Source organism: Ixodes scapularis, unplaced genomic scaffold (genome assembly GCF_016920785.2).
Source record: "Ixodes scapularis isolate PalLabHiFi unplaced genomic scaffold, ASM1692078v2 PGA_scaffold3__209_contigs__length_174095766, whole genome shotgun sequence".
Classification (NCBI taxonomy): domain Eukaryota; kingdom Metazoa; phylum Arthropoda; class Arachnida; order Ixodida; family Ixodidae; genus Ixodes; species Ixodes scapularis.
The window spans coordinates 84033185-84299794 of record NW_024609868.1 but is presented as its reverse complement, the minus strand read 5'-3'; the positions used below and the strand labels follow the sequence as shown (position 1 = coordinate 84299794).

At 45.1% G+C, this 266610-nt stretch overlaps 5 protein-coding genes and 1 long non-coding RNA gene across 10 annotated transcripts; 4 read left to right on the top strand and 2 right to left on the bottom strand.

The window, feature by feature from the left end:
- Window positions 1-32822: 32822 nt before the first annotated feature.
- LOC8033835 (WD repeat-containing protein 6) lies at window positions 32823-144295 on the bottom strand. Of its 2 annotated transcripts, XM_029977787.3 has the most exons (24): window positions 144038-144295; window positions 143769-143867; window positions 139904-139997; window positions 128242-128445; window positions 126296-126440; window positions 122769-123011; window positions 108753-108815; window positions 102309-102356; window positions 96021-96113; window positions 90563-90642; window positions 86439-86599; window positions 81752-81870; window positions 75701-75886; window positions 70524-70685; window positions 56970-57044; window positions 55396-55584; window positions 53144-53219; window positions 52979-53041; window positions 50499-50672; window positions 49988-50168; window positions 45898-46163; window positions 42218-42352; window positions 39056-39206; window positions 32823-33073 (listed from the first exon to the last, which is right to left on the bottom strand). In XM_029977787.3, exons 1-24 carry the CDS (start codon window positions 144102-144104, stop codon window positions 32959-32961), a joined length of 3189 nt encoding a protein of 1062 aa, XP_029833647.2. In that variant the 5' UTR covers window positions 144105-144295; the 3' UTR covers window positions 32823-32958. The 2 variants fall into 2 exon arrangements, with proteins under 2 accessions (XP_029833647.2, XP_042148447.1); XM_042292513.1 differs by lacking the exons at window positions 32823-33073; window positions 39056-39206; window positions 42218-42352 and having other exon boundaries at window positions 49988-50164; window positions 144038-144282.
- Window positions 144296-144487: 192 nt separating this feature from the next.
- Window positions 144488-156688, top strand: LOC8033829 (serine protease HTRA2, mitochondrial). The gene is made up of 6 exons (XM_029977790.3): window positions 144488-145118; window positions 145636-145837; window positions 149442-149666; window positions 150785-150893; window positions 155510-155675; window positions 156422-156688. The coding sequence occupies exons 1-6, from the start codon at window positions 144685-144687 to the stop codon at window positions 156573-156575; spliced, it is 1290 nt and encodes a 429-aa protein (XP_029833650.2). The 5' UTR covers window positions 144488-144684; the 3' UTR covers window positions 156576-156688.
- A 1191-nt stretch (window positions 156689-157879) lies between these two features.
- LOC8033831 (bis(5'-adenosyl)-triphosphatase ENPP4) lies at window positions 157880-169457 on the bottom strand. The gene is made up of 6 exons (XM_029977791.3): window positions 168775-169457; window positions 167939-168264; window positions 167218-167357; window positions 166543-166743; window positions 163715-163957; window positions 157880-161317 (listed from the first exon to the last, which is right to left on the bottom strand). Exons 1-6 carry the CDS (start codon window positions 169135-169137, stop codon window positions 161160-161162), a joined length of 1431 nt encoding a protein of 476 aa, XP_029833651.2. The 5' UTR covers window positions 169138-169457; the 3' UTR covers window positions 157880-161159.
- Window positions 169458-195489: 26032 nt separating this feature from the next.
- Window positions 195490-198181, top strand: LOC120837649. Its single transcript, XR_005714947.3, has 3 exons — window positions 195490-195695; window positions 197539-197621; window positions 198092-198181. It is a non-coding gene; the product is annotated as an uncharacterized LOC120837649 (long non-coding RNA).
- Window positions 198182-201185: 3004 nt separating this feature from the next.
- On the top strand, window positions 201186-234554 carry LOC115314722. Of its 4 annotated transcripts, none has more exons than XM_040207016.3 (6): window positions 201186-201217; window positions 205186-205293; window positions 206275-206424; window positions 215762-215880; window positions 233772-233800; window positions 233899-234554. In XM_040207016.3, exons 1-6 carry the CDS (start codon window positions 201201-201203, stop codon window positions 234019-234021), a joined length of 546 nt encoding a protein of 181 aa, XP_040062950.1. In that variant the 5' UTR covers window positions 201186-201200; the 3' UTR covers window positions 234022-234554. The 4 variants fall into 4 exon arrangements, 3 of the variants coding, with proteins under 3 accessions (XP_040062950.1, XP_040062945.1, XP_040062956.1); XM_040207011.3 differs by having other exon boundaries at window positions 233896-234554; XM_040207022.3 differs by lacking the exon at window positions 215762-215880 and having other exon boundaries at window positions 233896-234554.
- A 9300-nt stretch (window positions 234555-243854) lies between these two features.
- LOC8028234 lies at window positions 243855-262387 on the top strand (the record flags this gene model as incomplete). Its single annotated transcript, XM_029977792.2, has 9 exons — window positions 243855-243905; window positions 247147-247185; window positions 251296-251331; window positions 255022-255115; window positions 256010-256143; window positions 256521-256568; window positions 256665-256700; window positions 260913-261066; window positions 261927-262387. Coding segments are annotated over 9 exons (597 nt in total), but the record flags the coding sequence as incomplete, so codon positions are not given.
- Between the last annotated feature and the right edge of the window lie 4223 nt (window positions 262388-266610).

Here is a 266610-nt window from a genome sequence, read left to right as displayed (position 1 = left end):
ACCGCAATGTTTATCGCTGGACACGTCAGTCGAACAGTTCGACTGGCGTGTTCAGCGATATACGTTGCTGTACTGTCATGCTGTTTAGTTGTTTTTCGGGTTGCCCTCCTACCGTTTTCGCAATAGGCGTATACTCAGGTTAGAATAAAGACAAGGCCGTTTAAACGGTGTTGTACACATTATTCCTCAAAAGTAACGAGATACCGTTACTCGTTACTTAGCTTTAAAAGTAACTAAGTACGCTACTCTTTCCTTTTTCTAAAACAGTAACTAAATACTTTACCCGTTCCCGAGCATAGTAACTAGGTAGAAGTAACTCGTTACTTGTAACGCGTTACGTACATGTCTGCGATCGAGTGCCTCCCACAAGTAGGCAGTTCGCCCCTGGACATTCTTCTCCCGGCTGCGAAAGCGGACGGACGCAGAATCATGTGCTCTGCTGGAGCGGATATAACGGCCCCCGTCGGCCGCGGTGAATCGATTATCTCCGGAGACGAAGATTACAGAATGATTTTGCCCGCACTGCCATCAGGGGAATCGATGAAGAACGCTGTCGTGCTGCACGGCGACAACGCTTGTCGCCCGTATCGCATAGAGGACTTCAGGCTACCACTGGGCGAAGCAGGTGTCCTCGGGGAGGTGGCCAAGATAGGGTCATTTCAGATGTCCCACGTCTGGCTGCTAGAACTGAAGACCTACGCGGCCAAGCAGAAACTTCTGGCGGGGCGGCTTGCAGTAAAGGGTCGGAAATGTGTCGTGGTCGACCCGTACAGACAGGAGATTCGTATTAAGCTGCACTGGGTGTCGTTCGGCGTCACGAACGACGCCATCCAGCGGGCTTTCTACGACTATGGGGGGGTGAAGGAAGTGGCGTACGAGAAGTGGAAAGTGTCAGGATTCGACGGCGTCGAGTCAACAACCCGCACCATGCGTCTCGTTTTGCGGGAGGGCGTCAGCCTTGAGCGTCTGCCGTACCATCTTCGGCTGGGCGGCGGCATGGTGCTCGTGGTTGTGCCTGAACGGGCCCCTGTGTGCCTCAGGTGCCGTAGGACAGGCCACATCCGACGCGAATGCCGGGCCCCTTGGTGCAGCGAGTGCCGTGCCATCGGCCACAAGCGGGCCGACTGCGTCCGCACATACGCTCGAGCTGCAGGACGAGGTGCAGGTGACGACAACACGGACCATCTCATGGATGAAGAGGAGGCAGAGAAAGTGGCAGCACCCAAGGAACCGACGACCGAGCGGGCGAAGGATGGCGAGCCTGGCACCGTCCCTGAGGTGGTGAGCGCATCGCCTCCTGCGGGGCCGTCGACCGAGGCCCCCCCCTTCGCCACTGGCGGACGAGGTCCAGTCGGCGACGTCTTCCGGAAACGACGAGGCAGGCAAGGCTCCGGCTCCTGGCGCAGACCCCACTGGGCCAGAGATGGACGTTGTGGAAGGCTCTGCAAAGCGCCCGTTTGTCGACGACACGGAGTCTTCTCGGGACCAACGGCTGCGCCAGCTGGAGCACAAGTGGAGGTTCCCTTACAAAAATATGTATGGACACTTCTAGGACGTTCTATAGACCAGCGTCCATAGGCAGAACAAAAGGCATCTATAGGCAGACCACGACCTCTGTTGCCTCCGTGAAGTCGTCCTATGGCTGCCCTATAGAATATAGGCCAACGGACGTTCTATGGACGTCCTATTCTATGGATGATGTGTGCTCATCCTATACCCTCTCTATGGCAAGGCGCCATATAGAGTTCATAGGGACTCTATAGGGTTTCTGCACAGGGTCTTTACGGTGTCTATAGGGTGCCTGCAGAAAACCCATACGAAGCCTACAAGGAGTCCCTAGGGAGTCCACAGGGAAGTCATACAAGGTCTACACAGGGCCCTCATGGGGTCTGCAGAAAAGCCATACAAGGTCTACAGGGAGTCCCTACAGGGTCTGCAGAGAAGCCACTCAGTCTGCAGGGTGTCTGCTACGGGGTCCGCACCGACCAACGTTTCTAGAACAAGTCGGTTGGGAAACTGCTAAAGAGCTTGCTCTGAAAAAGCGGCACCGATCTGTACTCGAAAACCAAACTAATTGCGATCGCAACGCCACCATTCCACCCGCAGCGGCCACTTGGAGAACTGCACGACTGCGTGTGTTGGTTTGGGACTATCGATATTCGACAGCATGTGACTGTTCTGCTTTGGCTTTAATCGGCCACTTTGGCGCCGAAACATATACGGTAGAAGAGGGGTTGTAGGGATGCCAACCCCCGTCTCCCAGGCAGACACGCCGCGAATTGCCACCGAAGTTAGGACGCACCCAAGTCGGGACGCGCTACCTGAAGTCGCCGGTGAGGCATGGCTGTAAAAAAAAAATATTAATTGTGCCGCAAAACCCTGTAAGCTAAAAGTGTATGCAAACATCAGGCTCTTGTCATTTTGTACTGATCTCCAATAAAGGATTCTACAAAAAGAGCTTTTCCCCATTTGTCTTCACGCAAAAACGTGCTCTGTAAAAGTCATTTTAAAGAGTGTAGGGTCCTTAGGGGTCTGCAAAGAAGCCATACAAGGTCTATAGGGAGTACGTAAGGGGTTCACAGGGAAGCCATACAGTGTCCACAGGGAAGCCATACCGGGTCTACACGGGCTCCTTATGGAGTCTGCAGAGAAGCCATACGGGGTCTGCACGGAGTCCCTACGGGGTCCATATGTTGTTGTTGTTGAAAACTTTATTGAACCAAACAATAGACCGAAGTCTAGTTTACGGGTTCGAAGGGTTGGGGGTATGGGACTGTCTCATGCATAGGCGTTTCTTCCACTTGTCTTCGATCTTCTGCGCCCTGGAGATGACTTCCAGTTGCGTGCCGATGTCTTCGGCAACCAGTAAGGTTTCCCATACCGGTAGGCCATCTTCTACCCGGAGGGTGGCAGGTAGCGGGTTTGCAGGGCATTCCAAGTACACGTGCCGCCAGGTTCCTTCTTCCGGGTTGCCGCAGTCTTCACACTTGCCACTAAAGAGGTCTGGCCAGAACCTCTTTAGTATGTGGGGAGTGGTGTTGTTTCGAAGTTGGAGTCTTCTCCAGGCATTTTCTTGGAGTCGGCTGAGCTTCTTGTGTGGAGCTGCCAACGTCTGTCTTCGTAGCCGGAGTCTCTCGAGGATTTCACCATAACCTGCAGGCCCCATTGTGTTTGTCGAGGCGCTGTAGTTATGGTCCCCATATGTTGTGAGGAGGCCCATTCTGCCAGTGGTACGGAGATGAAGACCGCGTACCACCAGCATGTGGGCCGCTTCGTTTCCTGTGTGCCCGGAGTGTCCGGGCACCCAGGTTAACGTATGGTTTGCTTCTTTGCTGATCTGGGCTCTGGCGTAGAGCTTGTATGCTGCTAGTCCAACTCTTCCCAAACTTGTACTGGTGATGGCTTTCTTGGAGTCGCTTGTGACGATGGCGTACATTTCTCCTCTTCTTGCGGCTTGTACTCTCGCAAGGGCGATGGCTGCTTCCTCGGCTTCCTCTATCGACTTGGCGCTGATTGTGGCCATTGAATCTCGTCTCGCATTGCGTACTGCTATTACAAATTTTCCTGGCCTGCCTGGATAGGGTCCAGCATCGGCGTGGAAGATGTGCACCTTTCCTTCGTGCAGCTTGTTCAGAGCTTTGGCTCTAGCTAGCCTTCGTCCTGAGTTGTGCGCCGAACTCATATTCTTCGGAAGGGGAATACTTCGTACTGTGTCAGTCCATTCTTGTAGTATAGAGTGTTTCTCCTGCATTTTCTGGTCCATTAGCAAAACACCTATGTCCTGTAGAACCCGCCTTCCAGTTCGGGTTTGTGATAATCGCTGGATTTGCACCTGTCTTTGTGCCTTTCTCATTTCATCGAAAGTGTTGTGTATCCCCATTTGATCGAGGCCGTCGTTGGATGTTTTCTGACTAATCCCCAACGCAGCCTTGAAAGATCTTCTTATAATGACATCTAGGGAGTCTTCCTCTGCCATCTTTAAGTTCATGTAGGGTGCAGCGTACATTATTCTACTTAATGTGAAGGCGTGCACCAGCCTACACGTTCCACTTTCTTTGAGTCCGTAACTTCTTTTGGATGTGCGCCTTATGAGTCGCGCGACATTATCCGCCTGCTTCCTTAATTTAGTGAGCGCTTCTCTGTTTCGATCCTCGATAGGTACTATCATCCCCAAAATCTTTACTTGATCCGCTCGTGGGATGTCCATCCTCTGTACGGGGTCCATAGAAAAGCCACTTTAAGCGATGGTGGTACCGCGGTGTGAGAATCGCACTCCCTAGCTCCTAAATGATTGGCCTCATTATAAAATGGCTTGTCTACACTTTCCTGACGTGAAAAAAAAGCCGTTTACAATTCCCTGTAACGCCGGTTGGAGCGCAGCTCTTGAGGAGGAGGATGGAAGCGTACTGAGGGACAGGTGACTCCTTAAGGTCACGGGACCTCATTAGGGGTCGGGTGACGTCAAGGGGGTCACGTGACCTCGGGGGAGGGGGGTCACGTGACCTCAGGAGAATCACGTGACCTCAGACGGCCACGTGACCCCAGGGGGTTCACGTGACCTCAGGGGGTCACGTGACTCCAGCGGGTCACGTGACTTCAGTGGGGTCACGTGACCTTAGGGGGCCAAGTGACCTCAGGGGTCACGTGACCTTGACGACGACGATTTGATGACGTCATCAGTGACGTCACTGATGACGTCATCAGTGGTGATGACGATGCGGATGCCAATGACGTCATCAGTGATGATGGCGATGACGATGCGGATGCCAATGGCGTCATCAGTGACATCACTGACGATGACGATGCGGATGACGATGACGTCATCAGGCTGCATGCAACCTGGATTGCATGCAACAGGTTGCATACAACTCGTTGTATGAACGTTGCATGCAACCTGTTGCATGCAACTCCCGAAGGAACCCGAGGTCCTCCCTAAGGAACCCGAGATTCTCCAGAGGTCCTACCGAAGAAACCCGAGGTCCTCCCGAAGGGACCCGAGGACCTCGCGAAGGGACCCGAGGTCCTCCCGAAGGGACCCGAGGTCCTCCCGAAGGACCTCGGGTTCCTTCGGGACGACCTCGGGTTCCTTCGGGAGTCCTCGGGTCCCGTCGAAAAAATTTACCCATAATGCGCCGCGCGGTTACGCCGACGGCGACGGCGACGGCGCCGCCGACGGCGACGCCGCTCAAGCCGGAAACGGGCGCCTAAGAGCTGCGCTCTAAAAAACATAAAGTAAGTCTCTGATCCTGCGCTTATATAGCAAAACTACAATTACTTACGCGTCGCGCGCAGACCGAGCCTAGTATACCGCTTTTTAGCGACGATCATCCAGATGACCGCAATTTTGATAGGCACCAGTGCGCCCCCTATGGGTTGTGAAAGTTGCGAATATCTACGGGGGCCGCAGCGACCCACATATACCGTCCTCCCACTGAGAAAGTAAAAACATTATTCCGGCACATACTAAACACTTCCATCTCCACAATGAGTATACCCTGAGGTTGGATATGCCTCCAGACATCAATGTAACATATTGATACCCGGAACTTAATTAACAACTCTTTAACTAGGACACCTCGCTACACCCAAAGAAAACGTCTACCCGGCATCATTTTATTAATGCACCAATATATAGCTCGCACCATAGAGAGGCAATAGGATGACCATAGACTCACCGGGACCATAGAACGGAAATAGGAAGGAATGAAAAACTTTTTCTTTCGCGAAGGTCTCTATAGCGTTTTTGTGTCCATTCTGTGGCAAACCAATGGTACATAGACGGTCTAAGAACTGTCTACAGGAATCCATAGGATGGACAAAGAGGTAATAGAACGGCAAAAGTATGGACATAGGACGTCCATACATATTTTTGTAGGGGTTGGTGGAGGGCCGGAGAGGCAAGGACGGTCGGCTGCGGTCCTTGTCACCAAAGGGCCGGGTGAAACTGACTCAGTGAACTGCTGTGTGAATGCACCACCCTGTAAAACGACGACGAAGGTAAGCCCCGTACGCTCGGTCTGGTCCCGATAGCCCATGGTCTCTATTGAACGGCCTGTATGCCTGGCGACCCTTAACGTGCGGGGGCTCGCGGACCTCCGACGGCAGATACAAGTATACCGCCTCGTCGTTGAACACGACCTCGACGTTGTAGCCTTACAGGAGACCAAGGTCGAGGGGGCGGATCAGACCGAGTGCATGGTGAGGCCTTTCAGGGCACGCTACGACGTGTGTGTTTGCCACGCTGTAGGGACGTCGGCAGGGTGCGTCTTGCTTGTGCGGCGGAGTTTAGGGGCAGTGGTCCAGGCAGCTACGACCTGTGATGCGAGGCGGTTGATTGTCGGCGACCTCTCTTTTTCGTGCCTAGAATGGCGCATAATTTGTGTTTATGCGCATAACAACGCTGAAGAGCGGAAAGTATTTTTCAAGTTTATTCGTTCTTTGACACTGACCGTATGACAATATGCCTTGGTGATTTCAACTCTGTGTGTTCCGCGCGAGATAAATCCAGTGTAACGCCTTTCAGAGACGCGAGTACCAGCATTCTAAATGAAATTGTTAATGAGTATGGGTTGGAGGACGTTGGGGAGGTCTTGGGGGATGCTTTAAACGTTCGCTTTACTCATTTTCAAGGATTTAGTCACGCCCGTTTGGATAGGTTGTATATTTCCTTAGAGCTGATGCCTCTGAGCTCCAGCTACTGTGTAACGCCGGTTTCATTTAGTGATCATTGTCTGGTTTCTGTCATTCTTGGCAAAGCCAAGGGAAAGGGAAAGAAGTTTTCTTGGGAGCTGTGGAAGTTAAGTAATAAACTTTTGGACGATAAAACTTTTGTAAAGGGTGTCAAAGACAGCATCGAAAAGTTAATGAAACAAGATGAAAATATTTATGCTGCAAAATGGGATACTTTCAAACAAGAAGTTAAAATGATAGCCATGGAGCGAGGAAGCGCTATTCAGAATAGTGCAAGAAAACGGGAAGAACTTCTGCGCAGCACACTTAATATTTTGATTGGTGAGGAAAGCCGTACGCCCGGCGTATTCAAAGATGATATCTGCACCGTCAAAACCCAGCTTGAAATCTTGGATAAAGAAGGATATCATGGTGCACTAGTACGGGCGCGAGCAGGGAAAATGTTGCTGGGCGAAGCGCCAACAAAGAGAGCCCTCGGGATGGAAAAGAAATATGCTTCCCGCAATGAGATAGCAGCAATTGAGAGTAGCGGGGTGGTGACGAGTGAACCCGCGGAAATAGAACGCGCCTTTTGTGACTTTTATAAAAGCTTGTTTTCTTATCGTCCTGTAGACTTAGATAACTTCAAAAAAGAATTATTGTGCTTTTTACCGCGTTTGGATGACGATGTAGTGTCAAGGTTAGAAGAATCAATTACTGTGGGTGAGATTGAAAGGACAATAGACGAATTAAATGCGGGGAAATCGCCTGGCCCAGATGGCCTCAGTGCGTCCTTCTACAAGATGTTTAAGCGTGAGATAAGCCCGTTGATAAGTCAGGTATTTAATGAAGCGTACGACCAAAAAATGCTGCCACCCTCGTTTTCTCGCTCTCACACGGTCCTTATCCCGAAAACTGACGATAGAATTAAACTGAGACAAGTATCGGCCTATCGCCCCATTTCTCTAACAAAAGTCGATTACAAACGTTTAATGAAAATCCTGGCCAGGCGATTACAGTCAGTTATCCAGGATGTGGTTGGACCCCACCAGACGTGTGGAATAAAAGGGCGGTCAATTCTGTCAAATATACATGCCGCTAGGCTGTGATTGTATGGCTCGTGTGGTCGCAATACTCCAGATCGACCTGGAAAAAGCTTTTGATCAGGTGTCGCACGAGCTTCTTTTTAATGTCCTGGAACATGTAAATGTAGGTTCTGTCATTCTTGAGGGCGTGCGTATGGCGTATAAAGGGTGCACTACTAATCTTATTGTAAACAAAGCTGTTGGTGAACGTATCCCAGTCCATCGTGCTGTGCGCCAGGGGTGCCCTTTGTCCACCCTTCTTTTCTGCATTTTCATGGAATCTTTTTGTAGGTATATTATTAATAGCCAAAGCATTCATGGGTTTCAACTACTGTCGAGTGAAGTGCGCGTATTGTCATATGCTGACGACATTGCCATTTTTTTGTGTAGATAAAGGCAGCATAAGCGAGTCAGTGAAAGCTATTAAACTTTTCTGCAAATATAGCGGTAGTTCGGTAAACTGGCAGAAATGTCTTGGCCTCTGGCATGGTGAATGGGACTCGGCGCCCAGTGCGTTTGAAAACATGAAGTGGGTAATAACGCCTCCAAAATACCTAGGTGTACCTTTAGAAAATTATCGGGATAGTGAGCTTTACTGGAGAAGTCGGGCTGCAGAGCTGCGCGACAAAGCCGAGAGATGGAAGGGCAGGGACTTGTCAATGTTTGCACGTGCCACGGTGTGCAATTTGTTTTTTGTCGGCAAATTGTGGTATGCACTTCAAGTGTTACACTGCTTGCGAGTCAACGTACAGAAATTCCACAGAGTTTTTGCCGTTTTCATTTGGGGATCGACCTGGGAGCGGACTAGCCGAACGAATCTTTTTCGGCGTGTCCGATCCGGGGGCTTGTCATTAGCGCACTTATTCCTGAGGCAAGTTGTAAACCGATTTATTTTTGTTCGTGATGTGAAGGATGGTTTCCTTCGTACTATGTGTCAGCTGCGCTTAGGCAAAGCTTTGCCACATTTCGTTGTTTCTTCTGCGTGTCCCCCCGCCGGAGGAATCCGTGATTACTGGCGAGAGGTTGCTCAAGCAACACAGTTTTTGAGCACTCGTTTTTCTATGGAGTATTTAAGTGAAGTGTTGCGGAAAAGATTGTATAGGGATCTTGTTGATGTTGCTCTCCCTGTTCCCTTATACCGATCACTGTATAGTGCGGGCCCAGGTCAAAGCGTGCTTCAGCGCGTGAAGAGAATGGCAGTGCCTCCGTGTGTGAAATCTTTTTTTCTTTAAACTGCATACCGGAGTGCTGCCGGTTAAGACAAGGTTGGAGGAGAAGGGTTTGTTTGTTGCATGGGGGGTAAATTGTTTTTTGTGCAAGAAACCGGAGACGCTAGAGCACGTGTTTCTAGATTGCTGGGACGGTGTTTTCTTTTGGGACATTCTCCAACGTACGTTGAAAAGGGATTTACCTTTGGACCCACATGGCATTCGGTACCTAGCCGTTGAAAACGACGATAACGTACCGTTTGATCTCGTTTTTCTTGTGGGGCTTCATAGCATTTGGAAGTCACGCATGGCCGTGCGCCATGCAGAAATCGACGCAAAACAGGTTCACGAGTACTTTTGCGAAATGATGCTGCAAATTGTAGAGGTGTGGAAGTCTCAAAGTTGTGTACCTGACTGGCTACCCGTGCTGGAAAGTGTGACGCATTTGAGTTCATTTTAACCTTGCCATATTGGCCGCTGTAGGGCCAACATAGTTTTTATCATTTTACAGTGCTTTGTTCTGTTTTTGTCAAAAACCGGCAATAAAGAAAAAAAAAAAGTTCGCCCCTGGCCGAACGGTTATCGTGCTTGGCTCCCACGCAAAGAGCCCAGGTTCGATGCCTAGTAGCGGAAGCACCTTTTTGTTATTGCTGTAAATGCCGCGTTCTGGTGAATTCGAGAACTCTGTTACTTGTTCGAGGTTAGAATGTTTTACGAGCCGAATCTCCGTTTCAGCTTAGCTCCGAGTGTGGCCAAAGCTAGGGGTGGCCGGGTCCAATCAAACGCCGGCGAAAGGACGCGACCGTGCCTGCATTTCGTATATCACTCCGCGCGAAATCTGCGCAGTGGAGTCGAAGAGGTACGTTTAGGCTGCTACACTCTAAAAAATGTCTGTGCGTCTACACTCTAAAAAATGTCTGTGCGTCTACTTTCACGCACAACACTCGGAGAGCCAATCACCGCAACTTACGGAGGCAGCTCAGCGAATGACGATGCCGAAACATCTGCTTAAACCGAAAAACGCAGTCTGAGTTCTGACATTAAGCAATGCAAGCGTGACGTTTTGCATTGCTTAATGTCACAACTCAGACTGCGTTTTTTGGTCTTAGCATATGTTTGGGCATCGTCATTGTGCGGGAGTATCAACAGCATCATCGAGCTACACAATTAAAAATGCCATTTCGCGTCCTGGATTGAAACTTCGGTTTGGTGCGGTGGCTGCTGGGCTTCGCGGAGGGTCGTCGTACTGAGGCAGTCCGGCAAAAGAAGGCCGGGGATGGAACACGGAAGTTGGTAACGTTCGGTGCCCAGACGGGTCTTCCTCTTTGCCGTGGTGCCGTACGAAGCCCGGCTGTCCCGGCTATTCGTACCCAAGTGTGGATAGTGGTGATTCTATCCGCATTCCGAGTGCGAATAATTTTAGATTCTAATGCAGCGGGACTTTGACGCGGGAAACTTTGAACACAATGACTTACGATGTTTGTGATATGACGTTGGCATGTTGGCAGCATCGAGTCCATATAAATATTAGTGGTTGTGCGGTGTTTATTTGGGCGGAGACCTGTGTTTCGGAATTCATTTAATACCAAACGAATGTATAATTACCCTTTTTTTCCCCTCAAAATTGGGGGCGCATTTGAACACAGATTGAACAGTACTCGCGCCTCGGGGGCTTGAGAAAAGGCATCAAAGCAGTACGAAGGCAATCACTATTTTTCCTTCCGTATCATTTTTTTTTTTTGTTGTTAAACAAAATAATATTAAAAAAAAAATCTGGTTTAAGATTTTTATGAATAAATTATAATGCGCTTTTGCCACAGTCAGCACATTAACATTGTGTGGTGCCTAGCTGATGGGGACAGTAACCTGGAAACGGGAGTGGCTAGTAAACACGGTAAATTGTCATGGGTGCGTTGGTGTTTCTTGAATAATGGTATGTAAAGCTTCCTGAATCCCGGTAAGTTCAGCAGCAGTAGAAAATGTAGGGTGGCTTAGTCGTGCTTCAAGGGTAAAGTTCATACTTGGTACGTACCCATGCCTATGTTATCTGACGTAGTAGACCCATCGGTATAGATACGTCGGTGGCCAGAATAGCGTTCTTGAATCATGTGAAGGGCCTACTGTTTAAGAGTTGATGATGCAAACTTTTTTCTTCTCGTTTGAGCTGATTTTTGGAATGTTGTGATCAATCTCAAACCCCAAATATAACCATATGGTGGCGTCGAAAACAGTCTGGGCCCGTTTGCTCGAAGCTGGTTAACTAACCGCGATTAACCGGATTTCCCTACGAGGGGGAATTTTGGGTCACGTGACCGGCAGAGTAAGGACGGCGGGGAAACATGGCGGTGCCCCGGTGAGTGAGCGCCGCTCGCTTTGGAACTAATACGTCGTAGTAGCTGCAGTAGCGGGCGCGTTAGTCAGCAATGAATGGTGCAGGAGGTTTTCGCGTTGCCTTACCTCACTTAAAACGCAAAACATGAGCAATGACCTCGCCTCATTTTTTAGATAGACTTTCGACTCTGGCCATTCCTGGGCCTAAATGAACGCGATAGTTGTCGGCATGGCAACGTCTTTGGAAAGCGGATTGCCTTGACTCAATCGGCCGGGTATTGATAGCACACAAAAGCAGAGAGCGTTCCCATAGACCTTTTGCTAAATTTCAAAAGCACCGAGGTGCATGCTACGAGCGTAGTTACACGCGCTGTACCTGCTGGCGTCTGCAGTAATAACTGTTCTGAAGCAAAAAGCCTAAAACAAATTTTGCCGCGCACGCGCGTTCGTCAAAGATTTATGATGATTATTTACTTCAAATCTTTGATAAGTAGAAGACCAGCGCGCGCGGATTGTAGAATTACACTTCCAGCGTTCTTCTCGATGTTCGGGTAATTTACTAATAGGTATATTTTCACTGGAGCCGAGTTACAGGTTTTTCAATTTATGACGGTTTTATATACAGTTCTTACATGTTGGCCAACCATGCTGCCGGTGTACCGCCCGCCTTTCACTGCTCACTTTTTTCTCATAGTTTCTAGGACTCAACTTCGTCGTCCTCTTTCAAACTCGGAAGGAAATTTCAACGAGGCTTTTCTTCACTTCATACAGCCAAATATTTATAAAATTTCCAAACAAGGGTTAATTTAGTTTTACCTTGCCGATTATTTGTACCACGAGCAATAAAAATTGTTTCTTAAGCTCAAATGTATGCCGCGCTGCGTCGCGGAAACCAGGGAGCGCGCATTTTTTGGGTCCCCCCATTTCGGGAAAAAAAATTGGGTTGTGTGTGTGTTTATACAGCCTAGAACTTGGTCTGCCTCACAGGGGCGACGAGTCTCCCAGCTGTAGATGAGAAATTTAGCCAGTGCGGTACAGCCGCTAGCCTGGGGTCTTTAATGTGCATCACGCAGTAGTGATACACGACCGCACGCCGGTACGATGCTCATCCAGATCGAAACGGGCAGGGGTGGGGCTCGAACCCAGGATCCCTGGGTTCTGCAGCGCGAGCTTTCGCTCCACGTGCTCCGAGCTGGTCTGCGCTAGACCACTCGGCCACCGATCCCCCCCCCCCCCCCCCCCCCTTTTCCGTTTCCATTTCGGGAACCTTTCCACGGAAGCCACGTATATTCGCTACAGCCAAGAAGTGACACCAGCTACCACCCCATAATTAAAGGAGCTGTGCAACGATATTCAATTGGAATGTTTTTCTCTCTACACTAGCTTACTGGCACACCTCGGACTCAAGGATACTCACACGCAACACCATTGGCCAAGAAACTCCTTTGTTGTGGTGTAATTTCAAGGACAAAAGCGATCATTTTCATTCAATCTCTCCTTTGCAAAATTTGATGACGTAACTCGGGGATCGCAGTACACCCAAGTGACGATATTTGAATGCGGTTCACAGATTGGACCCGAGCATTGCGTGGGCACTCGACTTGGGCTCGTGACAATTGCTAGCTCGAGAAGCATTCGGGTTGTGACCCGTGTCCAATCGCTGCAACGACGACAACAGCCGAGCCATAACAATGTCTGGAACTCAGCGCGTGTCCTGCGCTTTGCCAACCCCTGCGCGTGGCTATGATCAACACTGGCGGCATATAATCGGCTCCAGATCACGTGGCCGCTTGTTCTGGCTGCGAGTTGAGGGGGTGAACGCCGCTCGTTTTTCTTAAATTTTTTTCTGGGACTTCTATTGCGTGGGGTGAAAAACGAACGCGTGTTTCATAGGTCATTAACGTTAGGGATCCGATTTAAGCGGTATTTGTGCACAGTACAAAAATTGTTGCATCGCTCCTTTAAACACGGAGCTATCGCTCATCCAGCCCTCGTCAACTTGACTAGGTACTTGTAGGTACCTAGTAGGGAAGGACGGTTAACTTTTAACCGCGGTTAATGTTAACCGGCTTCGAGCAAACGGGTACACCACGCCTGCAACCTTACTATTGTATTTCTGAGCAAACGGGCCCTGAAAGATTCGAATGCTGCAGGTAGCTCGCCACTGAGATTGTTCAAAACTTGAGCGAAACTAGAACATTTTCTTGTGCAGTCCATCGTGGCGAGATTATGTGCCCCATGGCGTGTGCGATGTCGCAGATGTGGTGCATATCGTTTCCTGAGTCCCAGTGACAGCGAAGCGGGTGGTTATGGATTCTGCAACGCTTCCGACGTTACATGTACGCGCAGGATCCTGAAGCATGAGCGAATGGCCTGTTGAGATGACTTTAGCTCCCTCAGGTTAGAGCGTGAGATGCCATGTAACACTGGTAAGCGTAGAAGGCCTATGAAACTATTGCTGTAGAATCTTATAAGTGATGGAACAGATGAACCTTATCTGGTGCCACTAATAAATTTAAATATATGCACTATTGTGATGAGTGTGGCTTTGAGGTGTTTGAAATGAGCAGACCAAGTAAAAGATCAGTCGACTACTTTTACTAAGAAGGTGTATTTTGAAACGTAAGGAATTGCGAAATCATCGACATATAATTGGTATTTGTTAGTGCTGCGTCTCGTGAAGGCCGTCGCTGCTGACTTTTCGGGTGATACTAAAGGACCCCGTTCGACATTGTAAGAATATATTATATCAGTTGCCTTCTGGAGACGCAAACGGTTAAACCTCTTTGAAATGAAGGATGTCCAAATGCATATGACATCCGGATATAGTGATGTATTTACAGACGGGGATTTTTTTACAAGGTTGACCAGACATATATTAAATAGAACAGGGCTCTAAAAACTACCGTGAGGCACCCCGCAGGCGACAGTGTGCATTTTTGCGTCTCCTACAGTTTACATAAAGATGGAGCGATGATCTAAGTAATTTAAAATCTACGTAAGAAGGCACCCTGATAATACCAATAGAATGCATCGCGTCATGTATTGCCCCGTGAGCAATGTATATTGTCAAATGCATGCGCTCTTGGCATCGAAGAAAACAGTCGTAGCCATTCTTCTATTTGTCTTAGCCTGCCCCACGCATGAGACTAAATCGATTACATTGTCAAGAGACTCTACCACATCGAAACTCAGACATACTTTGTGGGAGACAAGGTGCCACGCTGAACGTGGATGGACGGCCCCGGGAGCGGCGAGGAAGAAGAAAAAGGGACGCTCGTGGTAGGTGCGCGTGGACAGAGTTCGAAGGGCCGTGACAGACGAAAGAGGCGGTGCGGAACGAGCCCAGGCAAGACCCGGACCCCAGGGGTGCTATGTTGCGCTTTTTGGACTCCCAGGAGACTAGGGAGAGGGAAGTGACGTCAACGACACAGCAAACGCAGATTGGGTGTTGATTTCGTTTTCTTCTGTCAACATCCAATCTGCATTTGCTGTGTCGTCGACGTCACTTCCCTCTTCCAAGTCTCCTGGGAGTGCAAAAAGCGCAACATAGCACCCCAGGGCAACCGTGGCCTTCCACAGCATCGACGGCACAATTTGAGTATTTATAAAGTGTTTATATGATAGCGCTCTTTGTGTGACTTCCTCGGAGCGAGTAGAACTAGGCCTGATCGGGAATTGACAGGCGACCCACATAATTGGCGCTTCCAACGTGGGGCCCGATCAGTCTGCCGTTGTTTCTTTTCGCTCCCAGGAAGTCCCACGAATCGCGATTTCTAAATTTAGGTTTGTTTTGTTTCCCCATTTGAATTTTTGTTACTCCGCTGGACATCAGTGTTTAACGTTCTGCCGCCATGTCCAGGTTACGGAATAAGGCCGCCCATCCCGAGGCCTCAACCCAGTCAGTGGCGGATATTGACTCAGACGTGGGAGAAGGCACGAGTGGGGAAGCGAGCGTCGCGGCAGCGCTAGAACCCCCAATTCCGGCGGTGAACACAGGAGACGTCAGCGAACTAATGCACGCCATGACGGCGATGTTCGCGACGTTTTCTAGACAGATGGGTTTGGCCCCAGGGGTGGTGAATCCCGCGCCTACGCCCGTGCCTCGCCCGCGGTTGAGCGTGCCGACGCCGACCTATTCGGGCTACTCCGACGCAGCATCGGTTCACGATTTCTTGCAGGACCTTGACGCGTACATTGCCGCGTTGGGCGCGTCGGATGAAACGGCCCTGATACAGATCGTCCCAATCGCGTTGACGGATGACGCAGCGCGTTGGAGGCGAATGCAGAGGCCGTTCCTTTCGATGGCAGATTTCCAGACACGATTCAGAGAGGAATTTCTGCCTCCCGACTATGAGATGCGGATCAGAGATGAGCTAGCCAGCCGTACTCAGCATCCGGACGAGAGCCTCGTAGAATACGTCCGCGCTCTCCAGGAGCTCTACTCCAGAGCCGACCCTACAGCGTCAGACGCGGAGAAGGTAGCTAGGGCGATCCGCCAGTGTCACCCTAGATTTAAACCCTACTTGCGCGGACGTGATTTCGCTGATCTGGAAGCACTTGCCAGAGAGGCGCGCATCGTTCAGGCGAGCTTGCTCGCCGAGTTGACGTATCGCCCCCCTCCACGCGCAGAGGAATCTCTGGAGCCGGGTTGCGCCTGGACAGGACGAGGCGCGGGAGCTTGCGACGACTCACGTACGCCGTACGTGGCCGTTACAGGACATAGGAGGGGCGCAACTGCTGTGCCCCGCGCCTTAGATCCCTTCGCTTTTGAACAGAGGCGCAGAGCAGCTAACGCGGGCTCTTCCAGGGCGCATCCCCCTAGGGGAGGCGGCGCAGCCGACCACCGCGGAGTCGTGAATCATTACGAGGGTCGCGGGAACTACAATGACCCCCGGCGCGACACTGCTTCGCGTGATGGTAGCGGCGGACGCTCAGCACACAATGGCAGGAGACAGGTCAGGTGCTATAAATGCAATCAGCTTGGGCATATCAAGCGTCAGTGCACATGGACGGCAGCTCCCCCCCATGGGTCTCAGGGAAACGGGAGAGGCCGGCGCCACTAATTGGACTTCCCGACTCGCGGTTGCCGGCCGCTGCCGAGGCCCCTCATCAGTCTGCCAACGGGGCTGGAGTTGCGGTCAGCGACAGGTCGGTGTTTGCCCCGTCGGCATGTCGAACTCAGGGTTTGACATCTGAGAAGGGGCCGTACGTGCGCGTCGAGATCGGTGGTAACATTTACTACGCACTAATTGACACCGGTTCGACTCTTTCCCTAATCGGCGACAGAGTCTACGAAGACTGTCGCCGACGAGCACTTCACGTGCGGGAAGTTTCCACCACGCTGCGTTTAGCAGCAGGATCGGCTAGGGCACAAAGCGCTATACGCCTTCACCTTAGCCTCGACGGCAGTCGAAGGAGGCAGCGTTTTCTCTATCTGCCAGGCATGCAAATCCCTGTGATCTTAGGACAGGACTTCGTCTGCCGGGAGGGGATTATCATAGACTTGAAGAATAACGGGTACCACTATAATCCGTTGACTCCCCTTATCCCCTTTGCCGTCCCACCGAGTTTCGGTCAGGACACAGAAAGCTCACTCGTCGGATCACGAGAGGAGCAAACATTAGCTGCGCGAGTCGTATCGGGAAACGTTGAAGCGATTGTCGCTTCTTACAACGGGCCGGCAGAACAACGGCGTAGGTTAGCAGACGCCTTGCATCGACACGCAGCTATGTTTACCGAGAGGCCAGGACTTACAAACATTTTACAACACAGAATCGACACAGGAGATGCTAGACCATGGGGTTGTAATCCCAGACCGCTGAGTGCGCACAAGCGAGCTCTCCTAGATAAGGCTCTCGATGAGATGATAGACACAGGGGCCGTGAGGCCGTCACAGAGCCCCTGGGCTTTTCCGGTAGTCTTAGCGCCAAAAAAAGACGGTACCGCTCGTCTCTGCGTTGACTACCGCCGACTTAACGAGATGACACGAAGGGATTCATATCCCTTCCCATCTATTGAGTCCATCATGTACTCGTTGGGTAGCGCGAGGGTTTTCACTACCTTGGATTGTAGCAGAGGTTTTTTGCAGATCCAGGTAGCACCCCACGATGTCCAGAAGACGGCGTTCACCTGTCACAGGGGTCTTTTTGAGTTTATCCGCCTTCCGTTCGGATTGTCTAACTCGCCATCGAGTTTCCAACGGCTTATGGACATCGTGCTGGGGGACGCGAAGTTCAACTTTGCCATGGCATACATGGATGATGTCGTCGTATTTTCAAGGTCATTCGAGGAGCACCTAGCACACCTTGAGATTATCTTAAGCAGAATGAGCAAAGCGGGATTAACGATTAATCCAAAGAAGGTCCAGCTCGCAGCCTCAAGGGTCAACCTCTTGGGTTTCGTCGTAGATGACGGTACCTTGAGGCCGAACGAGGATAAGTTGAGGGCCATTCTTGATTACCCACCACCGCGCGACGCGAAGAGCCTTCAAAGGTTCCTTGGAATGGTCGGTTTTTATCGGCAGTTCATTCCAGGGTGCGCTGGACTCACACGGCCACTGAACCTGCTGCTCCACAAAGGTTCAAGATGGGCCTGGGGCGGAGAACAAGAGGTAGCTTTCTCTTCCCTCACGAAGGCGATAGCAGCCACGGCCAGCCTGTGCCTGCCAGACCTTAACCGTCCGTTCGTGGTACAGACCGACGCGAGCGACTACGGGGTCGGTGCGGTGTTATTGCAAGAACATGACGGACAGCTGCGCCCGGTGGCATTCGCCAGCCGAACCCTTACACCGCCAGAACGCAATTACAGCGTGACGGAGAAGGAGGGGCTGGCCGTCATGTTTGCTCTAAAGAAATTCGACCTGTATTTAGACGGGACCACCTTCGTCATTCAGACAGACCACGCCGCTCTCACCTGGATTCAAAGGTTGAAAGAGCCGGCGGGGAGGTTAGCTCGGTGGGCACTCACTTTGCAGCGATACTCCTATACTGTAGAGTACCGAAAGGGCTCCACCAACAAGGTTGCAGACGCACTTTCTCGGGCGCCCCATGATAGTGGTTGGAAGGAGGAGACGCAGCCAGGGGATTGCGAGAGACGAGCTTCCTGCGCGGCCGCTCATAAGCGAGACAGCGGGAAGGGATCGATGCAACAGGAGCTCGTCGCAGTGTTAGGAGGCCGCACGAGGGAACAGAGGATCGTGGCTTGGGGTGAAGTGGTGAGCAAGGAAGAGCTTGTCGAGGCCCAAAAGGCAGATGGTTTTTGTCAGCGGGTGTTGGGGAAAATTGCGGAAATAGCAAGCAACACCGGGAACGCTGGCGGTCAATTTAACGAGCATATTGATTCATACTTGCTGGGTCAAGACGGCTTATTGCTCCGCTACATTCCAACAATCGACGACGAGGAGGGGAACGACTCTCCGTTCAGGGTGGTGATTCCTAGGAGGCTACGGAGGCGGTTTATCGGATACTTCCACGACTCGGCTTTGGCTGGTCATGGCAGCGGCAGCAAGACTTTTCAAAAGTTATGTCGCGTCGCGACCTGGCCGGGGATGAGACAGGACACACTCCGATACGCCCGTAGCTGCCCAGCCTGCCAGAAAGCGAAGCCGCGAGGGGGAAAGCCCCCAGGCCTGATGCAGCCTGTAGTGAGTCACTACCCGTGGGAGATGGTTGCTTGCGACATCATCGGCCCACTTCCAAAAAGTCCCCGTGGGAACCAGTATTTATTGGTAATAACCGATCATTTCTCAAAATGGGTGGAGTTACACCCGCTGAGGAAGCTGGTCTCGGAGCGCATCTGGGAGAAGTTGTTGGAAACTTTCATGCGCTTCGGTACACCCACGTGTCTCATCAGCGATAATGCTAGCTATTTTACCAGCAGAGTGTTCACTGACTCCTGCTTGGCGCTAAACATAAAGCACAAAAGGACGACACCATACCATCCTCAGGCTAATATCACTGAGAGAGTGAACCGAAACTTGAAGAGCATGCTGATCACACTAACGGAGAGACACAGGGACTGGGACGAACACATTGTCGAGATGGGTTTTGCAATCCGGACGACCGTGAACAGATCAACTGGGTTAACGCCTGCGCTTCTAAACTTGGGTAAGGAGCTATCGTCTCCGCTGGAGAACGGGTTACGAAATAACCAAGGTTCGACAGAACGCCCACTCTCTAAATACGCGGCGGAGTTGAAAGTTCGCCTTTCGAATGCGTTGCACGACGCCAGAGAGAACCTCGTTGCAGCAAGGATCGAACAGGCGACCCAGTACGATAAGACTCATCGTCACCTGGAGTACAAGGTGGGTGACTTGGTCCTCAGGAGAACCCATCCTTTGAGCAACGCAGCGAGCGGATTCGCAGCCTCACTTGCTCCGAAGTGGGAAGGGCCCTACGTGGTAAAGGCACGACTGTCACGTCTTACCTACAGGCTCGCTCAGGAAAATGCGAGCGAGGAGTCTGGCCCGGTCCACATCACAGACCTAAAAAAGTACCATCTTCGTGATCGGGATGACGATGAACGAGAACAAAACGAGGAATCCTCCGTTCCGCGTGACTCTCGCGCGCGACCGGCAACGCGGCCTAAGCGCGGTAGCCGAACAATGCGCGAACCCGTCGGTGAGAGATCCGATAGGTGCTCTGCGCGGCGCTATAATCTGCGGCCTAGAACTTGATCTAATCTTTGCAAGATGTTAATAGAGCTTGTTCTGTCCAGAAATGCCCCCCGGAGGAACCAGAATGGGCGGCGCCATCCGGGAAGGCGACCTTCCACTTCCCGGGATACCGGCGGGGCCAGCTGGCCCAACTCCCAGGGTGGTCAACCCTTCCGGCAGAAGACCAGTCAGCCCAACGCACCGGGTGGCCAACCCGTTCGGCAACAGAATGGCCAGACAAGCCGACAGGGTGGTCAACCCGGTTGGAGGGGGGAACGGCCAGACCAACCAACAGGGTGGTCAACCCGGTTAGCAAGGAGCAAGACGGACCAACCGTCAGGGTGGTCAACCTGGTTGGCAGAGACGGGGTGAGCAATCCCGACGTCGACCACGTCAACGAAGGCAGGGCGGCGGAGACGCGGAGGACCGGAGAGTTCCAGGGACACGCTGAAGGACGAGGTGCTGAAGATTATGCCGGTGCAGAAGCAGACGCGTGCCGGCCAGCGCGCCCGCTTCAAGACCTTTGTGGCCATTGGGGACTTCAACGGCCAGTGCTCCAAGAGCTCCAAAGAGGTGCCAGTCCTGCCAAGTGCTCCAAAGAGGTGGCCACGGCCATCCTTCAAGCCATCATTCTGGCCTAGCTGTGCGTCATCCCCGTCCGTAACGGCTATTGGGGAAACAAGAGTGGAAAGCGCCACACCGTACCCTGCAAGGTGCGTGCTGATGCGGCTAATCCGGTGCCCCGCGGCACAAGCATCGTGTCCGCCCCAGTGCCCAAGAAGCTGCTGCACATGGCGGGCATCGAGGTCTGCTACACCTCGGCCCGCGTCTCGACGGCCACGCTGGGCAACTTTGCCGAGACCACCTACCTGGCCATCCAGCAGACGTACAGCTACCTGACCCCGGACCTGTTGCGGGGGCGAGAGCTCATCAAGTTCCCCCACCAGGAGTTCACCAATCACCTGATGCACGTCCACCGCTACCAGCAAGGCGGAGATGGGCGACTCGGAGTCCAGTGACTCGGTCCAGGGACTCCGGATGCTCCGGACCCCCCCGGAGTTCGAGGCTTGAGGGGAGGGGAGTGTGGGAGACAAGGTGCCACGCTGAACGTGGATGGACGGCCCCGGGAGCGGCGAGGAAGAAGAAAAAGGGACGCTCGTGGTAGGTGCGCGTGGACAGAGTTCGAAGGGCCGTGACAGACGAAAGAGGCGGTGCGGAACGAGCCCAGGCAAGACCCGGACCCCAGGGCAACCGTGGCCTTCCACAGCATCGACGGCACAATTTGAGTATTTATAAAGTGTTTATATGATAGCGCTCTTTGTGTGACTTCCTCGGAGCGAGTAGAACTAGGCCTGATCGGGAATTGACAGGCGACCCACAACTTTCAGGACAAGTGTTTCTTTGTTCAAGGAACCACTCTAATGGCCCAGTACCTTTCTTTCCATTATTTTACATAACCCGACGGGGAAACAAAATATCGAGGAGGAATATCGAGGAATATCAAAATGCGGGGCATTTTGAAGATTTGGGAATTTCTTGCGGGACACGGGACACGAGCCGTCAATGCGGAACAGCCCCACGAGTCGCGGGACGGGTGGTCACCCTAATGGAAGCGGCAGAAGTACAGCTGCAACAGAAAAAGAGTAGCACAAGTGACCGACGACCGGGGCGGTAAAATCGCAACACGCAGCGCTATTGTTCCCGAGCGCGCCGATACCGTGAATGAGTGTCACGTTTCGTGCCACAACGGGGGGGGGGGGGGGGGGGGGGGGGTAGGGAGGGGGTGGCAGGTGCAGCAAAAAGCAGCTCATCCTAAAGCCCGCATTTTAACAGCTATCTTACCTCAATACTTTGCCGACTACCCTCGCGTTGAAACACGCAACGTGACTGGCACTTTCGCTATCGCCGCGCTATGGAAAAATAGCGCCGGGTGTCGGCGATTTTGCCATTCCGGTCATGGGTCACTTGTGCTACTCTTTTTCTGTTGCAGCTGTACCAGGCCAAGAATTTAACGACGAAAGTGGAAATACTGAGGGCCTTGAAGGACGGCATCTCTTAGCAACAAGTGATGGAAAGGTACGACGTCAAGAGAAGCACTTTTGCCACGAACAGAACATACGTGAAAATTGAGGCCGATATCCTACCGGCTTTCGAGAACGAGAAGTTCAACGCGAAAAGAAAGCGGCTGTGGAAGGTGGTGCACCTGAAACTAGAAGAGGCCTTGCTGTGGTAAATCGTCAGCGCACAGGATGCGTAGCTCTGACAGTCCGAGTGCGGTGGAGCACCACCGCGCTAAGGAAAGTTGTCGTCTCGGCCCAAATGTCGTTCAGAAAGCAGGCGGCAATAACAGCTTTCTTCTCAAAATAAAGGTATGTCACAGGGAAACCTTTTCGCGCAGTTTTGTTTGTGCTTTCGATATCTCGACTTTCGGATAATTCAAACATTTATGCCGCTCCCATGAAATCCGAATTAACGAGGTTTTACTTATATTATGTTATAGTTATTATACGGGCCGCGGGCTTCTTGGCATTTTACGTTCCTCTTTATGGCTCTGGATATTTTCTTCTTCGTCTACTTGTTTCACACAGTTTCAGACCAAATTCCTCTTTGACCCAATTGAGTTCCCTTTCTTCTGCCTGTTTGGTCGACTTTGCCGCACTTCCCACCGCTTCACCTTCCCCCGTTACCCGACAGCGCATGGGCAGGTGCCTTCGCAGTCGGTTTTGGAGTACTTGTAGGGGACTGTGCGCAGCCAATCATAGCCCCTCTGCCGAGGCCAATAGACCTCTGGGAAGGACTCGCCGTGTTCTGGAGCACGTGCATTAGCGTGAAAGGGACTCTTCTACACACGGACAACACAGCTTTGGCTCTGGCGCTGCACCGCAAACATGAGCGAGCTTTACCTTGGGCTATAGCCAGTGCCGTATATCTTTTTTTTTTTTTTTTTTAATAAAGATATGTCAATAAATTAGGTACCGTCGGTCATGAGCCCCGCCGACTTGCCGTTGAGCGCTTGACACGCGATGGCGAGCCGGTGGGCCATCGAGTCCTCGCGCTCTCGACGCGAGACATCTTTTCCTTCTCGTGCTGAGGGCGGCGGAAGGATGGAGGGAACGTCCAAAGGGTTTCCCGAGGTTTTTCAATAAATATGAATAAATAAATAATTGAAGAAAAATGGCAATGGCGATAGCCGAAGGCAAAACTCGTCCATGGCCGCGGAGCAGCGCGAGAGCCAAAGCTCTGTTCTCCGTGTGTAGAAGAGTGCCTCTCTCGGTAATACATGCGCACCACAACACGGCGAGTTCTTTAGGAGGTATACTAACCTCGGCAGAGGGGCGCGATAATTGCCTGCACACAGTCCCCAACATCTACGCCGTAACAGACTCCGGAGGAATCTGCCAATGAGCTGTTGGGTAGCAGGAGGAAGGGGGAGCGGATGGCAGTGCGGCAAAGTCAGCCAAACACGCAGAAGAAACGGAAGCCAGTTGAGTGAAAGAGGAATTTAGTCTGAAACTTTGTCAAAAAGGGGAAGAAGAAAAAAATCCAGAGCCATAGAGAGAAAAGTAAAATGCAAACTAGTCCGCCGCCGCCTGGAGCGCCTTGAGGGGAAGCGGGCACTCCAGCGAGCGAAGGAACGGCTCGGAGCCGTTCTGGCGTGTGCGAAATGGTGTCATCGGCTGTGTCGAGCCTGAACCCAAGAAAAACCATGCGTCGCGTGGGCTCTGCTCGTGTCGCTTAGGTTTAAGCGAAATCCCGACCGCAGCAAGTCCTCCACGAGGAGGCGCACCGTAGACGTCAACTTGTCTGGGTCGGGATGGGCGCTCAAGAAGTTGTCTATATATATGAGACCAAGCCCAGAGTCCACGCGCGCGCATTTCTCTGGCAATGGCTGTTGCCAAGAGCTGCATGTAAAACGGCGCCGGGCGTAACACGAAGGGCATACGGTAAAAACGGCAGTCACGGCGGCTTACCCTAAATGTGGTCAAGTTACGGGAGGAGGAACGGCAATAGCCCAAACCTTTAAGAGACGTTTCCAAGGGTCAAGGATTCCACAAAATGTTGTCCAACGTATCCAAGAAAGTTTACCAAAGTAACGTTGAATCATCTCTAGAAGCCGTCGTACCTGACGAATACTATCGATACTCTCCGTTTTTCTGGCACATAGTCCTGGTTGGCGACGGAGCGCACACAACCGCTCATGATCACCATCGATTACTATCCTTTCACATAATAATCAATCAATCAATTCATCAATTAATCAATCAGTCTCTATTGTACAGTGTCTAGGAACAACCCTGAGGTCTTGGTGCTGGTACACTGATGAAAAAAAATACATTATACATAAAAATGCAATAAGATAAAGAACGTACTGCACACCATACATGGCTCAGAAATTGAGACATAAATGTGTGTCGTAAGAATAAATAAAAAGATCAGTTTTTAAGCATGGCACTATACTTCGTTTCACCTGAGGTCCGAGCGCAGACGATGTTATGAGCCGAAGGGCCAATCAAACGGTGCAAAAAGCGCAATGTCATGGCGTGCTTTCTGCGTTTGATAGGACTAGCTGGCGGAGGAGCACGCACAGCGAGACGGCGAATACCGTCTGGTCCTATTAACTGCCGAGAGCACGCCATGACGTTGTGCCTCTTTCGCTGTTTGATTGACCCTTCGGCTCATAACATGGACCGCGCTCGGACCTAGGCTGAAACGAAGTACAGGCAGCACAAGTGTAAAAAAGTAGAATAAAAAAAAAAAAAATACGAGGCAGTAACAGCAGACACAGAACACAAGACCGTAGGAAAAACGAATGCACCACCAACATGCACGCCATGTGGATGACGAAATGCAGACATACCAGAGCCATTCATCAATGCTCAACTTGCACGGGCAAGTTTTTAATAGAAAGGACAAACATCTTGTAGCCTGGACGGAAAATATCAAGTTTGTCAAAGTAATGGTTCAAACGCTCATCTAACAATTGGGCTTACCGGACTTAAAGTTCCGGAAACATAACAAGATGACTGAAGCCGAGTAGGCACACGTGGAACAGCACAGTTCAGAGGCTCGGAAAATGGATGAGGCCATGCAGCGTTTTAAACACAAATAGAAAGTCCGTGTTCTCCCAACGCCGGTGCAGGCTAGGCAAACCAGCAAAACAGTCTAATATGTTAAACAGTGAACATCCTCTTTAATGTAGCGATGTTTAAAGATAGAAACAAACTTTTTTCGCACTCGTTCGATTTTCAAGGAGCGAATTTTAGAGATTCCATTGCAAACTGAGGCATATTCTAACTGCGACCTGGATAACGAAGTTAAACGAACACAAGGTGAGAAAAGCAGTTCAAACGCAGAAAAGCTTTTGAACTCCCTGGCTAAGCGAGAGTCAACACCCAACATTAGCAATTTAAATAGCTTACCAACGTGATCAGAGAAACGCAAGCCAGAATGAACAATGACTCTGAGATCTTTCATTGCACTTACTCGACCGTTACAAAAAATATGTATGGACACTTCTAGGACGTTCTATAGACCAGCGTCCATAGGGAGGACAAAAGGCATCTAGGCGGACCACGACCTCTGTTGCCTCCGTGAAGTCGTCCTATGGCTGCCCTATAGAATATTGGCCAACGGACGTTCTATGGACGTCCTATTCTATGGATGATGTGTGGTCATCCTATACCCTCTCTATGACAAGGCGCCATATAGAGTCCATAGAGACTCTATAGGGTGTCTTAGGGCTGGGCAATTGATCGATTAACCTTCCGATTAATCGATTAAGGCTTTAATCGCGATCAATATTTTTAACCGGTTAATCGGTTTTTTAATCGGTAGTCAAAAGAAGTCCGTTCCCAGCCAGGTGCAATGAGCAAGGTTCAATTCTCGCGATCGCGAAGCGCCACGTGTTCGAGGATATACATTACAGTGTGTTGAGGATCTATTACACATCCTGCCCAGGCAAGACAAACAAGCACAAAAACAAGCTGGGAAGCTAACAGCGCCATGGTTACTTGTTCCAGTATTCGGCACGTAAAAATGGACGAGCTCACGAGTATGAAAGGCAATCTCGCTGGAAAGTTTGGTTTTAAAGTAAACTCCAGCGGTGAAGTTTTTAACTCGAAGGAAGTCCACTGCATCATCTGAAAAAAGCCGTTTTCGTACAGTGGAAGCGTAAGTTCGCTTCAGTATCGCCACAGCGAAGCACCCATGTAGCTGCAGCGAGGACCATCCGCCAAAACGCAGACAACAATCAACGCCTTCTCATCGAGGTTCCTTTTTCTGAAAAAAAGAAGAAAGCATCGCCCAAGCTCTGGCTTCTTGTCTTCCTGTCGGAGAATGTGGACGAACGTCTTTGACTTCGGAGCTGGAGCAAACATATTTATCTATATGTATCCTCAATTCTAAATGTCCTTTGCACCGTGTAACAGAGACTAAAACAAGTCTTCAAAGGCAAGAAGAGTTGTTGCATTCTTCTTAATATGTTATTTATAAAAACTAACGCAACCGATTAATCGATTAATTAATCGATTAAAGGGTGGTGATTAATCGGGTTAAAATTTTTAATCGACGCCCAGCCCTAGTGTCTACACAGGGTCTTTACGGTGTCTATAGGGTGCCTGCAGAAAACCCATACGAAGTCTACAAGCAGTCCCTAGGGAGTCCACAGGGAAGCCATACAAGGTCTACACAAGGTCCTCATGGGGTCTGCAGAAAAGCCATACAAGGTCTACAGGGAGTCCCTACAGGGTCCGCAGAAAGCCACTCAGTCTGCAGGGGGTCTGCTATGGGGTCCGCACCGACCAACGTTTCTAGAGCAAGTTAGTTGGGAAACTTTAAAGAGCTTGCTCTGAAAAGCGGCACCGATCTGTACTCGAAAACAAAACTAATTGCGATCGCAACGCCACCATTCCACCCGCAGCGGCCACTCGCGCTGCACGACTGCGTGTGTTGGTTTGGGACTATCGATATTCGACAGCACGTGACTGTTCTGCTTTGGCTTTAATCGGCCACTTTGGCGCCGAAACATATACGGTAGAAGAGGGGTTTCAGGGATGCCAACCCCTGTCTCCCAGGCGGACACGGCGCGAATAGACCGATCTCACACCTAGCTTGAATACGCCACCGCTGCCGACATGAATCGTGGGAGCTGTAGTCTTTCTGCACGCGCGACAACCCTGCTGGAGCTCTGCGCGAGCAGAGCACGAGGCGGCATGAGCTGTCTCGTGAACTGGCGCCTGCCTCCTACAAACTACAGTTATGGCGGCGTCACGCATGCGTGGAACGCTTGGTGAGATCGGTCTATTGCCACCGAAGTTAGGACGCACCCAAGTCGGGACGCGCTACCTGAAGTCGCCGGTGAGGCATGGCTGTAAAAAAAAAAAATTGTGCCGCAAAACCCTGTAAGCCAAAAGTGTATGCAAACATCACGCTCTTGTCATTTTGTACTGATCTCCAATAAAGGGTTCTACAAAAAGAGCTTTTCCCCATTTGTTTTTACGCAAAAACGTGCTCTGTAAAAGTCATTTTAAAGAGTGTAGGGTCCTTAGGGGTCTGCAAAGAAGCCATACAAGGTCTATAGGGAGTACGTAAGGGGTTCACAGGAAAGCCATACAGGGTCCACAGGGAAGCCATACAGGGTCTACACGGGCTCCTTATGGAGTCTGCAGAGAAGCCATACAGGGTCTGCACGGAGTCCCTACGGGGTCCATAGAGAAGCCAATTTAAGCGATGGTGGTACCGCGGTGTGAGAATCGCACTCCCTAGCTCCTGGATGATTGGCATAATAATAAAATGGCTTGCCTACACTTTCCTGACGTGAAAAAAAAATAAAGTAAGTCTCTGATACTGCACGTATATAGCAAAACTACAATTACGCGTCGCGCGCAGACCCAGCCTAGTATACCGCTTTTTAACGACGAGCATCCAGATGACCGCAATTTTGATAGGCGCCAGTGCGCCCCCTATGGGTTGTGAAAGTTGCGAATATCTACGGGGGCCGCAGCGACCCGCATATACCTCCCACTGAGAAAGTAAAAACATTATTCCGGCACATACTAAACACTTCCATCTCCACAATGAGTATACCCTGAGGTTGGATATGCCTCTAGATATCAATGTAACATATTGATACCCGGAACTTAATTAACAACTCTTTAACTCGGACACCTCGCTACACCTAAAGAAAACGTCTACCCGGCATCACTTTGTTAATGCACCAATATATAGCTCACACCATAGAGAGGCAATAGGATGACCATAGACTCACCGGGACCATAGAACGGAAATAGGAAGGAATGAAAAACTTTTTCTTTCGCGAAGATCTCTATAGCGTTTTTGTGTCCATTCTGTGGCAAACCAATGGTACATAGACGGTCTAAAAACTGTCTTCAGGAATCCATAGGATGGAGAAAGAGGTAATAGAACGGCAAAAGTATGGACATAGGACGTCCATACATATTTTTGTAGGGGGAGACAGTCTCACCATGAATGTAAAGGCCCGTTCACACTCTTGCAACCGAGTACAACTGAGAGAGACGAGACCGGTTTTTAAGCCTCTTGCGAACTCTTAGGACCAGCTCCGCTGCTGCGCATCCGGTCCTAAGAAGTCGCAAAAGGCTTAAAAACCGGCCTGCCCTTACTCGGTTGCAAGAGTGTGAACGGCGCTTTAGATGCAAAAGAGATATTATGAGTTTTCCGAAAGACTGTCGTGGCCTTGGTTATGGACGGGTTTAAAAAAAAGGTCGTTGTCGGAGCACCATCGGTAGAAAGAACATCCCTCTTCCTGGAGCTTAGCACAATCATGCGCAGTAATTATTTCTCTATAGATTTTTATATCATCAGCACATTGCAGGAATGAAGAATTTAAAATAGCAAGAGAGACGTCATTTACAAAAATTGTGAACAGATCCTTAAAACATTCATTCATCCATCAGGATGAAAGAACGTGCCCTTACCAACGAAGAGTTCATGTTGTTGGCTCGGACATTCGCCTCTCTCTCTGACAAGTAGCTTTTCAACCAGTCGAGTACTGAGCCATCCGTAGGAATAAAGTTTGGATAAAAGAATTGTGTGATTGACTACGTCAAAGGCCTCGCTTAAGTCAAAGTAGACGTGTATCTGACGATTAAATTGCGATTAAATGCAAAGATGCAAGCGAGCTGGACAAGAACGACGAAAATGATCCCTGGAGAAGGGGAACAAGAGGGACAAAGGACAAACACAAATCTCTAAACACAGCTGGGTGACGGTGCGCGACCGAAATAATCCGCCTGGTCCGGGTATCGAACCCGGGACCTCTATCTGATCTCTGTTACAGATCACACGAGATGCGGAATACAGAAAACTAACAAGACTTGTAGTCGTTGTGCAGTTAAACTGGTTCTAATTACCCCCGTTTTATTCTAGTGGTGAAGACAACTCAAATGGGTGTCCAAATGACAACTCCAGAATATGCTCTAAACATTTCGATCTATCAAGGCTCCCGATAGTCTTAAAAGCGCATAAAGGAACCAGGGACATGGTGCGCACGTGCACACTGCTGAAATCAGAGTCACCGCCGCTCGCCACAGCCCGACGGGCAGACTGGCTGCCCCAGGCAAGCCTCCGCTTATGGCGCTGAGTGCAGCCCCGCAGCACTCTCGTGGCGCCGCCGCGCCGCCTGGCCATTGCCGGCTGGCTATGCCGAGCGAACAGCACCCTATCTATTGCTCGGCTCGGTGGTGCTCTGATTCCGGTGGCAAAAGCTCTGCCAAGTACTTTGGGTTCCCGAGTGACAAAAGGTAAAAACAGGGGCTGCTGATTTCTGTTATACAGTTTCGGATTGTCGAAAACTTGCAGGTGCATGTTTCGTATTGGTTGTAGTGGCACGTGCGTGGAGCAGCTCGCGCTGCAGAAGGAACCTGCGAGACCATGGCTTGCAGGTCTGTGAGTACTTTAACAGTTTCGTGTAGATTTTGTTACTTTGTTGTGCCGTGAGGTGAACGTTCTTTTTTTTTTTTTCTATACAAAGAGCGTGCCCAATAAAAACAGGACTTTCAAAAGAAGTTTGGACTTGTGCTGAGACTGGCAATGTGAAAAGTCTGGGCACACTTTGCATTCATTGATTGACAATGCAATGAGAAGGCTATCACTTTTGTCGAGCGAATCTAAATCGAACGACTCATGTCGTTCCGGAAGCGTCGGACATTCGCAGAAAAAAGGTAAACACACACTTCTTTAATGCGAAAGAATTAACTCTCTCATGGAGCGAGCTGACGTCATCAGTTTGAAGCGCGAAAACGGCAGATAGTTTCTTTTGGTTCCATTGGCTGGCGCGCGTCGACGGGGCTCCCATTGGCCGCCGCGCTCGTCAGTTTCCACGACCGCTCACCCATATGGTGCTGCGTGTCCATCAGCGCGCCGTTGCTCCGCTGGGCACGGAGCGTCCAAGGTCACCGTGCCCACGGGAGACCACGCGCTGACCGGCGACGAAAAGTACACAGCAAGCGAAAAAGGGAACGGATGAGCGGCTTGCATGCTTTCGCATTCACAACTCATAAGACGTGCTTAGGTGTTACTCAATCTTTTTGTTTATTTCTTGTATTTGTAAACCCACCGCCCATTAACCGTCTGAAATTAGAGTCCCAATGGGAGGTATAGGAAGATTCGAGTCCCAATGGGAGGTATAGGAAGATTCGAGTCCCAATGGGAGGTATAGGAAGATTGCAACAGGAACCTAATGGAAATTTTCCACTGGGTGTGCTAATGCAAGACATACCCTTCACTTTGCACCCCTCGGGCTGCCAAGAACAGGACAAATTAGACGTATATGTTCTGGCAATGTAAAGCCGGTTAGCTTCTTTGTGGCGACTTAGTACATGTATCTGATAAATTTATCCAATCCGGTAGGACTGCTAACGAGGTGCCTTTGTAACATGCATCACGCACCGAGAAATCAGATGTACACCATAAGGCATGTCGGACGGGAGATTGTAGAACATGGCGCGAGCTTTCACACAACATGCACCTTGCTACAGTTTTATTATTTATTTTTGTTTTTACTACATTCTTGCCTTTTTTCTTTTTCTGGGGGGGGGGGGGGGGGGGTCACCGTTGTTTCGGACGAACCAACCCCAAAATAAAATTCTGGCTATTACGGTTACACAAAATATTCAAACGGAATATAAAAAAACCTTTTATGCAAAAAGAGTTGCCAAATTATTTACCAACTACTTCATTTGAAACATTTAAAAATATAACAATATGAGAATCTTTAAATGCATTTTACGAATACCCATATTTAGAACATACCCTATGCTCCTTTAATGTAAATTCATTATGAATGCAGAAACAACTAATATCTCAAAATGTGGCAAAATTGCACGCCAGTATTTGAAAAAGCTCCATCTTTTTTAAAACTCGCCTTAACCATTTGCAGCGACATGAACTAACTTGTGATGTCGAAACATTGAGCAACATATGAAGTCCGAAAGAGAAAAGTGGAAACAAACCTACACTCAAAGTGAGCTGCTTTTCTTCGTTATAGGGGGGCGATTTCACTTCAAATCGTGCAGAAAAAGGGGTCATGTCTGAAAAGCTTTAAAAAAAATATATATATATATGCTGGGCAAATTCTTCACTAGAACAAAACTGAAAACCGTTTCATATCCTCTTTTTTGTCTCGAAGGTGGATTTTGGAATTTGGGCGCTTGTCACTGGTTGGATATTTGAGAGCTTTGCCAAGCTGATACCTTCCGCACAACAGAAACTTTTTACATGGCTTTCCAAACTACATCAAAAGTGCCAAATGTTAAAAAAAATGTTTTTATTTTTGTAAAAATACCAGAATCTGGCCCCTTTGGCAAAAATTTGCCTGGTTTGGGTGATAACTTTTATTACATTCAAGTTTATAGCATAAGTTAAATATTGAATGAAAGATTAAACAAAATTCTATTCAACAAGTCAAATATCATTAGAGTCCAATAAAGTTGTCTTAGCGAAAACACCTTTGAATATGATAGGAAACTAAAAATATAAATTTAAACATAAATAGAAAAACATTTTTAAAAATATTTTTTTTGTTCACATATAGCCGATTGTTTCTTTCAAGAGCGTGGGCTTTCCCATATAATTTTTACCGAAATATAAGAAATATGATCCATCGTATGAACCGACGTGGAGAAATATGACATCATCGCATGAACCGAAGTGGAAACACCCTAGATGCAAAAATACAGAAAGTGCAGAAACTGTGCAATACTTCAAATACCTCATTTGTAGATAGGAGATTATGAACTATAGGGCAGATATTTTTAATACATGTTAATGAGAGAAGGTACATTATTCTGGGTCTTTCTTGTGAAACTTTGAATGCTCGAAGATGCCCTGTTTCAACTCAGTTGCACATAATTTGTGCTCACATTTCTAGGTTGCTATAATATTTGGAACTCCTATGCTCTATAGATGGCGGGGCAGTAGTCACAAGATTGCAGATGAGACAACAATAGATTCCCCAGCATTTCCCGTGCGCCTGCTCTCCGACGCTGGTCAGCATGCCAAAATAATTTATCTGGCTACAAATATAAAGCGGTCAGGGCAGGAGCATATCACAGGTGACGGAGATGTTGACGTGGGTTAAGAAAATTAAAATGTTGATCTTTAAAAGTCGTGGAGCTGAACAAAACAATTCCAATTTTAACCCACTCGCTTTTCGTTAAAACTGCATGATGCATGAACACGCCGAGAAGAACCAAGCCGTAATAGCAGCCCCAAGTCCAGCAATCCCTTCCACAGTCTCCGGCGCCGTCCCCGCTCCTCTGGTTCTCCACTCGTTCGCGAGAAGGCAAGCAACCTGCTGGAGTTGCGAAAAGTCTCACTACAAAACAGAGAGTGCACTCAGTGGCAAAAATGTTTTTATTCAACTTCACTATGCTCATGTGCTGACAACATTACAGCCCTTAGCCATCCGTCACTGGTTGGTAAGAAACTTGTGCCCTATGTACAGTTAAAACCCCACCCAGGCGACTGTAGCTCAGGCAATGAATTGACCCGCAGTTGTAGCCAGTTCTGCCGCCAAAATGTTTTCGTGGAGGGTTATCTCCAGGCCTTCACCTGCGATTGCCACAAGAATGTCTCCGTCGGGCTTCCTGCAAGACAAGTTGCAAAGCGGATCAGCATTAGGTAGGTATCTTAAATACCTTTATCTATAGGTTCTTTTCGCCTCATTACGCTACAAGACCTGCTTACCATATAGACACTTCATGAAGTTCAGTGACAACCCTAAATTAAAGGGCATGCAAAGAGCAAGAATAAATATCCGAATAAAAATCCTGGCTACGTGCCTGCGCAACGGCGTAGATGACGACGCAATATAATCTTAGATGACGAAGGCTCCTCGGATGATAGCTTGCAGTAACTGCGGCAATGAGTGTATATCAACATTTGGGCATTGCTTCGCGCAGTAAGTACGAGTAATACGTGAGGCATTTTTTGTTTTTTTCAGAGAAGTTGGGGGAACGGGTTATACGCAGGAACGGGCAATATGTGCGAAAATACGGTATTTGCAAGCCCTTTTGTGCAAGAGTCGTGTTTCAAAATTTACTCAATCTCACAAACAATTCGTGCCTTGGCATTTGAAAACCTACCCATGGTCAGCGTCGCTCTATTGGTAATAGAGTTTTAGGGAACCGTTTTTGCACATCCAATATGGTACGATGGGCCCTCCAGTTCGAACTGCCCATATGCGAGTCCTCTGTGGTCTTACCGTAATGAACCTTTCGAACTGTTAAGGCACGACCAATGGCCGACATAAGAAGTCTCGCTTTGTAACTAGAACAGCTATTTCTCTGTCGGAGGGAGCGTGCCGAGGCTTCATACATGAATAAAGTAACTCATATTAGTGCCTGGCCATAGGTGGCACCCTAGGTGAGAGCAACTGTATGAAGTTTCAGCAAATAAGAAAGCAAGTTCAGAACAAAACGCAATAGAACTTCCTCTTAAAAAATAATTTAATGTTTAGTAAACGGCAGTCACGCCTGCGCAGTAGATTAGTTGGTTTAAAAGCACCAGCTCCGGGCTCGCAGGAGAACGAAGATGGAGAGTCTGAATCCGACTGACCTACAAAATGTTTTTTTTTTACTTATGTTATTACATTTTTAATTTTACAGCAGAGCTGTTAAGGGCTAGTTTCCCCAGGATCGTGTCCGCCAGCAAACAAATGATGAGAACAAACTCTGGACAGCTACCGCCATCTATGAGTGAAACAACAACCAGACAACCGGCTTGCCGGTTGTCTTGTTGCTGCTGTCGCTCATAGATGGCGGCAACCTTTCCAGCCTTTCCACTTTGGATTGCGGACTTGCGGCCAGCCATTACTTAATTCTCACCATAGTACAGCTTCGCTGGTCTTCCTTCTTCACCAGAGTGGAAAGGCTCCAAGTTTTTTAATTATTTTTATACAAACATTGGGATGTGCACTTTGGGAACTTATTACCCATTTTTACAGCTGCTACTTTGGCTATAGGGGTTATCTGTAGTGGCAACAGAAAGAGCAACAGTTTTTTGCATCAAGACTCTCGATACTTACTTTAAAAATATAGCATGAATTAAAAATTTGCGTACTAATGCTAACCACATAGTATACCCCATAAAACGAGCCCTTTGAATATTGGATGATAATTTTAAAAACGTTCAGCCTTTCCACTCTCGTGAAAAAGGAAGACCAGCAGAGCTCCGGCGACCCAGAGTCGGTCGCACACGGCACACGTGACGCCAGACGGGTAATCCATGAACTCGCTTTGGAACATCGCCGTCGCGCCAGGGAACTGTTCAGCCGGCATAGAATGCAGTCGTCGCCGAGCCTCGTGCTTGCGCTTGGCCTTCGTGGCACGATCGTCGGTCGTCCGTGGCGTTGGCCCGCCGGCGCCCTTTACATCGCTGGTTCTGTTCTCAGCGGCGGCTTTCCAGGCAAGCGATGTGCTCTTCTTTGGCGAGGAAATCTGAAGCGCTTGACGCAGTGGAAGTCAAGGCGACGGCGGCTTTGCGGTGATTACGGACCCATTCGCGCTGCTGCGTACGTCGACGCTCCTTCCGCAGCATGTCTTCTTTCCCCAAAAAGGGCGCGTGGCCGACCCATCCTAAGTGCAAACTGAAACTGATAAGAGCGTAGGAAACAGCGCGCAAAACAGACGAGGACGAAGAAACACACGTCACGAGCGCTGCGCTCATTGTGTGTGCTTCTTTGTCGTCATCTATTTTTCTTGCCGTTTCCTACAATGAATTCGCACCAACGCGCCGCCCAACTATCCACTCTTCTATGATAGCTGGAAAGGTTGGCGCCACCTACGAGTGACGGCGGCAACCATACTGGTTGTGTGCTTGCCGCCGTCGCTTATAGGTGGCGGTAGCAGTCCAGAGGCGTTTTTGTCGACAAGTGTTTTGTACACGGACACAATCCCCGGGAACCTAGCCCTTAACAGCTCTGCTGCAAAAATGGATAGCAGTAAAGTGACAACAAGTTTTTCTTTCTGGTTGTACCGTACACGGCTCAACGATCGGTTCGCAGGTGTCAAACCGTGTTCGTCTGCTATCTGTACTGTACGCAATTGCGAGAAAAATATGAGTGCCGATGCAGTTGTGGTAGGTCAGCCTCCTCAGCCCGACTGTGAGGGCCTCGTCCCGACACCCAAACCCAGCCGTTGGATGTCAGCGTCTCCGCGATGCACAGCACCAACCAACCAAAGGTGGCGTTCCAACCAGTGTTCCCAGATTGGGCTATATATAGCCAAATTAGGCAACATGTTTTTCTAGTTCGCATCAAAATTTCGTGGATGGCTACGTGGCTATTTTTGGGCTATTTCTTAGGATGCGGCAAACTTTTGTCGAACCTGAGGTTCGACTAGTTAATTTTCAACCTTCTAACCAGTTTAAGAAAAAAATTGTTTTTCTTTTGGCTAGTCGAGAGGAGAGAAAAGAAGGAGAAAGGCTTCAAACTTCTACAAACTTCAGGGTTTTCACAATGCAAAGACAAGCAATGCTTGCAGAGTTTAAGTAGTCTCCACACAGCACAGTGGAGCAAACCAAACAGACTGCACTACAGTAATATCCCAAGAGATAGTCCACCTAAAAAAAATTAGATGTTTACAACCCCCTGTAATGCCGAATTAGAGCGCAGCTCTTGAGGAGGAGGAGGGGAGGGTACGGAGGGGAAGGTATGCCTCTCCTCCTCTCTCCTCATCTATTCTCCCCTGCTCCTCCCCCTCTTTTCTTCCTTCTCCCTCCTCCTCCTCCCCCTTCCCTCTTAGTGCATTACGGGAAACGTCCGATAATGCAAACGCGCGGCTCACCGCTGTGCATTATGGCACATTTCCCATAATGCACCGCACAATTACGCCAACGGCGACGTGTCACGCTGACATGTTACAGCTACCGTTACGGTTGCTGTTGCAGTCGGCGTAACGCTTTGTGGTGACACGTCGGCATAACGCTTTGTCGTGACGCGTCGGTGTCGCATAACACGGCGTAACGCTTTTTCGTGACACGTCGGCATCGCATAACGCGTCGGCGTCGCGTAACGCTTTTTTGTGACGGTCGCTTAACGCGTCGGCGTAACAGTTTTTTTAGACACCTTGGCGTTGCGTAACACATCGACGTAACGCTTTTTCGTGACACATCATGAAAAAGCATTATGCCGACGGCGAGGCCGCTCAAGCCAGAAACGAGCGACTAAGAGCTGCGCTCTAAAACGAGAGCAAATTGGGTGAAAATGAGGGGTGGTCTAACTCTCGGTGTGGAATCAAAAACATTTGTAAAAATGCTACTTTTATATTTTGTGATCAGCCAAACTGGTTTTCACATTGAGGGGCAATGGAGCATAGAAAAATGTACTTTCCAATTTGCAATGTTCACTTTTCCCCCGCTGTGGTCGAGTAACACCAATTCTGCCGATGTCACCATGGGTCAGAGCTTTGCAATTACTAGAGGAGGGCTATATCTTTTGGTGTTTTTGAGATAATAGCAAATTGTGCCAATAGCAGGGGTGGGTTTTCTTTGGGGAGGGGGGAATCTCTTGGGATACTACGGTATTACCACAGACCTGGTAGCGCGTCTTCTACCTGGATGTAGACTGAACTCTCCAAACGCTGCTTTGGTGCCCATTGTAAGAATCCTTAGGCTCCCAAGTTTGTAAAAATGAGAACTTCGCAGTTTCACCGCTAAACGCCCACCCCAAGAAAGGATACTCATATTCTACAGATGGGGATACTCATATTCTACAGAAAAAAAAAAAAAAGAGATGAGTGTGATATTGGTAAAGACTTTAGATATTGGGGTTCTGGTTTGAAACTCCCAGTGTTCTAATTGTTTTGCTTCAGTAATTTGTTCTTTTACTGTATGATCATATCTTCCGGGCTTCACAATAAAGCTGTCTGTGTGTTTTGTACTTCTGAAAACCTACGAAGAAAGGTCATGTTGCACAGATTTTCATCATTCCGATTTTTTTTTTTTAAATTCACAAGTGACATAATGTACACTCTCCGGCGATATGAAAGACTCACTGGAAGCGCATGGCCGAGGCGGTGGCTGGCGGGGGCGCTGCGAGCGCTCCGGGCTATTCCGTTCTACTTCGAGGGGAGGACGCTCACTCGGGCTCAGATAAAGCGAAACGCGCTTATCAGTTTGTGCCGAGTCCCGAGTGAGCGTCCTCCCCTCGAAGCAGAATGGAACTGCCCGGAGCGCTCGCAGCGCCCCCGCCAGCCACCGCCTTGGCCACGCGCTCCCAGTGGGTCTTTCATATCGCCGGAGACTGTACATAAAATGTGGCGTGCCTGAGAGTGGAAAAAGAGAATGTAACACGTTTTTTAAGTGTGTGAAAAACTGTCAATAAAAGGCTTAAAAATCACTGTTTTTAGTCTTAGCTACTTTGGCTATAGTATCTTTTTTTACGGTTTCGGCTATATTTGGGTTCTACCCCCAGCCGTTTGGCGGAATTTTGGTAGGACCACCTGGCAACACTGATTCCAGCTAAGGCTATGAAACACCTCCTTTGTATTCCTTTCTACAATACTCTCAGTCAGCAGCCCCGATCGGAGATGGGGCAGATCCTCTTTCGTGAACTTGAACTGTCGTAGGACGACGTCGCCCTCGTCTATTGACGCCACGTCGAACGTCCCATGCATAGCCGCCAACAAGCGCTTTCTCTTGGTGTGCAAACAGTCGTACAAAATAATGTTTTCTTAATTGTTTTCGCCAAATAGAGCGAACTTCAAGTTGCCGTCAAAAAGATTAAGCACCAGTGTTGTCGGAAAGCTTGTCTGCTCCTTTAGCAGACAAACATTTTAGAACTTCGCAATGCCAGTGGCAACACGTTGTGGGGTGCCAGGTTTTATATATCGAAAGTGCATTCATTTCAGTAAAAAAAACTAGACGAATTATGAGTAGATATACAAAGTTAGGTTCTCTATATTTACGAAATGCGAATTTTACTTACAACTTCAGTTTCTGCAATTCATAATCCTCCCCATACACAGACACATGCAAATCTGTCTTTTCTCAATGAGGCCGATTCAGGCTTCCGTTGCCAAGGGGCGCGACCTGTACCTATCGTCTGCAAGTAAGATTCCCCCAAAGCCGTTTCAAGGCACGCGATCGGTTCACACGCCCGATCCAAGGTATCGCTCGTTTTTGTCTATCGATCATATTTTGTTCCAGTTCCCTAAAACTCTCTATTATCCCTGTAATCTGCGGAAGTGACTCGCATCTAATTGAGCGAGATTTGGAACACAGAACAGAACCAGCCAACCAGGAGAAATCACCGCGAGCAAATATCTAGGAAACTATTTTTTTTCACCGTAAGTGCTGCCAACACTACAAGCCAACGTGGCCAATTAAGCTGTGCCAAAAGCATGGGGTCGTGGCACTTGTCGTCTTTTATTAGTAGCCCAACCGATCGAACACGGTGAATGCGCTGTGGCATCGCGATTCTTGTTCCGTGCATGCGCATTTATGCGTTTTAAATCCTTCGACTCTGCTCAAACTTGCACCAAAACAAAGTATAAGTGCCACCGTGAGATACGTCCACCACCGAATTCCCCTACAATAAAAGAGTATGGTTCCAAGAGACAAGAGCTCACTTCCAGCAGGTGAGAGCCGCGAGGTCGGGAACGCAGGAGATCCTGCTGCAGTGCTCTTGCACGGAGCTCGAAGATCTGTGCCATGTGCGCAGCCGCTGGTCAATTCCCACTGACATCAGCCATTTCCCTTGAGCATCAAGAAACAAGGCCCCTGCAGCGTCACGAGCAATAAAAGTCACATAAAGGGCCGACGAGTACCTTGTCCTCTTCCACCTCTTCCAAACCATGTTACCCTTAGCCAACACCTATGGTCACGCTAAGAATTCGGAAGAAGCTCCACCTCTGGCATGCGCTCGTCGCCTTCTGCCAAGCTTTGGCTGCTCGTGCAACCAAGTGTTATCGAAGATAAAAAGCTCGCACCAAAGGCGGAGCATCTACTGAACTCTTAATGATGCCGCAGTGTTGGTTTTTCTATGTCAACTACCAAAAATGAGCGCAGGGCACAGGTTGAACACGTGCACTGCTTCGGTGTTTGGCTGGGATTCGTGTTCTTGCAGGTTGAACGAGAGCCCCTAGAAAGCGCCTGCTAACTTCTTAGCAATTTCAACGGAAGGCCAAAAATGGTGACACAAAACTTACAACATTTTTATGACCACTACCAAACATGTATACACGTGCCTTGCAAAACTGTGAGGGCATGTATTTTTAAGACATATGCAAAGGAAAAAAAATATATTTTGAACAGCCTGGATGGCTATAGAATGTCATAAAATTAATTTACTATGAAAAAAAAAATGTTTGGTGCTATATTTACGGCATAAAACGAATTTGTTGTTGGCGCACCTGGGAGCCCGCGGAAAAGTGGCCACTAGCAGTCACGTGACTGGCCACTAGACACATGGTGCTTGCGCTTTTTGGGGAGCTTCCTGTGGGCTCTAAGAGGTACTTATTAATCTTCGTTTTACAGCGGAGCTGTTAAGGGCTAGGTTCCCCAGGATTGTGTCCACTAGCAAACAAATGTCGATAAAAAACTCTTGACAGCTACCGCCATCTATGAGCGACGGCGGCAACCAGACAACCGGCTTGCCGGCCTCGCTCATAGATGGCAGCAACCTTTTCAGCCTTTCCACTCTGGTTTTCATCAAAGTGGAAAGTCTGAATTTTTCTAGGCGTCGTCCTCGAGGTCGTCCTAGAAGTCGTCCTTGAGGTTGATTTAGACGTCGTCCTTCAGGTTGTCCGAAAGGTTGTCCTCGAGGTGGTCCTAGAAGTCATCCTTGTGGTCGTCCTTGAGGTCGTCGTAGACGTCGTCCACTAAGGTCGCCCTCGAGTTTGTCCTAGAACCTGTCCTCGACTTCGCCTTAGAAGTCGTCCTTGCGGTCGTCCTATAGGCGTCGTCCTTGAGGTCGTCTGAGGAGTCGTCCTTGAGGTCGTGCAAGGAGTCGTCCTTGAGATCGTCCAACCATAGTACAGCTTCGCTGGTCTTCCTTCTTCACCAGAGTGGAAAGGCTGAAGGTGTTTTTTTCTGGTGCAATCCTTTTTTTAACAAACTATTGTGATGTTTGAGAAACAACAAATGTAAAAATATCGTCACTTCCGTTTTGACTCATATGATAACAAACAAAAGCTTTGCCATTTTCTATTCCAGTTGTTCTCAACCACTGCTCTTTCACAGACCCCTTGTGGATCGGCGAAGACCACGGAGGACTTTGTTTGTGGTGAGGGGAAGGGTATAGGTTAATTATAATAATGAGTTATTAAATGGATATAACTAAAGGCTAGTGTGAGTAGACTTCTCTCATTGACATACCCATGAGAAAACTCATATGAAAATTGGAACGTTTCTTCTCAATCAGAGAAAAGGACAACTGTTATTTCTGGGCTTGACTCATAAGGCAGGGCTTCGTGGATTCCTAGAATGCTTTTGCGGCCTCCAAAGGGCCGGTCCACGGACCCCGGTTTGAGAACCACTGTTCTATTCTAAGAGGCGCGGTGTTTTAGTTTCTAACACGTCAGTTCCCTCAAAACGACACCACTGCTCAACGATCACAAGGAGTGCAGCCTTTTGTCAAGCAGCGGCGTCGCTTTGGAGTAACCAGCATTTCAGAAACTACGACATGTGACACCGTGCCCCTTCAAACAAAAAAATGACAACGCTTTTGTTTGTAGGAGTCAAAACGGAAGTGACGATTTTATTATGCTTGTTGTTTCTCAAACATTAAAATATTTTGCTAAAAAAAGAGGTGCAACAAAAAAAACGAAGGTTAATAGGTACGTATCTTTATAGAGCCCATAGGAAGCTCCCGAAAGAGTGCAAGCACCACATCACTCGTGGCCAGTAATGTGATTGCTAGTTGCCGCTTTTCTGCGGGCTTTCGCAGGCACCAACTACAAGTTCGTTTTGTGCCATAAATATAGCGCTAAAAACTTGTTTTTTTCATTGTAAATTTATTTTATGACATTCTTTTTTTAGGCTGTTTAAAATTTTTTTTTTCTCGTTTGCATATGTTTTAACAAAAAGCAGCAGTCAATTATCTTTAGTCCAAATTTGTTGCATGTGCCAAAGAGAATGGAAAATGTTAGACTGCTGGTTGTCCACAACAAACGTTTCTATCTTATCCTTATTCGGTAAAGGTAAATGAGAAATGCCCAATGCTTCTGAAAAAACTTTAAAAAAAAAGGTCATCGTATGCTTTCCTGTTTTCACATATAACCTCTAATTTCTAGTGAAGTGCAGATAGTCCATAATCCTTACACAACAAAGAATTCCATTCCTTTGAGTAAAAGCTTGACAAAAAATACCAGAAAGCCTCAACGTCAAGAAATTTGATGGACTCCGTTCAGTGCATACGTAAAAGTTGAAAGGATGCCAAAACCCCCCCCCCCAAATAAGAAACAAAACAAATTGTTGCCTTTGGAACTAATTTAACAAGATGTCGGCTGCTTTGTAGTTTTCAGTGCATCTCTTTGAAAACCAGGAGTCAGATCCCCCTCATGTGCGCATCACAGAAACCATGCGAGCATGTTACACTGCCGCAAGTTTCTCTGTCTGCAATTCGAAAAAATCCCCAACAACCTCCTTAGCCTTTTTTGGCTCAGTAAACCTTTTGCACATGCTTAGGCCTCCCCTGCTTCCAAGGTGCTCTACTGCAATGACTCTATATATATAACTTGAAGCTTGAAGCACATGTCGACGTCCCAATGAAGTAAGAGGCTCGACCTCACCTGTGATTTGGGCATCGTGGGCATTGGCGACCGTCATCCCGTCCAGTTCAGAGACTGCGCCATCCTCCGTGACGACGGAATTGGTGACAATCAGACTGTTGTCGTCGCCCCCGGACACCACCGTGAATATGTTGTCTGAACGACAGAAACATTAAGCTGTCTGTTACTCGTAAACAAGCAGAAAATTTACGCCAAAGCGGAACCAGGCCATTTACTATGTGACCAATATTTTGGCACCATTGATATATGGGTGATTGTTGTTTTTTAGTGTTTACAGATTTGTTTAAAAATGCCTTAAAAGCATGCTAATGCGGTCCTCAATGATTAAAAAGTCACCGTAATCAACAAGTTTTAGTTACTTACAGTATTTTCTTGCGTATACCCCCATCAAAACTTATAAAAAATCAAAGGCAAAGTTGGGGTCCTGGTTATACGCGAATTTCAGCGGACAGTGCGGTTTCACGGAAACGTGCGCAAAGTCGTAGGAATAGATTTCCCAGAGTCCATCTTCTCCGGTCTCCCCTAGGGACATTTTTCTCCCCACCTTCTCCTCCTCTTTGCGGGTAGCCATCTTTACCTTGTGTTTGCGGGCTCCGAGACGTCCATCGCAACTCTGCGCCATCGTCAAATCCGCAGCCGAAGAGATTGAAAACCAAGTGGCAGACCGGAAGGACGATTGCTACATCGGCGTGCGAGAATGGAGGAACAATTACAAGCTGCAAACTGCAAGCCGCGACCGAAGATCGTTCTGCAATTCGAAGACTGGTGCATACCCCAGCTTGAAAAAGCACCCGCTAAGTTCATTGAGAAAAGAAGAGGTCATGGTCACGCGGTATCTACAAAGATCCTGTTTTACCCAACTTTTCTATAGGATATGGTGCAGAACAGTTTCAAAAAGTGCTGCACTGCTGACGACGCTATCTGCAACATTCACGACTCCAGCGACGAGCGTATTCAAAATATTTCTGGCAAGATCCGGACATCCCTTTGAGTGCCTAGTGCAGGTAATATGCGGGTAATACACGCGAAAATACGGTATGTGTTATCACATAATTACCCCCATGTTATGTCCCCCTGGCCGTTTAACTTGCCTGCACAGATCGCATTAGTAAAGCTTTCACGGCTTTTTTTAAACAAATCTAGAAAGCCTTATAGAAAGACCTTCTACGTCACAGAAGGGTAATATGGGAGCGTGCGACACCTAAACGGGGTGCGCCGGTTCAACTGATGTTCCCGCCATATGACTCTGCTAGGAGCCGCACCGCAGCGCCACTGTTTTGTCGCACGCTTCCCATTGTCACCCCGCAGCCAATCAGGTTGCAGCGTAACTCATTATGTACGCCGAAGAACGAATCAGGCAGCGAGAAGCGTAAATTTACATGATATGCCACATCCTGCTGTTTTTACTTTGTCAGTGAAAACAACAGGGCTTTATATGTTTCTCGCTGACTGATTCCTTCTTTGACAGGGAGAATGAAGGTACGAAACAGGCTTCTCCTACCTAAAAGCTGCCCAATGAACGAAGAAATGAATATAACAACATTCACGCACAAAACGTTTTGTACCTAAATGTCGGTAGTTCAGAATAGTATTCAGGTATACTGTTAGAATTTAGGGAGCTGTGGGCTTGACTGAGCATTCTGTGGGCTCAGGCAGAAGGGTCGGAATATTGAGCAGTGGCAAAAAACAAAAATGTTAATTATATTATATTTCAAGATATGCAAGTTTAAGTTAACAAAAGACTGATGCATATAATGCAGCACCCACAAAACAAGATGGCCATGAGAAACTGCAAAAAGAATTACTTTAGCAGAACAGATTGTCTCACTAGTGACTTCATCTCTGAAAAATCTTGATCAAACAAGGTGGCAGAAAGCTGTTAGGGATAACTGCACATATAGTACTATTAATTGATATTTTAAAAACTTAAAGGGAGATGCATAATTTAGAACCAGATTTCACTGCAGGATATCTGCCCAAGATCTAAAAGGCTCGGAAACTTTTCTCCTAAGAAATGGCACCTGTAAACATTGCTTGAAACAGAGCCAACTTGAACGGGCCCTGAAACATCATACCCTAGGAAGGCAGTCTTGGAGCAGCTTTTTGTTAACTGTGTTCAGGAAACCCCTAGGGTCCAGGACAACGTTAATGGTTCGTTCACACTGGAAGCGGATCTGCAACCGCAAAGCGGATCTGCGCGTTCTCAACTGCGAAGCGGCTGGGATCGAGCGGTCGGGGCGCGACAGATTTCTCCCAACTGCTTTTGCGAACCAGCAACCAATCACAATGCGACGCTGACATGACGTCGGTGGCTTTCGAAACAAGATCTGGTGAGGAGTCCAAGGCACTGTAGTCCTAGCGTTGCAGCAAACAAGTCAACGAAGAAATGTAATGTTCACGTCCGTCACTTGAATTTGCTGCGAAAATAATTGACTGGTAATCTTAACGCACTTCGCTTCAGTGGTTTGGTTCGGGTAAGCTAGTTTGTTTATTAATCAAGAAGCCACAGCTCGTCACTGCACCGCCTTGTTAATTTTTGCATTGGAACCCGCCCCTGATTGGCCGAAATCACAGCTTTTGTACCCAGTAAGGCAGTCGCGTGAACTATTGAAAGCTTTCGACACCGTGACATGACAGACAAGAAGGTCAATAACGACAACACACTACCGCAGAGCTGGCAGGCTACCTGTGCTAGCTCGACCGGTAACAATTCTACTACCAAAAGGAATAAAGAGAACCTATTAAAAAAACAAAGTGCATGTACCAGACGATGCATAGGTAATCCAAATGGCGTTTATTTGAGCTTAATGTCAAAGAAACAGCAGACTCCATCAACATGTAAGTGATGAGAGGAGCATTTCACGGAGCAGAGTGCCACTGTATGTCTGAACACGTGATGTTTTTCTCCTGCTGGGAGTTACATGAAGGCACTCAATGAAGAGGTTTGGCTGGCACTGGTGCCCAATCGGTGAGGAGGGAAAGCAGTGCGTCAGTGTTCGGCTGGCAGCTGGCCTGTCGACTTCTGTTACTGGCACCTAACCGGATATGGTTAGGTGCCAGCAATATAACACATTCTCCGTTAAAATACAAACGGTAAGGTTGGACGTCTCTGTAACGAGTATTCTTGCAACGTCTCCTCAGAGATTTTTGTTCGCAAGGGAGTCCCACTATCCTCATCACCCTGGGTAGGTTCTTAGGTGCTAGCTGCTACTTCCAGCAACCTTGCAATAAAACCACATTTTATAATATAGTTTGTACGAGGTGAAAGAAAACAGGGCCAACGTTAAGCCCAATTTACAACCACGGTTGCCCCTTAACATTCTGCAGTCATTTAATCTTTTCCTCATCCGCTGATCCAAATGCAACATTTTAAAAGCTGGTAGTCCAGACTGAGAAAGTCTGGACTACCTTAGATGAGCGCATCGCATAACTTGAGCCAATCTCTAGAGATATTTGCTTGCAGCAGCGGTTCTACCAATACTGCTCGAAAATTTGAAGTGTCAGACATTACTTGATTGACAAATGACTGAGTAGTTAAAACTGAGAAAATAATGTGTGAAAAGTAAAAAGAACTGTGATTAGATTGGTGAATCACTGCAAGACTACCTTCAAAACAAAAGCAAACAAATTCCGCTAAAAAGGCAGTGCCAAGCTTCCAAACCCAACAAGATGGGACCTACCATGGACGAGGATGTCTAGGGCGTTGATACCCGACTGGTGGCGCCGGAAAGAGTCGAGCAACCTGCACTCCGTGCGACCCTCGTCCTTCTCGTCTGCACCTCGAAGCTGCCAGAAGCGCAGCATCCCGTCGTTGCCACCAGTCAGGAGCAGTGAGGATTTGGGTCTGGTCACCAGCTCAGTCCGGAGCACCTTGAACAGGCAGTGCTCCCCCACAGCTATGCTCACCAGCAGGGTGATATCCTCCTTCCACGAGTAGCCGAATACCCTAACCACAAGGGCATGGGTGGTTGTCAATCCCATAGAACCAAACGAGTCGAGGGCAAAGTCGAAAAAGGAAATACTTGGGTTTAATGAAATGAAGCAACTGAGGCCATGGGTAATGCCCCAAAGGCTCCTTGGGGGACGGGCCACCCCGGGGTTCGAATCCTAGACTTTGCGCTCCAAAGGCTAAAATGCACCACTAATCAAGGAGGTGCCAAGGGCAGAGTCAAAAGAAAGCTAGCATACATTTTCTTTCAATTAACAGTTTTCAAAGCGCCAGCTTTACGGGTGACACTTCGCACAAATTTCGGTGTCGGCATTTGTGGTGGAGATGGAAAAACCCTTCTCTCCACTCATGATTCGAGGAGAGAAACGCTGCGAGTTTCAGTTGGCCGCACCACGCAAAGAGGGAAGAGAAGAAAGCCCCGACAACCTGCCATTAACACAGTAACGACAAGAAAGCATCAGCGTCTTCCCCCACCGTCTGCTAACAATAACTTTAAAACAGGTGCTTTCAAACATTACTCACATTATACGGAATCCCACTTTGGCAGTACCCAGTTGCTACGCGTAACGCTGGAGGGCTTTAGAAATCTCCACCGTGTTCGATTTCACCATAACACCTCTACTTCTTGAACCCAACTCTAACTGTAAAAAATGTTCTGCCAAAACTTGACGCCTTCCATTCACCTTCGCCACAGAGCTTTGCCTCGTTTTTCTGCGTGCGTCCCCCTCTCCGTTCTTCACTGAACGTCAACGTTACTCCCTCGCTTCACCGCTCAACAACACTGGGAAGACCTGCGCCTTTTCTCTTCCTAATGGCGCCGCTGGGCCTAGGCCGTACTCCGTCCCAGAGCGAGTGCAAAGGTAACGGCTGACTTCCGCTACACGCGACCGGCGGTGCGCCCACGCTAACCACCAACGAGAGGCTGCCCCGTGCCATGCACACACGGCGACGTGAGGATCCTGAATTGCGTGAACATGCTACACGCTATCACTTTTACTGCTTCGCACATTGTGGGCGAAAAAGGAGACTTTTTTAAAGTTAAATTTCAAGGGTTTGTATAAGCCACTGTAAACGACTTACCGTAAGTGATTTTCCGAGAACCAAAGTTTTGTGAATTCCGCGACTTGAAGAATATTGCGAAAAATTGGTCCAACGAATATATCATCCCAGGGTAACAAATACATGGCATATTGCTCAATATAACAAAACTCTGTAATATTGATCCCACACTTCGAAAGTTTGCAAAACACTGAGCCCGCAATACTAAATCAATAAACATTGTTTTCTGACATGGTGACAGAAGCGGGATCTAACAAGAAGAAAAAAGAAGAACCTCAGCAGAAACAATACAGCCACTGATTCGAGCGACGGAGCAAAGAAGACGCCATTAAAACAAGACAAACAAGCTGACGCACGTGAGCGCCGATTCCGAAACTATGAAAGGTGGTCTAAAGATGCCAAGATCCAGCTATGGCGTAGCATCATCTAATCCGCTCCCCATTTGAATCAATAAACATTGTTTTCTGACAGTTACAATAACATAGAAGTAAATGAAAAATAAACGCATGAAATCCAACTTTGAAGCTCTGAAACTGAAAATAATAGACTCCACTTACTTGGCGCACAAGGTTGGGTCTTCTTACCTCTATAAAACAGCCAACTTCAATCAAAAAAAAAAATGTTGTATTGCTTGGTTTGATTGATGGTCGAAGGCCTCAAGCAGCCTAAGAAGGCCTTCAGAAACCTTAAAGGTTCCACAAACCCCCATTTGAGAACCATTGATCTAGAGCTTCAAAGTTTCTGAGACTTTGAAACTGGCAATTTCAGACTCAAGGATTGTCAAGGCTATAGGAGCTTATGAAAACCCTAGTATGCAGTCCTGAAACAGCTAGGATGCATTCATCCTTCAAAAGGCAGAGGCTTGTCATATTAATGCTTACACTAAATGCAGGAAATGGGTCTGCCTAGAACGTTCTGTGGGAATTTATGTCTTCATTGCAAAGGGGCCATTCGCTCACCTGGAATCTCTAACGTACACCATGCAGTAGTGATTACATGAATGCAAAGTAACACTCCATCTGTTTCTGCACCCCCACAAGCTCCCTCATCGCTTCATTTGTCACAGAGTTCAGAGACAAGGGCCAAAAATTTGCGTTACAACCCAAGTCCAGACAAAAACTTCTCCGTAGACCAGCAGGTGCGCCAAAGAAGCATGGCAAGCTGCCTGTGCTCATACTGTTTGCAATCTGTCGATTTCGAAAGCAGCAGAACTGGCTGTTTAATTCGTGGCAATTGAGTCTGCAATAAAAGGATCTGCTCCAAGTATTTGCTAAACTGTGGTGTATTAAAAAAAAATCTCCTGGCGAGCAGCACTTGCTATTGCAAGGATATGCAATGTGGCACATGCCGACCAGCCCGGACCCTGGGATCCAGCAAGACCTAGTGACAAGGGCCCGGATAGTCAGCCACAGCCAGGATATCCCGGACTAAGGATGCAAGTGCCCTAACATCTGCACCTGATGCTTGCTAAATAAAGATTTATTCATTCATGCAATGGCACAAGCTGAAAAAACTGCAAATGTATGAAGGATTTCTATTACTCGTACAGCCACTTTGCTGGAAGATTAATTAAATGGCATGACACATACCAATGCCTCATGGTAAGTGAAGTAAGTAATTACATCCACACGGTGCACGTGTAGCACACATAAAATGCCATCGTGCACACAGTTTGACCGTACGATGCCTCCGTGTTGACTAGATTACTAATACGCAGTTTCTACCCTATGAGGTGGGGGGGGTGGTAGAGCGGAGAGTGTAAACGCACAAACATCAGCACTCCACTGCCGACACTTTCTCCCATGGCCCTCCGTGGTGCAATCAACACCAATGCGAACAAGCAAGCTCCGTGCAGGGTTCTCATATAAAGGCATCGCTGTAACCCATAAAGACTCCATTTTTTTTTTTTTTTTTTAAACACATATTATGAAAATAATTTGAAATCTGCAATTTACATAAAAATTAAACAAAACATTCATTTGGCCTTGAGGTGTTGCTTGTTGCTCTTGCTTATAGCTCCTGACTATCCGATGCGTTCATTCGGTAGTTGTCCTTTGTGTTGTACTATTGAAATGGTAATGGAAGGCACAAGAGATCGAGGGGTTAAAAAATTACCACATCTCCACGTGATGAATGATGTTGATTGGGGCGAAGCTCAGGTGGTGCTGATGATAGTGATTTTGTTCATAGGTAGTGCTGATGGTGCTGATTTTTTTTTATCCTCTCCAGAGCAGCTTGCTGTCTGCGTAGACGCTGAGCCGCAGCATGCCGAGCATTTCGTTCGTTTTCATCCATGTCAGAAAGAGAATGTGCAGTATGGAACGTGGTTATATACGCATTTGAGCATTTGACCGCAGCACCCTCTCATCTATAAACGTTGAGCCAATGCATGCAAAGTTTAATGCGATTATATACGCATTTGACTGCGGCGCCCTCCTGTATAGACGTTGAGCGGCTACATGCAACGTTTCATCCATGACATCCCCAGCTCTTGAGTTACTACCATGTCTCAGAGCCCCCTACTCGTCCCGCAGTCGTGGCCGAGTGGTTAAGGCGATGGACTAGAAATTCATTGCGGTCTCCCCGCACAGGTTCGAATTCTGTCGACTGCGCAAACATTACTTATTTTTTTAAGAAGACAGGTGGGGTGGCAATCGATGTGAGCATGGACGCCGGAGAAGGCTAGACCCTAAGGAGCTTCGCCACTAAAAAGTTAAGTAGCTGAGGAGTTAAAAAAACGCCAGACCCTCCGTCGTTCTCACCGTAGGTAGGTGTCGGAGGCAACAGTGGCGATGCGGAACTCGAGGGGCTCTTCCTCCCAGATGCAGACGTCCATGTAGCGTGCCAGAGGGTCTTTGGCTGGGAAGGCCTTGAAATGCCGCTGGCAGCCCTTGTCCAGCGACCACAGGCGGTGATTAAGCAGCTCTTCGCTTTCACTGCTGCCTGGGAGTGCCACATGCCATGTCCGTCACTGCACCACATTACCCCTCGTGCCTCCCCCCCATGAATGCCACATTTTTTGTTGTTGTTATTTTCATGTTTTCACATGAGAATAGTAACGGTAATGAGACTTTCATTCGTACCACGAGCACTGTTTTATATAACTTGTAGCATTGTGCATATGTCAAGACCCCTCCCACAGTGGCTTTGGAACAAAGCAGGAGGTTCCTTGTTTCGAAGCCACAGTTATAGATTTTCAAAACCATTTCCAGCACCACTGCCTTCCTCTAGTCAAATTAAGCATTGAGAAAAAACAAAATCAAGTGACCTTACACCGTTTTGAGGCCTGCACCTTCCAGAGGATCATCTGCGCCCGGCCCCCGACGGAAGCTAGTAGCCTTTCGCTCGGTTCAAGGTTGGATGCCTTGCAGACGGCAAGGGCCTTGACGGACGAGATGTGGCCATGCAGTCGACAAACCGCCTTCTGGGTCAGGTTGGACTTCTCCTCTGAGTTCACGAATCTTTGGGTCAAAGAAGGTGCTCTCGAATTAATGTACAAGAAAGGCCACAAGGAAGTAAACTTCATTGTGCAGGTATTAACACAGAAGAAGACTAAGGTATGGGATTTCCAAGAAAAGTGTGATGGACCACTATAAAAGACCATCACAAAATCTGTTACATAGATTTTGGGAGAAACAAAAGAATGCATAATTAATCATTTGGAAGCAATAGCGATAAATTGAGAATAAAATAAAAATCCCCAAATGTCCCCAAAGGAGGATCGATCCCAGGACCCCAAGATTCTGAGCCCAGCCAAAGGCCCGAGCACTGCACCAAAGGAGAGACTTGCGAAGCAACAGTTACAGAAAACGGCTAATTTTCGTGAGGAACTAATATTGCAGAAAATGGGTTGCACGAATATAACAGCTCATTGTAATAAATACAAAGTACATCACTCCAAATCACAAAAATTTTTACCCGTGAAATATATTCACTAAACTTGCACTTTGCGAAATTCACGAAATATTGAGCAAACTAAAAATATTACAGGAGGAGACACTCAAGACTGCTTATGTGCAGGAAGGCGAAAGCATTATAGTCCCGCAGGAGAAATGTTTTCGAGTACATAATGTTTCTACATGTATTATAGTTTAGAACGACGTATAGGGCGACCTCTAGGACGACGCCGAGGACGATTTCTTTAAACGTTTAAAGTACTTTGCTACACCAGGTGGGATAAATGCGGGTAACTGCATGACATGTATTGTATTTACCCGCATAATGAACGCGCTCGCATAATGTATGCACCTGCCGCAACGGGTACCAATACTTGGACTTCTTTTTTCCTCGCGTAATGAATGCACCTCCCATTTTTGGCCCCACGAGTCTCGAATTGTGTCCAGCTTAGCTAGCCACCAAGCCCACCAAGCCAATTTTCTTTTGCCGCCAAGTGGTCAGGCTAAGTCAAGCCAAGCCGCTCTCATAAAGGCTGCAAGTGCATAGTTGCAGACATGATCAACCGTGAAACCGAGAGCGGCGTGCACACTTGACGAAGCTTGGGTCGAGGAATTGCCCAGCCCCAGACATCCTTCGCCTAACGGATGCATTGTTGTCAACAAACACACCGTCGTCTGTAGTTTGCTTTCAGACAGTGAAATCGTAAAAGTTGTTGGGCCTAAGAACGGTAGCGTTGCTCTTCGTGCTGAGTGAGCTTCATCAGGCGCCTTTCCTTCAGCAAAAAAAACGCCGAAAGTGCCTTAAAAAGGTTCGCAATTTATAAAGCATGGTTACTGTGGTGCGGACCCGACCAGCCGTGGGTGCGCCTCCATCAGTGGAGACGTGCAACAATACCTTGCCGTGTCATATTGGCACCTAATATGACATTTGCATGAATTGTGTAAATGCAAAAATTTTACCCACGTAATGAACAGATCTCCCAGATAAGTGTCAATTTTCCGGAAAAAAAAAGCATGTTCATTATGCGAGTAAATATATCATACAATCATGTCACATGATTTGACATCCCGAAAAAATTCAAAACAGCCGCGGGAGAGTGGGGGAGCAAGTGAAACCTATGCATTGTGTGTGTATCAACCATATCCGTAGTATTTAATCAATCATTTTTGATATATTTGTACACTATAAAATTTGTCTGTCTTGCACAAGAGCAATTTGGCAAGTGCAGTACGACATCACACCGGGGGTCTTTAGCCCAAGTCTCATAGCCATTCTGTGAATCAATGCTGTTACAATGCTCTCCTGCACTGAAACTGCTGGAATGAGAACTCGACTTTAATATACCCGGGTCTGCAGCGTGATCGAGCCTTCATACTAAGCCTGCATCGGAATGTGGGGATGTGGACTTGAGGTATATTGTTAGTTAACACATACACCTAGTGTATTAAAAGGATGTTTCACCATACACAGCTTAAATGCCACACTGAGCCAGTGTGTGCAATGCACTGACAGAACTAAAAGTAGATTATAAGTATATTTCAATGACTTTTAGTACATTAGAGTGTAAGCTAAAAGTACACTGTAAATGTATGTCTTTGTTTCATAAAGTACAAAATAATACAACATACTATTAGAAAAAATCTGGCCCAAATATTGTTTCAAAGCAAACAAAGCCCAGATATCACTAGAGACAGGATATATTTGGTTTAGCTGTTTTGTGCTGCCTCTACAGTGTAAAAGCAAACAGTCAGCCTTTTGGGTACTCGGGCTCAAATTTGGGAATAGTCCATTGCAAGACCAGCCAAGATTGCCTCTTTCTGCCATGCACCGACCTCAGTTGGTTTGAGAAAGGATACGGGTCACTTGAGACACAGTGATGATGTTGTCTTCCCCAGCCGTGACAATGTAAGCCTGAGGAACTAGAATGAATAGCACAAACCATGGCAATTTAATTGTTTGTGAGATCATGCTACCAACTATAAAACATTATCTAGAACATCATGAAAAAAACACTTCCATACCGGTGGTACCTCCAGGACTTCCTTCCTCGTTGCCAAGATGACATATGGCAGAAATTTTCTTCTTATGTAGAGGTGCCTGAAAGTATAATTATATGTAAGAAAAACATGATGGATATGTACAAAATATTAAAACAATGATGCCGAAGACACTTAAGACTGCTTACATGTAAGAATGCAAAAGCATTATAAGTCCCATGGAAGAAATGTTTTCGAGTAATGTTTCTACACATATTAAAGTTGTTTCTGCCGGTATTGTATTCGAGGTGTGTGTCTGCGTATTCGTTGGCCACCAGACCGCAAACTTTCAGACCCTCATCGTCGCCTGCCTTTTCGCTCGCATTGCTGCATTGATCCGCTCCCTTGCTTCCTCGACTGTGGCATATTTGCATGGGCGGCCATATTTGCCTACAGAAGCCACCGTACACGTAGACGCTGCTGCCGATGTTAAGGCTGCAGGTGTAGACGCGGTCGCCTCACAGTCCATTGCATGAGGCACACAACGAGCACAGATGAAGTCTGAAGCGCAACTGACGTGCCGGAGGCAGTGCGCTACGTCTTCCTTTTGCACACAGCGCTCCAGCGGTGACATCATGCTCCCCCACTGCACTGGTGCGGCGCCCCCATTGGCTTCACGGTTTCCATGATGAAGCATAAGCATTGCTGTGCCTTTCTTTGCATTTGATTTCTGAGCCGCATCCGTTTTGACCCTGAGCGACACATGCTTGATGACATATTTTTATGGCCATCTTTCGGGCACAACGCCAACGCCGCCTTTTCCCGTAATAAGACACATAAGGCTTTCGCCTTAAAAATCTTTCCTCTTTCCTGCAATGTCCTGACAAAGGCAGTACATGCCGCTTTGTTGCAGTAATGTTGCGCAGATAAACTCAACACACAATCTTTGCCTCGACGGTACAAACGCTGTCCCATGTAGACTCTCGGAAAGAAGGCCCTATCAAAGTTAGCGCTCCCGCGTGCGCAGAACGCAAAGTTTGTGTTTCTTGCGGGTGCGCACCCCAGCTTTGGCCCCGATATCTGGTGTCTCTCCGTTTCCTCCGAAGCAAGCACCCCCTCTTTCCTTTCAAGCCCCGCACACTCTTCTGCCATATGTGCAAGTTTCTCATTTACCAGCTTCTAGATAATAAGACCGTAGTGCTGAATGTTCCATTTCCCCTACCGGAAGCCAGTATGGGGTGCAGGTTGCACGCAAGTGGTGCGACCCACATAAGTTTGGACTCCTGCTCAATCAGTCAAGACACAAGTTTCAGTCAAATGCTGACACAGCACTCGTGTGGCACTTTTCCACTAGAGGTGTGCGTCAAAGGAAACTACAAAGAGTCAGCCACATAACATGTTTGGTGGAACGTTTCCAGTGTTGTCCCAGATGCCGTCTCTCGCCTTCCTCGGTTTGAGATTGTCGCCTCTATAGCTGAGCGGCACAAACTTCTGAACCAGATGACGGTAAGATCTGAAACTTCGGCATTCGGTACCAGCCGCTAGCACCAAATTTCGGCAGATACTTTACCTTTGGTAACGCCGAGCACCCGCCGGTTGCAAGCGGCGAAAATGCACATAAAAACATTTATGAACATGCAAAAATCAACGTAGCACCCTGTACCACAAATACCATAGTATACCGAGAAATAGCCAACCTAAAAATCGAGAGCGAATCGGGTAAAAATAAGAAATGAGCTAACTGCAGGAGTGCAATCAAGAAAAGTTGAAACAAGAACACTATTTTCAAGTAGTAATCTGTCCCTGCCAAACTTACTATCGCGGCGAGGGGCTGTTAAGTGAAGCTAACTGCATTCCCCAGTCAGCAGTGTTCGCTTACATCCAGCCGTAACTAACTAGCCGGCTTTATGCCGAAATCGTCGTCAATCCAAATGCTACGACTACTAGGAGTGGGCTATCTTTCGGTGTCTAAAAGAAATAGCAAATCAAGCCAAAAATGGGGGGCGGTTTACCTTTTGCGATGGGGCATATCTCGGGATATTATGGCACACAAAAAATTTAGTTGAGAGGCCACAGTAATCGCCGACAGGATGAGGACGGCAGGGCTTTCTCTCGAATGCCCGGCCCCAAGCACATACTCGTCGCATTCTGCCGTACACCGGCCACGCGCGCACTCTCGAGAATCACAAGACGCCAAAGCGTGGTCGAAGCCAGAAAGCTCGTTCTGGAGTGGGGCAACTGAACAACCCCCACCCCTGTGGTTCTTCCTGTCGGCGACTGTGGAGGGAGTCACTCACCCTAATGCAAGAATTTCGCAGCGTGTCCTTAAGGCTGCTGCGGTGCAGCATGATTTTGCCCATCTTGAGGCAGACGAAGATGCCCTCCAGAGACGTCGTGATGGCAAAGTCCCACGACCGGTGACCTCCCCCGCAATCGACGGTCAGCACCGCACGCTGTTGCGTCGTGTTCCACACCACGAAGTTGCTCTGGGCAGGGCGACGGGACCACACAAAGATACGCCTCGAATGCCTGTCCTTCAATCTTTAGAAAACCAACGGAACCGAAATCCTAAACCTAAATGTCTCACACCGAAGCGCAGAGTGTCGGATACTACCATACTTTCCAGACTACGGGACTATACGCGTTTCAAAATTGAAATTTTACGTGGTGCAGACTATCTATGGGCGCGGACTATGCGGGAATTTTGTTTTTCTTAGATTATGACAAGACGTGTCAAATTTTGTGAACAAAAAAGTATGTTAATAAGAATTTAGTATGATAAAAGCTTCTTTGCAAGCTAAGAAAGCGGACATTTGTCAAGGTGTGTACAAGAGGATTCTTGTGTTGACTAAGCACCATGCCCGGACTACGCACAGCGTGCAGACAAACGCCCAGTCCGGACTATCTAAGCAAAATCTTTTATTTTTGACCCCAAATTTGCCCTTGCAAACTATACAGCAGGTGCGGACTGTAGTCTGGAACATACAGTACTAGGAATATGGTTGGACATGGCTCTGAAAATAAGATGCAGTGCTGTGTCAACCCTTCACGAATTTTACAGCTTATAAAAAGTGAGCCAGCCTAGGCTTCAATCGTTTATCTTAAAAAATGTGACAGAAAACGGGTTTCCTGATATCTCAGCGTGAAAAACAAAAACAAAACGGAAATAATGTACCTAGGTGCAAAGACCATACAGGCTTGATCATGCTGACAAAAACTAGAGAGCACAGAATGTGTCTTACACAAACCACACTCCATGTGTCGTTTGTGCTCAAGCTTCAATCTATTTATTATAAAATTTTATGCAGTGATTTTTTTTAAATTTTAGTTTCACTATTTTATTTTATTTATATTTTTGTTATTTATTTTAGTTTTATTTTATTAATTTAATTCAAAATCTGCTGCTTTTGCCAGCATGTTTTCATACAAATAAAACCATTGACACTTCCAGAGCAGCTGTGCTACGCAGCTCGGCGGCCATAGTGTCCGACCAGCTAGGTTCAACCTTGCTGGGGCGTCTTATGTTAATTTTGCATGTTCCTTTGTAACTGTTTTATATAACCTAAATGTCACGTAACGCTCGTTCATGACACTCACTCATGACAATTTTATTGAAAGAGACTCATAAAACAGATTCAATGCTAAAAGGATTACTGTTGTGATTACTATAAACAGCACCAAGGATCAGGGTGGTGCATAGAAAGGGACGCGCTAGAGAAAGGCGTCTGAAAAAAACAGTCGCTTGACATAAATGGTATTCTTGGAAGATTTTTCAACGGCTTTGTCACAAGCAAAGCCTCGAAGCAGACAAACTGCACTCAAGCTTTTTTGTTTAGAAAAAATAAGTACCCCTGTCAAAAGATGAACTTACGGTGTGGTACCCACAAAGCAGAAGGTCCTTTCCCTCCACAACCATCTGCCCAATCCATTCCAGTGAGGTCAAGCACTAGCGATGCGAGGGATAAAAAAATACATCCATGCCCTAAAGTCAGTCTGCTGCTGAAATTCATGGATTCATGCACAATGAAAACAGAACATGTGAACTGTTTCTGCCTAAATAAAACCCATTGTAACAAAAAAAGAAAAGCACAATGACATGAGGTGTCCGCAAAAAAACAAAAATCAAATGTTTTTTTTTTTTTTTTTTAGATTAGTTCAAGAGGATACAGCTGGTTTTGTTTTATAGGTAGACAGAAAATGAAAGGCTCCCTTGTCCAACCTTGGAGGGTAAAACAATCCCTAATGAAGACAAAAGCAACATTTGGTGCTGCTCAATCTATGAGACTGAAAACTCAATGAACGCAACAAGATGTCGCTTATTTGCCTTCAGCAAGGAGGCACACATGTCATGACCAAACAGCCGCAAACTGCTAATTTGGAAAGTGCTCTTTGATTGCCCTAATTAAATAAGCATGCTAATTCAGCATGAAGCAGGTGCACTGCACGAAGGCAGGCTTGTTGCAGGACTACACTGTGGAAAGTAACAGAACAGGTGATGTTGATATAGGCAGCACCAACCGTCGGTAGTCCAGTATATCATTTACATTTAGTCATTTTTGTGTCCCAAGTTGAGTGACCTTGCCTTTCGCCAAAGCTTGAATACATTCCCTTTGTAGATACTTTGCAAAAGACTAAAAAAGCAGAAGTGGTCTGGTGCATATTGCCAAGCGCGTCTCCGAGCAAGCGCATTCGTGGCTGAATGATTATCGTGCTTGGCTCCCACGCAAAGGGCTGAGGTTCAATTTCTAAGAGTAGAATTACTACCTTTTTGTTATTGTAGAGATGTGCGAATATCAAAATCTTTCGAAGCAAATGAATAAAATAATAAAGGTTATGAATCAAATCAAATTTTTTCGAATACAAATTGTAGTTCCGAATAAGAATATTTTTTAAATATTTTCTATTTGATGTGAATTAAACAAGAATGCTCAATCAAAACACATCTGGAATTTTTTTTTTTACAAACATTTATGCAAAGGTGACTTTTATTGCAACAAGAAAAATGTCACACATGGGACTGAGAAAAAACATGAAATAAAAGATCAGCCAGTAAAACACCATTCAAGGAGTGACGTTATAGAACATAAATGAAAGTAAAGAAGTGGGGGCGGTCGGCAGGTCACAACGCAGTCGGAGATTGCGTCACGGACGAACATAACCACATGAACATAAACGCAAGTGCACAAGCGGTGGCAGGTCAGCAAGCCACAATACAAAGTCGAAGATCGCATTGTGCAGCTGCACCGACTTTGTGCAATCTTCTTTAGAGCGAAGCTGTTATGTGCTAGGAGCTGAAAAAAAACAATGCGTCCATGGATGTTGAATAAAAAGCTCCTGTTTAAAGGGTGCTCCCTCATTTCGATTGGTCGTAGCAAGTATGGTATAGATAAAAAAGGGGGCGACCCGCGTGAGTCAGCCTTCCTTGGCATTATTAGAAAGTGAGGTCCTGATCCCTTGTTATGATCTACGGTCACCGACTTATCTCAGCTAAGAGTGCGCTGTGAGAAGGATGAGGGCAGAATGCGCTGATCTAACCTTCTTTTCTTTCGCTTTTGCGATGCTGATAAAGAGCCCAAGTGGCTGTAAAACTTCAAATAGTCTATACCAACGACAAGCAACAGAACCTGTATTGACCTCACGTTTAGCAAGAACGAAGTCAAAATACAACCAATGGCGGTTTACCTTAGTGACCAAAAGGCAATGATCAGTTCAGTCACTATGAATTAAATAAAGACAATTAAACAACGAAGTCGTGTATGTGTCTTCATTGCAATCATATGTAAATCGTAGAGATGTCGTATAGCTGTCGTAAAGTTGTCATAAATGTAACAGGTTCACTGGTCCTCCATCTTGACGGGAAGTGGATGGGCCCTACAATTTTTTTTACACGGGTGAACGCAACCACGTGAACGTAAACGGAAGTACACAGGCGGAGGCGGGTCAGCAGGCCACAGCAGACTTGGAGATAACGGGATTGCACCGCGCAGCCGCCGCCCAGACTTTAAGCCATCTTTTTTCACGTGCAATAGTTCTGCCGGTAAAGGATGCCACAAAAAAGCAATAAATTAAGAATATGGGTTTCTTTTTGTGGAAGAGGCAAGTCTAAATTTTACCAGTGAAAACGGGTAGAAATAAATAAGAAAAGGAATAGTGGCAAACTGATGAACCGGAAAATCAAGCGGAAAATAACCTGAACCAGATATCGCCGATAGCCAAGGTCAGCCGCAAATCCATATCTGAATCCATAGCACCTTGGCTACTGTAGTGACTGTAGCAACTGTAGGTAGGACTGTAATGAGTGTGGTCCGTCGCATTTGTGCTCCCGATGTTGCACGTGCCATTGCAAATCGTAGTCCTCATAACATCTATCGCAGCATTTGTGCCACAACCACTTCACCAACTCAGCAATCCAGACATCATGCAAGCAAAGGACAGATCGCACTATTGCGTGCAAATAACTTTCCAGTGCTTCATACAAAAAAAAAGGCACTTAGGTTGGCTTTTTGGGTTTGCCAAACTCGAAGCCATGTGGCACAGTCAAACAAAACTGGGAACTCAACCGCGAGTTCCCAGTTTTGCGCGAGTTCCGCGTTATTCATAGTTTTCGAAGTATTCAAAGAACTCAAATATTTCTAATAGGGAAAGTGCAAAGCCAATTGAATAGAATAGCAAGCATTATTCATGAAGTTTTCAAAGTTTCGAATATTCGCACACCCATAGAACATATATCTGTAAATGTCGCATTCTGCTAAATTCGAAAACCCTGTTGCTTGTTCGAGGTCCGAATGTTCTATGCGTCGGGTCTCTACGCCGATTGTTCCAGAAGTGCATGCGTGTACATAAGGGGCTTTGCGTGGCAAGCTGGAGTCGCTCTTCCAAAAGTGCTCAACTACGCGTTCATGCTGACGCCTGTGACGCTGTCCCGTTACCTTCTGTTATCCTCTTTTGCTTCTGTTTTGCACAAGTTTGCCACATTAAACATTTAGTTTCTTTCATTACTTACCGCCTCATCAATTTTCATTCGCGACTAATATAACAAAAAAGTGATGACACCACCTCTCATGTTAATATAAAAAAAAGCTGCCAACTCACATGTGGTAAAAACACAGTGACACCGAAAATGTGCCAACCTTAGCTGTTCAACCTCAATCAAGTAATAATTAAGGTTATTGGGAAAACAACCCAAGTTAAAACTGTATAAAATAGTGTGATATTTCTAAGAAAATATCATAATTAAGAGACCGAACGCGAAGTGATGTATGGCTGGCTATCAGCCTCGGCTCGGACTGCCCAAGCGCCCTCGTCGTCGTCTTTATTCACACCGTGCTCCGCACCTTGATACATAACACACCTTTACCCCTGGTTCGCTATGGCTCATAGCGCGACACTGGCTTCTTGACTCTCGTGGATCTTCTCACTTTTGAGCTCGCTTCAACGTTAAAACTGGTCGATCCGATAAGGGAAGCTTCCCTTTGGCTAGGGCTGGCCAATGGAGCTCGAAGCTCGGGTGCGGAACGTTGCGGGGATGCTGGCACCGCAGGTACAGGTGGTGGCACCGGAGGTACAGACGACGCTGTTGGATTTCTCGGCGGCGCAGAAGATCCGGGTAATGCAACGTCCACTAAAGGCAATTGTGGCAACTGGTTACCAGATGTCTCTTGTTCCGAAGCGGGACAAACTGTCTGTCGCAGGTGGTCACCGTGGCGCTGCCAACATGTGCCGTCATCTAGAACAACCTGTGATGATGATGCGCTTGCGGGGTGCACTACGGACGCAGAGATCCAGTCAGGCCCAGGTCGGAAGTTCTTTGCCCAAACGCTGTCACCCGGTTGCAGCAGTGGCCGTCGTCTAGCTCCATGATCACAACGTTGCTTCTGTTTCAGTTGTTTTAGTACGACCTTAGAACGAAAATCAGGATGCAGCAAGTCCATTGCAGTTTTAGGTTTCCGTCCCATTAGGACCTCCGCAGGTGTTAGTCCAGTGATCTCGTGAGGTGTTGTGCGATACTGCAGAAGGGCTCGTGAAATCTTTGTCTGAAAATCTCCCGAAGAAGCTTTCTTGAGTTTGTTCTTGATTGTTTGAACTGCTCTCTCCGCAGCCCCATTAGATGCCGGGTGATATGGGGGGATCCTCATACCACGAATTCCGTTCCCCTTCAGGAATTCCTGAAATACAGCACTTGTGAAGGCTGGTCCGTTGTCACTCACGATCAGGTCAGGCAATCCGTGCGTGGCAAATATTGATCAAAGACAATTCACCGTTGCCTCCGCCGAAGGTGAGGGAACGACCATCACCTCGAGCCACTTGGAATAGGCATCTACGAGGATTAAGAAATATCGTCCTTGAAATGGTCCCCCGAAATCTATATGAAGGCGTGACCAAGCTTTTTCGGAAAAGGGCCAAGGTGTCGTTACCACTGGTTGTGGTGCTCGCTGGTGTTCCTGACACACAGAACAGCTGTTGACCTTGACCTTAATGTCTTCGTCAATGCCATACCACCAAACGTGACTTCTTGCCACCGTCTTCATTTTGGTGATTCCTGGGTGTCCCTCATGCAGGAGGTCCAGCACACTTCCTCTTAGGATTTTCGGAACTACTACTCTCGTACCCCATAGCACGCAATTGTCTTGCACGCTGAGCTCCTGCGTTTTTGTAGCGTAGGGTTGCCACTCTGGTGTAGCGGGAAAAGTTGAACCGGCCCATAGCACCTCACGTATTTTCGACAACACCGGATCTCGTCCCATAGCTGTCACAATAGCTTCTGGGGAGAGAATATTGTAGTCACGTCCCAACATGAAAACATCTGCGGGCTTTGGCACTGTGAATTTCTTAGTCACCAGTGGTAGGCGACTCAGCGCATCAGCATGACCAAGAGTTTTTCCAGGACGATAGACCAAGGCGTAGCTCTAGCTAGCTAGTTTCAAGGCCCACCTTTGGATTCTTGGTGAACACTGTGGGGGAATGCCTTTGTCAGCGCCTAATAGTCCCAGCAGGGGCTTGTGGTCAGTGACTGCCTCAAAAGGTCGACCCCGGAGATATTGGTGAAATTTTGTTATTCCAAACATGAGTGCAAGAGCCTCTTTGTCCAGGTGGCTGTAGTTCTGTTCTGCTGCCATGAGACGACGTTATGCGAATGCAATAGGCTTCTCCTCGCCCATGGAACTCCTGTGCGCCAGTACAGCTCCAATTCCATAGGGTGAAGCGTCGCAGCTTAGCACAAGGTGCTTCGTGGGGTCGTAATGTGCAAGGACACCAGCAGAAGTTACCAGCTCTTTGCTTCGCTCGAACGCGCATTCTTGCTCTCCTGACCACTCCCAGCGTGATCCTTTTCCCAGCAGCCGATGTAACGGCTCCAGGACACTTGACAAATTGGGTAGAAATCTTCTGTAAAAATTAAGCAGGCCCAAAAAACTTTGTAGTTGCTTTGTGTCTTTTGGAGTTGGTGCCTTTACAATTGCTTCCACTTTACTTGGCGAAGGGTGAAGACCTGTGTGGTCGATCAGGTGTCCCAAATACTCTACCTTTGATGCAAAAAAACTCGCACTTTTCAAACTTCAGCTTCAATCCTGCATTTGTTAGCCGCTGAAGTACTTTTTCGAGATTTCTCATGTGGTCCGAGTCATCCACTCCAGTTACTAAGATGTCATCAAAGTAGACGACAACGTGCCTGAGGTCACAAAGCAGGTTTTCCATTTCTCGCTGGAAAATCGCCGGCGCTGATGAAACACCAAAAGGTAGCCTTGTGTACTCAAACAATCCTTTGTGGGTATTGATAGTGACGTACTTCCTTGAGGCCGGAGAGAGTACCACCTGCTGGTAAGCATCTTTGAGGTCCAACTTAGAGAACTTGATGCCTCCGGAGAGCTTCGTCCAGAGCTCTTCGACTCTCGGCATCGGGTACGTTTCCACCTGGGCTGCTGCGTTTATGGTGACCTTAAAGTCTCCACAGATTCGCACTCGACCATCTCTTTTTAGTACCGGGACAATCGGGGCTGCCCAGTCAGAAGTCCTGACTTGCTTCAAAATTCCTTCCCGTTCTAGCCAATGAAGCTCTTGAGTGACCAGATCTTGCAATGAAAAGGGGACTGGTTGTGGCTTGAAGAACCGGGGTCTTGATCCATCTGGCACGCAAATCTTGGCTTCCACGTTCTTCAGCAGACCCGGCCCACCAGAAAACACCTCTGGAAATTTGCTGAAAAGACCCTCTGTTGATGTATTATGTAGATTTACGACGTCAGCAAGGGGTAGACCCAGAGCTTGTATCCAGTTTTGTCCCAGCAGAGTTGGGGAAGTTCCGCCAACGACGAACAGAGGAAGAAGAGCTTCTCGATCGTTGTACTTCACCGGGATCTCGGCGCAACCTTGAACCGGTGTCAACTCTCCTGAGTACCCTCTAAGAACGACATTGGAGGGGACAACCTTCACATCCGGCAACAATTCTCGTAAACGTCTTTCTTCCATTACGGAGACGCCTGCCCCAGTGTCGAGTTCCATGTCAACTGGTTTGCCTTGAATAATGACCGTTACAATAATTGGAGGAACCTGAGATGCTTTCAGTTGCCACATGTTGTACGTTGGAGGATCATCGTCACTGTCCTGATCGTTGGGGTCGTCGAGGCTGTGAACTGTAACCGCCGATGGCGCCTTTTCCGACCGTCGTCCTGGCGAGTTCTGATAGTCTCGCGCGGCTTTCCCATCTTTCTTGATGCTGCTTGACTCGTCATAGGATCTTGCTGTGCAGACCGCTGAGAGGTGGCCAACCTTTTTGCAGTTGTGGCATGTCATATTAGCATAACGACATGCTGCTGAGCCGTGTGACTTTCCGCAGTGACGACGCCGAGACTGTCTAGATGAGTGCTCTGATAGGCGATTGGTTTCGACAGCTGAAGTCGTCCCAGCCCGGCACGCGATTGCTTGGGAATCTTTCGTCGCGGCTTCCATGGCTACGACGACCTTGACCGCTTTCTCAAAAGTCAGTTCTGCATCTTCCAAAAGTCGGGTCTGCATGAGGTCGTTATTGATGCCGCAGACTAGCCGATCTCGAAGCATGTCGTTCAGCACCGTCTTGAAGTCGCAGGAGTCCGCCAACTTCCGCAGAGATACAATAAAGTCGCTCACGGCTTCTCCTTGTTGACGAATCCTTGTGTGGAACTTCAGACACTCTACAATTACGGAAGGCTTGGGAGCGTAATGCCCGTTCAGTTTCGTGATAATGTCGTCATAGGCAACATCTCTAGGCCTTTCTGGAGCCAGAAAATTTCTGAGAAGCGAATATGTGCATTTGCCACAGTTTGACAAAAATACTGCGCGCTTCTTTTCCTCTGCTATGTCATTTGCAATAAAATATTGCTCGAGTACTTCCTCATACTCCTCCCATTCATCCTTGCTTTCTCCGAGAAAGGGTTCGAGCTTAGGCATCGTAATCGGAGAAAATCCAGAAAGACTTGCCTTGCCAAGAAATCTGGTGCCTCTCCGTCCTTTTTTGTGTCTTTGCCCGCGTAGTTTGTTACGTTTTGCTCGTCGCCAATGTGATATTTCTAAGAAAATATCATACTTAAGAGACCGAACGCGAAGTGATGTATGGCTGGCTATCAGCCTCGGCTCGGACTGCCCGAGCGCCCTCGTCGTCGTCTTTATTCACACCGTGCTCCGCACCTCGATACATAACAAATAGATTTGTTTCCTTAGATTTGTTGATTTGTGTCTAGCAAATTATTATTTTGAAATACCCTGATTTTTCCAAGTTTTCCTCGAAACTTTCAGGTGAAATTCCCTGACCACAATAGAGGCACTTAATATACAAGATTATTACAACACAAGACATTTTTTTATTTATAGGGCATAATTATAGACAGCACAAATTAGGGTATCTGACTAACATCAGTTGCAACTCAAGAAGGTAGGGTGAGGATAAGACAAGCCGGGGAGGTGGTAGCAGACGGAACGCTAAAGAGAGAAGGAGCTTTCCCCCTCTCTTCTCCAGCATTCCGGCTGCTTCCTCCTCCCCAGCCTGCCTTTCCCTTACCCTACTTTCTTGAGCTGCAACAAACTATAGAGTGTCTAATATTGCCAAAAGTTTAAGCAAACACAATCTACTCTTACTGCTTAAGAATGTCAGCCCCATTGCACAAGCAGCCTTCACTTTTCTTCTAGTTCTTTCACAACAGCGACTACTCTTTTCTTGTTTTTCTGAACATCTGACTCCTCCCAACTTTCTTCCTTCTTTTTTTTTGCAATTTCTCTCGAAAGACGTTGTAGGAATTACTAAATTTAGTGGCTCTAACTGGATATAGCCTAGTGTCATGCCCTCAATCCAATCCAATCCAATGCATGGCTTGGACTCAAGGAGGTTATAAGTACTAGGACGGGGCACGTTGCATTATGTGTGAAGGCTAGTCATAAAATGTTTAAACGATGTTGTGGCCAACGTGACCGTAGATCTCTCTGGCAATTCGTGCGCATGACATGTCACGTGCAAGATGAATGGTTGATTGCAGAAGGATTCGTTGCAGGCTTGCGCACGCTCTGTCCGGTAGGTTATATCAGACTGAAGGCTAGACGTGAAGGAAGCAAGCAAGCAAAAGGTGGAGGCGAATCACGAGCAGACGACACATTGCTGCTGGTACACGGGACGATCAGGGCAATTGCTGCAATCGCAACAGAGAAAACGAAAGCCTGGTGTCGCCGGGATGCTAATTTCCTTCGGCTACAGGATGGGTGCTTGCAGCGTGGTCGGCTGCCGCAATGGACTGGCTTTTCTTCAGCAGGGGTTACCTTTCACCAGTAAGCCCTTGGCGTATAACACACACATAGTCTTACGATAACAGGAATCGATCCAAGAATCCTCTCAGATTTTCGACGGTCGCCGGACTGCGGAAACAATGAATTTCGGCCGTTGGTCGCAGCGGTGGCTGGACCCCATCAAAGTGGAGCGTGGTGTGCTCCGTGCACTTCCCATAGTCAATGAAACATCTCCCAACCTTGAGTCAAGTTGAGCTAGTTCAATTTGTCACAACCACGATAAAACGTCCCAGCGGACGACCTGCATAGTGGCCGCAACGAAAAAAAAAAGCCAAACGTAGTGTAGCGTGATATAACATGAGAGCGATGAGAGCGCAGGTATCAAATTTGCAGGCGGGCGCGAAAATCATCGCTGTAAAAGTGCCTAAGTATTGGTCCAACCTGTCGGGTCGACATAGTTACGCAATCATGCGTGTATAATTTGTTCTTGCTTTGGCTACTGTTGTAGTTAGTGGCCAGGAGATAAAAAAATGCTCTCCGCTGATGCATGCAGATGCAAGGTACATTACCCAAAACACGCCAACAGGCAATCGTTACAGTGCTGACATTCCACGTTGAATACTATCCTTTTCAGGATAGCACCGGTCTGTAGAAAACAGAATGCATTTACTTTATAGTTGAGGGTACATAACAAAGTGCAGCAGGTGTAGAATCGGTAGGCTGGGCGCGGGCCACGGTTTCTAGCTGCGATGACTGATAAATGAAACGTACCAGCACCACGCTCCCGCTACCTGCAACCATCAACCACGCGACGGTCACGTGCTGTGATCACACTGGCCCAATAAGTGAGGAGGGAAAGAAGGAAAAAAAGAAAGAGGCGAGGCGTCAAGGGAGCATGGCTTGTGGAGACTATGCGGCTGATGTCATGCCTCCTCCTACCCTTCTAATCTCCTTGCTTAAACTGGATTTGTCAGCTGTTCCCTTTGCATCAAGTAGCACACTCTACATAGAGTAAGCAGAGCCCGTCCTCCTCTCTAAGCAGAATTTATTGCCTATTTTTCTATGTTTCCAGCTCATTTTTCCTGATTGGGCTCGTTTTTTGACAATATCCGTGATTTTTCCCGGTAATTAAAATTTCCCTGACAATTTCCCGTTTTCCCGATCACTAGACCCACTGTCTAACTATTTATCTCGGAGTGTGAGTGCACAGCAAAGCTTAAGAAAGCAGAGAATAAGGGTTTGAAAGCTGTTCTAACTTCAAAGCACATATGCATAAAAAAAGACAGGGTAAACTCGTTGCATTTTGCTGCACTGACAACAAGAGAGTGAAGCAAAGCAATGTGATAATTTCTAAATGACTGCACATTTTTTAGCATGTTCAACTGGCCTAAGTTAACAAGCTTCCTGAAAATTTTTTTTATTAAACTAGGAGTTCCGAGGACCTTGCAAGAGCCCAAAATATGCACCATTGCCAAATCATTACCTTCTGCCTGATTAATATTTGCAAGCAGGCCAGTCAAATGGTAAGGACAGTAGAAATGACCACACGACCCAGCCACGCTGAGAGGAAAAACTGACCAAATCTTTAATGATATTCAATAATTATATAAAGTTATGAAAACTTCAATAAGTGTTTCTAACTTTTCATACAAAATTTACGGAACTTTTCATAAACAGTTATGAATCTTTCCATACAATGGTTCTGAAAGTTTTTTTTATAAAAAGTTGTAAAATTTCTCATACAAAATTGATCAATTCTCTAGGCACGTGTGAATGGTGGATTTTGAGTTTGAAGTGAATTCGAAGCGAATAATGTTTTTGGCCAAATATTTTCTGACCGAATATTGAACAGTTACTCAGAGCCTTTCACTCCATGTACCATGCTTAAACGAAAATTCAGCTGAGCATGTGAAGGTTGTTCCCAGCCTACCACTTGTCCACTTCTAAGCTCAGTTAATTTTAATATAACTATATTTACGAGCTTCGGCACGTAAACGACAAACTTGTTGCAGCTATCTTAATTGAGGAGATTTATAAATCTGCTGGCTCAATGCAAATTATTCTTTCATTTAATTTCAGATTTGACAACAAAAACAACAAACGCGAATGATGAATGCAGGTTATCAAGAGATCGCTGCCTAATGGCGCGTTTACACTTGAGGATTCCTGGGCGGATCCGCACAGGCAGAAAGTGGATTTTAGAAAGGGGGGCGAAATTGATTCATCGCTGGTGGAAAATTTGGATATGGGTCCCGGACTAATCCAGATTTTCTGCCAGCGACGAGTCAATTTCACCACCTGGCTCCAAAATCCAGTTTCCGCCTGCGCGGATCTGCCTGCGAGTCCGTAAGAGTAAATGCGCCATTACTCTTGCATAATCGCGGCGGGCTAGCCCCGTTGAGTGCGCTTCTCACTGAGCACTTATGCACTGCAGGGAAGCTATACGCCGAGAAAGTGAGGAAGAGGAGAAGACGAGCGCACGGGGACGTCCGAATGCCGTGCTTTGATTTGAACGACTAGCGGGTAGACCTAAAGCTAGCTGCCTTTCTCTCCGCTGCACTCATTGAATGCACTTGAACGCGAGCCAAATGCCAGACGCCTGCGTAATGCGCTCGACGAGTGCAATGGAGACAAAGGCTGCCTTTGTCTCTACTGCAGTCGTTGAACGTGTTTGCACACTTCTGAACATGGGCATGAAGAAAAAAAGAATTGCCTGTGCTTGCTCATCTTCAGAAGTTTGATTTGAAATGCAACTACAGCTGTTAAAACTGCGCTGCATTAAAAATGTTGGTACAATTGATGTGAAACATTGCAGCGGAGCAGGAAACCTGGATTAAATTGTGATGGCTAAACCCCACTGGATCCCCACAGTTGCCAGATGAAAACAAAAACTCCAATTAGTTTGCAGATTTATTCGTTCTGGTGCAGTTTTGTGCAATTTTGCCCCTAGGGTGCAGCAAGGCAATTGGGAATTTATCAAAATAGTGCAAATGATGCAACTGGACCACCCCTGAAAGTATGAACATTGCAATTCATCTCGAAGCGATTATTGAATAGCTCATTATTCTAAACTATTTGAAAATTCAAACATTCAAACAACTCTAGAGTTTTCATTACAGGTTATGAGCCTTTTCTTACAAAAGTAATGAAACTTCATAAGTGTTAATAGTTTCTCATACCAAAGTTATGAAACTTTTCGTATCTTTAAGGGGGAACACTAACCAAAAGAAAAATATTTCCACAAATAAAGTTGATTTTGAAAAATGCCATATTTACATCTGCCAACTTTTAGAGAGAATTCCCAGAGAGTTTCATTTGTTTACACTGTATAGTTGTTGTTTTTTATAAATTATTTTCTGTCCCCCGATACTAAAGAAAAGGTAGAGGTTCGAGCACTTTGAATGTGTTCTTCTCCATTCCTTTTTTTTTTTGCATAAATTTCACTTAATAAATTTATTGTTTCAGTATGAAACTACCAACAGGCTTAATTTTTGTGGCTTACATATCAAAAAGTTATGAAGCTGGTTACTATGAACTTAGATATTGCATTTTCATGTTCCTTTATTATGAAACATTTTAATTTGCTAAACTAAATAAATGCAGAAAGAAATTAGTCATTAATTTTTTAGCTTAAAAATTCATATTTTGTTTAAAAATTGTTTTATAGTAACTGTCAACATGTATTCCAGTATGCATTCCACCAGAAAAATATGTAATTATCAACACCATTTCTCAATGAAAAATCCATTCAGCAGGTTCCATGCCAAACTGTGCTTTACTTCGTTGTAAAAGTGTAGTATCTCATAAAAATGGTTCACAGGGCTGTAACTTTGCACGCCCCTTTTCTATATGCAGTAGGCTAGCGTTAATTAAAACTCGTATGTTTCATACCTTTGACTAATTACAACAAAATTTTTAAAAAAAATTTGGTCGTCCCGCAATGTTTTTAATGTACTTATAAGCCGTTTAATTTGAATGGCGTTTTCGTGTACCGTAATTCATAGTTTTGGTTCTCGCGGCCCCGTTAAGCGCGTTTCTTTCCGAGCACTGGGGCACTGCAGAGAGGCAACACCCGCGGAGCTTGCTTGCTTCTCCGCAGTGTACCAGTGCTCGGTGAGAAGCGCACTCAACAGGATTCAAGCAGGGCATACACGAGCTGTGAGAACGGTCACCACGCGGGAATTTCCACAACACCTTGCATGGACGCTGTGATATGGCGGCATGGCGGAGGTCCACGTCACAGCGTCCACGCAAGTTGCTAGGAAAACTTCCGTATGATGCCCGTTAGACACCTTCTTGACCTGATGAACAAAACAGTCCATGTGAAACAACATTTTTGAGGGATACATCAACTTGAGTCATACATTTCACAAAATGTTTCATGTGTGGCATAGCTGCTAATGATCAGTAGGCCTATGTAGAGGAAATAATTGAACATCTGCTTTCTCTCTGTAGCCATCCATAAGGTAAATCAAAATTTTATCTTGCATCATATTTAGATGAGTTTCTGATAATTCAAACTTTTGAAAAATCAAACAAGGTTTGTGGCTTCCTGGAGCCTGAATTAAGGGGAGTCTACTCTGGCTACAAACACTACCTGCAAATTTCATGCCAATCGAGCGAGCAATTAAAAAGTTGACATTCCCAGGAAGTGTCTTCCCTATGAAAGGTGTTGGCGGCTCACCCAAAAGGTTCGTAGAAAGCGCAGCTCCTGGTTCTTCACGCTGAAGAGCAGGATCCTGCCGTCCCTCCCGGATGTGACCAAGGTGTCCTCGGTGTGCTTCATGTCTGTAACTCCGTTGCAGCCATGGATGGCGTGGAAGGTGCGGAATGGCTCCACCATGTCCTGGGATGCCACGCCCCGGCTATGAACAGGCTCCAGTTTCAAACACCCCAGGCAACTAGGCTGACACCCAAACTCGCCAACCAGAAACAATTTAGGTGGGCACTGCTTCTGCATATCGCAGCTAATAAATAACGAGGGCTTCAAATTTCCAGTTTTGTTGATATAAGTTTGAGGTTATTGAAGTTTAATTCTAACAAAGAATTATGAGCTTTCTGACAGTTAGTTTTATTGCATTAGTGACTTCCTAAGACTATAATTATTGTAATATATCCTATGACAGGGGTCTCAAACATGCGGCGCCGCATGAGGCCTGCGACTCGCTGGGACACAGCTCGCAGGCAACCGGCCTACGAGTTCCGGTTCCCACGTCTCGAGCGCTAGAAATGGCATACGCCATAGTGATCTCATCTCGTCTAATCATTTTTACTCGAAAAGTAGCTCTGCTCTTTTAACGTATTCACATATTTTATACTTATCTGTGTACATTTGCTCTTTGTTTATATTTATTTTTGTGCTTCCCAGCTTTTTTTGTAATGTACAACTGTTCCGCAACTAGGCTGCAAGTGCGAGCTATTCATTTAAGGATGCATCTCGGCTGTGCGAACTCTCAATCAGTCAGAGCAACTGCCAAAAATAAAAATACGAGCTCGGGATTCTCGCTTACAAAAAAATATCCCCATTAAAAGACAAATATTTGCTCAGAGTGTTGTAACAAAAATCGTCAGAAAAGCAAAAACTGCCAAATTAACTAGTGTTTTTTTTTAAAAAACATGCTGAGCTTGTTTAATTCCTGAGTGAATTGAGCAACAAGAACGACGGTGTATTTCTTCTCTTGTTCCATTAAAAATGGCAGCACATTGGCGGGAGGGGTCAGGGCCCGAAGTGGTCATGAAACAAATGAAACCGAAAGACTTCACTGGCAAAACTGTGATTTTACAAAAAGCGTAAAGAGCAAAGTCTCTTCTTTTTAAAATTTTCTTACATCTTACGTTGGCCCGCGACCTTTCCGGTGTGGACTGTGTGGCCCCCACACTCTAATGAGTTTGAAACCACTGTCCTATGAAATAGATACAAACAAGAGCCCATGCAATAGATAGGGCAGGACAGATTAGATTCTATAAATGTAACACTTGAAGAATGGTGATAGTTAGAGTATACCATAAAATACCGCACATCTGCCCATTCCACATTAAGCACCCAATCCCAAATTCACAAGATCGGAGAAAATACACACAGTATATTCATACGTAAAATTGATGACCGGACAAGCGCCCATACCCCATTTTTTCTCGATTATCTCTGAATTTTGAGAGAGCGCTTGCCCGGTATTTTACGGTAAAACGTGTAGAATGGTTCTGAATAGCTTAAAGGGTTGAAATAAAGACTTCTGCACTAACCTACCAGTCTGAGCTTGCATATTTGGATTTAGCTCAAACTAGGGTTTCATAAAGCAATAACTGTAATAGGGTGGTACCTAAAAAAAAATTTTGTATTACGAATTGAAGCAAGGGTACTATCGGTGACGGGATGTTTTGGTGGTGCCCCCTTATGACTCCTACTAGGGGTCTGTGAATATTGAAATTTTTAAATACAAACCGAATATGAGTGTTAAAAAAAGAGATAGCTTTAAATATTGAATGTGTTTAGAATGTGTGTGTACCATTGAGAAATAACAAAAAAAAAATATGCAAACACTTTCTTTATTACCTTCGAAACCAAAAATGATGTTAACAAATTCGAGTAAACAAAACTACCTGACAACAGAGCTATTATACCTTGACTAGTAATCGCCTGTCAACTGCACATGAAAGCAGGCAAAAGGTGCAACTGACAAGTTATACAGATTACAAAATTAAGGGTGTACAAAACTGCACATGTCTAGATAGCATGTAAAAAAGCAACCTGTAATGCTGTCGCACAAACAACTGGTAGTGACCTTCTTTAAGAAAATTGACATTGCCCTTGACTAGATAGCAAGTTAGATACCGTATCAGCTGCTAATGCAATTATTGCAAATCATCATGCAAGAAAATTAATTTTTCCACATGTTCAGAACATAAGCGCTCCCTTTTTCCAGTGACAATTGCTCCTGCAGCAGAAAATACCCTCGCTTCTGCAGCAGAAAAAATAAAGTCGCTAGAAAAGTGAACCACAATGCAGGCTTGGCAAAACGAAAACCAAAACTGCTCCCTCGTTGTGAGCTAATACATAATTCTATGTATAACGAAAATGGCGGGGTTTATTAAAAAATGGCTATAATACCCACAATTTTATGCGACTAAATGTGGTTTTTAAGGAAGCTCTGAATGTTCAGGGCATGTCCCGCGAGCAGATTATTCACCATTTGCCCGAATATACGGCCATATTGAAATATTCAAAAATTATTGAATTTTTGAATCTAGAGTTGATTGTGAATCAAATAAGAAAAATATTCTATTCATATTTGAAATCTCGAATACAGTCAAGCCCGTTTTTATCGAACTCGCAAAAAAACGTCGACCAGTTTGATATAGCGAGTAATTCGATATAAAAGTTTCAATGAATTTGACTCAAAAATCACTTTCTGCTGACATATTACACAATGAAAGCACATTAGCGCCAAACTATGCCGAGAGCTTGGAGCACCTCCGAGCAGCAGCACCTTCTCCTGCAGAGTACCGTTTTGCTCTGCAAGTTAGCTTTCACCTACGGCAGGCGGACACGTTGGGGGAATGCCAGCTAGCAGAGCAAGCTGGCTTTTTTTTAGGGTTGTGCGAATATTCGAAATTTCGAATAGTAGTTTCGAATAATACACAAACTCATCTCTGTTACGTCACGGCGCAGTGGTGATCTGTCAGGCACACTTCAGATCTGGGGCTGTGGGCAGAAGCCGCCATGGGGCACGTGCATTCCTGCGTTACTTCGGAAGAAACCGGACAAAACCCTGCCTTCTCGTCAAAATGCCGCGACTGGGGCTTTACCAAAAGGATCAGGAAAGGTTTGAAGGTCAGTTTTTATGCGTTTTCTGCCTGCTCGGTTCGTCCGAGAACGTGAACAGGGGCTGTTAAAAAGGAAAAGCAGACACCGTCAGATTTGATTGGGAGGAAAGCACTTTGGATTGAACTCACGGATACTTGTGGTCATCAGATTTATTTGTTTTGTTCCAATATGAAAGTGGAAAAACTGTCAAGTTGCACGGACCACCTGCGAACTACGTTCAGTGCGTCATCACATTGAAACGGCCGCCTCATCAATCGAGCTGTCGTCTGCTCTCTGAAACGTTTCTGCTTGTCGTCTGCTCTTTCAAACGATAGCAGCCCGAGCGACGTCATGACTGAAAATAGCGAGCAGAACCTCACCATGTGAATCAGGCTTTAGCGTCCATTCTGCGGCGTCCACGCGGAATGAATCGCCGCATGTTATATTACTCATGCCGAGTTTTGCGGTGTAACGAGCCTCAATAATTTCGCTGAGGCCGCTCAAGTAGACAGACATTGCCAGGAAGACATAGAATTAACAATTCCAACGCGAAAAAGAGCGCGACAGGGTAGCCCCGTTGAGTGCGCTTCTTATTAAGCACCGGTGCGCTGTGGAGAAGCAATATCCGCAAAAGCGAGTTCTGCGGGCGTTGCTTCTTTGCATTACATTGGTGCTCGGTAAGAAGCGCACTCAACGGGGTAACCCGCTGGATAAACACTTAGAAAAGTATGAATATCATAATTGCGTGCTTAGAAGTAAAGCATACATTCAAAGCAAGATGGTGCACCTGTGCCGAATGTATTTGAAAATAAATGAAAACTTTGTGAATGTGTATATCTACATTGTAGTAAAAGTTTCAAAGCTAAACTGTTATTCAAGAGTATACTATGTTAGGCAAAGATGCCCTTACAACCTGCGTTCATCATGCACGATTCATTATTTTTTAACTCGAGATTAAAGAAAGAATATTTTATATAGCAAGATTTGTAAATTCACTCAATTGGTATAGTTGGCGATCTATATAGGATTCATTTTATGTCAAATCTGTTGTTTACTTGCCATCCCAAGACACCAGACCTTCTGAGGTCACAGTTCATAAATGTAGATAGATTAAACTCAGCTTATAAATGGACAAGTGGAACAACCTTCACAAGTTTAGCTGGGTTTTCGTCTAAGCATTATGCAATGCCAGTGAAAGGCGGGGAAAACTATTCGATATGCAAATCGAAAATATTCGGCCAAAACCCCAATTTGCTTCGAACTCAAAATCCACTATTTGCACAAGACAACTTTTTCTTCTTCCGGCGGCTGCATCAACCACCCGGAAGAAAAAATAATATTTTCTTTTGCGGACAGAGCTAGGAGAGGGGGCACGGAGCACCCTCTCCCCACTCTCTCCGCAAAAGAGTTTTTTTTTTTTTTTTCATTCTTCCAAGCGATCCACGCGGCCACCAAGAAAAAACAAAAAAAGCCAGCATGCTCTGCAAGCTGGCTTTCCCCCAATACGGCCGCTCGCATTGGGGGAAAGCCAGCTAGCAGAGCAAAACGGCGCTCTTGGCAGTTCGATATATCGGTAGCGGCTGCTATTTTTGTTCGATGTAACCATAGTTTTTTGCTATATATTATCACTGTAACATTACTGTGCACAAAAATTGTTCAATATGAGGGATGGTTCGATGTAAACGGGTTCGATATAGCCGGGTATGACTGTATTCGCACATTTCTAGTTTCTACCAGCGATGTCACGACAAAGATTACCAGCTGCAGACAACAAGTTCGAGGAATTGTGTAGAATGCACGGTGCAAGTTCGAAGTTGGCACATTCTTAAGCCAATGCTGTCATAGCTGACCATCTCTCTTCACTCTTTTTTCCGTCAACGAAAGCGGGATTAACATCGCTAAAGACTTCACAGCGAGTGCCCGGCAAGTCGTGGAAGGCCTACCGCAGCGACGCTTTTTATCGCGCATGTCACCAATAGCAATGACGTGTTAAAACAAATAGCAAAAATGGCCCCCCCAAATATGAAAAACGGCCCCAATAAAAGAGGACGGCCGACCTGATCGTCGTCCAGCAGGAAGGCGTGGACGCTGCCAGACCGGTCCCCGACGAACAGGCATGGGGGCAAGAGGATGGCCGCCGTGGCCCAGCGCTGCCTGCCCCTGGGCAGGAGGAAGGTGCTCAGGGACTCCACGCTGCCCAGCTCGTCTGACGAAGGCACGTCGTCCGCCAGCTGGGTCAGGATCTGAGAAACGAAAAGGCCGGTTCACATGTCTGCACTTTGGTGTGCTTGGACATGTTGCGCTCCCTTGCTGCCGCTCATGATTGGACGACAAAAAGTGTGCCAAGATTCTGGAGCGTTTCCAACTGTTTAACCGGGTCAGCTGGTTTCAACGGTACTCTGAAAATTCTTTGAGCTACCTCAAATAACTATATTTTCAAAATCACCGGCCTCTACCCTTTCCGGTATGCTATTTATTATCGTGAAATTCAGGATAGTTATTGGGAAATGGTCAAGCGAAAATGACACTGTGCTTTTCAGTGCCATGAAATAAGGGGAAGGCAGGCTTGCAGGTTTAGCGGGCAGTCTAGAAATAAGGGAGATGGCATGACGTCACGAGTCTAGCTTCCGCAAGGCAACCTCTTCTGAAGCCGCCTCTCCCCCCACCCTCCTCACGTTTTCCTGGAAACGGTATGAATCTCAGGACGAGTCGGCCCACTAACGTGACTTTTTCTGGTAGGTTTTAGTAGAGGTGCTATTATGGTGAGCTGTAGTATGTTCGATCTACGGAATAGGCAGTGAGCGCGGAAGTGGTGGGTGTTGGACTTCTAGCGTCTGCTTGTCGTTCTTGGCCTTGCATTTACAGAGTAGGCAGTGAGCTTGGAGGCGGTGGGTGCCAGATTTGTAGGGTTTGCTTGTCGTTCTTGTGCCTCGCATTTCTCGACCGCTGCGGATAGAGCTTGAAATGTGGAATTTCAGAACTAAAGCACTTCTTTGCGGTGCACCTATGTCGTTGGTAAATCTCTAGGAGGCTTCGTAATGCAAGTCGAGCGGCTCACTCGAAGCAGCGTCTCAGCAGAGACTGTCTCAAGAAAGCGCTGTCAAAGGTAGCGCTCAATGTTAAGGGGGGAGGCTGGTCTTTAACTTTTTGTTTTTTATTTTTCATTGATCCTGCTGAAATTTAGAATACTGATGTATTTCTCAGTGGTGATTTCAAATATGCAACTAGTTTTCAGATAGCTTTACTAGATCCCGAGTCATTAAGAAATTTGTAATTTTCATTAGGTCATCCTTACGGGCCTTTAGCATAAAATTGTTCACAATATATCACAAATTTTTATAGGATTGCATTCACCAAGACATGTTTTGTGCGGTGATGCTATTTTAAGTCTAATCTAATTATATTACATTGGTAAAACACATCTGCAACGAAGTTGTACAAAACGGGAGGTTATATCTTTTGGAGACTAATTAATTAAAATTATTGTATGAGATAAAAAGCAACAAAAATAGCATCACCGCACAAAACATGTCTGGGGGAATGCAATTCTATAAAAATTTCCGATATAAGTATAGACCACTTACAACGTAACCGCTTATAGTGCAGGACCGGGTATAACGCGGCTTTTTTAAACCACCGGTTCGCCTCCCATAGAACTCCATGTATTTACATACCGCTTAAAATGCAGGCGCGCGAAGGGAAATACCGGTTATAGTGCGGTTTCTGGAAGAGCCCGGCGGCCGTGCCGACTGACCGGCGCAACGAGCACGCTTCCCTTTGCGGCGCTAGATAACGGCGCGAGCCGCGAGCGGCACTCGCGGGGCAAGGAGGTGACTGGAAGAAACCGGGAGATGCGAAGAGAGAGGCTGCAGTTGCCATAGCGACGGAGGGACGCATACACGTGTCGTTCTCGTGCGCGCGTCCCTCCGCTGCGATGGTTGGAAACAACCGCAACGACAGACCAATCGCAGGTCGAGGAGAAGTGTTCGCGCGCGTTGCATGCCGGCAGTGCGTACACACTATTGGCTCTCTCCTTTCCCCCCCAAACCTCTATTACAACGCTTCTCCTCTCCGGTCGCGGGCCGGCTGCGTCTATCCGCAAACATGGCGTTGGTTTTGATCGTCGACGTAGATTGCGTGATGGAGGCTCATCGTTCCGCGTAAAAGCGCTACCCTTGACTGTGAATTTTCGTTGTGTGTCGTTATGATAACCCAGCACGTACTAGAAGGGAAGATCCACCTACTCGTGCGGCGATGTCGTGGCGGCACTCTCAAGACGGCAGAAACGCCCGTGTCGTCGTGTTTGTTTACTTCGCCTAGAGTGGTGCTTTCTGTGTTTTCGAACATCGCCCGGATTTCTTATTTGGAGCATTTCATGCCTGTGCTCAAGTTGAAGGTATTACTGGCGCGTACCGTATAAAGGATGCGAATTTTCACGCGTTTTCATCGCCGGACAAAAGTGATTAGGGTTAGCAATCCTGAACGCTCGCAACGTCCGTCCGCAACCCGCGACGCTGTTAAAAGGCTGCGCCAGGCAAAAGTCGCTCATTTCTTTCAAAATGTGTGACACGCTTGAGACAGAACTGTTCTAGTCTGGTGAAATAAAGACTTTCCTCAAACTAAGCTTTATTTTTCACCTAACATAAAGTAAATTCTTTTACAAACGTAAGTAGTCTCATGGCATGTATTTTGGCCTGAAAAATTGATGTTTTGGTTATAACGCGGTACCGCTTATAGTGCGGACTTTTGCGACTCCCGCGACATACGTTATATGCGGTCTACACTGTATTCTGAAGACTTTTACGCTAACGACCCGTAAAGAGGACCTAATTAAAATGACTAATTTATTGATAACTCAGGATGTAGTAAAGCTATCTGAAAACTAATTGCATATTTGAAATCACCACTGAGAAATACATCAGTATAGTAAATTGCAGCACAATAACTGAAAGATAAAAAACGCGAAGTTAAAGACCAGCCTCCCCCCTTAAATCGCATCTCACGCGCTCCAACCTTGACAGTGCCTTCTCAAGTCCGTCTCAGCTGAGACGCTGCATTCGAGCAAGCCGGCCCTGGGCAGCAGTCCTTCCGTGCGCTTTAGCTTTCTCTTCCGAGCTGTTTACAAAAAAAAGGAGAACCTTTCTTCTGCGAAAGCGCACAAGAGCAGCAAACGTCCTTGTTGCGATCCAGTAATGTTGGTTCTGACGACGGAGAATAACATCAAAGGTGTAGTCTCTATCGAAGAGTCACCTTGCAAAATGTTTGCGATCGCAACGGTCGCGCTGGATTTTGTAGACAAATCGTCTGCTGCAGTTTCCCAACTGGAATATGATTGTGTAGTGTAGGAAATTGCAGTAATCGGTCCGAGCGGTCGAAGAAGTCACCCACTGGGTTACGAAAATTAAAAAAGCGCAAAAGACAAGGACAAGAGGGAGACAACACAGGACAAGCGCTTTTTTAATTTTCGTAATGTTTAACCAACTAGGCCAACAAATCATTTTGCTACCCACTGGGTGTTTCGTTTCATCGGTGAGTGCGTACACCCTTTGCTGATGAAACTTCAAAATTAACATATATCACTTCCGAATATGCTTCCAGTTTCCCGAGACGTTGTGTGTCGCAACCGATGGGTTGAAGCACTGAACAGGGGAAGCAGTTGGACCCCCTCAAAAAATAACGTGGTGTGCTCGGCGCACTTCCAGTCCGAGGATTTTGAGCGGAGCCTCACTGATTACCATGTCTTCAGTCAACCTTGTAATTATTTTGTCCGTCTGAAAGGGGCACCATAACTATTTTATAAGTCAATGTGTGTTGCAAATCAAGCTAGGCTGTAAATAAGTGTTGCACATATTGTTTCAACTTTAGAAGGGGTTCTAATGCAAATAAAAGGTGAATTAAAACACTACGAGACAAGTGGATCTAAGCTTTACTTGTGGTGACAAAATGAAGCTGCCTCAACAAGGTAAGTTGGTATCCCACAAGCGCAGCAGAAGGGGTATAGAGTTCACCATGATCCCTTTTCATTTCTATGTCGGATCTTTAGAATTTTTGGACGGATGCCTTGCATCGCTAAATCATTTCTCGTTGCCGAAGACATCGCAATCAACGTTACTGGTCAGAACTGTTGCTCAAGCGGTGCTCTGCATTATCACGCAGATCTCACGCTTCAGTGGTTCACAGACTCCGCATCTCGACAATCTCAAGCATCGCCGTGCGTCGCTCCCCGGTCGACTCCGTCCGTCATGCTTAAAGTTAAATGCCAAAACAACAGGGATACAAGAATAGATGCAGACAGGACCAACTGTGTGACTGTTCATCCGCGCTGTTCCATCGAAGCATGAATTGCCAACTAGCCCAAGCGTTCACATTATCAAGGACCAACTGGCCTAACTCGCCGTCTTAATTCCGCCCGTCAATTTCGACAGCTCCATAACTCGTAAATCCCACCGAACGAGGTAAAATTTTATAGTATACCTCCAACCGGCGCACTTCCGGGCCGACTTTTTTTTGTATAACTAGGCTTCAAAAAAATCATGTGATGCCATTCCCCTGCTAAAAATAGACTATGCCGAGCATTTTGTTTCCTGCTGCTACCCGACTTCTCGATTTCCACTGCGCTCGACGCAGTGGAAGTCGAGGCGACAGCAGCTTTGCGGCGGTTGCGGACCCATTCGCGCTGCTGCGTACGTCGCCGCTTTTTCCGCAGCCAGTCTTCTTTCCCCGAAAAGGCACGTGGCTGGCCCATCCCAAGTCCAAGCCGAAACTGATAAGAGCGTAGAAACGGCGCGCAAAACAGACAAGGATGAAGCAACACACGTGACGAGCGCTGCGATCGTTACGTGTGCTTGTTCTTTGTCGTCGTCTGTTTTTCGTGCTGTTTCTTACGATGAATTCCCACCAACATGCCCCACTATCCATTCTTCTATGATAGCTGAAAAGATTACCGCCATCTACGAGCGACGGCGGCAACCAGACTGGTTGTGTGCTGGCCGCCGTCGCTTATAGATGGCAGTAGCTGTCTAGGTAGGTTTGTGTTGACAGGCGTTTGATACCGGACACGATCCTGAGGAACCTAGCCCTTAACAGCTCAGCTGTAAAAGAATGTGGAGGAGAAGGAATACACAACGTTTCGGGCAGACGCCCTTCTTCAAGAAGTCGCCAATATAGGCCCGATCTTGAGAGAAAAAACTATGCCGAAATCACCGCTGTTGCTACACTGATTCTTGACAAAAGGCGTTTGCATTTAGTGCCAGGGTTTCAGGCGGATGCCCTTCCGAAACGTCGTGTATTCCTTCTTGTCAGCATTTATATTACCTTGGTACAAGCAGCCATCTTTCGTCTGGACTAATTTCGTGAGGCCGATGCGCAGTTCCTGCCATGCTGTTTCACTCCGTTCATTCGCCAGTTACGTCCCCTCTCCTCCTTACAAGAAGGAAAGGTCTTCCAGCACGCTCCCAACAATGTGCCGCGGGGGCGGGAGAGGAGGGCGATCAAGCGGCCGTGGCGGTGGCACAACGTAAGCGACAACGTAAAACTGAGACGCAGCGACGACGCCGTTTGTGCGAAACCGCCGACGTCCTGGAGAGAAGATTGGCTCTTCGGTGACAACAGTGTGCGGACCGAGGGCGGGGATCGAGGGAAGCTGTGGTGGCTGCATTCGGAAGCACCAACACCCGGGAGAACAGACTGGCTCTCCGAACACAACAGTATGCGGACCGTTGCAAGGTTGGAATTCCCATCCTTCGCCGAGTCGAAACCCCGATGCTGAATGCAAACACATTCGGTCGAGAATCGGCATAGCGACAATGGCGATTTCGGCATCGTTTTTTTTTTCTCTCAAGACCCATATTGGCGGCTTACTGTATTGACAGCAGATCTTGCTCCGAGAGCGTGTTGTTGGCAGCCGGGTGGCCGGAAATGGCAAATTTTCTTTGGTTCTCACAACATACACATTGGGTTGCATTTCTATTTGTTGCTCATAATTTGTTGCATTATAAAGAAGATTGTTTATTAGCGAATAAAAAGTTTAGGTTTCTGCCTGCCAGAGGACGGTGCCAAGATATTAGCTGATCAGAAGCACGAAAGAAGCACACAGATGGGCAACGTACCATGAAGCCATTGGGACCGCTGCTGAGAAAGGCTGGGCAGGTGTCGCTGACCCACCTGATGCTGTGCACACGGCCGTCGTGAACCAGGTCCTCCGCAAGCAAGGTGATGTTGGCACCACCTACAGTTAGAAACAGATGGATCATGTTGTCAAATTGTTGAGGAGTGTCATCTCCTCATGCAGGAATATAAAACAGCCATTTAAATATATGTTCTTTTAATTTTACATTTAGGAAAACAAACAGGGAGCTTATCATCTCACCAAAAAAACAGAGTAGAGCCCTCAAACGGTTAATTTGCAAAAAACAAAAAAAACAACCTTCATATACCATTATTGTAAAACAATAAATTTGAAAACTACTGTTTTAGATTTTCTTTCTTCCCTCAGGCAATATAAGAATGGAATAACTTAAACAAATAACATTGTAACTAATTTTGATAACTTTGTAGAGTTACACATTGAATAATTTTTGCTTTGGTGTACCGCTGTTTTTCCCTCTTTATCTTTGAATTTACTCCTACAATAAAGAGCTTTTTCAGTGAAACATGTAATACTATACAAAATTGAAAGACGTTTACAACTCCCTCTAATGACGAATTAGAGCGCAGCTCTTGAGGAGGACGAGGGGAGGGTACGGAGGGGAGATGGTATGCCCCTCCTCTCCCTCCCCTCCTCCTCTCCTGCTCCCCTCCCATTTAGCGGGAAATTTTTGCTACATTTCCCGCTAAATTTGGCAGTAAATTTTTTCGCTAAATTTAGCGGGAAAATCTTTTCGTTAAATTTAGCGGGGAATTTTTCCGCTAAATTTAGCAGGGAAAAGTTTCCTGCTAAATTTAGCAGGGAAAATTTCCCGCTAAACTTAACGGGAAATTATTTCGCTAAATTTAGTGAGGAGGATCTTCTTCTAAGTTTAGCGGTAAATTGTTTACTAAATTTAGCGGTAAATTGTTTACTAAATTTAGCGGAAAATATTTTTGATAAATTTAGCGGAAAATTTTTGTGCTAAATTTGGTGGGGAAATAATTCTTCTAAATTTAGCGGGGAAATGTTCAGCTAAATTTAGCGAGGAATTTTTTACACTCAATTTGGCGGGAAAATGTTTCCACCAAATTTAGCGGGCAATTTTTTCCGTTAAATTTAGCGGGGAAATTTTTCCGCTAAATTTAGAAGGTAATTTGTACCGCTAAATTTAGCGTGAAATGCTTCTGCTAAGTTTAACGTTGAAATTCTCCTGCTAAATATAACTGGAAAATTTTTCCGCTATACTTAGTGGGGAATGTTTTCTGCTAAGCTTAGCAGGGACATTTTTCCTCTAAATTTAGCAGAAAAAATCTCCTCTTCCTCCTCCCTCATGATGTCACACGACGTCACCTGTGATGTCATTATGGGGAAATGTCCCATAATGCAAAGTGTGGTTACGCCGACGGCGACGGCACTAAAGCCGGAAACAGGCGCCTAAGAGCTGCGCTCTAAAAAAAGTGTACCTACTAGTAGTCAAAATTTGCAAATAAATTAATTGTATGACTGAAAGGGAATAAAGGTTAGGTTATACATAAACAAAAGAATGAAAGCCGTTTACAATTCCCTGCAACGCCGAATTAGAGCGCAGCCCTTGAGGAGGAGGAGGGAAGGGTACTGAGGAAAGGGTATACCCCTCCTCCCTCCTCTTCACCTCCTCATCCTGCCTGCTACTCCTCCTTCCGAGTAGCGTCGCCGTAACCATGAGGTCACGTGACCCTCATGACGTCACCGGGGTCACGTGACCTCACGGGGTCACTGACGTCACAGGGGTCACGTAACCTCACTGGAGTCACGTCACCTCACTGAAGTCACGTCACCTCACCGAGGTCATGTCATCTCACCGGGGTCATGTGACCTCACGGGGGTCACGAGACCTCACTGGGGTCATGTGACCTCACGGGGTCACGTGACCTCACGGGGGTCACGTGACCTCACGGTTACGGAAATGCCAACGGCGACGGCGCTCAAGCCGGAAGTAGGCGCCTAAGAGCTGCGCTCTAAAATCAATTGCTTGTTATAGACATCCCAAGTCAAACAAATGTCCACACCGAACTAGGTATGTCACTGTGGCTTTTAGACTTGGAATGATATCCTATTTGAAACTCTAATCAATTTAGAGAATTTCAAAGTAATGAGCCATCTCAGTTTTAGCTGCACTAACAAATGGCCCTCCATCATTTCCTTCATGGAAATAAAATATTTTTTTGTGTTATCTCGTTTTAAACACGATCACAATCTGAAACGAAAACTTCTTCGCTTTAGAGAAAGTTTCAATTTCTGAAGTTTTTAGCTTGCGTATTTTACACACATACTAAAATTGGCTGTCTGTTTGGAATTTCCTAAAGGCGTTCTAAATGTGCAGCACTTAGAATGCCCTTGTTCACGCCCGCCTGAAACCAGTCGGTCGCACATGTTACGCTCTGAACAGATTGTCTGTGAAGCGGTGCTCAAACCGCCAATCGGCCACGGTGTAGTGGCAACTGCCTTTGTGTCACTGCTGGACTGGGCGCTCTCGTTTTGCAGCCGTGTCTCTCGCTCCTCCCCCTTCGCCTTACTGTACTCGCTGCTGTCACTCCTGCACCACTTTGGCAGTGCACAAGACTTACAAGCAAAAGCATTCACATTATCTGTACTAGTTTGCCTTGCTGGCACTAAACTCACACTGGGGGAAGTCCCTGCTCCAAAAGGACTCATCGATCGCATGCTCCACACTGCAAGCTCTGCACTCCATCGAGGCAACATCCCAGCCACGGATAAGAAAGCGAGCTGGCCACATAAATATATGCATTTAAAGGAGCTGTGCAACAGTTTCAGTGCTTTGTTTAAATAATTGGGGGTTGGTGTCTCCACCTTTCTGAAGTAAAGAACAAAAAACCACTTTTGCCTGCATGTCCTAGTTGTTATTTTAAAAACGGACAAAATTTGAGATTTTCAGCACCCCTCAACCCCTTCACCAGGGCCGTAACCAGGGGGGGGGTTAGGGGGTTCTGACCCCCCCCGAAATTTTTTTTTGGGTACGGCCCTGGTCGGTGCACTGGCAGCCAACGATTCTAATCTCCACCTCTGCGCACGCGCAGTGGCGCCGGTCGGCTACCGGGTACCAAACCGGGACCGGTTCTCCGGTTTGCTGTAACTCTCCATTATATGCCACCGATGCACATGATTCATAGGCGAAAATAAGACAATAGACACTTTCAAAATGGCCGCCGTTGTCCCCGAAAACCCCCCCCGAAATTTTTTTCTGGGTACGGCCCTGCCCTTCACCAACTTCCGAGTCATGTGCGCTGTGACGTCAATGGGGGTCGCGCGGGGTTCCAGTGAAGCTCTCTCTCTAGAGCCATCAGTGTAACACTGATACAATTTATGAAGTCAAATCCAGCAAAGTGTTGAAGGTCCAGCCTACCCGGAGATGAAACACCCCGTAATTCCATTATTCAGGATAAATGTGTTAATGACCCTTCTGATGTTTTGACTAGATGTAATGAGTATTTTATGTCTGTTTATACTCTGGATAACGGCTGAGAACCTAGTTTTTGTCCCACTATATCATGTCCACCGTTAACAAACATTCAGGTTAATGACTCTGGTGTACTTAATTTGCCCCTAAACCTTGACTGTAAAAAGAGGTCAGGCCCAGATGATATTCCAAATTCTTTTCTGCATCGTTACTCCGTCTGGACATCGAGATATTTAAACATAATTTTCCAAAAGTCTCTTTCATCCGGAATGGTTCCTCGACTTTGGAAATCAGCAAGAATAATTCCCATTTTCAAAACGATATCAAGGGTGGCGTCTAGGACAATGTCGACATCAAGAATGCCCTCTAGGACAACTTCTAGGACTGCAGGGACGTCAAGGAAGGTGTCTGGGATGACGCTAAAAACGACTTTGAGGACGACGTCAAGAATGATGCCTGGGACGACCTCTAAGACGACTTCTGGAACGACCTCTAGGATGATCTCGAGGATAACCTTTAGGACAACGTCAGGTCACGTCAGCTTCAGCTACCAGCGCTTACGTGACCGAAGCTTACACGACCAATGCTTAACAGCTTGCGCGACTGGCGCTTCAGCAAAAGGCACTTGAGCTACGGGTGCTTTAGCCACCGGCACTTCAGTTACAAGCACTTCAAGCACCATCACTTCAGCCACGGGCATTTCGTGACCTTGAATATGCAACCTTGAGTGTGGTTGGGCCTATGAAGTAAAACATTAAAGATGCTTTGAGACAAACACCCACAAGCAGATCCAGCAGATCCGAGCATGTGCGGTACCATCTGTGATTAGCAGCTTCATCCAATTTTTACCGTTTTCTCCCTCTGCATAGAAAAAAACTGAACATTTTAGGCTTCATCTTTTTTAACCCACACATGAAATTTGAGTAACATAAATGGACCATTTAAAGACACCTTTGTGAAAATTTTCAGTGCACTTCGTTTGTTTATTCACAAACATTCTTTTATGCCCGCATAGCATTCAGTAACACCCTGTACAAGGCAGCCGTTTCTAAGATGCACACTTGGAACATGCCCGCATCTTCGATAGATGGCGGCATTATATGAATAGGACAGTGCACTCGCAGATTCAAAATATTCGTTAAAAGCACTCCAGCCCCCTTAACGGCAACTGAAGGCCTCCTTCGAGGCACTTCTGCTGGCTAGCCCTTACCTGTACACTTGAAGACCAAAATGTGTCCCTTGATGCTGCCCACAGCAAAGTAGTTTCTCCTTGGGGACACTGACAGCACGCTGTACGAGACGAGGTAGTCTCTCTGAAGGAGGGCTTCCATTGACAACTCGCGGCCGCTTAGAATCCACCGCAGCAGACGCCTGCAACAAGTGCAAGACCACACAAAGTGCAGGCTAGACAGATCTCCCGAAATATTATTGTTTCAAGGAACAAGAGTTGTCAAAAGATGTGTCTGAAGTTGTCCAGTCATCCTGGAGCCCTTACTGAGCCCTTGAAAGAGACCACCACTGAAGCTATCAAAGTTTTGCTGGCAGACAAACGGTGCAACCTCCTTGTCATTCCAGAAGGGACAGCTTCTCAGCTGAACAGATGCCTAAAACTTGATGCCTCAAAATATTGTTCTGAGTGGATGAAGTTATGCAATCACAGGTTGATGACTGCTGGTAGGTTTAAACACACAGCTCTATCACAGATTTCGAAGTGAATTCTGAATATCTGCCACACCACTTCAAATACCATTATGGTGGCTTATGTGTTCAAGAAATGGGGCATGTAACCACACATATCAAATCCTGCAAGACACACAGCCATGGTGATAAGCCCTATCGCAAAACAGTCATTCCAACACCCTTGACAGCACTAAAGATGGCGTTGCGAGACAATAATTGCAGGGAACAGAACAGGGGCGGTGAAGGAAAGCCCACCGGAGAAAAGCTCACTGGAGAATAGCTCACTGGAGAAAAGCTCACCAGAGAAAAGCTCACCGCAAAACCAGCAGATGCAGAGAAAAGCTCACCGGCCTTTGAACGGATGCAGAGAAAAGCTCACCGGCTTTTGAGCGGATGCAGATAGAAGCTCACCGATTTATTTTATATTTTCTTAGGTTAGCGGATTGTGTGGCACACGTGGCAATTTAACACAATTACAATTCGTCACATCATTAAAAATAATTATTTTTTGTGATATTCTTGAAGTTCATTGGGCATATTTACCAATTCCTCAGAAATTAGTAATCACCCATTCCGTATATTAATGACGCAGCAAGAATAAAATCAGAACCTCGGACACCCGTAAAAAGACAACAATTTATTGACAGCTTCACAGTGAGCCGTCGGTAGCACAGTCTAATAAAAAGGTAGTTTTTTTTGTTTTTTTTTAGTTAATATAAATAGCAATGAGTCAACCATTTCAGCTCCGAAGATTCTGTGGTACCTGTTAGGCAAGTAAGTGTTTGTTGATAAAATTAGAGTCTGCTACGCTGTTTTCTTTCTGTTATTTTCACTAATAAAACTTTAGTTACGAGAACAGCTTTGTCCTGTCGTGTTTGGTGTCTTCACACCGTCTTCGTAGTTTGAGCGGTTTCCATCATGCATAATGTTAACCAGCTTGCCCAATTTGCAACCTTACAGAAGACTAGTTTTTATATGGGTCACAAGTAACAACGGTGACAGTGTGCAACTCTGAAGGTCATGGGTGGCTTGCCGTAGAAGGGCACAATCACACAAAGGCGACGTATGGAAACACCAGCACAAACAGCTATAAAACGTGCATGTCTGTGGAAGAAAGAAACCTCAATATCCTATTGACAGTTCTATTTTGTTTACAAAGGTTAACAAAAGCTTCAAAGAGATTTTCGGGCACCGCATTGTTGCGCATGCACTTTCAAATTTAAGGCATTTACAGTTTTGCTTTTTAGGTTTCAGGCAGACATTATAAGTTTTCAAACTGTTTCCTGTTCTTCAAGTTCATAAATTTTTACGTTAGGCTTTCGTTGCCTAGAGAGCAGTGTTGGGAAGTACATTAAGTACATTGTACTTAAAGTACTACTTCAAGTAGGTTTAGGAAACTCATACTTTGCTTGAAGTATGTTCTCCGAGTATGTACTTGTACTTTACTTAAAGCATTTTTTTTCCGGTACTTTCCAAGGAAAGTACAATTCCCAACTTCAAAGTACATTCCCCAAATTTGATTTTGTTAAATTTGTATCATGAAATTATGCTTTGTAAGCTACAAAGAAATACTGAAAGGGATATTCTATTCTCACCAGAAACGTGAGCAGACGACGCATCACTCCGCTTGTTCTGGGGGCGGCTTTCTTGTAGCTTTTTGAACTCTCGCTACTTCTCGGTCGGTCAGCGCAAACAAGGAGGTTTAAGATATCAGGAGAGCAAATTAATCATAATGTAGCACCTGAGACTGTAGAACGAAAAAATTAAATTTTCAAGTCGAAGTAAAAGACAACAGAAGAGAATGCGTCACAATGTTTTGAGACATTCTCTTTTGTATTTCCTTCTATTTGAAAGTTCCTTAATTTTTTCACACCCCAATCTCAGGTGTCATATTATGATTAATTATCACCAGCTCACTTGCACACTCACTGCTTTTTTGTTGTTTTTCTTTCATTAAGGGGAGGATACTTTTCTATGAGAGGATTGCTTGCGGAAGCTACGGGCTTCCGCAAGCTTGCTCTCTCCTTGTACATTTAACCCCTTTGGGTGCAACAATCCAGTGCAAGGGGCGTCAAACACAAAAGACAGTCTTATTCGACTCCATTCCGGAGAATAACAACTCTGTGCTCACTTGACTTTATCAAATATTCGCCGCTGTTTATTGAAAATAGGTCTCGCACCCCTGATTACCCCTGGGAAATGCATACAAGTTAAAAAATCACTACATAGGGGAATCAAAGGACACCATGAAAGATTGTATTAAAATACTTGTACTTTACTTTTAAAGTACATTGTATTTATAGTACTTTACTTCAAGTACATTGCACCCTGTGTACTTACTTTACTTAAAGTACATCACGTCTCATTTACTTTGTACTTTACTTGAAGTTCCATTTAGATGTACTTTACACAACACCCCTGCTAGAGAGTAAACCACAGAAAATACTCGCCAGGCAATCATTAATTTGGGAGCAATAAACCCAATAAGCTTAACAAATATTACAAAAAAGGACATTTTCTTTTTTACAAAGCTGACGAATTTTAATGATAAGAAATTGATATATGTTATGCATGATCCAACAGATATGAAAAGAAGAAAAAGAAATCGGTGAGCCTTTCTCCGCATACACTTAATGACCGGTGAGCTTTTCTCCATATCCGCTGGTTTTGTGGTGAGCTTTTCTCCAGTGAGCTTTTCTCCGGGATACCACAACAGAGGTCGTAACCATGAATAAGCAAAACCAAGCAAATATTTTTGTTTGAAATCTCTGCACATCGTAGGTCACTTTAAATTTAAGACCCTTTTACTCTTGAGTAGATAGTAGATAGGGTATGTGATGTTAAGCGGAACTGATATGTGACATTCTTCGTGGTATGCACACATACGGGTAACATGTTGTCACATCAAAACAATTACAGGCATGTTCCTTCAGCCAAACGCGATGGAATGCGGCAGCTCTACAGGAACATCATTAGCAAAAACAATTAGGAAGGGAAATGGCATGGTGATGAAATGGTTATATGCCGTGCACACATCGAAGACGTCAAGGACGGCGTTTAGGACAACGTCTAGGATGACCTCTAGCTCGACGTCAAGAACAGCGTCGGGGATGACCTCTAGTACAAGCTCAAGGACGACATCAAGGATGACCTCTAGGACGACCCCTAGGACGACCTCAAGGATGCTGTCTAAGACGACGCCGTCAAGTACGGCGTTTAGGACGACGTCCTAGAGGACATTGTCAAGAACGACCTCTGGACAACCTCTAGGATAAACTCAAGGACGATTTCTAGGACGATGTCAAGGACATCAGGTCACAACAACCTCCACTACAGACACTTATGCGAACGGAGCTTACGGAACCGGTGATTACGTGACCTTGATTATGTGACCTTAAGCTTCAGCCACAGGATTACATGACCTTGATGACATTGCCTTGAGGGTATAACCTTGATGATGAGGACATGACCTTGAGCATGGCTGAGCTCATAAAGCTACTGCTTTAAATGTCAAAACCTGCCAAGCTTAGGCATAGCATGTGCACTACCATGGTAACGTGCATAGCACCGTACGATGGGGGAAGCTGGCACTGTACAAAATAAACCCGCCCTAACCAAATCAAACTAGGTGGGCAAAAAGAACTGAATACACACCCTTCATTAGTGACAACAAGCAGTGACATGGTTCCAAAGCAGTCCACGAGAGCCAAGTTCCTAGGGAAATTGCTTCCTACCTGAAAATAATGAGCAAGAGTTTTGAAGATTGTGGTCACTTGACAACCATCCTAACCATATCTATAAGACATGACCGAGTTTTCAAAACCAGTACAAGACAATAGACGCTTTCAAAATTAAGTCTGGCAACTTCAATCACTATCATCATCTCAATACATATATGGCATCTGTGCCAAAACTAATGGGGGCCTTCTTGGGGCTGATGAAGGAAGAACTTGAAGACACTACCAAGTGGAGGATATGAGGTATTTGTGTGTACACGACACACAAATTAGATACAACGATTGTGTAAGCATTTATTTCGGAGTGTGGTCAAATTAATCTTATGGCACAAGTTTCGCCCTAAAGCCTTTTGATGAAGTTAATTTAATCAAGGGGCTTATGGGTTGCTGCTTTGTACTGGTCAGTTATTATGTTCACACCATTGAAACTGAAACAAATCAAAAAAGAATTACAAGGCAATCCAAGAACCAATTCTCATGTGCCCGTGAAGTGTGAAAGTAACAGTGCCCGATGATTCATGGCCACCATTGTTCTGCCGAAAGTGAAACTGCTTTTGGAGCCACCAGATGGCACTGAATTTTGAAAAGGATCTACTGTTTCAGTTTTTGGGTAAACAAAAAAAATCAGAAACCATATAGTCAACTCTCGGTAATTCAAAGTCGCATAATTCAAATTTTCGGTTAGTTTGAAGCACGGGCCCGGCCCCAGCAATTGTACGTACAATGCTATGGGGGAAAACATGCGGTAATTCAAAGGCTATATGTTGGAAGCTGGTTAATTCGAAGGGTTTTTTGTGTGCACCTAAGGTCCAGAAACCCCGGGAGCAAAAAAAACAAGCGCAAGCGCAACCACGCAATGCCATGGCCCGCAGCCGCGTTAGCCGCATCACTGGCGTTGCCACACTAGGGATGATGCAATCTGATGCAATGCGCGACGGCGCCGCAGTTCGCTGCGGCTTGGTGGCGAGGAAGCAAACAAAGAGCCTTGAGTATGCAGCTGTTTGCTTGTTTGCTTTGGGCTCTGCTCTCCCGCTCTATGCCCTCCCCTCAAGAGGAGAGAGGGAGATAGGTGGCGAGAAGGTTGGGTGGAGTTTGGCGGAACCGCGGGACGGCGCGAGCAGGTGGTGTTGCACCCCTGGAGTCTTGACAACGAAGATCCGAAAGTGTATTGGCTCATTCGTACGTGCTTTGGCACAGCCCAACAATCACTCCGTCGTGCTGCTTTGGTATCAAGATGGCTCAGCGGGGTAAGTAACATGCACTGGACCTCGCTACCAAAGTTAAAGTGCTGCAAGAAGTCGAAGAGAGTGCATTGTCAAAGCAGGACATTGCCCAGAAATACTGCATCAAGCCGAATACGCTCTAGACATACTTAAAGAACGAGCATTCAATAATGAATGTGTACGAGCAAGAGAAGTTTCAAGTTTCACGTAAAAGAATACGCACTGGTGTGCATCCAGACGTTGAAGCGGCACTCTTATTGTGGATCAAGCAAGCACGAAGCCACAAACTGCCATTGAGTGGCGAGATGATCTCAAAAGAAGCTCAGATGTTGGCGGCGATGTTGAACGTTGAGCATTTTTCTGCTACTGACGGGTAGCTTTTCCCGCTTTAAGCAGAGACATAGCCTTGTATTCAGGAGTGTGTGCGGGGAAAGAGCATCTGTGGACCAAGACACCTGCAGAAATTGGAGAGATGGGAAGCTCAAGGACTACCTGCGGCAGTACCCTCTGGATGATATTTTTAACGCTGATGAAACTGCGCTCTATTGGAAGTTACTGCCTGACAAAACGCTAACATTTAAGGAGGATGACTCCGCAGGAGGTAAAAGTGAAGATCAAGTTTCGGTGCTTTTGGCAGCAAACATGACTGGGACAGAACTTTGTCGCCTGCTAATCATCGAAAATCCAGGTGTTTTAAACATGTGAGAACCCTGCCTCTGGACTAGAAAGCTAACGACCGAGCTTGGATGACATCTAACCTGTTCTGCCAGTGGGTCTGCAAGCTGGACCGGAAGTTTGCTGCAGCTTGCCGAAAGGTGCTACTTCTCGTGGATCAGTGCAGCGCTCACGTGAAGGTTTCTGACCTAACTACAATTCGTCTGTCTTGCCTGCTCACGAATGCCACCTCCATACTTCAACCTATGGATCAAGAAATAATAAGAAACCTCAAGGTTCTTTACAGACAACATCTGCTTGAATGAATGATATTGTGTATGGACACCAGATCAGAATACCAAGTTAACTTGCTCAGCACCCTTCATTTGCTCGCGCGCGCCTGAGATCAAGTGGCGACGGCAACTATAGCCAACGGCTTCCACCACTGCGGGTTCGTCACGGTCGACGCCGTCAGCGAGGCCGGCGAGACTGGAGATATTGCCGACAAAGCTGGGCCAGAAGAGGTGCCCGCAGGTAGTGAACTGAGGGAAGCCCTTGGAGATGTTTCGTTTGATGAGTATGTCGATGTTGAGAAGCACATTGAGGTTTCTGGTCCGCTTTCGGACATCGAAATAATCAAAGTGGTTAGACCTGGTGTGGTGGTGCAAGGAAGTGACAATGACTCTGACGACAAGGAACTCTCACCGCCGTCGATTCCTGCGCCGAGTGCCGCTGACACAGAAACTGTATTAGGCGTCGTAGAATGTTTTTTCTCGGGCAAAGAGAATGCCGAAGATGCCTTACGACATATACCATATTCACGCGATTCTAAGCACCCCCCCAAATTCTCCAGTCACGACTACAAAAAAAAAAGTTCGCACACGAATGTAACCACCCTCACTTTTACCCATATTTGCATCCGAGCGGCGCCACACAGGAGTACGGCGAGACTTGTGGATTGCGCAGTTCCAACACCGGTGGATAGGTAGATGACGGCACATAATCTGCGACTGGCGTTCGGCGTCCCGTGCATAGCCGTCGTGATTAAGTTACCCCGTGACTGCGTCTGGCACGTTCTGCGACTGTGCCATCTTGTTTCATTTACAAAGCCTGAGAAGTGCAAGTGGTTCGGGTTTCATTGTCCTGTTCAAGATCAACATGAGTGTGAAGTGGAACTCCTACACGCTAAAGTTCAAGAGAGCGGCAATCTTGTTTGCAAGAGGAGAACGGGAACCATGGCGCGGCTGAGTAACTCGGCATCCGCGCGTGCGTGATCCGCTGGCGGAAAGCACGGGGACAGATTTTCAAGGGTGCTGCTACGCACGTTCACACTGCTCCTCCCAGTACTCTTTGAACCACACTGGACATTTATTGTGACCACAGTGATTGAAAATGTGCAGAAATGTGCTCATCTTAAACAATTGTAGTGCACTGTATAAAACATTTTCAGCTCACGATAAATAAATGCTCGTTTATGAAAACTTGTTTCCTAAAAAGACGAAGAGAAAAAGGTGTTCCACAAAAGTATCCGCCGGGAGGTGGCCTCATGGCATGTAGGTTTAACTAGTCTGGAAATTTCTCCTATCTATCCCTGAAGTGAAGAGGTCCATACGGCGAAATTGGCATGCCTCCATGGAAGGCTGAGCAACACCTCCTAGAAGCTGAGGCCGTAGCGTTCCGAGTCGTGATGTCACATTGGCCGGAGAAGGGAAGCCACGTTGAGAAAAGGTGTTCTCTGGTTCTCTTTACCCCGGCCGCATTGTCTGCTCACTCGGGTCACGTGGTTTGTTTGTGCGCATTTATCCGACATTAATATACATTTTAAAAGCGCATCCTTGTATAATTTATTATATATAATCTATACATAAAGTATGACGCGTTATGAAGGTTGAAAGTACCAAATTTATATTTATGATTATCCCTGTAACCACAGGATCACAGTGCAGTCCCGCAGATCCCCACAATTTTCGAATGAACCGGCTACGGTGCAACATTTTCTTCCTTATACAGGCTCAGATTCTGGTAAATTTATGTAGTGCGTGAGCTGCTGACTGTCTGAAAAGGAACGCCGAGACGTCTGAGAAGAGAAGGGAACCGAAAAAAATCCAGTCATCACCACAGGGAGCACACACGAGCAAGAGACGGGACGACAACGTTAAGCCTTTTGTCCCATGGTTCTGCCGCTGCTCTCGAGTGTGGTTCTTTTGTGTTCTCTTGATACTATGGCATTTACGTGGATTTGCAGAGCAAGTCTTGCTACGGTGTGAGTGACATGTGTGGCAACTAGTCAATGATGACACCGGTCAATTATCGATAAACCTCTCCCTCGACAAAGAGAGAGACTTTTTGTGTTCAAATTTTTCATGATGGATACTACAGGATGTATGGATACGATCGACAGGTGAGAAACAACTTATTTACGGGCTTTGTTGGTCACGTAGGACGCGAGTGGAGTGTGCAGTTGGTTGCTTTTTTATCTTGTGATAGAATGAAATCTCGCTCGTCGTTATCCATGAGCAATTGCATCAACATTTGCAAATATGCGTGGCAACATTAAAGTTTTCAGTGGAAGGTGAATAACAAGTTCTGTGATTATTGAAAGTGCATTGTTTGTGCTTGTGTGTTTATTTTTACTAATTTCATTTTATTGCCTTTAAGGCAGCTTGAACCCATGGGGAGATGTGGATTAGTTGACTGTAAATAGTAAGTTTAGTACCCCTGCCACACGGAAAAGTTAACATCTTTTCATTAAATGATAAGGGATTGAATCAAGTCACAATCCCGAGCGACTATACGAGCGTCGCGAGCTGATTTGCCAACCCCATAATAGCATTCGATCGAAATTACATTAATATTGCCATGTGGCCACGATATAAGCAAGGATTTTGGTAACTGCATCCGTTTCCATCGCTCATCACGATTGTGACACTTGTCTAGTTGTGTCCGCGTTGACGTCTACCTGATCTTCACTGTGATCCATCTTGCTCTGTCCAATCACTGCATGTCTCACCATTTTGTGGGAGTAATCCTGTATAAAATATGCATTCCTACAGCAATAATTGTATGGCTCAATGTTTTCGACTTAAAACAATCACATTTTTCTGAAGACGTCATATACGCATACCTCCTGCCATTTCATAACGATTATTTAGCAGTGTAATATTTTGCCCGTGTGATAAAATGTTTTCTAACCCTGTTGCTATGTCCAGCTTTCAATTTAGCTAAGAAGACACGCTTACCTATGCGACTAAAAGCGTGTTACGGTGGTTGATCCATGTGTGCCCCCAATGGCCTTCCCTCGCAACGTCGTGAGAAGAGCGCTATGACCCTAGCTTCTAGGAGGTGTTGGAAGGAGGGAAAGCACTGGGAAAGCTTGCAGTGACCCCACAGAGCTCCAGTGCCAGGGACAAGCTAGCCCTCACGTGAAAGCCGCAAGAAAGTGCGCCTTTTCACTCTAGCCCGGCCGTGGCTCAATTCAAGTGGAAACTGCATACGCACAGTGAAAGCCTCAATCCAGGTGGTCTTGGAAGCATGCCCGAGGACATCCGAGAGATGCCAAATGCAGACAGCTGATCCACTGCTTCCCGTCACCTGACAAGGGGCAGAATTCATTAACCCCTTTCAAGCTGCACGCCACTCCCTAGAACACAGTCAACAATACTGACATCACAAAATATTGCCAAAAAATAGAAGGTTCTTCACAAAACGCTGAATATTGCCAGGGTAACAAAACTACTTGAAAATAAGGACAGTATAATCTCAGTAATACAATATCGGTACTGTCAAACCCGATTACAACAAACTTAGGTATGGCATGTTAACAGCTACAGTGTATCAAACACATGAAAATGTACAATCAGTATGCATGCAAAATATATCTCGCACAACGAACTACACTATATCAAATTGCCGGCACCTACAACCACGAGCAAACATTGAAGCTCCGGCACTTCCAGCACTCGGCTTCATTGGAATGCAGGCATGCGATGAAGCCTCGCCGGCATGAAGCCTCAACATAGTTACGCTTAGTCACGCGCGCTAGCAGTGTAGTACCCTTATCAGGTTTTATATTTCGTAAAAACCACGGCACTTTTCAGCCAGTCGACTCCGTTACCGGTGGTTCTAGAACAGACAGAATTTGGGCACACACACAATCAACGCCACGCCCACGCCCCCCCCCCCCCCCCCCCCCCCCCCCCCCCCCCCCCCCCCCCCCCCCCCCCCCATTGCAGACCGAGCCTCGGCATCGTAAACTTGCTTCCCTAGGCCTCCTGCAACTCGGCATTTTGTTCTGCAATCTGGTGCAGTTCACGGTTCAAGACGACGACGAAGCAGCAGCACGCTCTTCAGCTCTCGAACAGGGTGAACAACATTACTAGATAATATGCCGTAACAACACTGACGAAATTAAGAAAGATCTAGACAGGACGCGGCATAACTTTCAAATGAATGGTTTATTTAGGAAAATGCACAAATAAAAATAAAAACCAACACGTGCTTGCAGAACACTATAAGGTCTAAGCACTAGTGGTGCAAAACTATCAATAATACTATCGATAGTTGCCAGAAATCTGGTTATCGATAGTAAAAAAAACTATCGATAGTAGTCTAGATAGTCGACTACTAAAAAAGTATCGATAGTACTATCAATAGTCGACTAGCGAAAAGCTATGAATAGTGCCATCGATAGTCGACTATCAGAATATTATTGTTTATCTACTATCGGAAAACTATCAATATAGTCGACTATCGTAAACCTATCAATAGTACTGTCGACGGTTTACAATTGATAGTTTAGCAACACTAGTAGTCTGCGTCGCTCCCTCTTCTCTTTTTCTCGCTTTATTTTTTTCAAATGGGACACCAACCAGCCCAAGCACTTACCATGCCAACTTTGGTTCAGCTTTCAGTGATAACGAAGATGGGAGTTTGGATGAAGAGAGGAAGAAGGGAGGCGAGCGGCGGTGCGGCAACTATGTTCGCTCTAGTAGTGTGAAACTATCGATAGTACTATCGATAGTTCTGCGGCACTGTTGATAGTTTTGGAAAAACTATTGATAGTATCAATAGTCAATTTATTAATAGTTTTGCATCACTACTAAGCACACTCCCTAGAAAACCAGCGTCGCTGGTTCCCCATAGAAATTATTCGTCAAATAGTCGCCATGTCAAATGCGGTGAAAAAAAACTCAGACGTTGCAGCTGCTTTTAACATATCTAGGAGTATGTTAAGCACTCTGTGCGTATAATAAACATATTGTAAGAATTTGTTATAAGCAGGTTTTGCTATAACTAATTATTGGGTGTATTGAACAAAACCAGGCACTTTATACAGTTCGTTATAAACGAGTTTGACTGTATATTCAAAATCGCGGATAATTCGCAAAATTTTTACAATCCTATAACTTGGTTGGATAATATGAGCGCCAGCATGCATCTACAGTGTAGACCGCATATAAAGTATGTCGTGGGAGTCGCGAAAATCCGCACTATAAGCGGTACCGCACTATAACCAAAACATCAATTTTTCAGGCCAAAATACATGCCATGAGGCAACTTACACTTGTGAAAAGAATTTATTTTATGTTAGATGGAAAATAAAGCTTAGTTTGAGGAAAGTCTTTATTTCACCTGACTAGTACAGTTCTGCCTCAAGTGTGTTACACATTTTGAAAGAAATGAGCAGCTTTTGCCTGGCGCAGCCTTTTAACGGCGTCGCGGGTTGCGGACGGACGTTGAGAGCGTTCAGGATTGCTAACCCTAATCACTTTTCTCCGGAGATGAAAACGCGTGAAAATTCGCATCCTTCACACGGTACGTGCCAGTAATACCTTCAACTTGAGCACAGGCATGAAATGCTCCAAATAAGAAATCCGGGCGATGTTCGAAAACACAGATGCTTAGAAAGCACCACTGTAGTCGAAGTAAACAAACACGACGACACGGGCGTCTCTGCCGTCTTGAGAGTGCCGCCACAACATCGCCGCACGAGTAGGTGGATCTTCCCTTCTAGTACGTGCTGGGTTATCATAGCGACACACAACGAAAATTCACAGTCAAGGATAGTGCTTTTACGCGGAACGATGAGATGAACGCCGTCTACGACGACGATCACAACCGACGCCGTGTTTGCGGATAGAAGCAGCCGGCCCCGACCGGCATGTAACGCGCGCAACACTTCTCCTCGACCTGCGATTGGTCTGTCGCTGCGGTTGTTTGTTTCCAACGCAGCGGAGGGACGCACGCACGTGAACGACACGTGCGTGCGTCCCTCCGTCGCTATGGCAACTGAAGCCTTTCGCTTCCTCCCGCTTCTTCGAGCAACTCGGCTCTGGAGCAACTGCCACAACTGCCACGCGAGTGCCGCTTGCTGCTCGCGCCGTCAGCGCCGTTATCTAGTGTCGCACAGGGAAGCGCGCTCGCTGCTCCGGTCGTCGGCGCGGCCGGCGGGCTGTGCCAGAAACCGCACTATAACCGGTATTTCCCTTCGCGCGCCTGCATTTTAAGCGGTATGTAATTACATGGAGTTCTATGGGAGGCAAACCGGTGGTTTAAAAAAACCGCGTTATACCCGGTCCTGCACAATAAGCGGTTACGTTGTAAGTGGTCTATACTGTACCTGGTGAATTTGCCAATGTGATTTTTCCAGTTAACTTTCTAGATGCTAGATGGTGCAAGCTGGCATCCCAACTTAGCAACAAAAAACAAGCATTGAACACTGCCCGTGGCACACTCATGGGCACGCAGCATGCTTCACCGTTTGCCGCTGGCCAGCATCACAAGCTTAAAGGCCGACCTACAGAACTGTCTTCTGCCAGGCAGAAAACCGGTTCCCAGTTTCCTTCTCTTCACTCCCCCCTGCAGTACTCTCCACCTCCCACAGGGGCGGGTGTCTGCCCCTGTGGGGAGAGGAGAGCTACTCCCAGCAGCAAAGAGGGAGTCTCCCTCTTTCTTGAATAGAAAGGAGGAATTGAGGGAGAGTTCCCTCCTTTCTGCCAGCTCGTCGGCCTTTAACCACTTTACACCAACATGTAAGGAGAAGCAGCTGGCACAGCTAGGTGAACATATGCATTATATGTAGGCCGTAGCTTTCTCTTTTAGCCGAAAAACACCAATAAACTTTCATCGGTGCAAAAAGTATCAAATAGGTTAAAACCGAAAAACACAAATTTTAGCTCCAATTAGGACTGTTTTTGTCGAACCCCTCCACTTGTTACACTTGAACTTCTAGGTTTTTATGAGTTCTTTTTGCTGATGATCACTGTTTTTAACGTCCGTTCGAAACAGACAAAAAGATTATGATAATTTTAATGGGCCACAGTCGTCGCCGGCAGTCTCAATATATTTTTTAGAAGCAAGCCGGAACAAGGAAGCGATCGAGCAGGAAAGACGACACACAAAAGAACAAGCTCAAACAAACACAACGAACAGAACGACCCTCGCCATCTGTTGGCAATGTATCCAACTACACTACCCAAAGTCTACATAGCGCGCCATCTATGAATGGCTCTTTAAAACAAAAATTCATACAGACCGGCGAATTGCCAGCTTTGGCAGTATGGACCCTGACGGCACACTTGGCGATTCGCCGGCTTTGGTAGCGAATGGGTTAAATTCTGCTACAAATAACCTTGCAAAACTATGGGATAGCTGATGTAGTAAATCTAAAGCAGATTATGAGAATGATAAGAAAAACATGTAAAAAAAAATGCCATAAAAAAATTAGAAGCATTTTGAGAGAAAAATATACTTCCGAAAAAGAAACATAAAAGCAACGATGTAATAAAATAATACAGCTTTTCTACAAACATACCTGAACTCTGATTGCAAAAAAGACAGAAAGAAATGTGAAATGAGCAGAAAGCTAAGTAGAGCCAAGCGTTGTTTGTTTCCCTTTCCGCTGCATGCTGTTTGTTCCACCTCTTTCAACCAAACAACCATCCATCTAACCAACCAGTTGAACAAGATGGAATATTCAGCGCCAAGAGAAAATCCCTCTTTTGCATTGATAAGGCACATTCAATGCATTCAATACATGAGAGCATCCATTTGAGAAGAAAAATGAAAAAATATGAAGACGAGGCACAATGCAAGGCTCACAAAAGCTTTCTTTGTTAAAACCAGCTTGTGCAAACAAATGCCTGTTCTCTACTTCATGATTGGAAAGGGTTTTATTCTGAGCACCAATGAGCCAAAGTAATAAAGTTGTTTCATGGTCCCTTTTAGTCATTCCTATCTCTGAGCACACATATGTGTGAACACAGATAGAAACTAGGGGTGGGCGAATACCGAATAGTGGTTATCGAATCGAATACCGAATCGAATTAAGAAAAAGAGCCAAATATTGAATCGAATATTGAATAGTGATTTTATTTATAGGAACTTTTCAAAGTGTGCTGTAAATGAGATGATTATATGTGCAGAGTATGCGCCTGGTGCAAAATATGCATCTCGTACAAAACAAAAGCTCAAATGTATAAAAGGTCTAATGAAGAAGAAAGAAAAAAAAAAAAAAGAAAAGCAGCTGCTGATAGACGTTGGGCACTGAAGACCCAATTTTACAGCGCGAACATAATCATCTACCCTAAGCGTCACAAAAAACCTAAAGTTACAGCCACGCCTGCTTTTTTTTCTCGTTAAAAGCACGACCTAACACCGCGACATGGCCTTTTTTTTTCATATTTACATATATATATATATCTCAGAAAAGGGCCAGTTTGCGATATTTGGTCTCAATTTTAAGAGAAAAAAAGGGCACCCGGGATTTTATTTTATGTAAATAAACAGATAGCTGTTAAATCTGAGTAAAGAGGCTTAAACAATATAATCTGTTAGAAAAAAATCAACATGTGCTTAGGTGGCGCAAGTCACCGTCCAAATACCGCTACGTATCCATTCCTCCGTCCATCTATTCTGTTTTAGACAGCCTAGATTTAAAAGAGGGAGCAAGCGAAACTGAAACCATGGAGACGGCTCCTGCGTAGATAAGTCGTAAGTGAGCATGTGTTGTGTAGTCGCGTGGAAAAAAAGCGAGCAAACCAACACAGCTTGCCCGATCGGCGCTTTCGCCTTTTCGTCACCTTCTCGCAGTTCGTAATTCAAACACGGCTATCGAACGGTTGAAAACCCTCTCGACTCTAGGCACACTATTTTTCCGTTCCACTTCGTTCTGAATCATAATTTGTCGCTTGCGGTTCCGAAAGATTGATGACGACAACTTGGCCGGTTTCATCGGCATGGTTAACATGGTTTTCTTTTTGTGATCTTGCAGTCGCCAATTTCTGTGAGTGTGGCAAGTGTTTTTCATCAGCGCTTCAATTTGAAATGAGGGACTTTACTCGTGAAAAGAATTAGGCATGGCACAGAATTTTAGCCTCCCAAGCGGCGCAAACGGGATGTTTGGTTGTGATTCAAGGTTAGAGTGCGTCAAAATCATGTGTAAATCTGCGTGCTACAAAGTTTGTGGCGTTCGTTACTTTTCTTTTCTCTAACCGTGCATTAGATTTTTGTTGAGTGGTAAGACCAAGCGGTGTTTCTCGCATGGTATGTCGAACATCACGGCACTAATATCCGGAGAAAAAACCGCTCTTTTGTGTCGGCTCCGCACCGACCGCGTGCCTTTGGCCAAATATATAGAATATTCGAGTGACCGAATACTAGGAATTCAATTCGCAAATCAAATTATTTGGGAACTTTCTATTCGATTCGAATTTGTATATACGAGTATTCACACACCCCTAATAGAAACGCTATAAAACTGGAGGGTTATGCAAGTGACAAACTTACAGCGAGAGTTTCGTCCTCCTTTACAGCAAGGCACCAGATACTTCCGCCCTGAAAAGGACATATATGCAAGAACAACCACTATGATTCATGTCATTTGTGGTATAGTAGTACAGTAAACTTGCATTAATTCAACCTCGACGTGACCTTGAAATTTGGTTGAATTATCCGAATGACTGAATTAAAAAAAAGGACAAAAAACGGTTAAAATTAAACTTTCTTTTATTGCCCAAAGTACTCACAAATGGTCTGCTGTCGTCTGCGCTTAAAATGCGTGTCCAAAAAAAACGCTCCGGAGAGCAGCGTAACTAAACGTCACGTCACCAAAAAATCAAGCACTACAATAAAAAAAAGTAACTTTTACGAGTTGATTTTGGCGCCAGGCAGCCAGACCGTCGGCGACAGAGAAAAAAAAAAGGAAACTAGAACCAACGCTTTCTGACGTGCAAGATGGACCGCACACGATGCTACAGAAAAGCGCTTCGAGAGCGCGCACTGTCTCTGCGTCCGACCACGCGCTATGTTCTCCGCGCTACTCCACACCAGATTGGTTGCGCTGGCTCGTGTCATTCGCTATGGTCCATCTCAACAGCGTAGAGGAGCAGGCGCATATTTGCGCATGTTCAGCTTTGCAGCAAGGGATCCGTGTTTCGCCGTACCTTGGTGATTTTTCTGCCGTGGTGCCGTGCAATGTGAGCCTGCGCGCATCTGCTCGGGACAAATTATCCGATGCAGAGCCTTCTTGAATTCGAACTATCAAACTTTTTCACCTATAGAAATGTATGAGTGCTCGCCGGGACTTTTGAACACGATCGAATTAAAAGAAAAGTCGAATTAACCGAGGTTGAACTAACGAGAGCTTACTGTATCAATATGTAAATGCACACAAGAGCACTGAAATCACAGACACTGGCATCATATACAGGTGCTCGCTGACTGCATCTCAAATATTGTGAGGAAAAAAATGAGGTCTTCAGAAACATGTTGCAAAATATGCTATGTTTTAGGCTTAACTAGAACAATGGAACAAATTGTATTTTGTTACTAATATTTGCTCCTCAAGACTTCAAGTACGGATGTGGCAACGGATTGGAAAGTTTTGCTTGTAAACATCTGCAAACAAAAGAACCTTATCCCCATTTAGGATCATTTTTAAATCAATTTTTTTATGTTAGATGATTTTTTTTTATATTGGGTGATTTCATCTCAACTCAGGCACGGATTTAGGGTCGAATTTTTAATTTTGACAAAAAAATATATGTTTTGGGGCAATTCCTATAATAAAAGAAGACGCAAACGGTTATTTTGTCGGATTTTTTGTTCTCAAGTTATGGACCGTTTAAGTGGTCAAGGTGGAAATTGATGTTTTTCCAGCCTATCGGAGGTGCCATATTTCACTCCATCCCTTTTCCCTACTTTTTACGCTACATCAATATAACTTTTTGGGAACACTTTATACGTAGGCTTTTTTATGTTAATTAAGCGTCTAGGTCATAACATTCTTAATGATTTTTTTTTTTATTTGTCAAACCGCCTCTCTGTGACGATATTTGACGAAGTTCAGCAAGCTGTGCTGTGTGACCTAATCAACATATTTTTATGATCTTTATATCACCGTAAAGCACCAATTATGCTCTTTCTTTTGAGTATAATTTCAATATTTTTCCCCAAGTATATAATGCGCTACATGTGCCTGAAAAACGAATATTTCGAAAAACTAGCAAGTTTGGAGTCGATTTTCTAAAAAACCCCACTTTTTATTTTTTTCATTTTTTATTCACAGTTAGTTAATATAGTAGTCTATCAGGAACTACCAACAGAAATTGTAATATATTGTTTGTATGGCCGCTATTAAGACTCGAATCTCGTGCTATGAGCGTTTTGAACGGGACTTCGCACAGGCGCTCTGCTCAGCAGAATTTTGGCCTATATAAGGTTTTCTATTTATCGTTAGCAGTTACCTAATATCCAACCATAAACATTTAAAAAAATTTTGAGTAGTGCTCTTAAAAAAAAGTTACTTAGATACCACAATATGGTATTCACAAGTGCGAGCGCATCTTTTTCTCCCAATATGGCGGAATGCAGATCGTTAGAGAAGTCCTCTGAGGCCTTTTGCTTTCGGCTCCAAAATTTTACAGATGCCACCACCCCAGTCAGGCGGCGTGTAAAGAAATACTTTATCTTGAACATCACGGGGCTACCGCCTTTTCTTCGTCGGGGTCCTGGAGCCTCTAAGGATTATGCCTTTGGATGCGACCGACACGGAAACCCTGATTGTCGGGAGAACAGGCGTTTCGAGGTTAGAGTTTACGTCGCAAGCCCCCCTCTGTCTCTCCAAGCTCCCCTCCTCGTCCTTCTAACACAACCGTGCCACTAATCCGCGGGCACTAAAAGAGACGCCGCTGCTGCGTGGCACTCAGATTACGCGCGAGGCGGAGGGCGAATGTTTAAGTATGGATCAACGGGGAGATTGGGGACCCAAAGGAAGCCGAATCTTCGCACGTCGTCTAACTGATAATAGCCTTCTCGGTCCCCTTCTGGCTCTTTACTTGAATTCCTAAGCCACGGCGGAAAGCTGGTACTCATTCTACCTCCGTGCTGTCTGAGCTGGATGAACTTAAAACTGCTCCTGCTTTCAGAAAGCCAGAAGTGTTCGTTACTGCTATGGCTAATACATTATTCAGTTCAGACCGGAAAGTGTGCGCCGACTATTCAAGGAGACACAAGAGAAGAGTGTTTTATGGACGCCATTTTCGTCAAGTCTCAGAGCTAAACCTAAGTTTTCTTAAGCAAGTTCTACCAGCTGAGGACGCCCAGCACGTAAGCCCTGGAGATGTTCTGTGCAATAACTGCTACACAATGTTCTTGGGTCAGATTGAAGAACATAAGCAAGGACAGGAAATGTTGTCATCAAGCTCATCGTCATCATCCCTGAAACCAGCGGACAGATCGTTCGTTGACGAGGAAGCCCTGGTCCAAGGAGTGTCTGAAGCAATTGATGCTGCCGAAGTAAGTGTGACACCACTTAAACTCCCTTCTAGCGTGACCCCACGAAGTCGTACCGACTATGTTAAGCGAAAAAAATCCGAGATAACCGCGAACTTCAAAAAGAAAATTGGTCGTAAACTAAGTGACGTGTACGGAGAACCTACGGGCACAGACAAAGAAGATCCATGCTCCTCGTGCTCCGACTGGGTCAGCAACTTACGAGCAGCCTACGTCAAGAGCGCGTCGCAGCTAGAACACTACCGCCTCTTAACTCTCTTCCCATCTAACCTCAAAAAGAAAGATATCCTGAAAGCAATTCCTGAAGTGACGAAGCATGCTTTGGACCAATCAAGAAAGCTGAAAAAAAAAAATGGGGTCTGGGCGTCACCTGACTTATACCAAGGACATGCTCTCAACGAAAACGATGTCGCTCTTGCGTTGACTTACTACACATCAGATGCGAAAGACTGCTCAAGACAAAGCCCGAACAAGAAGGATGTCGTAAGGCTTTTTATTGATGGTCAGGAAGTCTTCGTCACGAAGCGATTTATGACGAGATCTATTAGGGAAACCTGCAAAGAATTCAAGGCGGCCAATCCAGAGTCAAAAATGGGCCTAACAAAATTTTATTCTTTTCGGCCCAAGTGGGTTAAGCAACACCCTGTACATGAAGAGTGTGTGTGTGTATGCTGCGCCAACTTCATACTCTGTCTGACATCTCTGTCAAATGCGGCGGGGAAGACCATGACCTTTGAAGACGTCCAGAAAATTTTTCTTTGTGAAAATCCTTCCCAAAACTGCTTCTTGCTGAGGTGTGAAACCTGTTCGAACCGGAAGGACACATCCCTCGAGATGCTAGGGATGAGCGCTGAAGATGAACTGGAGTTGGCACTGTGGGAATCTGGTGGTGAGTTGGTGAAAAAACATTTGGAGGCCACTGCTTTTCTTAACGAACTCAACAAGTGGACGAAGAAATACATACCCCACTATTATATTCGGCGCGCACAACAGAGAGCAATATGGCTTGAAAAAGCAAATGTGAAGCCACGTGTCGTAGTGCTCCACTTTGATTTCGCCGAAAACTGGAGTATTGTGCTCCAACGTGCAGTGCAGGGATACCACTGGAAAACCAAGATGGTGACAATCTTCACCTGCGTTGCGACGACCACGAAGGGAACACTAAGTTTTGGCATCGTGAGTGACGATACCTGTCATGATTCTGCACACGCGCTCTTTGCGCTCACAATGATTGAAGACAGGCTCGAGGAACTCTTGCCCGTTTTTTTGGAGCTAATCTATGTTTCGGACGGCGCTCCAAGCCATCTCAAAAATCGGCACCAATTACACGAATTTCAGAAGTTTGTTGTCAGCAGGTGGATATACTCGGCATCAGGGCACGGCAAAAGCGCGTGCGATGGAGTGGGTGGTGTGCTGAAGCATCATGCGTCACTGCATAACTTGAAAACAACTGAGCTGAGCTCCATAACTAACGCGCATATGTTCGTTGAAGCTCTCGGCCAGAAAACCAAGGGGATAACGCTTCTCTTCATCGACCAAGAGGAGCTGTCCCATTATCGGGAGCTTAAAAGGAAGGGGTGGGAGAAGGTAACCCCATCGAAAGGCATCCAATCTTCTCATGTGTGGAGCGAAGCAATGGGGGAAGGGGGAGGTGATGTGGTCCTAGAAAGAGTTTACCAAACCCCAGAATAGACAGAGCTAAATAATGGGACCGTGAAAAGGCCGGACCGTTTCAACAGTGCGTTCATCCTTGTCCCCCTGTGAGTGCGCGGTGTGATCAGACGACGCGCCATAGACTTTGACACTGAACTGACTGCAATTTGGACAAAGCGAAAACTGGCTCAGGATCACATCAACCCATTGTCTCGAAATGTGCTACGTCGAAAGATGACTATCCCTATCCCAGGTGTTTATCACTTTTTGTGTGAGCAGCGCCGTGTAGTATTGAAAAGGTACTGCGTCGTCTATCCGTAAACCAGACGGAATTGGGCGGTGTTCAATTCGTTTTAAAGTTTATATTTGTATTAACTTTGAGTGTATTTTATGTTAATTAGGAGTATATAAGACATTTGGTCAACAAATTTTGATGTATTTTATGAAATGAACATGTTTAGGCTACAACATGAAATATTACCTCCCTTCTCCAGTTACGTGCCACATCTTGAGTTTAAAATTCCGAACTTTATATGTAATTGTCATATTTTCTTATGTCAAACAGATATGCAGTGGATATACATATGTGCGATTTAGTATCTGACGCTTAGGAAGTACGGTCTATTTTGTGCACATACGAGCTCTTTCGTAAAATAACGAGCATTTCGTGGCGTGTAAGGACGAGCATTTCGTGGCGTGTAAGGCTTCAAATGCGTTAGTCATGTGTTTAGGTTTCATTTCTATTTGCAGTGATTTATGCCAGGTTACTTAGACTTTTCCCTCGTGACTTAAGTTTGTCCGTGAGTTTAGATGTTACGTACTTCTCCGTCAATACATAAGGCGAAGCTCACACACCTTTCAAATCACCCCAGTGCCAAGTAAATAAATATTGTAAGGATAACTATTGTTACTTCACTTGCTTTTACGCTCAGATATTGTGGTAAGTACTAACACTAAATAGAAAACTTTACATTGGCCAAAATTCTGCTCAGCAAAGCGCCTGTGCGAAGTCCCATTCAAAACGCTCATAGCACGAGATTCGAGTCTTAATAGCGGCCATACAAACAATATATTACAATTTCTGTTGGTAGTTCCTGATAGACTACTATATTAACTAACTGTGAATAAAAAATGAAAAAAATAAAAAGTAGGGTTTTTTAGAAAATAGACTCCAAACTTGCTAGTTTTTCGAAATATTCGTTTTTCAGGCACATGTACCGCATTATATACTTGCGGAAAAATATTGAAATTATACTCAAAAGAAAGAGCATAATTGGTGCTTTACGGTGATATAAAGATCATAAAAATATGTTGATTACGTCAGACAGCACAGCTTGCTGAACTTCGTCAAATATCGTCACAGAGAGGCGGTTTGACAAATAAAAAAAAATCATTAAGAATGTTATGACCTAGACGCTTAATTAGCATAAAAAAGCCTATGTCTAGAGTGTTCCCAAAAAGTTATATTGATGTAGCGTAAAAAGTAGGGAAAAGGGATGGAGTGAAATATGGCACCTCCGATAGGCTGGAAAAACATCAATTTCCACCTTTGACCGCTTCAACGGTCCATAACTTGAGAACAAAAAATCCGATGAAATAACCGTTTGCGTCTTCTTTTATTATAGGAATTGCCCCAAAACATATATTTTTTTCGTCAAAATTAAAAATTCGACCCTAAATCCGTGCCTGAGTTGAGATGAAATCACCCATTACTAGCATATTCTCGAAGCAGCCATCAAAATGTTACACAAGGAATTTGAAAGTATTTTAACATCTTGTGCATACCCCAGGGGCAGTCATTTTGGTGATGAGATTTCCCGGTGTTCCCCAAAAACAAATGGATGAGTCCTGCAAAGAAACAAAGTTGAATCATTCATTGAGATTACTTACTGGACCATCGGACACCTCAGCAAGAAAGACATTTGGCAACTTCAAGATTTTCACTGAAGATGCTTGGCAAATCCACTGAACTCTCTGAGAAATAAGCTATAATATGAAAAGGCTTTTGGAGAAATTGGCAACTAAAACAGAGTTTAATTTAGTTCCAATTACCTTCTGGAATGATCAACACTCAGACTGAACACACTGCCCTAGCTTTGTGCAACCAACCTACTGCCTGCTACAATATGACTTATCACCCCTCCCAGATACTGTAAATGACATATATTGTGGTGATCTAATTTTTGTGAGTGCCACAAATAGAAAATGAAGGCATATTAATCGGAACATGTTGGCCATACATGAAGCCCACTGATCAGCTTACTGCCGATCACAAAATTTTGTTGCTGTGAAGTAACCAGTGATGAAAGCGGCACTTGACAGCTTGTAGCAGGTTTCGTAGAAGGCGGAATATTGTTTTGGAGCAGCCACTGACGCTTTTGGAGCAGATGCCAACATCTGTTGCCATATCACTTGAAATTGAAAATGTGATTGAATCGCTAAACGAGTTAATCTCAAATAACGACTCAAGGTTCCTCTTTGATACTGGAGCATATTACTACTTATTACCTTCTGTAATAAACATAGATAGGGGAAGAAAGGAACATACAGCCTTCATTTTAGAGATAAGGCTCTGGTCAAAGTAAGTTCCATTTACAATGGGCACTAAAAAATGTACGAAAAATTAATCATAGTGCAACACTTTAGTTTGGATAAAGTCTTTCATTCCTCCCACTTTTACATCTAATAGATTATTTAGCCTTGAAATATAATTTTTGTAAAACGCCAGCAAACACCACCATATTCGCGAACACGTCTTTCGATAAAAAGACTTTTAGCCTTTTCACTCTGGTGAGGAAGGAAGACCAGCGAAGCTGTACTATGGTGGGAATGAAGTAATGGCCGTCCACAAGTCAGCAAGTCAGAAAGGAAAGGCTGGAAAGGTTGCCACGATATATGAGTGACGGTGGCAAGCAGACAACCGGCCAACACAACACTTCGGACAGCTACCGCTATCTATGAGCGATGGCGGCAACCAGAGTGTTGTGTCGACATCTGTTTGGTACCGGACACAATCCTCAGGAACCTAGCCCTTCACAGCTCCGCTGTAAAAAATGCGTTCCCCATGTTTTATCAACCTATCAAACTCGAGGCTCTGAAATTATAAACTGAAAAAACGACAACCTACAAATATTAAAAAAGCCTGCAAATTTGCAGTTCAAAAGAGACACTGCTCTTTAGCGGCACTGGAACCAGAGTGCAAACAAAGTTTGCTGCTCTTTCGACCAATGGCTGCACAAGAACTACCTTGACTAATGTATTTATTCAAATATAGGCCTGAGGTTTTTTGGTTTTTTCTTTCTCGGTTTAAAATTAGGGATAAACCTACAATCAAAACAAAAGAAGGTAGACCTGTCACTTGGAATAGTACTGAGTATAATTTCCAAGCCTATCGCGCAAACCCTGGTGCTCACTCACATCAGCCGCTGCTCCTAGCACTCTGATGCAAAGCGGTGAAGCTTGACGCACGTGCGCTGGTGAGAGGCGGCACAAAGGCATGCGGCAGACATGATGATCAAATGATCTTATCAGGAGTACAAGACCCATCTCAATACTTTGCAATGCATTCTCACAACTTTTAGCTCCTGACATTGCCGGGAAATTAGGCGATGTCGGCGATCAACTCGGAAACGCAACAATCGGTAAGCGTGGTTGATGAGCAATCTCTGTAGGGCTGTAGCTCTCAAGTTTGGGAAGCTCCTCCGACGAAAAAGAATCAAACATTTCTCAAGCACGTTTAGGATTCGCGTCATTGCGCTTTTTCACATTGCTCACAGAAGCTAAGCTAACAGAATTTCATTTATGGATAAATGTTTTTGGCGAAAAAGAAAACAAGAAAAAAGTATGTTAAAGAAAACCACTCCCATCATCTTGATAGGACAGTGCGAGCTGCATTGGTCTTTTATTTATTTAAACCTTTTTTAGTTCTTTCAGACGCTTTCCTACTGCACGCAAACAGATGCTGACATAGACTTGCAAATGGTTGTGGCTCTTACATGATTGAACGCTGCAGTGGCACTTTATGCTTGATGTAAGCATGACATGGGTGCGTCTAACAGACATCCTCGCACCCCCTAGCCAAGAGAAACGGGCTTATAATTCGTTTCACCTCAATTCGAAGTGCAGCCGACGCTACGAGCCAATGGAACCAACCAAACAGCGTCAAAGCGCAACATCACAACATTCGTCCATCCTCCCATATGTTTTCTTTCGTCGGCTAAACCAATAGTTCTCATACGGGGGTCTGCAGACACTTTGGGGTACATGAAGACCTCCTTAGGGTCCCCAAAGTCATCAACCGTCAATCAAGCCGAGTAATAAAATTTTATAATTTTTTTTAATTGACATTGACTGTTTCACAAAGCTATATACCAGACCAAACAATGTGTGCCGAGTAAATAGGGTTAATTATCCTCCGTTTAAGAGCTTCAAAGTCCCTTCAAAGTTGACTTTAGTCATTGTAATCATCCAGTAACCCCACCCCCCCCAGTGGACAAGGTTCCACTTCAGCTCTGCTGATCCAAAAGGCAGGTATCCCAAAACCTCAGTAGTTGAGAACCACTGGGCTAAGCCAACCAAGTGCAGCAAATGTCCCATGACTTACGCTTTGAGTATGTGTGTTTGTGGTTGTATGTGTTGGAGCCTTCGACTGTGCTCTGACCCCAAGATGAAACAGACTACACAATAAGTAGAGATGCTCTGAAATACATATTCATACCATTTCCCTTTCCTCATACTCCTCTGAATATTAGAGTCAACCAACAATAAAATAGTTTAATTTCTAGCCAATCTGCACAGGTGTGGTGCAATTCTTAGCAAAAACTTTCAGCTTTTCCATTCTGGTGAAGAACGAAGACCAGCGAAGCTGTACTATGGTGGGACGACCTCAAAGACGACTTCTGGGACGACCTCGAGGACGACGCCTAGGACGAGCTGAGGGATGATGTCTAGGACCTGAAGGACAACGCCTAGGACGACCTCAAGGACGACGTCCAGGACCTCAAGGACTTCAGGACGACATCGAGGATGACGTCTAGGACAACCTCAAGGATGACTTCTAGGATGACCTCGAGAACAACCTCTCGGACGACCTCAAGGACGACCTCAAGGGCGACATCTAGGACGACCTCAAGGACGACTTCTAGGACGACCTCGAGGACGACGCCTAGAGTAGGTCATCCTCTACGCGTTGTCCTCGAGGAGAACTTCTAGGACGACGCCTAGAGAAATTCAGCTTTTCCACTTTGGTAAAAACCAGAGTGGAAAGACTGGAAAGGTTGCCGCCATCTATGAGCAACAACTAAAACCAGACAACCGGCAAGCCGGTTGTCTGGTTGTTGCCGTCGCTCCTAGATGGCGGTAGCTGTCCAGAGTTTTGTGTCAACATTTATTTGGTGACGGACACAAAACTAGGGAAACTAGCCCTTAACAGCTCCGGTGTAAAATGGGCCTTTGGCGCATGATGTAGCAGACTTTCGTTCATGGAGGCAATTTCACACAAATGGCACAGCACTTCCATCACTGCATGGAGGCACCCTGGTTCTGTATTATCGCAGTAGCCTCGTAACTGTAACTTCCTGACATCGCCGACATCGTCTGTAAATTCAGACAACGACGGGGTCAGCACGGTTGAAGACCAATCTCTGTACTTTGTCTCATTTACCAGTAAAGTGCGATTGACGACACGAGCCATGGGACCAATCAAAAAGCACCAAAAGCGCAACATCATGGCATTTGTCGTCCTTCTGTACGTGTTCTGTCATCAACTAAATCGAATAAGTGCAGCAAAAGTCCCGTCACTTGCGCTTTTAGTATGTTTAGTGGTTGTATGAAAATGAACCTTCGACTGTAATCTAATTTAAGATGAAAGTAAGTGAGTAGACACACTGTGAAATACATATTTATACTATTTTTTTCCTCCTATTTGCGTGAATATCAAGATCAACCAATATTGAAATATTTTTATTTTTCACATTGTTTAAAGGGACAATGAAGGCGATTTCGGACATTTTTTTGGCGATTGAACTGGGTTCCAGGCACGTCTCGGGCCACGTTGCCCAAATTTCAGCCGAAACCGGCGCTTGTGTGCCGCGCAAATCAATTAAACAGTCACAGTAATAATCGTACTGGGATCGACTGGGGCGACGCTCTGAGAGTTGCGGGAGAAGCCAGGAGAAGCGGAGCTCACGTAACCGATGCGGGGCCAAGAAGCGCGACGTCACAAGAGACGCGTCAGCGATTGGTCGAAACAAGAGACGTGCCCTCAGTCACGTTTTGGTTCGCGATTTTTAGAAATACTGTTCTAATTTCCGCTTGAATAACCATGAAAAGTATAAATCGGACTGAAAATGATTACTAAACCGTAAATAAAGCAGCATAATTGTTCTTTTTTTCTTTGCTACGCCGGACGCGAGACGGTCAACGAGCAACTATGGGCACTTTGGCATGCGGGCCGCTCGTTACCGGCTGGGCGCTCTCCCTCGGGTGATGACGGAGAGTGCCGCACACATACTCTTGTTCCGTTTGTGTTGGGTCACTGAACGGAAGCTCGAACTCGCTCGCGAGAGCGGCATTGCCGTCCATGTTGACAGATTCGACGAAACGACCGCGCCACCGCGCTGCTATAACCCACCGCAGTAAGCAGAGTCTCGATCTCCTAAATACTACTGATACCGGCTATTCACACTTGATGTCACTCCCTACGTCACCTCCCTTTTCGGAGGCCCAAAAACGAGAATGGAGATTGTTCAGTTTCGGTTTTTTTACTTCTTTCGTAGGCACAGAAATACGCGTCACAAATGTCCACAAAAAATTGGGCAGCATGCTATGTTCCCAAGAAGCATAAAAACACCATTTAAAAAAATTAAATAAAATTGTCTTCATTGTCCCTTTAAGACTCTCAGAGCAGGTGTAGCACAATTCTTAGCAAAGATGGTTGTTGTTGTTGATTACGGGCTTTATGGCGCAAAGCTACTATGGCCATACTGCGCCAAGCTTGTTTAGTTGGGACATACTCAGGACTTTTTTATAAGAATTATCGAAAAGAGGTTCATATGACAAGGTTAAAAGTCATAGAGTTAAAATTACAACTCCAATAGGAAGCCGGTTTTTCTTAAGTAATTTATGACACAATCAAATAGTACTATAGGAGTCTCCCCAATTAGCAGCGGTGGGTGAAAAGGAATCTGGTGTGAAAAAAACTCGGGGAAATGTGTACGTCGTTCTTGCTCAAGCCCTGGGCACAGCCACAAAATGTGTAAAATTGTTAAACGCTCCCCACATTCATCACACAGGGGTGGGGCTTCCCCCCTGAGCAGATGTTTGTGGGTGAGGAAGGAATGTCCAATTCTAAGACGACACAAAAGAACTTCTAGGCGGCGGGTTTTGTGGGATGCACTCTCCCACATACCAAGAGCTGGTTTAATCCTGTGAAGTTTGTTTTCGCATTTTAGACTCCACTCCGATTGCCATAGCTGGAAAACTGATGATTTTACCAAGGGCTTCATGTCTTGAAATGGAATCTGTGAGGTGGTTGGCAGTAGGTGCTTAGAGCTCGTGGCCAATTTGTCTGCTCTTTCATTACCTAGGATCCCCACATGGCTAGGCACCCAGCAGAATTTTATGTCTCGGCCAAGCCGCAGACCACATTGTACCTTAGATCGGACAAGTTGTGCCAGCCTATTTTTACTTCCCTTTATTGAGCAAAGTGTGGTGAGCACACTTTGAGAGTCCACGAATAAAATAGATTTCATCGTCTTGCTGATGAGGATATATTCCAAGGCCATCAACACTGCATAGAGCTCTGCCGTGTAAATACTTGCACATTCCTTGAGACGCTGAACTTTACTGAATCCTTCAGAGTAAACTGCTGATCCTACAAAATGCAATGATTTGGCACCATCGGTATAAAATGGGGAGTAGTTACCATACTTCTTCTGCACCTCAAGAAATTCTTGCTGAATCACCACTGGGGGGACATTATGTTTATTAAATCTAGTAAAATACCAATCACAAAAGACGGGCAACGTACTCCATGGAGCTTCATTTTCACCCTTCTGCAACAGGTCGGTCTCGTCAAGGGTGAGGTTTAGAGATGTACAAATGTCCTCAAGGCGAAGACTTAAGGGCAATACAACCCTGGGCCTATGTTCGAAAAGACGAGCAAACCGAGAATGTTGCAAGGCACCATAATTGTTGGGTGATTTGGATAGGACAAAATTCTGGAAGCATAAGTCACAGCAAGATAACGTCGTCTGTGCCTAAGTGACATCTGATTAGATTCAGCGTACAAGCTAGGAATGGGCAATATGCGGAAGGCACCTTAGCGAGCCTTAAACCGAGATGATGCACAGGATCCAACATTTTCAGTGCAGAAGGCCTCGCTGAGTCGTAAACTATAGCACCATAGTCCAGACGTGACTGGATAAGGGAGTTGTACAGGCGTAGCAGACATATTCTGTCGGATCCCCATGACTTGTGCGCTAAGACTTTAAGAATATTAGCTGATTTAAGGCACTTCTTCTTCAGGTCCTTCAGGTGGGAAACGAAGTTTAACTTTTTATCAAATGTTATGCCCAAAATTTTATGCTCTGTTTTTACACTAATAGGAACCCTGTTTAGCGTCAGTTCTGGATCTAGAAACAGCCCCCAACGCAGAGAAAATGGCACGCAGAGAGTCTTATCAGCTGAAAGCTTAAACCCCTTTTCGTCAGCCCACTTACTAATTCTGTTGATGGTAAGCTGCAGTTGCCGCTCACAGCTAGACAAATTAGAAGAAGAGGCCGAGATGTGAATATCATCCACATAGAGGGAGTATGAAACGGAAGGTGGAATTACCTTTGACAACGAGTTTATCTTTACGGCAAACGAGGAGACACTCAGTACACCTCCTTGCGGAACACCATTTTCCTGGATATACTGGTCGGATAGTGTGGTGCCAAGTCGAACTTGAAAGGAGCGATCTGTGAGAAAACTGCTTATACACCGCAACATGCGACTGTGCACACCAGAGGCATACAAATCATGAAGGATACCATACCGCCATGTCGTATCATATGCTTTCTCCAGGTCGAAGAAAACAGAAACACAATGTTGCCTATTTACGAAAGCTTCACGTATGGTTGTTTCCAGACGGACTATGTGGTCCAAAGTAGACCGCCCTTCTCGAAAGCCACATTGGTTATTAGCAAAGAAGTGGTTATGTTCCAAAATATATATTAACCGCCTATTAATGAGGCGTTCGAAGGTTTTGCCAAGGCAACTCGTTAACGCGATTGGACGGTAACTACGTGGGTCCGAAGGGTCCTTCCCCGCTTTCAGCAAAGGAATTACATGCGCCTGTTTCCAGATTTGAGGAAAGTAAGCTGCTTCCCACAGATAGTTGAAAAAACCTAGTAGTGTGTTCAGCGATTCACGAGACAACTGACGGAGCATTTCATAGTGGACTCCATCAGGGCCTGGAGCCGAACTCTTCTTGGAGCCCAGAGCCACCTCTAGTTTTTGCGTTGTGAAAGGAGTGTTGTATGGCTCAGAACTACAACCGGACATGGGTATACGGTGACACTCAGCACTTGCTTTAAAACGTTTAAATTCCATGTGGTAATTTCGGGAGCTGGAAACATTCTCAAAGTGCTCTCCAAGCACATTAGCAACATCTTTCAACGAATTAGCAGGGGAGCTAAATAGAGGAATAACAAAGAAACGGTAGTCCCCTTCGATTTTTTTGTACCTATCCCAAACTTCCTTCTCCGAGACAAAATTATTTAGGGAGGAAATGTACTTGGTCCAGGACTTCCACTTAGCTTTCCTCCTAGTCCATCGGGCCTTTGCTTTTAGTCTTTTAAATGCTATCCTATTTGAAGAAGTATGGTACCTCCGAAAGGTATCCCATGCCCTATGCTGCTTTTTCCTTGTGGTAGCACAGTCTTCATTCCACCAAGGCCTACACCTCTTGGGTAAATTTTCAGAGGTGCGAGGAATGGCGTCTTGGACGGCACTTATGATTTGCTCCGTAACATACACTGCCGCTTCTTCAGGTAACAAATTTGCTAGAACTGACGGATCAAGCACTGCATCAAGTTTAAAGAGTGCCCAGTCGGCTTTGTCTAGCTTCCACCTAGGGGTTCGTTTTAAAATAGTCGGCAGAGGAACGAGGCTTTCGATTACAACCGGGAAATGATCACTCCCAAAAGGGTTGTCTAAAACCTTCCAAGAAAAACAGGGAAGTATTGATGGTGATGAAATGGAGAGGTCAATGGATGTGAAGCAATTATGAGTGGAACTATAAAATGTTGGTTCTTTCTTATTTAAAAGACATATGTCTGACGAGAGTAAAAATCTTTCTACAACAGCGCCACGAGAGTCAAGGCGCTTACTGCCCCACATGGGACTGTGAGCATTAAAATCACCACAAATTAAAAAAGGCATTGGGAGTTGCTGAACCAATCCTTGAAGTTCATGAAGATGCAGTTTACGATGAGGTGGTAAATACAAGGACACAACAGTAATGAGACGATCGGTAAGAACACGTGCCGCAACTGCTTCTAGTGATGTACGCAGAGGAACTTCCACACATGCTATGCCACTCCGTACAACAATGGCAACACCACCAGAAGAGTGGTCTGAATCCCGATCCTTTCTAAAAACGCGGTGATGATTAAAAACATTTGTATGGGTGTTGTTAAGATATGTCTCCTGCAAGCACACAGCAATGGGCTGTAGCTCATCTAGAAAGAAATGTATGTCATCAATATTTTGCAGGAGACTTCTACAGTTCCACTGTATAAAACTATATGTGTTCATGTAAAAAATGATTTAAAGTAACAACAAAACAAAAAAGGAAACCTGCCCTAGGTGCCCTGGGGCGGTTTGGGTGCGGTTACTCGCGGATTGAGCTTTTTCTGGGAAGACTTTTTAAGCCTGGTGTCATCAGGTGGGACTGAACGAGGGGGAGGAGGTTCACCAAGTTCCATCCGCTCCCCCTCAGGCTGAACGGCTGAGAGAGCAGCTGGTACGGGCATCTCCTTAGATGTCGAGGCCTCTCCTAGCGTCTTAAAACAAAACACACCCTCCTTCCCGGGAAAGGTCCGAGTAACCAAGGCAGGCACATTGTTCGATGGCCCGTCCTTTGGAATGGAGGAGGCACCAATGCCTTCTCCTCGAGGCTGCTGTTGCCGCCTCTCCTCTTGTCTCCCCTCCATTAGCACAGAGGCATCCCTCGCCTCTGCACCATCTGGAGGCCCCTGTGGTGTCTTCGGTTCCAACGACAAATGGAGTCTACCCATATCTTTGTGAGGCAGGGGGAGGTGGTGGAATCCCCAGGTCATTAGGACCGACCTGGGTTCCTACCGAAGACTTTGATGGCACACCCCCTGCACGTGCCACCAAAGAGTAAGGCCCCTTCTGCAGGAAGGAGAATCGCTTCCTGGCTTCGGGGAACGAAATGTTCTCTTTCACTTTGAGTGTTATAATTTCTTTTTCTTCTTTCCATTTTTTGCAAGATCGGGAATAAGCAGGGTGAGGTTCTTTGCAGTTGATGCAGGAAGGTGGATTTGAGCAATTCTCTGTAGGGTGATCATTTTTGCCACACTTGGCGCACGTTGTCTTTCCACGGCAGCTCAGGGCACTATGGCCATACCTCTGGCAGTGAAAGCAACGCTGAGGGTTAGGCACATACGGCCGTACTTTACAGTTTAGATACCCCGCTTTGATCGATTCTGGGAGCGCTCTCAGCTCAAAAGTCAGAATAACATGCTTTGTCTTAATCTCCTGACCGTCCCGGCGAAAAGAAATTCGCTTTGCAGCTATGACTCCTTGGTCACGAAGGCCATCGACAATTTCCTCTTCGGGGGATTCTAGAAGGTCATCTTCTGATATTACGCCTTTAATAGTGTTCAAAGTGCGGTGGGGTGATACAGTAACCCTGTAGTCAGAAACCAAGTTGAGTGCCAGCAGGTCTGAGCATTGTTGAGAGGTCACAACTTCAACGAGGAGATCTCCAGATAGCATTTTTTTTCTTTAAAATTCTTTCCAATCACAGATTCAAGAGTCTTCGAAACCAGGAAAGGGGATAGCTTGGATAAGGGTTTTTCCATTTCAGAATGCATAACAAGAAATCGAGGAAATTTCTCCACAGGTGTAAATGCTTTCATAACGTGTACTTCGGTCCGGACCCTTTCCAGGGCCCGATCAGGTTGTTGGTTTTGCTTGGAACCCATAAGAAATGGGGAGGCGTTCGGTGTCTGTAGCGCACCACCCACCACGGAGCCCAACATGGAGATAGGTAATGCGCCATAGCAATAAATGTTTTGCTGACGACATTACGCTATCAGTGCTACCAAGACACTATAACCTAGTGCGGGTCTAGACAAGGGGTCTATCGCCACCCAAGGTTAGCCCTTGCCGCCAAAGATGGTGAATATGAAAGAAAGAAGAGCAGAGAAAAGAGAAAGATAAGAGGGGATATTAGAAGATGTGGCGACTGACTGAATCATCCTGGTCGGGCCAAGCCAGGACACCCGTCTACAGGAAGCAGGGGCCAAAGTGGTGTGTTGCCTCACCCGGGGAGCCCCGAAGGGTCCAAACCTACCCCGGGCTCAGCTCAACCACCAGGATGCCCTTTTCCCTGGACGCGGGATTGCCACGCACAGCCAGACGTGGGTGGGTCTTAGCCACTTTTTACTCAGGGTCTGTGGTGTCACCAAAGTGGCTGGGGTCCGTGGTGACGCTACTCACCAAGCACCTAGCACCTAAGGTGCAGGCGCCCCCTGCGGAACTCGGGGTCCGTGGAGACGCCACTCTCCAAACACCTGCTTTCACTGGTGCCCCCTGCGGGTATCCAAAAATGGTATTTTGGCACGAAAAGTAGCAGAATTTCGTTCGTGATGCAATTTGGTGCAAATGGCGCAGCACTTCCATCATTGAGGAACTGAAAAAGCAACACTTCGGCATATTCCTAAAATATTAAGCCCGAGAATATAGCTTTGTTTAGCGTATACGGCTAAACAATCTTGTGAATCTCAAGGAACCCTTATCTGCTTCGAGTGGCAGTCGAGGAGCCCCTCCTAGGGTATGATTTTGGTCAAGGTGAGGGCGATGGCATACTCGGCCTCTGATTGGACGTGGCACCACGGCTTGCATGTAATTAACCAATAAGACTTTTTTGACCAGTTCGCAAGCTTAAAATAGGGCGAAATTTCGGCGAAACCAACTTTTGATTGGTGACAAATATTCTCGCAGCCTCTGTCGTGCTTATCCTTAGTACTACTTCATCTAAGAGTCGATGTCACCTTGTGAACAGCAGCGGAACTACTTGAGGTTTGGAAAAGAAGTGCGGGTTGTCAATGGCTTCCAACAAAAAATAGTTGACGTCAACAATTTCGGCCAGAGTCCGATCTTGCTCTGCAGCGGCGCTCGGTTCGTAGCAGACAATAAACATTTTTTCGGTCCAATAGCAAGCAACGTACGTCGTTTTCTCATTTCATTTATGCCTGCAAATGACGCTTGGTAGCAGGTGAACTGCGTTCTTCAATCGCGTTAGCAGGCAGACCGTCTGTGAACGCCATCCTGGCTCGTTCTGCAAGAGGAAAATTAGATCTCGCTTTCGCAGTAACCAAAATCGGACCCCTGGTCTCGGCAATGATGCATTAAAGCTGTGTGGAAGGCTGCAGACCTTGTAGTAAAACATAATGCACATTACTATAGAGCAGGGGTGGCCAAGCTGTGGCTCGCGAGCCGCATACGGCTCTTCGCGTGCTAAAGTGCAGCTCGCGGCTCCCTCCCTACCCCCCCCCCCCTTCAACTTCCCCGCCTTCCTCCCGGCCACATGAGCACTTCCCTAAAAAGAGAAATGAAACGCGTTTTAAATCAAAAGAAAGGTTGCGGTATGGTTGTCTTGTGGTACTGCTACCTTACGTACAGTTGGACTGCTTTTGACTCGGATAGATTAAAAGTAGTTCTGAGTTTTGTTTATTTTTCTAGACAAAGGTTTGCCCCCCCCTCTTTGCGGCTCTTTCAAGTTCCGTGGTTTTGTTTACGGCTCTTTGGCCGTGTCAGCTTGGCCACCCCAGCTATCAAGAAGTGAAAGAAACACTTTACTCCAAGGCAGAAGTGGTCGAGAGAATTCGGGAGCTCGGGGTACCCGGTGTAATGACGGCATTCTGGAAAACTTAGTTTGAGAGTCCATGATATAAGGTACAAGAAAACCAAACCAACGAATGTATTCGACGCAAGAAAAAAAAGTAAATAAATGGTGTGAGAGTAGAATTGTATGACTGCTCAAACAGTAGGTTCGAATAATACGCTATTCGTTTCGAGACAAACCGCGACATTCATTCTTTTCAGAATTCTGATTGTGGCACGTTAGCCCCGCTGAGCGAGCTTCTCACCAAACGCCGATACACCGCAAAGAAGCAACGCCCACAGAACTCGCTTCTGCGGTTCTTGTTTCTCTGCGGTGCACTGGTGCTACCGATGATGATAAAGCCTCAGAGAAGAGGGAAGCGAGAACTTACGGCACGTGCGGCGTTACAAGTGAAGAAAAGCTCGCGGCGCTAAACTGTTCTAACTCTTCGGAAATTATTAAGAATATTCGAAACTTTAAAAAAGTCTCTATTCAAGACAAACAACGAATTGAAAAGAGAGTGATATTCGATTTGTTACAGTTGAGCCCAGCTATATCACACCCGGGTATTTAGAACTATTGTTTATTTCAAACGGTCCAAACAACCCCTTGAAAATCACATGTAATAGTATAGAAGCGTTGTTTTTCTGTATCGAAGTCCCATGGCGGGGACACTGGATATAGCAAACTAACGAACAAAGCACGGCCTCTCGCACGGGCGCCCGTCGCTTCGCCGTTTCTCCTGCAGGAACGACTGCGCCTGCCGCGAGTACATAGCTCGCGTTGCGGGGCTGGCAAGCCGCCAAGCCAGCATTCGCGAACGAAATATGCAGCAAAAAAGCAGTTGTAAAAAAGAAAAGAAAAAAGTGGAGGATGGAAAAAGCAAAGGGAAGGGCACGCGCGTATGTAAGGAGGGCAGGGAGGCAGGGAGTGCCCGCTGGGCTGTAGTTGGAACGGTAGCGTGCGCACTTTCCCTGAACACCGCTGTCGCTGCGCGACTACTTAGACCCAACATATATAAGCAAAAGAAAGAAAACGTTTTCGTCAAGTCAAGTGTGCCGACAACAACGGTTGAGCAATCGCACTTTGAACCTCTTATCTTTGTTTACCTTTTTCTTTTGCCGTTTTTGCTTTGCCCGTTTTTTCCTTTCTTGCCACCTGAATCTAGTGAGGTTTCTTTTTTGTTGCTTGCTTAATTTTATTCAATGGATCTAGAATTTTTTTGATGCAATTTGCTTTTCCGTTTTTTCATTTTTTAAATTATTTTTGTGTTTTGTAGCAGGCACTGTGTGAAGGTCGTGGCTAGGCGTAAACAATCAAACAATCGCAAACACCGTCGCGTAAGCGCGGCGGTGTTCGTGATCTTCATCAACTAAGCTCTGCTGTATTTAGCGGCTCTTAGGGGCTCTACTTGGTAAGGTCCCTTTTGTCACGGCTTTCGGTCTTAGCAGAGACATGCGGAAATTTCAACTAGAGCTTAAGTTAACATATTTTTGTATATCAAATTATCGATATATCAAACTATATTATTTTACGATCCCCTTCAATTCGATATATCCGGGTTCGACTGAATTACAAACTCAAGAGTATTTGCCCACCCTTAGTAAATGGGGGCGTTAATTAAGCCCCTGAGGGCAGCAGCTGCGCTCTTGGGGAAATGCGCTGAATGAAGGGCATCGCACCTCACCGACACTAATGTAGCAGCTGCTGAGGGCGGCCGCCCTCCAGACGCGCGATTCGTGCCCGTACAGCACGTGCAGCGAGCTGAACCAGCCCCTGGAGAGCTGCTCCAGGCTGAGGTCTTCAGCACCCGCCTGGCAGAGGGAAGGGTGCTCATGGAAGCGGTACACCCGCAGGGACCGGTCATCCGACGTGGAGCACAGCAGGCGCCGGGGCACGTTGAAGTTCACCGAGAAGATGACGCCCTGGGTGGGGAAGTGCGGCCGCGAATGAGCTCGGACAAACAATGCCCCTCCTGGCATCATACAAGGTGTTCTTGAACACTGTTCGGTCATAGAAAAAAAGCCTTAGAAATAAACCAACGAGGGGAGTGCAATAAAAATTTCCACAAAGTCATCTCTAGGAGGTGCATTTATCGATATTTCGCGAGTATAGGTTTCTGGAGAAAAGTGCAAGTAAAGAATGTGCTGTTCCTATGCACAAGAAGAAAAATGAAAACAAATCGTCGGGTTGACACTCCTACTGCTCACAGACGGTACCGCATGCGCCTAGATGTGCTGGATCTGACTGCGTGTATTTTTCTCAAAAAAGCTTCCCATATTTGTTTCAACAGTGCCAGCCACATGGTTTGTTTTCATATTTTCTTTTCTCTCTGTGCATAAGAGTTAAGGGCTTTTCATGTTTTTTTTTTAAATATTTTCTTTAAGAAACCTGCGCTCGCGAAATTTGATTAAGATAAATGGACCATCTAAAGACACTTTAATGAAAAGTTTTGGTACACTTCATTCATTGCCTCATTTATAAGGCTTTTTCTACAACTGAATAGTGCTTGAGAACAATCTGTAGATCACTTCAGTTGCAGAACCTCCGACATCATGCCGTACGATGGAGTGTTGAAACTGCGTCCGATTTTTCGTAGCAATGGCGCTGCTGGGGCACCACGCGCATGTCATCTGTTAGCTGGAAGTTTTGAAGAAAAAAAAACAAGCATAATCGGCTCTGCGCATTAATATACAGTCAGATGGCAAGAGGTATCTTTGTCACCAACTCGGTGAGTCTGGGCAAATCTACCGTAAATGTGTCATGCGTGCAGAGATGCTTTTTTCCACATCTCTAGCAAGCAAGCAAGCAACACCCAAGCCAGTAACGAAAAACAAGTAATTCTTAAAGACGTGACAATGCAAATAGCAGTCTTGGACATTTCGAGAATAGTTTGTCATCTGAAAGCACAATGAAGGCTAGTCGTCGATGTTCATAATGCCACTTTATGTGGAGGGTACGCCCCTCCCGGATGACAGGCAAAACAGCCCCTCCTCCGGAGCAAAGTTCCACAACTGAGGTGATCCAATAACGTTGGTCACTCCGATAACAACTCAAATTCTGGCTAAAATATCAATAAATAATAACATTAAACAAGGGTTGGGCAAACTCAAGATTGCATGTAGCTTACTAATCCTGGAATCATCTGTTGCAGCCTCTGATTCTTTCGTACTGTCAGTTTATCACAGTCTGTTTCAGTTTCATTACTTGTACAAGTTCCGCAGTGGCCCGCTATGGTAGAACCACTCCGTAACAAGGTCAGTTTTTAGAGCGCAGCTCTTAGGGGCCCGTTCCCGGCTTGAGCGGCGTCGGCGTCGGCGTCGGCGTCGGCGTCGCCGTCGGCGTCGGCGTAACCGCAACCCTCGTAACCCTCGTGAGGGTTACGAGGGTTACGAGGGTTAATCTCATGAGGGTTACCCTCACGAGGATCACGAGGGCCACGAGGGTTACTTACCCTCGTAACCCTCACAAGGGTTACGAGGGTTCATTACCTTCAAAAGGGTTACCTTCACGAGGGTTACCCTTACAAGGGTTACTAACCCTCGTGAGGGTTACGAGGGTAAGTAACCCTAGTGAGGGTAACCCTCGTGAAGGTAACCCTTTTGAGGGTAACTAACCCTCGTAACCCTCGTGAGGGTTACGAGGGTAAGTAACCCTCAAAAGGGTTATCTTCACGAGGGTTACCCTCACGAGGGTTACTTACCCTCGTAACCCTCACGAGGGTTACGAGGGTTAGTAACCCTCAAAAGGGTTACTTTCACGAGGGTTACCCTCACGAGGGTCACGAGGGTTATGAGAGTTACCCTCAGGAGGGTCACGAGAGTTACCCTCACGAGGGTCACGAGAGTTACTCTCACGAGGGTTACTAGGGTTACCCTCACGAGGGTCACGATGGTTACCCAGGTCACGTGACCCCCCCCCGGGGTCACGTGACCTGGGGTTACCCCCGAGGTCACGTGACCCCCGTTGACGTCATAGCCACTGATGACGTCATCAGTGACGTCACTGATGACGTCACCGGCATCCGCATCGTCATCATCACTGATGACGTCATCGGCATCGTCACGTGGCACCAGGTCACGTGACCCCCCGACGTCACGTCACGCCCCAAGGTCACGTGACTCCCACAAGGTCACGTGACTCCCACAAGGTCACGTGACCCCCCGCCCCCCAAGGTCACTTGACCCACCCCCCAGTACCCTTCCCTCCTCCTCCTCAAGAGCTGCGCTCTAATTCGGCGTTACAGGGAGTTGTAAACGGCTGTCATTTTTTTAAGAAAAATGTTTCTTACATTTGTACTGTAATGTGCCTGGGCCAGTACACGTTACAGTCAAACGCCTTTATAACGAAGTCCGCAGGACTGGCGATAGTTTTCATAGTACAGGTGACTGTCGTAGTAGTCGAGCGCAAAAACGCAATCGCACGAAACCGAGTTTGTACTATCGCATGCTGACAAACCTGTAAAACATTCAAGGTCTTTTTGGGAAACAGCAGGCACATAGCCAGGGGGGGCCATGGGTCTATTACTTTGCACCTAGAAAACTCGCAATACCAGTCATTTTTTCTTTGTAGAACTATGCAATTGCTTCACTAAACAGAAATATTTGTTAAACAGGATTTCGTAGTAGCAGTCGGAGAAACACAGTGAACACATGGGAGATTGGCCAAGACTTTATTTTACTCCAATAAAAGGGCGTTTTTGTATTAGAGGCATTCGTTCTAATGGCGTTTGATTGTAGAATCACACTTTAACATTGCTTCAATAAATTGGTGAGCGCAAGGCATACATGGCATTGTTCTTACTAGCAGTATTATAAGAGTTTAGGGGGGATTGGTCAAAACAAAAGCAATTGCCTGCTGCGCCAAGACCATGATATGCATTTTACTTGGTAAGAACGGCACTCAAAAAAAGACAATGCTCAGTGACACTTAAGTATGTTCAAACAAAAAAAGACCTGCTCATCCCGCTTCAGTTTTGCACGCTCTAAGTTTGCACACTATGTCTGTAGAACAAAATGGCCTATACAACAAACACCCTTGTCAGTCATGTGGAGTTCAATATAAAGGTACTTTTCCAAGATAAACACTAATATATAGCTTTTCTGGAATGTGTTAAAAGTAAAAACAACCCCAAAAAGTGGCAATCGCTGATTCAACACCTGTTCTCAAACACTCCCAAAGTCAAAAGGCACAAAAAAAAAAAGCCTACCTGGTGCCCAGAGAGCCTATGCACCACACGAGCAGGGGCTTGCGCCAGACACTGGGAAGGTGCCCAAAGGATGACCTCCTTGAAGACGGTGCCCACAGCCACCATCAGAGAATTCCAGGTGGAACCAACGAAGTGACCAGCATATCTTAAGATTTATCGGGTTTCTTATAATCAAGGTCATATCATTTCGTCTGCACCTAAAACTAGGTCCAGCTAAAATTACTATAATAGTCTGTTGAAGCTCTCTTCTCGTCACGATTGGGGGTTTCCTCCTTTCCAGCATTTGTCCTGCTAAAGTGGAAAAAGTGGAAGGCTTTCTGGGAAGAGCTTGTCTTACTTTTCTTAACCTGGAACAGAACATATCGTATTTACTCGCACAATGAACGCACTCGCGTAATGAACGCACCCCCAAAGTCGGCTCTCAAAATTTCGACTTTTTTTTTCACTCGCGTAATAAACGCACCCCCAACTTGGACGTCAAACTTTTTGACCCCCTGCCCACGCGCGCGAAATGAACGCACTTTTCTATCCTGGTGCAGGGAGGTCGCGAATGCATGGGCAGCGCGGGCCAGCAAAACGCCTTGCAAACAGCGTTAAAAAAAATTCGAAAAGATCGGACGGAAGCAAGAAAAAAACCCATAAAAAGAAGTTTTTTTTTTTGTTTTTTTTTTTTTTTTTTTTTTTTGCACAACGCAGTTTGGACTTTGGGTTCGCGCGCCGCCGTGCAAGGAGGTAAGAAAGAGAAAGAGAAGCAGAAAAGCGCTCCAAGTGAACGAAACAGCTTGCGAAAGGCGGCAAAAAGAAAAAAAGAACCCCACCAAACTAAAAAAAACACAAACAAAACAATAAAAGCTTTTTTTTTTTTTCTTCTTTTTTTTTTTGCACAGCGCAGTTTGGTTACGGAGGGGTCGTGCGTCGCGCGCCGCGCACAAGGAGATAAGAAAGATAAGCGGAGAGCCCTCGCCCAAGCAACGCCTAAGCAAACAAAACAGCTTGCGAAAGGCGGAAAAAAAAAGACACCCAAGGAATTCAAAGAAAAAAAAAACAAAGAGGAGTTTTTTTGTTTTTTTTCTTGTTTTTTTGCACAGCTTAGTTTGGTTGCGGGGTCGGGCGCCCCGCCCAAAGAGATAAGAAGTTACTTCGATTTTTCAGGATAAAAGGTCCTTCATTATGCCAGTAAATACGGACGCAAAAATTTTACTTCGCGTAATGAACGCCCCCCCCCCCAACTTTGCATCGATTTTTCGTAAAAAAAAGTGCGTTCATTCTGCGAGTAAATACGGTAGATCGGCGAAAGTAGCATCACAAAAAGGAGCAGCCAGAACCCTCAATCTGACAAGGACATGGGTAGGGGCCCATCGAGACATCATCCACGGTAGTAGTCATGTTGAAACGTTCCTTGTCGCTGTACCATAATACGGCAAAATCACCTTTGCAGTAAACAACCGTGAAAGCGTCTGGGACGTCGATGACAAAGTGATGCCCAATGAATAAATTTGGAGTCAAAATGGCGAACCTTGGCACTACGACATTTGCTCGAATAATTGCTGCACCTTTTATGTACACGGCCTACATATATGGTTGTCTGCGAATACCTGTCATGTCCCAATCCCTCTCGAGAACCACCAGCCACCGCAACAATACCGTTACCATGTTTCGTTTCCTCGAAGCAGGTGCAGTAAAGCTAACAAACTTGGGAATAGTAAAACATTGGTTAAGAAAAACAAATTATCATTCCTTTCGGTAGCAACGTGGTGACACCTGCAACGAGGCTTGATGAAATGCACTTGCTGAGATAATCAACTCGGTGACGTGATTACCATTTACCCAAAGCACAACTGTCTCCACTAACTGAGAGGCCCTGCTGTGATTGAATGTATACTGACACGTCGAGCTGTTGCTAGCGGTAGAAAAATTAAAAGGACCCACACAGAGATGAAGGATACAGAATGCAGCTCTCAGTGCAGACAGCCCAAGCGAGACGTTCCTTGGACTTCCAGTCCCAGAGGGACACGCCGTTGTGGCCGAAACAAATGGCCACGTTCATGCACTTTTCGTCCAAAGGATCAAAGAAACCGTCGTCTGGTGCGAGCCACCGGATGTCCCAGATCCAGTCGTCAAACATGACCGGTTGCAACAGCACCTGAAAACTATTGCCCCAAAAAGAAACAGAAACTCTGAATGTATACCCATAATATTTTGCAGTTCAGCACTGCTGCAATTCATTATATAGAGAGCTCTCTGTGCGAGTTAAAACCCAATTTCACCCAATACTTGCACTGGGAATATGTTTTGTCAACATCAGGTTAAATCTACATTCTTTCCATAAATGAAGAAATTACAACTTCTTTAGAATGTCATTTTACAACTTATTTGGATATGAAAAACAAGCTGGAAAAGTAGAAACAATTATGATAAAAGTCACATAATTCCTGCCAGAATAGGAAGTAACATAACTTGAACTGTGAAATTCAACTCTAAACTTCTCAAAAACTCAAATTGCTGTGGCATAATCCCCAACTCTTCCCTGAATCCTAGTTTGCAAAAAAGAACAAAAAACATTAGCTTCACAAAATGTGAAACCCAAAAACGAGACATGCATTATAATACACAAACTCATATCTCTTATGTCCCTTCACAGCGAAGGTGCTTCTCCAATGTTTCCAGCACAAATTGTAGGCATTTGGGATTCATCTCCGTCACTTTTAGTTCGAGCATTGCAGAAGCTATAAGAGCAAGCTCCACACTTTGAACGGTCCCACCGAACATGCACGCCTGAGCAATGCAAGAGTAGCAAGGGGAAGTTAATTAACATTGTTTTTCCCATCTATTCATTTCATTCTGTTTTTATTACCCTTAAATTGCCCTTTTCTGGGCTTCACATCAGGTAGTGGGGAGAAGATACAAAGTCAAGGACGAAGCAGTTATGCACACATGTTACAACTCAGCATCTGGCCAGGTCATATGTCTTAAGTGCATCTCTGAAATAATCTGCGTTAGATATAGTAATAACGATACCAGGCAGCCTGTTCCGCAATCTGGTCGATTGTGAAACAGGCTGCCTTCTTTATTGTAATCCTAAAGAAGCCAAGGTCTTGAACCGAACCCAAATCCCAAGACCGTTATTTTTGACCAAACTGGAGCGAAACCATAACCAAAGTCAAGCTTTTAACGTCGAACCCAAACTGGAACGGAACCGTAATCTCCTGTGACAGTTACTGGTTCATTGGAAAATGGTTCGGCATAATAAATTCTGAGCTCCGTCTTCTTGCGGGTGGAGGCGCGAACCGCGACGGTGGCATCAGCGGCGCAGTTTTGACTAAACAAACGGCATCAACGTGGAGACAGCTCAATAATAATGAAACAAACAAAAAAAATTCACGTCTATGTGCAGTACGACTTGGCGTCGGCGAGTCGGGGCAGAGACATACACTTTTATACTTTGCTTCATTTTGCCGTGGACCTGAAAGGACACTACGAGCCGCTGGAGCCAATTCATAGTTTGGAGGGTGTCATATGCCTTTCTGGTAGGGTGAAAGAGACAGTGTTGGGTAAAGTATATCTAAAAAGTACTTGAAGCAAAGTACAGAGTAAATAAGAGGCTACAAAGTTCAGTAAAGTAGTAACTAAACCAGGTGCAAAGTACTTGAAGTAAAGTACTGTTAATACAATGTATTTTTGAAGTAAAGTAAAAGTACTTTTTAACGGAAATAAACAGCGCGCAAAAAATACACAGGACGAAAGGAAGGTGTGAACGACACAAGCGCTGAACTCACAACTAAACATTTAATGAAAAAACACCAACGAAATAAACCGCACTATCGCTTCAGCACGTGTCAAGATAGGTAATTTCTTTTTTGTGAAGAAAAACGGATGTTTGGCTGACGCATGCATCTTGCCCCGCTTTTGTTATTGCATACGCTTCCAATAATTCTCTGGTAGTTTTATCTGTGCCCCTCCCGATGATGGTGATGTTATTGAATTGGGGCTGGCATTTACAGGCAGCACAATGCAGAGGCAAGTGACCCCCAGCGGTCGACCGGAGTGTCCAGTCATGCTCACGTGCCCTGTCATTAATGCATCGGCCAGTTTGGCCGATGTACACTCTTCCGCAGCTTAGTGGTATCTTGTAAACCACCCCCACCACACAATCAACATACTTGTTCCTGTGCCTTACGGCACATTGGCTCCTGCCCGTAGCCTTATCCGCAATTCTAGGGCAGAGTTGCGCCAACTTTCGTGGCGCCGAAAAAACAACAGGAACGTCAAACCGCCCGGCTACCTTTTTCAAATTGTGCGAGAGTTTGTGCATGTAGGGGAGTACCTGGGGTCTGGTTGCGGGTCTCTCTTTTTTCTGACTTGACCCTCCCTTAATCTTTTTTAGCAACGTCTGTCAACTTTTTAACATAATCTTTTGTGATGACCTGTCATTCTCATTCTCCTGTAAAGTTTTTTTTTCAATTGGTATGCATTCCCTGGGGGTGATCAGGAATGCATCAGTTATTTCCAGAAATGGTCCGCTCATTCAAAGCTGATCTATCCCAAATTACTGGAAGCCTTTATAAAATACAAAATTTACTACGCACCTACTTGGCTTAAACAAATATTATACTACTCCCTAGTTTACTCCAAAATGAGCTTTGGCATCTTGGTTTAGGGAACAGCAACTAACTACACTAAACTAATTATCTTGCAGAAGAAAACCTTGCATATGTATGAAAGTTATAGAGGAGACAGAAGAAATTTAAGCATGCAGCCACTTTTTAATAAATATAATATGCTCAAGGCAGACCAAGTATTTTTTTTTCAAACTTACAGCTGATACACATAAACAAACTTACACTACACCAACAGATAATCTGAGCACATACAATATTTGAAATCCAATGGGAAAGTTGCCAGCCGTAAGAATTATGGCCGACAGAGGCTAAATTTCTAGACACAAAGTAAAACTTTAAACAAAAAAAATTATGTCGGGACTTTCATAAACCTTTTTATAGTTTTAAAAGTGATGGCAGAAGGATGCTCGTGGTATGTGGGATTGCTTTTTCATCTGTGTAATTGCTCTGTCGAACAATTACTGTGTGACCCGTGCTGTGACTGACGATGATGCGGCTGTTATCTGCTCCTAATCTACTCTTCCCTTCCTTTTGCTATTTTGTTCTTTCTTTCGCTCACTAAGATGAGCTGTTAAAAAGAAGAAGCAGAGCTTACGAACAAACGTTCGGTCTGCCCGAGATATCATCCAAGTCACTTCAGTGGTGACGAGTAAATTGCTTTTATGAGTTCAAGTACCCCGCACAAGCTGGCCACACTTCCGGATCGTTTGCACTGCTGGTGCTGTCAGCCTGAATGGCCAGCCATGGCGGCGTTCCTAAGCCCACTGCAGTTCGAGAAAACCATGGACAAGTGGGACGCGTACAAGTTGCGGCTGGAGGCCTTCTTCAAGGGGAACAGCATGAGCGACACTAAAAAGAAGCGAGGTTTCCTGGTGGTGGCATTAACACCCGCATGGTCGAGGTGTTGAGCAGTCAGTGCACCCCGGGGAAGGCTAATGACCTAGAGTACGCAGAGGTGATGCAACTGCTTTGGGCGCACTACTCGCCGAAGACAAACGAGATTACCCAGTCGTACAAGTTTTTTACGCGGAACCAAAAGTCAGACGAAACTGTGAAGGATTTCATCGTGGCAGTTCGGCAGTTGGCAGACACTTGCAACTTTGGGAGCTCGCTGCACCGGATGCCGCGCGACAGCATCGTTTGCGGTCGCGCAACATCCAGCAACACTGCACAGGGGCACCGGTGTCCGTCATCACATGGACTACATACCAAAGGCACAAGGACGTCTGGCCGACACTTTGCAAGACATCGCTCGAGTTGACGTGCTTCCTGGGAAAACTGCCAGTGTGCAAACAGCTGGATATGCAGGTGTCACTAGGGAACAAGATTGTGACCGGAACATTGACAGTATTGGAGTGCACTGATCCTAACCTATGCAGCTGCGACCTGCTGCGAGACTTGAGCTTGATGCACAAGCCCGCCTTCGTCAATTAATGTCAAGGTGAGCGAAGGTCCACTACCGGCGTCAGGTCGATATTCGCAAAGTTCTCCGATTTGTTTGAGCCAGGCTTAGGATTGCTGAAGGGTTCACCAGGGCAGCTAAAACTCCGCATGGGCGTGATTCCCAAGTTTTACAAAGCTCGACCTTTCGTACGCATTGTGAGAGAAAGTTTCTGATGAGTCCGACTGGGCGACTCTTCTGGTTCTGAATGTAAAAATGAATGGCAGCATTCGTCTTTGTGGAGATCTTAAGACGATTGTTAGCATAACATGTCATGTCGAGCAATAACCGCTACCCCAAATTGAGAATATTTTTACGGCACTAAACGGCAGAGAAGTTTTTAGCACTATCGACTTGAAAGATGCCCACAACCAGTTGTTCTTGGATAAGACTGCTAGTATTCTGATCGTAGTTAACACGCAAAAAGGGTTGTTTTCCTTTAGCCGCCTACCTTCGGTGTCGCATCAGCCGTTGCTATTTTTCAAAGGTGCATTGAGGCAATTCTGCAAGGTTTGCCTGGCGTGCAAGTCTATCTGGATGACATCATTGTGGCGGAGAAACAGAACGACAGGAGCCTTCTCCAGACGGTGTTGCAGCGACTGCGAGAATCCGAGTTTAGGTTACATCCAGAGGATTGCAAGTTTCGTCAGCAAGTAGTTGATTTCTTGGGTCACAGAATTGATGCAAAAGGGCTGCACCCGAAGGTGGAAAACGTTGCTGCGGTGATTACTGTTATGTCCGGCATAACATGGAAAAAGAAGAAGACGCGCCTCGTCTTCTTCTGCGACATCAGACAGTGTGCGTGCCTGCGCATGCAGGGACATTCAGTCACGCCGCGATCACGATCGCAGAGTAAAGCTACTCGTTGTGCTTTCCATAAGCGACTCCTGATTACTCAGCACTTAACATTGGCGACGAAGGCGGACCAGAACCGCAAAAGGGAAGACTTGCATCGTCTGAACGATGTCAGCGCTGCAAGGCAAGGTCGAAGAGTTCGACGGTACTGCGTGGTCGGCATGGGCGGAGCGCTTGGACTTCTACTTCCAGGCGAACAATGTGCAAGACGCCGGAAAGAAGAGGGCACTACTGCTGACTTTATGCGGCGCAGAGACCTACAACACAGTTCGAGCGCTAGTTGCACCCCACAAACCAGGAGGTCAAATTCTTAGGTCACCGCATAAACGCCGAGGGAATTCATCCAACCCAGGACAAGATCCAAGCAGTAGTCGAAGCCCCAGAATCGGAGAACAAGACGCAGTTACAGTCCTTTTTAGGCCTCCTGGCGTTTTACGACAGGTTTTTAAAGGATCGCGCGACAATCGCGAAGGAACTGTACGAACTACTTGAACAGAACAAAGAGTGGAGGTGGGAAGAAACACACCGAAGGGCTTTCAAAAAGCTGAAAGATCTAGTGGCGAACTACACTGTGCTCGCACACTATGATGGAAAACGACCTCTAGTGTTGTCTTGCGACACCTCACCATATGGAGTGGGAGCCGTACTTGCACAGCAAGATGCTGATGGGCGGGAGGCTCCGATCGCTTTTGCATCCAGAACGCTAGGCAGTGCCGAGCGGAACTATTCGCAACTGGATCGTGAAGGCCTCGCTATCGTGTACGGAGTTCACCACTTCCATCAATACATAGCTGGGAGGTCCGTGACCATATTCACAGACCATCAGCCTCTGCTAGGTATCACCGGCTCCAACAAGCCTGTTCCACAAGTATTATCATCAAGGATGACTAGATGGTGCGTGAAACTGGCAGCCTACCCCGACCTGAAATACAGGCCAGGAAATCGTCACCAGAACGCAGACGCTCTCAGTCGGCTTCCGTTGCCACACACAGAAGACGAATTGAATCCACCTGGCGACATCTTGATGTTTGAAGGATTGTCACGGCCTCCTCTGTCAGCGCAACAGGTAGCAGAAGCGACAGCAAAGGACACTGTGCTGGTTGAAGTGTTAGAAGCAATTCAAAAGGGCACTCTTCATCGACTCAAATCACCAGAGTTCGCACCTTACACAAAAAAGGCGGCAGAACTGTCGACACACCGAAATTGTGTGACATGGGGGGCACGCATTGTGATCCCCACGCGGCTGAGGACGGACGCGTTGACGTTGATTCACGCGGGGCACCGTGGAATTATAGCAATGAAGACATGCGCACGGAGCTACCTCTGGTGGCCCGGTATCGACGCAGACATAGAGTCATTCGTCACAGAATGCACTGCCTGCCAGACCCACCGCAAGACACCACCGAAGGAGCCCATGCCAGTCTGGCACAGACCCTCCCACCCTTGGGTTACTATTCACGTGGACTTTGCGGGTCCAGTTGAAGGCCAAGTTTTTCTGGTGGTCGTGGACGCATACACTAAATGGGTGGAAGTCCGAGTGATGCGAAACATGACGTCGGCTGCCGTCATTAGAGAATTGAGGGCTATCTTCGCAACTTTCGGCGTTCCCCGGAAGGTGGTTTCGGACAACGGCACAGCGTTTGTGTCCGACGACATCAAGACCTTCTACCGGAATAACAGTGTAATATCCATCACAAGCGCGCCATACCATCCAGCAACTAACGGCCAGGCTGAACGCATGGTTCAAGAGCTGAAAATGGCACTAGCTAAAAGAGGAAGAGAAGATCTGAATTGTGTGGTTGCCAGATTTTTATTCAAACAACATACAACAATCCATGTGGCAACAGGAAAGACACCTGCTTGGATGCTTTTTGGAAGAGAACTTCCGTCTGCTCTCGAGCGACTATAGACGTTCAGCCCCGAGACACCTGAAAGCACTGCCACCTTTACAAACCCACGCAAGCTGAATGTAGAGCAAGCAGTGTGGGTTAAAACATTTCCAGACGGTAAAAAGTGGATACCGGGAGTGATCGAACGTCAGCTGGGACATCGCTCTTGGATGATTCGGGTAGAGCAAGGTTCAATTCGCCGGCACACCAACCACATACGGCCGCGAAGAGTGGCATCGCATAATCAACCTCCACAGACAGCTGTGGCACCCGCATGGGACATTAACAGCCGTGATGACCTGGCTCCGCAACCCGCGACAACCATCAGGGACAACAGCACAACTGCTATTCCTGAGAAATCGCTTCCTGTTGTGCCGCCGGCAGAGCCTGACACTTCAGGCACTCGAAGAAGTTCCCGAGACCGGCGACCACCTCAAAGATATGGACATGACGTCTAGTGGGGGGAGGTGTTATGTCCGGCATAACATGGAAAAAGAAGAAGACGCGCCTCGTCTTCTTCTGCGACATCAGACAGTGTACGTGCCTGCGCATGCAGGGACATTCGGTCACGCTGCCATCACGATCGCAGAGTAAAGCTACTCATTGTGCTTTCCGTAAGCGACTCCTGATTACTCATCACTTAACAATTACCTTACCGTCAAAACCTGCGCGACAAAGTTAAGGGCGTTTCTTGGGGGTTGGTGACATATTACCACAAGTTTTTGCCAGACATATCCTTGATCTTAGGGACCTTGTATGACCTTTTAAAAAAGGGGGACTGTATGGAAGTGGACCAGGAGGAAGCTTTTCTGCGCACAAAAACTCTGCTGCAAGAAGCCAACTTTCTTGTGCACTATGACCCCAACAATCCGTAATGATTAGAATGCGATGCATAACCCACGGGAATCGAGGCAGTACTTTCGCACCGAGAAGATGGCATGGAATGCCCGATCGGATTTCGCTCCTGCACGCTTTTGGCGGCAGAGCAAAACTATACTCGCAGCTGGAGCGTGAGGCACTTCCTCTTGTGTTTGGTGTAACGAAATTTTGTCAATACTACTTGCTGGGACATACTTTCATGCCGGTTACTGACCATAAACCCCTCGTACGGCTTTTGCACCCAGAGAGCCAATCCCTGGAATGGCTGCCGCAAGAATACAGCGCCGGGCGCTACTGCTAAGTGCCTACTCGTACATCATCGAGTACAAGCCGGGGAAAAGCAACATCACGGCAGATGCTTTGAGTCGCCTACCAGTGCCTGGAATTGAGGCTGACAGCACACGTTTTGCGGACAAAGATGCTCAAAAATACATCCTGCTGATTGAACAGTTCAATGACGGGGTGATATCGGTGAAGGAACTAGCAGCACTCACTAACAATGATTTGCAACTACGGCAAATGTATGACTGGATACAGAATGACTGGCCGCAACGGTTGCCGGAGTCACAGCTGGCGTTATGCCCGTATTTTTAACACTAATGCTGAGTCAGGGATTGATCTGCTGGGAGCACCGTGCAGTAATTCCAACAAAGGCGAAAGAAACATTGCCGGAAATGTTACATGCCCTGCACCAAGGCATTGCGGCTATGAAGACGCGTGCGCGCTCTCTCTTTTGGTACCCCCGGGTTGACAGCGACATCGAACGGTTGGCTAAACTTTGTCAGGTTTGCGTGCAAGCCTCCTCTATTCCACCAGCCAAGCCTCCTGTTAGCTGGCCTGGCACGGGAGAAAGGTTGTGAAGATTGCATGTCGATTTTGCAGGACCGGTCAATGATCACATGTTGCTGACTGTCGCTGATTCACACAGCAAGTGGCTCGAGGTCATACCAATGAAGCCCGCCAGTTCTCTGACGACGATCAAACCCCTGCATACTATTCTTCTTGGACGGTTCGGGTTGCCAACTACCTTTGTGTCAGATAATGGCCCGCAATTCACAAGCAACGAATTTCGCAGGTTCTTGTAGCAGAACGTCATTCACCTGACGACGGCGCCTACCACCTACAGTCGAACGGACTGGCTGAGCAGGCCGTACGCACCGTCAAGCAATGACTGCGGAGAAACCAAGTGGGATCCCTTCCGACTGGGCTGGCCAGACTTCTCCATCGGTACCGCCGCTTTCCCCTAGGTCATGGCAAAACCCCGGCCATGATGTTCGGCTACGAAATCCGCTCGTGCTTCGACAACGCTGTGCCTCCACCATGGTCAATGAAGGAGTTACCACAACAGACGTTCCAGAAAGGGCAGCCAGTGAGGAGTCGTAATTACGGGATGGGGGATAAGTGGGAACCAGCAACAATAGAAGAAACCATGGGCGCAAGAATGGTTCCTGTGCACGACACGCACAGGGTCAACAACGGAGACACCATGACCAGCTGAGAAACCGAGTTGTCCGCACTGTGCCAACGCCCACAGTGGAAGCCATATCTACAGTACCGGAGGAATCGATGGTGGCCTGTACTGACGACCCCGCGGACACGGTCTCGGAGCCTGCAAGGAGCTCCACAAATGATCCCCCAGTCACCACCCAACCCACGACTCCGCTGCGGCATTCTACTACAAGACGGAAACCCCCCCGATTGCTACTCGCCTTAAGGTGGGGGAGTGCTGTGTTGAACAATGACTGTGCGACCCGCGCTGTGACTGACGATGACGCGGCTGTTATCTGCTGCTAATCTACTCTTCCCTTCCTTTGGTTATTCTGTTCTTTCTTTTGTTCACTAACATGCCAAGCTGTTAAGGAGGCAAAGCCCAACGAATAAACAAATAAATGTTTGGTCTGCCCCAGATGTCATCCGAGTCACTTCAGTAATGTTGCAAAAACTCCAGGATTATTTGTTTGTTTGTATATATATAGGTGCATTGATCTTTCGTGTATATTTTCATTCCTTCTTACTTTATGTTGAAGTGTGAGAGATTACTATCTCTTTTTTTGTTATTTTTTTCAAATGGCCACTGTTTTGTGACTGATTTTAATGTTGTTACATACTCATATTTATTATAATGCACAATCGAGGCATGTTTTATGGTTTTCAGTGTTTTTCCTATTTTACATATATATTGTTACATGAAATTGTAATTTTGATCTATATTTACACAATGTTGCACAAATGTTTTAGTTTGTTCACTTGTCTTAAATTGCTTTGGTGGATCACAGCATTTATTTATATTGCATTTGTCATCTTTGCTACGTTGTTGTGCTGCACTGCTGAACTGTAGGGGGGCAGAGGCCCTGTCAGCCTTTATCTCTGTCCCCCCCCCCCCCCCCCAACATCAAAATAAAAACAAAAAGTCAACGGCTGCCGGCGTGTTTGTTCTGCAGTGACAAAATCTGGAGGTGCCAAGAGGCGAAGTCAGGACAAGCGAGACCGACAATGTGGCACCAGTCGTCGGGACGCCGCACGTCTGACAAGTGAGTTCATAGCAGGTTTGCGCCTTTTTGTCCACGATCTGCGTGCGCGACATTGGATTCCGTAACACGAGTGGTTCCCGCGTGTACGTTGCACCGTGAAATGCAAATCTGCTGCATCCACAATCTGCGGTATCCGTTCCCATGGCATAAAGTTTGTAGCGGATTCCCGAGTTTTTGTCCACGATTTGCACGTGCGATCTAGATTCTACGCGAGTTAGTCCCGCGTGTATATTGCATCGTGAAATACGATTCTGTTAAATTCACAATTTGCGGTATTTGTTCCCGTAACTATGAGTTTGTAGTGGATTCCCACGTTCTTGTCCATGATCTGCGTGCGCGGTATTGGTTCCGGTGACAGGCAAGTTTGTAAAGGGTTCCCGTGTGTTTATTGCACCAGAAAACTTGAATCTGCTGCGTCCGCGATTTGCGGCATTCGTTCCCGTGAGATGAGAGTTCTCGGCAGGTTTCCGCAAGTCCTTCACACCATGAAAACGCAAATCTGCTGCGTCCACAAGCAGCAGTATCCTTTCCTGCGACACAGGAGTTTGTAGCGAATCCCTGCGTGTTTATCGCATCGTGAAACGCGAATTTGCGGTGTTTGCAATCTGCGGTATCAGTTCTCACGTCATATAGTTTGTAGCCAGTGCCAGGGTGTTTATCATTAATTTTTGATAAAGTTTTGCTGTGGCATCCTCTACGTTTTTCACCATTTATCTCTTCCTCTTGGGTGTATGTTCTTTCTGAACTTTATGGTAAGCATACATTTGTTTTGCTTTCCTCATTTCCACAGAGCAGCTTCTGGTCACGTTTTTATTTAATGCAGACGACGCCATGTTGAACACACTTTTTCTTCTTAACAACTTGGAGTTCTAGATCTTTCATTTTAAGAACCGGTTTGAACCGGTTCATGCTCGGTGAAACCGGTAATCTAACCGTTATTTTGAATTCATCATTGAACCAGAACCGAACCGGAACAGAGTGCAAAAGCTACTGACCCGAACACAGACCGAACCAGAATAACGACCGGTTCTACTCCCTGAAAAAAACTCCATTTATTTTACAACCACTTAACTCAACGTACATCATAATTCGACATGCTGACTGCCGTGTTAAAAGCTGTCTATACAAGATGGAGAGACTCAGGGCTCTTCATTCTTTGGGCACCTATGCAGTGTATCCCAGTTTCTCATGGTCAGACTTTCTGCCTGACTGAAATCTTATTTAAAAAAAAAAGTATTACCGCTATGTGAATGTCATTCGCCGATAAGGTATCAGCTACCTCTAGCTACCCACCCAATAAAATGAAAGCCTACTCTATCAACCTGTCACACAAGTCTACAAAAAATACACGAGGCTCACTGTTAAACAAAAAGTAATGAAGCAAAAAAACTTACCCCATGGATGGTGCTGACCAGGGTTCAAGCTTTACAATGGTCAGAAATCTGGATCCGAAGACGGCACACACGCAGCTCGATTGGGACTCACAAACTAGGCAAGAAAAGATTTTGAACAAGTCACACAGTCTAGTTTTTTTATACAAAAGGTATACTCAGCTGTGCTGGATGCTATCTATATTTGTATCTTCGTAAGCAAGCCTAAATAAATTATGTTATTGCTTTAATCTTGTTTAAAACCTCATAGTATAGAAAACATTTTGTGATTTATCATTACAGCATAAGTCTTGTGCACTGCAAGGTTGATTGAATAGGTTTCTGATTTTCGTTTTCTTAAAGAGCAACTTCGCTTCATTTTTGTTTTTGAAAAAATAATGCAGTCCCCTTGAGTATTACCTAGGAAGACCACACGTCAAATATTATGACGTAGTTCTGTCTAAATGCTTCTTAAACGGTCCGGCAAACTTTGCAACTCGCCAAGTTGCCGAAATCCGCCGAGTCAAGCGGGCGAATTGTGGCGCAACAGCGCAGTTAAGGCTATGGTGTGGGCATAGCCAAAATTAAGCTAAACGTCATCACCATAGCCCTTTTTTGCTTGTTTTTACTTCTCCGGGCAAGTGTAACGGGTGGCGTCAGCAACGTTTCCTTTCAGCACGCCTGCGCAGCGCACTTCTTGGGAGCCATCCAGCCGCCCCACCGTCGTCGTCACGCCATCTACCGTGTCATAACCACCGTCATCGTCACACCGTTTCTGATTATCGTCTCTCGAACTTTCATCCACAATACGGACACTACGTGCGCAGACTTATGCCACAGTTGTTCAGACGTCGTTGAATGTCGTAGACACCAAAACGTGGTGAAGAGTGTGGTGCAGACGCCACTTTCACCTGGCACACGCCCTCCCCAATCCCGCTTGCCGTTGAGTAGAGAATCACGTGATAGCCACGTTCTTGATTCAGGCAATCGTTCTTGGCGGCCTGAGAGTTTCGATTTCGATTTCGGCTCGTATTTAAAATTAGATTTAAATATATATATATATATATACCATTTTTTGCGAAACAAATGACATAGTGTCTTTTACTAGGACCTTTTAATGCAAAATCACTCATTGTCTCAAAATCTTCAGAAATGAGCGAAGTTGCCCTCTAAGGAGAAACTTGATCTATATCAGGATTGTGCAAGTAAGAAATGTCATGAGCCAAAATAAATTATGTTTAAAACCTTACAATCACCTAGAGCAGCCCACAGGTTTTCTTGCTTCAATGGGCTGCCGCCTTTGACATCGAAAATGTATCGCTTATGGACCATATTCTTGTCAAAAGCACTCATAATTCATTCCAGGCCGATACAAAAGAAAGTGTATTTTTTTTAAACTGGTATGCATTGACTCAGTGATAATTGGGGGTGCAACAGTTATTTTAGAAAATGTGGGGCGAATATTGGATAAAGTCAAGTGGCCAGAGAGTAATTATTTTCGGAAATGGCGGCTAATTCAGAAGTCCTTTCGGTTTCTGAATTTGGTGCCGCTTGCACTCAAGGGGGTTAATACTAGGAGAGAGCATGACGTCATCCCATAGTTTCCGCAAGCAATCCCCTCGTGGAGGAGTGCCCTACCCTAATAATTGTGACCTCCCCGCTTGCGCTGACCAAGTAAGAAGTAGCGAGAGTTTGAAATGCTGCGAGAGAGCCGCCCCCCAGTGCAAAGGGAGCGATGCATTGTCTAATCGCGTTTTTGGGGAGAGTAGAATATCCCTTCCAGTATTTCTTTAGAGTTTACGATGAAAAACTTTAAGGGCTTTGCAATTTATCCTTAACGTACCAATTAATTAATGCTTTAATCACGAGTAACTTTTTCCAACTGGTTAATCGGACAAATTTTGACAAACAAAAAAAAAAGGTAAAAATTACACGCTTTCGCCACGCAGACGTTGAAGAGTACAGCTGCATGAAGGGCAAACTTTAGGTCAAATATTAGCCTAAAGTAAACTGTAGGGACAGGATTTACAACTCTTGACAAGTGCAAAACGTAACACGTGTCCTAACCACTTAAACGCCGTTCAAATGTATGTTTAACACAGCAGAGACTATTGTGAACAATCAAAAGAGCTAGCTCTTGCCAGAGAATAATAAAGAACCTTTTTGCCCCATGCAGCTAAAATAATAATCTGCGAATGTCAGTGTCTTTAAACCAATCTTAACTACACATCAGAGTTGATTCATCATCAAAATTGTATATTGCCCCGCTTATCACATTATCAGCATAGTCAAAAAATATATAAATATTTTGTCTTTTTTAAAACTGTATATAAAAATGAATGTGATCAATTAATTGATTAAAGGGTGGCAATTCATTGGGTTAAAACTCTTAATCGACGCCTACCCCCAATCATTTTGCTATACAAATTTAACAAGACCAATATGGGGGAATGTACTTTGAAGTTGAGAGTTGTACTTTTCTCAGAAAGTACCAGAAAAAAATACCTAAAGTAAAGTACAAGTGCATACTCGGGGACTGTACAGTCGGCAGCAAGTTAGTAGCGCACAAAAGCGCCAGCCGAAATGACTGGCTGCGCCTTCTGATGGCGTGCGGCCTTTCTCAAGACTCACACTTCGAGAATGTATTTTCTTTTGTGTTCGCAGTCATGTCTTTTTCACACGCTTCCTTCCAACATGCACAAGATAACCAGGACCGCCACAAGGTGCCACTTTGTGAGTCATCATGCATCACGTCTGCCTGTGCCACCGTGGTGGGTGACGGTGCTCGGATGCTTCAGATAACATTTTGCGGCACCTTGCACCAATCCCTATTATCTCGTGCGCAACCAACGGAAGCGAGCGGAAACAAAAAATGTCTGCAATCACGATTGGAAGCACATGAGTAAAGCGCGAGTCTTGAGAGCGGCAAAGTGCAATCAGGAGGTGCAGCCAGTCATTTCAACTGGTGCTCCCGTGACCCACAAACTTTTGCGGCTGACTGTTCTTGAAGTAACGTGCAAGTTTTCTAAACCTACTGTAAGTAGTGCTTTAAGTACAATGTACTTCTAACAAAACACTGCGAGTCTCATAACCTTGCCCAGAGAATTACACAATTGCACATTATGTTTTCATTAAACCAGCTAAAAGTTCATTCACCCTTTGAAATTACAGTGGAATTTAAAGATTTAGATTATTCCAAAGCCCAATAGGGAGTATTCCCTGGCTGCCATAGCCGAGTGCGCGCTGACAATGAGGTTCCAAAGTTCTTTTGAAACATGCATTCCACAACATCGAGATTGCCGGTCTTAGCAGACTATGGGAAGAGTCGTCTGCTTCTTGTGAAGCAGACGACGCAGAATCGTCGACGTGTGAAGCAGACGACGTGTGAAGCAGACGACTTCTTGTGAAGCAGACGACGCAGAAGCAGAATCGTCTGCTTCTTGTGAAGGGGTTGCGGTGACGTCAGAACGACGCCGAGTTCTGTTTGGCTTTGATTGGAAGGATAATGGGTAGACCTCAATGCTATTTGCCTTAAGATCTATACCCACTATTTTTTTTTTTTTTAATCAGCTTATAAGAGTTTGGCGTTCTGACATCATTGCAACCCCTGTGCAAGGAGCAGACGAACTTGCGCTCCGCACTCATGTGAGCTCGTTCCGACTCCTGAGCATGCACTTTGAACAGCGCACACAAATATGGCGTCCAGTGAACAACTCCTATTGCTTCAGAAATATTCTCGTTTTATGACTGCTGAATAATCATACACCAAATATTTATTTATTCTGTTCCAACTTTTTGTCTGGGCTGTGCGCTTGATTTGGCGGCTTTTATGTAATTACATTGCCGACTAATCTGAAACATGATGTTGGTGCATTCTGGTTCTGCTCACCTGTCCTAATACCATGGACGTTGCACGATGGGAACGCGACGTGGAATCCAATCTTGCTGAAGGTCGCTGAAGAGAACGCACTTAGTGTGTTGCCTTCGCCTGAAAATGAAATACAATTTATTAGGTTGCCCAGCATGAGCCTTCATTTGCGCTTGGATGCTTAAAAGCTCCGCATCTTTACTCGATGTTGAACTTCCTTTTCTTAACAGTCACGATTTTACTCGCAGCAGCTTAAATGTCCGATGTTAAGTGGAAAAACCAAACCATGCCTATGAGAATTGTCTGGTCCCAGAACGTCGCACATATCACATGTGTTCTCGTAAACAGGCACTCCATTATTTTGCGTTATTCCGATTGTCCCACTTAAAATATTCACGCGATTCAGCTTCTAGTGCAACTGTTACGGTGCCCGCACAACACGACACGCTTCATTGCCAAGAAGCCGTGAATCTGTTCGAAACCAGACTCAAACTTCGAGCGCGTACGACAGCACGCCTCGCAACGACGCCATCTTGGCATCAGCCGTTGCCAGCGCCGTTCCAAGAACTTGCCATGGGTCACGCTGCACTTTAAAAATACAAATCTAAAACCGCAATTTTTTCATAGTTTTATTAATATTAACAAAAAAATTTATGAACTTAATGTTTTACTGAACGTCGTTTTGTCGTTGGGTGACAACGTGCAGCAACGTGCCACAGGTGCCACAGCCGTTATCCGCGTTGGCCAGTTGGCCACACCTACCATTTAAAGATGTCTGCGCCCAGCGGTCCCATGGTCCCAGTTTCCCAGTCGGCACCGAGCTGTTTGATGCTGCGTGCCCAGTGCGCTGGTTGAACGTTCCTCAAATAAAATCAACCTGCAGTCGTTAGGTCGATCCTTATTTAACCGCTCACGTCGCGGATAAAAACTGCTGCCAATGATGAACGTCAATATCGCGAGAAGACTTTCGTCTGTCTGTCGACGGCTGCGTGCGAGCCGGACGTTAGAAGAATGTCAAATGCCGGCGTCGTCCCGCATCTTCTACCGCCAGCACGGTAACTCCAGCAACTACGATCGGAACAGTGGTGAATATGGGCATCAACACAAGTCTGGACGCTTTTCTACAAGTTGGCGAAGTTCTCTCGGAACTGGTCTGGTTGTCGGGACCCTTTCGTTTGCCGGGTACACCACCTGGAAGCGAAGCAACAGCTGTTCCCTTTCACAATCGCTCGTACCCACACTTCAGGCCGCTCAGATTATTGACAGTGACAAGCGTCAGGGAGTGTCTCCTCCGTCAAGGAACTTCAATTTCATCGCCGATGCCGTCGAAAAGACCGCGCCAGCGGTCGTTTTTATCGAGATACTGGGCAGGTGTGTTTTCTAGGTTACACCGAAGTGTTCTATGGGGTTGCTCCGATCGATGTTCCGTATGGAGTGTCGTTCCTGCGTCTACGCGTGTTCGTTTGTTCTATGGGTGTAAGTAACTGGAGCATATACCGAAGTGAAAACAAACATACCGAAACGGACATATCCCTTTAGTGAAGACTTTTATAGCGAAGTTGAAACACCACGGAACAGGCATTTTTAATTGAAGATACTGATATAGCAAACTGATTTTCCTGAAAGTAATATGTAAGCAAAAACCACACACACAAATTTTCTAAATATTATAAGGCCCAAAAATGGCAGAGAAAATCTTTCAGAGTCGTAAAGGAAGTTGCACACGCCGTATAAGGCAGCTTTCAATTTAATGACTTGCCGGACGCTAGCTCCCTTTAAAAATAAAAGTTATGAGACAGTCTCTACAACTCTTATTATGCTAGAACCTCACAAGACAAAGTAATGTTGCCAGAATCGGAGAGATGTGTGATGTGGATGGCTCCTGCAGGCACCCGTTCACCCAGCAGCAGATCACGGTGTCCAATGGCTCAGGCTTCATTGTCAAGTCGGATGGCCTGATCCTGACCAACGCCCACGTGGTGGCAGACGGGAGGCTGGTCACGGTCAAGTTGCAGAACGGCCAGGAGTACAAGGGAAAGGTCGAGTCGGTCGACCTCCGCTCCGATCTGGCGACAGTACGCATTGTCGCGGTGAGTTCTTGAGACGGCGGTGAACGCGACGGCACTACGGTGCCCACAACGCATCTCCGTCTGCCACCTTCACCGTGTTCTAGAAAGTGCTTCCTCGATTTTCGCCTGGTAACGTTGTAGATTGTTGGTTGTCACCGGCCGCGTTCTTGGCGGTTTCACAGCAGCCGTGGTGAATGTGCCATGATGCCAGTTTTGCTGCGGGTCGCTCTTCGGCTTGACACTCCACAGAAGGTTTAGCAGCCAGGAGTTGGGACTATGCAGTGATGACAATGCTCATGTTCGCTCTTACTTTTTGCCAGTAATTTTAGCACCAACCCGCCAGGATTGCGGCAACTGACGGCGTGGCACTCTGGCTTTTGGGACGTCGTTTTTTGCCACTGCGGGATGACTTTTGACGTACGGTAGGGATATAGGACTCTAAACATGCCGATCAAATATGAGTTTCAGGCGCCGTAATGGCACCGAAGGTGGAGGTCTGCAATTTTCGCTGTTAGAAAGCATGAAGGTAAGGTTAGATCACTTGTGGAAGAGCAAACAAGGAAACCTAGATCCAGTATGCTGAGATCCTCTGTTACAAAGGGGTTGGTCCCAAATCCAGTTCGGTCCAAGTTGCTGGCCTGGTGTCACACATCTAGCTCTCGGTTTAGCTTTCTTTTTTGCTTTCTGGGTTTTTTTTTTTGGTAGCGTCGAGGAAAGGGGATTTTACGGTTCCCTTCCTCGAGCAAGGCGTTTCTGCGTTTCGGCGTGCAGTTACTTATTCTGAATTTCTCGGTAAATTTAGCTCGCATGGACTTCACTGTGGCTGCTGTTGCCTATGATTATCCGCACCCTGGTAAAGTTGGGTGTGGAAACAGAAGCAAAACATGCAGAACAGCTATTTCAGGAGTATTCAAAGGCTTTCTGACAAAATGTCCTTGGAGTGCTTTTTACTCGTGTGAGCTAATGATGCAGAGCTTGGAGTATTTAAGAAGCACCATCATATCTCGAGAGACGCCCCACTCCGTAATATAAGCCACCTCTATTTTTGGCATGATTTCCTATCAAAAACACCAAAAGAAGCTTATTTTTAGTAACAGCAGGGCTCTGGCCAATGGTGACCTCGGCAGGAATCGTGTTACTTGGCCAAGGTGGGAGATGAGCGAAAACTGCTGACTGGGAAGAACTGTCATCTTTGGTGGACCAGAATGAACTATGTGGCTTGGTGGATAAATGAAGCAAAACATAAATAGCTCTCAAACAAGGACAAGTCGAAGAAGTAACCACTACTAAACGTCCAATCACAAGTTTCACAGGTCACAGAATCTAAAACCAGCATATATATTTTTTCTACTTTTTTTTTTATTGCTCACTAAAGTTAGCCCACTCCTCCTTTTCACCCGATGCACATTTGATTTTAGGTGGGCTATCTCTCAGGATATTACAGTAGTAAGTTGTCTTAAACACCTCTTCATTAATATTAAAAAAATATAATTCTTAAAACAAAATCTTTATGACTACCATACCAACTAAATTATGAAGATTTAAAGCAAATTAGAATGCATTTTTGCAAGGAACGAGACTATTAAAGCGACTCCCGAAATCTCCCCCGTCTCATTCCTCCGCCATTGTCCTCTGGCTTCTCACTCACTGGGTTTACATCTATTATCATTGTGTTCATGTAACACTTTGTACTCATTCAATGTTTTTACACTTATCCTTCAGCCTTCTATTTGAAGAAATCTTGTGCATGGTATGATGCATATAACAATAGGCAGGCCTTGTGTAAAAACTGAGTGGAAACCTCAGACCTCCCCACAAAATGTGTGAAGACATAAAAACTCGGTGCTGATAAGTATTGTCAGCCTTTTAGAAATAGCTGGTGCATGTACATCACAATATGTGTAGTACCTATAGACCAGTGTCTGCTCTGTCCCATGGGCGCCGCCATGTTTGCTTATGCTGACGTCATGACACAGAAGGGGGGCTGCGTTTTTTAAAAGACTCAGTTTTTTTTAGAAACCTTTGCCCATATCGTATACGTCGTTTCAGCCTAGGTCCGAGCACAGCCGATGTTATGAGCCGAAGGGCCAATCAAACAGCGAAAGAGGCACAACGTCATGGTGTGCTCTCTGCAGTTGATAGGAAGAGCCGGTATTCGACGTCTCTCTTTGCGTGCTCCTCCGCCGGCTAGTCCTATCAAGCGCAGCGAGCAGGCCATGACATTGCGATTTTTGCGCTGTTTGATTGGCCCTTCGGCTCATAGCATCGTCCGCGCTCGGACATAAGGTGAAACGAAGTATAGTGCAAGAACGTAAGAAATGCACAGTCACGAAGCTCCAAGAACCACACCGACACCAAGTGTGTTGTAAAAAGCAAAAATATTGTTTTATGCGCAGCCCCCCTCTTTACGAGAGCCTGCGTGTGAGATTATTAGTTCCCATTTCTATCGCTGGGAGCTAGGATATCGGACACTGGTCTATATGTTGCTATGAATGCTAGTAAGAGACTGGGTGTGTTCTTTTGAGTGGAAGTTTAAAAAAGAAATGATAGCTTATCCAGTTGACAGCACAGCAAGTTAGTCAACATCCTTTGGTGACACTGAATTAGTACTAGCTTGAACTTTTGGGCAACAAAGAACATTTGCTTACAAATTTTAAAGCGAGAGCATCAAGGAGCATATGTCACAGAAAAGCCGGCGTCAGTGGCATGCACTAAAATCCAGGATTGGTTGATAGGGTCATGATGTCACAGCCGCATGACCTCGCGCAGGAATTTCAAACAACCCACAACACTCACGTGAAATGTGACGTTACGCTCGGAATGAAAGTGATTAAAAAAACATGACATGTATTGAGGATTAAAGGTCGCCGCATGACTCAAATGATTTCACTTAATAATGTAAATCATATGCATTACAGAAAAATTTGAAGAATTTTAGGCAGGATTTTAAGCCACACAAGGCACGCTTGCATGGCTTGGGAACGAGCGGGAGTTTATATGTTTTGCTATTGTATTCCACTCAAAAAAGGCGAAGCTTAAGCATCCTCTAAGTTTTTTTTATGATGGATGAAGCAGTTTGAGCAAGCTCCACAAAGCTCTCACCTGAACATAGAAGGTATGTTTCTAGAAATCAGGTGGGTGCGTGCAGCAGCTTGCTGGACATTTTACGATAAGCATCACTTCGCTTAAAGTATTCTCAAAATTACAGTATTTCACGTTGATTGCTTACCCTTGTCTTTTGGGTTTGCTAGTATTTTGGTAATTACACAGATAGATGCCTAAAGTCTTCATTGATATTCACTAAACCTCTTCTTTTACCTGATCAGGCCCGTTACTGAAATAGACAATTATGCAGCCATTTTTACGCATCTGGTTTTTGAATTTTTGAGCACTATACTGCTCGTCCAAATTACTTTTTTTTTAACACAATATATCACCTTAATTTCATGAGAATCATTCGTCACGGACATTGTAAGTGTCGCAACAGCTATTCTACCCTCCTGAACATTTCCAACTGTTCTTTAGATGCGCATTCCCACATACATATACCACATTTGGCCAAACTTCAAACCTACACCAGCTAGACCACCTGAATTCCGGCATTGGTGCTCGGCTCCTTGTGCAGAAAGACCTGCCAACGTTGCCACTGTCACGCACAAAGGACCTGCGACCGGGAGAATGGGTGGTTGCCATGGGCAGTCCCCTGGCCCTGAACAACACCATCACGGCGGGAGTCATCAGCTCACTGCACAGGTCCAGCAAGGAACTGGGGATCCAGAACGAGATGGACTACATCCAGACAGACGCGGCCATCAACTTTGGCAATTCCGGGGGACCCCTCATCAATCTCGTGAGTGGGCTTCTGCCCTTGCCGGCTCTCGCTAGCTAAACGGGGCACCGTGTCCAAAACACGTCTTCGACTGATGCATTTAGTCTCCTGTACTGCCCATGCATTGAACGCGGTCCCAAAGTGGCAACAAATTATGTCGCTGGAGCCGGCGTGTGGTGCCGTCGGATGTCGCTGTCCTGTAGGTTGTTTGTGGAAGTTTCAGAACAGACGTCGGCCATATCTGCGTCCGCTGCTATGTGACCACCAGGATCGCAGCAAACAACGGCACGAGGCAAGTTTGATGCCATCAGGCAGAAATCGAGGGAAAGCAAATGAGGAAGCGGCGGTGACACCAGTCGGAGACATGTTCAGACGCCTGGAAACAGGCTCAATTCCGCCGTGCTGCGACAACTGCTCGCACGTTGAGGCATGTTATCCTCTTCAAAGGTGTATCCCGCTTGTTTGATGACAGTTCTAAATACTAATTCGGTGTGAATTAAATCTTGAGACGGGGGGGGAGGGGCAAATTTTGTTTTGTTTTGTTTGAGGAGTGCTGGTCAAAGCAGCGTTTTCAGCCCTCTAGGAGGGATGGAGTATATGGAGTAACTTAGGAGATATACTTACTTCATGTTGGCTAAATTGTATGAATGCAGCAGGATTAATACCCGTGTCACACGGGCAACTTGAATGCCATTTACAACGAATGACATTTGAGCAGACGGCCAATCAGCGCGCAACACTCCGGGCGTGGCGCATTCCACACGCGACAGATTGCGAGCTGATTCGCCGATTGCACAAATGTCATTCTTTGTAAATGGCATTCGAGTTGCCCATGTGGCACGGGTATTATTTTGTCTTGATCAGAGGTCCAAAACTGTTGAGAAAAACAACAATTTTAAGACTATGTGCCTTTTTGTGTAGTATTAACAACTTAGGTAACAAAACAAACTTCTGTAAGAACTGAATTACACTGTGTGCACTATACAGCAATTCCATTTGTAATGATCTAAGCTATCTTTGGCAATAGCTATTTTTCAAAAGCCACATGCACTTCATGTCGGGTAGGCTTTACTGAGTAGACGAGTGTTTGTCCTTTGGGTGCCCTCTAAAGTCTTCTTTTTTACTCATATTTATGCCAGGATGGAAAAGTAATTGGAATCAACACCATGAAGGTGACATCAGGAATCTCATTTGCCATCCCTGCCGATTATGCACTGGACTTTCTGGAAGCTTCTGCGAAGAAATTGAGTAAGTTGGTTTTGTCTTCCCACCACAACAGCCGTGAAACTAATGATTGTCACACAAAAAAACCTTGCACATCTACTCCTTCACAGCAAGTGATTCATCAAAGTCATAAACTGAAGTGGTGTCACTACGGCTTATTTCTATTGGTAGAAGGTCCGTTTTTAGTACCTTTATACACAAACTCAGCTCTCTTACATCACAGCGTGGTGGTAGTGTGTCGGGCGCACTTCCGATCGGGGCTGTGGGCAGAAGTCACCATGCAGGACGTGCATTCCTGGGTTACTTTGGAAGAAACCAGACAGAAACCTGCCTTCTCATTAAAACACCTTGACTGAGGCTGCACCAAAAGAGTCAGGAAAGATCTGAAGGTTATTTTTTATGTGTTTCCTGCCTGCTCGGTTCATCCGGGAACGTGGATAGGGGCCGTGAAAAAGGAAAACCAGATGCCATCGGACAACGATTGCTTGTGCAGGAAGCACTTTGGGTTGAATTTACAGATGCTTGTGGTCGTCAGATTTATTTGTTTTGTTCCAACATGAACGTGGGAAAATCGCCAAGTTGTACAGACCACCTGCTGATTACGTTCAGTGCGTCTTCAAGTTCAAGCGGCCATCTGATTGTTTGAACTGTCGTCTGCTCTCTCAAACGTCTCTGCTTGTTGTTGTCTGCTCGTTCAAACGACAGCGGCTCGTAGACCAAACTTTGACACACTAATTGCGATAAGAAGTGCAGGCCTCAGAAGTCTTTTAAGTTTGAAGGTTGGTTGGGATAACTAGGCTCAGTGTAAACAATAGATACAAGGAGATGTTGAGAATTGTTACCAGTGGCCATCACCGACTTGTTACGCCTGATTCACTTGGTCCGATTCTGCTTGCGATTTTTAGTATCGACTTCGACCATCTAAGCTACGGTTCATGCTTTTGCAGCCTGAGCAATGTCGCAACTAAAAATAGCGATCAGAATCCCATCATGCGAATCAGGCTTTAGCGCCCATTCAGCAATGTCCTCGCAGAATAAATCTCTGCATGTCACATTATTCAGTGAAGTTTTGCAGTGTAACGACCCTCGTTAATTTTGCTGAGGCTGCTAAAGTAGTCATACAGTAGCAGGAAGACTTATAATAAACAATTTCCACGCTAAAAAAAAGCACGGGGACTCGTACCAAAGTCGACAACATCGCATTCCGGTGGTATGTTTATGGGCGACGGCACGCTTCATGCCCACACTTCATCACGCATGCGCAGCACCAGTGGTGTCCTCTATGGGCGCTCCGGTTTGTTTGTAAACATGAGTTGGTCTGTATTCCAGAATAAAATGGGCTACTTACTGGGAGACCTTATGAAGACATAAAAAAAGATCGATAGTAAACTCCCATTAATTCAAACTCCGGAAATCCACAAATTTGTTTGAATTATCAGAAGCTTGAATTATCAGAAATTTATCTAAATATGATGCAAGATAAAATTATAATTTGCCATATGTATGGGTACACATACAAAGCAGATATTTGATGATTTCCTCTACATAGGCCTACTGATCATAAGCAGGTATGCCACACATGAAACATTTGGGAAATGTATGATATAAGTTTATTTATCCTTCAAAAATATTATTTATCATGAACTGTTAGACAGCACATGACAACTCGAAACAAAATTATGTTTGTTTATCAGGCCAAGAAGTTGTCTAATGTGAACTACTAATGAGCAATGAGAACGGGCACCATGTCGCCGTCTTCATAGAAACTTGCGCAGACGCTGTGACATTGACCCATGCCATGCCGCCACAGTGTCCGCGCAAGTTGCTGTGAAAATTTCTTTGTGGTGCCTGTTCTCATAGCTCACGTGTGCCCTGCTTCGAAGCCGTATATTGAGAGAGTTTGGTCAATGGGAGGAACGGGCAGAGCCAGGGCCTGCACCAGATGCCAAAAGTGAGATGGACATGCTCTCTTGGCATACCGGAAGTCCAAAATAATCCCCTAGCGGTGGTGGTAGCAAGAAACAGTTTGAATAAGTGTGTAAGAGTTAAACGTAGTAACTATTTATGGTTGAAAATATGGTGTGTGTGATATTTTGATTACGATCATGCAAAAAGATATAAGAAACGAATGTGCCTCTCAAACTCTCTTTTGTTCGGACGGAGTTTGACCGCTCGGACGGCAGATGTTTGAACCTCGGCACCTGACGTACGGATTACGTCGGTCTCTGCTAGTCGCGCACGCTATTTATAACTTTTATATCTTTTAATATTTTCCATCATTATTTTGCATGACCGTGATCGAAACATCACATAAACCATATTTTCAGTCTCCGAGAATTACTACTCTGATGCACTTAGTATTAATTTTAATTCTTGTGACCATTGCCAGGGTATTATTCGCGGCTTCTGGTTGGCCACATTTGAATTCGTGAAGACTCCCTGAAGATCTCTGTGGTTATTTTTCAGCACATAAAATAAAGATCATTTGAATTGTGCAGATATTTTAATTTTCGTATCGCAGTCTCGAACAATACGCTATTCAATATTTGCTTGGAGATGAACTGCAATATTCATACATTTCGAAGTATTGATTGCGGCGGGTTAGTCCCTTGAGTGCACTTCTTCCCAAGCACCGATGCGCTGCGGAGAAGCAGCCTGGGCCAAGTAGCACAAATTGTTTTCTGGTTTGGGCTGGGCCCGGTCCGGACAACACGGATTGTTTTCGGGCCCGGGCTGGACTCGCGCAATGGTGTAGCACACTTTCTAGAACGTTAAGAAGGAAATGCTAATGCATTGATCGTTTAGATTTGAAAGAAACGAAAAAGCCTGAATGTGAACTCGCTACGATGCCACTAAAAACAATCTTGGAAATATAGAAAGTTGTCGTGGACAAAGAAAGCCCCCAAGAAGATACAGAGAATCCTGGAGATTCCATTAGCATAGTGGGCAGCTGCCAGCAGGCAAGAAATCAAGCACAATTTGGTCACAGGGGACAGAACGATTGTCTTTCCCTTTCCTTTTCGAACTCTTGAAGAAAAATAATGCCCCCTGGCTACGAAAAATAAGCTATGTCTTTTATATTTGTGGGAGCTTTTGAGTGTTCACCTTGCGACTGCGATATGACAGTGTCTTTCTTGCAAATTAGTAAATTAATTAAATGCACCAGCACGTTCTCAGGGCAGCTTTGAATTTAAGGGATGAGGTACTTCTGTACCTCTCCCTGGGCCGGGCCCTGTACGGGCCTGATCAGGTAGGCATTCCACCGGGCCGGGTCCGGTAAGACTAAGAGTCAACAAGCCCGGGTCACAGCCGGGCCTCGAAAAGCAGGCCCAAGCAGTGCTCTGGGCGTTATCACTGAGCTATGCCACAGCGTTAATAACCCGCTGTATACTTTGGGTTTCTGTAGTATCAGATGCTGACTGCACGCGCTCTCTGGAAAAATACAGAGGAATAGTCGATAACAAAATGCCGTCGTAGCTCGGTCAATGCCAGGAGCTCGTGCCGAAAGACGTGCATTCATGCGCTCTGGAAAAATAAAAGAAATAAAAGCATTTAGAACAAAATGGTCAGACGTTAATTTTTGTTCCGAACGTATTTGTTCTTGCGCCCCGGTGTGTGAACACGACGTCGATTCCCAACGACTTCACCATCACGTGTCGCAGCTATCGCTGTGACTGAACTGTAGACTAACACTAGACTGCTTAACTTTTTACTGTCTTGTTTAGTAAACATCCAAAGTCATTGCCCTTAGGGGTAGCTAGTTGTAGGTTGATTTTCTTGCATTGAGGAACAGGTACCAGAGGAATAAATTTTATTATTTACAGTAACTGAATAAAATTTTCAGTTTTTAGGGCTTGATCTCTTTGTTTTATGAATCTGGTGTTAGTTTTAATATATAGCATTTTTTTAACGTTTTTTACACTCATCTTTATGCTGTTCTAGGTTGCTGGGAGTTCTTCAAATGCATATTTTTATAATTTCAGTCATATCTGGTCCTTAATATTTTTATACATAAAATATGAATAATCAAAGATAATAAAACATTATAAAAACAAAATTACATTTTTGGAAAAATATTGCCGTTTTTTGACCCACTTCTTCTCTTGAACCCCTATTTTTGACAAGGTTCAAATTAATAAAGCATCATTTGGCTTCACCAAGATGAAGTCAGTTTAATTTTCAAGGCCCTTTTTTCGTTTCACTTGCTCAGGTTGCCCACAGTAAAAGAATGTGGGTACCAATGGGTAATGTGGGCATACATTTGTTGGTCTTTTTTTTGGGTATTGATAGTAGTTAAGGGTCATTCCAAAACAAAACGTTTGAGAACTCGCATTGTAACATTGTTGAAGGTGAACAAATAAACACAGGGACAGACAAGACGACATGACTTTCAACACATTGGGTGTTTATTTGAAGCCAGCGTAGAGCGAAATATCTAGAGGGAGAAAAATGGAGAGGTTGGGAATGCAAAAGCAAATGAGAGAGATGAATGAAAGAGAAACTTGCTCACGGCTAGTTGCAAGTAGGAAAGGCGAAGTCGCCTGATTACTGTCGATTTCCCCAGCTACTTCACTGTTTTTACGAACTTCACAAGCACTTCTATTTGAGCCCTCAAGTAAAAATGCTTTGTCTGGGAGCAGAGGAGGACCCCTCATCTGCCACGTCGGAGCGCTGGTACCTGGGCATCACGATGCTGACCCTGACACCCAGCCTCATCCAGGAGCTGCAGGAGAGGGACCCCATGTTCCCCAACGTCTCGAGCGGCGTCCTCGTCTGGAGGGTCGTCCTGGGATCGCCCGCCAACTTGTGAGCCTCGCCATTTGCTATACTGGTATACAAGTTAAGAATGTGCCAGAAGCTCCTCTCACGGCTTGATTACCGCCAGCCAGGGTTCCTCCGCAATGCACAAATAGTCCGCTACTGAGACGCACGTCTCACTGACGTCTGTGAAGATTATTGAATGGTACTCACCCGCAAAAAGGACAAGACAAACTGGACAGAGCAAAGACACCTTTGTTTGTGTTTTTGTCAACGTCTTTTTCTTCCACAAGCCAACACATCACATAACTCGTCACGGCTCCTTTTTTACGGGTTGGTTCATGGAGGGATTAGATGGCGTGGCTGGTATAGGGCGACATATATTTGCTGCATTCTTAATTTGTATCTGACTATAGTGGTACTACTTTTAGGGTTGCTTTGTACTAAGGAATTTAGGGGAAACAGCGAAGTTTAATCTTTTCTCGGGTTGTTCTTTCGTTTGTCTTTGGTTTTCATACAACATTACGGATTGTGTATTACCCACACGTATGTGCCATCATTTCAGGTTTTGATGTGACCTTGAACTGGCCGTTCATTGAAAGAAAGTAGTGCACGGTCATTTTTTGGGCTTGCCCTTTGATTCTCTAGCGGCGTGTGCCACAAAAAGACTCATTAATATGTGTAGAAATGTTTGTAATGCCCGGCGACCACAATGTCACTCTGTCAAAACCTTGGTAAAGGGGGTGGCCACAAACGGGCTTTCCCAACAGCAACCCGTAAAACTTCCTTTACAGGGCCGGCCTTCAACCTGGTGACGTCATCACGAGGATTGGCGGGAAGGAGGCAAGGTCCTCACAGGACATTTACAGGGCTTTGGAGGCATGGAAGCCGGTGGAAATCGAAGTGATCCACAGGGGCAGCAAAAAGACGGTCACTGCTCAGCCCTGACATGTGGTCACGGCCACCACTAGGACGTACGACAAAACTACTAGCTCCTGTGCCTGTACATAGTTGGTGGACATTGCAAGGGGAAATAAAGATATATTGCAGTTGCTAAGTAATATTATGTTGAAGTTGGTCCGTACCACTTGGCAAACTGAACGACGATAGGACATCTAACAAAGCATTGTCATTATCTTTTTATTGATTTCGCTGCTGATGAAGTTCATAACGAGGGAAAAAATGGTTTTAAAACATTTTTTTGTTCCGATCACTGCGCTCACAATGTGTGTTTGTTATGTCGAATCAGTTTCATATCAAGGCTGTTTACAAACATGTTTTAAAGTTTTTCTTGTTTTCTCCAAGTTATTTTTGTTGCAACAACACAAATCTAAAACCATAATAGTTTTGATGCGTGCACTGCTGTATGTAGAACATGCAGACATATTTTGTGCCATAGTTTTTGATGTGCAAAAATATTTTTTTATAAAAATATTTTTTTTTAAACTGATAAAAAAATATTTTATATTTGTACTTAGCATCCAGAATTACAGCAGGTGTAAGAATTTTATATAGATGAATGAGACATGACATAAATGCACAATACAATAAAAAAGCAATGTTCCTGACCTTATTCGTTTGAATACACAAATTTCTTTTAGATCTGTATATAGATGTTCTCTATCTGATCGTAATGTAGAAAACCGAGGACTGTGGTAAAAGCAAGGAAACAAAGTCGAAGAAGAAAGACAAGGAAAAGAATGTCTCAAAGACGTTCTTTTCCCCTGTCTTTCTTCTTCGACTCCATTTCCTTGCTTTTACTACAGTCTCGGTTTTTCTACATTATGATCAACATCCACCAGCTCGCCTGCGCACTCAGTTTTTTCTCTATCTGCCTTTTATTGTCCAGTTAGTCGTAAGTGCAAATCACGAATGTTATGGAACCCATTTTTAGTTTGTATGCATAATTCTTTTGCAAGGCAGAAGAGCCACCATTTTCCAAACGACTAAGCTTTTGGGGTATAAACTGCACAAGCAACTGATCTGGGCCCCCTATTGAACCAGTCCCTCCATGGTGGAAGTATGTGCTTCCTCCAAAAGCTCTCAAACTAGCAGTTTGAAAAACGGTGGATTAGATATACTAGGTACATGCATCCATCATAATTTACTGAACCACCGCAAACTCACACATATATTTCAAGTGGCTTCAGGCTGTGCTGTGCACGGATAACATGGACAATGAAATAATGGTATGTTTAAAAAGTTTTTATTTGATTCTTCCAGCAAAATATCTATATGCGCAAGACACATTCTTATACATAATATTTTTATTTATAAGGGACTAGATGCAAAAGCTTAAGTGTTTAAAATGACTATAAAACATACCCAATGAGATCTCAGACAACCATTCCAAAGATTGTTCCATGGAAGGCATTTAAGTTGCCGCTGGAGCCATAGCACGTGCTCTTGAAAGGAGCACAATAGCACTGTATTAGAGGTGAAAGTTTTGGTAGTTGTACATGCCGATTAGAAACAGTGCGAAAGGCAAGGACAAAAGAGGAACATGCACGACAGGACGAACACTGGCTAAAAGCTATTAATTTTCTACTTACAAAAAACAAGAAATAAAACAAACAGCGCACCATACATGCACACGTGCATCTTCCACCCATGATATGTGCACACTACGGCAAGCGCTGGCACTTCATTAAATGTGCGATACATTGTTTGTTTTATTTATTTTCTACAAGCAAAAAAAAAAATGAATAGTTGTGAGTCAGCGTTTGTCCTGTTGTATATGTTCCTCTTTTGCACTGTTTCTGATCACCACATACACAATAGCAGAAATAAGAGCCCGATTTGTCAGTGGCAAATGTGCCAAATGCTTCAAACGTATATCGAAGTAATGTTCACACAGAATTTCCATCAACCATTCTTTCGGCGTGAAATCGGTCCCCACACACTTGTCTTAATTCAGGGGCTGCTAGCAACCGGAATATGGAGGCTTTATGAAGGAGCGCATGATGGAAACAACTGTATAACCAGCACTGACCTTTCGAGAGCATATGCGGTGTCTCTAGCTACCACCGCAGTCCAAGCAGAATGAAAGCAAGAAGCTACACTCTATCTCGCTAGTTGCACATATGCTGCAAAAGCCATGGGTCAGAGAGAGCGGAAAGCCGCTTTTGTGTAGATTTTTAATGACTGGCTAATCTCCGAGAGAGAGAAGCAACACGGGAATGCATATACAAAGAGGGTCCAAGAAAGAAAGCAGTTCCTTGTTCCCTTCCTCCAAAAGCTATTGTTACACTCCAGCCCCTATAACTTTGGTAACATTGTGCACAAATAGCGAGATAGGGTAGAAGTTGAACACATTGAATGAGAGACTGTAACAGAAAGAGGACAACCAACAACCTTAGTGAGGCCCAACTCCCAACAATGTTCTTGCCACCACTAACGTAAGCGAAGGTTTAAGCTGTCCACCTCTCAGCAGCATTGCAATCCAATGTTGCTCATAGATTTATACTCATTTTTAGGAAAAGAACCACAAAACAAAAAGCTCGGCTCGTCGTGGAGCAACACGAATTCCTCCTTTTACATGGGAAATTAAGATACTTGTGTGTGCGTGCATTTAAGATCACTTAATGGTTATTTCATCAAAACGTATATTTCAATTAAACGTAAAAACTAGTGTTTTTTTTTCTGTGACAACCAAATCTTAAAGAACACGCACGATGAGCAAAATTTGCTTGCGGTGGGTGTTAAACAACATGGCCACCAAACAGGCTCATCCAAGGGCACAATTGCCCACACCCATAACCTGTTAAGTGCTCAACAGCAAGGTAGTTTAAATGCATAACATGATACAGCATAGTTAGTAAATGCCAACTCTCCGTTTTTGCCATCACTGGCCGTACCAGAGGCCCATGTTTTACTAAGGCACAAGTGATTTAGTTAAGTATGAGAGCGAGACACACCAAGAGAACAAACACCATGCCTGCACTTCTTCATCTGTCACTCGCACGGGGCTGCGACAGACACTACACATTATTACCCATGTAAGCACATTTTGAAACATAGATTTGACGATAGTCGCTCGGTTGCAAGAAACGCACTGTACGTCTGTGGTTCTCCCCTTCAAGATGAAAGCAAGTTACACATGGCCGCAAGGAAAATCAACTGGAATGTCTAGAACCAAAAAACAAACATAGAGCAACAAAATCCTCATGATGGAGCTTACTTTGTATAAATAGAGATTTAGACAAATACTTGTGGGATATAGATAAACTCTATGAGCTGGAATCAGCTACAGTAATGCTTTCCAAACTGCCACCCTGCAAACCATCAAGAGGATAAAAAGAGTATATTGTTGCAACCCACCCTCTGCCGTGCCCCCCCCCCCCCTCCCCTCCCCACACACTTGGCTGGCTTTTCGCGATACCACAAGATTTTTTGATTTCAGTACATGAAGAGTAGCAGTACCTGAAATTAACACTGAAATTTTACTTGACAGTCAATATAGTCAAAGCGAATCAGGTTGCCTAGAAACCATCGAAAAAAACATGCATGCCATCAGGAAGGACTGTCCCTGATGTCTAAGGTGAGCTTGTTTGTTAGAGCACAGTTTCTCCAAGCGAGAGCAAAGTGGGGACATCGCAACCCTTGGTTTTGACTCGACGTTGAGCTGCGACCTGCACTTTGTTTTTATCATCGCCACTACCAAATGCCCAATTCGATTTTTTTTTTTTGAGTTGTTAAGTGTTTTTTATTGAAACTTTTGTGACCTCCTTGCAGTTGCAAACCACAGTTTGGGAAACACTGAACTACAACGAGGAACCAAAATACCACCACGAAAAAGTCTTTAACAGTTCTTCTATGACATAATAATTTCCTACTGGTAGCAAAAAAATTCAAAACCGCTTTTATCGGCTTCACAACTTCCAAAAAGCGAACATCCTTTTGTCAAGATAAGAAGCATAAGTGGCATGAAAAAAGCAGAACAGCTGCTTTGGTAGTGCTAGTTGAGTGAGCGACCACCGTCACACAATACTGTTTGGGGCAAAGATGATTCTCAACCTCACACACAAAAAAGTAGGAACCAAGAAACTGTCATCTCCACGTCAGCAGAATGCCCCAAAAGGAAAATCAGAGAATGGAGCACTTCAGCTGCCCTTTCAGCAGGACCTTCAGGACAACACTTTCATCTGGCATTTCTCTAGATCCAGCACTTCCCTTGGAAATTCTTTAGATCACTGCATTTATCCAGACATTTCTCTATGTGCTTCTTTAGATTCATCTGGCACTTCCTTCGGTGTTTCCCTAGTCCCAGCGCTTCCCTAAACATTTCTCTAGATCCCGGCATTTCCCTAAATGTTTCTTTATATGCCTCCCTAGATCCTTCTGGCATTTCCCTTGGTGTTTCTTAAAATCCAGCACTTCCCAATATATTTCCCTAGATCTCATCTTTTCCCTAGATGTTTCTCTACATTCATCCGGCGTTTCCCCAGAGGCATTAAGACGGTGCATAAGGAAAGGCCAGCATATCTCTCCGGCTACGTGAAGGGAGGGTCAACCCTTTGGCTCAAGGTGGCGTCATAGGTCCTCTGCCACCAGCAGCTGCGCTTGCTCCTCGGGGCGGCTCCAGGCAAGGGCCACTTCCCGGATCTGTTTTCTGCCGCGGCCCTTCCACAACTGGAAGCCCAGGGCCGTCAAAGCGACCAGAGTCGTCGCCGACAGCACCCCCAGTGCCACTGCACGAACCGCACTGGCAATTACCCACACTTGCAGGGAAGCCCTGCCACTTAAGGGCATATATTCACAATGCTGCATGCACCAATACGCAGCTCAACGGAAACGCTTTTAAAGTTGGTAACACGGTCTGAGGGACTGACTATGAAAAAAGCAAGCCATTGCAAGCAGAGGAGTGATGTTCGGGGTGCAGGGAAATCGGCATGGAGACAATCAAAACAATTACAGGACTTTTTAAAAACAGTAGCATTTTTTTTCATCCTAGGGGAGTCGGTGCACGGTGCCAATTCTCTTCCCCAATATACGTACAAACATTATTTTTAGAAAATAAAGCATGTGAAAACAAGCTGCTATCAGAGCTCTAAAGTGACGAATCATAGAGTAACTAAATACAGTTAATATTTGTGATATTAATATTAGGGGTATGAATATCACTTTTTTTTTGTTGTGAATCGATTATGATTATTAAATTCTGACCAAGAATCAAATTAAAATTTGAATAATTTGGATTGAGCATAAATACTTAAAGAAATCACAGCTGGAACGTTTTCCCAAAAGCATACCTATCAAAAAAAAAAGTTTTACTTTATGATAAGCTTTTAATCACTGTATTATCTAGAAAAGACCCCGAGGAGCTGCATAAACATGAACATGGCAAGCCAAGCAATGACTACCTTTTTTATTTGAAATAATTTAAATCTTCTATTTATAGGCCCCATATTTAGTTTTTATTTGAAAAAAAGCTTGAGGTTTTCTTTTCTGGCACTGTCATTTATAAATCAGGGGTTGAGTACAATAAAAACAAAGGAAGACTGCTCTACAATTGTGAGTGAAATTTCCAAGGCCATCAAGTCAGCCGTTTCTCCTAACATGTCAGCACATAACAGTGAAGCTTGACGTGCACGCTGGGCAAAGTGGTGAAGCCTGATGTCAAAGCACTGTTGCAAAGCGGCAAAGCTTCATGCAAGAAACTGGAGAATTCTGAAGACATTAATAATAAATTTAAAATATTCTAAGAGCCTGAAGACTAACAGTAAAAGTGTGTGGCAAATTGAATCGAATAACGAACATTACTCACAAATTGTTTGAAGTTTCGAATATTTGTACACATCTAATTATGATTATATACATAGCTGCGTTTCTTCATGCATGCATCCATGCGAGGGCACTCGTGTTCTGTATTGCGAAGTTAGCAATGATGATGACAAAACATTTTACAATCTGATTTAAATCCAGTGCTTGTCCCATCTTCACCTTCCTTGTCTTTGCTATTTGTGCGCTGTTTCCAATTGTAATACAGTAGACCATGACTGATACGTTTTTGGTTAATAATTTTCCTGACTCTTACATTAACAAACTTAGGTCTCGGTGAACACCACAGGAGTTCATTGTTAATTTAATTTGTTACATTTTAATAACAGATTTTCTAAGCTGTTACGTTAACAAACAGGTGTGACCTTTGTTGTATTTGCCCTCTGAAACGACATGTTCGGCTGACCGGCCGCTGCTACCCTCCTCCTTTTGCTCTACTTCTCCACTTTTTAAACACTTTGCCTTTCTGACCTTGGACTTTGCTTGAAAGTGGTTCAGGCTTTTGTGATAGCCCAAGCATCTTTCTATCTTTCTTTTCTCTGGCATGCATGCAAACACACTTCCGCTGTGCTCAGTTCCCCCAGTTCCACTAGTCTGATTTCACGTGGAGTTTCTAACTGTGCTCAGTTCAAGGCATGCCCAAGTCAAGCTTCCCAGATACATGCCGGTGCATGCGTCTAGCTTCACTACTTCACACCAGTGTGCTAGGAGCAGCGGTTGATGCAAAGGAGCAGCTGGGTTAAGTTGATGGGCTGGGACATTTTGTTCCCTCTTCTAAGTCAACATTCTTTTGTCACGACAATACTAGATCGACCGCTAATTTTTTAGAACAGATCCAAAAAAAAAAGTGCCAGCCTATATTTGAATAAATGTGGTAGTTCTCCAAAGATGCGATAAAAGTCCAAATGAAAAAACTTGCTGTGGGAGATCTGCTTCTCTAACCACTATCAATTTGCGGTGAGAAGCTCACTAGGGGCACTTCTGTTTCCTTCACTATGGGTAGTGCACGTGCTAGGCACGCAGTTATTTTTTAATTTTCCTAGTGCATAAAAGCTTGGCATTGCACGTGCTTGCACCAGCAGAAGAAGTTGAAGTATCTTCACTCTAGGTTGGGAAAAAATTCCACCAAGCGTCGATAGCCGAACATCTCACTGCAAATAGCTAGGTTTTCCCAAACCATGTTTTTTTCGGGGTCCTCCGAAAAATGTATCCATGACGTTTTACTGTCTGCGCGAAGGAAATCTCTCTCCAAGGTTTTTAAGCACCATACTCGAACCAACGCACTGCCTGAAGTGAGGGCCACTCACCCAAGAACACGACCGGGACAACCTGCCGGTCTTGCGGGGTCCCAGCGAGGCGCAGCATGGACACAACGTGGTCCAAGGAGCCGTTGGAGGGCAGCACGGGCAGGCGCAATAGCACGCACATGAGGGGGAAAAGGTCCACGTTGGGGAAGGGCCCCACCACCAGGCCACGGACCAGGTCCGGCCCACGCCCCACAAACAGCGGGTGCATAGAGTCTAGGCTGTTGTTGTAGCCGTGGGCTCCATCTGCACCTCACAGTTCACCTAATGAATCTAGAGGAAAAGGTTCACCATCTTCCCACGCATCTCGGCTACCTCGAAATGGCGGGGCATAGAGGCAGACATCAGCGGGCCCAGATTGGCGAGGCGTTAATAAACTGGAAGAAGCAGGAAGGTATCACTTGCAAAGTCGGTAACTAGTCAATTTTAGCTTCATTTTGCAAGAAAACACTAATGTCAGACGTTATATAAAGGATAACTAAATTTACAAGCAAGTGGACAACTGCAGAGTGTTGTGGCAAAGCAAATGCATCAAACATATTGTCTGGTTCCTTTTTTTGTTTTTCTAATGATATCTTCCTGACTCCTTTTATCAGAAGCACCAATGTTATCACTTAAGATTTGCCATGCTCCACACCCGTTGTTACCTCCTAATTTGCACAAAGCAAGGTAGACGGAAGTGAACGCTCGTTCTGCAAGGCCTTTCGAAGCACTTATCCGAAGGTTGTTGGCAAGACAAGTTACATTACAAGGGAGCAATCCAAGGTACAGGAATTGCTCGAGTCCAACAATTACTTTGCGAGCAGTCAGACGGGCAAGCTACAATCGAACATGGCAGCTTGTTCACTGGCTGTTAATGCCTAATGGTGATACAATCGACTCTCATTAATTCAATCTTGTGGATAATTCAAACTAACATGCCGGTCCCATCCTATGCATCTCTATGGGAGGAAACTGCCGGTAATTCAAACTTTGCTTTTTTCAAACAAATTTTTGGTCCCCCTCGAGTTTGAATTAACGAGATTCAACTGTAACTGCACTCTTTGAAGATAGAACAGAATCGGAGTCCCCCTTTTAAAGGAATTAAAGGACTTTCGAGGTTTGTGGCAAACAGTGCCAAGAACATAACATTTACTTAAAACGAAAGAAGCACACAAGAGGACGAAACAGACGACACAGCTTTCGTGTCGTATGCACACAAGAGGACAAAACAAACGACACATGAAAGCTGTGTCGTCTGTTTTGTCTTCTTGTGTGCTTCTTTCGTTTTAAGTCAATGTAGATCACCAACATGCGCTCAAGTCTTTAAATAAAAAAACATAACATCCAGTGCCATTAGTTTATAGTCTCAAACTTGCATGGGGAAAAGAAAGGCAGAGCAGCTACACTTTGAAGCCAGTAGTACCAGTGTAGAACTCGCAAAATATATGCTTTAAGATGTTTTAAAAAGTGGGTTGTCAGTTACATGGTTTCAGCCTTCACTATGTTTATAGGGCTAGTAATTTCAATATTTAACTAAAATCTGTTAATAAACTTTTGAATTAATGGATTTACTAGACATGTTGCAACTAGTAATCCAGATCTCTTATAGCGACTGCAACTGCAGTCGTTATTTTAAAGGAGCAAAAAAGCACCAGATTTCGAGATAGTACTCATCAACAAGTTTTTACAGTTTTCATCGCCCAATTTTAAAAATAGACACAGATAGAGCACTCGAAGTGCTGACAACAATGATGCCTAAAAAAGCAACGTAGCATTTTCAGGCACCTCGTCATTATCTCGTCAACGCATCCGTGGTGAATGTGCCAAAGGCAAGTTGCCAAGATTGTGATGGAGTACCCAAAACCAGTATGTTCCTAGTCTATGCATCATTCTAGACAGGGTTTGCAGCATTCCTGCATCGAGTTTCGGAATAGGCGACAATAAAACAAAATCTGACTAATGAATGTCTCAAAAGCCCATCACTGTCTCGCAAAATGTTTAGATTGGTGTAGCCTTTAACAGTAACTATGGTCAATGCTAACCTGGGATCTTTAATGTGCGTTATGCAGTAGCGTATTTACTACTAGTGTAGCAGACGTTCTGTACTGAAGAAATTGTGTGACATCAGACGGCAATCTTAAGACAAGCTTCCCACCAGTGAGGTAGTCAGGATTCTTTTTTCGTTTTGGGGGGGGGGGGGGGGGGGGGGGAAAGGGGGGAAGGTCATAATGCGTGTGTATATTATAGCATATCTACCAAGTTCAGAGAAACCAAATGTGGAAGATTTTCAAAGACGGGGGAGGAAGAAGGTGGGGGGTTTATAAAAGAAATAGTGACAATGAGTTTACATGAAGATAATGTAGTACTACACTTGTATTGCACTGCTCATGCTAGTGAGATACAGCTGGGTCTCGCTATCATTGCTGCCAAATGTTGCTAAGGCAAAAACTCCTCGTTTAAGTGCAAGGAGGGGGGGAGGGCGATATTTTGCATTTTCCGAGAGATGTTTCTGTCAATCATACAACCATACGAAGTGGTCGAAATTCGGGACTCTCCAGGGTAATGCGGGAGACTTGGCAGGTATGTTATAGGGTCGGCTGGATATTCATGGGGGCTGAAGCCTTATAAGCCTTCCCTATGGCTATGCCACTGCTTCCGACTATCTTTAATTTCAGCATTTTGAGACACCCAAAACTCGGGTATGTCAAAGTGCTCAACGTTCACCAGCTAGCCTGTGCTCTCATCACCACAAAGTCTGCAAAATATTACTTCTTTGCAAACTTGGTCATCTGGGTCCTTATCCATTGGAGCTTTCCTCCTCCACCCCAGAGTAGCAGGAGGCTACTCACATACAGTCCGGTTGTCCCGGGGCCCTGGATTGCCTCTGACCAACTCCCAGCCCTCATTTGCCTCCAGGAGAACGCTGAGCGCTCGGGCATTGCCGGCATAGTGGTATTCGGCAGGGATGTCGGCAGCCAGGTAGGCTCGCAGCCGCACCCCCCGGCTCGATGCCTGCGCTAGCTTGCTGTGCAGCTCCTCGGCAGTGTGACCTGCAAGGAGGCCCAGTCAGGGTACGGTGCCTAAAATGCATCTTCAACCGGTGCATTTATTGTCCTGTACCGCATGCACCAAAAGTGGTCCCGAAGTAGCAACGAATCATGTCACAGCAGCCGGCGTGTCACTTTGTCGAATGTCCCGACCCCGGTGGTTGGTCGCAGAAGTTTCGGCAAAAACGACAAGCAAAACATGAGAGTTCCAGCCGTCGTAGAGCCCCACTTTCTGTCTGCTGAAATCTCCGTCGACTGAAAAGGCGGAGACCGACCTACAGCGAAACCGGTGTCTGCCGTTCCCACCTTCTATGCCACGGCGTGGTTGTGGCAGGCGACAGCACGACACTTCTGCGACGTCATCAGGCAGAAGTCGAGGGACTACAAATGAGGGCACAGTAAACGCAGCAGTCGGTGATAGTTTCTAGGAATCTTAGTGAGGTAGAGTCCGTGACCTGCTGGAACAGTCCTGCTCACCTCCACGAGGAACCAGATTCCAGACGGGGCTGGTGCCGTACTCCAAGTAAGCGTCGGCACCCAGGATGGCGTCCACATCGATCACGTTGGCAGACGGCACCGAGGCCATGCCATGGTCACTCACCAGCAACAGGTTCAGCCTGAAAAGCGCGAGAAGGTAACGGCAAAGAAAGGAAACGTGATGTCACAGTAAGTCGTGATGAAACTGATGGCAAACAATTTGTCGCTTTCTCATTTTACGGAGATAGGTGGGACTTCCCAGCTGCATTCGCGGTGTCGGCACTGTGACAGGCAGAAAACTCTTGTCTCGCGTGCGCCCCATGATGTCAGGTGAAGCGAGCGCATTTGGCTCTTAATTTGCCAAGTGGCACTGCCCTCTACTTCTACATTTAGCAAAACACACCGCTACACGTTCCTCACCGTAGAATTCGGTATGCACGTACTGTCATAAAACAACCCACCACTCGCAATGGTACACGTCTCGATTTATTCACAGGCAGGGACGTTAACTCGTATGTGCAGTGTGCTCCCTTTCCTTTGCCCTTCAGTGGCCATGAGGCTGTTGTGTTTGATTGAGTTAATAAAAACTGGATATGTGTAAAAGTGGGCGTTACTACGTGCAATAACAGCTATCACTGTCACTTCGCACAATGCTGAAAAGCTGCAGATTTCTCACTTACTGCCATAAAAAACCACCGCGTCCCGCAAACCGCACACCGACCTGTCCAAGAGGCCCGCTGCCGCCAGGCTTTGCACCATCTGCCCGACCAGATTGTCGACGGCCTCGACCTGGGTCCGAACCTCAGTTGAGAATGGCCCAAAGCGGTGGCCCGTCGCGTCGGGTTCTTCGTGGTACAGGAGCACACAATTGACAGGCTCCGCCGAGTCCAGGAACCACGAGATGACCGTGTCTACCCGGGTGGTGAAGTTCACACGGGGGTCGTAAGCCAGCACGCGGTGGGCGCGGCCATTGTGGAACGTCACGTCGGTGCCCGGCCACATCATGCCCCCGCTACGCCTCGACGTGCCATGCAGCTGATTTGCAATCTGCGCAGACAGAGTGTGGCATTGACTTGGGAGTTTTCGCAACCAACCAGAGCTCATACTTGAATCCCGGACTAAGGCTAACCGAATTATTCACAGACTTGAAGAAAGCTGTGCTAGTGAACCCGGAGAAAAACTCACCCAGATAAAAGTGTCTCCACGGGCTTAAATAATATTACAACTGCCTGCAAAAGTGGCTCAATCAATGAAAAAGTATTATGGCTTGAGCAAGGTTCGAGATTAGTGCAAATCAAGGACAGATGTAGCACCCACATAGGTTAAGAACAATATCGGATTAACCCCCAGCACAATCTGTAAAACTTGTTCTCAGTCGCATGTCTGCAGTCGAACGACTGCAGACATGTGCCCGTCTTGCATGCCCACAGTTTAGCACGGCCAGGTTTGACGTCGGGTGAGCTTTCATCCTGGTTACCAAGATCAAAGGAAGGGATGAGCTTTTGCCGGGTGAGCTTTTTTTTCGTCCGGTGAGATTTTATCCAGTCAACCTCGTACCCAGATGGGCACCACCTGCCCGTTGTCCCACCACCTGGGGTCGGTGTTGCTCAGGTCGAAGGTCTCGTTGAGCGTCGGGTCGTACATGGAGTTGCCCATGATGCCGTGGCTTTCCTCGTACAGCCCCGTCGCCAGCGTGAAGTGGTTGGGAAAAGTCTTGGTCACGTACACGTTCTTCATGTACTCCGCGCGAACTCCTTCGGCCGCCAGCGCCTGGATATTGGGGGTGTTGTAGAGGGACAGGTATTGGTACCAGAAGCCGTCGAACGACACGACCAGTAGGAGCGGGACATCGTCAGATGCGGCGCAGCCCGCCCACCAGGCGTGGCATAGCACTAGCAGACACCAAGCGCAGGACTTCATCGGGAGCTGTAGCTAGCCTCACTTCAATCTCTTTTAAAGCTCTACTGACCGCTGGCAGACACGTCGACCCAACAGTTCGACCGCTGATGTGCATGAGCACTCACGTACGTGAAACCAGACACGAGGAGCATCCTTTCGGACAAGGGGAGCATATGGATATGGTAGGGACGCGCCACGGTGAAAGCTCTGAACTGTCCGAAGTGGACGACCGACAGCTGACGACGGCACCTGCTGCTGTTGCGCGGAATTTAGTAACGAGTCGAGGTCTTGACAGCGTCGCCGTGGCGGCCTCGCATCAGCGGCGTCAGTGACGTAGCGACGCCAACGACGGTTGTTATGGTAACTGTCGCGCGATGTCCGTGCCGTTGACTCGTGCTGTACGAGGCTATGGCTGCACTATCGAGGCAGGTCTTTACTGGGCTGTAACGCGGTAATGCCGTACACGTACCCATTGCATAGAACCCTTGGAACCAAGTTGGAACCAGATCCCGAAGTTTCAGAAAGTACCGTTTCCAGTGATCCCTATTGTAGTCGATTGTAGTAGACTGGATCGCGGATCGGGAGCACGTCGGTGTCGGGAGAAACATTGAGATCAGTGGGAGAAACGCACAAAAGTAAGAATATTGAAGCATGTACGCTGTGCTTGGAGGCGAGTATTTTATGGTGTGCTGCGATCCTTATGTCGGGTGTTTGGAGATCGAATCGGTATTTGCCAAACGTTCGAACGCCGATTTAAAAAAATCAAACGTACCGGAGCCCCTACGGCTGAGCTGGCAGGCTTGCTCTCGTAGTGGAATAAACGAAGGAACTCGCCGCCAATGAGACCGTCCTCGGGGAAGCCTAGAAGTTGATGAGTGAAAAAAAAGTTCCATCTCGACAGCGGCTTTCCGGGAGTGAGCAAAGCCTTCGAGCTTGTCGTCTGCTAGACCCAACTCAACGAAACCGCCACCGACTCCGCGGTAACCCTAGGGAACTCTCGCCAACTCTCGCCTCATTGAGCTGCACTACGTGCACTACACTTTCGCCCAGCGGAGTCACTCTCGACCACAAAATATTTATTTATAAGAACTGCGAGGGCTTTCCGCTCTAATGTTTGTACGCAAGCTATTTTATGGGCTTATCGAAAAGCAGCCAAAAAGTTTCAGTGCCGGCAGCAACTTAGAAACGGGTGAAACGATACTTTTTCTCGTTTTTCCCATACATGGGTTGCACTGACGTCACATCGCGTACTTTTGACCACCATGTAAGAGGAGGAGAGGGAAGCTGCTTTTGCAAGAATTTTGAGTGAAACGGGTTAAACCTCTATAGACGATTGCAACCAGGACATCAGGCCGCTCTAGAGCACTATATAGCTCCTACGGAGCAGAGTAGCGCAATCCTTTGAACCCCGTGTTTCGCCGACAACATGGCCGACAGAGCAGCCAGGCACGAGTCACGTGGTACTCAGGGTTCCAAGAGGCGGCCCGCCCTATGGGAGAATACATGGAGATCGACATAACACGGCTGATTAAAAAAATAACGGCGAGTTCACACTTTTCAAAACTAGCCTGTCGTGAAGTTAGTAAGGCGCTAAACACTTTATAAAAGTTTTAATAATATCGGATGCTTGTGCAAATTTTGAGAAGGCAATTTCCAGGGCAATGGCGTTTGAAGCAGACGATTTTTGCTCGCAGCGGAGATGGGCTTTTCGGGTTGGCCGGAGCGGGTCACGTGAATAGTGTGACGTCGCCGTGTCGTCTGCTGCATGATGCCGCTCAGGCAATTTTTTAAAAAAAGTTACGTCCTTGCATGGCACAAAACTTATCGCAAATTATTCTAAAATGTTTCATTATTATGTCAAAAATGATTGCCATTCCGTACATCCCCACAAAACTGAAGAAACAACGATTTTCTCACGTTCTCCATGCATTTCTGACCGCAGTTGGAACCTCCGGGCGTTCGCCGCTAGTCGCCGAGAGACGGCGTTCTAGATTGCGCTACTCTGCTCCGTAGGAGCTATATAGTGCTCTAGGCCGCTCCAGTGTCTCTGCTTGTGCGGGCAATGGACCTTTTCCACATACCGACGGCACCAGGCGGTGGCTGCACGAACTAAAAATCGAGGAAGTGACCTACCTGCGCTACCAATCGATAATGGGAGCTAGCTACCAGTTTCTTCGCTCTCTGAGCAGCGGCGCGTGCCCAACGCGACTTTAAAGATGGGCATCCGTGGCGCCCACCCAAACGTCGTGTTTTCCTTTCCAACGACTTTCTTTTTTTGTGTAACACAATTATATATATGTTGCCGTTACGTGTTCTACTCGCTGATATACAGCCTCCTTCCGAATTTCCTCGATTTTTCGTTCCGACTTCCACCGCTTGGCATCGGGCGCTCGCGCGTGCGCAGAACGCTTCTCGGAAAAGGTCCTTTCCAAAAAACACTCGACCCCAGGGGCAACAAACCGTTTTCGAGCCCAGTCACTCAGTTTGAGGCTAGACCACTGATCTCAATGACAATTGCTGGATCGCGCTTGCCGCTCCCGCAAGTGAAGCCACCGGGCTTCACTCGCTTGGGATACGATTTGCCGTTTTTGCTAGCCTTTGCTGCGGTTTTCCAGCGTGCTGACGACACGTTTTCTACTCGTTCGTCGTCATTCGCCGAAGAAGTTTTTTGAAGACTCTGTGTATTGTTGAGACTTGCCGTTGTGAACACGTGGAAAATTTTACGAAAGTGCAGTGTCGCAGGAAAAAGGCACAACGCGTCGAAAGGAAGGGCTGGCGGCGTGTTCAAAGCTTCCTTGGCACGCCGAAGTGCCGTGTCTCTGTGCCTTCGCGCGCTTAGATACCGACCAAGAACCGACGCCGTGTGAATGTGTTTAGCGAGTGCAATGTGCGTGAAGCCGTATCAAAAGGTACAACTCGTCGAAAACGTGTCGCCGGTGTCGCGGCGTGATCAAAGCTTCCTTGGCACGCCGAGTGATGCATCTTTGTGCCTTCGCACGCTTGGATACCGGTCAAGAATTGACGCCGCGCCAAAGTTCTGAACGTGTGTCGCGCGTAGATGCCTTTAGATCATTTATATATATCGGCCACGGAGTTCTGGATCGTCCAGCTGTTCCGGTGAGTTGCTATCAATAAAAGGGGGAGATCTGTACGTGTGCTATGTCCCAAATCTACTCTAATAGATTCCGTGGGAGCACGAATAGGGCAACGTTGTGGAGCCAGGGGGGTTTTCGAAAGCAAAAGTACAAGACGGCGAGAATGAAAATCTTTGAAGCGCGGCCGATATGGTCGTGTGCAATCTGTTGACCAATTACAATTAGGCGAGCCGCGCTCAAACGTCAAGTGCAATTAAGTAGGTTGATAATAAGCCAGCACTGATCAGTGATGAGGAGCTGTTGTGCACGGTACTGTGTAAATAGTCTAAGGACGAAAAAAAGACGTACCTTCTCCCCATCTTCCGTCGCTAGTGGACGCTGGATTAAGCTCGTTCCTAAACCGCGAGGGGAAAAGACGCTGATCGAGAGGCACGAACAGCTTCACGCACATTGCACTCGCTGAACACATACACACGGCGTCGGTTCTTGGTCGGTATCCAAGCGTGCGAAGGCACAGAGACACGGCACTTCGGCGTGCCAAGGAAGCTTTGAACACGCCGCCAGCCCTTCCTTTCGACGCGTTGTGCCTTTTTCCTGCGACACTGCACTTTCGTAAAATTTTCCACGTGTTCACAACGGCAAGTCTCAACAATACACAGAGTCTTCAAAAAACTTCTTCGGCGAATGACGACGAACGAGTAGAAAACGTGTCGTCAGCACGCTGGAAAACCGCAGCAAAGGCTAGCAAAAACGGCAAATCGTATCCCAAGCGAGTGAAGCCCGGTGGCTTCACTTGCGCTGCAGCGAACAAGCGGGGAAGCGCGATCCAGCAATTGTCATAGAGATCAGTGGGCTAGACTCTCACCGGCGTCCCTCCTAACCCTAACCGAGTGGACTGTGATTTCAATAGGCGCAGCCTGCGTACGCGCAGTTTCAAACGGTGCTGGCGGCTAAATACTGGTCTTTTCCCGCTATATTTTGTGTTTCGTGGTACAAGCATTTTCCCGAGGACATTGAGAAAGCATTGTGCCACATTTGAAAAAACAAGAAAAGCAAAAAAAAACTAAACTATTTTTGTTGGGTACCCGCGCGACAGAACGAATGCGACTGGAATGTATAGTTCTAGTTATTTGTTTTTTTTTCTTACGATAAGCTTTGACGGCGTCGCGGGATTCGCCGCATATGAAACGACAAAGCGCCTTGCTGTCAAAAATAAATTGCAACAGAAGAGGGCCGAAAGGCATGCATTCTTCACGCTCACAAATAACCTGTTTATTGATGGACAGGACACGGACATACAATTGAGGAAGTGGTAACATTCGAACAATATGTCGTACGTACCACACGATGCAGCGTTATCCGAAAAAAATTTATTTGAGAAAGATCGCAAATAACACAGTCACAGTCGACGACAGTCACATCTTGACGATCGGACGGAATCCGAGATGACTTCGTTTTGGGGCACGTTTTAGGGAGAGCTTCCTTTTTTCACAACCGCACCAAGGCAAAGAAACAAACGCGACTGACCGGTTTCTCACCCCAACTGCCTCAACCCGGACAACTATTTTTGGAGATGACTGAGGATTCTACGCGGATTATCTCTGGGAGGGGGGAGAACAATGTTCGCAAAATCGCGTCGAGGGTCGTTCGACGTCCTTCACCTCCTTCGTTTCCCGTGAATGTCGAGCAGAAAAGCTTGAATGGCAGGCACTTACCAGCCTTATTTGTCACAGTGGAAGATAACACGGAAAGAAACGCAGCACGCATAAAAAAATTAAGTGGAAACTTTCTAGAAAGGCGAGAAAACGTCGAATGCAAAACCGCAAAAACGTAGGTAGAGAACCGCGCTGAGCGGGTCTTCACAGTTCCAGAGAGTGGCAGAAAATTTCTAGCTGATAGAGGGCGCGAGAGTCGCGCCAGCCGCATCAGCATCAGCAACATGGCGGCGGCCTAGGAGCGTTTTTTGGAAAGGTGTATATTAGGGGTGTCGCGAACTTTTGTCGAACAAGATTTTTAGGTCGAACTTTCAGGTTTCGACTGGGTCGAACCGGTTCGACGAACCTTCGAACTTTTCACCAAAAATCGACCGGTTCGACTTTGTGGACAGTGTGGCCAGACCTTGATACAAGCATGTCTAGGTTTGCAGAATTTTTTTTTTTTATGAAAAGGGTTATTTTATTTTGAAAACAGTTGCAATTGACCTTTTTCCAGTAAGCGTCTGCGCACGCGCACACCCTTTTCCCTTGACCTTGGCCGCCCTTTCGCCATTCTTGGGGGGCACTATTTTCTTGCGACACTAATCTGTTTCTATGGGAGAAGGCGAGTCCGGTTGCCCTCCATTTGTAGTAGGCGGCGAAACCGTCATTAGGCGCTCCTTACTGGAAAAAGGTCCATTAAAAGAAACTAATTCTAATCACTGAAGAAGTTAATACCTTAAATGTTTTGTACTGTATTAACTGAAATAACCAATCAGCGCTGCCCTTAATTCAACCCTTAGCCATCACCATCCAATCCGAAGCCGACTGGCCAGCGTGTCGCGCATGCGCACACGAGTCGAACCTCAATACAAGGTTCGTCGAATTTTCCACTAAAAGTTCGAAAAAGTCGAACCTGGTCGAACTCGAACCTCGACTGGTTCGCGACACCCCTAGTGTATATGTACATGGGTAGCGAAGCTTCGCCAAAAAGCGGTTCAAAACAAATCGCCAGCGACATCGACCAGGAGGGTCACGTTATGGTGTACTAGATCTAGTACTACTAGTCAGTGGCGTACCAACTTGTTTTTGAGTGGGGGGGCAAACCCGACCCTCTTCCCCCCCCCCCCCCCCTTAATCGAAAATTCGGCGCAACTTTTGTCGAAGTTTTCTAAAGATGTGGCAATGATTCGGCAAAATTACAACGTTACCAGACTTAACATTGATATTGTGTTTTTTCTCACGAAAAAAATTTTGCTTCTTCTTCTTAAAATAAATACAACTTGTAGTGCCTATTGAAACAGTTATGATTAAATAAGGTGATATTCTACAAGATAATAGTATCGATGTCGCTTTTGTGTGTTTACTGGCAATTTTAGTGTTTGCTTGCAGAAAGTGGCGTGACAACGAGGTTGGGTAGTAGCCGGAGCAGTCACGAATCACACTACGAGAGTTTTGATTTTGAGGCTTCATCAGCGCACGCCTGCAAGTGTGTTTACATTGTTAAAATAAAGACAATCACTGCGTTCTTACTTTCTCTGGGAGTCACCGTTTCGTGCGCGAAAACGGATGCAACGGTTGTTTAGCCTTCACCAGAAGAGATAACAATACTGTAAATATGCATGTTTTTCGATTTGAGTCACTTGACGTCAGCTTTGCATGAAAGTGCGCGTTCCATATTCGCAACGTGCCTTTTTTAACCTTTAAAATTCCGGTTTCTGGTGTTAGGACACACACGGACGTTTAGGAAGATGGGGAGCAGTGGCGTACCAACTTGTTTTTGAGTGGGGGGGGGGGCAAACCCGACCCTCTTCCCCCCCCCCCCCCTTAATCGAAAATTCGGCGCAACTTTTGTCGAAGTTTTCTAAAGATGTGGCAATGATTCGGCAAAATTACAACGTTACCAGACTTAACATTGATATTTTGTTTTTTCTCACGAAAAAAATTCTGCTTCTTCTTCTTAAAATAAATACAACTTGTAGTGCCTATTGAAACAGTTATGATTAAATAAGGTGATATTCTACAAGATAATAGTATCGATGTCGCTTTTGTGTGTTTACTGGCAATTTTAGTGTTTGCTTGCAGAAAGTGGCGTGACAACGAGGTTGGGTAGTAGCCGGAGCAGTCACGAATCACACTACGAGAGTTTTGATTTTGAGGCTTCATCAGCGCACGCCTGCAAGTGTGTTTACATTGTTAAAATAAAGACAATCACTGCGTTCTTACTTTCTCTGGGAGTCACCGTTTCGTGCGCGAAAACGGATGCAACGGTTGTTTAGCCTTCACCAGAAGAGATAACAATACTGTAAATATGCATGTTTTTCGATTTGAGTCACTTGACGTCAGCTTTGCATGAAAGTGCGCGTTCCATATTCGCAACGTGCCGTTTTTAACCTTTAAAATTCCGGTTTCTGGTGTTAGGACACACACGGACGTTTAGGAAGATGGGGACTCGTACACCATAGTCACGTGAAGGATGCGATTGAAGCGCGACTATGAGAGGTGGGGACAAACATTATTAAAATGAATTAGTTTGTGGCTAGAAGTATAACCATTGGTATTTTTAAACAAGCTAAATATAATTATTAGATAATATCAATCATATTTAACGCGCAACAAAATTCAAAACTGTCTTTGTTTTTGCTAATATTATGCATACTTCTTATTAGCGTCCTCTGTACGCCACTAGCAAAAAGGCCGACTAGCAATAGCGATATTTGCAGTTTTTTGTGTTTTTTGTAGACCTCGTGGCGCGCAGAAAGGCAGTCTGCTGACGTCCGTCTGCTTGCTTGTGTTTGGGCCTCCACGCAGTGTTGCCAACCGTAGGGTAATTACCCTACTTTTAGGGTATTTCAGGCATTTTCGGTACATTGTAGGGTTGTAGGGCCGTCCAGCCATTTCCCTGCCAAAAGTAGGGTATTTTCAGACGTTGCTTCTTCAACGGCAAGCATAATACAAAAAAGTAAAAAAAGCTGATGTGCAAGCCTTGCATAACTTTACAACCCGTGTGCTGCTACACTACGACATCATGCAAAACGAAAGTATCCACGTTACAAGACGTGCTAACAGAGTGCACCACACGCCAAGTTGGAGTAAAGTCCCTCGATGTTTTTTTTTCTGGAGAGTTTTGGAAAGCTGGAGCAAGTGGGAGGAGATGGGAGGAGGTGGAGTTGCGCATATGGAATTTGGAGCCAGAAGAGGTATCTTCCCAGTGGAAATGTTCCTGCCATTTTTTTTCTGATGACTCTGGTCCATCCGGTGGCCATTGTTACACCTGCGAAACACGTGGCACCACGGGCGGAACCAGGCCGAGCCCGCCAGAATCGGCAGCCACCTGTTCAACTGGACTTTTCTACGCGCTGGCGTAAGGTGCACATGCTGCAAATAACCATAGCGGGAACTACCACTCGTACTGGGCGCTTTTTTTTTTTTTTTTTTTTTTTTTTATGGCGCATTGCAATTAACTTTCTTCACCACGCCCATAGAGCGCTGATCACGGATGATCGACAAGTACGGAAACCGATTTCAAAGCTGCCGCGGAGCTTCCCGGCACGTTGTGCAGTCGGTAGGCAGTTTGAAGACTGTCTACCGACTGCGCAAGTAGTTGGGACTGGAGGCGTTCACTTGAGTGAACGCGTATTAGCGAACAAAGTCGAAACCATCACGTTTCATCGAATGACACTTTAGCGAACACGAAAGAGCCACCGGTTTCCTATCCTCCCCCGGTGTAATAGCCTAGTTTGTCAAAATATTTCCTTAGTTTGACGAATCCCTAGGCGGTTCACCCAAAGAATAAGCTAATAGACCGTTCCGATTAGCTTCCTTTTGTAATGAGCCGCCTTGTCTGTCGCCGCGAGCGCTGGTCCCACGTAGCCCAGTTTTTAACTTGATGACAAATCAGCTAAACATGTTGGTTGGGGTTGTCTGTGCGCTCGAAGCAACACTGTTGTGCAGATGCTACACAGCGCCCATGCAAGCATGGTGTTCTAGAATAAACCAGGTATGCGCGTGCATGCGTACCCTGTCGCTTTGTACTGTATTAATACTACCCTATATCAGCATTATCCATGCAACAGCATTATTTGAACAAAGATTTGCCTCGTAGGGTAGAATGTAGGGTAATAAGAAATATTCGTAGGGTAACGTAGGGTTTTCTGGACGCTGGCGTAGGGTATTTTCAAAAAATACGTTGGCAACACTGCCTCCACGTGCTTTTCGCTTTTAATTGTTTTAGCGGCAGTTAACACCGTTTCGGGAGGTTTGTTGTTTGTTCGGGCGTGATTATCCCAGTTACCTGAGCGGGAACTCGGCTGTCGTGCGCTTGGATCTTGGACGCTACTGCGCCTAAGGGGCTCAACGTCTTTTGCGACGATGAGCACAGCGCGATACGCAAAGAAACGGTGCTCCGTGGAAATCTGTGAAAGCAAGACCCGCACGGCTGGCATCTCGCTGCACCAGTTTCCCCTCGACTCTCGAAGGTGAGACTCCGCTACTGTCAGTGACATGCCTGCTGTGTGATGTATGCCCCTTGTTCGGTCTCCTCTTAACTCTTGTTAGTTTTACCTAAAAATATTAGGGTTGTCTGGATGTGCACAAGAAACTACACCTGAAAGCGTAATATGTTATACTAGGAACGTTTTAAATTCGAAATCACTCTGACTTCGCAGCGTTGTGTGCCGTCATTATAAAAGTGCCCACGATATTAAAATTTACCTGTACCGGCCTGGCTCTGAGGAGCCTAGTGTCGTGATCATCGGCGTGGTTATCAGTGGTACAACGCAGATATATAATAGGGCATCTGTGCGTAAGACTCGTGTTTTTACTCTTCATGGTGTACACAGAGCAGTGATTTCATGCATTTGTTAACGTCCTTGCACTGATCTGCTTTGGTTTGTGGACATCTTGGCTACATTTTCTTTTCGTAAGTATTCATGGCACCCTCATAGCACCATGCCTTATCTGCAGGCGCGAAGCCTGGGTTCGGTTCTGCAACAACCGAAGTCTACAGGGGAAGACTCCATGGCAGCTACGAGACAGGGTAGTTTGCTCCTTACATTTCGAGGAGTCAGCTCTCCTGCGCCCTGGACACCTCCGTCACAATGCGTTGCCAAGTGTGCTTCCCACAAAAAGTAAGCAGACCAATAAACCTTCCGTGCACTTTGTGACTAAGCATGGTTAACCCGCTCTTACAAAAATGGTTACCACATGGGGTTGAAATATTGCTTTTGTGGGCTCATAACATTTTTATATTATTTGCAGGGACGACACATGGCGACATTTCCAGCAAAAGCTCTCCAGGTTCAACAGTTTTGCATGGTGAGCTTTTTCACTGAAACTAACATAAAGTGGCAGCAACTGCCAGCACCACTGCATTACCTCATGGTCTTTATGACTTGAGCATTTTGCAAAAGAACTAGGTGAGATTAGCTGGGAAAAGCTGGTTGAACATGGACAGAGGTACTGCTAGAAGTTCATTTCAGGCCCGTTTATAATGACATGTTTTACTTGAGGTGACATAATCAACGTCACAGAGCATCTTTTGCCTTGCCGACACCCAGTCCTCCATAATAAAGCTGCCCATTAAAGAAAGTGATTTACATTTTGTGTTAAAATAGGCGAATTCACCATAAATTTGCAGAGGTGAGTGTGACACCCTCATTGAGCTACACATGCTTCGGCAGTTCAGACTCACGAAGCTTCTGTAGTCACCCTGACGACCAGTCTTCCGAAATGAAACTTTCGTGAGAACAAGGCGATTTTTTTGTCGTGTGTTAGAATAGACACATAGGAAGGAACTCAACTACTCAATATTCCATGGCCAACTACACGCTAAATTTGCAGAGAGGATTTCGCCAGCCTCATCGAGCTGCACATACTCCGGCCACTCAGACTGGTGGAGTTCCTGTAGTCACCCTGACGATCAGTCTTCTGAATTAAACCTGTCATAAAAGAAGGTGAATATACTTTTTATGCATTCAAATAGGGGAATAAGGGAGGCCTTCCTCTTCCCCTTTGCTAGGTTCACATTAAATTTGCAGAGCGGATTTCTGTGGCTTCATTGGACCACACATAATCGTGCACCTTACTAGAGAACAGTCGACTAGGGGCCAATAATAAGTGGTGGCCGAATATTGCTTGTGCTATCTTTTTTATTCCCTTTTCTTTGTGAGCTTGCTTTCTCAAGTGGTAGAAACAGCGCAACTTGACGTAAAACAGGAAACAAGGAGTATACAGACAGGCGCAGTAAAAGTACACAGAGAGGCACTGTTTCTGCCAGCTTAAATGAACGACCAGCTCGTCCAACTTTCCACTCTGTTGAACTTGCTTTCTTACTTGCAGTTTTTACAAAAGCTTTTCTTTCTTTCTTTCTTTCTTTCTTTCTTTCTTTCTTTCTCTTTTTGCGGTTGATCACAGCTACGCTCTACGTCAAGATGCTGCTCCTGCTCAAGAGTCCAGCGGGGACGTGGCTGACATGGAGATTTTGGTTTCTTCACCGTCGCCTAGAGACTCTCTCTCTGGCTGTGCTGCTGGGCCTTCTCACAAATGTGAGTGCTTTCTATGATGCGAACTTTTTTCTTTTGCAGTTTTTTTTGTGAAGTTATAAAAGATCAGGCCGCAAAAATAAAAAGCCAAGGCTCGAGAAACACCAGGGGATACTAAACTTTATCTTGAGAGCAGATGACGCAAGGGGTCACATAACACCAGACCGACTAGCTGGCAGCTACAAATCGAAGTTTGTTCAAAGTTCACCACATTTTTGTTTCACGGTATTGTCATTGTCAAGCACACAAAAAGACAAAAAAAAATGTTCCACACGCAGGTGTTAACACCGTCAAATCAAAACAGCTGAACCGGTTTCACTGAATCATAAGTCTTCCAGCAAAACCTCACTTAAGACAGTGTTTTTTAAAGTTATCGAAAAGCTGCCGTGGTCATATGTGTGTGATGCTGAGCCTGTCATGGTCCCTTGTCCTATCTGCCAAACTTTAGTCCCCTGTTGTTGTGCGAGCGCTTCACTGTTACAATGCCATGGGCATAAGTAAGGTATGGTCAAGCTTTAAGAAAATGCATTTCACGGTTTGGATGCCTATTCTGACTTGCATGTTTCTGTGTGCGCCCTTGTCTTTTCGGACTATCAGGTCTCTGGCCAACATGAAGCGCCTAGTCCAACATAAAGATGTACTGTTGCTTTCCTAAACTTGAATTGCATGTGTAGTTTGTCAAACTTGCGGTTCTTGTTTAAAGACACTTCAGATCATTGAGGAATGTTCTTGAGCGTGAATAGATTACACATTTAATAAATTGATGGCGTATGCAAGTTTTTCTTGGAGACCTAATCTGAGTCATTTGCCAAATTGCAGCACCCTGCAAAAGCCGCAGCATCGGCAACAAGAAGGTGAACGCCTGAGAGCCAAGGTGTGACAGCTTCAAGAGCGTAAGAAGAGGCTGCAAAGAAGGCTGCAACGACAACGTCAGATGAGGACTGTTGCCGAAGTCGTTGAGAGTGTCCGCGTTCATGTGTCTCCTCGTGTCGCCTCACTCGTTGAAGCCCAGCTTAGAATGAGCAATGTGAGCCGGTTTGGCCAGAGATGGTGCAGCCACAACAAAGCCTTGGCTTTAGGCCTCTACTTTCATAGCCCCAAAGGCTATAAGTATTACAGGCGACTGCTCAGGCTGCCATCAGTAAGGTCACTGCAGCTATGGCTTCAGCGTGTGCCACTAAAGATTGGATTTTACCCTGGCATTTTCGAGCTGATAAAGAGGCGGGCATCTTCTTTTCCTCGAGCCGATCGGGCCTGCAGCATAGTCTTTGATGAAATGCACATCAAAAAAGGGCTTTCATACAACCCCTCGTCTCACAGGTTTGAAAGACTTAAAGAACATAGTGGACAGCAAGACAAAAAACTGGCAAATGAGGCTCCCATGTTCATGGCGAAAGGAGTCGGAGCACCTTGGAAGCAGCCGCTTGGCTATTTTTTGCTCACACAGGCACACCTTCAGATGTACTAAAAGATATCTTTTTCCAGTGCTACAGCGCCTTTGTGGACGCTGGCCCGAAGCCGGTAGCTGTTGCATGCGATGAACGGTGCCAGAACGTGTCTCTTTTTCAAGCATCGTAACTGCCGAAAAACCTTACGTAGAGATCAATGGCAAGCCACTTTTTTTTCCTTTTCGATGCTCCGCACCTTTTCAAATGACTAAGAAACATGTTATTTAAATACGACTAAAAAGTTGGTGATTACATAGTGAAACGTTCCTACATCAAGGAAGCTTATGAAAAGGACCGTAAACTTGAGATCCGTTCTATGCCAAAGCTGAAGGAGAAGCATTTTAATTTGACCTTCTCGTCAAAGATGTCAGTGAAACAAGCAGCTCAAGTGTTTAGCAATCACTGCGCAGCTGCAATGTATGCCCTTGTTACTTCTTGGCAATTGCCAGCTACAGCTGTTCACACAGCGAGATTCGTTGAAAGAATCGACCGTCTATTTGACAGCCTAAATAGCTCGCAGAAATCTGCAAAGACGCCATATGCCTCTGCAATCTGTAGCGGCTCTATCCATGAGGAGTTTCTGAAAGGGTGCATTCTGGTTTTTAAGAGCCTGCAAGTACTCGGATGTGGAAGGCAGCCGCACTGCATTCGTTGCTTCTGCTTAACAGTTAGGTCTCTACTGCTGCTCAGCAATCACCTCACGGTTAATTGCGGTTTTTCCCACCTTTTAAGCTGCCATCTGAACCAGGACACCCTTGAAAACACTTTTGCTGTTATACCTTCAAAATCAGGTGCAAACACGAACTCCACTTTCCGTCAATTTCAGGCTGCGTTCAGGCACCTTTTGATTAGCAACCTATTCAAGCTGTCGGAAAAATCACTGTGCTGATGACATGTCTCTCCTTGCTACGTTCCCAGCAGGCCTTTTGGCACCTTCTCCTCGTCTTGCCTTAGGAAACACAGTCTTCCTTACCACGGCAGACGATTCGCCTTCAAACTACCCTTTGGCAATAGGAGAGAACAACATGGTTTATTTTGCTGGGTGGCTGGCATCGAAATTCCTCAAGGTTCATTCCTGTGTAGGAACATCCCAGAAATATTAGTTGAGGACAGAAAATGCGTGTTTTTCTGAGGGAAATCAAGTGCTCTTGTATTTGACTGTGAAAGGAACTGCCGACTCCCACTTTGGAATCCTTTCAGTTCCTTCTGCTTCTTTCATATTATTTGTTGAAGCTTGTGAGGAAGTCTTCGAGACATGTATCAACAACCTAATTCCTAAGGAGAACGTAGGGCGGACTCTTTGTGTCCTTTTTAACCAGAAGATTTCAAAGTCTCTGACTGTATGTGACAAAACTGTTTATGATAATTTGTTTTCTCTGATTGCCAGAGTCATTCTGCACTGGTTCGCGCGGAAAAAAAATGCTGACTATTTGATACAGTAGCAAAGTGTAAAGCTAGGCAGCAAGTGCGCAGACTACGTATGTGAGACCACCCAGAGTATGTTTTAAAGCAGTGCAGGCATGTTCTATTCGAGCCTTTCATTTTCTTCGGTTTCTTGAGGAGTAATGTAGTCTTCTAACTTATTCACATATATAAAGTTTAAAGCTGTGAAGCAAAACTGGCTTATAAAGTGCGGCATACCACAGGGCTCCAAGAGGGTTTACTCCACTTGGCTTCCCTTGACCAGCACCAAACAATCGCTGCGTTGCAGTGTAGCAGCACCAGCAGATGCAAGTTAAGATATTTTCAGCATTATGTTTCCTTGCCCAATGATTGTGTAGAAAAGTGTAGCTTTTTTGTGTATTGCAGTGGTGGCCTCAGTTGTCGTCGGAACACTGTGGAACCTCCGAGTTATTAGTGGCTGCCTATCAACTGTCAATGTCCTCACAACATCCAGCCGATTGTACAATGTCTTATGTTATAACAGTGTGCCTTATGTACCGTTCTACTAATTTTTTCGACCATGACCTTTTGAAAATAGTTGATACCGATTGTATAATTCTAGTGAGTAATCTGAGTCAATGATTGTAAGTGAATAAAACAAATAAAACGCGACTGTTAAAGCGACGTTGGACTTGCATTAGAGTTACTGTTGTGTATTTCATACGCCCAACACACTCCAGCAATTTGATTCACTCTTTTTTGTGACATTACATAATTTGCTTTAAGGTTTTTCACATATTTCCCAGGGATCCTGAAGGAACAAAAAGCAAAACACTGCGGCTGGAGTTTGACCACAGTGCAAAGACACGATGGTGTGACGAAATGAAACTACTCTCATAGCAGGTCGGCTAACAAAGTCGGCGGCAGAAAAAAAACATTTCGAACAAAATATAAGAGCAAGGGCAAATAAGGGTGTAAACGATCCAGTATTCCAGTATAGAGTAAACACCCCAAGAAAAGCCCGAGACTGCAGGTAAAAAGAACGACATATACACTAGAAAGTATCAAACAAAGCTCAAACACGGAGCTATGTTTGAGACTTTTTAGTGTATATGTCGTTCATTTACCTGTGATCTCTGGAATTATTTTTTTTTAATTTTCGCGCCAAACCGCACGCACGCATGACGTCACGTTTTTTTCCAGAAGTGTCGTCATTTCCTGTTGATTTTTTGTTCCGCCGGAAGTGTCCCCACGACTCACAGATGGCGCTAAAGCAGCTCCATGGGCCGCCATTTTTTCGACATGTGGGCTTCTATGGAAGCTTCGCTACCCATGTACATATACCTTGTCCATTACGTGCAACTGCATGCTTGCCAAAGCCATTTTCACGCGCTAGCTGCACATGCTTGCACGCGTGGGGCACCAGTGCGGTGACATGCTTGCAGTTGTCTAAAATCTTCTGCCCCGAGAGCGAACACAAGCGTCGCTGCGGTCGCGGCGCCCTGATTGGGTGAGGTGTACCGTGATGTCAGGGGGAGGACTCCGCTCCGTAATCTCGCATCGGCTCGCTTCCCAGCACCGGTTTCCCAGCTCTTCGAGGAGCTGGACTTCGTTTACCTGATATACAAGACGTTGAGTTAGGCCGATATTGACGTGCTTCCGTACATTTCATAACCCTACTTCTCCCTTTTACCTTTAAAATTGGGTTACAAATCTCGAAAGCAATCGGCAGAGGCAATTCCGCCGATGAACCTCCCCGTCCGTCCACACGACACAAGGCAATCTTGCGAGGGGTCGGTGAAGCGGTGGCGCAAGTGTTTCAGACGCTGGAATTATGTTCCTTGCATGTTCATGATTTAGGACGATATTACATCCCGCTTTCAAGGCATTTCAAGTGGCATTCATATCATCGGCCTTTGGGTGGTCGGCAAATTAGCTCGCGACCCCGACTCTGCGCTGCCACTCTGCATGCGCTGGTTCACAGATGTTTTAAAGGCCCTGTGTCTGATTATCTTTGAAGTGGTGGAACAGCTAGGGTTGTTTTACATAAATGTAGTTTCTTCGTGAATTAATTATATAGTTTATACACGTATAAAAACATATTTCTTAGAAGATGCACAATTACTGGAAATTAGTTTGTATATGGTAGCAGCAAAAATGGCCGAATTGCCCCCAGTTGCCTGTATGATATGTATTGAACTGCCCAAAATATGCACAGCAATAGTGCCGTAATTTGGAATGTTTATACTTTTTTTCCTGACATTCTTTATTCCAGTCTTAGGTATTCGGAAAATGCACCGTTTAGTCTGAATTGTCATCTCCAATTAAAAGAGACAATCCTGTTGCTTGTTCGAGGTCCGAATGTTCTACGCGTCGAACATTCTACGCCGATTATTCCAGAAGCTCTCGCATGTACATAAGGAGCTCCGCGCGGCGAGCCGCAGTCAGTTTCGCCCCAGCGTTCGACTCTGCTCTTTCGCCGACTTCGACGCCCGCGACGCTCTGCTGTTATCTTCTGTTTCCTTTTTATTTTTGGGCACAAGTTCGGTCCCATTAAACGTTTCAGTTTCCCCAGTTGTTCTTTGTTTTATCTTGTCATTCGTCACAATTTAAACAAGTCCACACATACCACCCGTATGGTCCATTGAAATACTATTTGAATCCAGCAAAGGCCAAATGCGAGCAATGTATATAATAAATGTTCCTTGTTTTTTTTTTTTGTTTTTTTTTTTACTTTGCCCCTGCACTTGGGCTGTCTTACTTGTGATTCTCTTGCCATGGCCCAGACTGTATTTAGCATGTTGCTCGAGCAGCATGCAGCTTTTCTGGTTCGGCGACCTTGTTTAAAAACAGAGATACAAAAAAAAAAACAAAAAAAACATAGTGTGCATAACCTGCCAATTCATTCAAACCATCAGCAGCATTTATTGTGCGAGATGTAAATCTATAGTCATGCTCCTGCGATTGTGGCCATACTTCTTTATTTTTATATACCAGCTGTGATTCATGCGTTGCCTGCCTTGTCAACCATGCTTAAAATGTTGCTTGAAGTTTCGCCTGCAGCTACAGGCCGTACCTCAATAAAGGCGCATATAAAAATTTACACTTCCTACGAAAAACACGCCAAAAAAATTAAATAGAAAGGAGCGCGCCGACAGCTAGCGTCGTCGCAGCTTCCACAGGGCGAGCGGGGCGAGTCGAAGAAAAATTCTCTCCTCGCCGTGACGTCACCCCGGTTTGCCGTAAGGGGGCGCCAGGCGAACTTCTCGGGGCTAATTATCTGGGAGGCACAAAAGAAGGTCCTAATAAGAGGGGAGCTCCTTCTTGCCCTCATCTATTATTGGCGAATTCGCGTGGTTCTTTCCGCGCGCTCTCGAGCGCTCTTTCCAGAGCGCGCGAGATCGGGTGGTTGAAAGAGAGTGCTGTGGCCTGATCGGGTGGTTCATTCCGAGGGCGCACCTCCCTCTCAGAGCGCTCCCTGGCACTCTGTCTGTAGCCGGCGGAGTGCGGAGGGGCGCAGGCGTCACGTGGTACTTGGACGGGGATCACGTGGTTTTGTTGACGATGGCCGGCAGTGGTCGGTGGTGGTGGTGTGCGGGGTACGACATGACGGCGATTGACATGTGGTTCTACAAAGTGCTTGTGAATTTGACGGTGCGAGGATTACGACGGACGGGACGACATTCCTTTGCGACCGTAACAGGAAAAGTCGACGTGTGAAGTATTCCCAGCGCTTTCACGAGATCGTTCATCTCACGGCGGTGAATCCGCTAAGCCTAACCGACGAAGAAACAGGTCGCAGAGCTCGCCGCTGTTTTACCGGGTTTTGTGGTCGCTTCAAGAAATTTTCAGGTTTGGTAAAAGTGCGTTCAAAGGTTTGTGTTGTAAAATAAAGAGACAGCCGAATATAATGCACTGTGATTTGTGTCACATGGCGACGCTTGCAGGATATTTCGCCGTGAGAAAAATGCGGTTTATTAACCATTTTATATTCGCCTGTTCTGTCGTACGCATGACCGCTATCGCAGCGCATTCACTGACGAAAACGCGATGAGTTGACAACTCTTTCCAAGCGTTGGCTTTCATTCCGTTCTGCGAAAATCAATTCGCATACTGCTGTTTTCTTCTTTTTTTTTTCTTTTTTTACATGCAGATGCCTAAAGCAATTTACGTCAAAACCGTCATTTCATTAGGTTGCGAGCGTAAATTTTGCTCAATCGTCCACCGTACGCTGTAGGATCGTGTTCTTTTTAATGCATTACCAATGTCAAGAAATATTAATTCCGTGACTGGTGTGAGAATCTCGGAGCGCTCCGAAGCCAGCAGTTGTGATCGGCTGAAAAGGATCCCGAGTAGCTCTGGCGGCGAGGAGGGGGCGCTCTGCTGAATCGAGGTCAGAGGAGAGAGGCGACCACGCGAATTCACCATAATTAGATGGTCATCGGAGCGCTCTTTGAATGACGTCACTGCAACCCTTGCACGTGAAGTCATTTCCGATGCCCTCCAGAGAAAAGGAGAAGAAGGAGCTTCCCTCTTATCAGGATCCTCCTTTGTGCCTCCCGGATTAGCACAGGCGTCGCTATTCTCCTCCCAGAAGATTATAGAAGATTAACCTGTCACTCAAAATTCTTACAAAAGCAGCTTTCTTCTCCTCCTTTTACTTGGTGTTCAAAAGTATCCGATGTGACGTCCCGCTCGCTGGCCGCCGCCATTTTGCGACTGGAGCGACTCCTATCAGCCAAAAATTTCTGCCACCCGCTTGAGCTGTGGAAACCCCGTCAGCGCGACTCCCCACCTGCATTGTGTGTTCGAAGTTCGCCGGCTTTCCTTGAAAGTGTTTACTCTATATGCCTATTCAGGATGCTTGCGTGTTTTTATAATCTTCCACTGGAAAAACCAGGGAATACCAGGGCTCGTAGCCTGCTCGACCTTCGCAGGAAACGAACAAAGAGAGCGAGCGAAGAGAGCGAACATCAGGCAGCCCGCGACGCGGGCCGTTCGACGTTCTTCGAGGATTATTTCCGTTGAGATAATCTTCGAAAAGCCTTCCCAGCTATGTTCCCGGTCTTGACGAAAAGTAGCTGATAGGGTCCGGGGTATGGGAACTGAATAGACATGTTCGTTCATTTGCTTTAGCGCTGTGTAAAAAAACATCACTCTTCAAAACGTACCCCAAGACAAGCCGGATTCCGTCCGATCGTCGTGAAGTGACTATCGTCGACACTGTATATTGGACATGCCGTGTTATTTGAGACCTTTCTCGAATCCTGTTCGAATAACGTGGCACCGTGGGGTACGTACAATATTCGCGACTCCAGCGACCTATAGGGGGCGCCACCACCGAACAAACATGGCGGCTGAGTCCAGGTCGCGTCGGCTCGGCCGGGCCGCCTGAACAGGTGGCGCGTTCAATTTAACAGATTTTTTTTTTGTTTAATGCCCAATTTTATAGCTATTTGAACTGAGACGGTGAAGTGTAGCCGGTGCACATAAACTCGCAGAGCATAGTTTTGTTTTCCCGGTGTTTTTTGTTCTTTTCATGTCAAACTGTCGTTTCGGAGATTTCCTTCAAAACCGAAACCATATGGGCTCTGGAGAGTCGGTAATATACTAATCAGTTTTGATCATCTAAGAAAAGCCGCAATGACCGCAGAATTTTTCCGCCGACAGTAATTTTCAGCCAACTCGCATGCCTCGACCATCCGACTAATCTGTCCGCGAAATCGAGCTTTTGTGCGTATCCGCGTTTAAGAAACAAAACAGTCGTCTGCTCGGTCAACAGCACAGGCTGCAGGAAAATTACGAAAATTAAGCAGCGCTTCTTGAGCCAAGGATCATGTTAACCCTCCGGCACCCCACTAAATAGCTGATACTCGTATTTCAATTCAGGTTTTAGTAGTAATCGAGGAATCATTTTGACGAGCGGGTATGTATTATATTACGTACTATGGGGGTCCGACTAAAGCGGTATTAGTATATTCTTCGGGTTGAAATATGAGCTTAGTTGACTAGCTATTAGGTGAACTGCTGAATAAAAGCATATTTGAGAGACAGAGATACTACTTAAACTTAGCCAAATAGTTCTAAGCGGCAGCACGGAGACAAACTGAAGAGAGTCTTCACTGGAGTTCACGCAGAACCTCTCCGCATTGAACTTTGCTTTGCATCCTGAACGGAGAAAATAAGTATTTTTTGTGGCCGGTCAACCTGAGCAATGTAGACATATATTGCTGCTGACTTCGACGGAGGTATAATATAAATATTGGAGGCGCGATAGATCAAAATGCCGTAACAGCTTCTAACGTTGCGAGACGCGTCCCCTACCTTTTGAAAACAGAAAATTTCCGTCATTCTTCATTTGCAGCGAGCAAGTTTTTCTGAATCAAGTAATTGCGAAATCAGCCCAACTCTTTCAGAGTGGTCCAGAGGCTTTTTCGACGAAAAGCAGCCAAGATGAATAGCCAACGCACCGACCGGCGTGGGTGGCTCAAACTTGAAGCTAATCGAACACAACCAAACTGAAGAAAAGCAGCTATCGAACCTTCCCATTCACTTGACTGCAACATTGGTGTTCCCTTCAGTGAAATGCCTCGCCTGTCGTCCTCCCACTGTTCTACATCCTTACAAAGAAGCCCCTTATCAGTTACCAAGTAGTCGTCACTTTGAATGTGATTCAAGACAGACAAGAAATCAAAACGTTTTTCCGCGATTCCTCCCCATCCAAGAAATCGAAAGCACGCGACCGTGTGTTGCGGAGTAAACGGGCTTTCAAACACGTGATGGAAGGAAACAATCTACTGAGGCTTCACCACACTAATGAACACTCAGGCAAGCTTAAGACATTTTCGGACCTTTGTGAAATTACACTTTTCGCCATCGCGCCGACAACACGTGCCCGCGAAAGGCACAAGAGACGCGGAGGAGCGCGGAGCGACCTGGACCGGCTGGTTCCCGGTTTTCCCGCTTGGTGGCGTCCGTTTTGCTGGAGTCGCGAATATGTTGTTCGATTGATGAGACTCGTTACCCATGCAGTTCGGCTATACTTTGGTGTGGTCAAATATGTTAGGCAGTTAAGATCTTTGTAGTTTGACACGGCTGAGTGTATGGTGCCGTTAAAAAGATCCGCATAAAATGAAACAAACATCCCAGTTGCATTTGTTCTGTCGCGCACGGACTCGTTGAAAATAGCTTTCATTTGTTTGTTTTTGTTCCCAAAAATAGTTCAACGCTTTCTTAAAAACTTTGAAAAATTCTCTTTGCCATATAACACAAAACAAAAAATAAAGCGAGGTGATTTTGCTGCCCCAGCGTTCAAAATTGCTCCTACGCAGGCTTCACAGCCTACTGACGAGAAAATCCACAGCTCCGCGCAGTCGGGCAACACTGACGTACACTCCCTAAACCAGGGACGAGCGCTGGAAATCGCTTCGTTCGAGACTGCCGCTGGAAAGGTCTATAGAGTCAACCATTTCGTCGTTTACCCTGAGACTGGGTTTTTTTTTTGAAGAGCAGAAGTAACAGAAAAAACAGACAGGTCTCAATGGTTGACTTCCACCAGCTAGCCTGTACTTTGACTCTTTTCTCGTCTATAGAGTCCTATGCATTTGGTGGTGTCAATCAATGGCCGCCGGTGGCGACCAACGAGCTTGAGTCTTACCTTCAACGTTACTAGAACCACTCAGTTGAGAATAGGGGTGTCGCGAACCGGCCGCGGTTCGAGTTCGACCAGGTTCGACTTTTTCGAACGTTTAGTGGAAAGTTCGTCGAACCTTGTATTGAGGTTCGACTCGTGTGCGCATGCGCGACAGGCTGGCCAGTTAGCTTGGGTTGGATGGTAATGGCTAAGAGATGAATTAAGTGCAGCGCAGATCGGCTATTTCAGTCAATACAGTACTAAAATTTAAGTTATTAACTTCTTCAGTGAATAGAATTAGTTTCTTTTAGTTGCATCTGTTCACAAAATAAAATAACCCTTTGCATAAAAAAAGCAATTCTCCAAACCTAGATATGCTTGTATCAAGGTCTGGCCACACTGTCCACAAAGTCGAACCGGTCGATTCTGATGAAAAGTTCGAAGTCGAACCCCGAAAATTCGACCAAAAAATCTGGTTCGGCAAAAGTTCGCGACACCCCTAGTTGAGAAACTGCCACAGAGACTGCGCTGAAAAAGTGGCCCCAATCTGTCCACCAGAACCGAGCTAATGGCGAACACAACGCCGCCATTTCTCCCGCAGCGGCCACTCGAGGAACCGCATGTTACTCTATTGTGGTTTTAATCTGACATTTTTGGGTGCCGAAACATATACACCGGAAGAGGTTACGGGGTGCAACCCTTGTCTCCTCGGCGGACGCGTCGCGAATTTCTACCGAAGTTAAAATGCACCTAGTTCGGGACGCGCTACCTGAAAGGACCGCTGAGGCATGGTTGTATAAAAACAATACTAATTGTTCCGCAAAACCTTGCAAACTAAAGATTATAAAAACATCATGCGCCCTTCACTTTGTACTAAACTCCAATAAATTTCATACAAAAAGAGTCTTTTCTGTTTGTTTTTACGCAAAAGCAGGCTTTCTAAAAGCTCGAAGTTACCACGGTACAGACAAACGATAAAGAGTGGCGCTGTTGTCGCATTTAGCTCGGTCTCGGTGGACGCCAGCGGCCCAGGTTTCGACGGCGAGTTTCCCAAATGAGTGTTTTAGTAACATTGACATTTGCTGACCGCGATCTGGCCAATCTGATCTGGCCCACCTCTGGGTCGCTAAACTCGTAAAACGCAAAGTTGGAGCCGAAGTTGACGGAGCGTACCGATTGGCCTATCACGACGATGACTTCGCACTTTTTTCGCCGACGTCTAATCGGGGCGCTCCACGAACTTTCAGCTCTAACTTTGTGTTTCACGAGTTTAGGGCTCCTGGGCGCACAGCCATCTTAACGTCACGTGATCACTAATGTGGCAAACAGGCAAGATGGCGGCAACCGGGGGGGGGGGGGGGGGTGCCATTTTTGACCGCTGGTTTACCGCTCTAAGTTTACTCAAGCTCGTTGGTAATGACACTCGGCGGACGAACACTACAAAATCTCAAAAACAAAACCGTTTTTCTTCTTTACCCGGGCTTTGTTGCCAAAACGACTTCCGGTTTCGGAACACGCACGGTTTGTTCACAGGGTTTGACACGTTTTAACAAATGGGTCAGATTGTTTTATATTGCTGTGCATTGGAAAATAGCTCTGAAACTCCCAATACTGTACTTACGAACGCACTATGTGAGGAGTTGTGGACCAAATCTCGCCAGTGATTTTCTTTCGTTTTGTGCGTGATGAAAAGCTTGTCTCGTTGACGGCACGCAGCCGTGGTGTCACGTCTTTGGGTCTCCCAATGACGTGGCACCGTGCCTCTGATCATCGTTACTAGATCAACTCAGTTATGGAACTTCCCATAGACGCTGTACATTGGAGGGGGTCCGAAACCGTGTCCGATGTTTTGTAGCTAGGTGGCGCTGCCGGCGCATTATTCCACGCGTTTTCGTCTGCTACTGCTCCGCGGCTGCTTTCAGTCCCGACTCCTCTTGAGGTTCAGCATGGTTTTTGGTTAATTTTTGCCCTTTCGCCAGTAAAAATTACAATTTGAGCATGAAAAGCGCTACGACCGTTTTGGCATACGCTTTGCATTATTGTAGAATGCTGCTGCCTTAGCTGTGCTGACAGCGCGAAGCGTTTCGAACAACCCAAATTCGTCGGCGCCACAATCCGGTGGCTACAATCAGGGCAAGTTTTGTACATACTGTAATAGTAGATGTGCCGATGACTACCAACTGCAGCAGAAACAATTTGAAAGTCGTCTGCTACTGTCAGAAAAAGTGCCACGAACATCCGTAAGCTCAGTAGGCCAGATGCAACGGCCATGTACGATCTCTATGGCAACGGCCACAAGCGCGCCGTCAATGATGATGATAGCGAGTATTAATGCGCAGCGCGCGCCCTCTAGCAGGCGCCACGCAAAGGGACCCCCATCCGGAGCGGAGTTCCAGAACTGAGTTGTTCTAATAACGTTGCCTCTGATGACCGCCACACGCAGCTGCAGATCGGGGAAATAATGCGTTTTTTCTTGGCGATTACGCAGCGGAATCACAGTATTTGGGGTGCAGGTGCACACTAAAAGTTTTTACACCTTTAAGGGTGTAAAAGGGGTGTTTTGGTAATTTACACCCTTGACTACACCCCTTTAGCACCCTTAAATCAGCTACTGCACCCACATTATTGTACCGAGAGGGGTGTTGTTTCGTGTTACACCCTCCATTTAGTGGAGGGTGTGAGAAGGGTGTAGAAGAGGGTGCTAAATAATAATATGAAAGGATTTCTGAAACCTTATATGTGGACCTCCCCATAAATGTATACACGAACTCATCTCTGTTACGTCACGGCGCGGTGGTGGCGCGTCGGACGCACTTCCGGTCCGGGGCTGTGGGCGGAAGTGCCCATTTGAGACGTGTATTCCTGCGTTGTTTTGAAAGGAACCAGACAAAAATTTGCCTTCTCGTCAAAATGCTGCGACTGGGGCTGTTTTAAGAGAGTCGGGAAAGGTTTGAAGGTCAGTTTTCATGCGCTCGGTTCGTCCGAGAACGCGGATATGTCCAGTGAAAAAAAAAAAAAAAACCAGACGCCGTTGGACCAGATTGCTTGGGTGGGAAGCATTTTGGGTTAAATTCACGGATACTACTGGCCATCAAATTTATTTGTATTGTTCCAAAATGAACGCCGGAAAACCGTCAAGTTGTACGGACCACCTGCGAACTACGTTCAGTGCGTCTTCAAGTTCAAACGGTTGCCTGATCGTTCGAACCGTCGTCTGCTCTTTCAAACGTTTCTGCTTGTCGTCTGCTCTTTTAGAGGACACCGGCCCGTAGACCAAACGTGGGCCCGGTACTTGCGATAAGAATCAAGTGCAGGCCTCAAAAGACTTAAGTTTGAAGGTTGGTAAGCAGGCTCGACGTAAACAGTAGATACAAGAAGATGCTGATCATTGTTACCACTGGCCATCACCGACTTGTTATGCCTGATTCACTTGGTTGGATTCTGCTTGCGATTTTCAGTATCGACGTCGACCATCTCAGCTACGGTTCACGCTTTTGCAGTCCGAGCGACGTCGCTACTGAAAATTGCGAGCGAAATCTCATCATGTGAATCAGGCTTTAGCGTACATTCTGCGGCGTCTACGCGGAATGAATCGCCGCATATCAGATTATTCACGCGCAGTTTTGCGGTGTAACGAGCCTCGTCAATTTCGCTGACGCTGCTCAAGTAGTCAGACATCGCCTGGAAGACGTAGAGTCAACAATTCTAACGCGAAAAAGAGCGCGGGGACTCACACCGGCGCCGACAACATCGCATTTCAATGGTTTGTTTATGGGCGACGGCGAGCTTTTTGCCCACACCCCCATCGCGCATGCGCGGCGCCGGTGGCGTCCGCTAGGGGCGCTCCGGTTTGTTTGTAAACATGAGTTGGTGTATAGGTTAAATTTATGCTTAAAAACATCGGTTGTTAGCAGTCGTTTTTTATAATGTTAGTTGTAATTCATGCAAATAGTTGATAATAAAGTGCCTCTCCTGCGTGCAATTTTTTGTGTTCACAAAATTTTATACGAGTTCATATTCAATTTTCTTAAAAATTACTCCATCCACAAAAAATTGGAAACCAGGGAGAAATTCTGAATGCTATCATTTTTTACAAATATTTATTGATCGAAGTGTAGCAGTAAGAAAATCAGTCTCCAGTTTACTTCTGACAACATAACATGAAATCAAAATATAATATGTTTGACAAATATTCATGACATGCTGCCAGAACCTGTCACATTACCATGTCAACCTATGAAAAATATTGATTTGAAAATATGACGACATGCACAAGAACTCACACACATAAAGAAGCAGAACCCATAAAAAACCAGTCCGAGCGAGACATAAGACTTCCTAAAATATGGGCTAATGCAGTATCCTGGTGTAGATCACACAAAATCTGGAGAACCAGGAGAAAAAAGGAGACATTTGACTTTACTTTAGATGCATCATGTGAACAGACCTATTTACGGCGCCCCTCTATCGCGATTTGGTCAGTTTCGGTTTCAGTATTGCAACTTTTACTGGTTTCGGTTTCATATTTTAAGGATCGCGTCTTCGACGCCCCATCGGTAGCGACACCAGTTCTTTGTATTTTTTTTTTTTTTCCGGCATGGTTTCGCCATTTTTGCGACCGTTAGGTTGTTTTTCCGTTTCGCGGTATGGAAATGCCTTTAGAAATGGAAATGTGCTAATTTAATCAAGTTTATCTATCTGTGAAGTTTTCTCTTGTGATGATTATGTTCAAGAAGAGCGCGGAAGGCCGACGACGCAACAGAACGAGCAACTCAACGCAGTTGGTAAGTGTACTTCTTTGTTTGCATTGTACGCGTTGAACGAGAAGTGAACATTATGGAGTTTTAGAATAATCTCGTGGCTGCTGTGCATGCGCAGACCCAAAACAAGCTTCGGACTCTAGCTTTGGGGCCCATTATTTTTCGATAATAGCGTGGTTACCTTAAAAGGCGGCGTACCGCAAAAGGCGGCGCCCACGACATCTCCGTTGATTGCGTCTTCGACGCCGTCGCCCGCTCGGGAACTGCGTGAGTCGCGCTCGGCGACCGCGGTCGGTATGGTCGACGCGTATTGAAAACGTCACAAATCGCTGGATTCACATCTCAAAGCTATCGAGGCGCGTGTACTTACGATCGCGGCAGACATGTAAGCATGCCTGGGTGGTGGATCGTCTGGGCTTCGTAAGTACAACAGAGCAGCTTGGCAGCGACAAAAACAAAACATGCGGCATTGAGTGTAAAAAAACTACAAAAATGTTACTCTGGACAAAAAGCTTGTTTAATTTTCAAGATAAACCGTTCTAACTTTCAAATAAAAGCTGCCGCGACATATTGGTGGCGTTTTAAGCGCGAGATGCTTGCGTTTGGGGGGGTCCCCTTCAGAGAAACGCTATTCTAAAATTCTTCGCCGCAATCCTCGCTATTTTGCCGTCCGTAACGCGCGGTAAAGTAGCGCCCGATATTCTAAAACTCCCTATTTTCTCGTTAAGCTAGAATGTTTTTTTTTTTTCTTTTTTTAACTAGTTGGGTTTGCTTTATCTGTCCTAATGTTTGTATCTATGTGTAGCGTAATGAAAAGTTGCCACTCATTCTGTGTATGGTCCGAGAAAGTGTAGCTCATGTCAACAGAGCACGTATTGAATTCCTAATGCTACTTTCGGTCCGTTGCTTTAGGAAATGTCTTATTGGTCTAGCAGTGTACTGATGTCTTTCAACTATAAATTGATTACATTGACAATACTTCATTATATTTCCGAAGTCAGACTTCCTTGGAATTCGGTTCATGCAGAGACAATATTCCTTTTCAGTCAAAATGGTTGAAGAGGATATCCATCTTTTGTTTTGAAGTTATGGAAGTGGACTAAATTGTACTGTTAGGACAAACTTCGGTCCCCTGGCTTTCTAGAATTGAACTGGGTTTATATTTGTCGGTTAGAACTTTTGATAAAGCAGTTGTTCCTTTTTCCTCTTTTTTTTCTCTTTCATTTTGCAATTGTGATGTGATCAAGCCGAGGGCCGCAGTTATTCCCAAATGAAGCAGCAGCAGTGTGTTCCCAGCTTGCGTCACTTAGATTCATTTCAAGGCATGCCACGAAATTAATGCCCCTGTTCATACACCGTTGGAATTGGGACTGACTTCAAGATGCAGTTCGACACAGTGTTTAAGCGGTATGAAACGTCTGTTGAATGACCTATGCGGTTGTCACAGGTTCGTGGTTGGTCAACCCGAAACGCTTGTCTTCCTCTTCCCAATGGTTTGAAGCTCGGCCGGCATTATACTTTTTCATACTTAGCGTGCAACGCTGTCAAAGCTACTGGCGTGAGTGCGTGGCTTCATCTACGGTTTTGTTTGTGCGAGAAGGCGTGCAAATGATCAACAAGACCAAGCCCCACGCTCGCGCCAGTAGCTTTGACAGCGTTGCACCTTAAGTATGAAAAGGAGTATAGTCTCATCCGAGCTCAAGCCTTTGACGCTCAGGTAAACATGTGCGAGGATTGTAATTGACCCTGCCCCCAAACCACCTATAAACAGCCCAAAATGACAAAAAAGACAAAATTTGTGACAGCGGTGTTCGAGAGAAACTGCAGACGTTTAATTACCCTGCCTGAAACTTTGCAAACATTTCAGTGTGGTTGCACCTGTGTGGGCGAGGTAAATCCACTATGAAAAGACCCTGAAGTGACGCCTTCAGGATGCCGAAAATAATTATGGTAAGTTAGAAATTAACCCACTAGTATACTTCCTAAATATTTGGGCCGGGTGTCGATTAAAAAATTTTAACCCAGTTCATTTGTCACAAATTTTCAGGCATAATATCTTGAAAAGAATGGAACTGCAGATGTTCCAAACTGGCTGAGGTAAATCAGCCTTGCAGTGCACCAAGGTTTACACTGAACATACTTTTGTGTATTGTCCACGAGGTGTAGCTCTTGCATTGAAGTTTTATGTTGTAGTTTCTTCAATGTTTGAACTTTCAGCGCGCCAGCTGGGTAGTGTGTAAATGTTTTTTTTTTATAGCGCAAGCAATATCTTAATCCTGGTGGCAGAAAGTTTCGGCTAGCAGTTGACATGGTTGGACAACGGTGTGCATGCTTGCTTTCTCTGAAGCGGCCAATGAAGCGAAATAACAGCATGTGCGGATTGTTCATGCATTTAATTTTTTGTTTGTTGTTCGTTTCAGACTACATGTGCTCCCAGTACAAGGGGTGGCCCTCCAGGCACTGACGACCAGCATGTCATCTCTGCTGTGCTGTCGAGGGAAATTTAAAGGGTAAATATTGCAGCTGCAGTTTTTTCTATTCTATCCCTGCTACACTTCCTGCGAATTTCTGTGCATACTTGGTCTTTTTGTTTTCATAGTACTGTAAACTTTTGTTATAATCCGTTGCAACTATAGAATAGCACAAGCCCCTCCCACAATTCCCTTTGCTCGCCATGATTGGTGGTGTCCTCTCGGCTCTCCTCCTCTCTAGTGTTTGCTTATTAAAAAGAGTGAAGGGCTTTGTGGGAAGGCCTTCTGCTATTCTAGAGTGGCAACAGAGTATAATGACCTCAGTTAATTTAACCATTTCGAAGAGTCCTAGCAGGCACCCATGCATTTTTATGGGAAGGACTCTGCATCATATTTTGAACCGAGAAAATGACCCCACAAACGGGAAAGCACGGGCTTTCTGCTACAAAATTAACGGAACCAAACTTTGTTTTCAAGATCAGACCGGAAAAAGTCGACTCCTGTCTTAAACGGCGAGTAACAGAAATCCTGTGCTAGTCTCGCCACGTTGGGAAGCTAATGCTATGACCCCCATCTTGATTTCTTTAATGCTTGTTATGGCTGTTTTCACATCTGGTATTTTCACTGTTCTTTGGCCAAAAGTGAGTGGCAGGTCACCATAGGTTTCCAGGAGAAAGTGGTCGCATATGCAGAAATTTCTAGCAAGTTCGTAGCGCAGTGGCACTTCGTCGCAACCGAGGAAAAACTATGGTATTGTTGGTGCAAAACATTAAGCCTCACGACTAGCAGCAACTTAATCATGGATATACTGCACCGTACGGCGTTTATTTGAGCTCTACTCCACTCAAAATATTACAGGGGCACTTAGGTACCCCTTTGTGGATTGAATGCGAAAGCATTGCCATTCCTAACGACACTTCCTTTTTTTTTCCTCTATTGTTAGGAATGGCAATGCTTTCGCATTCCATCCACGTATGTATAACTAAGTGCCCCTCTAATATTTGTATTACGTTACATAATACGGCGTCACACATCATGGTACGTCATGTCGTCACGTGAAGTGTGATGTCATCGAACCGAGGACATATTTTTATGACCATCTTTCGGGCACATCAACGCCGATGCCGTCAAACATGATGAAAAAACAGCCTCAGATAAACAGGGACAAAAAACGGGTAAAGACATGCCATCTTTTGCTGTAATGGGACAAGCTTCTTTTTGAGGGGAGAGTAATGTCGCATTCCGAAGCAGCTGAGATAGCACAGCAGCTAGCATGCCCGGCTCTCACACAGCAGCACCGGGTTCAAATCTCAGCCGTGAAAGTACATTTTATTTTTTCTTTAATCCTCCGTTAACGTTTGGTACAACTCGGATTTTTCGCTCCATGGACATATAATGCTTTGGCATTAAAAAGGCACATCCAGTCAGGAATGTGCCTTTTCGTGTGGTAGGGTCGTACAGCCGCTCACCACTTTGAAAATCACTACTGAAGTACAAGGGGGCGCTAATGATCACCAAATCAGGTTCACGCCATTCATAGGTGAAGGATCCTTTTGCGTGCACTGAAGATTTGTGTGACATTTGCTTTCGTTGATTCATTGGCGCATCTCGCCGTTGATCGCAGTCCTGCACCTGGTTAGCTCTAACGGGCTGGATGGACAGCTCGGCAGACTCGTCGGCTGAATCCTCCGTGTGTAGTTTAGCGTTGCCCTTATACTGCTTCAAGTAGGGATGCATCTGAACAGTGCGCAAAACACATGCCTCTTGCCCACGCTTCTATATTCATTGCTGGTCGCGGCGAAATAGCCAAGTGATGTGCGGCCATGTTTGCCCTAAAAAGTTTGTGAGACATTTTGGATAATGTCGTAATATTTAGTTGTAAGTCACTCAAAAGGTGCGACAAATTTTGTTTTGTTAATACGGATTTCTTCTCGGGTATCGTAAGTTTGCTTTTTAAACTCGGCCTCTGATGTATCGATCCTCCCAATAATTGAAACTTAGTGTGGCGGATCCAGACCTTTGTTTGTTTTGGGGTGGCGGAAAATTTTTAACGATACTATTCTCCCATTCTTTCTTGTTCAAGGGGTTCCACTCAGGGGGGTCCACTCATGTCCAATTGCCTCCGAGAAGGGGGGGGAGGGAGGGGGGTCCCCCCCCCCCTGGATCCGCCACTGTTGTGAAACCTGCAGTTGATACTCACCCATTCGGAGCATGGCTTTATGATCCGCATAGAACCCTATTACCGTTTCCTTCCTGTCCAGTGTGATTAAAAATACTTGTTCAAGATAGTAAACAAACAAAAAAATTAAATAAAAATACACAGGGACAACAAGTAGACATAAAACACTGGCGCCAGTGTTTACCACCACTTATTGTCCACGTGTTTTTTGCGGCGCTTGTCTACGATCATGGATCAGTTGGCCCAAATTGCCATGTTAATTCTGCGAGATGCCTATAAGTCTTAGCTTCTCTATGTTCAAATTTGGTAAACTTCATAAGCGATAACATCTGCTCGCTTATCTTTGGTAGACCTTTTCAAAAGCCGAAATAAAAGAGTGCAATGCAGCAGCAAAAACAGTGAGCGATTGATTCTCGCAGACTCGGGGGCAAAATATACTTTTGCATTATGGTGCCCCTGACAATGTTATTAGTGCCACTCATTAAACTATCAAGGTAGTGTGTAAATTAAGTGCCTGGGTGAGCAAAAATGTAGGAATTGTGAATGTGACCTGCATTTAGGGCTGGTTCACACATACAGTGCAGCGCTAACTCAGTCCTGTTAAGGCAACGAGTCACTGCTACTTCCATGGCTTGTATCGTGTGTTCTGAGGGTCCTCCTTTCCTAAAGGACTGATGTCCCGGTTTGTAATACTGATTCAGCGCTGAGGTAGTGCTGCGCTGTGAACAGGATGCCTTGCGCGGACATTGAAGTTTAGATAAGCAGATCAACGTGTAACTGTGCATCTTTTTTCTTTATAGGTTACCAGTACAAGGTCTCCCATGGACATGAAGGCAGTACAAGGTCTCCCATGGACACAATGGCAGTACAAGGTCCCCCATGGACACGAAAGCAGTGTACCGTATACTCGAATTTTGCATTTTTAATAAACCAGTTATTACTCCTTCACACGGTTTTATGCAGGCATTTTTCGAACACTGCATGCGTATATAGGCATACATAAAAGTGACACTTGCACTCACTTTCCCCTTCCCTCAAAACAACCGTTAGATCCGGACCACATGTTATGCAACCTATTGCCGTCTTTCCCCTTAGAGCCGTCTATCTAGAAACCCACGCTAGGAGTATAATTTCTAATACATTTCATTTGAAAGTCTAGATACACTGCTTTGAGTCTCTGTTGAAAATCAAATGTTAATTTCTACTGCGTTGCAATTCAGGTTTTGATGGGCCATCTCATTTGGTATATTCGGACTCGTCGGAATATACCTAACGAGATGGCACGTCAAAACCTCAAGTACAACGTGGTAGAAAAAAACATTTGATTTTCAACAGAGACTCAAAGCAGTGTATCTAGACTTTCAAATGAGATCTATTAGAAATTCTTATGAGGTGGCACGGCAAAACCGTAATTGAAACGCGGTGGCCAATAGTTTTCGTAAACTCCTTAGGGACTCGTTACAAAAAATCAATTGTTTTTCAACACAGACTCGAAACGGTGTCAATAGACTTTCAAATTATATTCATATGAAATACATTGGAAACTTTATGCGGTAGCTTTGTCGAAACATCAATTGGAACGCGGTGGCCAATAGTTTTCGTAAACTCCTTACGGACTCGTTACAAAACTCGTTTGCATTTCTATTGAGACTCGAAAAGATGTAATGAGTAGACTCCATAAACTGTCAAATGAAATTCATTAAAATTTTTTGTAAGGGCACATGGCCTAAGATTGGATCAATTTTGGTTTTCAGTTGTTAAGCTTTTATACCCATGTCTTACATGCTTGAAATAAGGAAGAATTCTTCTATCAAAGTGTGCTATAAAAAAAATTTGAATTTTGGGTACATTTTTTCGAAAACTGGCTGGCGCTTAAAGGGTTAAGCAAAAAAAGGAAAAATTAACAGATGAATATCTCAAAGCCTGTTGCTTTTTCGGGAACCGTGTCAATTGGGTTGGCTTTTATTAATGGCCACCTTTAAAACTACAATAGACCCTTTCCGGAATTCAGTCTGGCCACTTTGATCACTATCATCATCATCTGAAAACGCCATATGTGCTACACTAATGGCGGACTTCTGTTTACTGATGAAGGAAGTTGAAGATGCTCCTGAGCATCTTCATCTTCAGACCCTCAGGGCTAGGGTGACCAGACGTCCCGTTTTGGCCGGGACAGTCCCGTTTTTCAGGTCCATTTCTGCCGTCCCGTCTTTTTATCCCAATATAGAATCATGTCCCGTTTTCGCAGAAGTACATAGTTTCAAAATTGGCACCAAGCGAGTAGAAGCAAACTGCAACTATGCCTATTCGTTGCAAGTATATTTTACAAAACTAACCGTAGGTACTTTACAATATTTACCCAGAGAGTAAAATTTAGGACTGTTCTTGCCCACAAACACTTTTTCTTTCGCGAGGACGGTAGAAATATTTTTTTTTTAGTTACTGGATATAGCACGGATGTAGAATCATGTAGGAATAGCACGCATGTAGAATTTAATTACATTTTTTCTCAAACTTTAGTACCCCCCCCCCCCCCCCCCCCCTTTACCGCTGGGATGTCTCGTTTTCTACCTTGAGGAATATGGTCACCCTACTCAGGGCCTGAGGACATTGCAGAGGGGAGTGTGTTACAAGGAGACATCAAAAGCAAACAAACAACAATCAAAAGCAAACAAACGACAATCTTAAGAATGAAAAAAATACATAATAATGAAATGCTAAAAGTTAACACTGTTAAGGCATCGTTTAGAAGCGATGGAATCGGATATGGATGCCACAGATGCTGGAAGGTGATTCCATAAGACCGTCGTCTGAGGTATAAATAAATTATAAAAAGTTGTAGTGTTACATTGAGGAATGCCCATCTGTGGATGGTCAAGAAATTATGATATGTAAAGAGGTGTCAGTAACTTGTCACATAGCAGAGGATTATAGTAATAAATTTTGTGGAACAGACACACTGTTAAGATTTCCACGTAATGCAAGGTTAGGTAGGTTCAAACTTATTTTCATTGATGTTACACTGGCAGTGCAGTGATAATTAGCAAGGATGAAACAAACAGATCTGTTCTGAATTGCTTCAAAAGCCAATATCAACACGTTAATGCCAGGGTTCCCAATTCAAGAGGCATATTCCAGCTTAGAGCGCACGAGCGTTTTGTAAAGAAGCACCTTGAGAGATAAGGGAACTGATGAGAAGTTCAGTGTGATTGTTCGCCTGCACTCAAGCACGTAGACCAAAGTATAGGGTGGTCCAAGTCACCAGGATCGATATAAAATGGATCATAGAAATCGACACCTGCACGTAGCAATCTAGACTTTTTGTCAGAGGTGTATTTCACATGTCGCTTTCCTTTTGTAAAATTAGAAAGCGTAGCTCTCTTTCTGTAAAAAATAAGGCCAAGAAACTTGCCAGGGTCTACGGCGGACAGTGACGCAGACGACAGGGGTCTAGTAGCAAGGTGTGTTTGGCGTTCGTATAGATTGATGGGCTACCTCCTTACTGCGACGGCTTGCGACCAAGGTTTTATAAAATGAAGATAATCTTTTTCAAATGTACCTTCGGTTAAAAAATAAATGCGGGCAATAAAAGCAGAACTTAAAGTAAAAAAAAATGTGTCTGCATAACGACAGCGCTTTTGCTGCCAACGTGTCGTCTGCTAGCTTTAGCTGGTCGGCTGCACCGTCGGACGCTGCTCCCGATGCCATCTATGAATACGATCGCCAAACACGCCCTGCTACTGGGCTTGGTCGTCTGGGTCGTTGCCTGCCGTTAACCCTGGCAATTTTCTTGGTCCTATTTTTTGTAATTTTACAAAAAAAAATTGACCCGTGAAATAGATCTTTGACGAAAGGTTTAGATTGCTACGTGCAGGCGCCTGTTTTTATGGTCCATTTTAGATCGATCCTGGTGACTTGGACCACCCTATATATAGAGTATTGTATCGGGCACATAGGGTTTTGTCGAGGGGGGGGACCGCCCATGTCAAAATGGCATAGATGGGGGAGGGGGAGCGGGCAGGGAGAGGAGGTCCCAGCAAAACTGAGGATTTGGGGCTATGTGCTCGTATTGTATATGCAAGTACAGTTGCTGGTGGTGTGAGCTGGAATATGCAAGCGGTGACCGGGCTGCGCAGACCACATAGCCGCAGCAAGTGACTGGCCACAGCCTGGTCGTCACTCATGCTTTCCTGCTTATATCGCTTGCTAATGTATGTATCGAGGTCCTCGTTAGATAAACTTTGTTTCGTGTTAGTACTGGATACCAGAGCAGTTTGAGTGTTGCATTAGAAGGAGGGGGCCAGTCAGGGCCATGTCTTTTTCAAAGTGATATGGCTTGCATGCTCTACTGGACGGTGTTGCACTGTACTCCGCATATTATTCTTAGCACTGAACAGCATCTCTGTTTGACACTATGTGAAATTGCATGCTGTGCATGTTTGCATCTACCGAAGAGCTTAAGCTTCAAATTCGGGCTCAGATTATGAGCCACGAACCAAGAATACGGTGCCGAATTTCTGTATTATTGAAGACGAGCGTATTGGTGAAGGTTCATATCCACACACGAAAGGATAAGAAACGGAAGGTGGACAGGGCCGAAATAGGACCTCTGGAAAGATATCTTGGTTTGTTCTTGTCCACTGCGTTTTTTATTCTTTCATGTGTGCATATGAAAATTTTGTACATTACGATTTATACTGAATTCCTGAAACGGCGAGCATCTAGCGGCATTTATTAGTAATAAATACACCAAACCTTACTTATAGCATGTAAAGTACAAACCGTTATATCATTAAAACAGCCTGCTGGGGTCCTTAACACAAATCCAGTAACTTTACACTGCAGGGATTTCCTTTCGTTTTAGGAGGAGGCTTCATTGGAGACGGTGCGCACTGAAAACTGTGAAACCGCCCAAAGAGAGAGCTTGCCAGATGAAACTTCTCCAGATGACTCCTCTCCAGATGTACCATTGGTAGGCATCGAGCCCTTTGAGCTGTAAGTGTGTTTTAATGGTTGCGACTATAGAGGCTATGTTGTGATACAAGGCAGCCTCGAAATGCTTCTATTCCGCTGTCACTATAGAACGGCGGACAAAGTGGCATCAATGGAAACGCTCATACCAGCTGCACTAGCGTCTCACCGGGTGCCTACCGTACATGTGCGCTTTGCTTAGGGTGGTGACATCTAGCCATTTTGGTTCGCGTCTTTTTATTTATTGTTTGCTTGGATCACATGTCGGCTAGTAGCTTTACCTGCGCGGTGCCGTTTTGTTTCATCTACTTCTTTGACGCATCTCACGTACATGGACCATTGTGTTCTGCTGCGTTCCCTGGGCAATGGAGGAACCAGGCACGTATCCAGGGGGGTCCATGGGGCCCGGCCCCCTCCCCCCCCCCCCCCCCCCCAATATCTTCCATTTTGCTGGGGCCTCCTCTCCCTCCTCCCCCTCATACAGCATTTGGCCTCTGCCCCCCCCCCCTCCCCCTCCCTCTCCCTCCCTCCCTCCCTCCCTCCCTCCCTCTTCCGAAACAAGACCCTGGCTAAGTGCCTGGGAGGAACACGGGCGCTTCACAAGACTGATACACGCATGTGTCCTCACCACATGCAGTTTATTCAGGGAACACAGAGCTGATAGCTCAGGTGGTAAAGCACTTGGCTCACACACAGTAGGCCCATAGTTCGATCCCTGGCAGCGGCAAAGTGTAACAAATGTTTTAGAGCATTCATCAATATCGACGACGGTTTCTCTACACCATCATTTCAAAGGGGGGTGAAGAGCCCATAACAGCTATCGCTTTAAAATGAGGTTGAGAAAAAGCATGTGAGACGCCTATAACATATTTATTGTATTTCTGTTTTTTTGTTTTTTTTTATATGCTTCTACATAGCAACATTTTTTTTCTTTTTTTTTTTTAATAATCATTTTCTTATAAAATAATTGCACTATTTTTAGGCCTTCGTGTTCAGACGACGATGGGAACACCTTCATTTTCCCCAAGCTTGGAGCTCTCCATGATACGATCATCTCTGGCAAACCTCTGACATCTTCATCATTCCGAAAGATTGTGGAGCTCCTCTTTCGTGCAATGGTGAACATAACAGTGTAAGTAAGGTGGTCTCAAAATTCGGACTTATTCCTAGCTTCATCATTTCCAGTTCCTTTCATGGGTGACTTCTTTGTCGGCACCGGTCAACCTTTGTCTTGCTGTATCTTTCTGTATCCAGCTAAACCTATGTGTGATATTTTTCATTACATGTTGGCAGATAGCATTGTTTATGTCAAGGAATGGCATACATTGTATTTTTTTTTCGTTTGTCTTTTAGGGCACAATAAATGTTCAATTTTACACATTCTAATTGATGTCATAATGAGCTTCACTTACTGAAATACTGCTGTGGTTCAGTCAAGGGCTAGACCGCCATGCTTCCAATTAGTAAATAGATATGCTTAAGGAGATGAGTGAAGCGTGTTTCCTGCAATCCTCTGAGACAAAACTTGGTACTTGATCTCCAAACAGGAAAGCTCCACATGCTTCATTTGTAAAAGCCCATTATGTTTATAACTATGGTTTAGCCGTGCAGTACGATGCTTGGGGCCACTGCTTGCTCACTTGAAGTTCGAGAAAGGGCGGCACCGGAAGCACTACCAGTTGCCCTCAGGCTTATGATGTGGCTTGCAAGTAGCTCTTTTGTATTACTTCATGAAGTGAGTTGCGTTCAATGTGACTCGTTCTTCCTTTATCATGTGCCTTGTATGTGATTTGGCAATACCCCCCCAGGTGAAAAAAAGTAAATGTGTTTAGTAAACATGATAAGCTGAGAATCATGATAAGAATATCCAATACTTTATATGATTTTCGTACAATTTAGAATTTCTGATATGTGTATTGGACACATGCCTATAAAATTTTTACTAGGGCCTATGCTTCATTTCAGCTTTCGTCCGAGTGCGGCAGACGCTACCGGCCAATCCAGCATCGGCAGAGTGTCATGTGAGCTTGAACTCCACATAACCAAAACGTTGCATGATACTCTCCCGGCACTGGATTGGCTGGGGTGGCCCAGCATCCACTGGGCCACCCCAGGGGGCGCCCATTTTACGGCAAGCACCCTCTACCAGGGGTGTTTGGCGAGCACCCATTATAAAGGGTGTTTGCCTGAACACCCTAAGGGTGTTAGCCCTGGGACAAACTGATGTACACCCTTAAGGGTGTAAAAACTTTTAGTGTGTGGGGCATTTTCACTCACTTGTGCCAAAATAAACAATACACATTGAACAGAAAATAGGCAACGACGTTTACTTTTAAAGTCATATAATGCATGCAATGCATTATAGAAAATTGGTGACGTAATTGGTAAGAAAATTGGCGCGTCACGTGACATATATTTTCCCGTCAAATTTAGCGGGGAACTGAATAGTTGTAGAAGTCATGTGGCGTCAATTTTTTTGCTAAATTTAGCGGGGAAACTGAATTAGTCTGTATGTCCCGTGACGTCAGGTCACGTGACATCAATTTTCCCGCTAAATTTAGCTGAGAAAATAAATTTGTGTATAGGAGACTCGTGATGTCAATTTCCTGACACCTTTTGGAACTTAGGTACTGTTCACAGAAACCGTCCTTGGGCCAATAGGCGTAAACTTCGGAGGGGGGGGGAGGGGGCATCGGGGCTCGTGCCACCCCTGGTAAGACCCGGGAGGGGCCCGCCCCCCCCCCCCCCCCCCCCCCCCCCCCCCAGGCCTGGGCTATGATCCTTACCAAGACGCTGTTTACGTGCCATGTAACGAGCCTCTAGTAGTGGCATGTAAACAAATAACGCCCACGTTGCCTTTATTGACAAAATACATGGGAAATAGAATCCTGGCATGCTTTCGTTAGCTTCAATAGCACCCCGCCCCCCAAAGAACTTCTCTGCCTGCCTGCCCCCCCCCCCCCCCCCCCCCCCCCTCCGGGAAAATGGAAAGTCTACGCCGCTGCTGGGGCCAGTGACGCGTCTCTGGCCGCTTGGAACAGCGAAGAGGGAAAACAAAAATAATGTGTCGCTTCACTTTTTTGTTGTTCATAATCCGCAGAACTAGACCTCTTTTTGTGGAAACGAAGCCATTCTCCTACAATAGACCAAACATACGAGATAACCGACGAATACAGAAATGGCGAAGTCTTCACGCGGGAAGAAAATAGGCAGATGATAAATGAACAATGCGCGTGGTGGAGAATGACCACGCAGTTAAAACCATTGAATCCAATTAAAAATTTTAATTAGAACAAATCGAAAACACTTATGTAATTTGGATGGGGTCAAACCTATCACTCATCTCAGTTGTTTGTAGATAAATGGTCACCAAAAGTTTGAATCGATTAACTCCAAATGGCATTGAGCCAACGAGTTGGCTGCTGCTACACCCAGTAGACAACTAGCTGAAGAAGACCATTTGCTCTTCACATAGCCACCATAGCATTGAACGATTCTGTTTGGAAAACAGAAAAGGTTCTCTTTTTGGCACTATGTGCGGCAGCCTATCTTGGTGATCCCGTGAGCGATATGTTGCCTAGCAGCGATGGACGGTGAATTTTCACGTGGAGAATGTTGAGCGCAGTTCAGTGTGCAGTTCTCGAACCGACAGTGAAAATGTTGCTCTGGATTCTAGAATACCGACGATAAGGCAAGAAAAGTAGTGTCGCTTCTAGTTTGTAGTTCATCCCACGTGTGCACAAGAGGCAATCGGGCAAAGGTTTTGCTGAAGGGAAAATTAATGTGTGTGGACCACAGGTATTTTTATTGCGAAATAAACTCCTCACTTAATTTTTCTTTGTTTCCTCGCTAGAACGCGTGCAGCATTTTTGCCATTGCAGCAATGATTGCGTGTGTGCAATAAATGTGTTTCCATGTGAGAGGAGCTCGTTTATTACACTGGGCTCTTGAGAAGGCTAATTGTACGTGCAGATTTCCCGCAATAAATATAAGCTGCAGCCCTCTGGAAGGTCGCTCTCCCGCGGTGCACAACGTCGTAGGGTGAAACGCACTTACGGGGGTCTCACGTTTCTGCTTTGCGCAATACTCATACCGTAGTGCGAGGGTTTCCGAACGTTTTAGTTAAGGGGCCGGATTGGGAACCTGTTGAAGTCTCGAGGGCCAGAAAATAGGTAAGGTTACATAGATGAGGAAATACAAAATAAACAGGCCTAAATAAGTTTTTGAATAAAAAAAATTAACTAGAGCAATAAATAAAAACAAGAAAAGTAAGGTGGATGAATATGTATACTCTATTTTAAAACACAATCTGTTGCTAATTATGACATTACAAAATAATTGTGACTCAAAGAACTCCCCAGTCAAAACTCAAAGGTCATATGAACTTTGACATATCAACACGGGGCAGAAGAAGACTGGTGAGAATGCTAGATCTGATGATGACAATATACAAGAGCTATGACATAGATCATAATTAAACAGGCGTAAAACAGGAAACTATGAATGGTGATGACAATGTACAACAAATACTAGGGCGAGAGAACCCGCGTTTTGATGCAGATTTTTCTTCATTATTTCTTATATCTTCGCTTGCGCTTTTAAATCGCGCCGCGGCGCCACCTCGCCCCCTCCCCCCTCTTTTTTATACTCGTTTATTTTTGCATTTGTAGCAGCGGAACCCAAGGTTTGAATACCCCCGTGTTAAGGTAACGAGATTTGTTTTTCGGCTAGTTGGTGCAATTGATTCTGAGGAAACTTGTAACCGTAAAGTGAAGCGCACTTGTGGGTTTCTCGCTTTTCTGTAGTGCACAATACCGTAGTTTAACGTGTTCTCATCGGCTTATCTCTTTCCCGCCAACAGAACATCGTGGGGTAAATAGCACTTGCGTTTTTCTTGTCTTCCCGCAGTGCATATGATCGTAGGGTGAAGCGCACTTATAAGCTCCTCGCTTTTTTTGCAATATTTTGGGGAAAGGACAGTTTAGAAAGCGGTGACTATTTCGACATCCATCATCAAAAGATATAAAAAATTGATTCGACGCATGTGAGATATTCGACGTATGTGACATTTTGACGTAAAACGTCGCTTCACTAATTCAACGTCCTCTGTCAGTGCAGCCGTCGCAGTGGTAGCCGTTTCGTGGTTTCGTTCTGTTTTGTTTCTGATGGTGTTGTCGATATTGTTTTGGCGATAATTAACGGAGTCATGTGTTGTGTACCTAATAAGCTTCGGTCCTAGTTGGCAGTAAAATATGTTATTCAGCGTGTGTGTGGGACTGGCTCGGCAGTTCATCCTTTCAGACGTGACACGCCCGACTTCGATGTTCTGAGCTGCCACTTCATTTCGGCGCACGTCTCACCTGAAATTTTGAATCTGCAACAGAGGCGAGCTGGATACCCCCTGTCTTGCCTGTACGTAACAAGTCTAAGTGCGTACTTTACGTAACACTGAGAAATCGGGCACGCTTTTTACGTCTCCATATCGTGCGAGCGCGTCTTCGTATGGTTACAATCTCGCTTTGCATCTCTCTCCCGCCCCGTTTTTAACCAAGTTTCGTGAGTTCGTTGTTTAGTAGATTTTACTTTTAGTTCGTGTATAACGAGCGGATTAACTACGAAACGATCGAGATGTTAAATAAAAAGTTGTGAATGCAAACATCGCCGATCCTGGATGTTTCTTGACCGGTCCGAACAAAGGTTCTTGCGCGGTTGCACGAGATACGCGTATTTTCCGATCAACTGCAAATTTTCTGACACGACTTTCAGCTCCTTTGTCTTTATAAAGCACGCGAAATAAATCATAAAACGCTGCGGTAGTGCATTCTGTAATGCTGGGCGCAACCAAGCAAACGTTACTACATGCAGAAAAACTTACAAAAATACAACCTCTAGATGTTGCATTTTCAATGCGCGTTGAACCGCGACGCCGCCTGCAAGTAAGATGCTATTTGTTTGAACGCCACTTCGATCACGTTCTAGTCCGAACTTCGAAGCTCCAGAGTTCTAAGTTTGAGATGTCAAAACAAGGAGAAACAAACATTTTGACGGGGGACGTTAATGTGATTTTAAAAATCGAAACTACAGTCATTACAGTCACGTCTTCAATAATATCGAAATTATTTTGAAAGTGGACGTCGAAATAGTCATTACCATTGAAGAACACCTGAAGCGACACTTTGCCGCCATATTAAGCGCAACAACTCGCCTTCGTTCCTTTTTTTTACTTCTTCCTTTTTTTCTTTGTTAGGGGGAAATTTTTTTTTTCTTTTTTCCAGGGTCCGCATATGTTCTTCACGGAGGCCTAGAGCATACTCATCACGTGGGTCCGGACACCACCTGTTCTGTTGTCTGTAAGTCAATCACTCAAAGCCCCTGTGCTCTACAAGTCCAGAAAATGGGAAAGGAAAGGATACGAGGGCGCAGCAGTACAGATGGACAGGCAACAGGCATGCCATTGGCAGGTGACGTGAGGCGTCAAGTTTGACGAGAACCAACGTCAAACAAAAGCAGAGGAGGCGAGGAGGAACGTCGCGATGTTTGCCTGGTGCATGCCTAAGCAGAAGACGGACTGCCGCGGACTTCAACTTTCAGTTTATATGGCGGACAAGTGTCGTCCCAAACACTTCTTTATATTAAGTGAAAGTTGAATTGTGGTGGCCGTTTCGTGGCTTGGACATGCACCAGGCGAAAATCGCGGCTTTCGTCCTCGCCTCCTCTGCTTTTCTTTGACGCTGGTGCTCGTCAGACGTGATGTCATACCACACCTGCCAATGGCGTGCCTGTTGCATGTCCATCTGTACTGCCGCGCCCTCGTATCCTTTCGTTTCCCGTTTTTGGGACTTGAAGAGCAGCGGGGGCCATGAGCCATTAGGGAGTTTTAGAATAACGTACGCAATTTTAGCGCACGCTAGTGCTAAATTTAGCGCCTGTATTACCGCACGCAACGCAAGAGAGTTTTAGAATGAACCTTTTTCAAATACCGACGGCACCAGGCGGTGGCTGCACGAACTAAAAATCGAGGAAGTGACCTACTTGCGCTACCAATCGATATTGGGAGCTACGCTACCCGTTGCTTCGCTCTCTCAGCTGCGTCGCGTGCCCAACGCGACTTTAAAGAGGTGAATCCGTAGCGTCCACCCAAACGTCGTCTTTTTCTTTCCGTCCGCTTTCTTTTTTTGTGTAACACAATTATATATATGCTGCAATTACGTGTTCCACTCGTCGATCTACAGTCTCATTCCGAATTTCCTCGATTTTTCGTGCCAACTTCCACCGCTTGGCATCGGGCGCTCGCGCGTGCGCAGAACGCTTCTCGGAAAAGGTCCATTGCGTTTCTCCGCCGCGGCCCGCGACGCAAAAGCCCAAGCAGCTCGCGCTTGCGACGCCACCAAGATACAGTCACAATTTTTATTTCACACACGAAATGCTCTAACTTTAGAAACAAACAAGTTTTTTTTTTTTTTTTTTTTTTTGTTCAGAGTATTATTTTAGATTTGTTTAAACATGAGAATGCGACGCGAGCGGTTGACAGGTCGTGTCCGCTTGCGTCGCCTCGGCAAGAGAGGTCTCGTGTACTGACCTTCGCACATCGTACCTTCGCCGAGAAATGTTCGCGCGTCGCAAGCATCAAGTTGCCGGGAATCGTTGCCAAATCGAGTACAGTGCCGTCCCGTATTGAAAATCGCAGTCGCGAGGAGGCCGCCGATGTCGCACTCGCGACGCCGCCAAAGCAGCCGCCGACATAACCCTGGAAGCCGCCATTTTTTTTAACTCTGCTCGTCTTGGCTTTAGCCTTTAGCCAACTTCTCATCACGAACCCACCTTGGAGAAGCGCAAAGACTCTTTGCGTACGCACGCTATTTCCGAGAAATAGGGCACGCTAAAATTGCGCACGCAAAGTGCAAAACCTGGTTTGCGTTCGGAGCATGCGCAGTGGCGACGACGCTATTCTTTGTGTACGCATAGCTTTAGCGTGCGCTATTCTAAAACTCCCTATTAATTGACAGTCGACAGAGCGTGTGATGTCCGGACCCACGTGATGAATATGCTCTAGGCCTCCATGGAGAACATAAATAAGCGAACCTTGGCGAAGGGAAGCTTTTGCCCCCGGAGAAGTGTCGCTTCACGCGCTCTTGAAGTGACCTGTTTAGACAGCCCTTCACCCGTTATGTGGCATCTTGTTTGGAGACCCCTTAAAACTCGGTTCACCATTTCCCGCTCTACACCTCTCGTACGCCAACCCACTCCTTCCAGAGGTCAAGTGCGTTTTGGTGTTCCTCGCTTTGCCACAATACGCATCGTTGTAGGGAGAAGGGTGACTGGGGTATCGCCATTATACGCAAAGCAGATTTTAAAGCGATAGCTTTACGGGAGACAGTTTGCAGAGATTTCGAGCTCGCAGGCTGTCGTCATGCTGCAATGGAAAAACCCTTCTCTTCGCTCTTGGCGCGTGGCCAGAGAAGTTGGGTTTTCAAGTCGGCCGCGCAGCGCGGAGAGAAAAGAGAGGAGCCCCGTTATCCCGCCAATAACGATCCGCGACGAATGGAGAGCCTTCCTGTCGTCTGCTTCAGACACCTGTTTACAAACCTTACTCACGTTACGCGAAATCCCACTTTGGCAGTATCTAGTTGCTACGCGTAATGTTGGATGGGTTTAGAAACTTCCACCGCGCTTACACATTTACTTTACGGATCACAGAGCCGTCGTGGTGGCATCCGCGACGGCTATGAGAATTATCCACGTCGCACCTCCGTCCTCATAATACGTGAGGGCACCATTCCACCCGCATCGTGCGAGTGTGCTATATACAGCTATCGCTTTCGTTTCTTCGCACATTGTGGGCGAAAGCTACGACTTTTTGTAAGGACAATGCGCTTGCGGCTTTCTCACTGCGCATCTTCTGTTGAGAGAAGCCCTCCTCTCCTTCCCACGAAAGCCCTGCAGAGAATAATAAAAAAATAATGATTTTAATCGTTTTGAAAAATGGAGGGAAAACTTGCCTGTAAAATAGTTCGTGTCATAATGGGTGTTCAATTAATAACCCATTTATTCGGTTGCTAGATCATGGCCCGAGATCTATTGTTGGTTCATGTTGGGGGCTCGATATATTGTTAATGTAAAGTTATATTTTGGTTAATAATAAATATTTAGTTTACGCTCATTCTCACGTTGCGGTGTCACGTTGCGGTGTCACGTGACTCACGGGGAGAAGTCGGAGTGCTACGTGACGTTACACTGTACACAAAGTTATTAGTTGTAGGAGCGTTGGGTGTCAAGTTAACATTCCTAGGACGGTATTGGTCGAACCGTAGTACAACGTGACGTCATATTACGTGACGTGGTCATCTAACGACGTGACATCATGAAACCTCACTGCAAGTCAAGTGACGCCACAACATTACGCAGCGATGCCACGCGTTCTGTCCTAGCCCAGCCGCCTCGGTGGCTCCGAGGCGAGAGCGCTGGCCTGCGGATCCCCATGTGGCGGGTTCGAATCCCGGCCGAGGTGCCCGCAATCTGACGGAGGCTTATTGCGGAGAAGGCGCCGTGTAACCCAGCTTTCGGTTGCACGTCAGAAGATCCCCAGGTGGTCCAAATTAATCCTCAGTCCTCCGCTGGGATGTGCCAGATGCCCGTCGTAGGTTTGGCACGTAAAACCCCCAAATTTGTTGCTGTCCTAGCCCGACGCACGTCACGTGGTACCGTGACCCATGGCGCAATGAACCACGTGATCCACAGTGGCATTTCTCTAAATTAAGCTGATGACGTCACGGTATGGCTGTGGCGATGGAGACGGGACGGTGGCGCCAATCTCAACTTCGCTTCCATTAAACTGTAGTAAGGTGGATAGTTAAGCTTAGTTGCTGAACATGATTAAGGGAAAACAGCGCTTTACTACAAGGACAAAAAGAAGGAACATACACGACAGGACAAGCGTCGGTAAGAAGATTGAGAACAGTATTTACTTCGATATCGGATGAAGGGGAAAGAATAATGGACGCACCAAACTTACTGCGTCATAAATTGAGCGCGTACTGAACTGCCCGGTACCGAAGCGACCGCGTGCCGAAATGACCGCGTATCGAAACGTCCGCATCAAATCGTTCGAACTCGAAACGTTCCGTACCAAAACGTCGTAGACCCAGTTCTATGGTGTTGCGCGCGAATAACTTGTCCAGCCAAGCGATCCACTTTCCCGTTTCTGCAATGGCACAGCGACACGGAATCTATTCGAGGATCTGGGCTTCTCCAGTCAGGCATAAGTCTCGGGCATTTAAACTCCGCGGCGTGACGCTGTATCGCGGAAACAGGTTCGCCTCGGGTGGCGTGCTGCAAGTGCAAGTCAAAACGCCCATCACGTTGATGATACTAACAGTGTTTTGTTAGCTAATAACAACATAATTATCTCACGTTCGAATAGACCTCGTCCGGAAAAGATTCTGATCGCAGGGTATTCCCCCACCAGACAGTTGGTCGTGTTCCCTTGGAATGTTTCCCGCGTGGACTCCTGGCTTTCACGTGACAGCACGGAAGTCCCAAAGCAAGGAGCCCCAAACCGAGAGAGACCCCCCCGCCGTTCCGGCTCTCGGTATGTTTGATGGGATACGGAAGCCTCGATAATTTTGAAATATACACTCGCAGGTATACAGTGAACGTCGCGCTGTGTGCAGAAACGTAGAAACAACTTTATTTTTAGATATTTAATTTGTGCAACTGAGATATGCTAAAATAATTTCGTTAAATTCTGTTTTTATTTCCATGTTCAGCTTCCCAATTATTTTATCTTCATCTAGGCAAATGTCAACGGCGTTGTCTATTGTTTTGTTGGTGATTTTTGTTGTTTTTAAGACAGAGTACCTTGCATTATACTTATTATATATATATTGTGTTGTTTCATTCTTCTTCCTCATAATATTAATATTATTTTTATTATTATTATGTTCATGTTGAATACTTTTATTGAAACGAAGGTACTTCCCGATTAATTTAAAACATTCCTAATACGCCCACTCTAGAAAGGTGGTACCAGAAACAACATTGCAAACTATCGTCCGGTTTCTCTCTTCCCATTTATTGCTCAGATCCCCGAAAAACGTGTGTTTAGTGTAATGACATATTTATTAGAAAAATTGTAATATATTATTTCTGACTCAATATTTTTCTGTGCAAGGAAAATGCACTTAGGCTCTTCTAAAAGACTTTGCAGATAACCTATACTCAGCATTCGATCGCACTCTTGTTACCTACGCACTATTCTTAGACGTGTCTAAAGCATTCGACACAGTAAGTCACACGATATTGTTGAAGAAACTTTATAGCTTAGTCATTCGCGGTTCATTTTCCGAGTTCTCGAACTGAACTAAATGCCGGAGCACCACGATGGTCCATTCTATCCCCTCTATAGTTTAATATTTTTGTCAATGAAATCGCCATCATGATGCCGCGATATAGGTCTTACCAATACGTTGACGACACTATGATTATGACCCAACAAATCAATTACGCCATGACGATAATAATTCCCGGAGAAGTGGGACAAAGCACAAACACAAACCTCCAACTAGGTGACTGGTGCGCGACCGAGAAAATCCGCCTGGTCCTGGTATTGAACCAGAGACCTCTCCGTTTCCAGTAAAGCGGTCTACCAACTGAGCTAACCAGGAGTTAAACGACTGTAGAGCAAACAGGTTTTATCAGCTGCCATCAGACTAACACAAACAAGGGTGAACGGCCTGCATTTTAAGGTTATGATGATAATGCAATTAATGCAAAGGTGCAAGCTAGACTGAGAAGCGCTAGTTACCTTTTATATATTACAACATATTTTTTTCTGCATCTGTTCGAAGAATGATTGCCTATTCGCGTGCCTGTAGCGTTCTTCGCTACTCCATGACCGTTTTAAGCAATTCTTGTGCCTCTTGGAAAATCGAAGTGAAGTGCGGCCTGAAAGCTATCCTGAAAGTGTTTCGTATAAACCTTAAATACCTGAAGACTTCAATCTTTTCGACTATTTGCAACTACCTAACTTCCAAACCCTCTATATTCATTCGGCGGTATTGCGACACTTTTGGAATTCGGATTTTAAGATCTCAAGCGCATCTTCACGTGATATTCGTCGTACTTCTTTCTCGCACTTGTAATGGCGAAAGTACGCGCGCGTTCGATGTACCACAATTTGTTTATCACCGCATGAACTTATGAGCCATACATCGTTGGGTGAAAGTTAAAATGATGCTGAGATGTATTTCATACTAATAAGGAACAATTAGTTCGTTTTCTTTCCTGTTTCTCCCGACGAACGTCCAGCTGTCCTCGTTAGATTGGTATCAGTGTCGCTGAAAGAACATTGGCGCGCCACCCGAGGTAAGCTGAGGACTCTGGCGGCAAACAGTTTCTAAACGAGAACCTAACATAAAAAAACAGGGAACTTTTTTTTTTTTTTTTTGATAGTACGTGAGAGAGCAAGGAGCAAGCAGTACAAATTCACTCTGGTGAAGGATGGGAAGCTATTTGCAAAAAAAGACAGGAACCTCGTTTGTGGTACGCATTTATTCGTTGGCCAACCTGAAAAAGATTGTTTAGCTATTTTTCGGCTTAAGCAGCTTAAGAATAAGACAGTGAATAACAACCGCGTCGAATAATAGAAGCACAGTTTTATCGATGTTCAGATTTTTTTTTTTTCGTTTCAACGTTTCTCGGATCCAGTGAGTGATAGTGCTCTTGACTTCTTACAAGCAAATATTAGGAATATTCGTAAATATTGGGACCAGTTTGTAATAACTGTAAGCAATATGTCATTACTCTGGCGTTTTTGTGCTAGCAGAGATCAATGTTAAAGACGATTTTTTTTTTGCGGTAAATTCCAGACACCGAAATTTAAAGTTTTTTTTTTCACGGCCAATTGGTCGAGAAGGAAGAATTGCAATATTTATTAAAGATGGTATATTTAAAAACTTGATGTAGAGTTTTGCCATTGCGAGTCCTTGCCAAAGAGGCTATGAAATTCTAAGGGTTCTTTTTATTAGATTCTACAGACATCCTTAAGCTAATCCTTTAAGGTTTTTAGAAAAACTCGGAGATACACTTAGCAACTTTCAGTTTGTCGACATCTGTGTATTAGATGATTTCAATATTGATATGCTTCAACCCACCAAGTCTACTGTCTGTGACTATCTCAGCCTTTTAGCGCACTTCGGTCTGGAGGAACTGATTTTAGGCCCAACTTCAGAAGAACGTTTGGGTGATCATTTTGTGGCCCCATGTCTTGACCATATAAGCACACGTGCTCCAAATCTTGTTGCAAAATCAGCCGTAATGGAGCGAAAATTAGCCGACCATTACTTTGTGGTGTGACAGCTTGCTTCCAAACTCACAATGAAATCATCAAGAGCGATAGCAAAAATAGTTGAAATAACTGATAGAATAAGATTTCATAAGTTGGTTAAAACCAATTATTGGAGTAGTTCACTTTCTATTCAAGACTTCGATGAAGTCTACGGTAGGTTTATAGATACATTTGGCTACTACAAGGGCCAATCTAAAAAATTTCACTCTGAGGTGGCGTCGAAACAAACAGGAATGTTCGCGGGTGATATTTTGTCAGCTATTCAGTTTTAAAATGCTCTTTAGGTTAGATGTTGGCGTCCTCCAACAAATCCCATTTTGAAAAAAAAAAAAAAAAAAATTCCGTAGTATGTAAAATTGTGTAACCACGCTTATTCAAACAGAAAAAAATAGAATAATTGCGAAAATAAGTTCTTAACTCAAGACAAATATTTCAGTGACTTGGAGTTTGATAAATCAATTACGAGGCACGGGTGTTAAGATATCGATCGATGTTTCTTTGAGAGAGTGTTTGGCGACAATACGACAAAAATAGTAGAAGATTTCAATGACTTTTTCGCTACATTTCCCGAAGTTGCACGTGAGAATACCATGGTCACAACAAACTTTCTAGATTAAAATGTTTCCTCGGTTTTTCTTCCTCAAATGACCGAACTTGATATACCAATTTGAATTTATAGTTTCAAAGTTTAAAAACTAACAAAGTGCCTGGTATCGATGGCATCAGCGCAGATGATCTGCGCCCAAATTATGATTTCATAAATATGCGCTCCTTCACATGTTAAAAGGTTTTATTTCTTCCGGGATGATCCCGGTTAATTTAAAAAGTACATTATTGAAGCCCCTATTTAAGGAAGGAGAGCGTAAGAAACTTGACAATTAGCCTGAATTCCGTTTTATCTTGTAATATCCAAATCTTAAAAACATATTTTCCAAGCTATGACGGCCTTTCTTGATCGCTTTAATAATCTGTCGCCCAATCAATAAGGGTTTTTCAGCGGGCGTGGGACTCAACCACTGCTGGAAGATTTTGCGGACCACTTGCATCTAGCCTTCGAGAGGCGTCAGGTTGCTTACGCGCTCTTTGTTGATGTTGCAAATACATTCAATACAGTAAGTCACAAGATTTTACAAAAAAAAAAATGGAAAAGCGTTGGCTTCTGTGGCCGATTCTTTTTTTCTTCTCCGTAACTTTTTAACTGGGAGGACACAACTAGTTTCCATAGGTAATAGTCGAAGCCCTCGAGTTACCTTGAAAGCTGGGGTTCCCCAAGGTTCTGTTTTATCTCCTCTTCTTCTTACCATTTTTGTAAACGATATGTCGAAGGCAGTTTGAATATACAAACTGTTCCAATACGCGGATGAGGCAGTGTTGCTTTCGAAACATCTTGATTATCCTGTAGCAATCACCTTACTCCAAGACGACACTTACCGACTTCATTACTGGTTTAAAACAAGTTGGCTTACAATAAATACATCTAACACTCAACTTGTCTGCTTTCGTAATCCTCTTAAAACGTTAACGTCCGATCATCCTCTCTGTATGCATGCCTCCCTTTGCACATCTTGTAACTGTTGTCCTGTGTCTTATGTAGAGCATGCTAAATATTTAGGAATTCAATTTGACAGTGACTCTTCGTGAAATTCCCATCTGTCCAAATTTTGTAAAATACAGAGAAAGGTATCCTGTTTAGTGTGTAATACCGGGTCTCCAATACATAATTCAATGAAAAAGACAATAGCTCACGCTTTAGCAAACAATGTTTCGCCCTCGACCTACTGTAATCCTGAGTGGCCTAGAGAAGAGTGTGCCAGCGTGCGCCTTGTAGTACAGCCCGCGGCTGCTGTGTTTCGTCACGCTATGACTCCGCGGTGCTAAAAAAATGTCGTTTTGTTTCTTAGGGTATCTGCATAGCAATCTAAGGCGCACAAGGAACGGCGGCGTTATCTGGTCCCGACCTGAGGCCCTAATCTGGACACTTGGCAAGAAAGTCGGCGAGAAATCTGGCGGCCGTGATTGGCCAGCGCCGCACTTGACCTTGGCTCCGGCCAATCATAGCTGCCGGATTTCTCGCCGACTTTTTCGCCAAGTGTTCAGATTAGGGCCCCTGGTCTCATCGCGGCATCTCGTCAGGTTCGTCAGCCTCGTGATTCAGTGGGCGCGTGGCAGATTCGAATCGTCACTAGAGGCTCCGGCTGGCAGCACAGTGACTGATTATGGGTGTTTCGAGAAAGCGCCCTATTTCAATGATGGCAAGAGAGCAGTCAGAGCTAAAAAAAAGCGCCCTTGCGATTTCGATGAAAAACGCCTCTGCGAACTCGTCAGAAACTTCAATTTCTTGCAGGACACGCTTCTTCTTATGTCTAACGGAATGATCGAGTCCAGTTCTATTCCTACCGAACTAAAAATAGTGATTGTCAAACTTTTGTTTAAGGGAGGCCAACGGGGTAACGTAGAAACCTTCCGGCCCATATCTATTCTACCATGTCTTGTTCTGATATTGAACCATTTGTATACATAACCATGGCGTCATTTGTAGATAAATTCAGCATTATATCTCCGGCTCAATATGGCTTCATTCTTGGGCCTGGAACGCAACCCCCCCTCGAGTCACTTTCTGACAACTTTACCTTGGTTTTGAACACAACCTGTTCACTTGTGCCTGCTTTCTCGATGTCGCAAAACATTCGATACTGTGTACCATTCCATTTTAATAGAAAAACTTTATATTGTTGGTTTCAGGAGCCCTTTCCTGTCACTGTTATTTTTTTTTCTACAGGATCGTTTGCAACTGGTTTCGATCAACAGAAGACACAGTGACAATCGCAGGGCTCATCGCGGCATCTCCCTTACTTTTTTAATATTTACGTTAATGACATAGATAACTCGGTCTCAAACTGTATTTTTTATCAATATGTCGATGATACTCTATTGTTAACGAGCCACCGTTCTTACCCAAGAGTGATGGGAACGCTTCAAGACTGCTTCCTGCGACTCATGGACTGGTTTGTAGATAATCTCATCAGTATTAATGTCTCCAAAAACCCAACTGGTCTTTTTTCACAACCCCCTGAAAAATGTGGTCCTACATATTCCTCATTTTCTCCACACGTTTCATTGTATCTCGTGCCATTGCACTCCAATTCCATACTCAAACATAGTAAGGCATTTAGGAGTCGTTTTCGATTCCGACCTCTCTTGGATTGCCCATTTCACAAAAAGTATGTTTCAAGCTAAGAAGTGTCTCCTGTTTGTTATATCACATCAAGCCATTTTTGCCATATAATCTACGAAAACTCATTGCCAACTCATTAGCTTACGGTAAACTTCGGTATGGCATCACAGTTTTTTGGAAATTTCTCGGGGCTATGGCGTTCTAAAGTGAATGGAATTCTCAAGGGGATACTACGTAATGTTTATTACAAGTCTACGTCCTCCTCTATTAATCTTTTTCACACTTTGGCTACGCCTACCTTTCAATCTTTATTTTTTTGGAAACTGCCGAGCTTAGCCACCACTGGAATGACGATTTGAAAACCATTCGCCCGAATCGGAGACAACTACAAAGAATGTCACCATTGTTTGTTCACCCACAATGAAAAAAAACTGTGTTCTTTTTAGGTTTTTTACATTTTTATTTCTTCACCTGACAATCTTTCTGGTTTTACTTAAAAAAAAAGATTAAAAAAGCGCTGCGCAATCTGCCAATCACTGACTAAGCACTGAATATGTGTGTTCTTTTTTTACCCATCTCTTGCTTTTTTCCTATTTTTTTGTACCTTGTGTCACTTTCTGTGCTACGTTTTGTGAGCGTGTATTCTATTCTGCATGGCTGGTCCGTCGTGACCATATCGTGGCTGGACGAATCGATTCTGTCAAAATTTCGATATATTCAATGGTCATGAAATACCCGTTTTGTAGAGTGATATTTTTTTCTTTGGTAGTTTTTGAACTTACGTGAGTTGTGTGTGTGATTCGGAACTTCGATGACCCGGACTTCAATTTTAAATGCTTATAGACTGCTTCAAAACATCTTTTTTTTTCAGTGTAATGTTTTTTTAATTTTTTTTTTTTTTTAAGTTTGCTGAATTTTTGTTGTGTGAGTAAGTCGGAACTTTGATGGCTAAGCCTTTCATTTGACATGCTTTACGGACTGCTTTAAAACTTTTTTTTTTCGCATCCTTAAATTTCTAGTTACTCCTGTAATATAGTCAAGCAAGCCTTTGACGGCTTTCACTACCTTGCGTTGAGCTTTTGCTACATTTATATTTCTTTGTAAGTTATTATTATTATTATTATTATTATTATTACTGAGGAAAAGTGACGGACCTCAGCTGTTCTGACTGACGCGGCTCTAAATTTTTTCATCTTTTAATAACCAAGCAATCCGACCGCCGTCTTTAACGTGTATGAAGACCGCTGGTTCTTCCCGCTCTACCGTAAGCAGCCTCCCGCCTGTGGAGGTCTTAGGGAAACTAGCAGGCTACGACCTAGTCGCATGGCAAGTACCAACCTCCATACTGGGATCTCTCGGCCCGTCACCTCGTGATTGCTGAAACTGTTGGTCTTACACCGAGCTAACTCAACCTCACCGTTGTCATCTGGACCCTACATACGCTTTAGAAAAGCGCATTCACTCTACTGAACAGCACCGCGAAACAACCGTTTCGCGGTGCTGTTCAAATTGAGGGTCGTACATTTGTTCTTCGACTTGGTGCCCACAGTAGAATTCGTCCCTCATCACGCGCAAAGCTCTCGCGGTGCATTTAGCTTCACAGGTAAGCCTGAAACTGTCTTCTAATATTTTTTTTGCTTTTTTTTTCTCGTTCCTTTTTTCCGTCGTTGTCCTAACACCATGACCGGTGCCTCAATTTGTGGAGCTTGCTCCAGCCCTGTGCCAAACGACGGCAGATGCATGAAATGCGCTGATTGTTCTCGGCAATATCATCTCGGAAAGAAGTGTTCAGGGATTACTGATGACACATTTAAGGGTATGTGCGCCGCCAAACTCTAGAGATGGCGATGCCTTGCGTGCCGTGATGGAGCCGGGAAACATAATTTAATATCAGACTCCCAATCGTCTCCAGCCGATCGCCCTCCGCGTTCTTGGCACTGCTATCAGTGGTGAATGAGAAACTTGACCGTCTCCATTCCTGGAAGGACATCTATCTCCAGGGTCTACACCCAAGATTGACTCTGTTGTCCGTTAAGCTCACGATGGACACGATGCGCGTCATCACGACCGAGATGCAAGAGTCTCTGACTTTTGTTTCGTCTCAATACGATTCCCTTATAAACTCGATGAAAACGCAAGAGAAAGAGGTCAAAGAGCTCCAAGTAAAAACAAATGCCTTGCGGACATTGATAGCTGACCAAGCGCTTGAGATTCAGCAACTAAGAGATGCCCAAAATTACGCTGATCAATCTAATCTTTTGGCAAATCTAGAAATTTATGACATTCCGTTTTCCGCCCGCAAGAATCTTGAAGGGTTCATCACCGACTTAGAGGAACAATTGAACATTGAGGGTTTTCAGCCGACTCATGCTGAAGAGGCCCACCGCCTACCTGCAAGGCGTGATTGCATTCCGCCCATACTGGTTCGCTTTTCGTCCCTTCACCTAAAAGAACGTTTGATGGTGTGTCGCTCCCGCTTGAGATCTTTACCCCCGTGAAGATTCTCAGCCCAGGGTTTACTTCAACGACAACCTCATGGACGCCAACAAAAAACTCTTCTGGCAGGCAAGAACAAGAGGGAGAGAAAAACGGTACAAATTTGTATGGGCTCGCAATGGTCATATTGTTGCAAAGCAAACCGGAAATTCTCATGTGCTCCGCATCACTAACGCGGCTGCTTTGGAGCACATTGTGTGGACTTTGATGCTAACCTATTCTCGATTTAAAGGTCGTAAGACTTACTCGAAAAGCTACACCAGGAACTTCATTTACCTTATTTCAGGTTAACGTAAGAAGCCTTCATAAACACTGGGACGAATTTAGCTAGTCATAAACTCCGTGCTCGCGATAGACGATGTATTTGTTCAAACCGAAATTAATATTCGCAGCCAATACATATATTGCTTTTCTCCTTACCCGGATTTAGCAGTTGCTTCCGTACGCGCGACAACAAGAGCGGTGGCGGCATTGCTGTTTTCCTCAAAACCTCATTGTTATATTCTGAAATAACTGTTTCTTTCCTTACTTGTGAATCAGTTGCACTGCATATCTTAACTTCCATGTATGAACTCTACTTACTAGTTTTTTATAGACCACACTCCAAAAGTGTTGTCGATTTTCTCACCTAGTTACGAAATTGTCTACAATTTTTGCCAGAAAATACGACCCTTTGCTTGACAGGAGATATTAAAATATATCTCATGAAACCCTCGAAGTCACTCGTCTGCGAGTACCTTACGTTATTATCGGACTACGGTGCCGAGCCCACCATTCTCGGCCCAACCAGAGGGGAATTTCTTAGCGGCAAACTTGTTAGCTCGACAACACAACCTCAACAACACAATCGGCAATTATAACTGAAAAGCTATCGGACCACTTTTTTGTGGCGTGCCATTTAGAATTTCCTGGCAAGGCTCCTATTAATTCGAGAACTGACAATACGTCGAGTTGAAATAATTCACCACAATACTTTCGACAGCTTCATATCTAATTACGACTCGGGTGCATTTCAAGACTTTTTTTAGCCCAACCGAAATCGATAACTCCTTTGTTGATATCTTTACTCGGTTCTCGGAGGCATCAAAACAAGTTATTTACTTAAAAAAGAGAAATACAAGTCTACGATGGTTGAATAATGATATATAGTCCGCCATCAAACTTAAAGAGATAGCTTGGAGACGTTGCCGTCGGTCTCCGCGGAACCGAAGCCTACAAGCTGAATTTAGGTCCATACGCAACAGAGTGAATGCGCTTATTCGTTCCGCTAAACGAACTTATTTTTAAAAACAATTTTCAGACCATTGAAATAACTCGGCTAAAACTTGGTCACTTGCTTAAGGAATTGCGAGGTATCTCACCGCATGTGTAAGGCAGTCTTGTGGATGATGCTTTTAGACATGATTCACTTGTGACTGCCAATATCTTTAATAAGTTCTTCGCATCTTTTTGCGTTACACAACAGTAGTTTTCGTTCTCTTTCTTACTCAAACTCTGCTCCTGCTTTTCTTCCTCAGATGACTGGAGGCAATTTAGAACTCATTATACAATGCCTCAAAACTAACAAGTCTCCAGGAATCGACGGAATACGACTAAGTGACATACGAAGAAATTTATGTTATCATGAAAGCACACTTATTCTATTCAATACAATTCTTGAAATCGGTTTCATACATAATGAGTTAAAAATCGCCGTCTCAAACCCCTGTTCGAGGGAGGCCAGAGAAATAGGGTCGAGAACTATCGCCCAATATCTATTTGCCATGCCTTGTCCAGGTACTAGAGAAATTTATCTATAATGCAGTGTCCTCATTCCTTGAAAAACACAAGCTTATGTATCCAAATCAATACGGTTTTATTGCTGGACGAGGCACGCAATCCACTTCTGGAATCACTATCTGACGAGCTAATTTTCAGCTTCGAACATAACTTGTTTACCGGTGCCTGCTTTCTAGACGTTTCCAAGGCTTTTGATATAGTTAACCATCTCATTTTACAGCACAAGCTTTCAGCTTTGGGTTTTCCGGGCCCCTTCTTATTACTGCTAAAAAAAGACTTACATGAACGTTCACAACTGGTGCCTTTAAATGGTGTATATAGCAGCAACCTCCCATTAAAGGCCGGCGTTGCACAAGGCTCCATACGTTCATCACTCTTATTCAACATCTATGTTAATAATCTAGTGCAGTTACCAACTGTATTCTGTAGAAATACGCCGATGATACCCTTTGTGATGGGAATGGATAAGGAAGGAACTCAGAATTCCGGAGCGGTGGTTGTAAGAAGAAAGATGTTATTTACAGAGTAAGAATCAAAAATAAAAGTGAGATAGAATAGGGAAACAAGTTAAGAGAGTCATCAAAATATGTACAAAGTTCAGTCCGCCGACTTCGCTTACGGCCCACACGATGTTATTGCCGAGAAGACGCCTCGTTGTCGTAACGTTGGTTCAGGAGCCTGGCACTCTGGGTCGGCCCATGCGTAGGGTTGCTGGCTGCAGCTTGGCTAACGGCGGCGGTCCTCGGTGTGCAGGTTCAAAGTCCCCACGGGCCTGTTGGCGCCCGTCCGAAATCTTCCTAGACTGCCGGGACCGCTGGTGTTGAGCCGGGTGCCGATGCCCAACCGCCTTTTTCGAGCGCCTCGAGCGTGTGTCCCGTTCACTCTCCTCGTGTTGTCCTCCTCTTCTTTTTTCTTATTCTCATTCCCTGATATGGTCTTGCAGTCTTCTTCATCTTTGATTATTCATGTGTTGACAGCGTTCATCTGCGTTGTCTTCCTCGTCGTTTGTTCAGCCCATATCATCACACCCTTGTACTGACTCGTCATCTTTCATACCCAGAAGCACTGAAGATGCTTCAACATTCTTGTAATGAGCTGATGAACTGGTTTAATCAAAATCTAATTGCTATAAATGTATCTGAAACAAAGCTTGTATGCTTCCACAATCATTTGAAAGTTGTTTCGCTAAACATTTCACTTTTTCTACAAACATCTATTGTTTCTCGTGCCATTGTGATACAGTTTTATATTCTGACAGTGTAAAATATCTTGGCATTCTCTTTGACTCTGATCTGTCATGGAATTCACATCTCACTCAAATTTGTGCTAAACTGAGAAGTGTCTCCTGTTTGCTCTATAACATCAAAACATTCATGCACCTCGGTTTGCGCAAGCGCATAGCTTATTCATTAGCCTACACCAATTTGCGCTTTGGCATAACTGTATTTGTCAAATGCTCGAGATTATGGCACAAAAAAGAAGTGAACGATATTTTAAAAGGAATTTTGAGAAACGTGTGCTATGGCATGAGTTTTTCTAATTTAGATTTATTTCAAACTTTATCAATGCCGAACTTGCAATCTTTGTTCCTAGAGACAGTAGCGCTCTATTACAACCGGAAGGATGACTTTAAATCTACTTACCCCGTCACGCGGCAATTGCGGAAAGTTCCACGCTACGTCGTTCCAACATGTTGTACGCGGTATGGGAAAAACATGCGTTCATTTTATGTCCCTCACATTTTCAATGAGTTACTACCAAGTCTCTCGAACCTTACTTAAAAAAAAACTTAAAAAAGTACTACGCAATCTCTTTCTCGACGAAGAAATTATGTGTTCATTAACCTATTCATTGTTTTGTAATTTTGTATTGCTTCGCGCAGAATTGTTTTTTCGTGCATAAATAATTGTTCTCATTTATTTGTATATGAGTGGCACACCCTGTCTTCATGATTGAGGAATAACTACTCTAGATCCTGTGCAATACACGTTTTTGCTCATTTTCTAATATTGTTTATTAATCTGCTGGACAAGAACTTGATCGCTTGAAATTCGACTTTTGGTGAAGTGTGATTCTGAGCTGGTGCTACTTGTTGTCATGTATTTTTTACTTTTTCCTATTACTTTCTGGAACTTTCCTGTGAACACTATAACTTTTAGGTTCAGTCCCACAAGCACTTGTTGGCTTAAACGAACCTGACTTCTGCTCTTTCGAACTGCCTCAGCGTAAATAAATTATTATTACTATTATTATTATTATTATTATTCCTTTTGTCGCTGTCTGTTGACAGTTACGACTTTTCCTTCTACTTTTCTTTTCCTTGATATGTTGTCCCAACGTCGTGTTTCCATTTCAGTGTAATTCTGCTGAAATTGTTTAGTTTTTACTCACTTTTTTTTTGCTATGATTAGCGACATTTCTGCTTGTCGCTGATTATACTTTCATTTCCATTGGTCTAATAGTTCTGATGACATTTATGTATAGCTTTCTGTCCTGAAAATGTTTTCCTTTGATTCATCGTGTATTTTTTTTTCTACTTTTTTCATTTTCGCCGATATTATTTTTTTATTTTTTTTAGGGCGTCATCACACAAGCCTTTAGCTGGCTTTGATGTGCCCATACATATAACATTGCATTTCTGATGGGCAAATAAAATTATTATTATTATTATTATTATAATAAAACGGTCGCATATAGCAGAGACTTTCTACCCTGTGATAACTTGTTTGGCTCTCTCGAGTTAACTTGTTTTCATTCACTATTTCTCCAAACTGTTATCTGGCGACACTTCTGGGGAAGTGTCTCTAAGCTTCCCCATTTTTAAGCTACATACAAACACGACCAAAACACCAACTCTGACCTTTCGCCCGTACTCTGATGAAACATTGAAATGTGTGTGTGTGTTTTTTTTTCTGTGCACGTGATGGGAGTCCGTGCGAATATCCGGCCTGCCGCACCAAATGCTGGATCTGGTCCCACAAGCCTCTACTGCTTTGACCAGACTCGACACTCAAGTGGTTATATTTGCAATGTTGAACAAAAATTTATTATTAAAATTATTATTATTATTATTATATCACGATCAATATTATACCACGATCAATATACATAAAACTAAGCTTGTTTGCTTTCATAACCCACTTAAACTTATAACTACCGATTATCAACTTTATATCCATGCCTCTCGGTGAACACCTTGCAATTGTTGTCCTGTGTCTTATGTGGATCATGTTAACTATATAGGAATACAAATTGAGAGTGACTTGTCGTGAAAAGCCCATTTATCACAACTTTGTAGAAAACTGCGAAAAGTATTCTGTTCGCTGTTTAATACCAAATCTCTAATACGCCTTTCAACCAAAAAGACAATAACTCACGCTTTAGCATACAGTGTATTACGCTACGGGATAACTATTTTTGGTCACAGTCCAGGACTATGGGGCAAAAAAATTGACTCAGTTTTGAAAGGAATATTTAAAAGCATAATGAACGGTGCAATGTCACAAACTGAAGTAATGCTAACATGCTTCGGTTTGCCTTTTTTTGATCCTTTACTTGTACACACGGTAGTTCTAAAATACTTCTGGAGTGATGCTTTTAAGATACCTCGTGTCCTATGTAGACCTCTTTTCGGTGTGTTGAGCGGTTTGAAGTGCCTTTCGTAGAAACAAAGTACGGAAAAAGAGTGCGAAATTTTTGCGTTCCATTTATTTTCAACAATTTACCCGATGATATCTAGGCTGTGGACTCTTTACAAAAATTGAAAGAATCACTTCAAGGTATTGGGGAGAAGTTGTGACTGTATATTTCTGTGTGCATATGTTGGAATCACCATCATCACCTAAATTGTTCTGCATCTGTAGTTGAGTTTGAGTTTTGAACTTCTTGTTTGTGGGGACTCTTTCAAGCATGAAGTGTAGGGTGCTGTCCCACAAGCCGCTTCTGGCTTTGACAGGCCCATGTATCTGCCTTGTTAAATGCGTGTTCAAAGAAAATTATTTTTAATATTATTATTATTATTATTATTTATTTTGTGAGCTCCGTTAATGTGCCACCTGATTATGTGGAGTTTTCGCCACCTGGAACTCCGTTCCACTCTGAGTCTGCTTTTTTTCCTTCTGTATAAGGGACTGAGTTCTATCTATTTAGGCGATTCAAGTCGGCTGGTGTTGACGGCCTCACAGTTCGTGACTTGAGTCAAAACTACAATAGTTTAACAGGAATATTCTTCCTGTTTTTATAAATAACATTATAAAAACTGGTAATCTCCCTGATGATTTAAACATAGCCTTAGTTGTTCCTCTTCCTAAAGTGGAAAATCCTATTGTACTGGCCAATCTCAATACTATTTTGCATTTCACGGATCTTAAAAAGCATATCTTTGTTGTTATGTTCGGTTTTCTTGAGAAATACTACATAATCTCGCCAAATCAGTGTGGGTTTGTTGCCGGTCGGGGTACCAATAATCCCCCGAAGTTCGTTTTAAGAGGCTTCTTCGTTCCCTTTTCTAATCAGCACATTATTTAATCCTCGGAATCCTCGAACCCCGTTGACTGCCAACTGGCGCCAGGTGTATATATATAATGGATTCCTGCGACATTTTTTTTTGTTTTTAGGCATTGAAAAAATGTATTAGAGATGAAGAGTACAAGATACTGAGAAATGTAATTAAGGTATAGAAGCAAATATTTTCGATTAAATGTATTTGCAAGATTCTAAAGGACTACCAAAAGTATTTGAAATATAGTATCATGAGTAGAGAATTTGAGATAGGTACAAGTATGCTTTATATATCGCAAGGCATCAATCACTAGATATAATTTTGTTTAGATGTACGTATGTACAGCACGTGCACTAACACTTCGAACCCACTTCACACGGTAGACAAAAATCGGTTTCTCGACGTGTCGCGCTACAATTTACTTCGGGGGTAAGTCAAGTTGGTGGAAGCCTGGAGTGAAAGATATAAATAAATGACCTTACTTCGTTCCAAAAATAAAAATAAATAACTAAATCTTGCCTTGGGCAATCTGGGGCCGCATTTGCAGACGATATTCATTACCGTGCTTGCTCAGTTGCGTTTGCCGCCGACAGATGTCGGAAGCGTCGATGGCAAGCCTGGCGCGCCGGCGCGGAGCTTAGCCAACGGTATTTTAAAATGTTTCACTCTGCCGGCACACGTCCTTTTAATGTATAAATAAAAATTGCAATAAAATTTTATTTATAAAATTGAATTAGAAAACAGCAATCTAAATCCCTCAGTGCCCTCCCTTTTTTCTACGGAGGTAACGTACCGGATAAGGTTCTAATACAATCTGGCAGCATTTGCAGACGATGCCCTGACCGTGAATTGCATTTTCTGCCGTCAGATGGCGCAGCGTGAACCGCGAAGCCTTACGCTGAGCCATATGTTGGCAGGATATACAACTCATTGTCAGGATATCGTCTGCGAATGCTGCGAGATTACCAGAAATATATATATTTTTTAACAAGGTAAGTACATTCGCTCATTTTTTTCACCCCGAGCTTCCACCACCTAGACGCACCACTGTACTAAATCGCCGTGTGATACGTTAAGAAACCGATTTTTGCGGACCGCCTCAAGTGAGTTCGAAGCGTTAGTGTCCATGATGTATATCACGGCCTCTCCAACGTTCTGGTCTTCACCATTATGCGATGCATCGCTAAATGCTTTTAATTTATAGTAAACGAAAAATAAATATCACGCAGCAATTGAAAATCGCACGGGTTGAAAACTTCCACATTAAGATTGAGGCTTTTTCCCAGAGCACATACAGGCACTTGCATGCTGGTTTGCGTGTCAAAATAACCTCACATACATGTTGTTTTTGAGTATTGAAGATAACCTGTCACGGTCACCTCGTCATGAGCCTTCCACCTAGCGACAAAACAGACTGGCACGTGCGATTTCCAGAATCAGACCTGTACGTAATCGGTTACCATTAACGAAATTGCCTGTAATCCCTTAGATTTATCAGTAATTTCGTAACGGAATAATCAAATACTGTAAAAAGTAAATGTAATTTCCCTACTTTTTACGAAAATGTATGATTCCAATCTGTTACATGTTGGTTTTCCTTCAGCGCAAAAAGAGGGAACTTTGAATTCTGACCAAAACAAAAATCATTAAACTCTTCTTTTTTTTTGTAAGAGTAAGTTTTACTGGAATTACACTGTCACCTGCACTTACAAAACGCAAGGCCTGGCATTATTCAGGCGCTCAAAGCCTTTCTTCACGTGACCTAAAACCCTAATTCAATTTTTTTTTGTGATTTGGTTTTTTGCAAATTGTAATTTGTCAGCTTACTCGCCCACAACAAAGGGGAAAGCACACTGATACAAAGAACCGGACTCCCCGTGCAAACAATATTAGGCAAACTCCCGAAGTGAAACTGTTTAATTTTAAGGAAAAAAAAGATAACGGTAAAAATGAATACGACCTGATGCAGCGGATCTGTGCCACATTTGTTTTTTTCTTTTTTCTGCCCCTTAAATTTTTTTTATTCCTGCTGTACGAGAGAGAGATTACTTTTTTGTATCAACATCAGAGACGATTGTAATCTACGCTGGGGACAAAAGTGATATTTGTGGGAGCCGTACCTAGGTCACAGCGTCTGAATAGGCCAGCAGGGTCCAGTTGACGCTTTGGGTGTCGAAATGGGAAGGACGGGCCGTGCGAGCGCGTGGTATTTTAGCCACTCAATGTCGAACTTAGTCGCGCGTCCAGGTGCTAGCACCTATTTAGAAAAGGTGGTCTGAAAAGGTGTTCAGCGCGGCGGACGACATCTTCACATAGAAACGAGGCAAGATGTCCGATTAGACTTTTGAGAGCCAGATGTTGCTCAGTGTCGCAAAAGTGTGAGTGGCGGTAACAATAAACCTTCCCATAACACTCGTGTTTTCTGTTGTATCCTAGGACAGTAAGGGTGAAAGTAACGCTGCGAAATTGACGGATTACTTTTTGAAGTTACGGTCACTTACATTTATGAAAGTGTAATTGTAAGTGTAATTTGTTGCAGTTTAGTCATGGGTAATTGTAAACGTAACTCCTTACTTTTCTAGTAACGTGTACAACTCTGCCCAGATTGAACTTATAGACATTTTCCATAAGGGCACTGCCATCTTGAATGTCGTCACTTCCAGTATGGGCAAAAGCATTGCTTTGTACTGTATTTTCCGGGCTATAGTCCGCGGTGTATATATGTTCAAAAGTTGAAATTTTAGGCTGTGCGAACAATTCACGCTTGCGGTAGGACTTTTGTTTTTCAAGATTGTTCATTATGACGAGACGTGACAGATTTCGTGAATAGAAGGGCATGTTAATGATGATTTATGTATAATACAAGCTTCTTTATGAGCTAAGAAAGCAGACATTTGTCAAGATTTTCGTGTCGACTAAGCACCAGCTGCGGACTATGCACCGAGTGCGGACTATATAAGCAAAAACTTTTCTTTTTGACCCCAAATTTACCTCTGCGGACTACACACCGGGTGCGGACTATAGCCCGGAAAATACGGTAATCGCCACGCCAATAGAATACAAGAGGTATATAATCGTAACCGTCACCCATTCTCATTTTGCCTCCCCTCTATTGTTTTTTTACTATTTGTAGACTCTAATGTTCTATTATTTTTCGTCGCCCATACCGGATATGCCTACCAGGTGGATGGGGACGAGAGGAAACGAAAAAGGTCTGTATTAACCCTGTTGTTGGCTTTTCCGAACGAGGGCCACGTGTGGAATTCGGTATACACCTGCTATTATTAATTGACTTTGTCCTACCTAGAAGTCAAGGCTTGCTGTCCTCCCCCCAGCGTCGTCACTATACGTGGATCTGCGCAGCACGGCCTACCTTGCCTCAGCATGGTCGAAAGCGCATATAGGAGCGTCTGCACAACGACCGGGACTCTAAAACACGTCGAGGCCAAGATGAACGGCTCTGCCGCTTTGTGGCGTCTCTCGTCCAGCTTCGGCGTGTTTGCCGCCTGGAATCAGTCGAGAGAACTAACAATGACGTCATGAGAGGCCTTGCCTTCTAGGTGGTAGCATTGGTTAAGACGCCTCTGGCCGAAACGTTTGATAGGCACTTGCAAGCACATTTTGCTGTGAATATAGCGACTTTTTTATTTATCGTTTCTGATTCTATATTTATGATTTATGTAATACATTTTTGTTCGAGAAAGAGGTTTCATTTTTGAATAAACCTCAAATAGAATGACTATAAGAAAAGCCGCGATGCCCTCACCTCACGAATTTCGAAAAATAAAGTAGTGTAATATGATAAATAAAAGCTAAAATTGCGAATAATATTAGCATGTTAACTGTCTTTTTTTTATCTGATTTAAAAAAGATCTCATTGACTGCAAATGTTCTTTTTTTTCAATTCTGATTTAAGAATTTAGGAAGGATATAGTAACCAAACTAAAGGCGTCATACTGTATTTAAACGAAGGTAAATAAAAGAATAGATTGCATGGTCCTGTTTTGTTGTCTATAGACTGTTCCAGTGTTTACAAAAGTCATAGTCCACACGTGCTAAATCACAGTTTGGCCAGCGCTCTCTCGCAATTGCGACCAGCCAGAAAGTCCGCGTGCATAACACGCAAACACATACGCTTTTATGGAAAGCTGTATACGCTGCCAGAGAACGTGTTTCGTATTGATGAACTCCAGAAAGCTACAAGCGGAACCAGAACAAGTTGATTTGTTTGAAATTTAAAAAAAAAGCGAAGATCGCTATTTTTACCTAAATGTATTAATTGCATATCCTCATCTTGAAAACATAGAGTTAGGCAAATATATGTACCCACGTCATGTGACGTCAGGAAATGTGATGGCGTGGCCTCGCGTAACGTGACCACATCGAGTGACCTCAAGTTAAATGAACGTAATATTTAGCAGTAAAGTATGATTAAGATATTTGACTGATTCGCTCAAAAACGTAATCGTGACGACACTTACGAATGATACGCCGAAATTTTATTTTGTATTTTCTGAATAGATTACGTATAATAAATTTACACTGAGCTGAAGATGTATACAAGCAACTTGAGCATATGTTATTCCACCTTACCGTATAGTGTTTTATATTGAAATTTTTGAATAGGAGCAGTTTTTATTGCGTTGATAATAAAACCTAAATTGCTACTTTTTAATTTTACTTTTTCGTAAGCTTTCTTGTAACTAATACAAAATGTTGGCTGCTTTTAAGCCTAAAGATTTGCGAAGTGTTTTAACTAAATCATGATAGCACGGCCAGTTATTTTTACTAAAGATTGTGTCTCTCAGAGGGAACTGACCTCCACTGACCCCCTCCAGTGTTCCGATAACCTATAAACTGCGCTAGCAAACTAGTCTTGGTTAGATGGGTTATAGTTGGTATATATGTACACGCGAGTTGCTGCAAATCCTTTGTCATCTCACTGGCGTATGGTGTTCAGGGTACGATGCACATTATGATTCCCTATTTTCGATTTGCATGATTAATATTTCTTTTTGGCGTCTTATCGGTTTTGTGGTCAATTTCTTCACTGTCTTCTTTGTCCTCCACCTGGTAGCTTTTTTTCTTTTTTTTTCTGAGAAGTATTGCCAATTCTTTCATTTGTATGGAGGGCCCGTCTGCAACGTTGGAGCGCAAAATAGACAAGAATCCATAATCTCAACTAGCAGCTTAAGTTGATGCAACTGGAGGGGTGATGAAAAGTATGTGAACTTTTCATCACCCCACCAGTTGCATCAACCGCAGCCTACATCAACTCTTCTGCAGCCTACATCAATTACATCAACTCTTGATGTGAAGAAATAGAGTACTGAAGTATTGATTGATGTATTTCTAGTAATGACAGATTGCTTGTTCTCATAATTGCAGATATGTATTTCAATATCAGTGTTGGACAAGATACTCGACAAAAGTGTATAAGTTAACCACACTAAATACCTGCTTCATAAAGTATCTGAAGTACTACTCAAGTTACTTTCCCTGCAAAATATCTTGAGTAGTGTACAGATACTTAGTAGCCTAAATTAATTACTTTTTGAGATACTTCTGCATTGCGTAATATCGACTCAGTGAGTGCTATGTTTGCAAACAAAACAAGCAAAAAAAAAAGAAAATCGCACTGCTCTTTTATGCAGTCTCAGCACAATAAGTGGGACCAAACTGGTAAATGTTACAAAACGAAGAAAATCACAGCTTGTGGTGGCATTATGCGCACCTTGCACGGATAGATTTACTAAGCGCCGAAGTCGACATACGTATATCCGTACTTCGTTTTAAGCAGCTCCTTCGTTCCCTTTTCTAATCCGCGCATTATTTTATTCTAGGAATCCTCGAACCCCGTTCTCTGCCAAGTGGTGCAAGGTATTTCTAAAGTGGTGGATTCCCGCAACAATTTTTTTTTCAAACCTTGAAAAATGTATTTTTATAAAGAGTAGAAGATACGGATAAATGTAATTAAGGTTGAGTAGCAAATACTTTCAATCAATTGTATTTGCAATATTCCAAATGACTACCAAAAGTATTTGGAATACACTATCGTGAGTAGAGAATTTGAGACAGGTACAAGTATGATTTATATATAGCAAGACATCTATCACTGGTTACAATTTTGTTCAGATGTACGTATGTACAGCATGTACACTAACACTTTGAACCCACTTTAGACATTCATAAAAAATCGGTTTATCGACTTTTCACGCTACGATTTACATTGGGGGTGGGGCTGGGTGGTGGAAGCTTAATGTGAAAATTTTCATCATAATACATTACCTCGTTCAAAAAAAGAAAAGATCCTTGTCTTGGGCAAGCTGTGGCAGCATTTGCAGACGATGTCCTTACCGTACTTGCTTAGTTGTATTTGTCGCCGACAGATGACGGAAGCATCGATGGCGCTCTGGGCGCGTCGGCGCGGAGCTCAGCAGATGATATTCTGAACGTTTTACTATGTCGGCGCACGTCTTTTTAATGTACAAATCAGAAAGTGGAATGATTTGTATTAGTAAGATTGAATTAAAAAACAGCAATTTAAATCTCCCAGGGCTCCCCATTTTTTCTATGGAGATAATCGGATGAGGTTCTAATACAATCTGGCAGCATTCACAGACGATGCCCTGACCATGAATCGCATTTGCTGCCGTCAGATGGTGCAACGTGAGACACGAGGTGTCACGCTGAGCCATTTGTTGGCAGCATATATAACTCACGGTCGGGACATCGTCTGCGAATGCTATTCACTCATATTTTCACTCCAAGCTTTCACTACCTAGCCGCACCTCTGTCGCAAATCGCAGTGCGAGACGTTGAGAAACCGATTTTTGCGGACCACCTCAAGTGGGTTCGGAGCGTTAGTGTACATGCTGTATACCACGACTTCTCCAACATTCTGGTGTTCACCATTATGTGATGCATCGCTAGATGCCTTTAATGTATAGTAAACTAAAATGATAAATATCATGCAGCAATTCAAAAATCGCGCGGGTTGAAAACTTCCACCTGAAGATTGAGGCTTTGCCCAGAGCACATGCAGGCGCTGCATGCTGGTTATTATTTATTATTTAATACACACAAAAAACTAACACATGTTATTTTTTTGTGTGTATAACCTGTCACGTGGCCTCATTATGAGCGTTGCAACTAACGACAAAACAGACTGGCAGGTGCGATTTCTAGAATCAGACGTGTACGTAATTTGTTACAATTAACGAAATTGCTTGTAATCCGTTTTCCGTTCCAGTAATCCCTTACGTAATCCTTTACGAAATTACAGTTATCAGTGATTTCGTAAGGGAATAATTACATATTTTAAGATGTAAATATAATTTTCTTACTTTTTACGCAATGGAATGACTGTAATCCGTTACATTTTGTTTTTTCTTCAGAGGAAAAAGCGGGAACTTTGAATACCGACAAAAAATCATTAAGCTCTTTTTTTTTTGTAAGGGCAGTGCCAGTGCAATCCCAGTAAGTTACGGCCACTTACATTTGTGGAAGGGTAATTGTAAGTGTAATTAATTGCTGTTAAGCCATGGGTAATTGTAGACGAAACTCTTTACTTTTTTAGTAACGTGTACAACTCTGCCCAAAATGAACTTAAAAATATTTTCCATAAGGGCGCCGCCATCTTGAATGTCGTCACTTACAGTATGAGCGAAAACATTGCTTTGAACCGTATTTTCTGGGCTCTAGTCCTCGGATTATACATGTTTAAAAGTTGAAATTTTAGGCTCTGCGGACTATCTACTCGTGCGAACTTTGTAGGACTTTTGTCTTTCAAGATCGTTCATTATGACGAGACGTGACGGAAATTGTGAATAAAAGGGTATACGTTAATGATGATTTATGTATAATACAAGTTTTTTTTTGTGAGGTAAGGAAGCAGACATTTTTCAAGGTGTGCCGTGTATGAGAATATTTCCGCGTCGACTAAGCACCAGGTGTGGAGTTTGTACGGCGTGCAGACTATGCACCGGGTGCGGACTATATCAGCAAAATCTTTTATTTTTGACCCCAAATTTGTCCTTGCGGACTATAGACCGGGTGCGGACTATAGCCCGAAACATACGGTTATCGCCACGCCAATAGAATACATTCGGCATATAAGCGTAAACGTCACCCGTTTTCGTTTTGCCTCCCCTCCATTGTTTTTTACTATTTGCAGACTCAAACGTTTTATTATTTTTCGTCGTCCACACCGGGTATGCCTACCAGATGGTTTTGGACGAGGGCAAACGAAAAAGTTCTATAACCCTGTTATTGGCTTTTCTAAATGAAGGCCACGTGCGGCAATCGTTATACACCTGCTGTTATGGGTTGACTCTATCCTACTTAAAAGTCAATGCTTAGGCTTTCCCCCTCCTTCCCGCCCCTTCCCCCTCAAAGCGTCGTCACTATATGTGGATCCACGCAGCAGGGCCTAGCTTGCCTCAGCATGGTTGACGGCGCGTGCAGGAGCGTCTGCACAACGCTAAAACGCGCCGAAGCCTAGATGAACGGCCCTGCCACTTTGCAGCATCACTCGTTCAGCTTCGGCTTGATGGCCACCTGGGATCAGTCGAGAGAACTAACAATGACGTCATGAGAAGCCTTGTCTTCTAGTTGGTAGCATCGGTTAAGACACCAATGGCCAAAACGTCTGATAGGCACTTGCAAGCACATTTTGCTGCGCATACCATGACTTGTTCTTTTTTCTTACCGTTTCTTACCAATGCAAATGACACAGCATATTCTACTGGCACAAAATGGCGACGTACACTTCAAACCTCTGCTGTGCGCCGCCATTCGCTTCCTAGATGCTGCGCCGTCACGCAGTTGGCGTTTCAAAGAATGTCTCTACTTGTAGGGACTTAAACCGGGACCACAACCGACACTACGATCCGAGTGAGCAAATGAAACAGCGCCAAAAGTGCGTCATCATAGCGCGCCGTCTTCGAAGGTTCGCTATTACGTTTACGCGACCACTCAGGCGAATTAGAGGCAATGAAATTTAGAAGAAAGACAAACCGAATTAAGAGGAATCAAAGGGAATTAGGTATACCATGTGTATGTCTATCTTTAATCATCGGCTCTTGGGCTTTCGCCTTCAAGTCGTCTTAGGGATAACTTAAGAGACTCTGTGCATGTTTTGTTTTACCCGAAATCACTAAGTAACGGTATAGATAATTTGGGTCCTTTACTTTCAGGTAAATCCCGATATATCTCAATATTTACACCCCAACATATTTCCTGAAAGTTAGCTTTAAATCGTTTTTTTTTCTAATTCGGAGATTGAATCCTACCATTTTGCAAATTAATGTGCCCCTAAAATGTTTTTTAGGAAGCAAGGAGTTGGTAGAAACAAATTCGGTAGCTCCAGACCTCTGACACGACCCTAGGTTTTTCTGACCTCACTGAGCTTCAACAACATATATTGATCCCCAAAATGTCGTATTTACATCTATTGTGAAGATTTTCTTTGCCCTTACTTTATTTCATTTTAAACCAGCGCAAAATAAAGAACGGTGAGAAAATACTGAAAGCACTTTTTCGAAGAATGCAGCAGGTATTTTGTTCCTATTGAACTGAAGTGATATTGTTGTGCATTGAAAATGTACGCGTAAACTGTGATGCTTAGAGAAGGTTGTCTAAATTCAGGTATGTCGAAATACTGTACAGGACAAGGATGGAGAGAGAGAGAGAGAGAGGTGCTGCGCATGTAGAGGATGTAAGAAACAAGGATTAAGAAAAATTCAAAAGCCCCAGTCAGCGCTACACCTTGGTTCACATGTTTCAATGCTATGTTGTTTACTTTAGTCACATAACTGTGAAAAAAACCTTTATTAATCCGATAATTGCTTTTTATTGTTAATTATATTTATATCCTTTTAATTAACCTCAAATTTTTAAATTTCCGAATAATAATCTGAGAAACGCGATATACTGATTGCGTAAGAAACCCGCCAGTTGTGAAATTTAAGAATCTCATCTTTGAAAACATTTTTTTTTCTTCTGAGCAGTTTAACAATAATTAATTAGGAAAGGTACTCAACTGATATAAAGCTTACGGCTCTTTCTCAAGCAATCTGAGTGAAAAGTATGACGTTTCCTATTTTGATCTCAACGCGATATCTGGTCAATATTGTGCCTAGCGCAAATTCGAACGGAGCCCACAACAGCCTAAGCTGCTCCATGCTGAAACAGCTCCACAGCGTTCAGGGAGGAGGATCTACCATCAGCAGTGTCCTTGCGGCCTTCACGCAATTAAAATTCACCGTATGCAATTTTCCTTTCGTCTTATGGGCACTCCAGACCGCTAAAAGGCGTCTAAATTGCAAGATACAATAAAAAAAAAAAAACTGGGGTGTCACCGCACCTCAATAAAAAATATTGACATCTAGGTAAGTGTTCCACGATACTCCTACCAAGCGTCCAATTACGTTCGACTACAACATTAGTCGTACTAACAATGAGGATTTGAAATATCTTCTATGAAACGCCAGGGCATTGCAATGCCGACATAAACATGTTGACCCAAGATTTGCTCAAGAATATCCCTGTAGTGGCACATTACATTTCATGTTTTCACAGTTAGCTTCATCGTGCGTTTACCGACTTTTTTTTTAAATATTTATCGTGTAGTTAATGTATGCAACATCATTAACGTTAGTTTAGAAGAATATGCATATGTGAGGCATCAGTTATTAGGCTGTAAAACTATGGATTTAGCACAAACGTCTCCGAAAAAACGCGAAGAAAAGTGTCGACATTTCATCATGGAGGCTCTGTTACACTCAAATAAAAAGTAAGGTGTCCTAAAAGAATGGCTCTGAAGAACACGCGTTCCAAATTCAAAGGACCTACAATCCCGCAAAAATCACTTAAAAAGCGTCAAAAAAAAAAAAAAAAAAAAGAAAGCTTGTTGCATTTTTTAGCGCGAACTCAACATCAGAGAGAGAAAATGGGCAAGTGAGCAGTTAGGAAACATCATAATCTAAACCCTTAGACGCGGAGACATAACATAACGGACAAGACGATGCAACATCTTTTCCGTTATTTTATTAGTCCATATTTCAGGGCTTAGGTTATGATGTCACCATCAGTTTTTTTTTCCAAATTTTGCTTTAAAAAGGTATTTTCGGACATCATTCTTTACCGCTCAAGAGGGTGTCACAAGAGAACACCTCCCACCAGACTCGGAGATTTGATAATTCAGTCTATGAGATCTATAAAAAAAAATGATCTTAAAGAAAATCTCTGTGACGCTTGCTTGTTACAAAGACTTCTTCACAAATAAGTCGATATATTTTAGTTTCCGTTTGGTGAATGCTTTTGAAAAACATATTACGTTGTAACAAAAGCCATTTCCGCTTAAAATATCACTTTCAAGAGCGTACGTGCGTGCGGTCGGGAAAATACGAAGCTTTTAAGGCTGTCCTAGGTTAGTTGATCTGGGGTTCCTGAGCTCGTCGATGGCTTACGGATAATGCCGAACCCGAGAACTGCTTTAGCCCCGGAAACAGGTGCACGCCTTACCAGTTCTTTTTGTTTGTGGAACATCAAGCATAGACGAGAAGTCTATTAGTGTAGCTTGGCAGGCTCTCTCCCAGAATAGATCACTCGCTTAGTGCACTATGACGTTCATCGCTGCCTTCGTACTTGGAGCTTCATTTTTTCTTATTGAGTCGACCTCGGCAACTGAGAGTAAGTATCATTGTATCAACATCATTCAGAGCGATTCCTACCGATTCGAGATGTCTCGAAAGATATGCAACGTGGTGTGACAAGGACATTCAAAGTTGTGCACTAACAATTTTAAGTGTGACAAGGACGAGATGTGACACTGACAAACCCCACTTAGAACCATGCGAATTCAAACTTAAAGGTTGTGCAACGATTTTGAGGTTAAAATAATTCGCATCTTGTCTTTTTTTACGTCGTTTATCGTGTCTCGGAGGATAGAGAAAACATCTCCTTGATTAAAAAATGTCACGATTCCGCTGCATAATCGAAAAGTAAAAGTCGAGCTTTATCCCCCCCCTGCAGCCACGAGTGGCAACCGAAGGGACTACGGCGAGAAGATTACGTACCTCGCTCGGCTCTAAGCTGCAGCATAACGCCCGCGAATGACAGCAGAGAGAGGGAGAGAAGGCGTCCTTCGAGAGGGCAAAGGGGAACCTACATGGCACCCCTAATTACGTCACTAGGAGTGAGACCAGATGGGACCCTGAAGACTGAGTGAGTTGAGGAATGGCAGAAATGCCAATATTTATCCATTTTTTTTACACAACTAGGACACGCAGGTGAAATCGGTTTTCTGTTCTTTACTTTAGAAGTGTCAGAGGGCACAAATGTTTGACCGAAGTCCGGAAATCGTTGCACCCCCCGTTAACTCGCGTGACCTTATTGAAAAAGAGGGTTCAGTAGACAATCGGAGGTTTATCAATGCGCGTTTTGTAGCCTTTCATAATTTTCACGATAAAGCCCTACATGAACATAGAAGAGCCAAAATCAGTGAAACAGGCAAAAATATGTATTGTTAAAATGCAGTTAAATAGAAATAGGAAAATAAATGTGCCAGAGAACTGGACTAGAAAGGGGACACTAATAGAGCGTTTTGTTTGTCTCGCCTTTTTGTCCCGTTCTCTGGCGCTTTTATTTCGTACAAAAGCACCTCAAGCCCACGTCTTCATTCTAATCCATATAAATCAAACTGTGTCACAATGCATTTTCCCTCTTGATCCTTTAATATGATCGATCGAACGCATCTAATGATCGGCCAAAAAAGCTTTGAATATGAGCTTAAGAAGGAACTCGACTCTTCTCATAAAAATTCCAAGTATTCGTTATTTTTTTTCTTTAGAAACTTATGAGTGATGAACCTCAAGTTTTCTAAGATTACAGAACATTACCTCAGAGGATAGTACTTTTCACACACGGTTGACGTCTGCATAAAACGTGCATATTTGAAAGCTTTCATAGACATGCATTTCAAAAATTCATTCAGGACTGCCACTGAGTTGGCACCGTATGCCGGAAAAGAGATTTTTTTTTTTTATTAATGATAAAAACATGGAATGAGTCAACGTAGTGTATTCACCAAAGGCAAAATGAGAGATATGCAAAAATCACATGCTTGCATTTTATTGCTTCTGAGAGGCAATGTCTTAACGCCATTCGAAGACATCGAACTTACGACGTTTTGTTTTGTTAGAAATACCATAAAAGATGCGAGCAAAGTAGTATAAACTTTTTACACCTTGAATCCCTACCAATACAGCCAGCTGCTTTAACATCACCATTTCAAACGTTCTGGGAATCGGCGAGGTGAGTTATTTCCATTAAATATCTGAATTCAAGTGTGCCTTCGAGGAAACAAAAATTAAGGTTTTTTTCATCACGGCGTACTTTCGTGGTTATTCAGCAAGCCGCACTAAACAATATCCTGGCTTTTCGCGCGCATGAAATAAAAGCTATTACTGTTATTTTACTACTGATATTACTAATAATATCGCTACTGCGCGATACAATTTAAAAGCCCAAGGCTTTAGCAGTCGTACTGGACTGGCTAAATTTTTCATCTACAACGTAAACCAGTGTCGCAGTTTTTCAAATACAGATTTACCTTAGGCTGTCTCGACATGAATGTCTAATATGTATTTGTGTTTTACAGCGCAGCTCTTAGGCGCCCGTTTCCGGCTTGAGCGGCGTCGGCGTCAGCGTAACAGCGAGCCCCCCCCCCCCCCCCCCCCCCCCCCCCCCCCCACCCCTCGAGCACCTCGGGTTCCTTTGTTAGGACCTCAGGAGGACCTCGGGTTCCTTCGGGAGGACCTCGGGAGGACTTCGAGTTCCTTCAAGAGGACCCCGGGAGGACCTCGGGTACCTTCGGGAAGGGGGGGGGGGGGGGGTCACGTGACCCATCCCCGAGGTCGCGTGACCCCCCCCCCTCCTTTCAGTACCCTTCCCTCCTCCTCCTCAAGAGCTGCGCTCTAATTAGGCGTTACAGGGAGTTGTAGACGGCTTTCACTTCTTTTAATCAACAGCCACGTGAATGGAACCACAGCGTAAGCCATGCAAAGCGCGGCACAATCAGTTTTTCAGTTTTGCTTTTTACAGCGCAGCTCTTAGGCGCCCGTTTCCGGCTTGAGCGGCGTCGGCGTCGGCGTAACCGCACAGTGCATTATGGGTAAATTTCCCCGCTAAATTTAGCGGAAAAATTTCCCCGCTAAATCTAGCATAAAAATTTCCTCGCTAGATCTAGCGGAATAAGTTTCCCGCTAAATCTAGCATAAAAATTTCCTCGCTAGATCTAGCGGAATAATTTCCCCGCTAAATTTAACGGAAAAATTTCCCTGCTAAGTTTAGCGGAAAAATGTCCCCGCTAAATCGAGCGAAAAAATGTCTCTAAGGGGTCACGTGACCTGGGGGGTCACGTCACTCCCCAAGGTCACGTGACCCCCCCCTCTCCCCCCCTCAGTACCCTTCCCCACTCCTCCTCAAGAGCTGCGCTCTCATTCGGCGTTACAGGGAGTTGTGAACGGTTTCCACTTTTTTTTCCTTTTTTATTCATTTATTTATTTATGTGTGTATATTCATTTATGCATTTATTTTTTCCCCGACTGACCGGGAGGAGGGCAGAGACTAAGGTCGTCATGCCTAACGAGGTCTCTGCCCCTTTTACATTTCTGGGGCGTACTTTAAATCGCTTCTAGCCAAATGAAAAATCTCACACATGAAAAGTTAGCGCTACCAATGTTACCACTCGTGCAGCAGGCGCAAGGCTGGCGGTGTAGAAACGCGAATGATAAAATAAAAGACGGAAAAGCAGCGCGGGCGCGCTTTTGCAGTAACAGATTTGCACTTGTTGCATGAGTCGCAAATTTTGCGCAACAACGCGCTTCCCACAGGCCACCAATCTTTCTAAAATTTATTTGTTTGGTGGTTTTCGATAACCCTAAGCAAGTTTATAGTTGGAGCCATATCTTTATCCCACCAATTAAAACAATTAACCAAAATTTACTTAATTATTCGACTCATCGTTATTACAGCCTCCAAAATTATGCCCCCTTTGCCGTATAACTCACCTGTACGGACCGTGTACCAGTGTATAGCTTTCACGGCTTTTTTTTTCTTTAACAGTCTGTAAAATTTAAAGGATACCCTGTATATAGAAACCGCAATGAGGTTTAGTTTTCTTGTCCTGTCATGATCTTGTCTCGTGAACAGACACCTTTGCATTTGGAGACTAACAATTGATATAATTAAAAAATTATATTGATATTTCATATCAATATAAGTTATACCTTGATAGAATAAAAAAATCTAAAAACAAGAAAAAACGATGAAAAAAAAAACTGTCTGGCCTCGAGATGTTTCATCTTCCACGTTTTAGTGTGATCTACACGCCGCGTGTTTCGGCAGCCAAAAAATCTCGTACTCCGCTGCTTTAGTAAAATATACTAACTGCTACAAAAGGTACATTTAGGAAGGCATTCTCTTGTCTACACAAAGAAGTAATGGTGTGCCATTTCTTATACTACGTGACGGGGCACTTTCACAATCCTTTCCAGAAGGTGTAGGTATGCAGTAATCAGGGATGTGCAAAATACACGCAAATATGTATCGAAATACAAAGACAAAATACTTCGTCAAAAATGTATTTAATTACAAATCTAATTACATTTCTATAAAAGCATTTAAGTACAAGATATAAATACAACCAAATGTATTTGGTCTCCTCCAAATACTTTTCCAAATACATTCCTCAAAATTTGCGTCAGCGACTTCAGGGCACCTGCAACGGGTTTCTGGGTATCTCATTTTAATTTTGCATCGCACACTCGCGAGTTAGTGTGCGAGGCTCTAGTAACGTAATAGAAATATAATCACAAAAAAAATGTAATCAGCTTGGACGTAATAGGTCAACAAATTACAGAGCATCAAGCAGTTTTTTTTTTGTCGATTAAATTTTGGTATAGACCAACAAAGAACCGAGACGACCAAGACACGCAGCACTAGCTAGAGAATTTGTTGTTGTTGCAACTCGCACCAGTTACGAAATCTGGACGACCCGCGCATTTAGAATGTTCCAGGAAAAAATATGGATGGAAATCAGGCTGGAAAGCATCACAAGTTCTCACAGGCACTTATTTAGCCAGTCTGCCTGTGAACGACGATCCCGTCACTATTCTTGCCCTGGACTAGCACCGCAATCACAAAGTCACTAAACGCGTGTGCTTGATTGAGAGACACTGCATTCGGTGCAGAACGTAGTTTTGAGGGATGTATTTTCGCCCAGAAAATCGTATTTAATTACAAATGCGTTTGAAATACCCACGTTTTAGTATTTAAATACACACGTCAAATACATTACCCAATTTGTAATTAAATACAAATGCAAAATACACATTAAAATACGTATTTCAAATACTTGTATTTGAAATACTGCCTATCCCTGGCAGTAATTTAAAACGGGAAGTATGGCAGGTACATTTTTACAACATATATATTAAGCGCAGAGTTAATATACACAACGTAATGCATAATTTGTTTTGTTTCACATATCAAGTGTTTGGGAACTGCCGGCAACGTCTGCGCTGAGGATACCGTGAGTAGTCCTTCTTTTAATAGCAAAGCGAATGCGGTGAAGGTCTTCTAGTTGTTAACGAATTCAGGGCATTGGCAGCTAGTCTTCAATTTAAATCAATAGCAAATACTAATTATTTAACGGTGTTATATATGAAGTGTTTTAGCGAAGACTTCCAAATATCGCTAAAAATAGGGTGGTACATACATATTTTTGTGTGTTTGTGAACGAACAAGCGGCTACGCTGGAGGTTAGGGATTGCGAACACGTGCTAATTAGCTCAATAATTGACTAAAATTTGCGAATTAAGTTTTTATTTTGTGAAGGTAGTTTAAATTAGAAAACTTCTTAGCGAAATTGGAAACCACTAAATCAATTCATTTTAAAAACATATGAAGCATGTAGAATATTTTATGGCGTCAAAAAACTTTCAGCATTTCCACCCTGCTGAAGAAGGAACAGCAGCGGAGCTGTAGCTTCTGCTCTCGGCGTTGGCTTTCCAGGCTAGCGGTCTGCTCTTCTTTCGCAAGGGTGTCTGAAGCTCTCGGCCCTCTGCAACTTTAGGCAATAGCGGCCTCGCAGCGGTTGCGAAACCATTCGCGCTGCTGCGCACATCGCCGCTCGTTCAGTTCTTCTTCCGCCGAAGAAATGTTGCCGCGATCATTGGCGATGGCGGCAAGCAGACAACTAGCAACACAACACTCTGGACAGCTACCGCCATCTATGAGCGACGGCGGCAACCAGAGTGTTGTTTCGGCCTTGGGTGTCAACATTTGTTTGGTACCGGACACGATCCAGGGGAAACTAAATAAAAGCTGGATTTGAAAGCATTTTTATGCTTCGTTTCAACTGAAGTCCAGACGCAGCCGATGCTACGAGCTACGACCAATAAAGCAGCTTTAAAAGCTCTAATCACTGGGCCTTTTCTGTTTCTAATTGGTTCAGCGATGATAGACCACGTACAGAAACATGACGAACTGCGATTTTAACGCTGTCTGATCGCTGTCATCAGATCGTAGCATCGACTGCGTTTGAAGTTAAGGTGAAACGAAATCTAAGTTTCGGTTTCCAATCGGAGCGCATATTTTCACCAGAGCCATAGATAGGGGAAGAGTTTGGCCAACAGGCGTGGCTTGCTAGACAGCTCGTCAACTACGTCAGTGACACGTCACACGAGCACCATGGCAACGCCCCCGTATGCCATCTTCGAGCCCAAGGAATCGTGGGTCATACGGTGATCTGAAATTGAAATAACGCTGCGTGGATTTAGCCTCGATACGTTGTTGACAAATAAATGATTTTAAGGTCGAGATCTCTTTTCCCGCCAAATTTAGCGGGGAAACTGAATTGGTGCATATGTCACGTGACGCAATTTTTTCCGGTATCTTTATCGGGCAACCTGAATTTTCCTGTGGGTCTCGTGACGTCATGTCACGTTACATCAGTGTTCCCGCCAAAGTATCTAAGAAACTGAATTGGTGCCTAGGTCATGTGAAGGCAATTTTTCCGCTAAATTTAGCGAGGAACCTGCATTGTCTGTAGGTCCCGTGACGTCAGCTCACGGGACAACAATTTTCCCGCGAAATTTAGCAGGGAAACTGAATTGGCGCATATGTCACGTGACGTGAAATTTTCCGCTATTTTTAGCGGGCAATCTGAATTTTTCTGCGGGTCCCGTGACGTCAGGTCACGTTACATCAATGTTCCCGCCAAATTACCTAAGAAACTGGATTGGTGCATAGGTTACTTGGCGCAAATTTTTCCGCTCTATTTAGCGGGGAAACTGAATTGGTACCTAGGTCACGTGACGGCAATTTTGCCGCTAAATTTAGCGTGGAACCTGCATTTGCCTGTAGGTCCCGTGACGTCAGCTCACATGACAACAATGTTTCTGCCAAATTTAGCGAGGAGACTGAATTGGTGCCTAGGTCACGTGACGGCAATTTTGCCGCTAAATTTAGCGTGGAACCTGCATTTGCCTGTAGGTCCCGTGACGTCAGCTCACATGACAACAATGTTTCTGCCAAATTTAGCGGGGAAACTGAATTGGTGCATATGTCACGTGACGCATATTTTTCCGCTATCTTTAGCGGGCAACCTGAATTTTTCTGTGGGTCCCGTGACGTCAGGTCACGTTACATCAATGTTCCCGCCAAATTACCTAAGAAACTGAATTGGTGCATAGGTCACTTGTCCTTTTTTCTGCTAAAGTTAGCAGAAAAACTGACGAGGTTTACGCTCACGCCGTAGAAAAACCGGGGAACGGGTCACTAACCGCTGTCTTTGTGAAAACGAGAACCTTGACGGCTAGGTTTGGAGAATCCAAAGGCACAAAAACCGACCATTTTCTAACATGCAAACCTAAAACCTAAGGCGGTACACAGAGTGACATAAGTGGCCCCGCATGCGCCCGCGTTTACTACGCGATCGGTAATGTCAGACCGGTGCGTGTAGCTCGCACGGCGTCCGCCGTCGCTAAAGGGGGTTGCCAGGCGCGACGTCACTCCTGGGGGAGGAGCCAAGAGACAGCAAGAGGCCACCGAGGAAAATGGATGGCCAGACTCTTTGCCTATGTATGACTCTGATTGGCACCGGCGGCCCTGCCCCACGTGGCCGAGGCGCGCAGCAACCTCCTCGCCTTTCTCGAAAGACGGAAGCAAGTGTGGCGTACGTCCGTTGCTTGCCATGGCCACGTGTGGGCAGGACCGCTGGAGCATGGATCCGCTCCGATACAAAACGGAAACCTATGGTGAATTCCGTTCGCAGATCTCGAGCGCTCCAAAAGCGCTCCATTTTGAGCGCGCATATTTCGCTCGCAGATCTGGCTCAAGTTGGTCATCTTCCGCTCGTAGATCTCTGGCAGCACCCGCTCCACGGAGCGCCCCAAACTCCGCCGAACTTGCTCTGCGGGATTTCACAGATCCCTCCGGAAGCTGACAGAGCGGCCGACGTGATTTCCGTCTAAATCGGCGGTGCGCATGCGCGGCGAGGTTGGAGAGATCGGCTGGCCGGTCGGGTCGTGGAGTTGGATCTGTTCGGGTGCGTCGGTTGTTTACTCTGGATTGTGACGGCTCGAACGCTTCTACCTCGCGTAGATCAGGGATAAAAAGCCGGGAATGTGGAGCGTGGCAAATCGTAAGCGCTGACGTCTGTGATCGTGAGAGGAAGAACGAGAAAAAGAACGACAGAAAAGTCGGAGGCAGACGCAAGGTTAGGCCTATTCATTCTGCAACCAGTGATTGTTTACCTTTTTACACTGCATTCCGTCGGCGTTTTCACGTGAAAGAAAGCAAGAAGTGGTTAGGCAACGACCGCGCAAGTGATGGTTTCTTACCTTTGTTTTTATTAAAGTCGTACTACAAATCTGAACTCCACCGCTGGCAATCGCTGTCCGTGCCCCGCCGCTTCGAGGCGGCCGAAAGGTATGTGACGGTGCCGAACGCGGACGTCTTCGTTATTTGTGACATGGGCTCCTTGGTATGTATAATTTCGCCCGGCCTGTGTCGCGTGTTACTTCTGCAGCTAAGCAGTGACAGTCGTCACTGGTCGTCGGAAAGATCAGCCGGCTGAGGCGTTGGTGGGCTGGTCAAGTTCGAGCAGCGGCCATTTTGTACGGCGGAGGGGGAAGGGGTGGGGAAGGTCGCTCCAAAAATGCAAATTGATGTTCCCCTCGTCGATTCGGAGCGGGTCCCACGGAGCGGAATTTCGCCTCCCTCGCGGATTTCGGAAAGCGCTCCAGATGTACGAGTGGAATTCACCATTAGACACGCGTCCAAAATGAATGCTGGTTTAAAACGCCCTGAAATCGTCTAAGCACCTTGCATATTTCTAAACTTATTTTATTCAGTGATTTATGATGGTGCTCAGCAAGTGTCTAGTCGGGACCATATGTTAATGTTATCTAATTAAAAAGTGAATACGCAAAGTTTTGCAAATTATTGAGCTAACGGGTGTGTTTATTGCAATTCCCGACGTCCGTCATGACTGGCAGTTCTTGGCCTTCACTGAAACACCCGGTATACATTGACTTCAAGTTTTCTCTTTCGCCACAACTATAACCCTCCTTTGTCCAATGTTTTTTTTTTTTTTTTTTTTTCACAATAAGCATTTAAATGACTGTTGTTTCCACAGGATGGCGTTGTCGGCCTGGTTAGTGCATTACTGGTGGTGAGTGCTGTTTTTTGATGATGCGGCTATTCGTGCCGGTGCTGTTTCAAGTGTACTAAAGTCACACAATGTTCCACTCGCTCCCCTTTTCTAAAGAAAACTCTCGAAAATAGTATAGTTTAAAGCGTTAAAGGGGAGATTTTATACTTTGTATTATCTCGTGACTTTGCACACCACAACCAGTGTTAGCCGCTTTCTGAAACCCTAGAAGTAGGAGAAAAAAAGATCGTGTTTTGATACTATTGTATATCCCCAAACCCGTTACGCTATTTACATGATTCTTCTAAGCTACTATAACTTTTTAGCTTTGCAACTTTCATTTGAGGATCAATGAACATTTATTTTATTTTTATCGTTTTCATTTGCTGAAACTAGTAGTACGTACTCAAATACTAAAGACAACTACTCAAAATTCTAGTTCCATTTATATAACCATTCTAGATAAAAGTAACGCAAAAAAACCCAAGAAAAGGATAAATATTCAAGTTTCAATTATAATTAACCAAGGTCGTCTTATGCTAGAATACAGTAAAACGTGTGTGATTTCTTTTTGTTTTGTTATTACGAATTCGGTATTCCTGACAGAATAAATGAGGAACTGAAGAAAGATCACTAATCTGGAAGTGCATTGCATAAACACACAATAAATATACGTACGGATGCACACTAGGGAGTTTTAAAATAGCGTACGCTAAAGCTTTGCGTACGCAAAGAATAGCGTCGTCGCCACTGCGCAGCCGCCGAACACTGAGTACGTTTTTCGCTTTGCGCACGCTATTTTAGCGTACGCTATTAGGGAATTTTAGAATAGCGCATGCTAATGCTTTGCGTATACGCAAAGAATAGCGTCGTCGCCACTGCGCATGCTCCGAACGCAAACAAGGTTTTGCGGTTTGCGTGCGGAATTTTAGCGTGCGCTATTCCTCAGAAATAGTAGGGAGTTTTAGAATAACGTACGCAATTTTAGCGCACGCTAGCGCTAAATTTTGCGCTGGGGTTAGCGCACGCGACGCAAGAGAGTTTTTGAATAGCGTTTCTCCGCCGCGACGGCCGCGACGCAAAAGCCCAAGCATCTCGCGCTTGCAACGCCACCAAGATACAGTCACCAGTTTTATTTCAAGCATGAAATGCTGTAACTTGAGAAAGAGAACAAGTTTTTTTGGTCCAGTTAAACATTTTACATTTGTTTAAACGGGAGAGTGCGACGCGAGCGGTCGACCGGTCGTGTCCGCATGCGTCGCCTCGGCAAGAGAGGTCTCGTGTACTGACCTTCGCCGATAAATGCTCGCGCGTCGCAAGCATCAAGTTGCCGGTGATCGTTGCCCACCTTACTGGGTTTCCCAACCGAGCGCAATAGGGAGCGCACGCTAAAGCTTTACGCACGCAAAGAATAGCGTCGTCGCCACTGCGCATGCTCCGAACGCGAACCAGGTTTTGCGCTTTGCGTGCGCAATTTTAGCGTGCGTACGCAAAGAGTCTTTGCGCTTCTCCAAGGAGGATTCGTGATGTGAAGTTGGCTAAAGCCAAGACGAGCCAGTTAAAAAAAATGGCGGCTCCCAGGACCATAGCTGCGGCCGCTTTGGCGGCGTCGTGAGTGCGACGTCGGCGGCATCCTCGCGACTGCGATTTTCAATACGGAACGACATTGTACTCGGTTTGGCGACGATCACCGGCAACTTGATGCTTCCGACGCGCAAACATTTCTTGGCGAAGGTAGGATGTGCGAAGGTCAGTACACGAGACCTCCATTGCCGATGCGACGCAAGCGGACATGCACGACCGGTCAACCGCTCGCGTCGCATTCTCATGTTTAAACAAATCTAAAACGTTTCTCTGTACCAAAATCTTGTTTTTTTCTAAAGTTACAGCATTCCGTGTGTGAAATACAAATTGTGACGGTATCTTAGTGGCGTCGCAAGCGCGAGATGCTTGGACTTTTGCGTAGCGACGGAGATACGCTATTCTAAAACTCTCTCGCGTCGCGTGCGCTAATGCAAGCGCTAAATTTAGCGTTAGCGTGCGCAAAAATAGCGTACGTTATTCCAAAACTCTCTATTTTTTTGGAAATTGCGTGCGTACGCAAAGAGTTTTTGCGCTGCTCTAAGGAGGATTCGTCATGAGATAATAGGGAGTTTTAGAATAGCGCACGCTAAAGCTTTGCGTGCGCAAAGAATAGCGTCGTCGCCACTGCGCATGCTCCGAACGCAAACCAGGTTTTGCGCTTTGCGTGCGCAATTTTAGCGTGCGCTATTTCCCGGAAATAGCGTGCGTACGCAAAGCGCCTTTGCGCTTCTCCAAGGAGGATTCGTGATGAGCAGTTGGCTAAAGCCAAGACGAGCAGAGTTAAGCAAAAATGGCGGCTTCCACGATTATGTCGGCGGCTGCTTTGGCGGCGTCGTGAGTGCGACGTCGGCGGCATCCTCGCGATTGCAGTTCTTAATACGACACGAAATTGTACTCGGTTTGGCAACGATCACCGGCAACATGATGCTTGCGACGCGCGAACACTTCTCGGCGAAGGTATACGATGTGCGAAGGTCAGTACACGAGACCTCTCTTGCCGAGGCGACGCAAGCGGGCATGACTGGTCAACCGCTCGCGTCGCATTCTCGTGTTTAAACGAATCTAAAATGGTGCTCTGGACCAAAAAGCTTGTTTCTTTCTAAAGTTACAGCATTTCGTATGTGAAATAAAAATTGTGACTGTATCTTGGTGGCGTCGCAAGTGCGAGATGCTTGGGCTTTTGCGTCGCGACGGAGTAACGCTATTCTAAAACTCTCTCGCGTCGAGGGCGCTAATGCAAGCGCTAAATTTAGCGCTAGCGTGCGGTAAAATTGCGCACGTTATTCTAAAATTCCCTAATGGCTAAAGCCAAGACAAGCCCAGTTAAAAAATGGCGGCTCCCAGGACCATAGCTGCAGCCACTGCTGCGGCAGCTTTTGTGGCGTCCTGAGCTTGATGTTGGCGGCATCCTCGCGACTGTGATTTTCAATACGGGACGACATTGTACTCGATGCGGAAAACCTAGTGAGGTGGGCAACAATCAACGGCAGCTTGATGCTTGCGATGTACGAACATTTCTCGGTGAAGGTACGGTGTGCGTAGGTCAGTACACGAGACCTCTCTTGCCGAGACGACGCAAGCGGATTCGACCAGAAGACCGCTCGCGTCGCATTCTCATGTTTAAACAAATCTAAAATAATACTCTTGATTTGTTTTTTCTCAAGTTACAGCATTTCGTATCTGAAATAACAATTGTGACTCTATCTTGGTGGCGTTGCCAACGCGAGATGCTTGGGCTTTTGCGTCGCCACAGAGAAACGCTATTCTATAAGTCTTTTTCGTAAATGTGTGTTAACACAAGCGCTAAATTTAGCGCTTGTGTCGTACTCGGTTGCAAGAGTGTGAACGAGCCTTAAGATTCTACGTCTGTTTGTCTTCCTAAAGATTTAATTTTGTAAGGCTATAGGGGGGCTGCGAAGAAGGCTTTTGTGATTGGTTTGGGTGATGCTACTGTAATTTGAGACTACCATCCAGACCTATTCTTATTCTTTAAACTTTTATTCCTTGGTATTCTGATGAAATGCACCTAAGATGAACTGTCGTTATGAAGTAATATGTATAGCACAATAATGTACACTGCAGGGATTTCACCGAATTTTCTATGACTTGTGTTCGTTTTATATTCAGTGCGCTGTTAACGGGATCTCGAACCTCGACCTGGGCTCGCAGCTGTTTGTTATCGAAGGAGCGCTGACTTTTACCTTGAGACGAGCTGGATTGGGTACGTTATTTCACATTAGCGGTAATTTTATTTCTGCACGGCTGTGAATCTTCTGATATAATTTGTCTACGCAAATCATCCAAGGCACGAACTTTATCTGATAATCAGCAACACTTGTCACCTGTGCACTAATGGTGAAGAGATAGCAGGCGCAATTCCTACTGTTTGCTAATTATACTAACGAACTGATTTGTTTTACTTTATATCAATGCAGTGAAAGTTACTTCAGAACAGGAGAATCTCACCGAATCTTCACTTTTGCTACTGACGATAATTTTTTGTTTTTGTTTTTCTCTGCGTAAGAGCTGTTAGAGCGTTTTTACGCACTACAGCTTCTCCATACTGCATTAATTTGCTTGCTATATTTTCATAAGTACTATAGATATGCCCCTTATTTTTCGCAGACAATTAAAATACGAGTGCGAATAAAGAATTAGGCACAAATTATAGGGATGAAAAGCAGGGAAAAGACAGTCGATGCCATCTTCCTTCTCCAAAGAAATTTAACTTTGTCACTGCCTGCAATAGTACTCCTTCCCCTTTTTTCTTGCGATAAATCACCTATTTTTAGTCTTCCTGTTTTCTGAATTTCTAGATTATAACTACTCTACCAGCATGGTCGTCAAACTAATGTATGCATCTTAAGTGTGCCGACAATTTTACACTTAGTATCCAAATGTCGTCGTAGCGTGTGCAAAAAAAAGGATGAATGAAATGCAGGAAAGTTTGTTTGAAGTAGTTTAAATAAAACGGTTTCTCACTTCACTTCTAGAAAAATCTTCAACTCGTGCCACGCAAACTATAACAAAGCCAAACCGGCCACAAGGGACTTGACTGTTACTGCAACAAATATATTTTAGCTTCATCGTTAATTATGGGCTTTCTTCTGTTCAGGATTTCTTGCCGATGCGATTGTAGGGTTGTGTGAACTGAGTGCACTTGACTGCTCTGGCCTTGCTCTGGACAACGAAGCCACTTGCGCAGGGCTGATTGAGCTAAATTTTCCAACAGCTCTTGGACTCGGAAAAGTAAGACTGGCTCTATTTAATGAAGCGAATATGTTTCCTTCCTTGCTAGCAGAGCGATTTGTTTGTAAAATACTATATATGAAGTCCTAATAGCACCAATCAACTTTGTTACATGCTGCTGCTAGGCATGAACTTCAACCTTTCTTCACATTTTTGATTGCTAGCTCTACGTTTTTTTTAGACCGTTCCCCATGAAACAAGACTCGTGAACTTTAAGATAACATTATCGCGTCGTGCTAATAAAAACAAATTTGACGTCATCGAATTTGCACGAACGATTAATAAAAATGATTAACGAATACAAATACAGATAAAATAATATTTATCGTCTTGACGGCTGAATATGCTTACTGTGTACTAACGTGATTTTATTGCAGTGTGTGGGCGATATGGCTTTGGTCTGCATAGAGGGAAATCCAGTAACCGTAAGCGATAGCTCATATTCTTTACTTGCTCGTCCTATGACATCTTCATGACTATAAGTAATTTCTCGCTCTTTTTATGCTTCAACTCGCTTGCAGGACACTGTGGTTGAGTCAATTTTCAATTTTCTTACGGTAAGTATAAATACACCAGCTGCACACCTTTAAATTGCTAATATTCTTGTAAACGTTTAATCCAGAAAGTACGCCAGAGAATAACTTAGATTCGACAAGTATTGGAAACTGCGGGGCCAAAGTTGTGCCTAAGAAAGTTTTGCGGCAAGGCGCTTCTTAGAGGAAAGGTACTTTTGAAAGTCAAGGGCATGCCGAAGTTTTGCTTTTTTGTGTGTGTGGTTTGCCGCAAGAGCGCCAAAGTAGCAGCTGCCATACACATTACAAAGATGCCAGGTGATATCATATCTACCAACAGTTAAGCCTAACTCTGGTATTTGCTCGAGGCTTGAGACTCGAAGATGCCAGGTGACATCTGAAAAACCATACAGAGAAGCCTAAGTCTGGCTCTTTTGCGATTTACAAAAAAATTAAAGCCGTTTAAAACTCCCTGTAACGCCTCCTCAAGAGCTGCGCTTAGGAGAGAAGGGTACTGAAGGAAGGGTACCTGTAACGCCTCCTCCCTCCTCCTCAACTCGTCATCCTGCCTGCTACTCCGCCACGGGGGCCACGTGGCCCCCGTGAGGTCCCGTAAACCCCCCCCCCCCCCCCCTGAGGTCACGTGGCCACGTGAGGTCACGTGACCTCATGGGGTGGGTCACGTGCCTCAGGGGGTCACGTAGCCCCCCTGAGGCCACGTGATTCTCCGAGGCCACGGGACCCCCCCTGTGGCCACGTGACCCCCTGAGGTCACGTGACCCCTTGACGTCACGGAGGCCGCGTGACCTCAGGGGGGAGGTCACGTGATCTCAGGGGGTTCACGTGACCTCGCAGTTAGCCGACGCCGCTCAAGCCGGAAACGGGCGCCTAATTGCTGCGCTCTAAAATGTAAACAGGCACTTTGCACATAACATCAGTTTAGGTTCCCTGTTAGATTCTTCGGGCTTTCCGGGACATAAATTCCGAGACAAGAACAAAACTTTTTTTCATTAAAGGGACACTGCAGTGAAGCAAAGAGTTTTTAAAAAGCAAAACATGTATTCTTTTTCTGCAACTTTCCACAAGAAGAAAACAAATTTTGCGCAATATTTAGGCGGTTAGACGAAATTTAGGTGGAGGTCACAGCCCACTCTAAGCACCGCCCACAAATCAGTTGCCCCTCCCCTTACCACTGGATTGGCTTGGCTGCTCGGCCGAACACGCTAACAAGCCTGGTGTCTTCCTTCCCGATATCTCGCGCGTCTAGTCTGGCGTCTGACAACGCCTAACTGCTAGTTGTGCGGCAGTCTCCTGCATCGTCCGTCTATCGTCGCCTGCCATGCCGGAAGGACGCTGACATGAACGCTGCCTGTAGGCGTCCGTTTTCGCCTTCCTCCGTTCGGTATTCAGCCCTGCCTGGAAACCTTTACAACGCTCGCAAGACTGGACCATGAAAGCGGCGTTCTAGCGTATCTCTCGCGAGAGACGGTCCAATACAAGCGTCTGTCAGTGTCTCTTGATGTGCGCTGAAAAGCGACCAAGAGAACTAAAAAAAGCCACAAAATAAATATTTAGTAATTTGAACTTTTATGTTCTTACGTTTTTTTCGTATGGCATCCGCCAGCAAGGTGAGAGAGCGTCATGAAGCACAATTAAAACGTGACCTAATATTATTCGCTTTGGCGGGCCAGGTGCACTGTAAAACTTGAGCTACTTTCCTTTTGAAGCGAAATCATGGGCACATACCTGGACTAACTGGATACGAGCCGAACGCTTGCTTGGATGTAACAAAATAGCTCGAAAATTCTATCCTTGTAGGTATCTTATCGGTATTGAAACCATGGTCGCAATCACGACGGTTGCGCAATTCACAGAGCAGCTGCAGGCCGCTTTTATGAGAAACGAGATCTTTATTCATCATCAACAGGCGGAAAGATAGGAATCATGCCAGATAGATCAAAATAGTGAATGTGGGAGGCTATAGGCCCGTCCCGCTGCGAAAGCAAGCATACGCAAAGCCCTTCCGTAGTTGAGTACTTGCGACACGTCTTTGCTTGAAGATGTATCGGTTGATGAGACCTTCCTTCAAACACCTCTGTGAGCTTAAAGCAACCCGCATTCTTAAAAATTGACGAGTTCATCGAGCTACGCTCGTTCAGTACTCCGCAGACACCGGCAGCCATCTTTGTTGTTGTCTGAAGCAAAAGCGGAAAAACAATCTCTGGATATTTGGTTAAAACAGTAATGACTCTATATAGATTATTTGTTTCTCAAACATAAAGAAATAGTTGATTAATAAACTGTTACGGCACCGAGATGGAAAGTTCCAATCAACCTTCCACACGTCAATCAGAAAGATGTAAGCACCTTGTAAGCACGGTACGGGCATAGAGGGTCGCGACTTCCACATTCTGCACCTAAACTGCGTCTAGCGGCGAAAATATTGCAAAAAAAAAAGTTTTTGTGGTAATATATATATATATATATATATATATATATATATATATTTAAGATACATGTATCCCTTTAGTAAAAAAATCAAATCCATTATAGTGTCCCTTTGAAAGCTGTTCTACCTGGAACAATAGTGTTTGAGCGCCGAGTATTTGAAGTAGAATTAAACACAAAGAATAACAGTAGAAATAAACAAGTAAGTAGAAAATTCCCACGAAGACGCATAAAGTGAGAAATGCGCCAAAATTACAAGAAATTCTTCTGCTGCATTGTGCCTGTTATGAAAAATAACCAAGGAAATAGCGATACTCGTTACGTCAAAAAAACAAAACAAAACAAACAAAAAAAAAAACGGCAAATGTAACGAAAGGCCCTTACCGTATTCCCCAAAACCAACGAACGTCACCTTTGCGCTACTTTCGAATTTTTTTTTTTTTTTGACAACGATAAGCTATGCATATGAACTTGTTTTCACCTTGCTTTTTACATGGTTTTACAACGTTTTTTTTACACTGTTTTAACAATGTTTTTTAACATTGTTTATCATATTTCCGAATCAAATTTGTAGGATACTGTAAACGACTTATTTTTCGCGGGTTCAATATTTTGCGATCTAAGTCAAAGCTGAAGTTTTGGAATAATTCGCAGGTTCTAATTTTCGCGACTCGGTGGGATCTCAATATATAGATTCCAATGTGTTTATATTTTACCGGAATTTTTCGCGTGACCCATTTTTCGCTAATTGTAGGCAATTTTTGAAATTCGCAAAAATGAGGTCCTCTCGAAAACAGTCGTTTATGGTATATATTTTCTCTTTAGTCGAACTGGAAAAATGATGACGCAAAGAAGAAAATGAGAGATTTCATATTATTGCCGAATTAAAAAAAAAAGTGAAGTAACTGATCTGTGAGCTAAAAAAGACAATATTAATTACGAGTAACGAGTGACGTAATTTAAAAGACGATACCAAAAGCAGTAAAGAAAATACTTTACTCTTATTTACAAATTTAACAAGTAGGTCACTGCGTTACTAGGAGAAACAACCCGGTACCAGTATGGACGTTGCGTTATTTCCAAACACTGTTCAGCTGCGCCTTGATGGTCAAATATCTGAACTACAATAAGAACGGTTAAAACTTCTAACGTATTCTTGCGTTATGAAAAAAAAAGTTCTTAACAGTGTAGATATCATATGCCAAACCTGCTTCCAATAACCTTCGCATTTGGTTAATAAAACACGTGGTATTAGATACCGGTTGTTTCGGCGAAGATTTTTAAAAATCGCAAAAAAAAAGGGGGTGGTTGAGAAAAGAAACTATCTGGAAAAAAAACTGCCCCCCCCCCTGTTTTAAACATCAGGGAATGCAAAAAAAAAAAAGAAATCTAAGTAGCTAAATAAGTAAGTCAGTATTTTACTTAATTATTATGTTTTTGCTATCATTGACGTTTGCCGTTGCTGGCGGTTTGTTTATGAAGGAGTGACTTTTTTCTTTTTTTTGGCGAATCACCGTTTTCAATGAATTTTGTAAATTTTTGTTTAAACACGAGATATAAACACATATGTTAGCCTACAGTGCCGACAGTAGCAATGGCGTCGCTCTATTGATTGATTAACTTTCTAAAAAAAGGGAGCATGGTATAATTTATTTTAGAAATTAAAATATAAAAAACAGAGAATGAATTTGTTCTAATATTTTAGATTTATCAACCGCTAATGTAATGGATACTCGTCAGCTGAGACAAGATTCCTGCCGAGATTTTGATTAAGACATGTTGGTATTTTTCAATGGTGTTTTTGTGCAGTGCACGGTTGAAAACGTCTTATCCAACAACGTCGGATACATTCCGATCAACCTGGTCTGCAGCCTGTTGAACATTATTCTGAGAGACCTTGGACAACTGAGTGGACCATTTCAAGTTGTAGCAAATACGATCGAAACTGTTCTTGGATTGACATGTAAGCTATGTCTGTTCCTAATCGCCCTATCATTTTTTATTGATAAATATGCCAAAGGCGAAAAAAAAACCCGGGATAATTTTTTGTTTAAACGTATCTTTCCAAATTTCGATAATTTATTATCTACGTATATTTATTGTCGTAACAGGTTGTCACGCAAGTGTGTAGCGTAGATGTGTGTGGAGATAAGAAATGCCAATTTTGTTTGCATAAATCTTTTTAAAGATCCAAGATTTTTTGGTAAATTTGGTGCGCGCGCTAGAAAGATCTTGAACAATTTCTGTAAGTCGCAGATATTGAACATAGAGGTGCGGTTCCATGTTTCCAGCAATGTGTGGCAAAGAAACACTTTTTTATTCGAAATTATTAAAGAACTGAGTCCTAATAAAATCGTAGAAAAAAACATTCTTCGAGCTACGATTTCTTTTACAGAAATAAAAATTATTGCATACCGTCACTATTGGATAATATTACGCTTTACAAAAAAAATGTAATCAAGATCAGTTCAGTGGTTGGTATCGAGTTATTTAATTAGTTTTCCACGAAATTCTTTGTAAGTTTAAAACAATGTTTCAAAACTTTAAAAATACATTTCTAATTTTATTTAGACCGGGTGGCCTCTCCGTCGCAGTGGACTTTTTAATCGATGGTTTTATTTACAAAGAATATGCGTTCCTTGCAGCAATTTATATTTTCTAAGCTCATGCCTTAACTGGTTTCATTCGTAGCGTTTCACTGGTTCCTTCTATATTTACTCAGAATACCCTGAATAAGAAAGAATTGAGGCATCTTTTATATTAACTTGTGACCACTTGACGTCAGCTTAAAAGCTTTTTTTTTCTCTCTCTCGTTTTTTGCAGGCTGAAAATCAAGTGACTCGCGAGAATTTAAGATGAAGTCGTCAAGGGCCGCGACCGTGCGATAAACAATATTATTGTTTATATTTGTTATTTTATCTCGGATTATTGAATTAAGTCTACTTTTAAAATGCCTTCCAACTGTTCTGGTGTAGGTCCTCTTCTTCACGTTTGGACGTCCAGTGAATTCCGCATTAATTTTGTTGTTTTTAAAATTTGGCATATTTCTCTTCGCAATTTTGAGTAGTCTGTACCCCTCCTACAGTTAAATATTTCTGGTTGAATTACTTAAATAATTAGCGACTTTATGAATAAAGAAACATTTTCCCTGCTACTCTTTATATGTCCACAGTTGAGGCACATCTTCATAGACAAAACTGTAGCTCTAGAAAGGCAATCTTATGAACAGTGCACATGTTGATTAAAAGAAACTTTGAACGCACTGTCATAGTGAACGAAGCGAAGCCCACGACTTCTGGTACCTGACCAAGCAACTTCAAGTGTGATCTGGTGTTGTTTCTTTTTGCACTGATCCTGTGCGGATTTTTGTTTTAATCTGTTCGTTTTATTCAAAGCAAACTTGCGACGAATAAAACTCCTTTCTATGTTCCTCTATTTATGAATTATTCAACCTTACGGAAAAAAAAAGATATATCAAAACATTAATTCTTTGTTGAAGCAATTAAAAAGTGGAATATGCTTCTAGAGTGTGTTGTAAATTCCTCCAACAATCTTCATTTTGAATCTTTTTTGAAGGAACTGTTATCCCAATAGAAGAAAAGTTGTCATTAAACATTTCAAAGTGTACTAAGGGCTCTAATTTTTCAAGCCTTTAGGTTGTTATGTGTAAATTCTAGTTGAAATTGTAACTTCTTTCATTTTGCTGTGTTCATATTTATTTATTCTTATTTATTTATCTTAACCCTAGAGGTCCTTTCGGGCATTACACAAGGGGAACGTGATACAAACATGGTACAACTGAAGCAGGTGGCAACAAAAAAAGACAAAGATAAAAAATAAAAGCAGAAGGCGTAAATTGAAGGTATATAGAAAGCATTTGGCTCAATTTTGGCCTTCAAATATAATATATAAAAAGATGGCGCACAATAAAAACATGTTCATCCAAGGGCGGATGCAGGAATGTTCTGAGGGGGGGTGGGGGTCAGGTGTTGGTCAGTGTACCATATGTTTAGGAACCCCCGTTTCACGCCCTACATTTTACACACGCAGAAATCAAGAGGGGGTCGTGACATCTGGACTCCCTTTCTAAATCCGCCCCTCTGTACATCAGAAACAAGACACTGACAACAACAAATATTGCAAGGATACAAGACTATTCAAGGTTTAACATCTTTAGTGCGGAGACAAAGGACTGATGTTCACTGATAGAGACAATCTCTCTGGGGAGGCTGCTCCAGTCCGATATAGCGAGGAGTAGTGGAGAGTTTTTAAACATGTTGGTTTTGCAAGTATGGGTTAATTTTGAAAGGGTGATCTAAGCGGGGCGATATATGGCGAGCCGGTAGAGGAAAGAGTCCCTAAAAGGCGAGGGACTGTAATAAAGTTTTTGAAGAAACGATAAGCGTGCGTGGTGCCTTCTTGTATGAAGAGGCGCACTATGGGCTATGTTGCTGCTGCGCCAGAAAACTCCAAATTCATTCTTGTATGAAGAGCTGGCAAGTTAAGTCAAAGTTTTAAACTGCTTACACTTGTGAATCGGGAGTAGTCGCAAGCTATAACTCTAGCAGCTTTGTATTGAATAAATTCAATCTTATCTGCAAGATATGTTTTAGGAGGCTACCAGATGACTGATGCATACTCAAGTTGAGATCTGACAAGGGTGGTGTTGGCAAGCAGTTTTGCATCTGAGTTTGCTTGGAACAGTGTTCGTTTGAGAAAACCAAGAGTTCGCGACGCCTTGTTACCCATCTGTTCAATGTGAAGGTTCCACGTTACGTCCGATGAGAGATGAACGCCAAGATATTTAAAGGATGAGACATTTTCAACGGCGTCACTACCAATGAAGTACGTGTAAGGGGCGAGATGTCGTTTCGAGATGAAGGTCATAGCTTTTGTTTTGTGTCTATGTATTTTCATCAGCCACGTGTCACATCAGTTTGAAACTGTGTCTAAGTCCTCTTGTAAAATTGTACTTTCTTGACGGTCAGTAACGGGACGATAGATGACGCAATCATCCGCGAATAGACGAGCGCAAGATTTAATGTTAGAGTGAAGATCATGGATGTACATAAGAAAAAGCATAGAACCCTGTACAGACCCCTGCGGGACACCTGACGTTACGGGAAGAGGGGAGGAGAGGCGTTTTCTAATCACAACTGATTGGCGTCTGTTAGTTAAAAAGTTTTTAATATATTTAACAACACCGGACGATAAGTTTAGTTTAGCCAGCTTATATATCAACCGGTTATGTGGTGCCCGATCAAAGGCTTTCAGGAAGTCCTTAAAACTGGCGTCGACGAGTCTGGACAGGTGAACAGAATGATGAAGGTAATTTAACAACTGAAACAGCTGCGTTTTACATGAGCGTCCACGCAGAAAGCCGTGCTGGTTAATAACATGAAGTTGATTGGTAGTTAGGTGGGTCATGATTTGCGTCGATATAATTTGTTGTTAGAAGTTTACATGAAACACAGGTGAGTGAGATAGGTCTGTAGTTGTCAAATGGGATGGCTCTTAAATATAGAAAGAACACGGGCATATTTCTAATCGTTTGGTATTTTATCCATCAAAAGAAATTGTTAGAACAGCCTTCCCAGAAGAGGGCCAGAAATTGATTTGGTTAGCTTTAATACCTTTGTGGATATGCCATCCGGGCCAGGACTAGAGGTAGTGGGCAATCGGTTAATGGCACGTATAACCTCATAGATAGAAATTACAATATCTTTCATATTGCTTTCAAATGACATTTTTGATATAGTCGAGTGTAAAAAAAACATCATTATCAGTGAAAACACTGCTGAAAAACTTGTTGAACTGGTTGGCCAACTGAGATTCACCAAGTAAGGTGTCACCAGAATCCAAGCACGGAAGCACACCTGCAGGGTGAGGGTTAATAACCCTCCAAAATTTCTTCGGGTCTGACTTTAGCATATTCGAGACATCAACGTCAAAGCAGCTCTGCTTGGCCTCCTTTATCAATTTCTTGCAGCATAAGGCATGCGTAGGATAAGGGTCCAATCGCGGTCCAAGTCAGAGATTTTCGCTCGCTTATATAAACGTTTTTTCCCCCGGATGTAAACCATGGTGAATGTAAACGAGGTAAAATGTTTAAAACAGGAATGCAGGCAGCCTGACTCTCTATCAGTTTGTTGCGAAACAACATCCATTTTTCATTTACTGAACGCTAATAAAACCTACTCAAGAAAGAGCTAGAAAGCATAGACAATCTTGACATCAAAGATTCCTGATCTGCTCTCCTGTAAACAAAAATTTGTTTCCCTGAAATATCACGCTTTGCGACGTATAAAAAGAAGGTACAATGTACAATACGGTGATCAATGATTTCGTCAATAACATTAACCGCCGTGTGCTCAGGTTGCGTTGTAAAAATTAAATCCAACACAGCATCTCCAAGTGTACTGGTTGTGAGAATCTGCTCTAGTTGGAAATAACTCGCCATCTCAAGAACTTTTAGGCATTCCCTCTTGTTTATACAGTATCTAGAAACTTCATTTGCTGTCCAGTCTATACCAGGATAGCTAAAATCGCCTGCCAGGACTATAAGAGTGTTAGAAAACTTTGACTGTTAATCGTCTACAATTTCTCTTAAGTGGTAAATAAACTTTGCCCCGGAGTCCGGTGGTCTGTAGCGCACTCCGACTAAGCACCTTTGAAAGCCTGTTCCGATTGTAACCCACAGAATCTCAAGCGCTGTATCATCTGGAATAAATGACGATGGGATGCACTTTCTTACGGCGATGATAATTCCACATCCCTTGCAGTAAGACCGGTCCTTTAGATAGACTGAAAACAGGTCTGCAAATGTCAACTCTGAATTTGGTATGTCTGAACCAGACTTGTACCGTACGCATTACAAGTGATCAAATTACTTGCAATCGATTAAACTTACTTTTTGGAGTTATTTTGTAATCAGTTGATTACTTTTATTAGGCAGTAATCACAAAAGTAATCTGATTAATTTTTGAAGTAATAAAAATGACTTCTAACCGTAACTATTTTTCCACGAGATCCCCCCCTCCCCATACACACACACACACACACACACACACACACACACACTTTTTTTTCCTGAATTTACAAAAATAAAAATTGCGCCTTTTTTCAGGCAGAAAAAAAAAGTTTTTTGAGGATCTCTAGGAAACGAGGTCAACCCCTCTGTATGTATAGTTTCTGTGGAATGTCCGTTTTTTTTCAAGCTAGGACTGGGATTGGGAAGCCCCAGGGAAGTCCCAGTACGTGACAAAGGCCATTCAGGGCGAAGTTTGAGGGAGCAGAATGTAACTTTGTAAATCCTTCGTTCAAACTCGCCCCCTAACGCACACACACACAGAAATTAAAGAAAAAAAACAATCTTGCTTACGGTACCTGATCGCAATTTATAGGAGAACCAGAACCGAAGAATGTCTAAAGGGGATGCAAAATATAACAAAGTCAGTTCAAATACACGTCAAGATCACGTATTTCTCCTACGTGGTCTTTGTGACAA

Bases quoted from the DNA above. Each gene is read 5' to 3' on its own strand.
- LOC8033831 (XM_029977791.3), bottom strand. From the start codon at position 169,137: ATGAAGTCCTGCGCTTGGTGTCTGCTAGTGCTATGCCACGCCTGGTGG. The intron at 168,265-168,774 runs GTACGAGGTTGA...CTGTCTGCGCAG, and splicing joins GGCAGGTGGTGCCCATCTGG to ATTGCAAATCAGCTGCATGG. The intron at 166,744-167,217 runs GTGAGCAGGACT...GCCTCCTTGCAG, and splicing joins GAATCTGGTTCCTCGTGGAG to GTCACACTGCCGAGGAGCTG.
- LOC8033835 (XM_029977787.3), bottom strand. From the start codon at position 144,104: ATGGAGTGCCTGTTTACGAGAACACATGTGATATGTGCGACGTTCTGG. The intron at 46,164-49,987 runs GTGAGAACGACG...CCTTGTGGTTAG, and splicing joins GCCTCCGACACCTACCTACG to GGTATTCGGCTACTCGTGGA. The intron at 42,353-45,897 runs GTAGGTCCCATC...TCTGTCGTTCAG, and splicing joins CCTAGACATCCTCGTCCATG to ACAACATATTCACGGTGGTG.
- LOC115314722 (XM_040207011.3), top strand. The intron at 205,294-206,274 runs GTAGGCATCGAG...CACTATTTTTAG, and splicing joins CCTCTCCAGATGTACCATTG to GCCTTCGTGTTCAGACGACG. The intron at 215,881-233,771 runs GTATGTTTGATG...TATGCCTACCAG, and splicing joins CCCCGCCGTTCCGGCTCTCG to GTGGATGGGGACGAGAGGAA.
- LOC8033829 (XM_029977790.3), top strand. From the start codon at position 144,685: ATGATGAACGTCAATATCGCGAGAAGACTTTCGTCTGTCTGTCGACGG. The intron at 150,894-155,509 runs GTAAGTTGGTTT...GTCTGGGAGCAG, and splicing joins AGCTTCTGCGAAGAAATTGA to AGGAGGACCCCTCATCTGCC. The intron at 155,676-156,421 runs GTGAGCCTCGCC...CTTCCTTTACAG, and splicing joins CTGGGATCGCCCGCCAACTT to GGCCGGCCTTCAACCTGGTG.